Consider the following 288,358-nt stretch of genomic DNA (forward strand, 5'->3'; position numbering starts at 1 on the left):
GCAAGAGCATAGATGGTTTTGCTCCCAAGATACTCACCATACATATTTCCTTGAGTAGAAACATAGCTTTTTGAAAAGTCACTTATGGCTTGATAAAAGTGGTGACTCCCCCATCATAGGGATCATCTATTTGTTATGCTCGTGCAAGACTTAGTATATCACATCCTTACCTGCCAAGGCAGGACTCATAAGGTATGTAGCACCAAAGTCGAAGAAATATCAAGATGTGGGCTAAATTTATCACAACTAGCCATTTGACCTTAGGGATAAAAAGTGTTTGAAGTGTGTTCGTTTTACAAACCAAGTGCAAATTGAGCCGACTTTAGGCTTTGGAAATACACCTTAAAATACATCTAAAGGAAGGGTCATATACAAGTTCAAGGATTGAGTTGATCTAGACCCATACTCATTTGTGCCTTTTAGGCAACATTCTTGTGTTTGTGTGCTTGCTTTGTTTTCTTGTCAAAGAAACATCTAAAAAAGATCAAATCCCAAAAACAAAGTATTCATCCAACATCTTTTAAATACAACCAAAAACATCCAAAACAAAGTCCAAACAAAGAATCAAAATTTTATGACCATTCTTCACATCTTGCGAAAGAAGAAGCGTCATCAGAATATCAACTTGAAAAGAAGACCATTAAGCTCAAAGGCTTTGATCAAATAAAGGGAATTCTTCTACATCAATAGACAAATCTTTGTCTCTCATAGAGTTTTCTTGCGTCATATGCATCTATACCTTCAAGGCAAAACAAACGAATTTGATTCCGAATCATTGAATCACAGAGCTTTTATGCAATATAGAGCTTTGAGTTACCACAAAAACCAAGGAGGTAAGATTAATCCCAACTTTTTCCCAAACGTCTGCATCACCTACAACACAGCTCGAGAAATACCTCCAACACCTGAAAGGGAAGAGGTAGAGTTTGTCCCATTTGTAACACAAAGTTTTTATTGAAGTTGAAAACATTTTCATCCATCATCTCACTCATACATCATCACTTCATCATCAATCCATCCCAACTCTCAAAAACATTAAGAGGTTCTTGTTCCAAATTCTCTTTTAGATATTGCTTGAAATCAAACACATCACATCACTTTTTAGATTGTTTCTACATCTAGGATAAGCTCATCCTAAGAGACACATCTACGCAGGTTAAAACTAGTTCATGAGTGAATCCTCTCATTACTAGGTAGTTCAATCTGTAACACATCTCAGATTTCTCTACACCTTATCACATCAAAATCTTATCAAACAAGCAAGCAATTCAAAGAAGGAATTTCGGTTACATCTACTTTAAAAGTGCTAAAGATATCTACATACAACACAATTCACCAACCATCGATATTTCATTTCATCAACAACTCATCATCATTTTCACTCAACTTCAACAAAGACTCATAAGCAAGATGGCTCAAACCCGATCACAATCAAGGCAACGAGAAATAGAAAAAGAAGAAGAAGAAGAAGAGGAAAATCTCAATGAATTTCAAGAAGCACTTGGAGGAAATGTGAATGATGAAAACCCAAGTACTCCTACTCCTGCAACAATCGAAAGGGCTCAGCATAACCCTCTCTTTAACAGATTGTTTGATGAAATACTCAGGAGCAATGCGGATGCTCACTTTTTGAAGCTCACTCAAAAAGGAGCTAAACTTCCCTCTGACTTTGATCTTGCCCAAGTAAGACAAGCATCAGAAAGACAAAGTCGCCATGAAGAGGAAAGAGGTAGAGATCCCATCAGATATAACATTCCTCGAGGTAACCCACCACCTCCTCCTCCAAATGAAATGGAGATGTTAAGGCAACAAGTCGAGAATCTCGCCCAACAACTTCATAGTGGTGTCAAGACTAACCAATTCTCACTCAATGACATATGTCCCTATCCTTTTGATAGGAATCTTTATATGCCACCCTTTCCACGAGGATTCGAAACACCAAAATTTGAAAAATATAGAGGAAAGGGGGATCCCCGCGATCATGTCAGAGAATTCCATTCTGCTTGTCTTGAAGTGGCATATGAAGACACATACCTAATGCGCCTTTTTCCCCAAAGCTTGGGAGGACCAACCACATCATGGTTTTCCCGACTATCAGGTGGCATTAGAACATTTGAGGAACTCATCCAGAAGTTCCTAGCTCATTACTCCCATAACATTGAACGCGACATCACCATGGCTGATCTATGCAACACCAAACAAAAACCAGGTGAACTATTCTCAGTATTCCTGCAACGATGGCGCCAAATGTCTAGCAGACGTTCTCTTCAGTTACCTGAATGAGAACTAGTGGAAATATTCATTTCCAACTTAAACAAAGAAATGGAATTTCACCTAGATGTCAAAGACACAGACTCTTTTATGATATGATCACCAAGGGTTTAAAATGTGAATGGGCACTCATCGAGAAAGGACTCATCAAAATCTTTAATGAACCAAAAGATGGTCCTCACCCGCGCTTCAATAGTGATAAACCAAGCTTCTGGAACAAAAACAAGAATAACTTTAATGATGGGGTTGTGGATGCCCGGACTATCCAAAATGCACAACCTGTGGTTTGGTTTGCAGTACAAAATCCTCCACCTTAGAATAACACGAATGTTCCTTCCAATCAAGGTCGCATCACATCTCATGACGAACCTAGACCTCGTCAGCAAAAATAGAAATGCACATACACTCCCTTAGGGGAACCCATTGAAACAGTATTGCGACAACTCATTTATCAAAATTTGGTCACTCTACCTAAACTATCAAACTATGAGCCTCAGGTCAAACCGGCATGGTGGAGAGATACTGAACACTGTGAATTCCATCAAGGAAGAGGGCACAAGACAAGTAATTGTCACCAATTGAAAGATCTCATTCAGGATCTTATTGATCGAGGAGAAATTGAAATTGAAGGACATGACCCAAAAAAAACAAATAATGATCATCTGATATTCAAAAATCCACTTCCATCCCAAGATCATAGGGGTCCTTCTACTTCCAGGCGAGGCACTGATACCACTGATTATACACAGGCTGCGTAATTACACTGTAAATCATCTGTATGATATCAGTGAACAAGTTGCAACCATAACCTTCAAAAATACCAATTCAAATTGCAATGTTGTTACACGTCGCGGTAAGGTCACCATAAAGGCAGCTCCACAAGGCACCACCTCCATCCCAAAGCAGTACAATCTTGTGGAACAATTAGACAAAACCCCTGTGCTTATATCCATTTTAGAGCTTTTGCGTCTATCGCCATCTCATAAAACTATCTTGGATCAAGCACTCCAAGAGGCGTCAGTCCCTGCAAATCTGAATACAGACCAATTTCAAGCCATGGTTGGAAGTCTAAAGTCATCACCTTGTCTTACTTTTTCCGAAAGTGATAACTCTTCCTTCCAGCAACCTCATAATGCCTCACTCTACATTGAAGGCTTTATCAACCAGCATAGGATCAAGTGAGTCTTGATCAATAATGGAGCAGGCCTGAATATCTGTACACTACAGTTGGTCACAACATTGGGATATGCGGTAGAATCAGTGGATCCTCACAAGAAGATCACAATCAAAGCCTGTGATGATGCAAAGCGTTCATCCAATGGAGCTGTGGTACTACCAATCCGAGTGGGCCCCATGGTAAAGCACATCATTTATCAAGTTCTGGACCTTCCTCTGCCATACAATCTATTGTTAGGAAGACCTTGGATACATGCCATGAAAGTCATTCCATCTACCTACCATCAATGTATCAAGTTCCCACATAACGGTGTAGAGATCACAATCTTGGGCGATGCAAATCCCTTTGTGTTTTGCCATAATATCAGCCATCAACCAGAGATTACTGTTCCTAATAATAGAGAAGCCATTTCCTCCACATCATATATAAGTCCAGCCTCTCTTGCCAGTTCAAACACCACTATACCGAAGCAAGAAAAGCTTAAGATGAAAGTAGCAGAGGAAGGTCCTGGGGAATACAACTTGAGTCAACTCTTTTGTGAAGGACAAATGCCCACTTCTCCTCGAACACATGGTAAACCACAGCAGTTACTCCAGCAACCACTAGTCACGCCTACATGTGCTTTGACGCCTTTCATCCTTGGAAAGAGTCAAGAAGAAGAAACCCAAGATGAGGACTTGGCAGAATGGATCTATAAAGATCCCATCACCACTGATCTACCACAAGTTAAACTTCCTACGGATCAGTATGGCAAAGGTCTCCTCATTATGCAAAGGATGGGATATGATGGTCAGAGTGCTTTAGGATATTGCAAACAAGGACGACATGAACCACTGCTCCCAAAATTAAAGCCCAAAGGTAACACAGGCCTAGGTTTTGAAAAAGAGATCTTTCCTAAACTCAGATTCAAAGGAAAACCCACCAAACCATTTTGCCCACCTACTACAAAGAGAACACCTTTCATTATTAAAGCAGCATCAAGTACCATCCCAACTGCCCCACCGAGGCTCAAAACTCCAACACCACCATCTACAATTCCAATCATCCCACCAAGCGAACCAGTAATCCCATCCATAGTACCATTAGCAGCAGCAACTGTATCAGAACCCGTAGCAGTATCTACAACACCCGCAGTTCCAGCAGAAGCCACGGAGTTAATATTACTGATACTCCCTATACCAGATTCCTTGATCCCCATCAATCTTCCTGCAGCACCGATCACTACAAAGGTACATCAACCAATCACACCTGCAATATTTAACTCAAAAGACATCCCAGTATGGTATAGTAATCGGATGCTGGAAAGTGACTCAGATACCGACTCACATGAGTGGGAATTTGATTCTGTACAACTTAACACTTCAGATGAGGAAGACACATCACCACCTCCGCCATGCAAAGACATCCCTGTTTACGGAGAAGCACAGATAAAGACCACTTGTGTTCCTGAACTGGAAACATCTTCCACAGACCCTATGTCTCATCCTACGCCTGATTCTGACAGTGAGAGTACCATCAACGACCTTCACCATCACGTCTTAAACCTCACTGATACCTCTAATGAACTTAACCTAATCGATGAAGTAATGCCCATTATCCACCCTGAACTCATTGAATGGAACCAACCAAATCCTCCATGTCTTGATTTCTTCCAAAACGATGAGGCTATCATTGACTTTTTGGAATTAAGGGATAACCTACCAAGCGGGGATCACAAAGCTGGATTCACCATAGAACTTAATAGCGCAGCATACTTCAGGGCAGATGCCAAACCTTTCAGCTGCAAAAATATAACAATAAAACATGGATCTTCCAGTGAAAACCACACTGTGGCACTGTTTGATCTGACAAAAGTAAAAAGAAAGAGCGTATCCAATGGTGAAAACCTCTCTGAGGTGCCTGAGGATGAAGGGTTTGACATTCTCCCTGCTAATGCACAACAGGTACGATCAACGATTCTCATCAAGGAAACCAAAGAATACAATGTAGGGACTCCTGAAAATCCTCATCTTATACATCTGGCATCTCTTCTCACTCTAGAGGAACAACCTAAATTTATAGAGTTCTTCCAAAAGTGTCAGATCAACTTTGCATGGTCATATGCAGACATGCCTGGGCTTGATCCTGATTTAGTCATGCATCACCTCACAGTAGCAGAAGGAGCCAAACCTATCAAGTAGAAGCTTCGTAAGATGCATCCCCAGATTGCAGTGCTAGTCAAAACAGAACTCAAGAAACTCCTAGATGTTGGTTTCATTAGACCCATTGATTATGCAGATTGGATCTCCAACATTGTACCTATCGGCAAACCAAAAGGGGGCATCCGCATTTGTACTGACTTCAGAGATCTGAATAAAGCATGTCCTGAGGATGACTTCCCCTTACCAAATATCGACATCATAGTGGATCTAATAACAGGACATGCCATGCTTTCACTCATGGATGGCTTTTCAGGATACAATCAAATAAAGATCGCACCAGAAGATCAACATAAAACGGCCTTCACATGTCCATGGGGCACATATTGCTGGAATGTAATGCCTTTTGGTCTCAAGAATGCAGGAGCAACCTATCAAAGGGCAATGGCCACCATCTTCCATGACATGATGCATACTATGATGGAAGATTATGTTGATGACTTACTAGCAAAATCACTCACCAGAGAAGGACATCTCCACATCTTAGATAAAATCTTTGATAGACTGGAACAATACCATGTTCGACTCAACCCAAAGAAATGTGTCTTTGGAGTAACCTCCAGGAAGCTTCTAGGATACATTGTCTCAAGCAAAGGTATTGAGGTCGACCCAGCGAAGGTAAAAGCAATTATGGACATGCCACCTCCAAAGAATATTAGTCAGCTAAGGACATTACAAGGATGACTTCAATCCATCTGATGATTCATTGCACAATTGGCTGATAAATGTCACCCATTCACACACCTGCTACACAAGAACATCTGCTTTCAGTGGGATGCCAGATGCCAACAAGCATTTCAGATGCTTAAAGACTATCTTATGAATCCACCATTGCTGATGCCACCAGATCCAAGAAGACCGTTGTTATTATATATCTTAGCGACAAGTACAGCATTAGGTGTACTATTGGCACAACATAATGCAGAAGGAAAAGAGTGTGTTGTTTACTACATCTCTCGCACACTGGTAGGCTATGAACTCAATTACACCCCTATTGAGCGAGCTTGCCTAGCGGTAATCTTAGCAGCCACAAAATTGAGACACTATCTGTTAACACACAAGGTACAACTCATTGCAAAGATTGATCCACTCAAGTATTTACTCAGAAAAGCAGCATTGACAGGTCGCTTGGCCAAATGGGTGATGATTCTAAGTGAATTTGACATCAAGTATGTGGACCATAGAGCTATCAAAGGTCAAGTTATTGCGGATCAATTGGCCGATGCACCACTCATAGGCAATCATCCTCTCATTTCCAATTTTCCAGATGAAGAGATATTCATGATCACAACAACACAACCATGGAAACTATAATTTGATGGTTCATACACTAGGCATGGCTCGGGGGCAGGCATTCTGTTTATCACACCTCAAGGTGATAGCATCCCAAAGTCTTACAGGCTCACATTTCCATGCACTAACAACATAGCAGAGTATGAGGCCTTGATCACGGGACTCAGGTTAGCCGTACAATGGAAATTACAAGAACTACAAGTATATGGTGACTCCCAACTAGTCATTTGACAAGCAACTGATGAATATCAGACTAAGGATGATAAACTCATGCCATATAAGCAAATAGTGGACACTCTAAAGACATCATTTACTACTATCACTTTTGAGCAGATACCAAGAGATCAGAATCAAGCTGCTGACGCTATGGCTACCATCGCATCTCTCCTAGATCTTCCACAAAATTCAACACGCTACGAGTTCTTGGTAGAACAGCTTTGGATCCCCGCTTATGATATCCCCGAATCCAAGATGATATGTCACCTTGTCGGTTCTAAATCCCCATGGTACGGTGGATTCTACACCTATCTCCACGATCACACCCTTCCTCCCAACCAATCGAATAACCAACGTAAAACCTTCATTCGCCAAACTGCTCGATATACCATTATTGTCGAAACCCTATACCGACGCGGTCTTGATGGTACTCTCCTTCGATGTCTGGAACAAGGTGAGATAACAAAGGCTTTGGAAGAAGTCCATGAGGGAATTTGCGGGACTCACGCAAGTGGTCCATCACTAGCCAAGAAACTCCTGCGCAATGGATACTATTGGCCATCTATGGAAAAGGATTCCTACTACTTTGTTAGAAAATGCAAGAAATGTCAAGTTCATGGCGACCTAATACATGCACCGGCCCAGGAACTGCAACCAATCATGACACCATGGCCTTTCTGTCAATGGGGTCTTGACCTTGTGGGTAAAATCCATCCCTCTTCATCTAATGGCCATAAATTCATTATTACCGCCACCGAATATTTCACAAAGTGGATCGAAGCTGTTCCACTTACCCAAGTCACCGGCAAGCAGATCGCCTCATTCATCCTCAACTACATCATCTACCGGTATGGTGTGCCCATGTCCATCATCACAGATAACGGTCTTCCTTTCAAAAATCAGGATGTCTGCGAACTTTGTGAGAAATTTTATATCCAACACCGCTTTTCCACTCCCTATTACCCATAAGGCAATGGTCAGGCCGAAGCATCCAATAAAAACATATTGAGGATCCTAAAGAAGACAGTCAATGATGTCGGTTGTGATTGGCACGTTCAATTGAATCCAGCACTATGGGCATATCGAACTAGCATTCGAACCCCTACAGGCGCAACTCCCTACTCATTGGTCTATAGTGCAGAAGCTATCTTGCCTATTGGGGTTGAGATACCATCATTACGGGTTTCCTTGCACAATCTCATCGATGATGAAGCTTACAGAGTCTCACGTCTTCAGGACTTAGAGTTACTTGATGAGAAGCAACAAGCTGCATACAATCATCTCAAAGCCTATCAGCAGCGCATGAGCAGAAGCTATAATCACTGAGTTAGATCTCGTACATTTGAGGTAGGTGATCTTGTTCTACGAGAGAATCCTCGCAACCAACCAAACAGAGAACATCAGGGCAAGTTTGAATCAAACTGGCTGGACCCATATGTTGTCACTGCTGTCTTCGGGTCTGGGGCATATCAGTTGGCTACATCAGAAGGAGAACCGCTTGCAGATCCAATCAACAACATGCACCTAAAATGGTTTTATACCTAAGTTGTACAGAGCATCAGGGTCCCCTGCATACCATAAAATATCAAAAACATTCAGAAAAATGTCCTGAAGAAAATACAAAAACATTCAAAAAAGTAAAGAAAAATCATGCATCCAAACGGTGAACAACCACTTCGGTGGCACCTTAGGTAAGTGCGATGGTGAAAACTTGGCAAACAGATGCCACTCATAAAGGCAATGGCTCCAGTATCTTTTAGGCTCGTTGCGATCACATCTACTTCATACATACATCCATCCATCCAAAACCATGGCTTGTTATTCCTCTGCAATTATGATAGTACTCCATACATCTTGCATCCCGCTTTTTCATAGTCATGTCTAAAACTGGGGGCAATGCCTTTAACCTATTGATGGAAGTGGATTCTACATTGTCTTATGATTCATTAAGTTATTCATTCAAGCAATCATCAAAATACCAAAAAAATTGGAAAATGTCTCATACAAAATCCAAAAACATTCAAAACAATACAAAATTCAAAAACATCAGAAAACATAGAAAATCCAATAAAAACATGGCAACACTTTGTACATACTCATGCATGCAGATACCAAAACAAACATTGACATAATACTCACACGATGACCATTTACCAATCAAACCACACAATCAACATCAACACTCAAAACTGTCTTCAACAAGGATGCATCCTTCCTTACCAAAACAAAGACGAAAGTGACGTTTTCTTTGACAAGAAAATTAGGTTAAGCTATCAAATACTTGGTTGATTTGTGAGTACAATCATTTGCTTATCTGTATCAAGATCTTTCAGCATTATTTTGTTTTGTTTGCGCATTATTTTCGATGAATCTCTGGGGCATGTACTAATGGTGTCTATGTGGGAAGTTCACCAAGCTATGTGATCTTATGCAAAATGCAGTCATAGATCACTACGGCTTGCTGACTACAGTGTATACCTCGACCATATGGGCATGAACCATTACCAAGGATCCTTATTCTTTATTCTTTATGTATATACTATTTGTTTGTAGGTATAATGCTCTTTCTTTGGTTCCTCCTACCTCATCCAAACTGGATAAAGGTTTTTATCTCTTAGTATGGTATGCACTTGTCTCGGGATATGATCAACCTAAGATCAAGGAGGACGATCCAAGTCATGCATGAACGACGATAATCCTTGTCTGTTCCACAAACAATACTCTGGTCGACTTGACCCTTATATCAAGTCGTTTGTATTAACTTGCTATATAAAATCCATGAAAGGAATACTCAGGTCATCTTGAATCATTATGTCAAGATGCTTGTATTCTCTTCCAACATTTTAAAGCTCAATGATGAAAATAGAGCACTATGGATCGTCATTTCATCTCATCTATTTATATCTTGCATTCTGTTGCATATCAACCATTTATTCATCCATTCATATATAGGATTTACATGCAAATGTGAAAATTAAGCTGGTCTTGGATACAATCATGACCGAGTACTCTGATACATCATCAATGCATCATGCAAAGTCTTACAAACCTTGCATTCCTCATGGTCATATCATCATCACATTTAGTTGCATCTTGCATTAAGTACATTCACGTCATTTTCACTTAAACATTGCATATAGTTCATTTTTTACATTAGTTTTCTTTAAAACATTTACATCATTCCATCAATCATAAATAATTAGATCCATTCGTGGGATCAAATTGTCTTTTGATTGTTTTAAAATCATTTACTAGGCATTCATATAGTATCGATTATCCATCATCATTTTATCATCTTTTATCATTTATTATTGCATACATTCATTTATAGTTAAAAAGTGCAGTCAGTCATCCGTTAACTAAGTATCATATTATGCTCATTTTAGGATTCATTCAGATTGCAGTCATTTATCCTCTTTTTAATTGCATTAAGGTGCAGTTATTAAAACATTAGTTATAGTATCATCACATTATCATTTTTACTTAAATCATATTTAAGTATTTAGAATCATAAATCCATTTGTTTCAAAACATTGGTTCATAACATTTTATATCCATTATATATACGCGTTCATTTAGGCATTATCATATAAAGCATTTGTACTTTACATTTTGTTTATCCATATTGCATTCATCTAAAAACATCTAGATGCATATCCATACATAACATCATTTATTTGACCATTGCATTAACATCATCACATAAATCATCTCATCATTATATCAAAATAGGAAACACCAAAAATCCTGTTCATATATTATCATAAGCATACCTCATCATCATGGCATTACATACATACAACATTACATCAAAAATCAAACAAATCATACATAAACCTGCATTCATATGTTAGTATCCAACATCATAAATCATCATAAAAACATGCATATAGGAAACATCTCATGCATACATGTACACACATCCATCTAAGCAATAAAATCCTGCATAAACATCCATATAACTCAAATGCATATCATCAAAATATGGGATCTCCTCATATATCTCATCTCATATATCAGAGTACAATGAAGTCTACAAAATCGGCTACCAAGAGCCATCCAAGATACAGTCCAAAAAATAAACAATGATACAAATACATATATGCATGAATGCTCTCTCAAATGTCGCTCTGGCCCGATGCTGTCCCAACACCTCCACCTGCTCCACCACTGGTGCCTGTACCCCCTGCTCCATCTCTCCGTGGAGGCCTCATCGAACCACCACTCCCTCCTGCATCTCCTGATGTCTCCTGCCTCAAAGGACCCATCACTCCCCCACTGCTTTGCATCCTCTGCGATCGCTCTGATCTAGTCTGCCGCATCTGAGTATAACTGAGAGCTCGCTGACTCACTGGCACCACCTACTCATATAAACCCCGCCAGTACTCTATCTCAGCCTGTGCTCGTCCAAACTGCCTCATAACCTCCCCTGTAGGCCCCTGTGCTCCTACTCCAACCCGGACTCTCTCCTGCAGCTCTGCCAATCTCTCCACTGCAGTATCTCTCTCCCGCAGCACCATCGTCAGCTCTGACTCCCATGCAAATAGCTGCACATCCCTAGCTACCACCTCTGCCTCCAAATCCTCTATCCGCGTCTGCAAGCGTACTATGATGTGATCCCGCAGATCTCCAGTAGCTCCCCCCTCGGTATCCATAGCTGCCTCCCCTGCACCACCCTCTCCAGTAGTCCCCTCTCCTCTGTCCATCGGGATCTCTCTCTCCATCCCCCTCCCACTCAGCTGAACTCCTCCTGGTATTAATGGTCCCTGAGATATCTGTAGAGCTAGTCCACCCCTCCCTCTCCACTGACTCCGCATCCCCAATCCTCCACCTCCACCTCCTCCACCTCCTACTCCTCCTCCTCGACCTCCTGCCCTCCTCCGACCCCGTCCACTCTCATCCTTAAATGCTGGGATCGGCTTTGCTGGATCCGATATCCGTAGGATCGGGTGTGCTACCCGGTACTGCGTATACTCATCTATCACCCTTGCATCAACGACCCTCGGTCGTATGTCCCATGGCCTCGCCTGCAGTGTCCCGAACTCTGCTAGTGCCTGATCATACGGTAGCACTAGACCCCATGCATACCGCTCCCGAATAACTCGAGCATACTCTCCAGATCCACTAGGCAGTCCTTGCTGCCGTCCGAACTGCCTCATCACTCTCCCGGGCACCTGTCTCTCTACATGGTATGAGGTCCTCCCAATGAGGAATCGGGTCATGAAGACATATGGCAGTGCCTCTGCATCATCATCCCATGGCTCACACTCCAAGTATGGCTGCCATATCACTGCATCCAGGTCATCCAATGCCTGCCGCCACCACTCTAACTTCCCCAAGTGGAGCTGACTCATCATGCCACTGTACATAAACATGTACGACTGATCCACTACACGAAATCTGAGACTCACTGGTCGAGTCACTGGTAGGTGCTCCCAAGCCCAAATATGCAGCAGCGTCATGCCCACTGCTAAGGAACCTCTCCCCTGGTACACTACCTCATGAAGCTCCTGATACATGTGCGCCAGTATGCACGACCCCCATGCAAATCGGGTCCCCTCGGTCATCATCATCTCGATCACCTGTCCCCATCCCACCGCCAAACCATGTGACCGCCTGTCTGGACACAACAGTCCTCCCACAATCCCTGACAAAACTGCTGGAAGAGGCTCATATAGTGCCGTTATATCCTCCCACGCGATCGAGCCATCATCAATATATACATCCTCATCAAAAATCCTCTGCACTACCACAGTCCCCCAGGATCTATCATATGTCACCAGCTCCCCTCGAATCGGAATCCGTAGGATGCGCCACACATCCTCCAAGGTCACGGTCATCTCCCCCTGTGCCAAATGGAAGGTGCACGTCTCACTGTGCCATCGCTCTGCTAGTGCTGTGATCAGTCCATGATTCATACGAATCATGGGCATGTGCATCACCTCGTATAGACTTGTCGCAGCAATGCAGTCTATCTCTGCCTGTGTCAATCGATCCCGCAACCCTTGTGTCGCCGGATGGCACTCCCGTAACTACAACACGCGCAACTCCTCCTGCACATAGACATTCATCAATCACCATCAGTTGTTTTGTTTTCAAACTTTCTTAAGTTTAAACCTAGACTATCATCGGATACTTTGATCAAGTATCTTCGGGTCTCAATAGGTAAGCAATCATGGCCACCTAGACTTCAACAAGCATTTATCCTAACAAATGACCTAAGTCTCATTAGGCTGCTATGGTTCAAAACAACTCCCACTTCACCTCACCATCCATCAACCACTTCACCTCACCATCCATCAATCATTGGCATCGGGAGATTTTCTTCATCCAAACTGGGGCATCTTTTTATCCTAAAGCAAAAGCGTTATTCTACCCCCAAAAGCGCTAGTTTTTCAACAATAGCGCTACAACCCTAACAAAAGCGCTCAATCAGCTATACAAAAGCGCTCAAACTGTAAAAGCGCTACACTAACTACACAATCGCGCTACTTGGAATCAATAGCGCTCAATTAAGCCCACAATAGCGCTACTTAACCAAAAGCGCTAAAATTTGCATACAATAGCGCTATAACAAGACAACAACGCTCAAACAATGGGTTAATAGCACCATTGCGGTGCAATAGCGCTAGTTTATGGAGCAAAAGCGTCAAAACCGTAGTTCTAGCGCTCTTGCTCCGACTTGACTTGGACTCAACTAAAAACCAATCAAAAATGCATAAAAATTAAGTTTTCGAATTTGCGTACCGCTAGTCCGTAGTCATCTAAACGCTGGAATCGTCAAACTCGCTCAAATTTGTGCTCAATGATCGGAATCGGCATCCTGACTGCTACTCGCTCCTCCAAAATGTCTCTATCAGAGCTCTGATTTCCAAATGGTCGCGGTCACAAATGATCCCGTTTTCACCCCTTTCGCCCCATTTATACCCTTCGTCGTCACCGTAACTCCCCCCCGCTCATTGCCGTGGTCCCCGTGAACTTCCCGAGCCCCCCATTTCTCCATTTTTTCCCCCCGTTTTCTTCTATTTTTCACCCGTATGCCTAACTTCTTCTCTTCTACCACCTCACTAATTTTCATTCTTTTTCGAGAGATCGCCCGATTTTTCAAAAAAATTCGGCCCATCTCTCGAGGGGGCATACCACCCATTAAATTAACATTTTATGGGGCATTTTCTTCACACCAGTTTTTCTTTCTTTGAAATGACGCGATAAACTACACCGTCTCAAAGAGGGGCAAATGTAGTCACACAAATCTGTCCAGCTTAATTAAATAATATTTCGTATTTATTTGATTAAAAATCCACTAGCCATCAGTTAATTAAATTAATATTTAATTAATTCATCCTCAAACATTCTTCTATTAATTAAATAAATTATTCAATTTATTATAATTTATTCATTATTCGATGCTAATCAATTAAATAACTAATATCTACTTATTTAATTAAATCCCCTTTTTCTTCTTTTAAATAAATTAAATAAAACATTTATTTAAATCATTATCCCCCCCCCCACTTGCATTTTCCTACAACTGCAACTTGCACACATTTATTGAAATAAATGAATTTTTTTTTTTTTTAAATCCTATTTTCCCTCCCCTCTCAACCTATCTCACATTGACACTTGTCATCCTGGGATTGAATTGAAAGCCCTCACATGGATTTGAAATCAGTCAATCCTGACCCTTGTTGAGATTACTCAATCTCAACCATCCATTGCTCCATTTTTCCTATAAATAGAGCCCATTTCTTCATAATCCAGATCCTAAAAACATGTATGCATTTAAGCTATAGGCATTTTAAGAGAGCATCTTTAGCATAATTAACTAATATCTTGTCTTTTTGATAAAATCAATCATTTTTAGTATCAATAGTATAGTATTAGCTTTTCATTTCACATTTGAAGCACAATACTACAATCTCAATCCTCCATAAGCATCCATAGTGCAAAAAGTTGCTGAGAGCTACACTATTTTGGAACTTGGAGAGGAGAGGAACAAGGGAGAAGGAATTAAGAGCATGCTAAGAGGCATTTGGAGATGTCTCATTATCTTTGTTTCTTTAGTTAGATATATTAACATGTTTTTAGTGTCTCTCTTGGTATGCCTTTTTAGATTAGTTTTTGATTGACTAACACTAACGATCTTTTGGTTTTCGTGTGTTGTTTTGTCATTTGCTAACCTTGTCCATTTAGGAGGGCATCACTTTCAATGAAATGTTGATGATGGAACAAACTAAGTTGATAAGCATGGGCATTCTTAAGGCTTCTAAGTCTCAAGCATTAGTGGCAAATCAAGGGAACAAAGGAAATCAAGGAAAGGTCAACTCAAACAAGAAGAAATGACAATCAAAGCCTAAGGACAAAGCACCATCTTCTCCACAACAAGGAGATTCATCATCTTCCAAGAGGGATAATTCACCAAAGAGGGAGAGACCTACTTGTGCCTATTGTAAAACGTTTAGTCAGGAGGAGCGTCGTTGCCATTCTAAGAAGATTGATGAGCTCACACATATCATCAAAAAACATAACATTGATTTGCCTAATGTCTACAAGAAGGATGATTCATCAACTTCCACTTCCTCGCATTTAAAAGGAAAAGGGCAAGAATTCATGGCTTCTACAAGTGGGAAGACTCACTCTTTTGGGACAAGAAAAGGAAAAGCTCTATATGCTACTATCAGTCATGATTCAGAGAGATGACTTCTAGATTCAGGGGCTTCTCATCATATGGCATCTTCGCAGTCTATGTTCTCTACATTTGAGCCTTGCACCATGCCGCAGATTTTGATGGGAAATGATACATACATGGATGTGATTGGGAAAGGATCTATTGACATTGGGAATAAGTCCTTCAATGATGTGTTGTGTGTACCCCACTTGACAAACAATCTCCTTTCTATCTATCAAATCACACATGGTGCAACTAAGAGAGTTGTGGAGTTCACACTTGAGTCAGTTTTCATTAGAGACTTGGAGACTAAAGCTATCATTGCGACTGGGGTGGTTGATCATGCATCTCGGTTATACTCCTTTTCAGATTTTGTTGATGATGATGATTTCACATTTGATGATTCTACACATGATGATCACACTTCTTGTGATGGTTCAATTTTTTAGGAGAACTTTGGGCACTTGAACATGGGGATTCTTACATGTGACCCCATTCTTGAGCTTTGTATTTTATCTCCTCATATTGATATCACATCACCTATTGCACCTGATGATGCGAATAGTGTGACAGTTTTGCCTTCATGTGATTCAGTGCAACAAGATATTCATTGTCTTCTAGCTTCAAATTCATGGGATGTTTACTTGACAGACATTGCAGGTTTGTTTGTGGAATCCAGCATTGCTGATTTGGGATACATTATTGATGACATTCATCTTCTCTTTGATGAAGATGATCCTTCTTCGATTGTTGCGAGGGCACACTCCGACCCTCTTGTTCATTCTCTACATGATCATTCTTTCGAGGTTGACATGATTGTGGATACTTATGTATAGTAGTTGGAGGAGATCTCTTTATCTTTTGAGAAGACATGTGAGTCTTTGGGACATGTTCTACATCCATCTCCACTAGATCTTGGAGTGCCTTTTTTAGCAGTGTGGCATAGTTTACCACCTTTGGAGGGGGTATCTTTCAGCATCGACATGGGGACACTTGAGCAGTTTTCAGAGATTCCTTTCATCATGAGTTTTCTTCATACATCTTCCCTTCATGATTGGGGAGACTTCATGGATACACTTTTGGTTTTGTTTCTTCCTAAGGGGAGGAATGTTGTTCAACATTCGTGGGACAGTTTCTTCATACATCGAGCTTCTATCATTGGTGCAGATTCCACATTGAGGGGGGGCTTACTAGCTTCTCTTCTTCTCTCATATAGGGGGGACTTTTTCCTCACATTAGGTTTTGTCCTTCACATACTTCTATGAGAGTTCTTTGTATCCTATTTTCATCTCTCTTTTGGGGGAGGGTTTTTTCCCATTGGGTTTTTCTCTCTTTCTCCACTTTGCGAGAGATTTCATTGCATTGGTTTTCATGCATTTGCATTTGTACATGGGTACCTAACATGGCTTAGTAGCCGGGACCCATCTTGCATTGCTTAGTTGCATTGTAGACTTAAGTGCATTCCCCTAAGTTGCACTTAAGGGGGGGTGTTGGTGTAAATAACTATTCATCTTGGATATTATTACACTTACTTAAGTTTACTTAGGAAATGCATTTCATAGTAGTTTGGGTATGAGACACTTGGGTGTTTGTGCCACATTGGTATAGTGTGTGTAGGAGAATTTCCACCTTTTATGGTGTTGATCTTGTTGTTACACTCCACATTTAGTGGGTGATCCACCTCACGTGGACTATTATATTGTTTCTCCTACCTACCCACACCTATTTCCTACCTACCCTTGTTTCTTATTGAGCCACATGTCATGTTTGTGTGCTCACATATCCATAAGCCTTGCCTATATAAGCAGGCTCATCTGTATTGTATGCAATTTGTACTGTTGATCATTTTCTATTGATGAGAATACAGTTTATTCTTGTCCTATATTGTGTCTCTATTTTGTACATTTCATTGAGCTCTTGATCTTGGCAAAATCTCACACTATAGAATGAAGCTTAGTAGCATTTAATAACATGACAATTTATAAAGCTTAGAACCTTTATAAAAATCACAAAGTTATTTTTGATATAGCAAGTGTGATCGTAACTTATATATAAACCCTAGAAGAAAAACCCTAGCAATGAAGGCATTGAAATGCGAGTAATACACAGAGAATTTTAGAGCATAGAAAAAGTACCTTAAGATCTGAATGAAGCAAATTTAATCCAAAAATCTACGCTATAACGAGAATTTCAGCTCATTACCTACAAGCACGTTTCAAGGTGTGATGGCGTGAACTAGCCATTAAATTTTGTAGTTGAACGTTGTGGTTCTAACAACAAAATCCTTTTCAAGTAGCAACAGATAGGAAGTGAGAACATAACCTCTTTTATTATTATTTAATCGCCACTATTTAATAAGCTTTTTCGGAACTGTGGAGTTAAGTGGACCACGAGCATCTTTGTCTAACTGCCTAATTGCGCGATGATCTGGACCGTTGATCATGAGAGATACAAACACTCAATAGCATAGCTATAAGGCAGATGGGCCGGTCCCACATCTCCATCATACCACATAGTCTCAAGTGTGTTAGAAGCTTATTGGTCCATGTGTGCAAAGTCACCTTTTAGCGGGGCCCATGTGCCATGTTTGCAGGCGGTGTTGCAGAGTTAGGTTGGGTGAGCAATTTTGGCTAATTGCGTAGTTGCATGATGATCACAACCATTATCTCAGGGAACATGCATGAAAAGACAAAAAGAGATTAGGGCCACAACGACAAGTTGGCTAATGTGCGGGGCCAATCATGATAATGAATAAATAGGCTCAAGTCATAACTAATGGGATCAGGAACTGGCTACAACAAGTCAATATCCAATTATAACAAAAAGAGAAGAGAATCCACAATGAGTCCTAGGGTTTAAGGATTTAGGTTTAAGTCATGAAGACATAAACCAAATGTTAAGCACTTTAGAGCAAAATTTTGCACACTCCAACACAATGCTTAAGCAACTTTGAAGAGGTTATAGAAAAGAGTTAGTTGTTGAAAGACTTAGATACTAGAAAAATACATGATCAAGGTTTACAAGGACACTAAATACAACAATGACTCTAAAAAACCCCGCCTTTGGTGCAAAAATAAAAATATGCTTAATGATGGGGTTGTAGATATAATTTTAGTTCAAAATAAATAACCCATACCGAGACTCTCAAGACCTGGATATTTGAACAACCAAGTCAATTCTCAAAGATCAAATTCATTCCTCCCAATCCACTACGATGAAATATACCCTTCAGGAGAACTCATGGAATTTTGTTTGAAGGAACTCATTGTCTCCAATCTTATCACACTTCCCAAGGCTAGACCTTTTGAACCAAAAGTGAAACTAGCATGATGGAATGATGTTGAATATAGTGAATACCATCAAAACAAATGATATTAGACCAATGATTATCATAGATCAAAGAATATTATCCAAGACCTTATTAACCAAGGAGAAGTTGTTGTAAAAGGTCATTCATCTAATGATGAGCATGTGGTATTTAAGAATCCTTTGCATGATCATGAAAAATAAAAAAACTTTTGGCTAAGAGAAGACCAATAACAATAATGCAAACTATACCAATATTGTTGAACACCACTAGCTGCTAAGAGGGGGGTGAATCAGTATACACTAAAACTTAATCAGATTTAATCTTTTACTGAACACTCATTCTATCTAACACATGCATGAAAGTAAATAATTGAAACCACAAAACCAACCACACAAGAACACTAAGATTTTTACGTGGGAAATCCAAATTGGGAAAAACCATGGTGAGAATTATTTTACTATATGATAATCAGATTACAAAGTTTAAATCTGAGGTCAAGGAGCTCACTACCCTTAAGATGACTTGCAAGCTAAGGTGCACAACCTTAGGGAAAGATTCAAAAGAGCAACTTGCAAATACTAAATATTACTTCTTTAGGGCAAGATATAATACATCTGATAAAGATACATCGATAGGGTTGAATTATAAGGAACCATATCCATTGGTATGTAGATCATAGTTCACAAATCAAAAGAAACTATCTTCATCATTGCTCTATAACACTTTTGGACCACTATATTGATTCACATATACTTTGCATGATACAAACAACTTATCTCTCTTTTTCCATAATGATTCCATCATTAATATATCAAATAGAACCTCAATGGCACCAATTAGGTTGGACTAATTAGGTGTAACGTGTAAATACAAAATAGTTAGCCAAAAACAAACTTTAATAAAAATCTGGAAGGAAAATGAGACATGTCAAATTTCACACCAAGAACTAGCACAACTTCCAATCCATCTGAAATCATCGCTCATAGATCCACATGAAACTACATAGACCAACATATTATAGGTCAGGTGCAAAAGATAAAACTGTCAAAGCACACTGCCACAACTTTACACAATGTTCAATATGGACCACTAGGTGTACTTGAGGATGCACAAGATAGAATCAACAAACACCACTAACATTGAGTAACCAAATTGCATCACCAGAGTACTAGTAGATATAAGAATGCAACACATTCCTATACACTAACACCAGAATAGTCACACTTGTCTAAACACTAACTGTGGATCCTAGAAACTAGCAGCAAAGCTTCAAAAAATTCAAGAAAAATCATTAGAAGATTTCTATAACAACCACAAATAGAGTCCCACTACAATTGCACTATACCAGACCACATTCAAACCAAAGATTGTAACCAAGTAGCCCATCCAGATCAACAAGTTCTCACATTTGACTATTTTATATCTTTACTACACCAACATCCTTGGACTCTTCTAAAAATCATCCAACATTGTCATAAATGGTTGGGCAACACTTTCAAATGTACAAGACCACATACTAGTTGGGCTTTGCTCATGTTTGACTACTTACTATATTTCTCATGTGTTGATGACTTTGTATCTTCACTACAACATTATGCTTGATCTCTTCTAACAAATCACCCAACAATGACATTCTATAAACTTTATGAACATACCATACAACAAATGTAAATGTATAAGATTGCAATGTTATGGGACAACTTCAGAGTGTGTAGTAGCCAAATTTGCAATGGAAGGTATAACATAAGCTAAATAACTCACAAACAAGAATCTTCTCATTTATATATTGAATATAATATAGAATAAATTTGCACTATTGAATTCATTATTCAATGACATTTACATACCTTTATGGTTCTATATTTAATTTTTAACAACATGCAATAAAATATAACCATCTAAGTCAAACTTAATTATATTGTCATCTAAATGAGATTTAATTGTATTGCTATGAAAACCATTCATTATGAAGATTTTAAAAAGTGACACATATGTTCCATGATTATAAATAAACTTAATGTTATTAAATACATACCCACTTTTGCCTATTATTAATTATATTAAAATATGATTATATTACTATGAAATACAAAATTAAATAACTCTATATATGATATAAAAAGTTAAAAAGAAAACATAGCAAATAATGCCACATATATACTTGATTAGCATAAAAAGAAATTTCAAGAATCACTCCTAAAATTCATTTAATAAAGTACGCAAGATGAAAGCTAAAAATCCTTTTTTCTTTTAAATTTTTGAAAAAACGTTAAGCGCTCAAAAGGAAAGAAGAGTCATGGGGGACCATATCATCAAAGCCACAAGTATTGCTTGTTTGGAGGTGAAAAAACCAAAGATAAAAAAATTGTTAACTGACATAATTCCATGTGAAAATGTACAATTTCCACCATACATACCACCTTCCCCATGCCACCCTAGCATTGGATGAGGCATGCAACTTGCAGAAATGGTTCAGCAGGTGCCTTCAAAATAGATTTCTATTGTCTCTACTTTCTTGCACATTTGTACTGGAAAGAAAAGATCAAATTTTCTATAAATATTCACAAAGTACACCAATGATGGCGTTTTAAAACGTTCTGTATTCCGTTAAGGCTTTCCCGATGAGCTCTTTCCCGGCCATAGAAACGTCTCCTTGAGAATCCCCTGTTCTTTTAGTTTTTCCTTTAGCTCATTAACAACAACAAAGAACCTTCTTAATTACTGCTACAACAGTAAACATTTAACACTAGTTGTGTATATATATGAGTGGGAATTTCGGTTCAGGCCCAATCAAGAGCCACCGACATTTTTTTTAGTGTATTTAGAGAGAGCTGAAAAATACTGTTGTTGGGGTGGTTTTTTTTGCTGTCTTGTGTATTGGGTTTTTGAATTCTTTTTGTGGGTGTATATTGTTATTGCATACCATCCTACCATGGTAAGTACTGCTGAAAAGAGTCGAATATGGGAGGGAGATGACTCCAATCCATACTCAAGAAGTTTATCGTCGTCGTCGTCGTCTTCTTCTTTTTCTTCTTTATCTTCTGAGCTGGGAAATGGAGGCCCATTGATAAATTCTGAGCTGGGTAATGCAGGCAATTCAAGCTCTATAAGGTTGCCTCACGCATACGGTACTACTAGAGTGGAGAGGCTTTTGAGAGATAGGCAGCTCAGAAAAAGTGAAGGAAATAGCAATTCAAGGGATTCTAATGCGGCTGAAGGCGAAGCGGAAGAACATATTGATGGAGGAGGGGAGTACAGGCCTAAAAGGTGTGGAGTGGGGAGTCCTGGAGCAAATGGACTAGCTGAGATAGCTACTTCTTGTGCCGGAACTAAAGTTGAGGAGGGGAGGCCTACCAGGCAGAGGTTGCTGGTAGTTGCTAATAGACTGCCCGTCTGTGCTACCAGGAAGGGAGAGGATTCCTGGTCGTTGGAGATTAGTGCTGGAGGCCTTGTCAGTGCTCTTCTTGGTAAATTCTTTCTTTTAAGGCCTGTTTTTGTCTCTTTCTCGTTTACTAGATTGATCTATTTAATATATTTCTACGCTGCCTTTCTTTTTCTTTACTTCTTCTGGCTGTTATTCAATCCCCATTTGGTAAATTTCTTGCTATTTCCTTCTGTGTTCTTGGATGGATCTGATTAATGTTTTTCCTATGTTTTAGCCATTCCTTTAGCACATATTGGCTGTAATTCAATTCCCGTTAGTCGACTTTGATCTTTTGTGAAATTTTTGTTTTTAAGAATTGTTTTGATCTCTTCTTGGGTTTTGAATGGCATTTGTTTATGTTTTTTCTATGTTGGAGGCGCTCCTTTTGCTCCTGGCAATTGATGTTCAGTCCCGCATTTGGCAATATAATTTTGACTCTATTCATTTTAGACCTTGTTTTATTCTTATTGGATAATTGGATAGATTTTATTATTTTATTAAAATGTTAAAGAGGTCGAGATTGCTCCCTGTGAATGTTACTTGGCTTCCATTGGCCTTCTTTACGTTAAGAGTAATTTCAATGTCAAATTTGATTTGTTCCGAGTCCTGTTTAATCTCTTTTAGGCTCTTGAGTAGATCTAATGCATTTTTTAAATCTGTTTTAGAGCTGCCCATTTTGTTTTTGGTGGCTGTTATTTAGTCCCAAGTTGTCCGTTATGATCACTTCTGGACATTCAAACAATATAGATTTGTTATATAGCTTGTTTTTATCTCTTTTTGGGTTCTGTTGATATATTTTGTTCATATTTTCTCTTGTTGAGCTTTTCGTTTTGCTCCTAGTGGATCCTATTTAATTACCATTAGCCTACTTTGATCATTGTTGGGCTGTAAAATATTAATGTAAAAATTTTCAATTCTTTTTAAATCGCTAATTTGTTTTTGGATAGATCTGGTTCATGTTGGAACTGTTTTCTAAATGGCTGTTATTCAATAACCTTTTGCTCTTGGCGGGTCATCTTTAGCCCCCATTTTCCTACTTTGATCATCTATGTACATTTATATAATACGCACTTGCTTTGATCTTTGATTAGGTTCTTGACGAAATTTTGTTTGTGTCTTATATGTTTGCCGAGCACATTTTGCTCTTGGTGCAATAATGCATCCAATTTCCTTTTGCATAATTTGCTCATGGACGTGGATGCAGTTGTTCTGATTTTAGTTTGAATTTGCTTTAGGCCTTGTTTTGATCCTTTTTTGGGTTATTAAATGAATCGAGTTCATGTTTTATCTGTATGGAGGCGCTCATTTTGAATTGGGTATTATACAATCCCTAATTTTCCTAGGTTGGTCAACTGTTGTTATTAATTTAATTTCAAATTGTTCAAAGCTTTGTTTGATTGCTATCTAGGTTCTTGGGTTGGCATGGCTCATGCTTTTTTTTTAATGTTTGAGCTACCATTTTATTGTTGTTATTTAATTTCCATTCGCATGTTTTGACCATTTCTAGGCGCTAATGTAGATCTTCTTGGGTTCTTGGATAAATTTAGTTGATATTTCTGATGTGGGAGGTGCCTCTTTTCTTCCTAGTTGCTGCTAATTTAATTCACATTTGCCTTCATTGGTCATTTGTATACAATATAAGTTCAATTATTTCTTCAAGCTCTATTGACATCTTTTGTTGGTTCTTTCAAGGAGCTCCCATTTTGCTTTATGTGGCAGTTTTTGAAACTCCTTTTCTCATTTGTAGACAACATAATTTTAATTTCTATTAAGCCTTGTTATGATCCCTTTTTGGATCTTTAATGGATTTCGTTGATTTTTTTATTTGATGTTGGAGCTGTTCATTTTCTTGTTCTGGTTTCCTTACTTTGATCAATTGGGCATTCACATAATTTCAACTTCAGTTTTATCAGAGTTTCTTTCAATCTTGTTTTGGGTTCTTCAATAGCTCTATTTCATGTTTTTTCAACGCAGAAGCTGCACCATTTTGCTCTTGATGGTTGTTTTACAAATTGCACCTGCATATAATTTCAGTTTCAAATTTAATTTGTTTTAATCCTTGTTTTGATCTCTTGGGCAAATCCTGTTTATGTTTCTTTGATGGGGAAGCTGCTCCAGTTGATGTTATCTGGTTCCCATTTGCCCTGTGGATGTTAATATAATGACTAGTTCAATTTGAATTTGTTTTATACCTTGTTTTGAACTCTTTCTTGATTCATGAAGCTCTAATCCATGTTGCAGCTGATCGTTTTGCTGTTGATGACTGCATTCAGTTCCCATTTGTCTACTTCATTTGTGGATATTTATATAATTCTTTTTCTTAATTTGAATATTTTGTAAGCCGTTTTTATGTCTTTTTAGGTTCTTGGATGAAACTTGATGATGTTTTTTGATCTGGGTGCTGCCCCTTTTGCTGTTGTTATTTAGTGCCTATTTTGATATGAATCCAATTTCAATTTTAGTTTCTCCCCTTGATCTTGGTATTTTGACTTAAGTTACTTTCTCTTATGTTTTTTGGTGAAAAGTATCTTCATAAGCAACTAATTAAAGCAGTCTAACATCAGTAAAAAGGCTTTAATTTTATCAAGTTTATTGGAAAAAGTAAATTCTTTGGTTTTCTTGGATTTATTAAGAAATGTTCTGTTCTATTTTTCCAGGTTTGAGGCAGTTTGAGGCCAAATGGATTGGATGGGCTGGTGTGAATGTAACGGACACGGTTGGGCAGGTCGCACTCACAAATGCTCTAGCTGAAAAGGTTAGTTAGAAGTTGCATCTTTCGAAACTTATGTGCTTGGGATAGCCTCCCATTAGTTTGGTCTAATTTTCTGTTGACCTCCAATGACAGAATCTGTATGGTTGCAATGCATATTGAAACTTACGGGATTGGGATAGCTTCCCATTAGTTTGATCTAATTTTGTGCTGGTCTGTTAAGACAGAATCTGCATAACTGTATACAAAATGCTTCTGTTATATGAATTGTTGCAATCCCAGCGATTCTATTTACTAAAAAGAAAAACAATTTGATGTAGTATCAATCATAGTTGAAAATCTCGGACTCGCCTCGGACTCGGCAAACCAAAATTTTGGACTCGGACTTGGACTCGTGAAAGACTCGCGAAAGACTCGGCAAAGACTCGGCAAAAAAAAAAAAACCGTAGTTTTACAAAAAAACATAAAGAAATTAATGCATTTAGAGAACATAAGTGCCATAATTGAAACATTACACATGTCATATGATCTACAAAGTACAAACACGCAATATTTGAAATTTCATCATTCATGGCAGCATATTCAAGTTTCAAGTTTCAACTCTAAAATGTATAATACTATAATGGCAGCATAAGTATATAAATGTTCACAAAATTACATATAATGATATGTCCAAGTCCAACTGCAAATGTGAAAAACAGCAATGTGAATGAACAAACCAAAGAGAAGACTACATCTTCCTCTTTGTGTTTTTCCTAATATAGCTCAATTTTTCAGGCCTTGAGCTAGAAGTAGTAGCAGTGGGTGTTGTGGTATCTAAATGGTGAGATGATTCTTCTTCAAAGTCAGAGTCCTCATCATCATCCTCATCTTCGTCCTCATCTTCATCCAATCTTGCTCCTTCTGCATCTTGTGCTGCTCCTCTCTCTATTTCTGCAATTTCTTCTTCGGTAAGGAGGACATCATCACCATCATTTTGTTCATTCATGGTCCAATCACCATATGGATCAATTTCATCCAAGTCAATGGCCTCATGTGAAACACCCTCCACCTGTCTACCTCGAAGGCGAAGGTTGTACCGAACAAATACTAGATCATTGAGCCGCTTTTGTGACAATCTATTTCTCTTCTTTGTGTGAATGCTTTCAAAGACACTCCAATTTCGTTCACACCTAGAAGCATTGCATGGCTGAGACAAAACACGGATAGCTATCTTTTGAAGATTAGGCGTGCCGGCACCATAATTCTCCCACCATAAATCTACAAAAAACATTTAGAAATATTAGAATTGAGAAAAAAATGTAACAATCAAGTTTGTAGGTTTTTTCTTGCACTATTGAACTAAGTTACTAAATGTTTTACCTGGTTGTTGTTTTCCTCTCCTATCAATTGCTAGTTGTGATGAGAAGAGTCTCCCCTTTGCACTTTTGTAGATCTTGAACAATGGAATGAACATTTCCAAATTCAGAAATAGATACTAGATAGTCAAAGTGTCAAACTCAAATTCAATAATGAACATTTCCGAATTCATAAATAAAGAAAGAGCAATTGCAAATGTCAAATCTCACCTCCAACTCATCAAGAACCTTGTCTCTCAACTCAGGATCAGGTGTCATCTTATCAATGCATGTAATAACACTTGCCATGACCTCCTCATCAGCCCTAAATGAATCAGAGAAGTAGAATTTCGGGTTCAAAAAGTAGGCGAAGGCATGTATCGGTTGGTGGAGTTGGTTTGTCCACCTATGATCAATGATGCGCCAAAAGATTTCACATTTTCTTGCATTTCCACGATAGTAATGTGAAATGGCCTCTTTGGCCCTATCCATGGCCTCATAAATGAAACCCATTGGCATGCCCTCTCCATCCACCATACGAAGAACCCTCACCAAAGGTTCTGTCACCTAAAAAAATTAAAACAAATTTTAAATTAGTACAAAATCAACCCCTAAAAAATAAAATCAGCAAATAGACAAGATTGTATAAACTTTACTTTTGTGTTTGTTACTTACCGCAGTCAACTCCTCTCCACTTTTATTGAACCCTTCATCAAAAACAATGGTCACAAGCTTCTCTGCTTCAGGTTTTTTGGAGTATGCAGACCCCAACCAAGCATCTGACACAAACATCTGCTTAAGATGAGGAATGGCACTAAGAATGCTCTGCAAAGTGATGAAGTGGCTAGCAAATCGTGTCACTCCAGGTCGCACAAGGTCCTTGCCATTTGTGTGTTTTCTCATCAAAGCAAGCACCCAAGTATGGTTGTAGATGAATTTGGTGACACTTTTTGCATCTTCAACCACCTTCTTCACCCATCCAATCTTCCCAATGTCCTCTAGCACCAAGTCCAAGCAATGTGCAGCACAAGGACTCCATGTAATCGAAGGATGCCTCTGCATAAGCATTCTACCTGCAGATACATATGCAGCTGCGTTGTCCGTGATAATTTGGACAACATTCTCAACTCCAACTTCCCGAACCACACCATCCAACAGATTACACAAAGTCTCTGCATTTTTTATTTCATTTGAGGCATCAACAGACTTTATGAATACCATTGCACCATTTGAAGCCACCAAGAAGTTGAGAAGAGTCCTATTCCGTCCATCTGTCCATCCATCAGATAAAATGCTGCATCCTTTTCTCTTCCAATACCTTTTCTGATCATCAACCACACCTTCTGTATTTTTCACAGCTTTCTCTAGCAATGGCTCACTGAAGTCATGACCTGTTGGGGCCTTAAACCCCTTACCCGCCACTGTACATGCATTAACAAAACTTTCCCAATACACATTGTTTGCTGCATTGAAAGATAGATTATTGTAAAACCAAAAGTTTGAAGCTGCTATCCGTGCTTGTTCATGCTTCTCTCTATTCCATCCTGTACCTTCAAGTGAAGGTTGTGCACCTGGAACATTGCGTGGTACAAAAAAATTAGGGTCTGATCTAACAAGAGTGCCACTAGCCTCACCCTCATTGTCACCAAAAGATGAAAGTGACTGACGACCCCGACTGTGACCAATGGGACCCGAAGTGGACAATGTGGGATTCATTGCAGCTGCTATGGCTTCTCTTGTTTTTTGCCTTTCTTCCTTATGCATATCATTCTCAACAAGAATGGCCTTCATCTCTCTAATAATTTCAGGAGTTGATTTGGGGCATGCCTCCACACCATATCCAGGTATTTGTGCAAGGTGGTATTTTAATCTATTGATTCCACCAGTCATCCATCTTGTGCATTCGGTGCAAGTGACCTCCCCTTTTTGCTTCCTGCAATCCCATATTTCCAAACTTTATCTCTTTGTCTTCCTGACCTTGGGGTTGCCCTTGGAGTTGAACTTGCCATTGCTGATTTAACATGAAAAAAAAAATCAGCAGGGTTTTATGGAAAATCAACAAAAAAAATGACAATGAATCATTTGGGAAAAATAGCATTCAAAAACAAGAAAAAAAAAGAGGAAATAACTTAGGAAAGAAAATAGAAAAAAATTTGGCAGCATATCCCCTTGTTTTTCAAGATTTTTTTCAGTTTCAAAACAATGAAATGATTCAAATGAAAAAAAAAAAGAAAGAGAAAAATCCTTACCTAGATCTCTCTTGCTGATTTTTCCTTCTTCCCTCTACTCCTCCAAACCCTTCTAACTTGCTCCAGCCAAAAAAAAACCAAAATGAAGTCAAAAAATAAAAAAAAAACGCGGTTTTAACCCTCACGGGTGCGTTTTTCTGGGCCCGCGAGTCCCTGTGAAAGACTCGCGAGTCCGAGCGAAAGACTCGCGCGAGTCTTTGCGAAAGACTCGCAAGTCTTTCGCAGGGACTCGCCTGGACTCGCCACGCGAGTCCTAGGCGAGTCGACTCGCGGCGCCAAAGGACTCGCGAGTCCGTGGCGAGTCCGAGGCGAGTCGGAGAGTTTTAAAACTATGGTATCAATGATGTTATGGTGACTCCTCTTATAGTTATAAAGAGTGCCCCTACGACTGCTTGCACAAACCTGACAAATAATGCTACAATCAAAGTTTAAGACCTAAGTCTGTCGGATGGTTTCCGAATACTTTGTTTAATTAATTAATCTCTTTTATGATGAGGAACTGTAATGTCCCCATTTTTTGGATTAATTAATTTAATTAGTTAAGTTGTCCAAATTATTGATATTTCTTTTGGATAGCTTGATTAATTATTTTAATTAATAATATTAAGTTAATTATTTATAAAGTTATCAAATAAATTAAAATATGACTTTATATTTAATTAATTTAGTAAAGTGACTTAATTAAAAATTATATCATAAAGTCACTTAAGTGAAATAATATTTAATATTATTTCTAGAAGCTTCTAGAGATGGACTGAAAAAGTATAAAGGGAGATCTAGTTGAGCTTCAAGGCAGCGAGGATTTGATTTTGATATTGATTGGGTTTTGTGGAACCAAGGGGTTTCTGCAGAATATTGTCTTTGGGAACGGAAACTCCCATTGATAGCATAACTGAGGGAGTGAAAGATCTCTCGAGGGGTTGCATTAAGGAGGTGATACTTCAGTCATCTCGATTGTACTTAAATTGTGGCCAAAGGCCAACTTGCTAAAGTACAATTTGGAGGAGTCAAGAGGAGACATTTGGTGTGGAAGTTTTCAAAGGTTGTTCTACATTGATGCTGTCTATACCTTCAGTTCACTGAGTTTATCTCAGTCATCTTCAGACCTGCCACGGCTAGGGTGAAATTTACGATTTTTCCCATAGGAGATCATATTGGCACCGACTCCACCCTCTCATTGGAGCGCTCCACTCTCATGGTGACATCGTTGGTTTATGAAGCAGGGAAGGGAACTTAGAGGCGGCTGATTACTAATTCTGATCAGAAACATTCAGATCAGGGACAGCAGACAACGAACCATGATATTATTCATTGTGACCCATACTAAGCATCGACCTCATTGAGGGACTCAAGGCGATTCTTCCTAGCTGCAAATTGAAGGTGACTGAGGAAGGTGCAGGTGTTATAACAGTCTGAAGCAATCGGTTCACTTCTTCCTCTCCCACGATTTTGTTCTTATCTTTCTATTTGAGCATCAAACCTACCATTTGTTGAAAGCGTTGTGCTAGGGAGAGGTCAGCAATTAAGATCAGTGGCTGAGAGGAAACTTAATGCTAGCAATCAATTATATCAGACATATTTATCTGCAGCAGGGGCGATTCTAAGGACAATTCAATTGGGTAGTGTGGAGACTACAATCAGCAAGGTATTGTTTGCTTCATCAATAACAAAACAAGGCGATATTTTCCAAGTGCTTTGTCACTTAGTTTCCATTGTATTTCAGTTATATGCAGACCATCCATGGCTGCCATGTGTCTGCAGATTTTCTGAGCATTTAATGCTAGGTTGCTAGGTCATTTGGCACTTGTTTGACTATTGTAGTGAACTCATGGTCTCATGAATAAAAGGAGTAATAAGGTTGCATCTTATTTATACATTGTCCAAGGTTGCATGCCAATTGTTTGATTAAATGACAGTCAGCTGTAAAAGTATGATTTTGGCTTCCGATTGGTGTAATTACTTTGAAAACTTGTTGCACATTCATCCTAAGGAATTATGCTATCATTGAGTAGCTTTTTGTAAGTCATACTTCGAAGTAAACTTGTGGATGATACCTACAAAACAAGTTTGAAACTTTGTGATAGTCATACTGTATAACACGCAAGTTATAAAATCTGCATAACACACAGATTGACAGCCAACTGCTTGTCAATATTCCTTGCATATTCATTCTAACAACTGCAGGGGATATTTCAGGAACTCCTGGTGGATAAAGGAGTGCTATACTTATGTTTTTTCTTCTTTGATTGTTGACTAACAGTCTCCTTACCCTTTGCTTGGGATTCTCCAAGCATACTTTTCCTTCTTTTAGGAGCATGTCTCTCCTCATCTGCATGGACCTGTTGTGACGTTTTCACACATCGCCCCATTGCAAATGGGGACCCATGTTTTTTTGCTCGTTTTGTTCGTTTTCGCTTTGCTTTTTCTAGGGTTTTGTTAGTTTGTTAGTTGTCTGGATTTAGGGCCAAGCCTTAGGGTTTTAAATTTTGCCTTTTCAAGCCAAAATCCAGTCGTTTTTGAGGGCTTTTGAGTTTCCTTTTCTAGAATGCAAATTTTGAATGAAATGAATTCGCCAGAATGGTCTAATTTTCAATTGGAATGTTGATGCAGAGCTTAAATTTGTCTAAGTGTTGAAGATGAAATGTGAATTTTTGTCCAATTGAATATTTTTGACCAAATTTTGACTTTTTTGAATTTTGATCCTAAGCATTTCAAATGATTTGTTTTCGCCTTGTGAAGTGATAAAATGTGTAAAATCATGATATTTTGGCCTGTAGGAGCAAAATCGCTCCTGTCCCTCAGTGAAGGACGGGAGCTCGTTTTCAAATATCTTACTATTCTTGCAGAGTCCAGACAAATTTTACGTTTGAAGTGATGGAGAAAGGCGAGATCTTTCCATTGAATATAAATTGAAGATTTTCATGAACACAGAAATGCCTCCAGGGGAAAAATCGCTCCTGTCCCTCAGTGAAGGACCGGAGCTACAAATCCAATTTTGCTTTGTCCTTGCAAGATTTTAACGTCTTGACGATGTGAAAAGGTCCAGAGAGGTGCATTTTATCAAATGAATATAACTTGAAGCGTCGCCCAGGGGATCACATAGGATAGCAAGTCCGGCCTGAGTGAGGTCCTGATCCTGAAATTTGGCTAAGTCTGGAATGCCCTGATCCTGAATTTGACTAAGTCTGGAAACTGAAAAAACCTCCAAAAACTAGATTTTGCAATATAACTCCTGGAGGTCTGAAACCACTCTCAAACATCCTGAAAGTATATATGGAATATAACTTAAAGTATAAGAAAGAAGAAACATAGAAGGAAATGTCACTTATACTTAAATGTTATATTCCATTAAAATTGTCCTGATTGAGAGTGCGAAAAGTCAAATTTCGCTCGTGTCCTTCTCCAAGGGTCCACAGCGAAAAAGCGCTCCTGTCCCTCTCCAAGGGACCAAGGCGAATCGCTCGTGTCCCTCACCAAGGGACCAGAGCGAAAATGATTAGTTGAGCCATTCCTGACCTTGTTCGGACGAATCGAGACATCAAAGGCATGGTGAAGGACGAAATGAGCATGATAGAGCATCCAGACTTGATCAAAACAATAAAATGCTTAAGTTCGCTCCTGTCCCTCAGGAAGGGACCAGAGCGATTTTTGTTATAGATGATTTTCTCGCCAAGTTACGACCAATTCCAAGGCATGGATGAATGGAAGGACGCATTATGAACCCGTTGAATATAAATCTGGAAGCTAGCAAAGTGAAGTGAAGCATACAAAGCCAAGATCGCTCCTGTCCCTCTCCAAGGGACCAGGGCGATATGATGATTATATTGCCGTCCCTCCAAGATCAGGACACTCCAAGGCGAAGAACAAGGTACCAAGGACGTTTCGAAGCATCTCCATCAAGCACAAAGTTACAAGGATCGCCACATTGAGGGATTTGCTCTAAAATATCCTAATTCGCTCCTGTCCCTCAGGAAGGGACCAGAGCGAAATTTCCATAAAGACCAAGATTTTGAAAGTTTAACAAGTATCAAGCCACCAAGAGGAATCAAGGGACGTCATTTCACGCATTGAAGGTAATGGCAAGTTGAAGAACGCAAGGACAAGCTTAAAAACTTGAAGTTCGCTCCTGTCCCTCAGGAAGGGACCAGAGCGATATTGATTATATTGGCCAAGTCTCTCAAAATTTACGTCAAGCCAAGGTTTTGCAAGATGGTAAAAGGTCTAAGGCGTCTTTTGAAGGTGATATACCAAAGTGTTGAACGTTAAAATGCTACCAATTTGCACAAAGAGCCTATATCGCTCCTGTCCTTTGGACAAGGACCAAAGCGATTTTTACTAAAACACTCATGTTCCGTCAAAACCAAGACAAGGCAAAGATAGGCATGGTCAAGGACGTCCTTTGGAAGACAATGAATGAAGAACAAAGATCAAAAGTTTGCAAATTTGAGCCAGGACACTAGGATCGCTCCTGTCCCTCAGGAAGGGACCAGGGCGATATTACATCCAAAGGCACTCATTCACACATGCAAGTCAATCTAACTCAAAGGACCCAGCTAAAATGGCGATTTGGACGTAAGGATGAAGACCTTGGACGTAAAAATTGCAAGAATCATGACCAAATTGATGGATCGCTCCTGTCCCTCAGTCAGGGACCAGGGCGATGAGTCGGCCTAAGGTCAATATGAAGGTGAGCGCCTATAAAGGAAGGTGTTTATTTCATTTTCACATCATCATTTATCATCTCTCATATGCAACTTGGAGAAGGCAAAAGAGGAGCGAATTTCATACAAAGGAAGGGCGAAATTATCATTCAAGAAGAGGAGCGAATTCAATCAAAGGTGGTGCGAAACTACTATCCAAAGGAGAGGCGAACTTGAAGTTTCTATTTGAGCGAAGTTGCCTAGGACGTCAAAGACATATCAAAGATGGCGAAATTTGCTAACTTGAAGAGGAGATCACGTCCAAGACTTGAAGGGTGGCGAAGTTGATAAGAGGAACATTCTTTTGAAGATCACATCAAGACTATCGAATTTTGATTTTTGCCTAGGCAAATTCCTCATTTTGCATTCTAGAGTTAGCTCTCTAGTGAGGCGTCAAATGGAGGTCTCTTCAAGGAAAATCAAGCCGGATCAAGGACGGTCTTCGCCAGGACGGTCTTCGCCAGGACGATCAAGCCAAGACATGGGCGACCTCTTTCAATCCAGCGTTCCAAGGCGAGGTACATCGTCATCCTGCACATCAAGGACAAAAGGAGTTAGAACAAGAGTTAATTAAAGATAGCCTCTCAACGACATCAAATTGAATATCTAGCAAGCTTCAAGTGTCAGATGAGGTGGCGTCCTAGTCATCATTTCTCCAATCAGTGAAGTCCATCTCAGCATGTCCAGATTCAATGTACTTAACTCATGGAAGGTGGCACAAACTCCGATGTACCTACCCCGGCTATCCATTGGTCGATTTTTCTAAAAGGGACATGTGTCCAAGCAATACAATTTTATCATTGGTCAAGCATTAAATGTTATGTAATGGTTGTAACAAACCCTAATTAGGGTTTTCATTGTAAAATCTTGGCCATTGATCTTGAATTGATCTAAGCCATCAAATTGTATTGTGGGCACTATATAAGCCCAGGCATTTCATTTTGTAAGGGTTAATTTTAGATGATTAGAGAGAGTTGTAAATAGTTGGAAGAGTTAGAATATAGTTGATAGAATAGCAATTAGAGTAGAATAGGAGGACAAGGCAAGAAATTGTTGCCATTGATTGTAAACAAACTCCATTTTCATTGAAGTAATGGTGAAATATGTCGTTTTCTTGCAATTTGCATGGTTTCTTGTTGAAGTCTTCAATCTTAGATGGTAGATAATTAGATGAATGGAGGAAATGTGATTGATTGATGGTGGAATTCGTACATCCATACTACTAGCAGTTTGTTGATTGCAGACTTGCCTTGCGTAGTCAACTGGAATCATTCAGCCTAAGCTCAATTTCAATTTGTTGCCTCTTCATTGATATGCATCAACTTGGATGGTATCTACGCCTGCGGTGATAATTTGAACATCATAAAGCTCCCCTTAGAAGATTGCACTAGTCTTGTGTAGATGTTCCATTGATGTCAAAACAAGATCTAGTTAGAGTTTCATCAAAAATCAATCATTGCTCCTACATTCTTAGTATTAGGATTAGATCCTCTCTTCGCCCTTATCCTTTTTCCATTTTTTTTTTTAATCTAAGTTAGTCAGAGCCTGTGTCCAGCAAAGCAGATCGGAAGTTCAATGTAAGTCCCCTTGTGATTCCAGCAAATCACATCATACCACTGGAGCTTGTCCACACGTAGAGACCCTACATCAAAGAACCTTGGAGTCTACCTAACTGATCCTTTATGCGAATCTTCAGCAGTTAGAGACTATTTTCTCAAGAGAGGATAAGATGCCTATTGGTATTTTATTCTGTGTATGATTGTGTATAAAATACACGTCAACAGGACCTCACATCTGTGGATGTTCTTTCATCATCATTGAGGGAAGGCTCCTCGTGTCTCATCTTTTAATAGGTAAAAGTGACGTTCATTTCTCTTAGCTTATTAACATACTCGTCCACCCTTTCCCTGGAGTAATCATTCACTTCTCTCATAAGCACATTCAAATCCACCACCTCTAGCTGCATCTAATCAGGCAATAGGATAGGTTTGTTATTTTCAATTTCATATCACGGATGAATGTGATCACTATCATCAACTATTTGATTTGGAATGGAGAAGAGCTCACATTTTCTCATAAAATCCACTGACATTCGGGACCACATTCTCTTCCTTACTGCGTGCTCATCCATGAGATTAGCCCAGTAATCCTCAATGTCAATCTTATGTATGAACCTTTCTCCCTTGATCTTGACAATGTTCTTGAATGGATCAAATCGATCCCTGCTCTTATAAGTCCCAAGGCGATTGAACTCAAGTTCTCCAAAAACTGAACTAGCTGCAGTTGCTTTGTGGCACACCTCCAAAGTCTTCCCTAATGCAATAGGGAGAGTTATCCCTGTTTTGTGCTTCTCCTTTTGGATAAAATCAAATTCCAAAAGTTGTCTCACCACCTCAAGTATGATCATCCTGTCTGTCGGATACTTAGGAAGTTTGTAAGGTTTGGATTTGAATAAATATTGTCAAATGTATACAATATTACAAAACTCATGGAATAAAAAATGCATGTCATCATATGATCATCATCAAATGTTTCATACAAATACCAAAGGTAAATATAACTACAAGCCTATGGCTCAGAGGAGCTTGCACGGCAGCACCCTCCGGCCCTGGCCCCCTGCGAAGGCGTCTAAGGTAGGTCCTGGATGATTGGACAGACATGGCCGCTCCCCGTGACACCATGCCATGCTCACCAACATCAGGAACATCTGTGTCACTATTTGCCTCTGAATCTCCAGTCTGTGCTCGTGCTCTCTGCTCCTCCTTTGCCATGGCTACAATCTCAGCCTCTATATCTACCTGGTCGATCCAATCAGTGTTAGACTCGGAGGTTAAATTTTCCCTACTTCTATCGATGCAGTTTCCCCCCATATTTTTCGACGGGGGTTTGGGGGCAATGCCCCCAAGGTGGGGTCAAGGGCCATGAGGCCAAAAAAACTTATTATTTAATAAAGGCGTCGAGTGTTATTTTTCTATTGGCTGACATGTTGTAACCCTAATTTTTCTCATTCTCAGGCGGAGGTTGTAGTGAACAAAGACGAGACCATTCATTTAAAAAAAACTTTTTAAAATGTTTTTTTTTTGTCATTTTACTTAAGCTAGGCAGTAGCCAAGTTTGGGGCTCAAGACTCGTCGAGTTTGGCGAGTTTGAGCCAAACTCGCCAACACGGCGAGTCTGGCGATTTTTACTCGCCAGACGAGCCAAACTCGCCAACACGGCGAGTCTGGCGATTTTTACTCGCCAGACTCGGACGAGTTTGAGTCCGAGCCCCTAGGACTCGCCGAGCATGACTCGTACTCGAACTCGCCGAGTCCAGGCGAGTTTGGGCGAGTCCCATTTCTATGCTTGAAACGTCCTTAGAAGATTGCATTGAGTTCGTGTCAAATTGTTCAGTTTGATGGTGAGACCTTGCCCAATAGGATTCCATAAAGTCATTCACTCATCTTCTTACATTCTAGGTCCTAGCATAGATTTCTTAAACCCTACCTCTTTTGCTCTTTTTTTTCTTCCCAATTAAGTAGATAAGACTTAAGTTCCAGCAAATCAAGCACTCAAGCATTTGAATGTAAGTCCCCTTGTGATTCCAGCATAATCACATCAAACCAACTAAGCTTATCCACAAGTAGAGATCCTACATACGGAACCTTGGAGTCTTTCTTGGATGAACCTTAAGCGAATCTTCAGCATCCAAAAGATTTTGATCAAGAGAGGATAAGATACTTGTGGTATTTTATTGTGCTTGCATGTGCGTAAAAAACACATCAACAGGAACGAACTTCCCCAAGGTGAGTTATGTGGACAAAAATGACGAAGTGAACATGATTTTAATGTCCAGATGACACATGTTTTTCCCCAAGATGGTTTTTTCTGGACAATGTAAGGAAAATGGTGAATTTTAAGTGTCCATATGGGGGTCGTTTTTCCCCAAATGCCAATTGTGATGAGTTATGGTGAAATTTAATAAAAGTGAAAGATTTTAAATGCAAATGGGCCCAAACTTAATTGTTTTTGTCCCAACCAACATGGATCGATTTTCCCCAGCTGGCTTAAATTTAATAAAAGTGAAAGATTTTAAATGCAAATGGGCCCAAACTTAATTGTTTTTGCCTTGTTGCAAATTATTTAATGCCCAACAATAATTATTTAATGATGAAAATATTAACTCAAGGCAGATAGACTTTCCCCGAGGCAGTTATGAAGGCAAAGTTTTATCCCACATTGCTTGTGTGGTGAAATATCAAGGTGAAAACTAGTATAAGTTGCCCTAGCTAGCATTAAAAAAATAATATAAGTGTTGATTGTGACACTCAAGTGGCTGATGGGAGGCAAGTTGGAGGCTACAGCTGGGCGAATTTGTCTAAGTGTCAACTTGACACTATTGTTGAGAAGGGGACTTGCAGTTGAAGGGGCGATTTTGCCCATTTATGCCTAGATGTCACCATTGGAGGAAGAGTTGCAGCAAGTTGGGTGGCTGATTGAGCCACACATTGGGCGATTTGAAGGTGGCACCATTATTGGAAAGCCATGATTTTGCATGTGACTGGGAACTTCAGACTTTTGGGGCATTTCTTGATTAGCTTGCTTGGCACCATGGCTGGAAATCATGACAATTTTATCTAAGTGTTTGCTGGCCACCATCGGTTGGGAGTTTGATCACCATTTTTGGGCACCATTGCTGGTTGTTGACTGAACATATATATTTCCAGATCTGAAAACTACATTTCCAGCTTGGGCAATATTGTTTGGACAACTTTTTTTGAGAGTTTGGGGGCATTTTGTGTGGACACCATTGCTTGTGTAAGTCTGAAACTCCATTTTTTGAGTTGTCTTCAGACTGAAACCTTACTTCCAACCACATTTTAGTGCCCAGATTTGACCATATCAGAGTTTTGGAAGGTAAAACAATTCAAATGCAAGCATGTGACATGGCTGTGACTATTCCCAGTCACTAATTTTTATTATTTGCAGGTTGTCTTCAGGCTTTTGGAGGCCATTTTCAGACTTTGGGAGGTATATTCAGACATTGTTCTCAGAAAATCAGACCATTGCACACCTTTTTCCAAGTGTTTTCAGACTTGTGGTATACCTTTGTACCTCATTTTTATCATTTTCTGAGTATAACAGCTTGTCTTCAAACTGTGATCAGACCTTATACAAGTCTGAAAATGAGGGTTTTCGACCCTATTTTGATCAAATCTCATGTTACTTTCAGAATTTGTAATGAATATTGTTAGAATTTCTGATTTTTAGACCCTAAAATTGACAAATCATTAAAAAAATCAGAACTTGGACAATTCTGAAAATTATTTATTCCACGATATTTAACTTCGAGCTTCATGCAGGTACCATGTCTGAGGCAGGGATCACTGCGAAGGAGCAATTGAGGATAGTACAAGAAGGTTTCAATCTGGACTCCCAGCTATCATCTCGATGGAAGAAAATTTTTGACACAAACATGGAATTTCTAGATATGGAGCAGATGTGGCAGAGGATGTTCGGATTGAAGAATCAACTCCCTTCTACCTTTTCTGCCAATATCATGAAGAGTGGCATTTATCAAGCTATTGGCTTTCCACCATCCATACAATACAGTGAACTTGTTGTGGAATGTGCCAAGAACTATGATCTGATTACCCAAATGATCCGATCACTGAAGAGGATTGTGCTTGCATACCTTGCTGAAGATGCAATTGTGGAAGTGTTTGGAATCCCCAAGAGTGCGAACATGCGAGAAAGAACTAAAGATGAATATGAAGCTAAGTTTTAGAAGAAGGCGAAAGCATGCATGACAGTTGTAAACAAAGAGTGGATTGTTGAGCCTTGGCATCATCATTCTAAGATGCCAAAGGGGCTCCTACGTACGGACTTTAAAGATGAATACAATGACCTAGTATTCTTGCTCAATTGAGTGATGGGGCCACCTCAGGGAGCCTTGGTTGAAGGATGGATGTATTATTTTATTCAAGATATATCAAAAGGAATAGTGATTAATTGGGCCAAGATTATTAGTGATAATCTCGTCTTCCAGTTAAGAAATGTGGAGAAGACCAAGAGTTCAACATGACTTCTTACCTTGTATTCTTACTTGCTAGATTTGTTGTATACAAAGGACTCATATACAAAGGTGAAGTCGGGAACGGGCTAGGACAATACCGAGTTTATGAGTGTTATCCACAACTTCATATGCACAAAATTGAAGACTATAAGAGGGTGAATGATGCTTTCACCATGTATATCACAAGGCTACTACAGGGTGAGATCCACAAACGGTTATCCAAGGAGGCAACACAACTTATTGAGAAATACGGATCGTGGTTCATATAGTTTCCTATCTTCACATTCTTACGGATTCAAGAATCTATGTTTGTTGTTTTCTTCAGCTACAATTTGCGTTTATGCTTATGTGATTGATGTATACTTGTGTATGTAATCAAATGAGCCGATTTTGATGATGTTATTGTCTTTAAGGCGTATTCAATAAAGGGTGTCTGAAACAAGTTTTAAATCTTTAAAAATCTCTAAATTTCTTTAGTTTTTCACTTTCCCGAGTCCAGCCGAGTCTGGAGCCGAGTCCCAAGTCCGAGTCCGAGTCAGCCTTGCCGAGTCCGAGCCGAGTCCAAGTCTTGTTTCTTTGGTTTCAAGGATGCTCGATCAATACCATCAAACATCGATAACCATTCAAGTTAATGCATAAGCAATGAATGTAGAACGATTCGAAGTTAAGCTCATATCATTCCAGTTGACCACACAAGGCGCACTTACAAGCAACAGGAGGCTAGTGGTATGGATTGAGCGGATTCCACATGAATACATTCAACAACTTCTTCCATTCAATTTAATTATTTACCATCTAACATGAAGATCCAACAAGAAATATGCACATTGTAAGGAAACAACACACTTCATCATAACTTCAATGAAAATGGAGTTCATTTACAACTTAGGCAACAATTTCTGCCTTCTCTTCTTTCTCTACTTTAACTTCTATTCTATTCTCTTAAGACTACCTACTAACTATTAACTCACTATCAGCTATTAGCTATTCGCTATTAACTATTAACCTTTACAAATGAAGAGCCAGAGCCTTATATAGTGCTCTCAATACAGTTCAATGGCTCAGATCCATTTGAAATCAATGGCTGAGATTTTACAGTGAAAACCCTAATTAGGGTTTGTTACAACAAAGTCAGTTCGGCCAATGAGAAAATTACATTCCATGAGGTGTGGACCAATAGATATCAAGGGTAGGTGCCTTGGAGTTTGTGCCATCAGTGGTGGGTCAGGTACATTGAACTTGGATGTGTTGATGCGGACTTCATTGACTAGAGGAATGGTGACTGGAATGCCATTTGGGATGCCACTTCACTCTTGCACTTTGTAGGCTTGAGTTGATTCATCATGAAGGAATATCTCTTGATACTCAACATTATCTAGCTTCAGCGATGATGACGATGATCTTTAACTTTTGTTAACTCTTCAGAAACTATCTGTTCTTGAATGTCTTAGAATGAACTTTTGATGTCATCTTTGCATCCTTCTTTCGGAATTCCTTCTCTTGTGACTTCTTTCGTGTTGTTGTAGAATCATGTCTTCACGCAAGTGAATGCTTCTTCTTTGATCTCCTTATTTCTTTCTTCATTTCCTGCAAAACAAACAAGCAAGTATCATATACACTTAATATGTAAACTTAATAAGATCATACAAAGAGAATTCGCCCTTAAAGGCCCCTCTACATGAAGTTCGCTCAAATGTGTTTGAGGGTGAAGTTGTTGACTTCGCTTTCTTTTCCAAATGTATGAAGTAAAACTTCGCCTCACTTCTTTAATTCATGAAGTTGAATTTTGCTTATTTCTTAATGCGTGAAGTAATAATTTCACTCCTCCTTAGCAATTCTTGAATTTCATTTGAAGCTTGCAGCTATTGAGGTTATCAATTTCGCTCATCAACACCAATTCATGAAGCAAGAAACTTCGCTCATCTCTTTTGATATATGAAGTTCACTCTTCTCACTCAATGTATGAAGTTGATATATTTCACTTCCAAGATTGCTTCATTTTGTTATGTTATGAACTTCGCTTCAAAGTGTTTGAACATGAAGTTGTGAAATTACGTTTTGAAATGCAAACTTGTGAAGGAAGGAACTTTGTTGTATAATGGTGAAACATGAACATCGCTCTCCTCTTCTCGAACATGAAGTAAGTCATATCACTCTTCTTCTCTAAAACATGAAGTTGGAAATCGCTCACCTTCCTCAATGCATGAAGTAAGTATTTCGCTCTCTCTTTATAATGCATGAAGTTAACATTCCGCTCTCTTCTTCCCGAACATGAAGTTGGGCATCGCTCATCTATCCCTGAACATGAAGTATATATTTCGCTCAGCTTCCTCAATGCATGAAGCAATTTTATCGCTGATATCACTTCAGACATAAAGCAGACTGATTGCTCATATCTTCTCCAACATGAAGTAGACTATATCGCTGTCTTCGCCATGAAGTAGACTATATCGCTGTCTTTGCTTGATACGTGAAGTTGGGCATTGCTCATCTCTCCCCGAACATGAAGTATATATTTCGCTCAGCTTCCTCAATGCATGAAGCAAGTTTATTGCTGAACTTCCTCAATGGATGAAGCATATATTTCGCTCAGCTTCCTCAATGCATGAAGTAGATGATATCGGTCCTTACCTTTGAAACCTGAAGTATGTTGATCGCTCACATCTCTTAATACCCGAAGCTGAATTATATCACTCATATGCCTTGATACATGAAATGAATCTCATCATGGCATGTGCTGGGGTATTACGATCCAAAGGATGATCATGTGGCTCTTTTCCTTTTCAAAATATGCCTTAAAACCTTTTTCATTTCAAAATTGTGGTGGGGCCCATGCAATGATAGAAAACACTCTAAATTCCCAAGCCAAAAGTTAGTGGGTCCCAAGTAATATATAGCATGGCAGGGAAGTAAAAACCACTTTAAATCTCCAAACTAAAACTCGGTGGTCCCAGCAAGGAAGGTTCTTAAAAATCTTATTTGATTCTTCATTTTTAAGTGTGCGGGGCCCAAAAGGATGATAAGAGGAATGATGGATGAAGAAATGTGAGGTGTTGAGGAAAGGCCACGGGTGAAAGGGAAGAAGAGGATGTTGGTGGAAAGGGAGACATAGGGGGTATGGATGCGGGAGATAGGGGATACGTGGGGGGAGGTAGATGGAGGATGTGGGAGGTATAAGGGGGTGCTGCGGTAGATAGTAAAAAGGGTAAAGGGGAGGTATGGGTGACATTGGGAGTTATAAGGGGCAAGAAAAAAAGGGTAAGGGGTAGGGTGGTAGGCTAGGATAGAAATAGGATATGGGTAGGCTAGGATGGGGGTAGGTGATAAAGTGGAAAGGTGTGGATAGTGAATGGGTAGGTTAATGGGTGTGAGGTAGAGGTAAGCTTAGGGAAAGGTGGGAAAGAGTGAGTTATGGGTTAGGAAAATGGGGGTGTTGGGGGAATAAAGGTAGATGAGGATAAATAATTGGGTAGGGAGGTTAGGATGGGTTTAGGATAGGTGAGTTTAGGGGAATAAAGGTAGTAGAGGAGGAGGGTTAGGTAGGCGAGTTAGGAGTAAGTTAGAATGTAGGATGGAAGGGTAGTGGATGAGTATGTTGGGATGGGAGGAGGGTTAGGTAGGTGAGGGTATAGGTGAAGGTAGGTGAAGGTGGGGGTGAGGTAAAAGGGTAAGCAATGAAAGAAGATGGAGGGATAAGGGATGTGGAAGGAGATAGAAGTGGTAGTGGAGGTTAAGGTAAAGGAAAATCAGAGGGATGAGTGATGGAGAGGTGGAATGGAAATGGGTGTGGTCAAGTTTGGGCACCCATTGGTAGTGCTGGGAGAAATGGAAGGGATTATGCCTTGGTTGGGCAAAGGGAATGTTAAACCTCACTTCATCTCAAAGAGATAGACTTGGCCAACTCTCGAGCAACTATGAACAAAAGGTTAATAGCAAAGACTCGACAACTACCAACAATTAAACTAAGACCACTAACCTAGAAAGCGAAAAAGAGGGGGTCTCCATTTGCAATGGGGCGATGTGTGAATACCTCACAACAACTCCCTATCTGGATACTTTATCCTCATCAATTTCATCAAATTTTTCCATAAATTGGTCTTGGGTAAAAACGACCCCCATCTAGACAAGGAATTTTCCTCACATAAAACTTTGTCACACTTCACTTTTGATCCTAGGGGAAATTTACACCTCATCGTAACAAATTTCAACACTTGTTCAAATTTTCGAGCCTGCCAGTGGAAAAACGTGGTCCATCAGGACTCAACTCAGGACACTTGGGCAAATAGTGGGGAAAATCAGGCTCCATCGGGACATAGTCGTGAAACTTAAGGGAAAAACGTCCTTCATCAGGACAAACTGATTTATAGCCTCAATTTCATGTTTTCCATTTGGACTTTGATGATTTTCACACCAAAAAATGTCCAAACCTATCAAATTTCATCGTTATGCATCGGGACATTCATCATTTTGATTGGATTTTGAGCGGGAAAATTGGAATCTATCGGGACAATGTGCAATTTTGACTTAATCTACATACTAGGAGCAAGGAAATGACCCCTAAAGGAACTCTTTGATGCTCAAGCACAAAATATCACTGACTTACAACACAGGCATATTTATGCTCAAATTTAAGACTTGTTGCAACCTCAAGATAAAATTTAGGATCTTACTACAATTTTGACATTTTTACACGTTTGATCCTATTCAAAATTCAAAACCCTAATGGTACCTTGGGCATGATCATTTCAAAACTAAGACTCGAGCATTGAAAGCTCAAAATTGGTCACCTGACTGCCAAAACCCTAAACTAACACGACGCATAAAGCAAGAAAGAGGGGGTCTCCGTTTGCAATGGGGCAATGTGTGAAAAGGTCACAATAGGCTTCCATGTAAATCTTGTGCATTGTCTTTATTGGGCATCTCTTTTCATTCCTTTCAGTTTTCAGATTGAAACTTATTAAAAGTTTAAGTTGTTTAAGATTTAATTTTGTTAAGGATTGAAGTTTTATTTACCACTGATTCATGCCCCCCCTCTCAGTAGTAAACCTGTGTTCTACACTATCTCGGTGATCAAGCACTGACACTTCTAGCATAATGTCCAACAGTTACAAGAAGGCCTCCACCACTAAGATGGTGGCCACCTCGATCATGATTGGTGGTCTTCAGAACAAGATGGTAGACAATAATGCGATACTTTGCATATTACACACATCCAATGCAAAATGGATATGTTCATATCCATACATGTACGTTATCAACATACGTGTGTGGGTATGAATATATCCCTCAACACATCAATCAATAAAAATGCCTATGGAGGCAACAAGGAATATATAACTATATAACTATACACACACACACTCACACACTCGTATCCAAGAATCAATAAAAGAGATACAATTAACAAGATAATCACTACATCAAGAAAATAGACTTAGAGCAAGGATACCTGACTACCTGACGGTACAAGGGTGACAAGATGACTCTAGGTCAATATCAATAAGGTGGCATAAACCTTACTCTACGAAGGTCGAGATGCTCAAAGTATACGTCCGATTAACTAGACCTAGGACTCATTGACAATGTTCTTTTCTAATATTTGTGACCCTCTCCTTGATGATACTCTCCCTCCCTCCTGAGGGTGTTGTGGTTTCTGCAAACACTTGGTCACATTAAAATTCAGTTAGTCACATCTTAACCGGTTTGTCAATTTCATAAAATATTGCTAATTAAATAACTTCATCAATCCTTTCCTTTAGATAACAACTTCATTCATAGAAGAAAAAAACAATGTCATTGATTAGCTAGAACAAAGCATAATAAGCATTTTTCCAAAATCAAGAAAGAGGGATCTAACAGTTATTTTTTGAAGGTTCATGTCTTGTCCTTCAATGACCATTGTTTGTTAACATAGGAAATTGTCTTAATGGTAATCATTAATGGCATCGCACCCCTCTAGATAATTGCCGTCCATTGTGATGTCTTAGTTATAATTAATAAGGACCGATGCTATGTTGGTTTGACTAACAGATCATATAATCGGACTTCCTCTTATGGTAACATTGATATGGATTGCTTAATGCCTTCATCGATTCTTCCTTGGCAAGCTATATGAATTTCTTGGCAATATATATTACTCTTTTAGAAGCATCGCTAATAACCTTGCACAATTGGATCTGGAATTACTAATTAGGATATCCGATGTTGTCACTTATTTTATTGCTTTACGAATTTCTTGCTTTATGTTATAATCATCCTTTGATGATCGAACTGATAAAGCTTCCTCTCAAATCGATAATAATGGGTAGATGAGTATGATGATTGTTTGACCATGTTACTTGCTATCTCCATTTGCTTTTCTTTGTACGATGGATGCTATAGTGGTGATATTTTACTATGATAAACAATCCCACACAATCAAACTTATAATCTAATCTTCACTTGATGTTTTATGAAGATCCTTTGAGAAATGACTATAATGTTTGTTTAGATAAGGACATCTTAGATAATTTCATCGAGTAATTTAGAAGTAGATTTTATTGAGTCAAGCTTTGTATTGATGACATTTTGTTTTTGAGTTGTGGCTTTGAATGTAGCTTGGATCTTTATTTCTTAAAAGTGTGTGTTGTATTCTTTCAATTCTTGTTTGCTCTAAATATCTGGTCTCTGTTTAGCTGGAGTGAAGGTGTCATTTGTGTGTTTTAATTAGTAGTTTCTTTCATTCAATATCACAAAATATCATTTGCAAGACACTGTCTTTAACAGTCTAGTGCATGCATTAGAGGCAAAAACATAGGCAGGCAGCTGTTTTTTTTAATGCAAAACTCCCTCCATAAATCTCGTATGGTGTGCATATTTCTAGATCTTGTTTGTAGTGTTAGTCTAGGCACAGTTTAGCTCATTTTAGTGTTTTAATTTGTCTCTTTTGGAGGAAAATTTCTATTCAAATTAGCAAAGGAAGCTTCTTGAAGTCTAAAATTACTCCCAATACCTAGAGCAACAAACAAGTTTACAGCTATTTGTTGAGACATGGACCAGCTAGGACTCGAACCTAGGACCTTCCATAACGCTGTTGGAGTACTCTACCACTGAGCTACTGGCCCCTCTTGGACCAGTCCATCGTCGGTCCGGGTGTGGCTTATTTCCAACACCAACACCCCCCCTTAAGCCTTACCTCTCGTGTGCTTGGGGCTCCTAGTCTGGACCTGGCTCTGATACCATGTTGAGACATGGACCAGCTAGGACTCGAACCTAGGACCTTCCATACGCTGCTGGAGTGCTCTACCACTGAGCTACTGGCCCCTCTTGGACAAGTTCATCGTCGGTCCGGGTGTGGCTTATTTCCAACACCAACACTATTCTCACCACACACAATCATCTGGGGCTTATCTTTTTGATCTTGGAGGTTGAGGACAAGACCTGAAGGTACTCATCTTACAACAAGGTTGTTTTGATATGATATTTGCAACAAAATAATATGAATTAAAAGACAATTGCTCAAGACTGGCTAAAGAAAACACCAACAAATCTGCATCAACATGATAGGATTCAACAAAACTAATCCTTACAATGCAACTATAGTGTAAGATTCAATGAAAGTAAATAGCTCAAAACCACAAAAAGTAAGATGCCAATATGAAAGATGACTAATAGAAAGATCCAACACCAAACCTTTATGATAATTCATTTATCAAAAGCTTATACAAAAACACAATGATTCAACATGAATGTTTGAACTTTGAATGACAACCTCTGTAACATAAGTTTGAATCAACTATCATTTAGAGTTTTGTGCTAAAAGTACTTACTTTTAGGTCTACAGTGAAAACCTTTTAGGGGTTTAAGTTACATAAGTTACAGGAGGAATTAGTGGCCACCTAGCACCCACTCAGAAGGTGTTTAAGGACCCTTTTATATAAGCTACTTTGGTTCATTATATTGCCTTTTCTTCTCCAAATGAATAAGCTGGAATATTGAAGTATTCAAACTCAACACATTTTGTGTGTCTTGCATGAGTGAGATGGCTGGTAATTGCTTTTGGTGAAAGGATGTCAATTTCTCAAAACTTTGTAATGCCCTTAATTCAAATTTCATATCGTATTTTTCTCTCTAAGCCTATTTATTGTTTGTTAATTGAATATTAACCCTTCCTTAGAATGTAATGTCTTGCATTTGAATTTATGTGCTAATACATTTTAAAAAAACTGACTTTTGTAGGAATGAGATAAAGATTTGAATGTAATTGATTTTAAGTATTCCTTTTTTGTTTTTGACTTCAGCGTTGCATACCAGTATTTCTTGATGAGGAGTTAGTTCACCAATACTACAATGGCTATTGCAACAACATTCTTTGGCCTCTTTTCCACTATCTTGGGATTCCTCAAGAGGATCGACTTGCTACCACACGTAGTTTCCAGTCACAGTTTGATGCATATAAGAAGGCTAATGAGATGTTTGCTGATGTTGTATTATCACATTACAAGGAGGGAGATGTCGTATGGTGTCATGACTACCATCTTATGTTTCTTCCGAAGTTTTTAAAAGATCGGGATGTTAATGTGAAAGTGGGATGGTTTTTGCACACTCCATTTCCTTCTTCAGAGATCCACAGGACGCTTCCATCACGCTCGGAGCTGCTAAAAGCTATTCTTGCTGCAGATTTAGTTGGGTTTGTTCATGAACCATGCTGCATTTTCTTTATTCATTATTATGTATGCTGTGGAAGGTGTTAGGTTAAGATTCCTGTGCTTGGGAAAACATTCTAGCTTCCTGGTCAGTTGTGCTGTGCAATAATTCACTGCTAAAGCTAGATGGGACAACTTGAGATGAGTATTAAAAACACTTTTGGAACTATGGAGTTTCAAAAGAAGATAAGCTTTGCACTACAGATTATAGTTTGTTACGTTTGTGTCTGCTTTTCAGATTTCTTAGTAAAGAATCCTTAGGTGTTGAGGTGAATTTGACAGGCTGGTGGTAAATTTGGTTCCTACTAAATGCTGTGAAGATGTGATACATGGACAGACTGATAAATTATCTGTATCTTTCATTTTATCTCGATATAATTAAGTCTGGTCATATACCAAATAACAGGAATGAGACTAGAACAGAATAGTTTTCCACAGTCCATTATAAGTAAATTATCAAATTTCTGGAATGCCGGTGCACAAATTTAGGTTTCCTTGCAGTAATTTGAGATGGATACTTTTATTGTTTTCAAGTGGCTTATCATGTAAAGTCCCCCTTTTAAATTTTCCCAAATTTTCCAATAGTTTATAGCCATTTCTTCTAAAGTATACTCAGATTTGCATAATGGCAGTTTATCATGCGGGTTTGCTTTTGGTTCATACATTATGAGTAATAAAATTAAATTCTATATTCAACATGTGAACAGCAGATAAGAAGAGATATACTGTAATTAATGAATATTCTGACCTGAATATAGCAACAGTAATGTTTGCATAAATTTGAATTACACAGGCCAGTTCAAAGGCTCCATAAGCAAAAGATATGAAATATTACACAGCAGATTGCATATATTAATAATGTGGAGATGAAGCCCATTGAACTGTTCCACCAATGAAGAAATCCACTACTTAGGAAGACCACACATCTTCCTCTAACCTCACACCAAATTCAGTGACTAAATGCTGCCCCAAATACCTCTGTTTGCATCAGCAAAAGCTCTCACAATGCCTGAGATTTCTTCATGCCACCAACAGATGAATCATGCCCTTCGCAAAGTCTCAAGCCTTTCGCAAAGTCTCAAGCCTTGGTAATAGAAAGGAATCGACTTAGATAATGTCCAAATAAATCTGCTATTTGAGCTCAGATCCATGGCTAGGGTTTATGCTGTATTTGTGCCCAGCAAGGAGGATGAATGGCGTCCAACAGAGCTAACTGGAATCCCATGACCTGCTCCTTTTACTCTCATGACCTGTCAATACACTTGCTGCTGCTAGTATATAAGTATTTATTTCTCATTCGACCCTGAGTTTCATCCAATGGCCATGACCTCCTTATGTTATGGCATCCTTAGAATAATCTCACTTGCTTATATCACATTGTCACATACATTTTCATGGTGTCCTATATTCTTACCGAAATGTGCAAGTATCTCAAGAACCCTATAAATTTATCTCGAAACAAGACTTCACAAATTTGATAATCTATATCGTTGAACTCACTTTGAGAAATCTGATTGACCTCTCCAACAAACTGGCTAGGGTAGATTAGTCACACCATTGAACCTAGTAATCCTTAAGGTTTCCGTCCCAGGGTTTCCAGCTCCAAAGAAGCTCTCCAAATCCAACTAAGAGAAATAATAACAGGCATGTTCAAATGAGCCTTGAAATGTCCATTTTATATCAATCCCCAAAAACCGCTAGAACTCTTCAAATTCTTGCTCTTTTTAATATTTTAATTAAACCCAGGAATTAAAGTGACTTTATTAATTTCCTTTAATATTTCACTTAAGTCACTTTATAAGGCTTATTAAATTAATTAAACAATATTAGTATTACCCATAAAATATGCTTTGTCAAATAATAGTAAATAATTTCCATTTTCTGGACTTTAGCCTATGAGAATTAAATAGGTTAATTAGTCGCTCTTGGTTAACTAATGAAAGCTAATCTCATTCTCTGCGAATGGCTGCTGGAAACTACACAATATATTTTGGAAAGATTCTTTAACCTCAAATAGAATTATTGTTGCTTTCAATGAGGTGCCTAAATATAATGAATTCTGTGATAAGTGATAACAATTGAGAATACTAGAATTTGAGCAGTTTATTTAGAGGGTAATTTTACTATTATTATGTCTCTTAAACTTTTTTGTCTCTTCAGATTTGGTCACAACAGGATTTGAGTAGTTCCTCTTCGTCGTTTTTACTTTTGGCATTTTGGTTAGAAGATGCAGTCTGTTTGCCACACCTTCTTTGAGGCCTGTTGATCATATTGGTCTTAAGTTACTTGATAATTATCTTATAAATTCATTGAATGCAATATCTTGTAGAATTCATATATTGGAAATAAACAAATATCTGGTTGTCACAACTTAGAATCATGAAAATTTTACTAGATATTAACTCTTGACTTTAAAGGATAAATACATTCTTCAATTTCTAATCACCTTCTTTGAGGCCTGTTGATCACATTGGTCTTAAGTTTCTTGATAATTATCTTATAAATTTATTGAATGCAATATCTTGTAGAATCTATATATTGGAAATAAACAAATATCTGGTTGTCACAACTTAGAATCATGAAAATTTTACTAGATATTAATTCTTGACTTTAAAGGAGAAATACATTCTTCAAGTTCTGATCCTTGTTTTGATCATTTCAGTTTCCATACTTATGACTATGCAAGACATTTTGTAAGTGCATGCACACGAATTCTTGGGTTGGAAGGAACCCCAGAAGGAGTAGAGGATCAAGGGAAGCTCACCCGTGTTGCTGCGGTATTCACTGTACATGCTTGTTTTGCTAATCTGCCATGCAACTATCTCTTATTGAATATTTAGCTTGTATTTTCTTGTTTATTTGTATTACGAGGTTGAATTTTGAATTTGTCATCCACCTGGATATTTCTACTAACATTTTTCATGTCTGTTTGTGATAATTGCAGTTTCCTATTGGCATTGATTCAGATAGGTTCATAAAAGCACTAGAATTGCCTCAAGTAAAAGAGCATGTTAGGGAGCTAAAAGAAAGGTTTGCAGGTCGAAAGGTGAGCTGTCATGTTGTTTTCTTTTGATGCCTAATGGTCATCTTTTGTACCTTCATAGGAAATGGCTGCAAATAATTACATGTGGACACACATTCCTACACCCCTATAGATATCCTCAGGACAGTGGGTGCCCCCTGGCTGTTCCCTGTCTCTGGGGAGACTGCGGACATTGGGATGGTATACCTGGGAGCCTAATATCCCTGGAATGTCTTATTGTCCCCAGGATGGCTAGGGATGTCAGAGATGTTCCTCAACTGTCTCTGGGGATGGTCAGACATCTCCCCAGTGATGTGAATTTTTTTTAACAGGAAAAATATTCTACCATACAAAAAGAAAATGTATGGTCGTATACAACAGTTGGAAGAAAGTGTTAAAACTTTTGAATGACTGCATGCAGCTATATAATGAGATTGTACAACTGTTGAATGATTGGTTACAAATGTAGAATGAAAGTGTAATGACAACATATATTTCTTACTCTTTTCATCAATGGGAATTATGTGACCACATCCAACTATGGGAATAAAATTTACAGTTGTTGAATGACCACATTTGGTGGTTGCCCCTTTCATCAGCGAGTAATTCTATGACTGCATACAGCTGTACGAGACCAAACAATCATAAAATGAGAGTAAACAGTGTAAAGTGAAATCAGGCATATGTCATTTGAGAGCTTATGGTTATAGGAAACATATGTTGTCATTACATTTTCATTTATGATTTTGTATCTCTTGGATTTTCTGTTGCAATGAAAATATTGAACAATTGAAAGCAGATTTTTCTTGTTATCAACTCAATAAACATATTATATATGTATATATTACCATATCCTGCAATCCCCAAAAATGGATCCCTTGGACTGCTATCCCTGAAATGCATTCTGCTGCTCCCTACCATAGCCATCCCCAAAATGCCATGGAACAAAGTCTGCAGTTAATTCCTTCTGTGTTAATGATATGTCCTTGTGAATCTTGGGTTCGACATATATCTGTTAATTCTGAGGCCCTCAAGGCTGTGGAGTTTGGTATGTTAACAAAAGAACTTGATAATCAGAAACCTCTTTTGATGAATTTACAGAATGGATAACTACCAGAATAGTACAAATGGGTATATTTACCCCCAATCTCTCCTTATCAACAGCATCCATACCCTTGTAAACCAACTGCTCAAGGATGGAATGCATCATTACATATTTTTAGAGGACTGCATCATTACATATCTCAGGAACCCTGGTTTCATTCTTGAGGGGAATCATGGTTTATATAAGGAATTCTACATGTAAATGTGCACCTACAGCCATCTGTCATTTTCACAAACACTTGGCATGCAAACTACTATCACCTTGAATATGGACATATTACCAAATAATTAGCCTGCAACTAATTCCTCCTTTATCATATGCAATCGCCAAATACAATAGAACATGTAGTTGTGGAGTCTATAGGTTTACGTCCATGAATCAATTACAATGTTAGGTCTGATATTTAAAAGACATCTACAGAAGCAATTCCCTAATGAAAACATATCATCAATGCACTAAGGAATATGCATTAAAACCTGGTATGAAGTGCATATATGAATTGCAGATGAATGGTAGACCTGATCAGCACTGTCCAACAATTCTGAGATCCACTGAATGAAGAGTCACACCTCCCATTGTAAATTCGCACCAGCCCTAAGTAGTATGGCTGTGTAGGTTGTACGGCTGGGCAAATAAGATTGTATAGCCAAAATGCAGCTGCCAATGTCCACAATCTTGGGTGTCTTTATGCTGTTATCTATTAAGAACCTTCCCCTCTTCTAATCCACTGAAAACTGATGAATTACTTTCAGATTTGAAGCACAATTAGAGCTCCTGTGTGAAGCCCTCCTGTAGACCAAATTCAGAAGATATTTCACTCCCTCAAATGGTCGTACGCTGAAGATTATCGGTTCTCCAATGGCTGCTTGTATGCTGAAAACCTGGCTTTCGCTTGTAGAGAGAAATTCATGAAGACAAAATACAATAATAATGCCTTAGCTCGATTTCCCAAGCAATTTATATATTCTCCATGAAGGGGGTTGAATTTCTCCTAAAAAGCACAATTTCAACTCATTAAACATCTTTAATGTTGGCATAATAACTTAATTTCACCCCTCTTGGCCTAGGCACATCACTTAAATAAACAATTGGCCCCTTTTTAATGATGCAAAGACCCCTTCTTTATGAAATATTAATAACTTTATAATATAACATCTAATGCCTTATTATAATTAATTATTAATAAAGTGTTCACTTTATTAATAATTAAATAATCACAACTCCCCAAATAATCATTATTTCTCAATTTTGCCTACACCTGGGAGTTAACCATTTTATGTTCTGTATGTGCAACTGCCTTACTTAAAAATTTAAAATAGAAAGGGTCCCCCTCTATGTAACTCTGACTTATTATAAAGTAAGTAACAACTGCCTTACTTAAAAATTTAAAATAGAAAGGGTCCCCCTCTATGTAACTCTGACTTATTATAAAGTAAGTAATGCATACGGAGTCCTGGAGACCTCAAACGAAAGCCAAAACTGCTAACCACTGAACACTGGAGATGATACAAGCATCAAAAGACCCTCTAACCATCCTCATTAGTCTAGTCTACGAGGGTCAGAATAATAGACTAATCATCCAAAAATCCATGTCTGCTAAAATGGGGACATTACAGTCCGACCCTCCTGAAATTGTTTGTCCCCAAGCAATATTGTCTGCAAATAAACTCCTCCACCTGGATCCGAAGTGAAGACTTGTGCACTTTCCCCGTTGTCACCAAACAACTCCCATAACACTGGCACATCAAGTTGATCCTATTGAATCAACTCATCCTCGCCATCAGGTTTCATTGGAGTAAGAGTCTCGAGTGGAGGCAACTCATAACACTAATCTTGGTTGCTATTGAACTTGACACAATATATGCAGTTATTCAAACTGAGAACCTCTCCTGAATGATCTCATGCTCTATCTTCTTTCTCTCCTCTCTACAGAGAGAGATAGAATGCAAGCTCCTATCTGCAATTCTCCTCAACTCATAAGTTTTGTTATTCATTTCAAATTTCATTTCCAATTTAGGTACATTGAGGGTAAACATTCCAATTTCTTGGAGCCATTTCATGCCCAAAACTACATCCGTTGCACCCATATTGACCACATAAAAATCAGCTTGTAGCTCATAATCATTCAGTCGTAAGGTGATATCACCTATCTGTTTGGTGCACATGAGGGTATATCCATCTGCAACTCTGACTCAAAACCCATTGAAATCCTCTGTCTACAATCTACATCTGGCCACAAATCCCTCATCAATAAAATTGCGCGTTGCTCCAGTTTCAAGCAAAGCAATGCGATGCTGCCCACTAACTGATCCTCTGAACAAAAAGTAACCTCATCCTGCTCGTCTGTGAATAATGCCATAGGAGATAAATTCCCATCAGGCTCTAACTTCGTCGAAGCTTTTCCACCTTGATCATCCCTTGAAGCAGCTTGCTGATTTGAGATTTCAGCATTTGAATCCTCATAATAAGCCCACATTACGCGATTTGCCTTACCCTTAGGCCTCAAAGGGTAGTCATGCTCTCTGCTGTAAGGCTCCTTGCACTGAAAGCATGGTTTCTTTTTTCTTGACTCCTCTCGTGTCTCCTCATCCACCATGGTCGTTGATTTTTTTATTCTTATTAGCAAATTGTTGAGGATTCTCATTGCTGGTGGAAGGAACATCTTTATGTGAGCTCTTTCTTTTTGGGGCTGCAAGTTCCATGCTCCTAGCTTTCCTCATGGCCTCCTGCAATGTGGGTCAAAAGCTTTAACCCAACCTCTCAAAGGTTCTAGAAGACCCCCAATGAATAACACAATCAATCTCTGCTATGAAATATTAGTAACCATGACAGATAATCGCTTGAAAATCTCCAATATAGCTCTCTAAGCTCCCAACCCGCTTAAGCTGAGCAAGCTCCCTGAAATATGATTCCGGATCCTTTCCATCAAATCGCTCAACCAACCGATTAACGAACTTCTGATATGTAGTGACGAGGTTATGTTGCAGGGTGATCATTCCATTATGCCACCAATCATTAGCCACTCCATCAAGATGCAATGTAGCGAATTTGATTGCATCTCTCTCAGTCGTAGGCCGCAAATGGAAATATGTGTCCAATTTATGTATCCAAGATCAAGTTGTGACCTTCCCACTTCCATCAAACAATGGTAGGGTCAACTTGCTAGTGGCATATTCCAAATCCCTGTTCTGATTTCGTGGCTTCCTGTCTTGCCTGGCTCTAGCATGTTCCCTTTTTTGAGTCATGAACCTGTCAAAGTTCAAATGTTCCCTTACATCTAGTGGTAATAGGATCCATTCGTCATGCACTGTCATGACGTTGTCTACAAACACTGCATCATCATCCTCCCCTACACCTCTTTCTTCAGGCTCATTTCTCAAAAAAGTTGGCCTAATAGGCCGCTCAATGGTGTGAGTGTTGATGTGTCTTTTATACATGACCAAACACAAAATAAAATACCCAAAGGTACCTTATCCTCTCTTGAACAAAGCTTCCCCGAATGTTGAAGATTTCGCCTAAGGATCAATCAAGGCACCTCCAAGGTTCTAATATGTAGGTTCTCTACGTGTGGATAAGCACCAGTGTTCGTTGTGTTTGTTGTTTCATCAAGGGGCCTTACGTACTTTCTATGAAAGCTGGTTCTTGCAACTACTTAACCAATGAGGAACTGGGTTTTCCTACTACTAACCGATGTTTCAAAAGGACAAAAGATAAGGGATTAGAGAGGGCTATGCTAAACTAAGCCTAAGAATGACTAAATGGAGGGCAATCTTAGTGAAACTCTACCAATCTCAGTATTGCCATAGAACAACTCTACTGGAATCGGTGCGATCTTCTAAGGGAATTCAAAGATTTTCAAATCATTAATGAACATAGATACTATCAATAGGATACATATCAGTATTCAAGTAATGATTGAACCCTAAACAATTTCAGTATCTCGAGTTGACCACAAGGGCACACTTACAATTAGTAAGAGGATAGTGGTTTGGACTATGAGCTTCACTTAAAGATCAGGCACAACATTTATCACTCAATCTAACTCTAACATCTAAATACTATCTTCAATAAGAGTGGTTCAAGAAGATAAACAACCATGTAAGAAGCCACAAAGATTACAATAAAACACCATAACTTCAATATTTCATTGATCTCATAGCAAAATATAACAACAATTGTTCAACTTTCTCTCTTCGCCAAATTTGTATTCTCTATGAATAACTACTCTGCTTCTCTGCTGCTAATAAACTTATTCTTCTTAACCCTACAAATGAATTGAGTGAGAGCTTATATAGCATTCTCAAATACAATGATTGGCCCAGATTTAAAGAAGATCAAGGGCTGAGATTTTGACACCTAAACCCTAATTAGGGTTTGTTACAAAAATAACCCTATTTAGATAAGCATTATCATAACATAGCCAATAGAAATTGGCACGAATAACGAGGAAGCATCCTCCAATAGGGATTGAATCGCCACATCATTTCATAACAACTTTTCATTTAGAATTTTGTTCCCTTTTACTTGTTCCTTTCTAGCATAGTCAATGAATCTGGACGTAATCCCCTCAATCTCTGCAATGGGAATCTCAGGCAGGTTCTTCATTCGCTCTTCTAAGTGAAGGACCTCATCAAAGGCCGCAAGAAGAGTCATCTCCCATCCGTGCTCCAGCTCTTTTGTTTTCTCAATCAGGAACATAGTAGTATACATCTGATCTCACTGCTCTTTTGTGATCATGTCTTCCTCTCTACAAAAGATGACCTTGATCCTATCGTCCAATTCTTGGATATCCACATCGGTTTCAATCTCTATCCTTCTATCAAGGATTGCACATAATACATCAAACACCTTACCCTGAATAGGATAGATAGTGTCCTCAACTTGGCTGCACCTACTATTGATGTTCTTGAAAAAAACCTCCTTCATTTGGAGCAAAGTTGACCATTGTAGGAGATTACGGGTTCCACCATCAACTATCTTTTCTTGTGCTAAAACCTGTCTTGATGTCTTCCTTACCACTTGCAATACTGGGATGGTAATGTCTCTAGTGTGAGTGAATGCATCGACAATTACCACTAGATTATGAATGATCTCAAAGACTTGGATGGCCCTGTGGACTGTTTTCATCATTCTTCTAACAAATTCCTTGGCTACCATGTAAGATCTATCAATCCATGTATCCATGAGTCAGGCTGAGTTCTTCAACTTTTCTGACTGATTTATTGACTCAAGAAGAAGTGCTTGCAAGGGTGAGACTACTGGATCCTGTCACCCTAATGGCTCATTAAGCTAGCTAAAATAATTCCTCCAAGCATTAATCTCCTTTTCCAACCTTTTATTCTTTTCTATCTCTTCTTTTAGCTTATCATTGATTGCCCTCACTGAATTAGTTGCTTCTTCCATGGCTTGCTCGGAGGTAAGTGGACTAAGATCAAATGTCTTCAAATCGCATTCTTCAGCCATGATCTCATCATCATACTTGTCAACCACTGGTGTAGCTATCTGTATCTTTCTGGAGCCTGTATCATCTCTGATCACCTTAGATATCTTTGTAGCTTTCTTCTTTTCAATCCCCTCTTGAGACTTGCCTAGAAGACTTTCCAAATCAAATACTTGCTCCTCTTCTTCAACCACAACTACCCTTGTAAGTCTTTCTCTAAGACAATCTGGAATGGAAGACTTTCTCTCTCTTACTTGCACTTCCTCAGGCAATGGCCGCTCGCCTCTAAAAGGAGATGTTGCTTCATCATCATTTCTTTCTCCTTGTTGATCATTATCACAAACTTGGAGAGGAAGAGATTGACTTGATGAGTGCTGAGGTGTCCTTCCTTTGTCTTGTTTATCATTCTGTACTATGGACTCCAGGACTCATCTATCTCATACACCTTCTCTCTTTGATCCTCTCCTTGACTTATCTCCTTTTCATGTCTAGAAGAAGCACTAGAGGGATGATTAGGATTCACCTTTTGTTTCTTCTTGGACGATTCTCTCTTTTCAGGTCCCTCCTTTCTCTTCGACCCCTTAGAATGAGAAGTGTTCTCACTTGCACTCGCCTCTCCTTCTTCCGGTCTTGTTTCTAAGTTGAATGTCATAGCTATGTTTTGTTCCTTCAACCTTTGATGCTGGACATCTACCCATCTGCGAGTACAACTCAAGACTGGATCCATCAATGCTCTCAAGTCCACGACCTCTTGCTCATCCCAATCGATCTTCACTTCTTTGTCTTCTTTCTCATAGGAAGATTGAAGATATCTGCCATTGTCTTGTGCTTGATCCGCTACTCGATAAACTTTGCATCTCCTGATAAGATCCAAGGGTAATCGAGAGTGCATCCTCTTCTTTATTTCCAAATCATCTTGAGCATTTATCCAAAAATCCTCTACTTGGGACACATGCTTATACTTCTTCTCGACTGTTTCTTCCATGTGACCACTAGGATCAAAATTATCTCTCGAAGCGAAAGATGTGAATGAGTAGAGAGATAGCTCCTTTTCTGCATCTTCAGCTGCATGAGAATTAGGACAAACTTTAATTGAATTTCCAAGTGAAATAGGTATAGGGATACCATTCCCATGCTTATGTCTTGATGCCTTAGCACAAGCTGCCAACTGTTAAGTCACCTCAAGTAGTACTATCTTATCCATTGGATACCTTGGCAACATATAAGGAGATGAAGGACATCCATGAATTTTGATGTAGGTGAATTTAGGAAATTGAATGAACCACGCACCATGTTTCTTCACGAGCTCTTGTGCTTCTGGAGACAATCGATGGTGAATCCCTCCTTGTAGTGTCTTGGTGATATGCATTGTGAAAGTGTCGTTGACTAGCTTGTAGTAATTCTTAGGTGGATGATGCAATTGGGCATAAGAATCACATATTCTTATCTCTTCGGGCCCTCTCCCAACAACTTCTTGTGACCATTTCACCCATCACCCCATCAAAATGGGGACCCCCTCTTGTTTGTGGGTCTTGTTTTCTCTTTGCCTAGCTTTTCTTTGCTTGTTAGGTGTTTTGAGTGAGTTAGTGGTCGCCTAGGCTGGGTAAGTTAGGGTTTCCTTCACAGAGATTGCCTAGTGTTCTTTTCAAAGCCAAATTTGACTTGGGTTGGGGAAAGTCATTTGTTTTGTGCCTAGAGCCCTGATGTAATTTTAGAGGGATCTTACCTTTGAAAGATGGAAAATTTATATTTTGCAAAGAAGTTGAAAAGTTTGAGTCAGGATGGGTCAAGGTTGTAAGTTTTAGGGCCAGAGTCTTGTCTTTTGTCGAGTCAGAGTCAATTGAATGAAGCCAGTGATCAAAGTATAGGCTCGAAAGGTGGGTGCTAGCATGAACAAGCTTGGAGAGATATAATTATAAGGAGTTGGCTTGAAAATTTGAAGGAAAAGTTAGGGATGTAAGCTAAAGCATGAATTTCGCTCCTGACCCTTCCAAAGGGTCCAGAGCGAAATCCTTGAAAAGACCTAATTTGTCATCAAAAAACATTGAATTGATATCACCTTGAAGGTGAATGGAGCTGATTAGGATGAAGGAACGATCTAACAACCAAGTCAAAGGGCAAAGTTGAAGGGAAAATGAGAAATTCTAGCCCAATTCACCAATTTCGCTCCCGACCCTTCCAAAGGGTCCAGAGTGAAATTTCCCAAAGACCTAAGATTTCACCCAAGTCATTGGATAGTTGGGTAGATTTGCATGACTATGGAAGGAAATGCATCAAGGATTGAGTCTAAGGCGAAGCCAAGTGGAAAAGAAGATGATTTGAGCCTAGAGGAGAGATTTCTCTCCTGACCCTTCCAAAGGGTCCAAAGCGAATTCCTCCATAAGACATTCTACCTTGCCCAAACCTATGAACCAATGCTTGTCCCAGGCATTATTGAAGGCAAAGCACTTGTTTGGATAAGGAAATGTTGGAGATAAAGTCAAGATTTGAGCCTAAGCTTGAATTTCGCTCCTGACCCTTCCAAAGGGTCTAGAGTGAAATTCTTGAGAGACCTTATTTCTTCACTAAAATCTTGGAGTAAACACCACTTTGAGAGAAAGATGACTTGATGATGATAGGAGAAGGTTTGAGAAGTTAGATCCAAGGCAAAGAAAGGAGAAAGGAGGTGTGAAATGAGCTCAAGGATGAATTTCGCTCCTGACCCTTCCAAAGGGTCCAAAGCGAAATTTTACATAAACACTATTTGCTCCTTGTTATGACCAAGTTTTTGACTTCTAAGACATGATGGGGAAGGCTTTGATGCGTACTTGCCTATTGAAAGGTAGTTTGAAGCAATGAAGTGGTGAAAATGGACCTAAAAGGCAAAAAACCTGAATTTCGCTCCTGACCCTTCCAAAGGGTCTAGAGCAAAATCCTCAACTTGACCCAAAGGGTCCAGAGCGAAATTTTACATAAACACTATTTGCTCCTTGTTATGACCAAGTTTTTGACTTCTAAGACATGATGGGGAAGGCTTTGATGCGTACTTGCCTATTGAAAGGTACTTTGAAGCAATGAAGTGGTGAAAATGGACCTAAAAGGCAAAAAACCTGAATTTCGCTCCTGACCCTTCCAAAGGGTCTAGAGCGAAATCCTCAACTTGACCCTCTATTTTGCCTAATGCATCAAAAGGATCTTGTTTTGAGCTAAGTGGATGGCGAATTGACTTGATTGTGGTAAGAAGAAATTGATTAGACCAAGTTTGAACTGAGTTGAGAAGAGAAGTGTGAAATTAACCCAAAATGTGAATTTCGCTCCTGACCCTTCCAAAGGGTCCAAAGCGAAATTTCCTATAAGCACCCTTTTCTTCCTTGTTTAAACAAAATCTTTCTTCCTTGGGCATAGTTGGGGTGGATTGATATGTTTTTGCCTTTCGAAGTGATTGGAAGTGAAGAAGATGAAGGATTTTGGTCTAAAGTGTGAATTTCGCTCCTGACCCTTCCAAAGGGTCTAGAGCGAAATTCCTCAAAGCACCTATTTTCTCCTCGTGTGAGGTCAAAACTTGTTTCCTATGGCGTGGTTGAGGGTGGATTAGTGTATATTTGGCTTGCATTGTAGATTGGAGTTAAAGAAAAGAAGGATCAAGCCTAGAACATGAATTTCGCTCCTGACCCTTCCAGAGGGTCCAGAGCGAAATTCTCAAAACCTCCTTTTTCTCCCAATTTTGTGTTGAGCCAAACATTGATGGGGGTGAATTGAGCCTGAAGATATCTCTAGGCACGTATTTGAATGGGTTGTGATTCCAAAAAGTGAAGATTTTCAGCTAAAACTTGAATTTCGCTCCTGACCCTTCTAAAGGGTCCAGAGCAAAATTCTCTATAGGTCCTATCCTTGGCCATGGTCTAGAGTGAAATCCCCTTTTCAAGCTTTCCTGGGGGTCAAACAAGTATTGTCTTCATGAGAGAGGGATCCAAAGGTGAGAATCAAGGGGAAATGAAGTAAGAAGGATAGAGGTAAGTGAGGGAAAACAAGCAAAGTATGAATTTCCCTCCTGACCTTTCCAAAGGGTCCAGAGTGAAATTCTCAAAATCCTCTAATTTGCTCATGTTTGAGATCAAGAGATGGATTCGTAGGCATTGGTGGAGAGAAGACTAGTATATACTTGTCTTGGGAAGCAATTGGGAGTAAGGAAATGATGGAATTTAGACCTAATCATGAAAATCGCTCCTGACCCTTCCAAAGGGTCCAGAGCGAAATGCATTGAAGAAGGGAATTTCGCTCATGCCCCTCTCTAAGGTACAAGAGTGAAATCAGGTGAAGAACAAGTGCTTTGCATTGAGAGGTCGGCTGGAGAAAAGACTAAGAGCACACAAATTGGCTAAGTCGGCCTATGAACATTAAAATTAAAAAATTCACCCTTTGGCGCCCAAGTATATATTTTTTAAAGCTTTAATGGTAAGTCGGCCAACTTGAAGAAGGAATTTTTTTTTTTTTTCTAAGCAAGGTCGGCCTCTTAAGGAAAGGGTGAAAGCGCCCTATAAAGGAAAGATGAATTTCAAAACTATTAGTCATTCATTCACACATTCTTTTCTAAAAGCGAATTTAAGGAGCAGATCTAGAAGGAGAATTTCATCAGTAGACTGCATCAAGTGTCAAGGAAGCCGATTTCTGACCTAAAGATGGAAGGTTAATGGTCTTCATGAGCCAGATTAGACAAAGACCAGGCCAAAAAGAAAGCGAATTCCAGCAGATGGTGGGCAATTTTCAAGTTTGAGAAGGCGAAAGATAGGTCAAGGCAGATTTAACCTTTCAAAACTTAGATCCAATTCAGAAAATCAGCAAGGGCAAACTTGAGGTGCAGACATGAAGTTTTTAGCAGAATAAATTCTTTGAATGTCACTTGGAAAGAAGGCGAATCTAGCAGCAATCTCCCCTTTTACCTATCTTTTCAGTTTGATAGCTAGAAATCAAGATTAAGGTAACAAATGGCGGCCCCCAAAGCAAGTGGATCCTCTACTCGACAAGCTCTCATTAAAGAAGATCAGAAGAATGACGATTTGGAGACAAGGATCATATCCAAATGGAGCAATATTGGAGACACCAACTTAGGAAACTTCAATATGAAGAAGTTTCGAGAAGCACCCTACATAGGCAAGCCATCGCCCATAGCCAAGAAGATAATTGAGAGTGGGATCATCAAGGCCGCAAGCTTCCCCCCCGCAGTCAGATGTCATGAGTTGATGATCGAATGCACCAGTCACTATGATTCACATTCAAGGGCAATTGTAGCCAAAGATGGAACTATCCTCGCCTATCTCTCAGAACAGAGGGATATGATCTACAAAAGCCTAGAAGGAGCCAAGTCTATCTACGAAGATAATCTTGATACCTGCTTGAACTTCATCAATAAGAATTGGTTACTCAAGAGTAGGCCTCGCCTAAATAAGATACCCAATACGCCTCACAAAATTGATTTCCAAGACGAATTCAGGGACTTGATAACCATGCTCAATCGAATTGTAGGTGCTTCCCAAGCCTTCTTTTTCGACAGATGGATGTTCTTCTTTATACGAGTGATCGTTCAAGGGAAATGAATGTTCAACTGGGCCAGGATTATTAGCAACAACCTAGATGTGCAGTTGAGGAGGCTAGTCCCTACTAAGTCATTCCACATGAGTTCATATGTTATATATTCTTTAGCCAGATGCTTTGAATATGCAGGACTACCACACAGAGGAGTTGTTGGGAGAGGACCTGGAGAGATAAGAGTATGTGATTCTTATGCTCAATTGCATCATCCACCTAAGAATTACTACAAGCTAGTCAATGATACTTTCACAATGCAGATCACCAGGACATTACAAGGAGGGATCCACCATCGACTATCTCTAGAAGCACAAGAACTCGTGAAGAAACATGGTGCATGGTTTATTCAATTTCCTAAATTCACTTACATTAGAATACATGGATGTCCTTCACCTCCTTATATGTTGCCAAGGTATCCTACGGATAGAATAGTACTACTTGAGGTGACTAGACAACTAGTAGCTTGTGCTAAGGCATCAAGACATAAGAATGGGAATGGTATCCCTATACCTATTTCAATTGGAAATTCAATTGAAGTATGTCCTAATTCTCAAGCAGCTGAAGATGCAGAAAAGGAACTATCTCTCTACTCATTCACATATTTTGCCTCGAGAGAAATTTTTGATCCTAATGGTCATATGGAAGAGACAGTTGGGAAGAAGTATAGGCATGTGTTTCAAGTAGAGGACTTCTGGATGATATAGAGGTAAAAAGAAAGATGCACTCTCGATTGCCCTTAGATCTTATCAGGAAATGCAAAGTTTATAGAGTAGCAGATCAGGCACAGGACAGTGGTAGATATCTTCAATCCTCCTATGAGAAGGAAGACAAGGAAGTGAAGATAGATTGGGATGAGCAAGAAGTAGCAGACTTAAGAGCACTAATGGATCCAGTCCTGAGTTGTACTCGCAGATGTTTGGACGTCTAGCATCAAAAGTTGAAGGAACGGAACATAGCTATGACATTCAACCTAGAAACAAGAACGGAAGAAGGAGAGGCTAGTGATCGAAGAGAAAGGAGGGACCTGAAAAGAGAGAATCGTCCAAAAAGAGACAAAAGGTGAATCTTGATCATCCCTCGAGTGCTTCTTCTAGACATGAAAAGGAGATAAGTCAAGGAGAGGATCAAGGAGAGGTGTATGAGATAAATGAGTCTATGGAATCCACAGTACAGAATGACAAACAAGACAAAGGAAAGACACCTCAACACTCATCAAGTCAGTCTCTTCCTCTCCAAGTTGACATCTCCTTTTATAGGCGAGAAGCCATTTCCTGAGGAAGTGCAAGTAAGAGAAGGAAAGTCTTCCATTCTAGATTGGCTTAGAGAAAGACTTACAAAGGTAGTTGTGGTTGAGGATGAAGAGCAAGTATTTGATTTGGAAAGCCTTTTAGGCAATTCTCAAGAGGAGATCGAAAGGAAGAAGGCTACAAAGATGTCAAAGGTAATTAGCGATGATGCAGGATCCAAAAAGATATAGAAAGCTACACCAACAGTGGACAAGTACGATGATGAGATTATGGCAGAAGAATATGATTTAGAGACATTTGACCTTAGTCCACTTACCTCCGAGCAAGCCATGGAAGAAGCGACTGATTCAGTGAGAGTAGTTAATGATAAACTAAAGGAAGAAATGGAAAAGAATAAAAGGTTGGAAAAGGAGATTAACGCTCGAAGGAATTATTTTAGCCACCTTAACCAGCTGTTAAGGTGACAGGATCCAGTAGTCTCACCCTTGCAGGCACTCCCTCTTGAGTCAATAAATCAGGCAGAAAAGATGAAGAACTTGGCCCAACTCATGAATTCATGGATTGATGGATCTTACAAGATAGCCAAGGAATTTGTAGTAAGAATGATGAAGATAGTCCACAGAGCTATCCAAGTCCTTGAGATCATTCATAATCTAGTGGTAACTGTTGATGTGTTCACTTACACTAGAGACATTGTCATCCTAGTATTGCAAGTGGTAAGAAGGACATCAAGACAGATTTTAGCACAAGAGAGGATAATTGATGGTGGAACCCATAATCTCCTACAAAGGTCAACTTTGATCCAAATGAAAGAAGTTCTATTCAAGGACATCAATAGTAGGTGCAGCCGAGTTGAGGACACTATCCATCCTATTCAAGATAAGGTGTTTGATGTATTATGTGCAATCCTTGATAGAAGGATAGAGATTGAAACAGATGTGGACGTCCAAGAATTGGACAGGATCAAGGTCATCTTTTGTAGAGAGGAAGACATAATCACAAAAGAGCAGCGAGATCAAATGTATACTACTATGTTCCTGATTGAGAAGACAAAAGAGTTGGAACATGGATGGGATAAGACTCTTCTTTCGGCCTTTGATGAGGTCCTTCACTTGGAGGAGCGAATGAAGAACCTGCTTGAGATTCCCATTGCAGAGATCGAAGGGATTACGTCAAGATTCATTGAATATGCCAGAAACGAACATGGAAAAAGGAACAAAATTCTAGATGAGAAGTTGTTATGAAATGATGTGGCAATTCAATTCCTATTGGACGATGTTTCCTTGTTATTTGTGCCAATTTCTATTGTCTATGTTATGATAATGCTTATCTGATTAGGGTTATTTTTGTGGCAAACCCTAATTAGGGTTTAGGTGTCAAAATCTCAACCCTTGATCTTCTTTAATCTGGGCCATTCATTGTATTTGAGAATGATATATAAGCTCTCACTCATTTCATTTGTAGGTTAGAGTTAAGAGGAATAAGTTTATTAGCAGCAGAGAAAAAAAGTAGTCATACAAATTTGGTGAAGAGAGAAAGTTGAACAATTGTTGTTTTATTTTGCTATGAGATCAATGAAATATTGAAGTTATGGTGTTTTATTGTAATCTTTGTGGCTTCTTACATGGTTGTTCGTCTTCTTGAATCGCTCTTATTGAAGACAGTATTTAGATGTTAGAGTTATATTGGGTGATAAATGTTGTGTTTGACCTTTTAGTGAAGCTCATAGTCCAAACCACTAGCCTCTTACTGATTGTAAGTGTGCCCTGTGTGGTCAATTGGAGATATTGAAATTGTTTAGAGTTCAATCATTATTTGAATACTGATATGTATCCTATTGATAGTATCTATTTTATTAATGATTCAAAAATCTTTGAATTCCCTTAGAAGATCGCACCGATTCCAATAGAGTTGTTGTTTCATGGCAATACTGAGATTGGTAGAGTTTCAATAAGATCGCCCTCCATTTAGTCATTCTTAGGCTTAATTTAGTGTAGCCCTCTCGAATCCCCTATCTTTTGCCTTTTTTTGAAACATCGGTTGAGTTGTTGTTTCATGGCAATATTGAACCTAAATGTATTTTTCTCATTGGCTAGAGGGAGTTGTTGTAACAAACCCTAATTAGGGTTTTCATCTTGTAATCTCGGTTACTGATTGTGAATCAATCTGAGCCACTCATTGTAAAGAGCTATCTATAAAAGGCTCAATTCTTCTCATTTGTAGGGGTTAATAGAAGGTTAATAGTTAATAGTTCAACAATAATGATTAGTTGATAGATGTTAGATAGCAAGCAGTTAGAATAGAGTAGGAGAAGAAGAAATTGTTGCTAAGGCTTGTAAAATGGATATTACTCTTTTCATTTAAGATATGGTTAAATGTGTTATTTCAACAAGCTACATGGTTTCTACTTCTTATTGGCTTTCATGTTGATTAGATGAATGGAAGATTTTGTGGATGATTAATGGTGAAATTCGTTGAATACATACCACTAGCTTCTTGCTGATTGTAAGTTTGCCTTGTGTGGTCAACTGGAATTCTTAAATGAGCTTAACTTCAATTACTATTCACACTTTGATATGCATTGCCTTGATGATATCTTTGTTGTTGATAGTGATTTGAACATCACCTACTTTCCTTAGAAGATTGCATTAAGTTTTGCAGAGTTGTTGCTTTGCATGTCAAAGAAAGGCTTAGTTGAATTTCATCAAAGGTTGTCCATTGCTCTTGCATTCTTAGGATTAGATTATATTTCTTGAACCTTATCTCTTTTGCTTTTTTATTTTTCAAGCAAGTAGTTAGAATCTAAGTTCCAGCTACATCTAAAATGTTCAACATTCAAGTATTCTACATAAGGCCCCTTGGATTACCAGCAATCACATCAACCATTGAGTTTATCCACGAGTCAAGACCCGATAGTAGAAACCTTGGAGTTATCTCATTTGATCGTGAAGCGTAGCATTTGTGAGACTTTATTCAAGAGAGGATAAGATACCTTGGTATTTTATTCTATGTTCGATTGTGCTAAAACACACATCAACAATTCCTAGGGCCTTCATCTTCCTTTCTTATAAAAAACAACCACTTTGTGGTACCCTACCTTCTCCATCCTCTTTGTCATCTTATATACACCTTCGTGGTAGATTTTGTATATTTATGGTGCTCTTTCTATCCTTCATATCTACAACAGATGCCATAAAGCATTCTACTTTTTTCTAAATCCTTTATACGAATTACTCTCATGGTTCTGATCTGTGGTGAATTTTCTTTGTTTGTGGTGCTTTTTGGCACCAATTCCTATACTTTCCTCATGCTTGGAGCCTTCCTTTCCCTTCCTACTAGCTCTTCTAACTTGCAAGCTTTTAACTCATCATAACTATTTGTTTTGGAGTTGTTACTTTCCACTAGTATTTCCCCCTTTGACTTTGTATCTTCTTTAGTTTCCATCTTATGAATTCTTCCTATTTCATCATCTTCCCTCACTCAAATTATCTTCTTGCGTCACCTCTTTGTATGCAATGCTCATATCTGTATAGAGGGGTATGTGTACTATTCTATCCACATTAAAAAATGATATTTCTTCCTTTTGGGCATCAAAGGCTCTATTGCAATTCACAAACCACTCTAGGTTTGTTAGGATTTTGAATGTGTTACAGGGCTTTCTCATCTCAATAACTTCAGAATCTATTCTTTTTCTTATTCTCAATAGACTGAATTTAATGGTGCGCCATGTTCCCATGGCACTTAATGGTAATCCCATGTACTGATGCAATATTATATCGTGTATCGTACAATGTTGGTTCACCTAATTCTTCCCATACCTTCTTAGGCATGATACCAACATTTGTGCCAAGATCTACCAATACATTCCTAAACCATTCTTTTTGAATGTGTAGTCCAATCAAAATACGTTTCTTCTTCCATTTCTTAGAAGATTTTATCTAAGGCCTCAAATTGCTGGTTTTATTCTTCTCCCAATATTTTGCAATCTATTCTAACTTTTCTAGTATGTTTTGTTCTTCTGTAAGATTATCTAGATTCTTTAATAAATGAGCATCCACCAGTGTTCTTTCTGTGATTCCTAGAAGAAGATCTCACCAAGCAGCAGCCACTAATCCAACAAGCTGACTGAAAGAATCCAGTTTGATTTGTAATCAATTTGAATTATCCTTCCCGATCTACTCCCTAAGATTCCCTTCTTAAATTGGATTCCTGATTTTACTTTTGTAGCTAATCAAGCCATTTTTGTGTTCCAATAGCTTCTACCACATTCTTAAATTGGATTCCCGATGCTTATGTGAATCCTACAACCGTATTTCCTCTATGGCCTATAACTGGTCCTTGCACAGCCAGACCCAGATTGCTTCTGAGACTCCACCCAAATAAACTTTTCATTTCTCAGATATATCAACCGTTATAGAAACCCCTCACTGGGGATAAAAACCATTTGTTACTGTTGTTGATATTCACAGAGTTCTAAGTCCAGTTAAAATAGAATATAATGTTCATTATTAGATAGACAATCTGCACCAGATTTAGTCATGCCTCTCAATTTTCAGTTTGATTTGAATTTTTTATAGTTAATAAAATTAATTAGGTCATCATGCAACTCACTCTCTTGTCAGTGCAACTGGAGATCTTACAGATGATTCATTCTTCTGTGAAAGAGCAGGTCATGTTAGGAGTTGATCGGCTGGATATGATCAAAGGAATTCCTCAGAAGATTCTGGCATTTGAGAAGTTTCTGGAAGAGAATCCAAATTGGAGAGACAAAGTGGTGTTAGTGCAGATAGCTGTACCAACAAGGACAGATGTTCCTGAATGTATGCTTACTTTCTCATGCCATATGTTTTAGAGTTGTGATTTGGTAATTGCATCTCTATCATGTTTGACCACAATATTGTACATATTTATGGATTGTCGAGGTTCTTTCTTACAATTTGTGAATATCTAATGTTTGAAACACAGTAATGAAGCATCACAAGCACACGATTAAATAGAAGCGGAAGACAGACTTTAGAAGCATGAAGAAATTTTTTAAATTCTGCTGATTTCATAAATAATTTCATAAATATTTTGTGCATTCTTCAAGATTTGAGACAAAATGATTTGCATGAATAGATTTTGTGGTTTTAGCATTGGGTGTCAAATGTATTTGGAGCTAGGTTATTGGCTAAACTGAATGTCAGTAGAAGAATGGTTAAACATTTGATACCTTGACTTAGTTTTCAAGCATCCTGTTACAAGTGTTTATGTTTAAGTACCCTTTTGTTTGCTTCCGGAAGTCTAATGACTACTACATTGCATTAATTAACTTAGTTTTCAAGCATCCTGCTTTAAATATTTATCTTTAAATACCTTTTTGTTTGATTTCTGAAGTCTAATGATTACCAAATATATATTAATGGTGTGAAGTGTTAAAATTTAACAGCCAATTGTGTCAAGATTAAATTCCCATTAAGAAAAACTAGTATCTGACCTGTATCTTTGCAAGCCAGTCTTTTTCCTAGATTTCCATCTTAACGTGCACATCTAAATTCTGCTCCTTACTATTTTTTAAATATGATATACCATTGTATGCTATTGGAATTTGATAACACCAATCTACACCAATTTAATACAAATGGGAATGCATTTGTTAAATCACTGATCTATAAATTCAACCAAACTTAAGGTTTAAGTTAAAAAAAAATAGAGATGCTATGAGTTGAGACTGAAGGCAGTTTGACTCAAGTATTGTTCAAGTTTATAATAAACATGTAAGTGGAATTTTAAAGTCATCAGATACAAGGGAAGGAATGCATAAATTTTTGGAATTTGGAACTCTTTTTAGAGACAATTCCTTTGTTATAAGAAGCCAAGTGAACTTGTTGAAGTATTTTGATTTATCTTTTGAGTTTATCTCCAAAACCAAAATCAAACTTGTAAGAACCTACTCTTTACACCCAATTTCTCTTATGGCTTGAGGAATGACAACCATTAGAGTATTGAATTTTAATAGAGAGGATTCCAATGTCTGGTGGTTTAGGAAGTTGCAGACCTAAACTATAATAACTTGGATGCTTGTTATAGTGAGATAGAAGAATGATTTATTGAAATGGAGCAACTACTACATTTTAGACTTGTGGGACAATAAATTAAAACAAATCAAAGAGGGGTACTAATTGGTTTAGTTTTGCTGTGCAGAAAACATGGGATTGTTGTAAGTTACATGGTGATTATGTCACTGTTATAGGGATATGTTCATGATAGTTTTTTGCAGACACAGTAAATTTAAGATCCCCCTCCCTCCCGCCAAATTCTAAACCAAGTTTTTTGCATTTTTCTCAAGTTCAGGTTGCAGACATTATAACAAACAGTTTGCATGCAAGTGATTATGAAATGTTTCTGTTTGTAGTGTACGAATGGTTTCAAAACAATTGTTTAATTACAAACACTTATGAACTTGAAAGAACATACAGCATTTTCACTTAATGAAAATTAAGAATATGTATTTTGATGTCTTGAGTCACAGAATACATGAATATGACAGCTTTCTGTCCACTTCTATACAGCTGTAGCTATTTCTTTAATGACTGAAATACTCACTTCTAACAGCACTCAGATCCTCCTGACTAACAGCATAAATATACATTGAAACTTCCCAAAGATTTTGAACTCATTCATAGTTGAGTTGCCTGTAAACTGTGATAACAGGGAACATCACATCAGCTATTAGAACTTCACATTCACTTCATTGACAACATCAATTAAATACCAGAACTAATGTTGATTGTAATCCAAGTGGTCAAGAGACTTTTCAAGGTAGATTTTCAGACAACAGCCTCAGCCAAAATCGACTACCCCAATCTGCTAGTTGCTTCCCAGAAAATGACCCAGGAGGACCCATGAATTGGCTTTCAATCAACTGCTGCAACTGGATTCTTTGATCCAGGCGGCTAGCATAACAGTGACGACAGCCTGAAATACTTGTAGACTGAACTGGATTGCTCTGCTTTGAGGCCATGGCTGGCTGAAGGTAAGGTTCACACCACTAATGACGGAACATGCATTTGGCGAATAAGCTTCCAGTTGCACCAGGGCTCTCAGCAAGGATGACAATCATCAAACACCTAGCCCAGGAGAATGTTTATGCCCAGCCCAATACTTCAAATTCTGTTCCTGTAGCTCTTCGTAACTGCTCTTTTTGTTCCACGATCAACTAAGATGAATGGCGGCTAGCATAATTGCTCGTTAATTTGAGTAAACTCACTGTAATCTGCACTAACTCTTATGTCCTGACTAGAAATATAAATTTGTCCACACAAACTCAGGCACCCAGCAACTTAAACTCCATGCTAGACCGGCAGATCTGAGCACCCAACAAGAAGAAAAGATTGTGTTAAACAAGAGTTTGATATCATTCACCCAAAATCCTTGAATAAATGCATTGTCCAACCAACAAACTCCACTCCAACAATGTCATGGACGAGCGAATAGAGTTCAATTGCCTAACTCACCATTACCAAGATTGTCTAGTTGGAAATCCTTTTACGCACTAACTGTGACTTTGAGTGAATCACATCATATTAACCAGAGAGGATCTTTCATCACTGTGGCTAATCTTTTCCGAGAGGGTTTTCTGAGATGAACCAAATTCAATCCTATAGAACCTCAATGGTTTCATAAGAGAATCAAATAATTTGCATAATGCCAAATGAGCTTTGTAAACCTCCTTTTAAACTTTTCCTGCCAAACTTTCTATAAGATACATTTTAAATTTACTTTTTATAAAATAACTCCTTTTTGCTCCAAAAGACCCTATTTGTTAAATAATAACTATATTTGATATGCAAGGTCCTTTTTCAAGCATCCAAGATTTAAAACTTTTAATTCCCTTTCCAATGAGATATTACACGAAGTTGCTTATTAAATTATTTTATAAAATTAAACAACCTTAGTGAAATGATTAAATTAAAGCTTTGTAATTTACTCAAGTTGCGGAAACTGCCAAACAACATCAAAATCAAAAGCTAACTATACTAGAATGATCGTAATAATGAATAATAAAAATCGAGTTTGATCAGGTAACTTTCTATAAATAGACGCTTTCTCCAAGAATCTTGAAAACAAACCAAAAGTTGGAATTCATTTCAGAATGTGTCATAGGAGTCCTCAAGACCAACTGAGCTTACAACCAGTGACAAACATCCCCTTTGACAAGGCTGCTGCTCGCCGAGAAACGTAGAGCTAGCTACAATGTTGAAGTGATTGAAAATGGGGACATTATAGTACAATAGGTAGGGATATGTGTCCACACTTGATATGTGTTTATATATCTATATATAGCTATATAATATACATTACGTATAATTAGTACTCAAGATTGCTACCCCCAATAAATTTAAAGGTTAATCATGTGTAGCCAAATGTTAGGTGATCATTGTGACATCATTGTCAACTAGTTTTCTTTCTTGTCAAACAATCAAGTCCTTAGTTGGTATTTTGGCCTAGTAATGATGTATGTGGGGAATCTTTTGGGGACTCCAGAAGAAGTAGAGGAAGGAAAGAGTGAAGTTCAAAGAAAGATTATGGCAGCAGATGCCAAATAGATGTTGAAGGATTAGGTTAAGAGAAATCTACTCCAATTCATTGAGATAGGATTATAAGTGGGGGTTATCTTTCATGCCTGAAGTGTCATTGTAGAAGGTTCAAAATTCAAATGAAGAGTTTTAGTAACCAAAAATCAAAGTTCCTCTTTTTAGGAAAAATGCTTTTTGCTTCTTCTTGGATTTAGTAGTGTTGATGTGAAAGGGGTGTTGTACCTAGCAAGTTCATCACCTAGGCCCTAATCACACATGCCACTTTAAGTTTACTAAGAGACATATGGGATACTTATCACTTTACATGCGATCTTATCCTATCTTATCACTTTATGTCTCATATTAGAAGTTGAAGACACTTGTCATAATCTTATGTTATCATATGTCTTACCTTGGTCTATACAACCAAGGGGTTCCTGTAATGTCTCCAATCTTTTAGTGACAATTAATTAAATTGATTTTTATTAAGTTGTCAAAAATAATAAAAGATATATTCAAATTATGGCTTAATGTTAATTAATGTTAATTAAATATTATTAATTGTTACCTTAACTGGTGGATAGGTCTGTAACTATGGTGCTGTTGCTGAGCCTTGATTATGAAACTATGGTATGCCTAGTCATTATCATCTTTCTTTTTACAAATGAACTTCTTGATATGCTTTCGAGGAGAGGATGATCCCTTGATATGATTGGCTTGATGCCTATTTGTTTGGCTCCAAAGAGTAGCTCACTTTCTCTCTATTTTCTTTGTCTTCTTTTTGTGCATATGTATGTAGGCTATGTATGAGAGCTACATGGCACTTTCGACAGGCAAAATCATATGGGGGAACTTGAGGTAGAAGGCTAGAACATTCTAGTGTGAAAGAATAATAACAATTCAATATTATATGCAGATATTTTCAGGCAACAAGGTAAGACATTGGTGCCTGGAGTAAAATGTAATGAATCATTGTGGGACCTAAAGAGTTAAGTTTTCTCCTAGTGTTTCTAAAATATTAAGTTTGTGATGATCTAGTCCCTCATCTCTTCTGGTGTAACTGCAAGAAAAATTCGCTAAGGAGTTGACTATTGCATTCCTCTAGCCTGATTGCAACCTTATAAAATCATCAGATTCATGTTAAGACATTGATATGATTACTCTTCTCTGTTTTATGTTGCTTGTGTCATCTCTTATAGGTAGATGAGGTGCAGATTTATCAACGCAAACTTGCCAAGTAGTTCAGATGACGATTTCACAAACTCAACCAGCCAGTGGAAGGTTTGGGAACTTTACTTCAATTTATTGTGTTAATGTAGAAAAATAAACTCAACAAAGAAAAACAACGAGTCTACTACATCAAGACATTTATAGCTCTCATATGATAGTTAGTTGATATCTTTATTGGTTTCAAATTAGGGCTTAGCCTTTAATATGTTTTTAAGGGATGTCTTTCCTTGTTAGTTCCAGTTTTCTTTCCTTGTTAGTTCCAGTTTCCAGTTTAGTCAATAAAAAGTCATACCATGTACGCTTTAATGACAAATTGTGCTAGCATAAGCCCTCCCTCAGGAACAGAATTAACTACATTCTATCAATAGTTAGCACTTCAGGCTAAGCATAGGGTTCTCATGGTTTGGAAATGAGGACTGATTGAGGAAGACATGGTGTCACATCAATCACACATGATAACGGTCTAATGAACTTGTGCAAGATTGAACATGAATTCTAAGATGTTCTAAGTTACTGTATATGTGTTGATAGTACTAAAATGTGTGCAGATCTTTAATATTTTCCCTGTTACTTATGCCAGATAGGAACTAGATGTTTACTTGAACTGGTGGCAAGTTATCTCCAATTTTGTATTTCAATGCAGATCAAAAGCTTACAAGTCAAGTTCATGAGATTGTGGGACGAATCAATGGCCGATTTGGAACTTTGACAACTGTTCCAATTCATCATTTGGTATGTGCCCTTGAACAATTTATTCCAAATCTACATTTGTCCTTCTTACTTAGTTGTTGAAGATTTGATGTATTCTTCAGTTGTGCCATTTTGGTAGTTTTATACAAATGAATGTAACATTTTTTGTCATCATAATGATTGTAGAAGTTGAAAAAGTTTTCCTATGTTATTTTGCTTCTAATAGAAGTAAAAACGTCATAATTCCTTTTATTGATCTACAAAGGATATCTATTGGCATTCTTATGAAAAAAGGAAGTTCAAATGTCCTAATGACTCTTCTATACCATGTCGAACATAGAAATCATACAACAAAGCAAGTCCAACAAACAAAGAGTTTTTGGAAAGTGCAGCTAATACTTGAGCAGCTTGTTGAAGAGATGATGTTTATAACATGTTTTGGATTTTTGAGGCTTTCTTGAACATTGGCTAGCAAAGGCGTTGATTGTTTTAGTGAACCTTAAGTGTTTAGAACTTTAGTGTTTGTCTGTTGCTAGGTGGCCTTATGCTGGCCCTTGTGGGCTCCTATATTTTTTGCGTTGCTTCTTTGTGCGCTCAATGGCTCCCTATTTGTTGAAACTTCGAAAAATCTGATTTTCAGTTCAAAATCAGGCAAACTATTCTGACAAAAATCCCAAGAAAAAACTGCACAAAATACAAAATTTTGTTTTTTAGGAAAAACGTGTAATATCCCTTGCCCACATGATGCTGCGGTGTTGGCTTGAGGCTGGGATGTGCCTGCTGTAGCGGAGGGTGACGATTGCTCCTGGGTGAAGAGCACCTGATTCCTCTGTGTCTTCATGTTGTAGGGACATTCCTTGGTGGAGTGTCCCAACACTTGGCAAATGTCGCAGAAGGCCTTTTAAGGACAGGAGCCTTTTGTATGACCTTCCTCCTTACACTCCGCGCACCACACTTCCTCATTCTTACTGGTGCTTCCCTTCATGCTTTTGAATTCCTTCATCATGCAATGCATATCCTTTTGGAGGGCTTGCACCTTCTTGCTCGACCCCTCGTCGCTGCTACTTCCCTCAGAGTCCTCCTCCTCTCCAGAGGATTTGTCTTTCTTCTTCCTAGATGTCTTGCCTTCACTTTCCAGGTCCATTGCTCGTTTATAGGCATCTTCGTAGGAGGTGGGTGGTACAATTTTGATTTTCCTCTTGAGGGACGATTTCAAACCCTCCCTCCACAAACCACCTTTTCTTTAATCCATCATCAGGTTCGTTGTCCATTTTTCCCAGCAATTCCTTTAGGTGCCCGGATGGTCTCGCTTTTCCCTTGCTTGGTACTTAGGATTTCTACCACGATTTCATTGTCATCTCTGAGAAGTCGAAACTCTGTTTCGAAGGCTTTATGTAATTCATACCAAGTTGCCAGCTTCATTTTATCAGCATTGGAGGACCAATCGATGGCTACCCCTTGTAGGTTGGCGAACAATTGCACTACCCATTCCGACCTGTCGATCACACCATTGGCCGACCAGATTGTTTCACATGTACGACAATGTTGTACTGGGTTGTCTTTCCCGTCTCCATTGAACCTAGGCAATTTTTGCCGATTCGCCATCACGCTTCTTGGCGGCGGCCCAGTCTGCCCTCCAGAACTCAAACTCGACCCTCCAGGAACTCCTCCAGACACTGGTCCTCCAGAAGGTACTCCGCCAAGATTTGGTACGTTGGGTTCCACCAAGTTGCTTTGACTACTAGGGTGTGATGAGCTTGAACCAAACAGATTGCTTCTACTACCGTGACCTTGTGTCCTCCCAACACCTTTGGTCGCACTGGTATCCTCCGCCTCTCTGTTCTCGGTCTTTGTCTCCTCTTCCCTCTTGGTCTCGACACCTCTGTATGGCATGTACGGCTCCACCGTACTCCCATCACCAATCTCATCCAATGTCAGGGAAAGGTCCCCCAACCATTTTCTAGTGGTTTCTATTAGTACGGAAACTTGGCCCTTAGCACTCGAGCCATCATTGCCAGTTGCGCTTTCTTCAGCAAGTTTCTTCAGTTGTTGCCGACGTTCTACTTGTTGTTCTACCCTCAGTATCTTTGCGGCTGCCTCGTGCACGTCTTCTTCCTGTCCCTTCGGCACACGGTTTCTATCCTTGTTCAGTGTCACGGGCATCAATTCCTTCTTGCCGTGGGGTTAAAGGTTCGTCGACAAGTTTCGTCACGTTCCTCCTCTCGTCGACTCCTTTCTTCAAATTGCTACAAAATTTGTTGCCGACGAGTCTCGCGGTAGGTTTCTTCGTAGCGAGTTTGGAGAGCAAGGAACGCTTGTGCCAATAAGCTAGGCAAGTTGTTCATCAATCGGTTTACGATCGGACTTACGTCAATGGCACTCCACACTGGGCTCTTAGGCACGTCCTTGCTCGTGGCCTCCCTTCGTACATAAGTTTCGATGGATGCCTATAGGATGCAGGTGAAATCTCTTGTCAGTGCTCCCTCTCCTTCGAACTACTTCGTCGACTCTTCCTCGGGATTGCTACTTGTCCCCTCGCTCACTGGTTGCCCCATTATCGTCGTGCCATGTAGTATGTTCCCGTCATTCCAAGTTTAATTTGGCAGTGGTGCCAAATGTTTTCCCCCGAGGGGTGTGTGTTCAATAGTGCATAACAGTCTAGAAATGTAGGAAATATGACAGTATACAGCAATGCAAGTAAACAGAAGAACTCATATGTCTGTATTCATTAATGCCAAATGCCAGTACATTCAAAACATAGCTTTCTTCGACAATCTCTACACATTGAAATAGGAAACCAAGTACATATATATAGGTGTCGGTACTGGTTGTCCGGTGTCAACTGCCGACAACCGTAATGTAACCATCGACCCTTAACACCTATTACATTCTAATTACAATATGACATAATTACCCAACACCAGTTTTTAGTTCTTTTGGATTTGACCATGTAGCTTTTTGATGTTGCCAACGTTTCAGATCAAGCACCATGATCTATCATCAGGGCAAACAACTGCTTAGACTTGCAAAATAGTCCCCTCCCATGAAGGGTATCAATTAAATTCATGAAATGTCCACAGTCCATAGTGGTTTGTTTTTAGTTCTTCTGGAATTGACCGTGTAGTTTTTTGATATTGCCAACGTTTCGGATCAAACACCATGATCCATCATCAGGGCAACATTGATGGATCATGGTGTTTGATCCGAAATGTTGGCAACATCAAAAAGCTACATAGTCAAATCCAGAAGAACTAAAAACAAATGTAAATCTTATCCAATGAAGCACTGTAAATGATATTCAAATTTATGTTCAAGTCTGAAGTTATATATATTATTAATTCTTTACTGATATTCTCTGTTTCTTATGTCACAGGTTGCTGAAGATAAGATAAATAATTTCAATGCATCCTCAACACTCCGTTTGCATTTATTTATAGTCCTATGCCACCGATCAAGGCATGCCTTGATCGGTCATGTCTTTTAGACATGCCCGATCAAGACATGTCTTGATCGGTGCATAGACAACGTTTCAGTTAAGATTAACACTTAGCATATGTTAATGCCGATAACTATCGGTCACGCCATTTCTCTTTATCGTGAGTTATGCCGATAGCTATCGGTCACGATATTTAATATGCCGATAACTATTAATGATAGACATGCCCGATCAAGACATGTCTTGATCGGTGCATAGACAACGTTTCAGTTAAGATTAACACTTAGCATATGTTAATGCCGATAACTATCGGTCACGCCATTTCTCTTTATCGTGAGTTATGCCGATAGCTATCGGTCACGATATTTAATATGCCGATAACTATTAATGATCGGGGCAACATGAATTAGTATAGATGCTCGATAAATGATCGGGATAAGTTAACAAATAAATGATCGGGATAAGTTAACAAATAAATGATCGGTATTTAACATGCATTTTAGAATGATAACTATTATAGTTATCATATGATAGCATTAATTGATGCTATCATATGATAGCTATGGTAGTTATAATTCTGGTCTAATCACAACATGAGTAATATTATCGATTATGAGGTCTATATATTTAATTGTAGTTATATCGATAAGGTAGATGATTGAATGAGAGATAAATGAAGTCGTTCATTCAATCATTTACTTACCGAAGCTACTAAGTTTCAACACTCGCTCCTAGCTAGAGAAGATAATTATAGACCCATGAAATAAGCATCATATTTCTTATAATAAAATGTATTGTACGACTACATAATACAAAGGATTATATCACATATGCTTGTGACATGAAACATCACATAATGAGTGACACAGGAATATATCACATCATCTTGTGATATAGATATCACATAACACGCGATATCAGTATCACATAACACGTGATACCTTGGATATAAAATACTTAGGAATGTTGAATTCCCTTATATCCAGGTTAGGGCATGTGCACTGACATTACGTCACTTAATGTCTACCATAGCACATCCATGAGTCAGAGTGATATCAAGTTAGCATGATATCAACATTACAAGATCATCACCTCATAATGTTTAATACAAGTGTTCATAGTCTAAAAGATCGTCACCTTTTAGATTTGTACACAGGGGGTGGAGCCCATAAAGTCATATCACAACAACAGAAGTTTACAGACATTAAACATCTTATTTATTAGTATAGATTACAAAAACTGATTATAACTCAATCATACCAAGACCTTTTCTGAAGTGTTCAACTTTTACTCAGGCTAGAGGTTTGGTCAGTATGTTTGCTGTTTGGTCTCCTGTATTGATATATTGTAACTGAATCACATTTCTATCCACCATATCTCTCACATAGTGATGGGATCTCAATGTGTTTGGATCTATCATGAAACACAAGGTTTACAGAGAGTTTTATACAACTCTGATTGTCACAATGAATTATAGTAGGCTTCATTGGTCCTCCAAATAATCCCACAAGTAACTTCCATAACCATACAACTTCTCTTGCAGCCATGGAAGCTGCAATATATTCAGCCTCTGTAGAGCTCTGAGCTACTGAAGATTGTTTTCTGCTAATCCAAGATATCATGGCTGAACCCAAACTAAAGCAGCACCCTGAGGTGCTTTTCCTGTCAGTCACACTTCCAGCCCAATCTGAATCAGTGAATTCGTGTAGATTTAAATCAATATTCTCATACTTGAGTCCATAGTTGAGAGTGCCTTGAAGGTATTTCATTATATGTTTTACTGCCATAAGATGAATCTCCTTAGGTTCACACATGAATTGACTTAAGGCATTTACTGGATAACAGATATCAGGTCTAGTATTGACTAGATACATTAAAGATCCAATCATCTGTTTGTAGAGTGTAGGATCTACCAATGGGGAATCTGTTGCTACCTCCTTCAGTTTGTGAAGATTAGTTCCCATGGGAGAAGTCATTGGTCTGCAGTTCATCATGCCAAATCTCTTCAATATGTCTAAGGTGTACTTACCTTGATTAAGCACAATGTTGTCAGAGTTTTGCCAAACTTCCAACTCAAGGAAGTAATGTAGAAGGCCTAAATCCTTCATATCAAACTCCTTCTCAAGGTCTTTCTTACATTGATCAATAAGATGACCTTCTCCTATAATTAAAAGATCATCAACATACAAGATCAATATCAACATATCATCTTTGATTTGTTTGAAGTATAGATTTGGATCTGCGTCATTCTTTGAGAATCCTAATCCCATGAGGTAGCTGTCAATTCTTTCATACCAGGTCCGGGGGGCTTGTTTTAGTCCATATAGGGCTTTCTTTAATCTGCACACATGTGATTCTGCATTGTGGATCTCAAACCCTTCTGGCTGCTCTAAGTAGATTTCCTCCTCAATTTTCCCATTCAGGAAAGCAGTCTTTACATCCATTTGATGGACTTTCCATCCTTTGGCTGTTGCAATAGCTAGTACTACTCTGACTGAGGTGTATCTAGCAACTGGAGCGAAAGTTTCATCATAGTCTATTCCCTCCTTTTGTGAGAACCCTTTGGCTACAAATCTGGCTTTATGTTTCTCTATGCTACCATCTGCAACATGTTTGATTTTGAATAGCCACTTGGATGAAACAACAAATTTTCCTTTTGGTCTAGGAACAATTTCCCAAACATCATTGTTTAAGATGGATTGATATTCCTTTGACATGGCATCTTTCCATACTTGGTGTTTAAGTGCTTCTGATACATTAGAAGGTTCTGTTTTGGAGAGATCATTCATTAAGGCTACATAGCTAGTGAATCTTTGGGGCTTCTTACTTTATCTAAAGGTCCCTGAAAGAGCTACGAATTTCCTTGCATCTTCCATTGTTTTGTGCACCCATAGTGATCTTTTCTTAGGGTTTTCCTGGTGTGGAATCTGAACTTCATTTTCATACTCTTCTGAATAATCCCTTTGAACCTCAGGAACAAGATCCTTTTCTAGGTCTGAAGATGGAACATAAGTCTTTGACTCAATAGAGTATCTAGCCCTTTTGAAGGCTATATCTTCTTCAAATATTACATCTCTACTGAGTTCAATATTACTATGTCCAGGTACAAATATCCTATAGGCTTTAGAAGTTTCACTATACCCAACAAAGATTCCTTTTCTTCCAGAAGGTTCTAGTTTAGTTCTTTCCTCTTTAGGTATATGAATATAAACAGGGCACCTGAATATCCTAAAGTGAGTGATGTCAGGTTATATACCTGTGAAAACTTCTTCAGGGGTTTTATCTTCAATGTGGGAGTGATGGCATCTATTTTGTATGTATACAACAGTGTTGGAGGCTTCCGCCCAAAGATGTGTTTCTAAGTTTTGGTCAAGAAGCATGGCTTTGGCTGCCTCTACAATGGTTCTATTCTTTCTCTCAACAACCCCATTTTGTTGGGGGTTGTAGGGGACAGTGAACTCCCTCTTAATCGCAACAGCTTTACAAAATTCTCTAAAGATGTCTGAGGTATATTCCCTCCCATTATCAATCCTTAAGGTTTTTATTTTTCTTTCGGAAGAGTTTTCAGAGAGGGATTTGAATTCCTTAAATCTCTTGAGAATCTCTTCCGATTCCTTACGTTTAAGAAAATAGATCTAGGTCTTCCTGGAGAAATCATCAATGAATATTACATGGTAAAGGAACCCCCCTAATGATGGTACAGACATTGGCCCACATAGGTCAGAGTGAACTAGCTCTAAAACATTGCTTGTTTTCCTAGAACTGTTCTGAAAGGAACTCTTAGTATTTTTGCCTAGGGCACACCCATTATATGTACCAAAATGGTATTGTTTTAACTTAGGCAAACCAATTACTAATTTTTTCCATTGAACATAAAGAACGAAAGATTAAATGACCTAATCTTCTATGCCAAATTTCATTTGAATCTGTAATCTCATGAAGTAGGGCTAGGTTAGATTCAGTACATACCTCGTATAAATAGCCTTTTCTATGTCCTAGGGTTGTAGCCTTCTTGATGGAAGAGTTCTGTGGCCATACTAGAACTTTACCATTCATGAACGTTATTCTGTACCCATAATCTTCAAGTGCGGATATGGAGATTAAGTTCCTCTTGATGCTAGGAACGTATAGGACTCCAATGAGTTGAAGAGGCCTGCCTGTCTTCAGCTTAATGGTGCAGGTATCGACACCTTTCACTGGATGTGCAAAGTCATCACCAATGGTTACTTCCTCATCAGTTTCTTCTACCATGGAATCCAGTAATTCTCTATACCCAGTGATGTGCCTTGAAGACCCACTGTCAATGATCGAGGTGTTAGATTTATTGGACACTTGACTGGAGAGAGCAGAGTATAATACATGCTTCTCGGATTCATATTCTTCCCTTTTAACTTTTGCAAATGTAGCTTGTTGTTTGATTCTATCTAGACATCTTGCTGCATAGTGTCCATATTGATCACACCTAAAGCATTGAATGTGAGAGTTCTCTCTTTTAGATGATCTTTTGTCATGTCGATTCTTTCTCTTTTTGAAGTGTTTCTTCTTGTTTTTCTTGTTGGAGTTGGTATTTAAAACATGGAGATCTTCATCTATATTCTTTTGTTTGATCCCCTTCTTATTTAGCCTTGACTCTTCTTGAAGACAATCTGCTCTTAGCCTATCAAATTTTGGAAATTTATCTCTTGCACTGATGCCTTGGACGAATGTCTCCCATGTACTAGGCAACCCATCTAGAGCAATGAGCGTTGGCTCTTTGCTCTGGATCTCATATCCAAGCGTTGCCAGTTCATCCCTTAGGGCTGATATCCGCATAAAGTATGCATTGATTGACTCCCCTTTGTTCATACTTATATGGTTTATTTCTCTTTTTAGAGCCATGGTTCTACTTGCATTATTTATTTCAAATGCACTTTCGAGTGATTTGAATATCTGATAGGCAGTTTCATGTTTTGTTATTATTGGCATGATGTGATTTCTTACTCCATCGACTATGATCTTCATAGCTTTTTCATTTCCCTTGACCCATGTTGATTTGTCAGGTTCATCCTCTGGTTCTTCATATTCAACTTTAACAATTGATTCAACCTTGTTTTCTTTTAGAATCATTTTAATTCTGAACTTCCATGCTGAGAAATTGTCACCTCCTTCAAGTCTGTCCTCAAATCTGATAACGTTAGCCATGGGAAATATGATGTTTATATCTTCGGTTTTGAACTTCTCAAATTTGAATGCCTCAGGTTCGATCAACGTGGCTCCGATACCATGTAAATGATATTCAAATTTATGTTCAAGTCTGAAGTTATATATATTATTAATTCTTTACTGATATTCTTTGTTTCTTATGTCATAGGTTGTTGAAGATAACATTAATAATTTCGATGCATCCTCAGCACTCCGTTTGTATTTATTTATAGTCCTATGCTTCACCGATCAAGGCATGCCTTGATCGGTCATGTCTTTTAGACATGCTTGATCAAGACATGTCTTGATCAGTGCATAGACACCGTTTCAATTAAGATTAACACTTGGCATATGTTAATGCCGATAACTATCGGTCACGTCATTTCTCTTTATCGTGAGTTATGCCGATAGCTATCAGTCACGATATTTAATATGTCGATAACTATTAATGATCGGGGCAACATGAATTAGTATAGATGCCTGATAAATGATCGGGATAAGTTAACAAGTAAATGATCGGTATTTAACATGCATTTTAGAATGATAACTATTATAGTTATCATATGATAGAATTAATCGATGCTATCATATGATAGCTATGGTAGTTATAATTCTGGTCTAATCATAGCATGAGTAATATTATCGATTATGAGGTCTATATATTTAATTGTAGTTATATCGATAAGGTAGATGATTGAATGAGAGATAAATTAAGTCTCTCATTCAATCATTTATCTTACCGAAACTACTAAGTTTCAACAAGCACCAACTTGACTTCTGTATGAAGCCCATAGTCAAGCAATGATTCAGCTGGTCTTTCATAGCCTCAAGATTGCATAAACACTGAAGAGATTTCGTTCTCCAATGCTCTAATACTTAATGATGTCCACATCATTATATATTGAAGTCAAGGATGTAAGTGAAAGTGAGCAAGGGAGAATTTAATTGTGATTTGAGATCCACTTCATAATCTCAACCTTGGGAGAGATTTTATGTTCAAGGTTAGGGGAGTGAACTTCAATTTCATGACTTGCCTTCTTAGAGAGAATTTCATACTTCATGACTTTGTGTTTTGAAGCAAATTTCATACTTCATGAGTAGCAAGTTTTGAGTGAACTTCATTAGCCCAACCTCAGGAGCGAACTTCATCTTCAAAGCCTCAGGGGTGAATTTCAACTTCATGACTTCATGTTTTGGAGTGAAATTCATGACTTCAAGAATTGAAGCGAACTTCATGAACTGGCAAATTTGAGCGAACTTCATGTTTGAAGGGTATGGAGCGAACTTCATGAATGAGAGGATTGGAGGGAATTTTACACAAAACGAACTTCATGACTTTCAACTTGGAGCGAATTTCATCAATGTGCATACATGAGTGAGCCTACATGAGCGAAGTTGAAAGAGAAAGATAAAGGATGTTTGATAGTAATCGCCTTGAACAGATTCAAGCATTCACAAGCGGAGTTCATGACTTCACCTCTTGGAGCGAACTTGAACTTCATGAGTTGGACTTTTGGAGCGGAATTCATGAATAAGGAGATTGGAGCGAACTACATCTTCAAGCCTTCATGAGCGAAGTTAGGAATAAAGGAATGAAGCAAGTTTGAGAACATGAACTTCATGAATTCAACATTTAGATCGAACTTCATGAGTTGCAAGTCTGGAGCGAACTTCATGAGTTGCAAGTCTGGAGCGAACTTCATGACTTCATGTTTTGGAGTGAAATTCATGACTTCACCTTTTGGAGCGAATTTTATGTTTGGAAGAGACAAGCAAGCTTAGCAAGCAATGTGATTGAAATAAGACATCATGTGTACACCCCTTAGAGCGGATTTCAAATGCACTTCATGAGTTGCCTTCTTGGAGCGAAATTTCCCACTTCATGAGTTGCCTTCTTGGAGCGAAATTTCCCACTTCATGAGTTGCCTTCTTGGAGCGAAATTTCCAACTTCATGAGTTGCCTTCTTGGAGTGAATTTTCCAACTTCATGAGTTGCAAGTTTGGAGCGAACTTCATGACTTTGCCTTTTGGAGTGAATTTTATACTTCATGAGTTGCAAGTTTGGAGTGAACGGAGACTTCACAATTTGGAGCAAATTTTATCAATAGACACACATGAACGAGCCTACATGAGCAAACTTGAAGGAGAAAAGAAAGATGCTTGATAGCACCTGCCTTGGATGGATGTAATTTGAAATGAACTTCATGAGTTGATGATTCTAAGCGAACTTCATGAGTTCATGGATTGGAACAAATTTCCTACTTCATGAGTTCAACTTTTGGAGCGAACTTCATGACTTCATGTTTTGGAGCGAATTTCATGACTGGGCCTTTGGAACTAATTTCATGGTTTGAGAAATGGAGCAAACGTTATACAAAAATGCACTTCATGAGTTAGAGGTTGAGAATGAATTTTATGGTTTGAGAAATGGAGCGAATTATCTATGAAGATGAACTTCATGAGTTCAAGGTTTAGAGCGAATTTCATGAGCTCAAGGTTTGGAGCGAACTTCAGGAGTTGAAGATTTGGAGCGAATTTCTACAAAGGTGAACTTCATGACTTAGAAGATTGGAGCGAATTTCATGAGTTGAGAAAGACAAGAGAACTTAATAAGCAAGGTGATTTAAACAAGCTTCACATGCACAACATCTAGAGCAATCTTCATCTTCAAATATACATAAGCAAATCTCAACTTCATGAATCAGGATACTTGAGTGAATTTTAACTTCATGTTTGAGATAAGCGAACTTCATGTAGGGGGCTTCAAGAGCAAGTTCAAAAGACAAGGGGAACTTAATGAACATCAAGGGTGGAGTAAACTTCAAGAGCTCCTCTTTAAGAGCAAAAAACAACTTAAAGTGTCCCTTCATGAGGGCGAATTTTCTTCATATGCTCTTATTAAATCTATATATCAAGCGTATTTGATACTTGCTTGTTTGTTTTGCAGGAGATGAAGAAAGAAATAAGATCACACAAGAAGCATTCACTTGAAGTAGATAGTTTCAGAAGAGTTAATCAAAGTTTGCTTCTCATCATCATCACTTTAAGCATACTGGATAATGTTGAGTATCAAGAGATATCTCTCAACATCCCTTCATGATGATGAATCAAATCAAGTCCACAAAGTGCAAGATTGAGGTGGCGTCCCTGTCACTATTCCTCTAGTCAGAAAGGTCCACATCAGCACGTCTTGATTCAATGTACCTGACTCACTAGTGATGACACAAACTCTGAGGCACCTACCCTTGTTATCTATTGGTCATGCCAAAGGGTTGTAATTATTTCATTGGCCAAATCGAGTTTGTTGTAACAAACCCTAATTAGGGTTTCCATTGTAAAATCTTGGCCATTGATGGAAATCCAATCTTGGCCATTCATTGTAAATGAGCTCTCTATAAAAGGCTCAAATGTCTTCATTTGTAAAGGTTAATAGTTAGCTAATAGTGAATAGATTAGTGAATTGTGAATAGAGTTAAGAATAGAATAGCAATTTGAATAGGAGTTAGATTAGGAGAAGGCAAAGATTGTTGCCAAACCTTGTTGTAGAGAACAATTGATTCTATTGAAGTTATGGCGAATTTGATTTGTTGCTTCAACAACCCGCATGGTCTTTACTTCTCAATTTACTTTCATGTTAATTAGATTGAATGGAGGAATTTGTTGAATGCATTTATGTGGAATACGTTTAGTCCATACCACTAGCCTCTTGCTGATTGTAAGTGTGCCTTGTGTGGTCAATTGGAATACTATGCGCTTAACTTGAAATCGCTATACATCTATTGTTTATGCATTAACTTGAATAGTGAGCAGTGTTCAATGGTAATGATTTAAACATCTTTGAAATGTCCTTAGAAGATTGCACTGAGCTTGTGTCAAATTGTTCAAGTTGATGGTGAGACCTCGCCGAGTAGGATTTCATCTAATCATTCACCCATATTCTTACATTCGAGGCCTTAGAATAGACTCCTCTAACCCTTCATCTTTTGTCATTTTTTTTTATCAAGCTAGGTTAGGATAAAACAAAGCATCACAAGATCGCAACATTGAGATGATCTAAGTTCGAATAATTCAAGCATTCGGGCATTCAAATGTAAGTCCCCTTGTGATTCCAGCATAATCACATCAACCAATTGAGCTTATCCACACGTAGTGACCATACATTCATGAACCTTGGAGTCTTCTCAAGTGATCCTTAAGCCAATCTTCAGCATTTGAGAGATTTTGTTCAAGAGAGGATAAGATACTTTAGGTATTTTATTCTGTGTTCGCATGTGCATAAAAAACACATCAATAGGTTCCTCTCTAACATCCACTGACTTACTATCCCTCAAAACGGAACTAGAAACCTCTAAATATCAATGCCTCAAAACAAATGAAAGATCTGGTGAGATAAACACGTACAGTGGCCACCTGGAGAGCTCCAAAACTCCCAAACTGGACTCTCTAATCCACCATACTAGCCTACGAGGGTCAAAATAATAGGCTAACCCCTCAAACTATAATGCTTACGAAAAAGGGGAAATTACAAAATGGTAAAACCCTTTTACAAGAAAAAAACATTTTTTTGGGGAAAATCGCACAAAACCCAATAATGCCAAAATCTTTTGATGAAATGATGAAATGACGAGGGACTTGGAATTCTCCAATGATGAAATGACTGAAGAATCACAAGAGGTGAGAGATGGAGAACACAGAGGTGAACAACATGATAGAAATCGTGAGAAAGGGAAGAGGTAGTTGAGAATTCACAATCTAGAATGACAAAAAGGCAAGAGGTTCCAAGTGAAGATGTAATGCCCCGCCAGGAAACCTCGAAGGGATAAAGCTAAAACACACAAATGGAGTGCAAATATTTAAAAAAAAAAAAAAGACAACATAATGATACAATGAGTTATCAACAGTTCAGATAACACATCGAAAGACTAAACAATACCTAAGGAGTTTCCCAACGTGATTACTTATTTTAACATCTAACTCTACTCACGACATTTGATCCAATTAAGAAGGTTAACTTAATTTCATGTTATTACTTTAAACAACGATATAATTTGTTCAGTAAATTAAAATTATAGATAGTAGAACGTGTTCATCCATTATGGTTGAAGATGAGGCTAACATGAGAAAATTTACCCATTAAAGTTAAAACATAGATAACATATGAATTCATCCATTAAGGTTAAAATATAGATAACTTGATGAGTTCATCCATTATAGTTAAAATATAGCTAATATGATGAAGTTCATTTATTAAGGTTAAACTGTAGATAACATAATGAAGTTCATCCATTAGAGTTACAATTTAGATAACATGACGAGTTCATCCATTAAGGTTAATAATATAGATACCATGGTGAGTTCATCCAATAATTTTTAGCCATTCATTACATTCAATTTTACATTAAACACATGCCATGCATCTAGTTCCAAAACGTACTTTAATTTCATCATAAACTAATGAGATCTTTTCATGCATACTTATTTTCATTAACAATAACTGAATACATTCTACTAATCAAAACTACACTCTTTCATGAGCCACATTACTGCATTTAAAAGACGATTGCATACATGCATTTACGGTAAATTTCATCTTATCCACTTTATACATTCTATCATAATGCCATCCATACATGCTAACACTAAAACAGGAAATATAAGAACATAAGCATCGCATAACACCTAACTGATATCGAAGTTCACCCCTAAAGGGCTACATCTCCGAGTCTGCTCAACTGCAAGACCCCTCTCATCATTTAAGTAAGTTAAGGATACATAAGGTTCACATCATTTACAATCCTACCATCAAGGCGAACATAACTAATATACAAACGACCACATCGGTCAATCAATACATAAATGATCCTTGAATAGGAAAGGATCCAACTGAACATAATAAGAGCAAATACAAAGGTCCAGTGCCTGACGGTACTCCAACTAGAGACCTGACCAGCTATGGTCAACCACAAATCAACACTCGACACCCGCATGAAAGACAAGACTAGTTATACTACCATCACAAGCAACAGTCAAACTCGAGATTGAGGACAGAAAGAGGTACCCCAAATCAACCAAATGACAGGGTCCAAACAAACATATCAAGGGCTTGCCATTACTTTAAGCAAAAGCGAATACAAAAATTAAACTTGCATAGGCAACAACCGGAAAGGGCAATCTTCTTTCCTATTGATTTAAACAATAAAAATCGATCAAGTTTTCTAAATGGTCTAAGTTTGATTGCAGTTATTTACCTCATCTAGGTACATGTTGTTCTTGGTTTTCTAACTCACTAAGTTCGTTTGCATCAAAACATAACATAAGAACATCATTACAAGTTTTTAAACCAAATACACATTAACATACATATTCTATACGCCGAATACTCAATGATATAAAATCAAATATTCATATTAATTAACTAACATAAGATATTAATTTTTCCAAATAAAACATCATTTCATTCTGGGTCGAAAGCCATAATCTAATCTCCTCTCTAGCAACACAATTATACACTTTCCAAAAATGGAAGTATACATAAAGAGAAAATATAAAAATAGCTAAACATTTCTCAATGAAATATAATTCCCTTGCATATATTTAAAACAAATTCACCATCTAAAGATATTAATTAGCATATATATATATATATATATATACCTCTATATATACCTAACTTAATAAAATTAAAGACTGGATAATACTTATTATTCATTGAAAATATATGCTAAAAGGAACCGACAATTAATATATAATTAAGAATATATATTAATATATAAATTATCTTAATAAACATATATTTTAAATATACATTAATTAATAATTAATAATTAATATATAATAATAAAAAATATTAATTGAAATTTAATAATAATAAAATAAATTAAAATTTAATATATATATTTTTTTAAAACTTAAAAAAAATAATAAAAAAAAGCGACCAACCCTGGGGCGGCCATGCCCTAGCCACGGGGCTGCGGCCATGCCCTAGCCGTGGGGTTGCGGCCACCGCGGTGGACGCAGGTCCCTCGGCGTCCACACAGTGAACAAAATGGGTTGATCCTCGGCTCCCCGCCCTCCAACCCAAAGTAAATTTCGCCCAAAACAAAAATAAATTTCGATTTTGAATTTAATCAATTTGATTTTAAATTTAATCAACAACCCCATAAAATAAGATAAAAATAAACTAAAACCCCCAATTTTCATTTATTCACACTCTGTAATATTTTCCAGAATGACCAATAACAACAATATTGAAATTTTTTCCAGAATAATCTTGGTTTTCCAAAAACACAAACTTTGTTGAATAACTTTCAAATAGGCCAATTTTCTCAACCACAAAACTATATTTGACAACCTAAGATGGATTTACACCCATTTATCTACTCCATTTAACCAATCTTGACCCAAAAATAACCAATATGTTCCCAAAACTAAAACTTAAATTTAAGAACATTCATGGAGATTTTAAGCAAGAATCATCAAGAACAACCATTATCCAATATTCTTTTTTTTTTTTTTTTTTGAAAGACAAACCTAATAACACAAGAAATCAAAGAGATGCATCCGAATCCTACCTCATTTCGCATTCTTGGCAAGATCTGATGAAGAGCCTAACCTGTAACTCAAAAAAACCTTCCTTCTCAAAATGCCCAAATCTCCTCCAAAAATCCTTCTCCAAAAATATTTTCAAAAAAATGCTCTCCAAAATCATCCCCCCAAAATATTTCCAAACCTAGGGTAAATGGAAGAATATTCTGACCTAATCTCTTATTTTTGACTTTAAACATCTTTCAAATAAAATGAAAAATCATTCTTTTCAACTATTCAAATATTCTAAACTTGCTTTTCTAATTAAAAATCAAAATGCTTCTCTCCCTCATTTAATTTTAATTTTCTCAATATTAACAAAGCTAACATTTATATTTCACAATATTAATGAGGGTAAAATATTTATAATTAAAATAAAATCCCAAAATCAATCTTTCACACTATATCAAATATATATAAGTTAAATTTGTTTTTCTAATTAAAATTGATTTTCTTAAATAATTAAAATTAACCTTTTTATTCCAAAAAGCAAAAGAGATTAAATTATTTTTATTTTGAATAAATTTAAATCTTTCCTTTCAAAATGCCTAAATTGAATAAATTCATTATTAAAAATTAACCATTAAATTGAACTTGCTATAAACATAAATAGAGCGATCTTTTTAATTAATGATTAATCACATAAAAGAAACCTATTTAATTTAATTCCGCAATTACTAATGCATAAATGAACACATTAAATCAAATTAAATACTTAGGCTTAAATACTCAATTATTAACACACGCAAAGTACGCAACCCAATAAAGACAACCAAATACATGACCCGCAAACCCAAACGAAAAGGGAAAATGACGGACCACAGACGACGCTCACTTGAGCATGACTAGGGTAAAATGAGGGTTTTACGACCACCTAATCCAAATTCTAAGGACCAAAGAGGTCCACTCAAACCTGCAAATCCAGGCGGAGACGAACCTCGCACCCATGCGGTATTTTACCTGAAATCTCCTGCAACCAAGAGTCATACATGCATACATATATATACTTAATGAAAGTGTTAGTCTGAGATTAATGACACGAAATAGGAGAACTAATAAACTTGCATACAAACTGGTGCGAAAACCACATTAACAGGTATGCACTAAAATCAAAACACCTGACTATAACATTATATTATGATAAACTAACCATCCAAGAATGCTTCATAAAAAGTCAACCAAGGTCAAACCGGTTTTACAAAGTTGACTAGGGTAGGGGCACTACAGAAGAACCAAAAGTATTAATGTGAAAGATGATGAAGTTGTGTAGGAAGATAACTCCGAAGACTGTATCGTTGAAAAGGAATCTAAAAATGTTGTTAAAGATTCTGAAATTAATGCTCCCGAACATGATGTTGTTGAAATAGGTTTTGAAAATAATTGTGCAATGATTTTTGAAAAGGATGGTGAGAAGTCTCCCTCAAAATTTGTGAAAAAGAATCATCCTAACTAGCAAATCATAGGTCACAAAGACAATGGAGTTCAAACATGAAAAAGAGTTGCAAAACAACATAATTAAGAGGTATATCTTTCTTTAATATCTGAAATTGAACCTAAATCTTATAATGAAGCTAGTTAAGATGAAAACTGGATCAAAGCAATGAATGATGATTAAGCCAAATAGAGAATAACAAAACATGGGAGCTAGTTCCTAGACCTACTGATAAGAATTAAATTGGTGCTAAATGGGTGTTTAGGAACAAACTTAATGAAGATGGAAAAATTGCTAGGAATAAGGCAGCTTGTTTGCAAAGGGTATGCAAAAGTTGAGGGTGTTGATTTTGAAAAAACATTTGCCCCCGTAGCTCGATTAGAAGCCATAAGATTGTTCTTAGAATTTTCAGTTTATAAAAATTTCAAAGTGTGGCAGATGGATATGAAATCAACATTTCTAAATGGATATTTAGAAGAGGAAGTGTATATGGAGCAGCCAGAAGGTTTTCAATGTTCAGGTAAAGAAGATTATGTTTGTAGGTTGAAGAAAGCCTTATATGGTGTAAAACAGGCCCCTAGGCCCTGGTATTCCAGGCTTGATCAGTATCATCTTCAGCAAGTGTTTAGTAGAGGTAATGCAGGTAGCATCTTATATTTCAAGTCAATAGATGAGCATGTTTGTGGTAGACATTTATGTTGATGACATTGTCTTTGGTGGTAATGACAATATTTGCAAAGATTTTGCTACCCAAATACAAACAGAGTTTGAAATGTATATGATTGGCAAACTTTCATTTTTCCTTGGGTTGCAAGTTTCTCAATTGGATATAGGTATATTCTTATCTTAGACTAAAAATGCAAAGGAAATGCTTAATACTCCATCAAAACATTTTACATCTTCCTCTTCCCAGTTCTAGTGAAAACTAGGGGAGAGATAGAACTAGAGGGTCTAGTCCTAGGAGTTTGATTTGGCTCCTCCACCTTAGCAAAATGAGGTTGAGGGTAGCACCCCTTGTAGGGGTCGGAGGTGAGAGAAAGAGAGGTAGAGAGATAGGTCTTGATCTTGGGAGAGAGAGGAGAGAGTGAGATAGAGAGTGGTAGAGAGAGGAGATAGAGGAAAAGTGATAGGGAGATAGATAGTCTAGAATTCGGGGTAGATAAAGTGAGTGAGATAGAGAGAGTGAGAGAATGTTGATAGGAGTCTAGTGTTTACTGAAATTTGACTTAGTTTGAAAATTTAAGAGATCTTCTAAAACCTAGAATTTGCATTATAACTCATAGAGATTTGAAACCACTTTCAAATATCCTGCCAATATATACATGAAATATAACTTAAGTATAAGTCATTCTTACATGTTATATTTCATGTATATATTCTGATGAAGAGAATGAGACTGACTTGAATAAAAAAATTAGATAATTTTTTGACATGTTTGGGCCTCTTTTTATCATGCAGCCAAGTTTTTGTGACAATCTCGCTAAAAACTCGACGAGTTTTTGTGAGTTAATGGCATAAATACACGCCGAGTAAAAAAACTCATCAAGCAAAAACTCTTGCGAGTTTTTCAAAACTTGCCGAGTACTCTGCAAGTATTCCATCTATGCATGTGAGTACTCCAATGATAACCTGTTGGAAATTGATTAAGAATGATGAGTCACTGGATACAAATCAGATAGAATATAGGTCTATGATAGACAGTTTGTTGTATCTTACAACATCAAGACCTGATATCATGCAAGATGTCTGTATGCCCGATTTCAGTCTGCTCCTAAAGTTTCTCATGTCAATGCAGCAAAAAGAATCTTTAGGTATCTAAAGGTCATAGAACTATGGTTTATGGTATCCAATGACTAGTGGTTTCATGTTAACAGCTTAAACAGATGCAGATTGGGCAGGTTACGTCAATGAGATATAGCACTAGTGGTGGTGCATTCTTTTTGGGGGAGAAGTTGATATTTTGGTTGAGCAAAAAACAGGAATATGCGACCTTGTACACCGTAGAGGCTGAGTATGTTGCTGCAGTTTCATGTTGTACACAAGTTCTATAGATGAAACAAACCCTCAAAGATTTACAAGTGATTTATGATAAACCTCTTTCTATTTTTTTGTGACAATTTTAGTGCAATTAATATTTCAAAGAATCCCGTACTTCATTCGTGCACTAAGCATATATGTATCAAGTATCACTTTTTGAGAGAAAGAGTTGCAGATCATAAGTTCAAACTTGAGTATGGTGTCACTAAGGATCAATTGGTGGATATATTTACCAAACCCCTACCTAAGGAGACGTTTGAGGTTCCATTTGGTGGCTATAGGTAGACCATTCATTGCAATAATGGCTACAAGTAGTTTCTAGAAATTTATCTGTGGAGTGTTCCATGTTCATCAGTTGTAAGGAACTTATTGAGTAATGAACATTTTTGTGGACATTTTGTGGTACTACTCATCTATACTCATTAACATAGATTGCTTGTGATGTAAGATGCAATCTATACTTTGAACCACAAGAGCTTTGCAAGTTTGCAGAACAGAGAAACAAATGAGATAGCAGCATCGCCCAAATTAAACATTTAACTTGAGAGTGGACCATGTCATAGTTTCAAATGCTAGATTTATTTTGACTTCAATTAAAAAACATAAGGATTATCTATATACTCTGTTCAAGTTCATAAGGGGAATGATTTCATCATTTCATTGAATGGATTTCAGCAAGCCTTATGTTGCTTAAAAGACATGAGATTGGAATTATATTTTATTTCCATATGCATGTATAAGATGTATGATACATTTTCATTGAACCATAGCTTAATGTTGCATTTCTAAGAGGGGGTAATTTTCAAAGTATAATTACATCTATGATCTTTAAATGGTAGTAATATTGGTAAGATATGAAGTGCAATGTGATAAACATATCTTGGGTATCCTTTGAAGAATTGGTTTGATGATTCACCTTGGTAATTGTTTGCCACCGTTGTTCCTATGAGGTAGGCCAAGTGTTATTGCACCTTGAAGCATGAATCTGGATTGTGTATGTTTTCATTAACTCAGATTATGTTCTGCAAGTCATGATATTAAATATTTTATAACTAGTTAAGCTTGAAAAATTTATTCTTATCGTTGCTTTATATAAGAAAGTTGCTTTGTTGGCTGCAGGATCGTTCTCTCGATTTTCATGCACTTTGTGCCCTATATGCAATAACAGGTATTTTTCATCTTTTCCTCTATTTGATGAATTTTATACGATCTGTTATATCTTTCATATTGTGTTTAATGCGTTTGTATTTGATACTTCTTTCTTTATCTTTGCAATTTTTCGATATTTTCCTTGGATTACTATATTTAATAAAAATATGTTGATTTTCATGGCACTATTGAAAAGCTTGATGCTTACTTTTGTGAGTCTTGAGCACCAATTGAAAAAAAAAGCCAAGTCAATTCCAGATGTTATTTAAACAGTGCTAATAAGTTGTTTTGTTGTTTCATATCTCTCATACAGTAGTTATAAAATTTGAGAAGCAAGCCTTGGCATTGCAGATGTTACTCTTATAACATCTTTACGAGATGGGATGAATCTTGTGAGCTATGAATTTGTAGCCTGTCAAAATTCAAAGAAAGGGGTGCTCATCCTCAGCGAGGTATGGAATGTTCTATTCAGCTCATTAATTCTATGAAGAATAACATTCTTAACCACTGATGAGGTAATTATCAAATTTATTTTGCTCTTTTGTGATTTGCTATCCTCTCTTAATTTTTTATTAAAAAACCCTCCTCAAGATGTTTTTTATGGTGCTTGCTATGCTCTTTATTGGGTATGCCGATTAAAAGTTTAGTCTAGCTTCATTATTCATCGTTGTCAACTAAGTACTTCTAGATTGATATGGATTTATTTACAACACAAGCATATTCTGGTTATAAGGAAACTATTGATTAAAACAAGAGAAAGAGTGTCTCTCTTATTTTTACAATGGTTTCAGACATAAATAAACTTTGTAAGACTTGGTTAAAACTGTCAATTTGCAAGCCCAAACATTTGACTCAGGCTTGGACTGGGAAAACAAAATAAATTACATAAGTACATATATAAAACTTAAATAATGCACGAGAAAATAAATAATGAATTTGAAGAACACAAGTCTATTTTGATTATCCATTTGTCAAGAATCCATGATTACATATCGTTTAGAACTTTAGAGGCTTAAAATTTAAATATTGTATCACTAGATATTAGAACTTTTTCCCCTCCTAGTAGTAGTCATCCTTGGATTTGAAGGTAAATCTGAATCATCATTTTCAAAACTGAATGAATAATCAAGTATGTCATTTCTGAGCTCATTCCTTCTAAGCTTATTCTTAGACTCCTCTATCTTGCTTGGCTTAGGAGGTGTCTCCTTGGGTTGTGAAATGTCCATATGGATAGATCTACTATTCTTCCCTGAAGGTGCACTCTTGGTATAAAACTTGTTCTTGTTTGTGTAATGTACTACCCCATTCTGCTCTAATTCTATTTTGCACCTTTTCTACCTCAGACAACCTCAGACAATTTGTCGAACAGTTTTCTTGAATTGGTTTAGTGAATGGTTTCAGATTGGGCAAATGTAAATGCAATGGTATGATATAAATACAAACACATTAGACTCAGCAAATAAGTGAATTACATTAAGTCTGAACCAATAAGACTTACACTGCTCATAAACAGAAATAATAAGTTCCTCTTGATTGCAAGCTGATAAAACATTGCAAGGAACCAAGACACAGACAATAACCTTCTATGATGAAACCATGATGTAATTACTATTGCAGTTTTCAGAAGAATCAGAACCAAACCTTATAGCAGCAACTAATATGTATGGATCTGAAGTTGTTGTTGTATATGTCTTCAGAGATACCAAGAAACAACATGTAGATAAAATTCCCTGAGTACTTGATGACTGATTTACTGGTTGAATGCTACAGTTCTGTTACAAAAATCAGTCCAAAATGCATATAAATGTATTTCTAACCTTCAAGTATGGCAGACTGAAGAAAGTAGCAGCTTCTAGAAAAGTGGTTAAACTCATAGATTGATCTCAGAGTTAAGCCATCCCAACTTGCAGAAAATTGTATGAATGGATAGGCTGAAATTAATTTATTTGCTTCTATTTCCTGTGTTGTCTTTTCTTTGTGACCTGCTTTTTTGAATTTGTCAATTTGTCTTATCTGAGTCCTCAGCTGCAGTTTTGTCTTACTCAGATTGTCTTACGTGACCTGTCTTTTAAGTTCCTTTCTTTCTTAAACCCCTGCGATTTGTTTCCTACTTGGCAGAGCTTGTTCTTGTTTTTTCTTAAGTTTGTCTTCTTCTCATTTCCTTTTTGAAGCTCACGCAGCACAGGAAGAGACAAAATAAGCCTTTCTCAGTTTCCAGCACAGGCTCTAATAGCTGTGTCATTCTAACATATTTGTCTTCAAGCGGATGATAAAAAAAGCACAAATTCAAAGCCACAAACCACTGTTTTCAGACTCCAAACCCTCAAACACTAAATCCACGATTTCCTTAAACCCCACGTCACTACAGAAGAGGGCCATGATTCATCTAAACTCAGATCTCTTTTTTCCTTTGCCTTTTTCAACTTGCTTACTCAGCAACTAGCCTCCCTCCTCAATTCTGACTTTTTATTTCCGTTCGAACCATATTCCTTAGTAGTGCCAAATACAAAGGGCCCATGATTTTGTCCTTTTGCTGGTCCAGAATTGTCTTTATACAGCCACAATTAATAAACTCCACTCTCAGTAATATCGGCAGCCTTTGTTTTCTCACGCTGAAATATTATTTTGAATTTACTGCAATAGAATAAGAAACGCTCTTCTTCAATGGTCTCACGTCCAAACCTTCCAAGGCCCATTGGGACTTGCACTGAAGTTTGCACCCAACTTAAATAAAATCAACGCCTCAATAAGAGCTTCCAATAGGAAATAAGTAATGCACAAGAAGTAAATACTCAAGCCGATACATGGTGGAGCGACCAAGTTCTAAAATCTCTTTGCCAAGTAATTACTTATTTTATTATCTATATCTTCAATGAAGCACACAGACACATAGCTCAAGACTTTCATCAAAAAACCTTAATCACAAACCTGATATCTCAAAGATGATTCCAGAATGAGGGTTTTCATCCTCACTCAATTTTCAGCACTGTGATGATCCCTGAGTGGAATCACACTCTGATGAGGTTAAGGGTTTCCGTCCTCAGCTCCACGAACCTTTGGGGTTTCCGTTCTGCAGGCAAGAGACCTCAATCCTCAAATCTCCACAGAGAACAAATTCTCAATCTTCCATCTTCTTCTATGAATGTCCAAATGAGACCCCAGCTCCCTTTTATAGCTTGCCTGGGAAACGTCTAGAAGGGAAGAATTAAAAAATGCTTTTTAATTTAATGTATCCTTGTAACTCCCAAAAGTGACTTTATTTTAAAACATTAAATATATTATCACTTAAGTCACTTGTAAATAATTAATTTAAAGTTGTCATTAAATATACTTTTGTCCTACAACTTAAAAATTAATTATTTATTTTCGCCCGAAAAATTGGGACATTACAGTTTGGGGTATGCTCCAAGCTCAAAGCCCTTCAGATGGCCTCTTGCATAGATGTAGGCTCAAAAGCTCTGACCAAACCCTGAAGTGACTCTGAAATTATCCCAATGAACAAGAACATGAGTCTCTTCTCTGTAATGTCTGGCACCATGACTGAGACTCGTTGAAATTTCGCAATATAGTCCTCCACTGATCCACGCTTTTTCAAACATGTCAACTCTTTAAGTGAGTCTCAGGATCCTTCCTATTGAACCTTTCTATCAGCCTTTGTGTGAAATCGACATGTGTCACTACATCACTATGCCCTTGTGTAATCAACCCATGATGCCACCACTCATGTGCCACACCATCTAAATGAAGGTTAGTAAACTTGGTAGCTTGAACTTCTATCAGGTTGAGTGATGGATATGTGTGTAATTTCTGAATACAAGCTCATGCAATTACCTTCCTTGAGCTGTCAAAATTTGGGAAAGTCAACTTACTCATCCTGTGTTGTAGATCTTTGTTGAATTTCTGCATAGGGTGTCTCCCTCTTGATACCACTTCTAGCATCATTGAATTGTATTAATGATATTTGATTTCTTAGATCTGGATCAAGTTCTGCGTAGGCGTCTATGCTTGCATTGACATCATTTCCACTATGGTTCAGCTCTCCATCTTCATGTGTAGGTTCAATTCTGGGCAAGAAGGATGGTTGCATGGCTCTGGAAGCTCTGTTGATCTAATTTTCAGGAGTATTTGTGTTGTTTGCTCTTGCTGTTTGGCCATTTACTCTTGCATCTGAACAATTTGTTACTGGACCCTCATAAAGGCATCCCAGTGCTCATCTCTGTCTGACATCTTATATCTGCCTCCTATTCCGGATCCTAACTGCTATGATTCAGCTTCCAACTTCTTCCTTTCCCTATCAAGAGCCCGCTGATCTCTTTAGCTCAGCTGCATACACAAGAAATCCCTGACAGGTTGGCATGTTTTCTGGCTCTGATACCAATGTGATGATGCTAGGATAATGTCTAACCTAGGGACTGATTTATCAACTTTCAGGGTTTAAATTATCACACCTAAGATATATGTATGCTTGGATCTAAAAAAAAATTATTCAGAATTAAACATCAATGAAATCACTATGAACAATGCTCTAGTAATATATTGTTCAGCAAAAGAAGTCTTTTACTCAGAATTATGACAACAACAGCTTACTAAAACTGCTGAAAACCCTTGAATTTGATAATAGTTCAGAATTTTATATAATATCAGCAATAAATGTGATGATTTCTGAGCTACAGTAAGGTAAGGTTGATACCAATTTAGAGCCTTTAAATAGATCATTACAAAAATATCAGAAATGTTAACAAGATAATGAATTACTGGGGCTCACATCAAATACCAAATGCTATCCCAGGCATGCACGCTATTATGACGCTTGTAGATGTGCATGAGGGTTGTCAATCTTAACTAGTTAGCTATCCAGATTTCAGGGAAGATGATCCCATGTAGTCTCGTTTAACTCGTGACCAGATTTCTACTTGCTCAGATTCCTCTAAATTGCTCCCAGATCTACTGATCCATGCTCAACATTCATAATATGTACTGTAATTAGAAAGATCCACCTGGAATTGTCTTTCTCAATGGAGCAGCTAGTAAAATTAAATCCCTGAGAAATTGGTGGCCGTAGATGGTGCTTCTAGCTTTGGAAAATCCCTTTGATAATTTCTTCAAGGGCTTTTGTCCTTGCAGGAAAGCTCTTGAATTCAAGCGAACAAAATGTGAAATTGTAAACTTCTCTCCCCCAAATGATCAAATAAACCTTACTTTTATGCTTGTTTGTGAAGAAATATGTCAGCCCAGGAAAACAGACCAGGTCAACCCAAGAAAAAATATTATTATTATTTCAAATTAAGGCCAGGTTGGCCCACCAAATTTATTTGTATTATTCAAAAATCAGTTCAGTCCACAGAAACACACTTATTATTATTAAAATATTTATTAATTCATAGTGTTGAAAAACACTCTTCCCTCTTCTTTTGAAATTTGAATTAGGACTTGTTGGGGACATGACATGATCCTTGTAGTTGTCGTAGTTGAGTATTTGTAAATGCTGGGTGAAGCTTTATAGACCATGATAGAGTCTATCCATGGATCAATATAGAGAGATTTGAAGTTTGAAAATGATGCTTTAAATAAACATGAAAGGTTCAAGCAATTAATTGTTCCACAACTCTTTTGACGTGTGCCTATTTTTTCCAGTTGTCTGTTGCATCTGTTTTACAAGATTATTGTGTCTTAGTTTTCTAATTTTCAATTACAATGTTAGCTCGTTGCATTTTTTGGGAGTCAATAGTTCTTATAGAGAATGCATTGAAACCTGCATAAACTAATCTGAAAGTTTTGTTCAAAAGTTATCCTACGCTATTCTTTATAGAATTTCATTTTACAGATAAATGATTCCAATTTTTATAAATTGTTATATGATTGTCTGAATCCTAAATGAAGAAGTTTAATTATTGTTTTCATTGCTCGGAATAATTTGAAGTTGCAATCTGGTAAATGTTTGGTCATACAGTTTGCTGGGGCTGCTCAATCTCTTGGTGCCGGTGCAATACTTGTAAATCCTTGGAATATTACTGAAGTTGCTTCTTCAATAGGAGATGCTTTAAATATGTCAGCTGAAGAGCGAGAAGAAAGACACCGTCATAACTTTGAACATGTGACAACACACACTGCCCAGGTGTGGGCTGAGACTTTTGTCAGGTAAATAAATAAATAAATATTTGTTGATCCTTTCCTATGAATTATTTCATGTTACAGGGACATAGTGTATGGACATACAAACTGATTGCAAAGGAGACTGTAGAATCAATAATTTCATGATATATTTTCTTTTCAATGTTAAAACCTGTAGTTTGATGTCTGATTGGAACAATATAGAACAAAGTATTAACAGGGAAATATTAGTTGATTGCCAACGAAAGTTGTTGACGGGAATAATCATTATGTTATGTTGGTATATTATGTTTATGTTGTCGTCGGTAATAATGAGTTACGGCGGTCAGTTAGTTAGCCGACGGGTAGGTAGTTGGAGTTGCGACGGTTGTGTCGCACCCCTTCGGCTGTCATATATTGTACCACCTCCGGGTGTTGGAGGACATGTAATGTTGGCGACACATTATAATATGAACATCTTTTGACATTAATGGCAAGCTTATTCTGGTACTTCTTTTGTATTTGCATTGTGCATTGCTGTTCGATTTCTGTATTCTTCCTGTTTACCCAGTGAGGTAAACATTTGGCGCCGTTGCCGAAATTATTTCGAGAGGGACGGGAATATACTACATGGCACAGGGATAATGGGACAACCATTGCCCGAGGGGACGAGCAGTAACCCTGACGAAGATCACCAAGAACTGTTCGAAGGAGAACGAGCACTCACAAAAGATTTCTCTTGCATCCTTCAGGCGGCCATCGAAACACACGTACGGAGGGAAGCCACCATTGAGGCTGTTCCAGAGGATGCTGTGTGGAGCACGCTTGGTGTAAGCCCGACGGTGAATCGGTTGATGAGCAATTTGCCTAACCTTTTGGCTCTTCAAAACCGCAGAGAAGACACCTACCGTGAGAACCGACGACAACACATCTTACGAGAATTTCATGAGCGCCAGGATGACGGATGTAGAGAGGACCGACGAAGGACAAATAATCCTTAAATTGTGAAGGGAGAGAAATAAAGAACACTGTTGGAAGCGAAGAATTATGTTGATTGTATGCAAAAGAATGAATTAATAAAGACTGTTGTGTTTTGGTTTATGTGTTGTGAAACATGAAATTGTACCACAATTAATGCCCAATTTATTGAATAAAGACAGAAATAAGAAATTAGAAACCGACGAGTGGGAGGCTGCGCAGAAGGCTTTGATTTTGGAACAACGTGTAGAACGTAGACGGAGGCTGAGGCAACTTGCCGAAGGACGACCTGTCGAAGGGTTGCCCGAAGGGAACCAAGGAGGTGTCACGGAAGGTGCAGAAGCCGAGGGGAATTTCTACGCGTCGCCGGACTACTGTAGAGCAAGAAGCCTCGAAGAGTTTCTGGAGGAAACTAGGTTACGGAGAGAACTAGTTGAAGAGACTCGAGATTGGTTCAAAAACTTATCTCTCACGCCACAAAGGGAGGATCATCGAAGGGAGCCGGGCACCACCGAAGGGGAAGCTAACCGCACGGTAGTCGCTCTCACGCCACAAAGGGAGGATCATCGAAGGGAGCCGGGCACGGGTGACGGCGAAGGGGAAGCTAACCGCATGGTAGGTACAAGGCAGAACACCGTACCTTTGGTCACCACCACAAGAGACATCAGCGGCATCGGAGGGAGCAGCGCCGGAGGGCAGACACGGCCACAACCACCTCTAAGTGGACGACTTCCATCAATGGCGACCAAACAGAAGTTGCCCAAATTCAACGGGGATAGCAAAGATGATCTCGCACGGCATTGCTGTACCTGCGAAACCATCTGGACAGCCAACGGGGTGACTGACCAGGATGAATGGATGAAGCAGTTCCCCGCCACACTGAGAGGAGTGGCTATTGACTGGTATTCAGACTTGGATAAAACCGGGGTAACTACGTGGGATGAATTGAAGAAAGCATTCGAGAAGGAATTTCGGCTTCTCCGAGATGATAATGAGATAGTCTCGGAAATCTATGGAACAAAGCAAGGAAAGAAGGAGACCGTACGGGCATATGGCCGCCGGCTAAAGGAATTAGTCGGAAAGATGGAAAGCCAACCGGCTGATGGCTTAAAGAAGCGGTGGTTTGTCGAGGGTCTGAACCCTAAGCTACGACGAAAGATGAAAATTGTGCCTCCGACATCCTACGATGATGCATACAACCGGGCCATGGACTTGGAAAGTGAAAATAAGACGGCCAAAAAGAAGAAGAATAGATCTTCGTCATCCTCTGAAGATGATACGTCGGAAGAAGAGAGTAGCAGTGATGAGAAGCCGAAGAAGAAAGTCACGGCCCTTCAGAAGGATATGGAACGAATGTTAAAAGAGTTTAAGACAATGAAGGGGACCACAAGCAAGGATGATGAACTGTGGTGCACGGATTGTAAGGAGAGCGGCCACACAAAGGGTGTCTGTCCCAAGAAGGCATTCTGTGACATCTGCCAGATCATGGGACATTCTACGAAGGAATGCCCATACAATCTGAAGGCACATAACCAGCAAGTGCTCTTTGCACATGAGCAGCCCTCCACATCGGATTCAAACAATAATGCATCTTCCGGAGGCTACCGAGGAAACCAACGAGGCGGACGGGGGAATAATAATAATTCCACCAGAAACAGGGTCCAATACGACGCGAAGGGACGCCCGATGATTCAATGTAGGGCTTGCAATCAATGGGGTCATTACGCACGAGAGTGTAATAACAATGGCACCGCTCAAAAGCTATGTCAGTGGTGTGGCCCCGGTGACCATGAAGATGCCGATTGTCCGAAGTCTGGCGTAGGGGCCAATCTGATTGATATCGAAGGCAACACACGAGGTAAAGAAGCCATCCTTGCTCTTACCCGAGGGCAGGCAAAGGAAGCCCGATACCCCCATCCCCGCACCGAGAAGCAGAGAATGACGGAGGCAAGGGAGGAAATAGAAAGGGCCATGAAAGCCCAACGGGGAGAGACACACGAGTCATCTGGACCCTACTGCACAGACGCGGAGAGGAACATTGTATGACAGATGCTCCAAATGGAGGTACCTGTGAAACTGGAAGACCTCCTACACACCATACCGCAATTGGGGACAGTGTTGTTGGGCACAAAGGCTGATAAACCCAAACCAAGAGACATGGACGCTCCCATACTAGGAAGCTCGGCAACAAATCCAGTTGTACTTACCGTCAACAATGGCCGACACCCAGCCGTGGTGGAGATGGGTATCCTCGGCACCATCCTGACGGATACCATAGTAGACGGCGGTTCCGGAGTAAATGTCCTTCCGGAGAACACATGGAAAAAGCTAGGAAAGCCCACTCTGTGGCCACCTACGTTTAATCTGCTAGGTGCAGACCAGCACGGGATTAAACCCCTCGGCATGTTGATGGCACAGCAAGTCACCGTGGGTGCACAACCTTTTGTACTCGACTTCGTGGTCATTCCATTGAAACAGAAAGGGTATGACGTCATACTTGGAAGAGGATGGTTGGTGGCAGCGAAAGCAAACCACAACTGGAAACGAAATACACTCTCGATGGAGAGCGGAGGCAAGAAATTCACTATTGATCTCCGGACGCAGTTGGTGAGCGAGGAACTTGCCTCTTCCTCAGGATCTGAATCCGAGAGGGAAAATGACCCACGAGACGAAGGGAGAGAGGGGATGGACCCAGATGCCGAAGGCATATTAAAAATCGGAGGTTGCTGTTCGGAGGATGACACAGATTCACTAAATGGATTGTTCCATTGGCAGCAGGAGGACTATGAGATGTTCTCACCCTCCTATAACGTATTAAGCGTCGAAGGAGAGGAGCCAAATCAATATCCTCCAGAATACAGAGAATATTGGAAGGGAGACGCCCCAAACCCTGGCGACGTAAATAATCCGAAGAGTGTCGGCAACGATTGGAACCCTGTGTGGAAGGCCGCAGCCTTCAAAATCTTTATTATCCTTCTTCTTCTTATGTACGGGAAGGAGACCGTGGTCCCTATAGAATTTGTGGTTCTAGGTCTTCGGATGGCCATGGAAAATAGACTTGCCACCAATAGGTTTAAATTGAAACCCTATCACGCGAAGCGCGCAGGGGACCCGAGAGGCCGGACGGACACCCGAGAGCCCGAAGGGGGACCCAAGAGGATGGAAGGGGACCTAAGAGGCCGGGCAAGCGACTTGAGAGGCACAAGACAAAAGCAGGAGACTTTTGGGTGAGGAAAACCGAGAAGGATGAAGGGCGATCCCAGAGACAGGGGACCCGAGCCGAAGACTCTTTAGACAACTTACCCAAAAAAAAAAAAAAAAAAAAAAAACAGAAAAAAAATCGCACGGTCGTACGACAGCGATCGTAAGGGACACAAAAAAAAAAAAAAAAAATTGTGAAAAAAACGCCACCGTACGGGGCCGTACGGCAGATGACCGTACAGTTGGAAGAAAAAAAAAAATATAAAAAAACAAAAAAAACGTAAAAGTACCCAAAAAAAAAAGAGAGAAAAAGGCCACCGTACGGTGGGCCCACCGAATGTGGCATCACCGTACGATGGAACCACCGACGGTGGAGCCACCGTGCGGTGGAACCACCGTGCGGTGGAACCATCGTGCGGTGGGACCACCGACGGTGGAGCCACCGTGCGGTGGACCCATCGTGCGGTGGGACCACCGACGGTGGACCCATCGTGCGGTGGGACCACCGACGGTGGACCCATCGTGCGGTGGGACCACTGACGGTGGCACCACCGTGCGGTGGGAGCCACCGAAGGCCGTGAAAAATATAAAGCGCCGCATGAAGACACCGCCGTGCAAGGTTAAAACGCCGCACACCGCACAACACCGAACACCGCCGCACAGCAAGGGATAGAGGAGGAGGAAGATGCACCGCATGGCCCGACCACGCATCGCACGGCCCGATCAACACGCACAACAAGGGTTACGCGCAACAGCCGCAAAAGGGAAAGAAAAAAAAAAGAGACCAAGCCCGCACAATCCACACAGCCACGTAAGGGCAAAACGACCGCCACAGATAGACCAAGCCGCTGCACGATTGGAGGTGCCCCTCGACCCCCCGGGGGCGCTGCCCCAGACCCTGCGGGGGCACTGCCCCTCGACCCCGCTGGGGGCGTTGCCTCCAGACCCCCAGTTTATTTTGAGCTACAAAAGACCACGGGAAGTGTTGTGGTTGTCCGTATTGTGCGAAAGAAGCCCACAGCTAAGCATTGGCAGGGAAGCCATAAGCCGTAGAGGGAGACGGATTTGGAGGTTGCGAACAAACAGAGTTTGAGGGAAGGCATTGCAGGTCCGCGCAGTTGTATGACACCAGGGAGTTATTCAGTTCAGTTTTTAGCCTTTGGGGAGTGTGATGGAGGATTTGAGGTGGCTCCTAGCATTTGTGCCAACGGATTGTGGCCACCTCCAGGCATGACTGGTACGCTTTGAGGAACTCGGAGTATGTCTCAGCTGGACGTGAGGTTGCCTTGGTGGATGCACAGAGGGCTCGGGAGGAGCTGACCACCAGGTTGGAGGCAATAGTCGCGTGAGACTTAGTTCAACGTACCCAGGAGTTGGATGCCGAGAGAGCAGCACGGGTGGCTATCGAGGACAAATTGGCTAGGGAGACAGAATCATTTGAGTAGCAGTTGGTGGAAGCTGAGACTGAAAAACGTGTTTTGCAGACAAGTTTGGGTTAGGCCCAAGAGAACTGTGATGGCAAAGGAAGCAATATTGGTGAAATCCGCACTTGAGCATCAGATGGTAGCAGAAAAGGGTTTTCAGGCGAGGACGCAGCAAGTGTATAAGATCCGGGCCCGACTGGCGTCAGTAGTTCCTGCCGTTCATCTCTATTTTGTATTAAGTCGTCGGAGTCGACTTCTTTTCTTGGGGGGGATGATGTTGACGGGAATAATCATTATGTTATGTTGGTATATTATGTTTATGTTGTCGTCGGTAATAATGAGTTACGGCGGTCAGTTAGTTAGCCGACGGGTAGGTAGTTGGAATTGTGACGGTTGTGTCGCACCCCTTCGGCTGTCATATATTGTACCACCTCCGGGTGTTGGAGGACATGTAATGTTGGCGACACATTATAATATGAACATCTTTTGACATTAATGGCAAGCTTATTCTGGTACTTCTTTTGTATTTGCATTGTGCATTGCTGTTCGATTTCTGTATTCTTCCTGTTTACCCAGTGAGGTAAACAAAAGTCAACTTTGCACTATAAGATATTTTCACTATTGGGATATCTACAAATTTAATCTCAATATTCTGATAATTTTGATTTAATGGCGTGCATTCTACATCTTATGTAGTTCTGTCCTTGCAATTCAAATATTTTTCATGTTTGGTTAAAAGGGATGGGAGTAATGATAAAAGCATAAAATGTTTTGAAAGTCGGGTGTTTTATTTTTCTTTTCTAATTTTTCCTTTTGTTTCTTGTTTTCTTTTCTCGTGTTCTAAAATGTCCCCCTTAGTTTTTTCTCAATTTCAACACAACAATTTCACCCATTAGCATTAGCAAAGATGAAACATTGAAAGCATCACATGTTGGCGGTTGGACCAGCCACTTCCACTTTTACAGCAGGATGAGAAAATACTGAAAATTAAACAACAACTTGGCAGTATAATCTGCCACTTCCACTTATTCAGTGGGGGAATTACAAAATTAAAGGAAGACTCAACCACTTATGAAGTGGGAGCAATACATTAGTAGCTGATAACCAAAATGCTGGAAAGATAAAATAACTGTGCTAGGCAATAAACCAGCCTCTTCCACTTATACAGTGGGTATTAGAGAACTAACCAGAATGAAATCTGTTGTTAGTAACTTAGTAATATTGCTGTCCAACAGCTGCAAATGATATCCAATGTTTTTTTCAAATTTCAAGAGACCCACAAGGAAGAAAAACAACCCCAAAACTCCAAAAGCTAAATTCTAGTATACTTAACCAACAAATTGAAAATACAGACCAGCAACATGAGACACACTAAAATGCTCCTATCTCCTCTGAAACACAATGGATTGACTTAAAATAAAATGCTAATGAAGCCTAGAGAGGAGGCGTCCAAGCCAAGACCCAGAACCAGCTGTGAATCTGATCTAACAATTAAAGCATGCTTCCCAAGACAGCCATAGGCATGGTACGACCTGGGAGGAAAGGGCAGACTTCAAGATAAAATTCCAATCTGTAAAATAAAATCTGAAAATCAGCAGGAAGGGGCGCCTACACCATAAGAAAACAATGAGAGATTACCCAAAAGCAACAAAAAATCCCTCTTAGACTTATGATTGAAAATCATTTTCAGCTCCAAGTTGGAAACTCACAACACCCCAAAAAACATCAGAAAACATCAAAAGACACCTTTACAATGAACTCCATTTGTTCTTCAGTGTAAAGAACAACCTCACAATATCAACTAGTTGCTATCTCTCAAGCAAGAAGCCGAGAACAAGCTAGGAGGTATGCATTCCTCGACTCAATCTCAATTTCGGCAGCACTTCATTGCAAAATATTCATGGATGGGTAACAAGAGCCCAACACTCTTATTTATAGCCTTTGTGTCTCCAAATTCAAAACCAAATTCCCTCCAAATGGGCGCCAAAACCAATTGCACATTCACTTCTTATTATTTGAAATTTTCATTTCATTTCTCTTTTTTTTTCCAAGTCGTCCTTGACAAAGAGGTAAATATACTTTATAAAAATATCAATAAAGTATAATGTGGCATCCATACTTAATAAAGTGAAATATATTATAAAATCAACATATTCTTCCTTAAGGTGTTCATCATGCCTTAAATAATATTCACTATATAAAATGTTTTACCTCAACAATGAAGCGCCCAACATAAGCTCTGAACTGCCAAAAATAACTCCAAGAATGCTGGAAGACCATCTGCTCAAACTGACCTGCCAGAAATAGCCATCTGAAACCCTTGCTAAAAATAGCACTGCTAAAAATAGCACTTACTAAAAAAATAGCATACTGCGAAAAATAGTAAGTGTGTCCAAATATATTTTAACCACTTCTTGAGCAACCATCGCAACTTACTAAAAATAGTAAGTCCTAATAAGTCCTCAGATTCAGTTGCATGTCACACCATCGCGAAGTTTTCTGAAAACGCAGAAGGAATCTAGAATCAAAACTGTAAAACTCCAACATGCAAGCCAACGAAATTGCCAAAGCATCCTCCCATAAAATAGTAAACCCTAATTACTGCTCCCGACTAGCCTACAGGCCTCCGGAATAGGCTAACGGCCAAGTGAAATGATCACTGTTGAGAAGGGGACATTACATGTTCTAGCATTTTGAGTTATTAATATGTATTTTAAATTTTTCCTTACTATCTGTTGTGACCTATTTCACACATCGCCCCATTGTGAATGGGGACCGCCAGTTGTTTGCTTTTTAGGGTTTTGTCTTAGCATTGCAATTTCATGTCTTTATTTTCGAGAGTTTGAGTTGGAGTTTTTTAGGAGTCAATTAGAGAAATCATGCTTCGAATAGTGTTTGGACACCATCAAAGCCCTTAGAAGGCCCAAAGGACGAAAAATGCGATTGCTTAGGGTCAATTCTGGCACCTTCCTAGTTTTGTGGGATTGTGCTTTTTTGCTTTTGTGATTTTTGGCACTTTGGGACCAATTCGGGAAGTAGCTTTTTCGCTTGCTTTTTTTTTTTGCTTTTTCGCCTTTTTCAACTTTTTTGAAAGTTGACCTAGGATTGGGTCACTCGGGGCATGGCAACAACATTCCTATCTTCAGAATCAAAAATTTGTGTCTCCAAGTATAGAAAGCAAGGGAAAATCTCCAGACAGGGTTTTGTTTTAGGTGTTCCAGATAGACGTGAATTGTTGAGTGAGAGAATTCATCTAAGTGTTCATGGTGAAAATAGAGAAGACTATGCTATGAAGTAAAGATGGCTAAGCCAAGGCAAAGTCCACCCAACCTTGGCTTTCAAATGATGAAGTCCGACCTAGACATATTGAAAATGGCAAGGGATGTGCAAAGTCGGCCCAAGGGGAGATGGCAAACCAAGTGCCAAGTCCGCCCACACTTGGCTTGCAAAGCCGAAACTCCGCCTTAGCATATTCACAATGACTTGACAATTGCAAAGTCCGTCCAAGGGGAGATAAGAAGGTCTAAGAAACTACAAAGTCCGCTATGCATATTGGCTGCCAAGGCAAACTCCACCCAACACTTAATGAGGTTGGCTTGCAAATGCCAAAGTCTACCTTGGTGCAAGGTTAAATGCCCAACTAATCACAAAGTTCATCCAAGCAACATGCACGCTTGGCCTGCAAAGCTCAAACTTTGCCCTAGCATATGAAGAGCATGGCACAACATCCATCAAGTTCGCCATGGCCAGTAGACTACCAACTCCGCCAAAGTTAGATGCAAGCAAACCTCAAAGTCTGCCCAAGGTTAAACAAGGCAATGCCAAGACAATTTCAAAGGCCGCCATGCACAAATGGCAAAGCAATGTCAAAGTCCGCCCAAGATCAATGCAAGTTGGTTGCCAAGTCTGCCCAAGGATGGCAAGGAACACTCCAAGTCCGCTATGCCAAAGGTGAAGATGGCAAGACAAAGTTAAAGACCGCCCAAGACAAAGATGGCATAAGAATCATGAAGTCCGCCTTGCTAAATAAGAAAATGGCACAAGAATCATGAAGTCTGTCTTGCTCAACGACCAAACAATGCTCAAGTCCGCCATAAAATGGCTTAACAATCTTGAACTCCGCCATGCCAAGTTAGCAAATGGCTTGATAAAGGTAAACTCCACCCTTGGCAAGAAGTTGAACGAATGACAAATGGCTTGGAAATTATGAAGTCCGACCTAGATTAAATTGGCATAATGATGTGCCAAGTTGGCCAAGAACATGAGAAAGTATCTTAACACATGGATAAGTTCGCCATAATTGGAAGATGGCTAGGTTTGGAAGAAAATTTTCAGTCCAACACAGAGACAAATTTTCAAAAAACTCAACACTTAGAAATATTCAGCACTTGGAAAATTTTCGAACTCAAGAAGAATCTAGAAGATTCCATGCCAACTTGTTCAAAGGCAAGATTAAGCTTCCATTTGGGCAAAAATAAAAGAGTCTAGTTTCAATGGATCTTAGAAAAAAACATGAAGTTGCTAAAATAATCGAACTCTTCAACTCTATCTATATCAATTCATCTTGTCACTTTCAATTCATTCTCAAGTTTGAAGATTGAAGTTCGATGGTGAAAAGGTTTTTCTCTCTCAAGGTTAAAGAAGATAGTTTTTTGAAGGGAGATTTTCAAAGAGGAAGTAAATTTTCTAAGTAAAGGAGAAATTTACCAAGAATTTCTAGAAGTAAAGACAGATTTTTTCGTCAGGAAATTCAGTCAAAAGTATAATTTCGAAGGTTTAAAATTTGAGTATGACTGATTTCTTTCATCCTTTTTCTGTCTTAATCACTTATTCTCACAAAAAATTACCAAGTTTTTGGCTGAATTCTTCCATTTTCAGTTTGATTTTTCACATAAATTTAGCTTTTTAATAGGCTGAAAGTGAAATTTTTCGAGCAAAAGGTCCAAAAATCACAGTTAGAATCTAAACTTTTTTTGAAAAGTAATGCCAAATTTTTCATGTTTATTGCGGGTTTATGACCACCGAAGGAGCACCTTCAAAAAAAGTTCAGATGAAGTTCGCCAATAAAGGATTGCAGCAATTCCAAATGGAAAAATGTTACATACACCAACCTCGGGCACGTGGATTTCAAAGATTTCAAAAGGAGAATGCATGGGCAAGATGGACTCTTGCCAACACCTATTGCTTGCCGGATGATGAGAAATGGCAGTCCAAGCTGCTGGATTTCCACCAGCTATAGAATGTTCTGAGCTTATGGTTGAATGTGCCATACACTACAATGCCCAAGAGAGAAAAATCATTGTGCCGGATGGGAGAGTATTGGAGAGATAGTCATCCAGGAAGCATTTGGGATACCAAATTACAACCGGACTTCCTATAAAACTAAAGAAGAAACTAAAAGACTCTATGAAGACCAGCTTGAGCTTTGCACAACAAATGTTAACAAGTTGTGGCTAGAGAAGCCAAGGCCCACCTTCAAGGGAGTTCCAAAGAAATTGCTTCGTACTGACTTCAAGGAGGACTATGGTGATATCATTTTACTGCCGAATAGAGTAATTGGAAGCCCTTAGGGTGTGCCATTTGAAACATGGATGTATTATTTCATTGATGAGATCACCTCAGGGGTCAAAATGTTCAATTAGTCTCCGATAATCAGCGACAACTAGAATGAACAGCTGGAAAATCTGGAAATGACGAAGTCCTTTTACATGAGCTCCTACATTGTCTACTATTGGTGTACATTTTATCATTCACCGAACATTAGGATAAAATGTCCAAGGATACTCTATCCTCTCCTGAACAAAATCACTACTTGTGCCAAGATTGTGAGAAAGACCACAAGGCTACTCCAAGGTCTATATGTGTGAAGGGGCGACTTTATGTGGGATAGCTTCCCTGGTTATGTATGCTGAAATACAAGGGGTACTTACACTCAAAACTATCATTCGCAAGCTAGGACTTAGACGAATGTAACAATAACTACTCTCTCTCTTTTCAATTTTCAGATTTAGACTTCCTCAAAAAAAGGGATAAAGAGGATAAGGGTTTAGAGGTTATACTCTACTCCTAGGAAATTCAAGAGATGGTGTTGATTAAGACAAAGTAAACCTTACTTTGGTTCGCCAAATCAAACAACTAGACATAGTAGGGTGCAATCTTCAAAGGTTTGTGTTTGTAATTTTCACATCTGAAGTAAATACCATCAATATGAACAATATATACTTAGATAGAAGTTAAGTGCCCACATAAACAAGCTTAGGCTAACTTTGCACGATGAATGAAAATCATCCACTCATCAAAAGTATGAGTGAATAGCTTTATCTTGAACCAACACTTATCAAATCTCGCATTTCATTTAACAACTTTAAGCAAATTCTAATCTATTGTGTTGAACAAAATGTAAACCATGCCAATCACTTTGACAATAGAAATTACAAAGCCTAGAAGCACATAAGCAATTTTATTATCAAAGTGACCTCTTGCAACAATTTATCAAAAACCTCACACTTTCCAAATGAGAGGAGGAAACCTTATATAGGCACCAAAAAGTTTTGAACGACTAAGATCAAACATTGATCAATGGCCCAGATCGAAGAATCAAAACCCTAATTAGGGTTTCTCAAAATTCAACTAGTTAGAACTAAAGAGAACAAGACATGTGTCACAGGATACTATTTTCAAGGAATGGTGCCTACACTTTCCTTTTTGGAAGCTATAAATTCAATGAATCTGGATGCGAGTGATTGGACTTCCTCCATAGTGATGTGGCAAATTGCTAATCTGGTAATCAATCATATCCATGTCATTGGTACATGTGACAAAGGTGCCCTCCTAGTTAGCGACTTGCATTAAGAAATTTTCATCAATGAGCAAAAAGCTCTAGACTCTGGTAAGATCATCTCTGAGAATTGGCCCTGTAGAATTGAAGAAAGTCCCCTGAATTTTGGACTTCAGATTCTTTGCACGTAGATCCTTTTCACGCACCTCATCCTGCCTTAGCACCTCAGTTGCCACGAGGAAGACCTTGTCTTGGATTTCCCAGATGATTTTCCCTACCTCCAAACACTTGGCCTCTATTTTCTTTAGAGATTCAACTCTGGTAGTCAAGGCAAAATACCAAGTGTTAAAATCATATATGTCGCCAGTTTGGATCACCCCTCCATCGACTAATTCTTGCTTTGGAAGCACTCTCATTGCCTTCAAGCACAAAATTATCCTGTTTTGTATGTCCTCAAGATCTTCCCAGCTTTCGGATACATCCTGGATTCTGCTTAAGAAAGAAGAGGTAGAGTCATGCTGATACGAAATTTTCAACTAGTACATCAACCCGTTCTGTGGCATTCGAGGTCCATCCTTTAGCCTCTTTGAAACTTGTTCTCATATCCTCATAGTCCATGGATTCTCGTGGAACGAGCAAGGGTGGAGCAACTGCTACCTCCTCTTGATCAATGTGGGGTTTGTCAAATGTTGGACATACCTGTTGTGATGTATTCACACATCGCCCCATTGCAAATGAGGACCCCTACTTTTTTTGCTTTCTGGGGTTTGCTTTCTAGGTTTGTAGGGTTTTGTCTATTAGCCTTTGCATGCTGAGTGTTGCTGGAGGGATCATTAAGATAGCAGGCTCTGTTTTAACTAAAGGTGAGTTAGTGGATGCTCCGGGTTAGGGTCATCTTTGAAAGTCTTCCTTAGGACAAAGTTTTGCTCTTGTTGCTAATTGTGTCTTGTTTGAGTTTGAGGAGGTCAAAGGAGCTTGGTGAGTGAATATCCTCTTTGAAGGTCTGGGTTAGGTCAAGTTGGTGAGTGATGAAGTCTGGAATGTCATCCTGATCCTGAAATTTGACTGTCTGGAAAATTGAAGAATCCTCCAAAACCTAGATTTTGCATTATAACTCCTGGAGGTCCGAAAACACTCTCAAACGTCTTGATAGTATATATGGAATATAACTTTAAGTATAAGTGACATTATACTTAAATGTTACATTCCATATATGAATCCTGACGGAGAGACCAAAATGTCAAATTTCGCTCCTGACACCTCCAAAGGGCCCCAAAGCGAATTTCAATTTTGCTCTTGACCCTTCCAAAGGGTCCAGAGCGAATTCCTCTATAGGACATTCTACTTTGATCTAAACTTAGAACTAACTCATTCCTAGGCATTATTGAGGGCAAAACACTTATTTGGAGTGAAGAAATGTGAAAGAGTGAAGGATTTTTGACCAATACAAGAATTTCGCTCCTGACCCTTCCAGAGAGTCCAGAGCGAAATTCCCCAAAACCTCCCTTTTTTCTCAATTTTGTTCCAAGCCAAGTGTGGGTTAGGGTGAATTAGGATTGGAGATGTCCTTAAGCATGGCTTTGAGTTGCTAGTGATCAACAAATGTGAAGGATTTTGGCCTAGAAGGAGAATTTCGCTCTTGACCCTTCCAAAGGGTCCAGAGCGAAATTCCTAAGATCACTTATTTCCCGTTCAAAACAAGTCAAACTTTTGGTTTTTTATGGCCTAGATAGGAATAGATTGATATGTCCTTGCCCTTTTAAGGTGAATTGAAGTGGAAAAATGATGAAATAAGCTCAAGAAGGTGAATTTCGCTCCTAACCCTTCCAAAGGGTCCAAAGCGAAATTCCTAAGATCACCTATTTCCCCTTGAAAACAAGTCAAACTTTTGGTTTTTATGGCCTAGATAGGAATAGATTGATATGTCCTTTCCCTTTTAAGGTGAATTGAAGTCGAAAAATGATGAAAGAAGCTCAAGAAGGTGAATTTCGCTCCTGACCCTTCCAAAGGGTCCAGAGCGAAATTCCTAAAATCCACCTTTTCCTTTCATTTTTGTGTCCAGCTAATTGTGGATCAAGGTAGAATGAGCTTGGAAGGACCCCTGGGCATGCCTTTGAATTGATTGTGGCCACCAATGATCAAGATTTTGAGCTTAAACTAGGATTTCACTCCTGACCCTTCCAAAGGGTCCAAAGTGAAATCCTAAATAGGTCTTGTCCTTGGCCATATTTTTTAGTGAAATTCTCCTTTCTGGCCATTTTGAGGGTCAAGCAAGTGTTGCATGCATGGGAGAAGGATCCAAATAGAGAGTCAAGGTAGAACAAAGTGAGAAGAATGGATCTAAGTAAGAGAAATCAACCTAAAATGCAAATTTCGCTCTTGACCCTTCCAAAGGGTCCAGAGCGAAACTCCTCAAAACACCTATTTTTGCCTTGTGTGAAGCCAAAACATTGATTCCTATGGCGTGGTTGAAGGTGGAGTGAGGTATTCTTGCCTTGTAAGGTGAATTGGAATGAAGAAAATGAAGGATCAAGTCTAAAACTTGAATTTTGCTCTTGACCCTTCCAAAGGGTCCAGCGCGAAATTCTCAATTTCACCTAATTTGCTCATTATGAAGGTCAAGAGATGGATTCCTAGGACTTGGTGGAGAGAAGACTAGTGTATGCTTGCCTTGGAAGGCATTTTGGAGTAGAGAAATGATAGAATTTGTCCTAGAATGTGAATTTCGCGCCTGACCCTTCCAAAGGGTCTAGAGCGAAATTCTTAAAACCTCTATTTTGCTCCAATTTCGCATCAAACCTAGTGTTGGTTGAGATTAAGGGCATCCTTAGGCATGCATTTGAGCAAGTACGGTCACAAAATGAGAAGAATTTGAGCCAAGAATGCAAATTTTGCTCCTGACCCTTCCAAAGGGTCTAGAGCGAAATTCTAAATAGGTCCTGTCCTTGGCCAAGGTCCAAAGCGAAATCCTCTCTTTTGGTCTTTTAGGAGGTCAAATCAATGATGTCTTCAGGAGAAAGCAATTCAAATGTCAAGGGAAGTTAAAGGCAAGGAGATGATAAAATTTGAGCTAAAATGCAAATTTCGCTCTTGACCCTTCCAAAGGGTCCAGAGCGAAATTCTTATAGGGCTTGTCCTTGGGGAGGATCTTGAGCGGATTTCATTTTGATGTCTTCTTGTTGATGTTTTAAGGTAGAAAATGCTATGTTGAATGAATTTATTATGTGTCCTTAATCACCTTTTGGTTTGTTTTGCAGATGGAAGAAGATGAGGACAAGGACGACCTGTTCTAGTCCATCATCATCAAGGACATTCCAAAGGCATAAAGGTGGACTACATGTGTTCTAGGAGTTGCCAGCTATCTCCAAAACCTTCACTTCGCCACACTAAGGAACCACAAGATGACAAAGAAAGGCTTTGCCAACACTTCAAGGCGAGATATGCTACTGGAGTAGGAAGACTTGACAGTAAGGAGGCCTCATCAAGCATATGGGAGTCAAGGGGGTACGCTTTTCATCAAAGTACATCAAGGACGAAGGAAGATCAACCAAGTCACAAGCGTCAGACAAGGTGGCATCCCAGTCATCATTCCTCCGTTCAGATTGGTCCACCTCAGCATGACCAGATTCAATGTATCTAATTTATCGGAGGTGGCACAAACTTCGGTGTACCTACCCTTGCTTCCTATTGGTCCTTGCTTTGGGAATGTAATTTTCTAATTGGCTAAGGAAGTTTGTTGTAACAAAACCTAATTAGGGTTTCTATCTTGTAATCCTAGCCATTGGTTCTAAGTCAATCAGAGCCATCAATCTATAAAGGGCTCTCTATATAAAGCCTTGGCTCCTCATTTGTAAAGGTTAATAGTGAGTTAATAGTTAATAGTCAGAGAATAGGAAATAGTTAGAGATATAGTTAATAATTAGTAGCTCAATAGTAGATAGCATTTTAGAGTAGAGTAGAGAGAGAAGGCAAAGATTGTTGCCAAGATATTGTTGCAAAAGACATTTAAACTTCATTGAAGGAATGGTGAATTCTATGTGTTGATTCGACAATTTGCATGGTCTCTATACTTCCCAAATTTGATTTCATGTTAGTAGATGAATGGAAGAAATTTGTATGATCAACGGTGAAATTTGTATATCCATACTACTAGCGGTTTGTTGATTGCAAACTTGCCTTGCGTAGTCAATTGGAATCATTCAGCTTAAGCTTAACTTCAATTATCGCTTCTTCATTGATATGCATCAACCTGACGGTGTCTATGCTTGTAGCGGTGATGTGAACATCATAAAGTCATCCTTAGAAGATCGCACTAACCTTGTGGAGATGATCCTAGCATGTCAAAGCAAGACTTAGTTAAAGTTTCATCAAAGGTCATCCATTGCTCCTACATTCTTAGTGTTAGAATTAGATCCTTCTCCAACCATAATCCTTTTCCCTTTTTAAAAAATCAAGGATCAGTAAAGACCCACGTTCCGGTGATATCCAAAGTAAATCAGACGCTCAGTTCATCAAATGTAAGTCCCCTTGTGATTCCAGCAAACTCACATCATACTGCAAGAGCTTATCCACACGTAGAGACCCTACATATCAGAACCTTGGAGTTGCTCTGATTGATCCTTCCGCGAGATCTTCAGCACTCGGGGAAACTTTGTTCAAGAGAGGATAAGATACCTTGGTATTTTATTCTGTGTTCGCATGTGCATAAAATACACATCAACATTACCTCCTCCACTGCTCATTTTCAGCTTTCAGCTTCTTCCTTTTCTCAATTTCCTTATTCAACCTCTCCTTGAGAGTATTGCAGGAATCATCAAATTCTTGGACCTCCTGAACTTTGGTAGTCTTACCCAAGCTTATGGTGGTCACTTCATACTCTTCAGGAGCAATATCCCCTGAGCTTTATCAACTTTTGGTACTACCATCTGGACGGATTTGAACCTTGCATTGCTCCTTTGAATCAAGGAAAACTTCTTGGCTGGTTTGGATGGCTTCTTTTCATTTGGTTTGTTTAACTCAGCCAGGAGTGTTGTTGTATTATCGTCCCGATGAACTTTTTTAGGTATTTTGACCTTCATTCTTTCTTTTAACCATTTGGGATGGTTGATTGCTCCATGCCACTATCTTCAAAATCATCATTTATTCCTTTTAGTGCAAAGATTATGCCATCTAGGAATCCTCCCTCAAGTTCAGGGTTCTCTGTTTCTACAACTTTAGTGTGAACAAGCTCCACATTTTCCTCAATGATAGGATGAGGAATATCCTACTCTACTCCTAACTTCTAATGATCTAACTACTATCTTCTACTCTTCTATTGCTAACTATTCTTCTATTTACCCTTACAAATGAGAGCATTGAGCCTTATATAGATAGATCATTACAATGAATGGCTCAGATCGATTCAAGATCAATGGTCAAGATCAAAAGACATAAACCCAAATTAGGGTTTGTTACAACCTCTATTACATTGGCCAATGATAGCTGAGGGTAGGGAAGATAAATAATATTTGATGTAGTGCCACGTGTCACCTATTCCCTCCTTGAATGAATGCTGACTTGTTACCCTTTTTGATTGGACAAATGATGATTGGGATGCCACCTCAACCTGCCTTGTAGAACTAATCAATTTGCCTTGTATATTCTTCATGATATTTAGAATTCCTTCTGATACTTTGTATTCCATCCTTATGCTAAGGAATTCCTTGAACTATTTCCTCCTTAACGTTCTAGGACTTTGAAATTTCTTGATGTAGTTGCTGATTTCTTGATGTGAAATCCTTTGTGCATATGTCTTGAACTTGCTTTCCTTCATTTGCTCACCATCAAGGTGAAGTCTTCTTCATGTTTGATCTAGTCCACACCTTGCCTTTGGAAATCCTTGTCTTGAAATCCTCTTCCAATCCTTGAAGTGTTTATCTTCCTCATTTGCATTTGTTGCCTTGATCATCGTGCTTCCCTTCCTCGTAGCAGGCCTACAAAACAAACAAGCATTGAATCAAATTTTAGGCCAAAGATCGGGTTTTTTTCCCAAAGTTTATGTGTTTGCATAAGCAAAAAGGATTTCAGCATCAGATCTATGTGTTTAGGGGGGGATATAGACCAAGGAGATGAAAGAAAAGCAAGGTGTGGAGCTGAATCAAGACCAATCTTCGGTGTTTTCTAAAAGAACAACCTCATTCCCTAAGCCTTGTATTTTGGCAGTTGGACAGAAATTGGTGTTATGGCAGTTGGGCAGAAATTGTTGTAATGGCAGTTGGAGCAGATGAATAAAGCATTGAAATATGGTGTTTTGCCATTTGCCGTAACTTGTTTGCATGGTTTCTCTTCATCTAGCTAATTAAAGTTCAATGGTCTTAAGCGTGATGTGTGAGGGTATTTGATTTGATTTCAGGTTCATACCATTGGAAGCTTGCTGATTTTAGGTCTCTGTGCATGGTTAGTTTGAGCCTACTTTTGCTCTTAGTTCAAATGTGAATGTCTGTTTCAAATTGCGCTAGAATTAGGTATCTGAATGAATATCCATAGTCTAAAAATCCTTTTATTGCTTGATCTTGCATGTGGTTGACTAAGATTTGAAGTATTGCTACTATAATTAATTAAGTGTTGAAAAATAAATGTTTGTTAATATATTGATTCACCCCCCTCTTAGTATCATGAAAGATCCAAAATGGATCCTTTTGCTGTTGCTGCTGTAAATTCTTAATTAAACATACTATATTTTTGTAATTTTCCGGTGATCTTATAGAATAGACAGAAGTTGCAGAAAGGGATTGTTTCTTTTTGGGTTTTGAGGTTATAAGTAAAGTATGTGATAAATAGCAACAACTTTGAAATAAAACAGTAAACAATGTTCATATGTAAGAACACTTAAGCAATTTGCAAATACTGCAAATCATACGAGGCAAATAACCTAGTTTTGTATTCAACAAGAATCAATACATTTATTTGGAGCTGTTCTCAATCTGGATTGATGCCAGATGGAGGAATATTACTGGCAACGAACAAGGAAGACCAAATAAGCTGAATACAACCCTTCAAGCCAACATACAAACAAGGCGTGGTTGCAAAGGAGGCGTGGAAGCTGCTGCAAATCACATGCCAGCTGAAATAGACCAGCCGCCCTATTGAAACCCCCAATATGTAGGCTGAATCTTTAGGCCAAGAAGATGTGTCTTCTACCTGTGACAATCTCTGTGCAATCCTAGATAAATCCACTGTCAACTCTTGCTGAGGGCTACGTCCTAGCAAGCTCAGACTTGGGGTTTGCGTCCTAGACCAAAATCACTGTTCCAGAGCAATTCCCAAATTCGCAAGTTTCAAAATGATCAAAGATGCTATCAATTAGGTTTTCATCTCCTTATAACTCTTTTCTCTTTGCAAGTCAAACCTTAAAGAATAATAAAGCTTGCGCTTTATAATTAAAGTGACACTTTCCCAATTATGGCGTCAAACTATAGAAAAATATCACTTTATTGCGAATAAATAGCTTCAAGCATCCAAAAAGACTCTGGGAGGTGAGAATCATGTAGCAAAGTTCAAGACCTTTCCAACGAGCTATAACACAGGCATATCAAACCAGATGAAGCCAAAAGCCCCTTATTACTCCGAAATGGCAATATACATAGCCTTATTTTAATTTATTTAATCAGTAACTTAGGAAATATTTAAATATATTAAAATATTTCCATAGATCCAATAATAGCCCAAAATAACCAACCAAACATGAATCTGACTTTGTCACCTGTTTGTGACTGATGCCGGACAAGATGGGCCAACTGGCAGTCCCATCCCTAAAATCTAGGGATGCTCCTAGAAACTAGGAAACACACCCAATCTTCTTGAAACTGAAACCATGGTATGGTCCCGTGGAACCTCAAATATGGAAACTGCCACAACCTCCTAAAAAGTAGGGAATCTCCTTAAAATCAAGGAATTGTCGTCTGAAGGTCCAAAACGACTCACAGAGCCCCAGCAAAGCTCCATGACCTTGAGAATGAGTCCCCTAACCATGTCATTGACCTACGGGAACTCGAATGGTATATCTCATGTCACCTAGAAAAGGAGACATTACATATTATTGTGTTCTCTTCATGGTAATCTTCACTCACCCAAGTGGAAGTAAATATTAACTAAACTATACATGAAAGATCTCCCACAACCAGCTGCACTAAAGCCAACAAGAGCTCAAGATCTATTTGCCCATAAACCGAGATCACCATAAACAATGTACAAAATCATGGGCAGCGGTAATCAATCTGAAATCCCTACGAAAACATAGGAGATATTAGTATGGAAATAGCTGAAAAGTCATGTCCTATGATTAGTTCATTTCTACCACCAATCCAAACCACAAAATACTGCACAACTAGACATAAAAGGCATACCAACTCATCTACATTACAAAAACTGAAGTTATGTGGAGGTTGATTGGAATGTGGACAATGGTAATGTTGTGACCTTTTTCACACATCCCCATTGCAAATGGGGACCCCCTTTTTTTTTGCTTTGGCGTTACAACTGCTAATCACCAATTTTTTTTGCAAATGAGGAGTTAGAGTTTTGGGGTCATTCTGGGCCAGACTGAGAATTTATGCTTAGAATTGAATTTGAGTTTTGTCAAAGTGTTCATAAGGTCTAAAGGATGAAAATCGCAATTGCTTTGGGTCATTTCTGACAACCTGCTATTTTTAGAAATTTTTGCTTTTTCAGCTTTTTTTGAAACTGGCATTTGGGTTTTGTTCTTTGAGCTATTTTATTACCACCCATTTTGTCGGAATTTGAAAATCTCGCCTCTAGATATAAAAAGTAGGGCTTTAAAAATTTTGCTTTTTTCTAAGATTAGGGTTTTGTTCTTTAGGTCATTCTGATCTTGCCCATGTCTTCAGTTTCGAAATTTTTTGCTTCTAAGTGTAAAAGGCAAGAGTTTGAAAAATTTCCTTTTTTCTGAGATTTGAGTTTTGATCCCCATGCCGAATTATTCCTACACATGTTCTTAGATTTCAAAAATGAGGTCTCCAAGTGCAAAAAAGCAAAATGGAAATCCAGATTAGGGTTTTTGTCTAGATGAACCAGCAAAGTATGAAAAAGGCATGAACATTGTTGACCAAGTCAAAAGAAGGCAAGTGGAATGGCACATCGGAAATTTCGTCCAGGTTGAAGAAATAAAAATGGCAGACGATCAGTTAAAATGTGGGAGAAGTTTGAGCAAGATCAATTTAAAAATTGTCCAAGAAAAATTGTGGGACAAGTGTTAAACTCCTACCAAGGGTTAACTAACTCGTGGCAAGGGTTACTTAACTCCTGCCTAAGGTTAAGTTTATTCATGCACCAAAAATGTCTGACAATTTTCAAAGTGCACCTCATGTCCAAGCTAGAAATTCTTTCCAAGTCCACTTTAAAAACATGGCACAAGGAAAAATAAAATAGGGTTCACTCAAAATTGACATGTCCAAGAATTTTCAAAGTCCCCAAAGTGCATCATGCCTTCAAAGTACGCCTAGGTGAGAAAAAAACATGGCACAAGCAAGAAATTTTTTCCAAGTCCACTTTAAAAACATGGCATAAGGAAGAAGTGCAAAATTCGCCAAAGCTTGAGAAAGAATGTAGGGCCCACTTAGGCGAAATTGAAGATGGCATAGAATAAAAATGATATAAATTTCCTAGTTGCCAATAAAAGATGACATGGCATTCCAAGAGAATTAAAGATGGCAAGTATGATGACTTGGCATTTAAACAATTAAAGTCTCAATATAAAAAAATAAAAATTGTGACATGCCTTCCTCAAATTCGAATTTCTAGAAGGAGATTTAAAACAAATAAAACTTTCTAAAACATGGAAGCTTCTAAGGATAAAATTCCAACTTCTTAGAGGGAGGATAAAACAATAAAACTTTCTAATTTTTGAGAATCTTCCAAGCTTCCTTCTAGAAGAAGGCAAGGAGTTTAAATTTCCTAAAGATAGAATAAAACAATAAAGCTTCTAGAAGCAACTCAAGAAGCTATAAAGACAAGGTTTTACCATCACTTCTCTTTGCCAAATTCAAGAAAATTGCTAAGAGATCAGAGTAAGCAGCTCAAAAACTTAAAAGATTATCAGATTCATGCTAAAATCTGATCATATTATCAGATTAGTCTTGCAGAGATACAGTAAATTCAAGGGTTTGAAGAAAAAAATACGAATTTTTTAGAGGAAGCAGCTCCAAAGATTGATTAAGTTATCAAATTTGCAGGAGGGTTAGCAAAATTCGACTTTGGATAGCAGTTTGAAAGTATAGATTCAAGGGTTTGAAGGAAATAAGTTTGATATCCTCTTCAAATTCGCCATTGATAACAGTTTGAAGGTGTAAATTCTGCTTTGATCATCTCCAGATAGAGGAATAAAGCAAGTCCAAGGGTTTGAAAGGGACATTCAAAAGGTTCAAGTTTTCCATCACCAAGGTTTGCTGATAAAATTCTGAGTTCACCATTAATCATCCTTGAATCTACCTTCGGAGGAAGAATCCAATTCTGCACATAAACTCCTCAGAAATCTTTCAAATCTGCAAGATGATACATGTCAAGACATCATCCAAGTTCGCCAAAGTTGGAGCAGAGGATTCACCAAGGATGAGCTAAAGTAAGCAGCTTCCAAACATGAAGAACATGGAGAAGCAATCAGAACATGATCAGAGACAGTAAAATTTGCCATGAAGATAAGAAACCACCAAGCATACCAAATTCAGAAGTTCGCCATGTTCACAATAAATTCGCTTAAGGCATGAGAAAGATGTTTGTGTGAAAGCCAAGGAAACTCTGTGTAAATTCTGTCATGAACAGCGATCAGGACAAGTAAATTGAATTCTTTAAGTTTAGAAATCAGATTGGCATAAAGCAAATTCGCTTGTGGCATAGCAAGACTGTTCGAATTCTGTCCAAGTCAGTCAAGAACAGCAGTTAAAGATGAACACAAAACAGTAGATTGGCCTGAGTAATTTCTATCAAGACCGCCAAATTTTGAAGGGAAACATAATAAGCTTCGCATGATAATAAGGAGAGAAGGCTTGGAGAATGATCTTCTAAGCGCTTGACATGAAAAGAATGAGTAAAGCTTGGTGATCAGACCTCCAAATTTGATAAGCATAGAGACAAGACAATATGTCTTAGCATATTCCAAGCCTTCCAAGTTTCTCTTGATCAAGGAGAAAATTGTCCAAGGTCTTGTTCAATCAAATAAAGCACAAATTGAAATTTGTCCAAGGATGTGGAAAGTCCATCCTTCCATGTTCAAGAAAGAAGATCATCCAAAATTCGCCGAAGAATAGGACATGTCCAAGGTCTTGTCCAATTAAATCAAGATCAAATTAAAAATTGTCCAATGATATGTGAACTTCGTCTTGCCAAGAGGAAAGCCTTCGAGCATGCCAAACAATCCAAAGCATGAAATTTATCCTTCCAAGAACAAGATGGCCTGACAAATTGGAAGACAATTTGTCCGATCATACTTCCGAAGCCTGCCAAGATGACATGACAAAGAGCAAGACAAATTGTCTGATTATATTTCCAAAATGTGCCAAAGACGAGGACATGTGACTGTCCGAACTTTTCTGATCCATCAAACATGAAGGATGATTGTTCAAGAATATTCTAAGTCCGAGGACAAGCCAATTGACATGAAGCATGCCAAGACATAAGGCAAGACTGAAAATTGTCCAAGCAAGTTGATCAAACTTAGACATGAGTTTGTCCAAGGCATAAATGGAATATGTGAAGATGCCGGATAAGTGACCTCAAATTTGATTCATTAGACAAGAAGGCAATCAAAGCTGGCACGCTATGAGGAAAGACAAATTTTGACAAATTCACATGAAATCAGACCAACAGTCAAGCAGGAAAATAAATTTGACAAGCACATGAAATCAAGGGTCAATCAAATGAACGGGTTGATAAAAGTTTGATACATGAAAAATGGCTAAGTGTGGAATTTTCCACAACCAAAAGAATCAAATTTTGACTAAATGTTGGAGCGGAAACATGAAGAAAGAAGAAGAACAAAGAGGAAAATAAAGAGGAAATGAATCAAATTCTTCTCCAAATTCAAGGCACCTGAAAGAGTCTCCAGGCATCAAGAAAGAAATGTCTTTAGACTCGGCGAAAGTATGGAAAGAAACTCCAGATTTCTTGAAGGACTTCATTTCTGAAGAGTTAAAGACAAGCTCCCACGTGCAACATAAATTGGTGGCAAGAAGAGTATTCTAGGCAAATTTCCATAGGCAAATTTTTCGGCACAAATTGGGGAATTCAAGTCAACATGTCCAGGTTCATTGAACACACTACCTCTCAGTAGAAGAAGGGGGTGCAATCCTAAAAGATAGCATCTTGTGCCACTTGTTTCTCATCTGACAGATATTTGATCTATTTTGGGAAACTTTGATTAGGGGTAGGTTTTTTAATCTCGACCGTTGATTGGAAATAAGTCCTGGCCATTGAATTGTAATTGGGGAGCCTATAAATTGAGCTAACCCCTCATTTGTAAATTATGGGAGCATGTTGCAAAACATGTTGAGATAAGCAATTGTTGCTTAGGATTTCCAAAATAATAAGTAATACATTGTTCGAATTGATGGTGATGATTTCCCTTATTTTGGAGTTTGCATGGTTCTTATCCCTCATCATAGTTTAGATTTTATTTCATTTATGTTAGATGAATGAAGGATTTGATAGTTTAGATTGGCGAAACTTTTTGCTCATACTTTTGTTGGATGGATGATTTTCATTCAATGTGTAAAGTTAGCCTGAGCTTTTGATGTGGATGCTTAACTTCTATTTTGAGTAATATTGTTCAATTGTTGGTACTATTCATAAGTGTGAAAATCTTGAGCACAACCTTAGAAGATTGCACATGCTTTGCATAGTTGTCCTAAGTGTGGCGAAACAAAGTGTTGTTATTAGTTTCACCCAGTCTTTACCGTCTCCTGAATTCTTAGGAATAGATTAGAATTTCTAAACCTTTTCTCCTTTTCAGTTTTCTTGAAGTCCATGATCCAAGTCCCAGATGATAGAGATTCATTGTCTAAACCTCCATTGTGAGTTGAACACGCCAAGCGTAAGTCCCTTTGTGTACTACCAGCATATCACAACGGTCATTGAGCATATCCACACGTCAAGGCCTGACAAAAGAAACCTTGGAATCGCCATATAGTCTTCTTGCAATCTTAGCATAGGTGGTGGTTTTTCAAGAGAGGATAGAGTATACATGGGTATTTTATTCTAAGTGTTCGATAGATGATAAAACGTACATCAACAGGTAACAATTCTGAAATTTAGCCCACAACTCCAATCTTGAGACAACACCTCAGAACTAGGAATTACATGTGGGTACTAAATCCTATTATCAATTCTGTCTCCTCACTAAAATCAGAAAGATCTCCATCATCCAACTTGAAGAGCGGATTATCAAATGTCAAATCAACACTCATCTCAAAAAGTGCATTATTGATCAAGTGGAAATCATTATAATCCTTATGCTCCACCCAATTATCCTATTGCTCTAGACTTACATTTTCTAATTTCTTGGGATAATGAGCAAGTACAAACTCCTCATGAATGCAATTGAGCTCTTTAATCACTTGCTTGAGTTTTAGTGCCCTTTCTCTGTGTTCTTGTTCCCTGTACTGTTCAGCAAGCAAAATCTGATTTTTTGCTTTTAGAAGTGACCTTTGAGTGTTCTTTAAAGATTCCTTAGGTGTTCTAAGCTGAATAGTAAACTCATTAAACTTAGCCTTAGTTTTCTTATACAAATTTAAGGCCTCATCTGCAATCTTGGTTGCCATATCTCTGTCACGGATCATGTGCAAGTAGCCTGTTTTAATATCTTCCATAGTGCTCTTCATTGTTTGCAAACCAGCAAGAAATATTAAGCTCATTTTGACCTCTTATTGCATTTTGAATTTGTTTTCTACATGCCTATGTGTGCCATCTAGTCTAGTTAAAACTTTTTCTTTATTTTCAGTGGACACTAAGAATTGATTTTTCCAATCATGAATCTGATTTTTTGCTTCTAGAAGTGACCTTTGAGTGTTCTTTAAAGATTCCTTAGGTGTTCTAAGCTGAATAGTAAACTCATTAAACTTAGCCTTAGTTTTCTTATACAAATTTAAGGCCTCATCTGCAATCTTGGTTGCCATATCTCTGTCACGGATCAGGTGCAAGTAGGCTGTTTTAATATCTTCCATAGTGCTCTTCATTGTTTGCAAACCAGCAAGAGAAATATTAAGCTCATTTTGACCTCTTATTGCATTTTGAATTTGTTTTCCACATGCCTATGTGTGCCATCTAGTCTAGTTAAAACTTTCTCTTCATTTTCAGTGGACACTAAGAATTGATTTTTCCAATCATGAATGTGCAAGGATAGTGAATTGCTGTTATGTTTCATGACAAAATCAGAACTTTCATACCTTTCATCAATGTCTCCATGGCTGTCCCAAGACTCATGTTCTTCTCCTTCACATGCTTGATGAAAATGCCCAACATTAGGATGAGGATCTAATTCGACAAGTTCACTAAGCCTTTGCTCAGCTTTATGCAATAATAAATCAGATTTGTTTTCAAGATCATCACCACTCTTTCCAAAACCAGCTTCCTCAATGCCATCCTCAATGCATAAATTGTGCTCTAAGATAAAGAACATCATCATGATCGAAAAGAAATTCATCCCATACAAAATCCTTATGATACTTAGGTGCCAAAAACATGGATGGATCCCATGTACTAAAGAGCTGATTGCTTTGTTCAAAGGATGTGATCACTGTGCTCCTCATGACTGGTTGTTACTTTGAATAAGTTACTCTCTATCTTATCATTATTGAAGTCATCATGAACACCCCTTCCCATAGGCTTGGTTTGAAAGTCAAAGCCAAAGCCACTTGTGTTATCTTCATTGGAATGAGATAAGGTATCATCATTAATAGCTGATTTGAAGACATCATCACATTTGCTTTCACCAAGCCCTTCATCTGGAAATCCATTAGTGAAATCAACACAATCATTTTCTCCACAAGAATTAATAAAGAGGTCATTCGACTTAGAGTCATCACAAGATGAATCTAAACTAGGATCTGTTGATGTGTTTTTAATGCACATGCGAACATAGAATAAAATACCCAAATGTATCTTATCCTCTCTTGAACAAAGATTTTCAAATGCTGAAGATTAGCTTAAGGATCACTTGAGATAACTCCAAGGTTCTGGTATGTTGGGTCACGACGTGTGGATAAGCTCTGTTGGTTGATGTGATTGCTGGTATCACAAAGGGACTTACATTGAATTGTTGAACGCTTGAATCACTGAAATTTGATCATCTGATGTTGCAATATGATGATGCTTTTTGTCCTAGACTAACTTGAATTTAAAAATGGGCAAAAGATGAAGGGTTGAGAGAGTTATATTCTAAGGCCTAGAATGTAAGAAGATGGATGAATGATTAGATGGAATCCTACTAGGTGAGGTCTCACCATCAACTTGAACAATTTGACACAAGCTCAGTGCAATCTTCTAAGGACATTTCAAAGATGTTCAAATCGTTACCATCAAACATTGCTCACCATCCAAGTTAATGCATAAACAATGGATGTATAGCGATTTGAAATTAAGCGCATAGTATTCCAGTTGATCACACAAAGAACACTTACAATCAGCAAGAGGCTAGTGGTATGGACTAAATAGATTCCACATAAATGCATTCAACAATTTCCTCCATTCAATCTAATCAACATTGAAAGTAAATTGAGAAGTAAAGATCGTGTAAGTTGTTGAAGTAACAAATCAAATTCACCATAACTTCAATGAAATCAATTGCTCTTTACAACAAGGTTTCAAATTCACCATAACTTCAATGAAATCAATTGCTCTTTACAACAAGGTTTGGCACAATCCTTGCCTTCTCCTAATCTAACCTCTACTCTAATTGCTATTCTTCTAAGCTATCTATAATTCTATTCCATTCACTATTAGCCTTTACAAAATGAGGAGCTTGAGGTTTATAACGAGAGCTCATTACAATAAACGGTCAGGATCAAATCTCCATCAATGACCAAGATTTTACAATGAAAACCTTAATTAGGGTTTGTTACAACAAACTCAATTTGGCCAATAAACTAATTACAACACTTTGGCATACCAATAGATAACAAGGGCAGGTGCCTCGAAGTTTGTGCCATCATGTATGAGTCAGGTACATTGCATCTAGGCATGCTGATGTGGAACTTCTTTGATTGGCTAGTGCTGATTGGGATGATGACTAGGATTTCACCTTTAATAGGCTTGATAGATCATCATGAAGGAATATTTCTTGATACTTTACATTATCTAGCTTTTGTGATGATGATGATCTTCTAACTTTGATTAACTCTTTTGAAGCTATACTCTTGAGGTTTTCAATAATGGAGGTGCAAGGTATAGATCTTAGTTTCAAAGTATTGAAGTTGCCTTAGAATGAACTTTTGATGTCAACATTGTCTCTCTCCTTCGGAATTCCTTCTCTTGTGACTCCCTTCATGTCGTTGATGTTGTGGATCATGCCTTTGTGTAGATGAATGCATCTTGTGTAATAATCACCTTCTTGTATTTGTCTATGAAGTTCCCTTGAGGATATCTTCCTTGCATCTTAATCTTGATGTTGAAATTTGATCCTCGAGCGACTTGTTTTATTCCTCCTCCTATGCGATCTCCTTGATTTCTTTCTTCATCTCCTGCATAACAAACAAGCAAGCATCAAACACATATGATATTCCTTCTATTATAACCTCCTAGTTTGATGTAATAATGTGATTTCATGTGATTTGCAGGTTTAACAAGTGCATCTATAGAGGAGGTCGCTCCTTGGTTTGAGCAAATTTGTTGTCTCCTTGATGGATTCGCTTCTTCCTTTGTGAATTTTGTTGTCACTATTGATTGGAGTCGCTGCTTCTGGATCGGATTTGATGTCAATGCTTGAGTGAATTCTCTGTAGATGATGACTGAACTCATTGCACTGCCTTGCTGATAAAATTTGCTAATCTGCTCGTGAAGTTCGTTGATTAGAAAGAGGAGTTGGATTTGATTGGTGTTTGAAATGATTGCTTGAGCTTCCTCTTATAGGCGATTAGGGAAAGGTGGTGTCTTTTCCCATATTAGGCCGACTTTTTAAATTAAATTAAAACAATAAATTACCTCAAGCTGGCTGACTTCTCTTCTTGTTTGAATTTTGAATTTTGTTAAGGGGTTGTTAAAATAATGTTGATTAGTGCATTAAAACTTTAAGAAAATTCGCTCATCTACCCCAATTCTTGAAATTTGCTCATCTATAGAAAATCTTGAAGTTCGCTCATCTATAGCAAATCTTGAAGTTCGTTTAAGACATTGATCCTTAGGCGCTTTTTTATTGACTTCGCTCATCTCCCTTTAATCATGAAATTTGCTCATGTGTATTGATCCTTGAAGTTGCTCATATACCTTGAAATGTGAAGTCGCCCATATGTCTTGATTCTTGAAGTTGCTCATATGCCTTGAAATGTGAAGTTGCTCATATGTCTTGAAATGTGAAGTTGCTCATCTAGTCCATTTTGTGAAGTTTGCAAGTCGCTCATATACCTTGATTTTTGAAGTTCGCTTCAAATTGAATCAATTCAAGGTAAATGTTTTCAAATCCCTTTCACTCCTCCACTATCAATATGAACCTCGTTCATCTACCCCAAATCATGAAGTTTTTGCTCATGTGGACTGATTCCTGAAGTTCAACATGAAATTCGCTCATATGGGCTTATTCCTGAAGTTCGCTCATCCTGCTCCCAACATGAAGTTAACTTCTTGTATTCCATTTGATGAAATTCGCTCATCTCCCTTAATTCTTGAAGTCACTCATATAGCTTGAAAGATGAAGTCGCTCATATATCATGCATCTTGAAGTAGCCCTCTAACCTATCTTTCATCATTCAAATTCAAGTTGTTCTCTGTTAAGACATCAAATTGGCACAAGGAAATGATCTATTAGCTGTTTGGTATCCTATTTTGAGTAAACAAATTCGCTCTTCTCCTTCAACTCCTGAAGTTCGCTCATCCTCATCAAATCTTAAAGTTCGCTGATGTACTCCATTTCCTGAAGTTCGCTCATGTGGCTTCAAATGTGAAGTTCGCTGATATGCCTTGAAATGTGAAGTTGCTCATCTAATCTATTTTGTGAAGTTTGCAAGTCACTCATATACCTTGATTTTTGAAGTTCCCTCATGTAGTTGAATTCATGAAGTTCGCTTCAAATTGAATCAACTCAAGGCTTTCAAATCTCGTCCGCTCATCTACTTCCAATATGAACTTCGCTCATCTACCTCAGTTTGTGAAGCTCGGTCATGTACCCTGATTTGTGAAGTGCGCCCATCTATGGTGATTTGTGAAGTGCGCTCATATCCTTCAATTTGTGAAGTGTGCTCTTCTACTCCAGTTTGTGAAGTGCGCTTATAGGTGCTTGAACATGAAGTTTGTTTGAACTTACACCTTTCATCTTCTTAACTTCAAATGACTCTTCCTAAACATTCAATCTGCTCAAGGTAGTGGTCTTGCAATCTTCTTCGCTCTCCTAATTCCAGACATGTAGTTGAAATCCAAACTTGAAATTTAATACATTCTTTGCTCACTCCTTTCATTTCATCCATTCAAGTGTCTCAAATACTGCTCAAGAAGTCCACATCGCTCCCAACTATGAGCAATGGAAGCAGATTTCACTCCAACCAGGGAGCACTTGAAATTATCATGTACTTAATCAAAACCTGTCCTTTCAACCTGTCTCTCAATGTAAGTATAATCAGATCTCTTGAATGGTAGAGGAAGTCATTTCTCAATAGCTATCTTCCAGCTTGATGTTGTCTTGAAATGTGAATTGAATCTCAACGTGACTTGTCCTCCATGCTTCCTTGGGTGCTCATCTTTGTCTTTTCTTCTATCTTCATATCAAACCTGGAAAGCAAGAAATATTTTGCATTAAAACATTAAGAATGAAAACAACTTTCTGCAAAAATCGAACTTCCTACAACCCATTTAATTCTGAACATGGATTTCTATGGATGGACATGATGGTACTGATTGAATCATAGACAGGATATATCTAAAAAAATTGCCAGAATCAGGTCTGATCTTGAAATCAGAATTAGGTCTGCTAAAATTGCTGATACTTTACATCAAATCAGAACCATGCAAAATGATTTGGAATTCCTTCAAAATCTGCCCCTTTGCCTTCAAAAGACTGGATAACAATGTCCTTAAATCAAACAGCATCTTGAAGAAGCATTTGATCAATGTGATGATCAAAATCATGTTGCCAAAATCGCTGATCTCTATCACTAAATCTGCTTCCTAAATGTCTGATCAGAATGCTGTTAAAATGATGTGAAATACTCCCTTTATATAGGCGTTGGATGTTAAGGGTCTGTTTTACTCTGTTCTTGTTAAAGTGACACATCCTCATTCAAAGGCCAGCTCCCTATCTTTTTTGTGTTGCCATATCATGCAAGGAAATGGTGAGGTGGATGCTTTCTGTCTTAAAAATATGCCTTAAAACTTTTCCTTCACTTTAGAGTTTGGTGGGGCCCAATCAAGGCTATGTGGTAAAGGAAGTCAAAGGAAATATTATGCCTTAAAACAAGCTTTCTAAATCTCCATTTCAGATTTTGTGGGTCCCAACACGAGAGTCCTTAAAAATCTTATTTAATTATCTATTTTGAGTATAAAATGAGGCCCAAAATGTGATGTGGCAAGGATGGATAAAGAAATGTGAAGTGTTGTGGGGGAAGGGAAGAGTGGTAGGGGAAATGCCACGTGAGGAAGGGAAGGAGAGGATGTTTGTGAAAAGGGAGACATAAGGGGTATGGATGATGAAGGTAGGAAATACATGGGGTGAGGAGGTTTAGGATGTGGGATGTAAAAGGGGTTGGTGAAAGGAGTTAAGATATATGGGGAGTAAAATGAAGCGAAAGGTATAAGGGGTAATGTAATGTCCCTACTAGTTAGAGATCATTAACCTACAAAATAGATTGTTAGAATACAACAAACATATATATATATATATATATATATATATATATATATATATATATATATATATATATATATATATATATATATATATATATAGAAGTAATCTAAATTGCAATCTAACTTTAAAATACTTACTTAACATAATCACAACTTTTATCTAATAAAAAGGATACGATTGCCATACGAAAGTATGTCCTTAGGCGGCCGTGAAGCTCGCCTTCTTGGAACCCATCTTGGTTCCAAGCCCTCCAGGAAGTCGAAGGTGAATTCGACTCTTGTCTTGAATGTAATTTCTTACATCCAAGCCCTCCAGGAAATCGAAGGTTAATTTGACCCCTGTCTTAAATGTAATTTCTTACATCCAAGCCCTCCAGGAAATCGAAGGTTAATTCGATTCCTGTCTTGGGTGTAACCTCTTACACCCAAGCCATCCAAGGAAGACCCTAGGTCAATTCCTTGCCTTGGATGATGCATCCCATCACCCAAGTCCTCAGAGGGGACCGGCTAGATCCGTCTCTTCTTGGATGAACTTAGTCAACCAAGCCATATATATGCATATAGATATTCAGTATATACTACCCTCCAAGGATTATCATAATCCCTCCATTAGGCTAAGGGAATTTCTTCCCTATAACCTTCATCATATAATCACATTAATATTACATTTTATAATTCATTACTGTTTTCCATTCCATAATTTACGTCTTCATTTACATATTCTTTAATCTTTCTAATGATCCTAAATATACATACATATTCTACATAGATTCCTATCTTTATTGCTGCATTCATATAAGTAATCATTAGAGATATATGTATTCATAAAAATGCATATGTGTGTGTGTGGCACATACATCCACACACATATATACCTTAAGACTTCTTAACCCCTCTTACCTGTATGCAGATTGTAGCCTGCGGTTGGAGTTCACACTGTAGATGTTGCTTGCAGATTGGGAGGCATACCATAAAGAACACAAATTTTACTTCCTGTAACTTGATAACAATTCTGATTTGATCTTATCAATGGTGATGTCACTAGATGCTTTTGATTCCTTCCCTTTATATCTCTCAATTTGAGGGAGAGGTCACACCTCTTCATCATGTATGCCCTTTGGCAAGAAACATACCCTTTCACCATTAGCACCCTTTGAAAGAGTCTAACTCTTCAGTATTTCTACCATTTGAAAGGGACACAACCTTTCATAATCAGATCTGCACTTATTATTTAAATCAAATCTGCACTTCTCATCACCAAATTACCCCCCCTCTCAAATGAGGATTTCTTCTCCCTTTTATATATCATTGTTGAGGGAGTCACAACTTTTCCTTTCATGTCTTTTGACTTTTCTCTAACTTAATTAATTTTTTATTAATCATATTTAATTATATCATTTTATATTTTAATTTTATTATTATCATTTATTATTAAATTCTATTTCAAAGTGGGGATATTATTATCATTTATTATTAAATTCTATTTCAAGGTGGGGATATTATTATCATTTATTATTTCTATTTCAAAGTGGGGATATTACAGGTAATAAAAAGGGTAAGGGGGTAAGGTGTTAGTTAAGGGAAAAGGTAGGAAATGGAAGGTGGGTTAGGATAGGACAGGGGTAGGAATTAAAGTGGTAGGTAAGGGAAAGTGATGCAGGAGCATCTCCGGTTCATAACAATCTTGCATCAACCAAAAATATCTTCCTTTTTGTTTGCAGTTTCAATTTTCTTTTCCGTGTATCTTGGTTTTGGCTCACTAGATCTTGTGGAGTTGGATTCTACTTGTAGACTTGATTATCTTTCTTGCATCGCATTTGGATCATTTTCCGGCAAGATATCGCTACTGGTTTCCATGACAGTTTCCTGTTACCGGTTGACGGTTCTTTATTACCAGTTGCCTGGACCTATTTTGATGATCTACCGGAACCCCTTTCCGAAGCTTGCGGAGCCTTGGGCGTTGATTTTGATGTTCCTTGGCGTGTCCAACCTTTTCCCGCGATCTACGTTTCATCCTTTGGATTTTCCAGAGGAATCTCTTGGCGGAGGCCAACCTTGTTCATTTTGCACGTTAGGTCTTGTTTTTCGGGTTTTGATCCCTTTTGGGCTGATTGGATCCTTTAGATCGATATATATATATATATATATATATATATATATATATATATATATATATATATATATATATATATATATATATATATATATATATATATATATATATATATATATATATATTGTAATTGCGCATTAGAATGCAATTAATGGAGAGAATCAGGTAGCTAGACTATGCGTAGAAGATAAATCTCAAGATTCAAGGTCCTGGTTGTGACCTATTCTGTATGTTCTATTAGGCCTGTGAGCTGGTATGTTGTAACCGGGTTGTTACCAGTTGGATGTATTCAATTTTCATGCAATAAAACAATCTGTTATGCATTGCCTCCATCATATTTTTGTGTTTCCGTTGTGTTTACTCTTGCTGACTGGTCCAGATTGATCTCCTTGAGGTCCCTCCTCATCGGTGTCCACTTCAAGTGGGGTATAAGAGCGAAGTTTCGTTTCGGAGGTTGCATGTCTTGAAATTTTGTTGTAGGGTGGCGGATTACAGATCCGACCTGCAGCTGCAGAGGACTATCGTGAACGATTGCGCGAAGAGGAGCTAGGAATGGTGGAATGCGTGGGAATGTAGACCCTACTGTGATGGAGATGTTGCAAGGTATAGAAGCCTGGTTGGAAGCCATGGAGACAGCCCAGAGAAGAGGGCCGACATATTGAAGATGTAAGTGAAGATGAAGGAGAAGAAGCCCCGACAGAACAAGCAAACCTACCGACGGTTGATCTGGACGAGGAAAGGTTTTTGAGGGTTTTGAGTAGGGCGAACACTAAACCTCATTTTACCCCTTTGGAATATGATGGAAAGTTAGATTAGGATGAATTGATGGATTGGATCTCAGAGATGGAAAAGTATTTTGATTTTGAAAACACTGCAGAAGAGAGGAAGGTGAAATATGCCTGTACCTGGTTGAAAGGTCATGCATCTCTTTGGTGGGAGCATTTGCAAGTTGATAGATAGAGAAGAGGTAAAGGGAAGATTAAGACATGGGATCAGATGGTTGCTAAGTTGAAGTCAAAGTTTGTGCCGATGAATTATCAAGTGGATTTGTTCCGAAAGTTGCAAAATTTGAGACAGAAGGAATCTAGTGTGAAGGAGTACACCGAAGCATTTTACAAGTTGAATATAAGAACCGGACATGTTGATGATGAAGTTGAACAAGTTGCAAGATATTTGAATGGATTGCGGATGTCTATACAAGATGAACTTAGTTTGATCAAATTGGAGAGTGTTGAAGAGGCTTACCAGTATGCCCTAAAGGCAGAAGAGAAGTTAAACAAAAGACATGAGCAGAGGTGGAAGGTTTACTGGAGGAAGATTTCAAGGAGGAAGAGGATATACTGAAGGAAGAGGAACTAGTACAGATCGGAACAAGGACAAGGAAGTGAGAAAAGAAGGTAATTCATATCGGAAGGATGATAGAAATTTCTTTTGGAGGAGAGAACCGAATGGTTACCGGAATGAGATTTTTGGAAGACAAGACAAGAGTACATTCAGAGGAACCTGCTTTAGGTGTGGAGGAGAAGGACATTGTGCATTTGAGTGTAAGAAGACAAAAACTATTGGAAGAGCAGTAGTGGTGGAAGAAAACCCCACCGGATCAAACAATGTAATATGTCGAATATTTTTTTTTGTTTATTAAGACCAATAAGAATCATCAACCAACATAGAACCCGTTAAGGTTAGAAAGCATAAACTCAAAGCTTGCTGAAAAATGCAACCCTTCCACTTTCTGATCACCAAGTGCCCAATGTGGGAGGGTGAGAGCATACGGTGTAGAGGGGATCGTTAGATCACAAATCTGTTGAAATGATAAAGTGAATACAATACTGGGCGGCAAGCCAACCCCTTCCGCTTATCCAGTGGGAAAGCAAGAATCTTGGCAGTGAACCAGCCAAGACAAACATACAACAGATACAAATCACTCAACCACAATATTTCAGCGGGAGGACTGAATTACAAAAACTCAACTCGACCGCTTATGCAGCGGGAGGACCATTACAACCAATCATCACTCGACCGTTTATGCAGCGGGAGGATTGAATTACAATTTAACTGATATAGGCGGCAAGCCAGCCTCTTCCACTTTTTAGCGGGATGAGAGTTTACAAGCCAGAATGGGTTAGTAGTACTACTACTTAACCTTACAATATCAGAGAGAGTGAGAGTAGAAGAATAATGCTGAACAACAAAGATAATAAATATGAAACTCTACTAACATCAAAACTGCAGGCTGGAAATGCATAACCAGTAGCCTATGAACCCACTAAATCACTCATATCTCTCTCAATACTCACCCAATTCACTTAAAATCAGTCCTAAACCAACACTAGACCAGCAACGATGAAGACAAACCAAAGGTAAGCTGTCAAAACACCCTCATTTATTTGGCACGCATCCCAATGCACCTTCTAAAACCCACGCCTAACCCGCTAATTTCGATTTGCAATATTAAATTCTATACTCAATACAAGGTGCTAAAAACTTACAGGATGAATCACCAGTAGCAGGAAGGAAGAATGAGCCGGTACCCAGAATGACCAGACACTCAAGCAAAGAGGTGTGATTGAGAATGTGCTTCAGCCACAGGTAAACCAGCAACTCCAAAAATCGCTGCAAACACCAAAAGGACTAAGATATGCATTGAAAGAATGGTAGATTACAACACATAGCTAGGTACTATATTTCAAGTATGAAACTGGAAAGAACTAGGGAGCCGCACTCCGAAGCCTCAAAGTTCTGATGCCAATCCGGTAGCATAACAATGCAAATTTTCAAGATGTCCAGAATGAGAGCCCAAGGCTCATATTTATAACTCCATGCCTCCCCAAATGCAAATGCAAATGGTGCCAAACTTCTCTCAAATTCAACTTCATTTCACCTTATGTCTCCCCACTCACTTGGCGCCCACTTACCTTTCCTATGTAAGTTCGAACTTCCTCAAGGTGGCGTTAATTTTTACAAAATAAACATTAGACCATAGATGTTTTAATCCTCTAAATGGCCACCATAATTCGCCCTCTGACTTAGAAGATAATCAAATGAACATTACTTAATTAATTTTCCTAAGTCATCTCCACAATTAATCAGTAACTGCAAATATTTAAATATTAAACCTTTGACAAGGATATAATATTTAATTAAATTACTTATGACTCCCATACTGATCATTAACAAAAACCAAGATGAAGCAGAGTGAAGAAGACCAAAGAACTGTTGCAAGACCAGGACCCTGTCCACTGCCAAAAAATAGAAATACTCCATACTGCCACTTACTAAAAATAGTAAGTCATGAACTTCTGCTCCGAAAAGCATGATCTTCGCACCCAGTGACAGAGCATGGAAAGCTCAGTAGGACAGTATCATCAAAACAGCCAACCCCTAACTTACTAAAAATAGTAAGTTCTCGCCTCATCAATGCTTGAAACCCTAATTCTTCATTCCACATAGCCTATGAGTCTCCAGAGTAGGCCAATGGACCACTGTGAGTACATCATCGAGAAGAGGACATTACAAACAATGAACCGGAAGATGGAAAATTGTTGGTGATGAGGAGAGCTTTGTGTCATACTAGAAGAGATGAAGAGCCCTTACAGAGGAAGAATCTGTTCAAGACCAAATGTAAGGTATCCGGTAAGTGTTGTAATGTTGTTATTGATAGTGGTAGTTCAGATAATCTTGTTTCAGAAGAGATGGTGAATTAGTTGAAATTGGGGAGATTGAAACACCCTAAGCCTTATTAGATAGCATGGATTTAGGATGAACATAAGGTGTTAGTAAGTAAACAATGTTCGGTGAAGTTGAAAATTGGGAATTATCATGATGAAGTCTTGTGTGATATTATGCCTATGGGTATTTGTCATCTTTTGTTGGGTAGACCTTGGCAGTTTGATAGACAGGCAGGCAGTACATGATGGGAGGAAGAATACATACACTATTGTGGCTAATGGGATGAAGCAAACCTTGTTACCCTTGGAGGAACCTTTGAAGAATGAAGTCTGTACGAATGCTAGAATCTGTCTGGTAGATGAAAGGAAATTCCTGGATGGATTGAGACATGAGAATGTGTTTTACCTTAATTCCTAAGAAGATTGAGAAATCAGAACTAGAAGGAGAACACCCTAAAGAGATAAAAGATTTGTTGACAGAATATGAGGACATCATTTCAGATAATGTACCTGATGGATTGCCACTTGTGAGAAGTATTAGTCACTGCATGGACTTGATTCCCGGAGCTAGTTTGCCTAACAAAGCTGCACACCGGTTGACACCGATAGAGAATGAAGAACTGAATACACAAGTGCAGGAGCTGTTGAAGAAAGGTTTGATCAGGGAGAGTCTGAGCCCTTGTGTAGTACCAACAGTATTAGCACCTAAGAAGAATGGAGAGTGGAGAATGTTTACTGATTCCAGAGCAATAAACAAGATCACAGTGAAATACCGGTTTCCTTTGCCTAGGATGGATGACATAATGGACCGTTTGAGTGGAGCAAAATACTTTACAAAGATAGATTTGAAGAGTGGATATCCTCAGATTAGGATCAGAGAAGGTGATGAGTGGAAGACAACATTTAAGACAAATGAAGGACTGTATGAATGGTTGGTGATGCCTTTTGGATTGATTAATGCACCGAGTACTTTCATGAGGTTGATGAATGAGGTATTGAAGAAATTCTTGGGTAAGTTTGTAATTGTGTATTTGGATGACATTTTGATTTTCAGTAGGACAAAAGAGGAGCATTTGTTGCAGTTAAGACAAGTTTTACACAGGTTGAGAGAAGAGAAGTTGCTGATCAATATCAAGAAGTGTACTTTCATGAAGGATGAGTTAGTCTATTTTGGATTTGTGATATCTGAAGATGGTTTGAAGATGGACCCTGAGAAAGTGAAAGCAATTGATGAATGGGCTACACCAGAAAGCATTGGAGAGGTAAGATCATTTCATGGATTGTCTAGTTTTTATCGGAAGTTTATCAGAAGTTTCAGTTCAGTTTGTAACCCTATGACAGAGACCATGAGAGGAGATTGAAAGGAATTGAAGAGGACCATCAGAGCAAACAAAAGTTTTGAATTGTTGAATCAGAAAGTGACTGAGTAGCCTGTGTTAGCTTTACCGGATTTCAATAAAGTATTTCAAGTGGATTGTGATGCAAGTGGAACAGCAATAGGAGCAGTCTTGAGTCAGGAAGGGAGACCAGTAGCTTATTTCAGTGAGAAATCGAATGATGCTCGGAGGAGATATTCAGTATATGATCAGGAGTTTTATGCCATAGTTCAAGCCTTGAAGAAGTGGACACATTACTTGTTGCCTAAGGAGTTTGTGTTGTATATAGATCATCAAGCTTTGCAGTATTTGAAGAGTCAGAGTAAGTTGAATCAAAGACATATGAGATGGGTAGAATTGTTGCAGAGTTACACCTTTGTGTTGAAGCATAGAAGTGGGAAATCTAACAAAGTTGCTGATGCATTGAGTAGGAGAAATAATTTGCTGACAGAGATGAGAGTGACAGTATTAGGATTTGGAGATTTTAAGACCTTGTATGATGATGACCCGGATTTTGCAGAACCTTGGAAAGCATGTAGAGAACCGGTTATGGTAGATAGAAGCAATTGGTTGGATTACTTCATTCAAGATGGGATGTTATTCAGAGGAGTTCAGTTGTGCATACCTAAGAGTTCTATGAGGGAGAATTTGATAAAGGAGAAACACAGTGGAAGACTAGCTGGACATTTTGGCATTGACAAAACAGTAGTGTTGGTGAGTGAGTAGTACTTTTGGCCCCAAATTCATAAGGATGCTAAGAGATATGTGCAGAGTTGTAGAGTTTGTCAAGTTGCAAAGGGTAGTAGTCAGAATATAGGATTGTATAAACCTTTGACAGTACTGGTAAGACCTTGGGAGGATATAAGCATGGATTTTGTACTTGGATTGCCTAAGACACCGAGAGGGAACGATTCTGTATTTGTGATAAGAAGACATCAGATACATTGCATGTAGCAGACCTATTTTTCAAGGAAGTGGTAAGGTTGTATGGATTACCTAAGAGCATAGTTTCAGACAAAGACACTAAGTTTGTTGGCTATTTTTGGAGAACTCTTTGGTAGAAGATGAAGACAGATTTGAAGTTCAGTTCTACTTTTCATCCACAGACTGATGGACAGACAAAACTTGTTAACCGGAGTTTGGGAAACTTGTTGAGATGTTTAGTGGGAGATAAAACCGGAAGTTGGGATTTGATCCTTGCACAAACAAAGTTTGCCTACAACAATTCAATGAATAGAAGTACCAGAAAACACATTTTGAGATTGTCACCGGAGTGCATCCTAGAGGTATATCAGAATTTAGACACATTGGCAGTCCAAAGAAGTTCAGAAGCAGAAGACTTTGTAGATCACGTGGCAGCATTGCATATTCAGGTTAAGCAACATTTGGAAGACATGAACAACAAATATAAGGAGAAGGTAGATGAGAAGAGGAGACAAGGAATTTGAAGTTGGCGATGAAGTGATGGTATATCTGAGAAAAGAGAGATTCCCGGTTGGAACTTATAACAAGTTGTAGATGAAGAAGTTTGGACCTTGCAAAATTTTGAGGAAGTTCAGTTCTGGAAATGCATATGAAGTGGAGTTACCGGATAGTTTAAATATTTCACCTTTGTTTAACATTGCAGATTTTCATGAGTATTTTAAACCAGAATTCAGTGAGGACAGTATTGCAGACTTGGAGAAACAGTTGCCTGGGAAGGAATCGGATCAGATTGAAGAGATTTTGGACAGTAGGATTGGGCGCAGTACCCAAAGTAGTCAGTATAAGGAGTATCTTGTGAAGTGGAAGGACAAACCAGTTGAAGATTCATCTTGGATTTCTTAGGCAGAGGTAGACCACCTTGGTTTCCCTTTGACCCCAGCAAAGTGAGAGGCTCACTTTTTCAATAACCTCGTATGTCTGATGTAGGAGCATCCCCGGTTCATAGCAATCTTGCAGCAACCAAAACATTTTCCTTTCTGTTTTGCTTTCTTTTTGCAGTTTTAGTTTTCTTTTATGTGTATCCCGGTTTTGGCTCATTGGATCCTGTGGAATTGGATTCTATTTGAAGACTTAATCATCTTTCTTGCTTCCAGACCGCATTGCATTTGGATCATTTTCCGGCAAGATATCGCTACCGGTTTCCATGATAGTTTCTTGTTACCAGTTGACAGTCCTTTGTTACCGGTTGCTTGGACCTATTTTCGTGGTCTACCGGAACCCCTTTCCGAAGCTTGTGGAGCCTTGGGGGTTGATTCCGATGTTCCTTGGCGTGTGACCGACCTTTTCCTGCGATCTACGTTTCATCCTTTGGATTTTCTGGAGGAATCTCTTGGCGGAGGTCGACCTTGTTTATTTTGCACGTTAGGTCTTGTTCTTTGGGTTTTGATCACTTTTGGGCTGATTGGTTCCTTTGGATCGATATATATAGTTGTAATTGTCCATTAGAACGCAATTAATGAAGGAGAGAATCAGGTAGCTAGACTGTGCATAGAAGATAGATCCCAAGATTGAAGGTCTCGATTGTGACCTATTCTATATGTTCTACCAAGCTTGTGGGCCGGTATGTTATAACCCGGTTGTTACCGGTTGGATGTAATCAATTTTTATGCAATAAAATAATATGTTCTGCATTGCTTCCATCATATCTTTGTGTTTCCGTTGTGTTTACTTTTGCTGACCGGTCCGGATTGATCTCCTAGAGGTCCCTCCTCACTGGTTTCTGCTTCAGAAAGGGTAGGCTAAGGGAAGTAGAAGGGTAAGGGGTGTGAGATGGAGGGTAGATGATGTAGGTGTGAGTGTAGGTGAAGGGTAGGGAGGTATAGGTAAGTGTAAATGTGGGTGAAGGGTAGGGAGGTATAGGTGAAGGGTAGTGAGTGAGTATGCTAGGATGGGAAGAGGGTTAGGCAGGTGAGGGTATAGGTGAAGGGAGGGAGGTGAATGAGATGGAAGGGGTGATGGAGGTAAAGGTAAAGTTAGTGGTAGGGGTAGGTTAAGGATGTGGGATGGAAGTTAGGAAATATAAGGTAGGTTATGTAGGTGAAGTGGTTAGGATATGGGGATGGGTGGAAAGAAGGATAGATGGAGTATAGAAAGGTAGGTGGGTAGAGGATATTGAGAAAAATGGAAGACAACAAGGAGAAGTGAAAATGGTGGTGGTGGCGATGAGGAATGGAAATGGGAGTGATCGGGTTTGGGCACCCACTGACAGGACTAGGAGAAGTGGAAGGGATTATGTCTTGGTTGGGCAAAGGGAGTGTTGAACCTCACTTCATCTCAAGGAGAGAGACTTGGCCAGCTTTCAAGCAACTACATGTCTTACAAATGAAAGGCTAATAGAAAAGACTCAACAACTACCAACAACTAAGCTAAGACAACTAACCTAGAAAGTGAAAAAGTGGGGTCCCCATTTGCAATGGGGCGATGTGTGAATACGTCACAATAGGATCCAAGGCTGCTGTTTAGTCCTTCATGCACAATGTCATCTGCAATAGCTGCATGCATGACCAAAGAATCATCCTGAAGCTCTATTACATATTCCTTATGCTTCAAGGCAATGTCTCCTTTTTTTTTGCAATAGTCCTCTCAATACCCAAGAAAGGTTTCAGCTTCTCTACACACTGATTAAACACCTTTTCCAGCTAATCCATCTTTATTTGATAGGATTCAATGTTTTCCTTTCTTCCTGTTATCCAATAGGATAGAAAATAGAGATTGTCACATCATCACTCTCATTGAAAGTCATAACCATAATGGTTTCCATGCCTGCAATAACTTCATCATCATATTCTTTCTCGACTGTATCAAAGATATGGTGAAAGATGTTGATCAAATCATGCAATCCCAAATCTAGAATGATGTTACTCAATCTTGTTGCTACAAATATTTTAATTATGACTACCTGTCATGTCCCCTCCTTGATCGTTATATATATTTACTAAATGAAATAATTAATATAATAAAGACCAATGGATGATTATTTGAAATTAATTTATTTATTAAATATTATTATTTAATTAATATTTATTAATATTTATTACTAAAAATATTGTTGAAATATTCAAATAAAAATAAATTAATATTATATCTATATATTACAAAAATAATATACATATTCTTAATTATAAACACAATGTATATATTTAAAATAATAAATATATAATTGTGAAGACCGGGGGAAATTTACTTTGTGTGTTGTATCTAATTTGATCTGCTTATTCAAGCACTATGACGGTATGGAGAAAGCATCAATAATTGTGATACCCAAGGTGTCACGATTATGCCATTACCACTAAATATATCTTCTTTGAATGTATCGCTAATTAGCTGAATTGATTCTAATACCCGATGGCCAATTGATATTTACGATGGTATATGAATAAAGCATTTCATATTCTTACTATGAGAATCTGTCCCAGTATAGTGACACATATATTCTCATCATCCAAATAATTATATCAAACGAATCCTTCAATAAGTTGTACGATATCGTTGAATATGTCTATTCCATAAAGCCCGTAGAAACAAACATTAATTTATCAAAAATCCACGTACATTTTCATATTAACTCATTCTTATAGTAATCAGTATAAGTATGTTTATTTTGATCAACGAGTGTCCCTAAGGCCATCGTATAACAACCAAACTCATGCTATTTGTATATAAGCGGTGATCTATATATAAACACATCAATACCGACGGTTGACTTTATTAAGCCATGATTCGTATATTATAAACAAACACCAAAATATAGCGATTATAACAATAGAGGTATGATCTGTTAGGAAGTATCGCTTCTCTTTGGAAAGGCATGTCTTTTAAGGACATGCATATTTTGGAAGAGATATATGAAGATGAAGGAGAAAGGATAAAAAAAGGGGAGAGAGAATAATACGGCAGTGACAGGTACGAATTTCCTTAACTTTCTGATTTAACATTTAATATGATAGGCAGCATTATTAATTAAAATCAAATCTGTGCATCAATGAAAATAAAGTAAGTGAACATTCTTAAATAAAATAATGACAATTAAAATGAGATATGTATATCTCTGTCAAACAGTATTAATTCACAGCACTGTCAAACATAACATATAAATATATGCCTGTGTATACCTCCAAGGATACATAATAGTATAATACTCTTAAATTTGGGTTTGCACAAATCATTGTAATGCTGTGAATATAAAGGATAATAAATTGATTGTAATGAATGAACACTTCATGTTATATATTAACAAATATAAATAATGAACATTTAATTATATACGTTAATAAATATAATTAATACTTATTTAATGTATATGTTAACAAATACAAGTAATTAATATTTTTATATATATATTAATGAATGGATAATTTAATATATATGTTAATAAATATAATTAATGTATATTTAATATATGTTAATGAATATTTTTATATTAAGGAATGGTTTTTAGGAATATGTGTAAACATATGTTAAAATGGATATGTGAAAATATATGTTAATGAATACATATTAATGAACAATTAGGAATATACGTAATAAATAAAATGTGAATATTGGTTAATGAACATTTTTATGAAAATATGTTAGGGAATACATGTTAAATCAGAAATATGTAAATGTGGATTATAGAATGGAAAATAGTAATCAAATGCAAAAATGTATTATAAATGTGATTATATGATGGAGGCTATAGGGAGGAGACTCACTTAGTCTAAGGAAGGGATTATGATAATCCTTAGGGGAGTATATATACTTAAAACTGATATGCATATGTATGGCCTGGTTGATTAAACTCAACCAAGAAGAGATGGATCTGGCCGGTCCCCTCTGAGGACTTGGATGATGAAGGCATCACCCAAGACAAGGAATAGACAAGGGTCTTCCTTGGATGGCTTGGGTGTAAGAGGTTACACCCAAGCCAGGATTCGAACTCATTTTCGATTTCCTGGAGGGCTTGGAACCAAGGGGTTCCAAGCGGGCGAGCTTCACGGCCGCCTAAGGACATCTTGGAACCAACCAAGAGGGCGAGCTTCACGGCCACCTAAGGACATACTTTCGTATGGCATTCGTATCCTTTTTATTAGATGAAAATTATGATTATGTTAATTTAGTATTAAAGATAGATTGCAAATTAAAAAATGGCATATATATATATGTTGTATTCTAACAATTTGTTTTGCAGGATAGTAATCTCTAACTAGTAGGGACATTACACCACCCTTCTAAAAAAGTGAGAACATGTGATATCATCAATTTCTTGGAAACTATCCACCAAAATTTGAATTACCTCTTTCATTATGTTATCATCATAAGGAACTTGAGGTTTTAAGATTCTCGTGATCTCGCTCAAACATGAAGTAACTAACAGTCTTAACTCAATATTTGTATGTCTCAACCACCTGGGCTGACTTAAGGAAGTTTTCGTGCCTTGCACACACTCCTTGTCATCGATAGGGTCCCCCCTTTCATTTTTTACCTCATTGAGGTCCTGAGTGAAATTTTGTAGCCGAGCAAAGTGGTTGCAATAGTGAGGAATTTGAGCTTGAGACTACAATTTGGACCTAAAATTAAGCTACCTGAGTCATAGATTCTGAAGAGTTCACACTCTGAAAATAAGGAGGCAATATCCCACATCCAGGCTAGATTGTCAAGCTAACATGGTAGGTGTCAAACTTGAGAAGTGAAGATCACTCAAAACACTCCTGGAAGTTCGAATTTCATAGTCAAGGGGCATTTTAACTTAAAAAGATGAAGGATGAAATTCACCCAACATGCCTAGAAACCCCGAGTCTCATTTGAAGTAAAAAGGGCCATCTAAGTTGACATTCACTCATTCATTTTTCATTGCCAAGGCAAAGGGGCATTTAAACATAATAAAAATTCGCACTTTTCGGCTAAAATGGCTGAATTTTGTCAAAGGTGGAACATTTTAAAAGACATCCAAAATCGTACAAAAGTCCCCTAAAGCCCGAAATTTGAAGACTTAGGCAAAAGGAGAAAAGGCAAAATCGCACCGAAAGGGGTCAAAAAGCCGAATTTTATTAAAAGGCATTTTACCTCAAAGAGCCAAAAATCGCATATTTCGGCTCAATAGCCCGAAATTTCAAGACTCAAGACAAAAAAGTTTAAATTGCGCAAAAAGGGCCCCGAAGCCCTAAACTTGAAGACTAAAGGCGATAGAACTTAAGTTAGTCAAAATCATGCCTAAAAGGCCTAAATGGCTGAAAAAGTGAAAATCGCTCAAACTTGCAATAAGCCCCATTGCCTCGAAATTCATAAGCAAAGACGAAAAGCTAAAAGCAAAATCGCGAATTACCAGAACACGCCAAGTCTAAAAGAAATCGACCATGCTCTAAGTCGCACATTCTTGTCACAGGACTTGAATTTCATTATGGACAGAATTAGGCATTTAAACTTCAAAAAGCAAGTTCGCTCATTTTGAGCATAAGATCCGATTTTTATATAGGCAAGGGTTTTTCGAGACAAAGTAAAGTTGCACCTTTATGATAAAATATCCGAGTTTCAGCCTAAAGGAGGACGTTTAAGCCCTAAAGTCACGAAAGGAAGGAAGAAATCTATAATTTGCAAGGAGAGATCATCCTCTCATTTTACTCTATCAAGCCAAAATTGCAAAATTTCTCTAGGTGTTGGGTTTCCAGGCTGTCCTTGCAATTAACAAATCTCTTCAAATACGTTGTTAGGTATGTGTTGACGTGTATTTTGTACACAGCCTAACACAGAATAAAATACCCAAGGGTACCTTATCCTCTCTTGAATAAAGCCTCTGATTGCTGAAGATATCGCGAAAAAGGATCAATCAGGATGACTTCAAGGTTCTTGTATGTAGGGTCTCTACGTGTGGATAAGCTCTTTGTGGTATGATGTGATTTGCTGGAATCACAAGGGGACTTATATTTGATGATTGAACTTCCGATCTGCTTTGCTGGAACACAGGCTCTTACTGGCTTAGATTTGAAAAAATGGAAAAAGGAGAAGGGCGAAGAGAAGATCTAATCCTGATATTAAGAATGTAGGAGCAATGATTTGATTTTTGATGAAACTCTAACTAGGTCTTGTTTTGACATCAATGGACCATCTCCACAAGGCTAGTGCGATCTTCTAAGGGAAGCTTTATGATGTTCAAATCATCACCGCAGGCATAGACACCATCAAGTTGATGCATATCAATGAAGAAGCGACAAATTGAAATTGAGCTTAAGCTGAATGATTCCAGTTGACTACACAAGGCAAGTCTGCAATCAACAAACTGCTAGTAGTATGGATATACGAATTCCACCATTAATCAATCGCATTTCCTCCATTCATCTAATCATCTACCATCTAGGATTGAAGACTCAACAAGAAACCATGCAAATTGCAAGAAACGACACGCTTCACCATTACTTCAATGAAAATGGAGTTTGTTTACAATCAATGGCAACAATTTCTTGCCTTGTCCTCCTATTCTACTCTAGTTGCTATTCTATCAACTTCTAACTACTCTCTATCTACTAACTGCTTTCTATTATTTACAACTCTCTCTCCTTATTTCTAATTAGCCTTTACAAAATGAAATGCCAGGGCTTATATAGTGCCCTCAATACAATTTGATGGCTTTGATCAATTCAAGATCAATGGCCAAGATTTTACAATGAAAACCCTAATTAGGGTTTGTTACAACCATTACATAACATTTAATGCTCAACCAATGATAAAATTGCATTGCTTGGACACATGTCCTCTCTGGAAAAATTGACCAATGGATAGCCGGGGTAGGTACATCGGAGTTTGTGCCACCTTCCATGAGTTAGGTACATTGAATCTGGACATGCTGAGGTGGACCACACTGACTGGAGGAGTGATGACTGGGATGCCACTTCATCTGACACTTGTAGCTTGCTAGATATTCAATTTGATGTCGTTGAGAGGCTATCTTTAATTAACTCTTGTTCTAACTCCTTGTGTCCTTGATGTGTAGGATGATGATGTACCTCGCCTTGGAACGCTGGATTGAAAGAGGTCGCCCCTGTCCTTGCTCGATCGTCCCGGCAAAGACCGTCCTTGATCCGGCTTGATTTTCCTTGATGAGATCTCCATTCGATGCCTACACAACATTTCATAATTAGTAACTAGATATTGCAATGCATAACATAGATTAGATTAATTTTAGGAAACTTCATGATAAGTCTTTGAGTTATCATTTCCTAAAAAACGATTGGTCTAGGGGAATTCAAAATTCAAAATTCAAAATTCAAGCTATGACGATCAACGTTCAAAATCAAAACAATAAATCAATATCGCCATACCTCACTTGAGAGCTAACTCTAGAATGCAAAACAAGGATTGCCTAGGCAAAATTAATGTTGGAAGCCTTCAACGTGATCTTCAAGGATAAGGAACGTCCTCTTTATCAATTCGCCACCCTTGGAGTCTTTGATGTGTTCTTCAATGTCCTTGGCAAGTTCGCCTAACTTGAAACTCGAACTCCTTTGATAATGCTTGTGCCTTCCTATTGATAAGACTCGCACCTCCTCTTGAATGATGATTTCGCCCTTCCTTTGTATGAAATTCGCACCTCTTTTGCCTTCTCCAAGTCGCATATGAGAGATGATAAATGATGATGTGAAAATGAAATAAACTACTCCTCCTTTATAGGCACTCACCTTCATATTGACCCTAGGCCGACTTTGGTGAATGAGGCAAATTTAAAATAAACTTAAAGGCCGACCTTTGTAAAATGAAACAAATTTTAAATCAAGCGCCCCATTCTATTTATAATTAATTAATTTAATGCCTATAATTTTAAATAAACTCGATTTTTAAAAGGCAAAAATTAATTAATAAAGACCCATGCGCTAATGTTAAATGCTAACTTTAATTGGATTTCAAATTTATCGATTTTTTCCTAGCATTTAATAAAATCTAAAGAATGTTTTAGCGCCAAATTTGAAAGAGGTAAGGACACAAACCTATCGCTCTGGTCCCTGACTGAGGGGCAGGAGCGAATTTGATGTTTAGTCTTGATTCTCTTGCTTTTTATGTTCAAAACCTCCATCCTCACGTTGAGACTGGTATGTTTGCCAAAAAACTCGAGCTTGATCGTCTTGATTTGGTGGATGAATGCCCTCTAAGGTGGATATCGCCCTGGTCCCTTGGTGAGGGACAAGAGCGAACTTCATGCTCTGGCCAACATTTGCTATCTCTCAAGCTTTACTCCTTGTTCATCACCTTGCAAATGATATCCTTGATCTTGCGAACCTTGACTTTGACGTGAACTTGAAGGAAAACGAATGATTTAATGAAAATCGCCCTGGTCCCTTGATGAGGGACAGGAGCGATATAGCTTCCTTGTTCAAATTGATAGTCTTTTGACGTTTGAAACCTTTGCATATCATCATCTTAAGACGCCTTAGACCCTGTGCAACCATGTACAATCTTGACTTGGCATGAATTTTGAATGAATTAGCAAATATAGTAAATATCGCCCTGGTCCCTGACTGAGGGACAGGAGCGAACTTCAATGTCCTGGGCTCATGCTTGCTTTCATCAACTTGCCATTGCTTTCATCGTGTAAAATGAAGTCCCTTGGTCCCCTTTGGACACTTGAAACGTGATCAACATTCAAAATCTAAGCTTTCATGAAGATTTCGCTCTGGTCCCTGCCTGAGGGACAGGAGCGAATTTGTACTTTCAAGCTCAACTACACTTTGCCAACTTCCAAATTTATCTTCAACGGTCTAGTTTCACCCTCCTTTCTTGCCTTCAAACTTAAAACTTGCTTGCTTTTGCTTGAATTTTACCTTATGAAGAATTTCGCTCTGGTCCCTGCCTGAGGGACAGGAGCAAACCTAGGTATTTAAGTGCAAATCCTTCATTTTGGCGGTCCTTGTAACTTTGTTCTTCATCAAGATACCTTAAAACGTCCTCACCACCTTGTACTTCGTCCTGGAGTGTCTTGAACTTGGGATGAAAGTAAGATAACCAAGATATCGCCCTGGTCCCTGGCTGAGGGACAGGAGCGAATTTGTGCTTGTAGGCTTCATCTCACTTTGCTAACCTCAAAAATTATCTTCAATGGTCTTGTAATGCTCCGTTTTATTCACCTTTGGCTTGGAAATCATTCAAACTTGGCAAGAAATTCGTCTAAGGCAAAGATCGCTCTGGTCCCTGATTGAGGGACAGGAGCGAACTTGGGCATCTGGGTCCCTTGTTGATGTTTCGTAATCTTCAATTTGTCTTCAACGGGTTCAATTCATTGTCTTTGCTTGCCTCAATTTGTCCAAATGAGGTCAGGAATGACTCAACTAAGCTTTTTCGCTCTGGACCCTTGGTGAGGGACAGGAGCGCTTCGCCTTGGTCCTCCTGGGAGGGACAGGAGCGAAATTCGCTCTGGATCCTCAGTGAAGGACAGGAGCGAAATTTGACTTTTCGAACTCTCTATCAGGATAATTTTTATGGAATATAACATTTAAGTGACATTTCCTTCTATGTTTCTTCTTTCTTATACTTTAAGTTATATTCCATATATACTTTCAGGATGTTTGAGAGTGGTTTCGGACCTCCAGGAGTTATATTGCAAAATCTAGTTTTTTGAGGTTTTTCAGTTTCCAGACTTAGTCAAATTTCAGGATCAGGACATTCCAGACTTAGCCAAATTTCAGGATCAGGTCGTTCAGACTTAGCCAAATTTTCAGGACATTCCAGACTTAGCCAAATTTTCAGGACATTCCAGACTTAGCCAAATTTCAGGATCAAGACATCACTCAAGCCGGACTTGCTTATCCATGTGATCACCTGGGCGACACTCAAAATGCAAAGGCTAACTAACAAAACCCTAAAAGACCTAGAAAACAAACCCTAAAAAGCAAAAAACATGGGTCCCCCATTTGCAATGGGGCAATGTGTGAAAACGTTTAAGCCCTAAAGTCACGAAAGGAAGGAAGAAATCTATAATTTGCAAGGAGAGATCATCCTCTCATTTTACTCTATCAAGCCAAAATTGCAAAATTTCTCTAGGTGTTGGGTTTCCAGGCTGTCCTTGCAATTAACAAATCTCTTCAAATACGTTGTTAGGTATGTTACAAATTTTGCCCTCCAAGTGGTTAAAGTATTGCAAATGGCTATGTTGATTAACCTAGGGTTAATATTTGAAACAAATTGCATTGTGAAGAATTTAAAGTTTAAACCCAAGGGAAACATCAACAGCACAGTCATTTACCAAAATCGGCCCTCTAGCCGAAAATTTAGAACTTAGGCAAATTTAGGGATTCTGGTCGAAATTGCATAAAACGTAGAATCACTTTTTCAAAAAATGCACATTCAAAATGCTCAACACACATTGAAAACTTAAGTGTGCAAACCAATAATGTTTGCAACTTTCACAACACCAATAAAATAAGGAGCAAAGATATTTTTGAAAATTCGCTCAAACCAACTAACCTCGATTTCCAAATCCAAATTACATTTATCTCCAAAACGTAGATTCTAGATTGTTTAAGCAGCTTTTCAAATTCTAATTTTTCTTCAAGTTTTAAATTATATCGCTGTTGATTGATTTTATTGCTAATGCCGTCGTCTGACATTGCTAACCCATGTTTTTCACCTTAAACTCATCTTGTAATTCGTGTCTGGGTGTGCAGGATAGATGCCTAATTAGGTGGTAGAATCTTGCAAGGCACTTGACGCAGCAGGGACATCACAGACATCCAAAGCTGACATTCCCCGCAAGGTTGAAAAGATGAAGTATCAGTTATTAGGGGGTGATAAAAGAGTCGAAGGTCCAGAGCAATTGGGAAAATCTAGGAGATACAGACCTCGGGCATGTAGACATTCAAAACTTCAAAGAGAGGGTATATGCTCCAAATGCATATGGAAAGCTCAAGTGGATGCTAGAAAGCGGCATTGCCCAGGCAACAGGTTTCCCAACAACAATCTAGAATTACGAGCTAGTGGTCGGAGCCACAAAGCACTATCGGCCGGAGAGCAGGGCGATAGTTGCAAATTGAATGGTGATGGCTGATTTCACTCCAGAGGCCATAGGAGAAGCATTTGACATCTTGCTTCCTAAGGGTGCCACCGCAGTAACCATAGACGAGGCCCAACTCGCTTTTGATATGAATCCTAATAAGTGCAAGGTACTAATAAACAAAGAGTGGTTCAAAGTAAGAAGGGCCTCGAGCACTAGGATCGTCAAAAAGACCTATAGAAGTGAGTTTGTTCAAGAATACAGGGACATGGTCACGTTGCTTAGCCGAGTCATGGGGCTCCCCCACTCTAACCTATTCGAGGAGTGGATGTTTTATTTCGTAGAGCAGGTCTTCAATGGAAAGGCTAAGTTCGATTGGGAAAACATCCATATACAGCTGGTCGAACTAGCAGAGAAGAAATACTTCACCATGACTTCCTACTTGGTCTACATGTTTGCTAGACATTAGCAGCTGCTAGATTTGATAGGGGAAATTGGGAATGGACCAAATTAGGTGAATGTATATGACTGTTACCCCTAGCTACATTATTACAACATAGCTCAAAGGGAGAAAAACAACATTGCTTATGCAATCGGCCAGTATGAGCATGTGAATGATGCATGCATGGTTAGGATGTTGCAGGGAGGATTGCACATAAGGTTGTCAAAGCAGGCTATTGCACTGATATGGAAGTATGGAGCATGGTTCATTCAGTTCCCTTGATTTTCCTATATCAGAATTTTAGGCTTAGAGGGAACTCCATTCCGACTTCCTCGTTATCCGTCAAATAGAATGGTCCTATTGGAAGTTGCAAGACAGGCGCACCCACCTGGACACATACTTAAAGAGAAGAAGCAATTAGGATTCACATTCCCAATTGTTATAGGGAAAAATGATGTTTACTTCAAAAACTCTGTACAGGCCGAGGAATCCTTTGATGATATAGCATCATATTGCGTACAAGAACACCTCCCCAGGAAGTACTTCGACCCTGCTAGATTAGGGAAGAAGGCTTATGGTAGACATTACAGAGGTACGACATCCGTAGAGGTCCATCGACAAGAATACTCAAGGTTAAGTATTTTACAAATGAGAATTTTCGAGTACCGTCGGGTCCCGGATCAGATAGTTGATTATGGGGATTGTTTGTAGACCCATGATTATGAGGTAGTCAAAGACCTCACACCATCCATTAACTGGGCCCAGGTGCCGATCATAGATTTGGAAGCCATAATGGAAGGTCCCCAGAGATATACAGATAGTTGGCTATGCCAGCAGATAGAGAGGCTAACCCATGAGGGAACCCAATTCACATATAACCGGATGGGCAACCTTGAGTCCCAGTCTTCAGAAGACGAAAAAGTGTCAAGTGCGCCAAGGGAGGAAGAGGTTGAAAGGCCCAAGAAGAAAAGAAAGAAAGCCAAGGCCAGCAAGGGAACCTGAACATCAAAGAGGACCAAGAGGAACCCCAGTCAATCACCCAAAGCCCATGTGCGAGAAAACATCCCAATAAGAACGCCAGAGGTCGCCGGTTCATCTAAGGACCCCAACTCAGATGATGAGGTAGTTGAACTTGATCATCTACGTACTTGTTGATGTGTATTTTGTACACGACCAAACATAGAATAAAATACCTAAAGGTACCTTATCCTCTCTTGAATAAAGCTCCCGAATGCTAAAGATATCGCAGAAGGATCAATCGGAGAAGCTTCAATGTTCCTGTTATGTAGGATCTCTACTCATGGATAAGCTCTTTGTGGTATGATGTGATTTTGTTGGAATCACAAGGGGACTTACACTCGATGACCTGAACGTCTGATTTGTTGGAATCACAAGATTTCACTAGTCTAGATTTTGAAAAAAAAGGAAAAAAAGACGAGGGCGAGGAAAGGATCTAATTCTGATACTAAGAATGTAGGAGCAATGAATGACCTTTGATGAAATTCTAACTAAGTCTTGTCTTGACATCCTAGGACCATCTCCACAAGGTTAGTGCGATCTTCGGAGGAAAGCTTTATGATGTTCAGATCATCGCTACAGGCATAGACACCATCAGGCTGATGCATATTAATGAAGAAGCGACAATTGAAGTTAAGCTTAAGCTAAATGATTCCAGTTGACTACACAAGGCAAGTCTGCAATCAACAAACTGCTAGTAGTATGGATATACAAATTTCACCATCAATCAAACACATTTCTTCCACTCATCTAATAACATGAAATCAAATCTGAGAAGTATAGAGACCATGCAAATTGTTGAATCGACCCATAGATTTCACCATTTCTTCAATGAAGTTTACAAGTCTTTTACAACAACATCTTGGCAACAATCTTTGCCTTCTCTTTCTATTCTACTCTAACTGCTATTCTATTTGCTATTAATCATTAGCTATTCTAACCTCTATGAACTAATTATTAACCTTCTAGCTATTAATGACTAACTATTAGCCTTTACAAATGAGGAGCCAGGGCTTATATAGTGTCCACAATACAATTCAATGGCTTAGATCAATTTGAGATCAATGGCCAAGATTTTACAATGAAACCCTAATTAGGGTTTGTTACAACAAACCCAATTCTGGCCAATGAAATAATTGCATTATTTGGACACGTCTTCTTTGGAATATTCGACCAATGGAGAACCGGGGTAGGTACATCGAAGTTTGTGCCATCTCCCATGAGTCAGGTACATTGAATCTGGACACGTTGAGGTGGACCAACTCGACTGGAGGAGTGATGATTGGGATGCCACCTTGTCCGACACTTGGTTGATGTTCAATTTGGTGATGTTTACAAGCTAACTTTAATTAACTCTTCTGAAACTATTGGCTTCTTCAACGGACCCTTGCTTTAACCTCGTTTGTCTTTGATGTGCAGGATGGATGGTGTACCTTTCCTTCAAATGCTGGATTGGAAGAGGTCGTCCTTGATGATGTTGGGCTGGAGAAGGCCGTCCTTGATGATGCTGGACTGGAGAAGGTCGTCCTTGTTGATGCCGGACTAGAGAAGGTCGTCCTTGTTAATGTCGGATTGGAGAAGGTCGCCTTTTAACTGCAAGACAAACAAAAAGATGATTAAGGACACATGATAAATTCATTTCAACATAGCATTTTCAACTTAAATCATCAACGAAAAGATATCAACCATTTTGCCCTGGACCCTTTGGAAGGGTCAGGAGCGAAATTCTAACTTTAGCTCAAAATTCACATTTTTGAAGGTCAAACATCTTTCCAAGGCATTCTAAATAGCTTTTCTCACCCTAGTCTAGGCTTGACTTAGCACAAAATTCGAAGAAAAGGATGGTTTTAGTGTTTTTCGCTCTGGACCCTTTGGAAGGGTCAGGAGCAAATTTCTTGTTTGTAGCTCATTTTTTTCATCATTTCAACTTCAATCCACGTCACAAGGCAAGGAAACACTTTTCTTCTCTCATCCAACCCAAGTTTATCTTGATTTTGCAAGGCAAAATAGGTGATTGAAGGATTTTCGCCCTAGACCCTTTGGAAGGGTCAGGAGCGAATTTCCTCTTCTGGCCTAAAATCATCACTTCTGGAGACAACCATCGACTTAAGGGCAATCACAAGGGCATCTTTTACCTTGGTCTAGGCATAGCTTAGCATAAATTTGAAAGGAATAGGTAGATTTTAGGATTTTCGCTCTGGACCCTTTGGAAGGGTCAGGAGCGAAAATCTTGTTTTAGGGCTATTTCACCATCCTTTCAACTTCAATCCACCTCACAAGGCAAGGAAACACTTTTCTTCTCTCATCCAACCCAAGTTTATCTTGATTTTGCAAGGCAAAATAGGTGATTGAAGGATTTTCGCCCTGGACCCTTTGGAAGGGTCAGGAGCGAATTTCCTCTTCTGGCCTAAAATCATCACTTCTGGAGACAACCATCGACTTAAGGGCAATCACAAGGGCATCTTTTACCTTGGTCTAGGCATAGCTTAGCATAAATTTGAGAGGAATAGGTAGATTTTAGGATTTTCGCTCTGGACCCTTTGGAAGGGTCAGGAGCGAAAATCTTGTTCTAGGGCTATTTCACCATCCTTTCAACTTCAAATCACCTCCAAGACTTAGAACACCTTGCCTCACTCCTCTCCAGGTCATAAAAACCAAAATCTTGACTTGATTTGCAAGGAAAAAGGGTGATCTTAAGAATTTCGCTCTAGACCCTTTGGAAGGGTCAGGAGTGAAATTCTCATTTGGCTTCAAAATTTGCATTCTTGGCGACCAAAATTCACTCTAAGGCAATCCAAATGACTTCTCTCACCCTTGTCCAGGTTTGACTTTGCTCAAATTTTGGAAGAAAAGATGGTTTTTAGGATTTTCGCTCTGGACCCTTTGGAAGGGTCAGGAGCAAAAATCATTTTTAGGCTCAATTCTTTCATCTTTCATGGTTTCTAGCAACTTAAAGTCACTCTTAGGGGCAACTTCTCCTTGAATTTACCTTAGCCCACACTTGATCTAGCAAAAAAATTGATAGCAAAGAGAGGTTTTGAGAAAATTCGCTCTGGACCCTTTGGAAGGGCTAGGAGCGAAAATCTCATTCTTGACCCAAAATCATCATTCTTTCAACTTGAAACTTCTTTGCTAGGTAGAATCTCATCCTTCATTGCCCTAGGAACAAGGTTTCATGTCCAAGAAAGGTTAAAAAGTAGGCTTATAGGGAATTTCGCTCTGGACCCTTTGGAAGGGTCAGGAGCAAAATTTCCTTTCCTGGCTAAAATCCTTCATTTTCACAACTTCCAAACACTCTCAAAGGCAAGATCATGTCCATTTCCCCTTTCAACATGCTTTGGACATCACAATTTGGTCAAATAGGGAAGGAAATGAGGTCTAGGAGGATTTTCGCTTTGGACCCTTTGGAAGGGTCAGGAGCGAAAATCATGATTTGGGCTTGATTCTTCCTTTTTCCAACTCAAAATCACCTCAAGAGGTAACTAAACATCATCCTTCACCCAAGGGATAAGGTCTTAAGCCGAAACAAGGTCAAAAGAATAGGCTTGCAAGGAATTTCGCTTTGGACCCTTTGGAAGGGTCAGGAGCGAAATTCACCTTCTTGGCTAGAATCCTTCATTTTTTCAAAGCTTTCAAACATTTCCAACGTCCAAACATGTCTACTCTTCCCTTCAAAATGCCTTGCAAATCAAAATTTGGTCAAATAAGGCCAGAAATGAGTCTTAGGTTGATTTTCGCTCTGGACCCTTTGGAAGGGTCAGGAGCAAAAATCTTGATTTAGGCTTTAATTGCTCATTTTTCAAACTTCAATCTTCTCCTAGAGGAAAATATCGATTGTTTTCCACTTGAGGAACCAGGTTTTAAGCCCATTCAAGGTAGCAAATGAGGATTATAGTGAATTTCGCTCTGGACCCTTTGGAAGGGTCAGGAGCGAAATTCCTAATCTTGGCCAAAATCCTTCACATTTCTACATTCCATCACCTGAAAAGGCAGAGACATGTTATTTCCTTCCCAAATTCGCCCATGGAACAAGGTTGGTATCCAAAACAAGGGAGCAAATGAGGCTTATGAAGAATTTCGCTCTGGACCCTTTGGAAGGGTCAGGAGCGAAATTCCTCTCCCAGGCTAGAATCCATCATCCCAAGTTCTAAAATCTCCTCTCCAAGGCAAAGTTGCATCAAAGCTTCTCAGTTATGCCTCAAAAGTCTACAAACTTGGTCAAGCTAAGGAGAAAAATAGAGGAAATAAGAATTTCGCTCTGGACCCTTTGGAAGGGTCAGGAGCGAAATTCACCTTAGGCCATGATCCTGACTTCATTTTTTTGCATTTCTTCATTCAAACAAGTGCTTTTGCCTTCATTCAGGCCTGGGAATGCGTTAGTTCTAGGTTTTGGTCAAAGTAGAATGTCTTATGGAGAATTTCGCTCTGGACCCTTTGGAAGGGTCAGGAGCGAAATTTGACATTTTCAACTCTCCGTCAGGATCATTTTATGGAATATAACATTTAAGTATAAGTTTTCTTATACTTTAAGTTATTTTCCGTGTATACTTTTAGGATGTTTGAGAGTGGTTTCGGACCTCCAGGAGTTATATTGCAAAATCTAGTTTTTGGAGGATTCTTCAGTTTTCCAGACTTAGTCAAATTTCAGGATCAGGACATTCCAGACTTGGCCAAATTTCAGGATCAGGACATTCCAGACTTGGCCAAATTTCAGGATCAGGACATTCCAGACTTAGCCAAATTTCAGGGCATTTGAAGATTAGGATGACATTTCAGACTTTATCACTCACCAACTCGACCTAGCTCGGACCTTCAGGAATGATATCCACTCACAAAGCAAGACACAATTAGCAATGAGAGCAAAACTAGGCCCTAAGGAAGACTCTCAAAGAAACCCTAATTCTGGGGCCCTGTGGACTCACCCTGGCTCAAGCAAAGCCTATAATCCAACGATCCCCTCGATAGCACTCATCCTACAAAGGCTAACAGACAAAACCCTAAAAGACCTAGAAAACAAACCCTAGAAAGCAAAAAGCAGGGGTCCCCATTTGCAATGGGGCAATGTGTGAATATGTCACAACACTACCCCATCTCCGCAGAATGATCCACAACACTCCAATGAGAAAGAGCCAGAAACGCGGATCATTAGTTTGGAAAGGCCTGAAAATCAGGTCGAGGATGGAGAAATTATGCCAGATGAGAGGACTATTAGGCAAGAGTACACACAGGAGAGCAGACATGACGAGCATCAAGAGGAAGGTGATACCAGAGATAACACCATAGTCGAAGGAGAAAAGGAGGACGATGTAACCGAAGAATCCAATAAAAGTGAGGAGCAATCGCTATTAGAAGCTACACAATAGTTGCTTAGTGAGGTGGGAGAAAACTCAACTATGAGTAAAGGACCATATATAAATCCCAATCCACCTTCTACATCTGATCAGCCACGGATAGGTAGTGAGTCTACTGAGGCGCCCAAAGAACAAGGTGGGGAGTTGGTAGTCACATCAGGACAGACCATCCCTCACGAATGGTTAATAGCCCGGGCCTAGCGGAAAGCAACTGTCAAGCCGCCCATCAACATGGAGGACATATTTTCTCTGATGGGAGAGTTTGAGGCCAAAGGAAATAAGAAGCTAAGAACCTATTCCAGGATCACCAAGGATGAACAGAGGAATCGGACGATTCATATTGCTGCTCGACCTAAGGACAAACCAACAGAACAGGTTGCATTGGCTGATTATAGCATTACATCTATCCCGTTGGGGAAGGCAACCAAAGAACATGAAAGAGAGGAGTTCAATGACTTTGTACAAAACATACTTCGATAGCTGGATGAGATGACTGCTGAACGAGACATGTATCAAGCTCGTGTCGAGTAGGCTAAGGGATACATAGATCATTTGCTGAAACCACTACAACATGCTGCTGAATCTCACATTCCTCCATTGGCCTTAGTGCAGAAGACTACAACTAAGTTCGAGAGTGCCCGAGACATCGCAAAGGTAGTCAGGGAGTGGATAGAGGAGATCACAAGAATGGGGGGCACGGTGATTAGTCACTTAGCTGATTATAAGCAGGATGTAGGCAAAATCTTCCAAACGGTCACGTCCCTAAGGGACGACATTGACAAGAAACGGGAGATAATTGGTAAGTTGCTTCCGATCATGAGAGCCTTATTTTGGACACACTCGAAAATTCCAAATGCGCAGCAAATCTTCAATCCTTATGGTTTTAGTACTTTTGAAGATTGGTTTCGAGCTGTAACAATGAAGAATGATGTCTTAAACAACCTCAACAATGACTGGGAAAACAACAAGGCAGCTCTACTCTGTATTAAGCAGTACTCAACGAAACTCTTAAAGACTCTAGTTGGTAGTTGGAGGCCGGACATGGATCCGAGTGAATTCAAACTTCTTTGGGAAGGCCAGTTAAAGAAAGGAGGTGCGTACACTGTTAATGATTTAACACGTTCCAACAAATTTAGACGGCCATGCAAGAATATGGAACCTAAGGAGCTGATTGGATCCAGGTGTAGAGGAAGTGGATAATCGCTGCAAGGACATGTGCGTTGCACACGCTCCCTGTCGTCGACAGGGTCCCCCTTCCTGTTTTTTTTTTTGAGCTTTTCGTCCTCGCCCTGTTGAGTTTCACGCAGAGTGTCTCGTGTCCTTTCGAGTGAGCCCGCGATTGGTCTGTGAAGTGATGATGTTGAAAGAAAACAGCCGATGATTCCATTTAGGCTAGTCTAGCCCTTGGGGACGTATACCAAGAGTTTGTTCAAAATCGTGAAATCGCCTTGGATAAGCGTATGGTGATAGAAGTTGGCGAAGCCCGCCAAGCAAAGAGTAGCGCGACTGAAAATCGCATGAGGACCCAAAGTTGCCGTTTTTTGCATAAGAGCGATGAGATAGATTGCATGGGGTTTGTCTTTACGAAGTTTATGGGATTTGAATGAAGGATAATTTTCGCCTGCTGGTGAAGGAGGAGTGAATTTCCTGGCGAAATGCCAAGGTTGACAAACTTGCCCAAGTGCCCAAGCTCATGCTTCTCGAGGAGAAAGTTAAAATCGCCAAAATCGCTCTAAGGGCGAATTTCGGACTTTCAGGCCAAATTGAGAGAAATTTCAAAATTTGTTAAATTCCCAAAATGGGCCAAGGGTCCGAAAATGCCTTAAAATTCACAAAACCTCCAAAAGGTCCGAAATTGCGAAAACTGGCAAAAACTGGCCCAAGGTTCGAAATTTCACTTAAGTCGCCAAAATTGCCTTATGGGCCGAATTTCGGACCTAGAGGCCAAAATTTTAAAAAGGTTAAAAAGTTGCCAAAACTGCCCAAGGGGCCGAATTTCGGACACGGGTTAAATTTTCAAAAAATTCAAAAGTTAACAAAACTGGCAAAAGGTCCGAAAATGCCTTTAAATTTGCAAAAGACCCCCAAAGGTCCGAAATTCACTTAAGTCATCTAATTTCGGACCTTGGGGCCGAAATTCGAAAATATGATAAGTTTGCAAAATATGCCCAATGGTCTGAAATTTGGATAAATTCGCCAAAAGGCGTTAAGTCTCCGAAATTTGCAAAAAACGTTAAAACTCCGAGTTGGCGAAAACGATGAATGGTCCGAAGTTCATGAATGCTCCGAAATTCTTTCAAAATCGCAAAAGGTGTGCCAATGGTCTGAAGTTTATTTAAGTTGCAAAAATGCGCTTAGGTCCGAATATTGTCTTGAAGTTGAAAAAGGGGCCTTAAGGTCCGAAAATTACCTTTCAGTTTGCAAAAACTCCCCCAAGGTCCGAAATTGGATTTTTTCGCCAAAAATGTCTAAAAATCCGAAAATACTCCAAGCCGCCAAAAGGTGTGAAAGCTTCGAAATTGGATAAATTTGCCAAAAATGGGAAAGCCCCGAAAATCGCCAAGGTCCGAAGTTTGTGTGAAGGTGTCTAAGCATGTCAAGGAAAGTGTAGTTCAGGTTTCAAAGTCTCCATTCCGCCAAAATCGTGAGCTAGAGGATAGCCGCGAAGAAGCAAAGGCAGGTCTGGCAAAAAGCCAAATGGTGCGAAAAGCGCAGTTTAAGTTTGCAAAACCCCTCCATACTGCCAAATTTCGCATAAGGGAGAATCACGTTCGATTTTGAAAGGAAAGCCAAAGAGTATAAATTGCATTCAAGGTAAAACGCTGACACAAACCATTCCAAATATTCAAGTTTAGATTACCAATTGCCCAAGGTAAAATCGCTTAGTCTAAAAATGACAAATTCTTTTCAAACAACAACCGCAAAAATTTGAATTGAAGGATAACCGTTGAAATTCCAAAATTTGCAGAACTATCCATTCGTCTTTGCACGGCAAGTCGGGCAATTTCTTGCCATCCATTTTCATTAGATAAGTATGCTTTGTCTTTCTTGATCGTCCGAAATATTTATAAATTGGATGCATGCCTGTGCAAAACTGATTAAAATGCTTAAATCTTCAAAGTTTGCAGTTTTTTCCGATTATGAAAGCGTCATTCAAAGCAGTCGAAAATTAGAATTTGCTCCTAAGATTTAACTAGAAATTGCATTTTTTAAGCTTAGGAGAATTTTTCGAGCTTTGCCCCCTTTTGAAAATTAATCCAGAAAGTGCTTAAATATAAATTCGTGATCAATGCTTCATAAATAAATGTTTTGCTCAATCAAGCTCCTAGCTAGCAATGACACTCTGTTTCCAATCTAAATTTTAAATTAATCCTCGAATGCTGGAGTATTCTCTATCTAACCCGCCTTACTTCTTTTGTATCGCCTTGTAATCCGTGTTCGACTGTGCAGGATAAATGCCTAAATCGGCGATAGAATCATCAAAGATGCCCGCTACAGCCGAGACATCGCGAGCATCCAAATCAGATATCCCACGCAAAGTTGAAAGGATGAAGTACCAGTATCAAAGAGGGGGATTGAGGGAGTCAAAAGTTCAGAGTGTCTGGGACAATATCGGTGATACCGACCTAGGCCATATTGACATCTAGGACTTTAGAAATCGGGTCTTCTCCCCTAATGCATATGGCAAGCCTAGACAGATGGTGGAAAGTGGCATCCCCCAAGCGGCGGGATTTCCTCTAGCAGTACAGAACTATGAGTTAGTGGTAGAGGCTGCCCAACATTATCAGCCAGGGTCCAGATTAGTGCTCCTTGAGAATATGACTCTCGCCAACTTCACTCTTGAGGCCATTGGCGACGCATTCAACATTCCCTTCCCAAACAATCCCACAACCACAACTATAGATGAAGCACAAGGGGCATATGATATGAATCCCGCCAGGTGCAGAACACTAATGAATGAAGAGTGGTACAAGGAGAGAAGGCTTCCAAGCGCTAGAATTGGGAAAAAGACCCCAAGAAGTGATTTTGATAATGAGCATGCGGATATGGTCACATTACTCAGTCGGGTTGTGGGACTTCCTAAATCCAACTACTTTGAAGAGTGGATGTTCTATTTCACAGAGCAAGTTTTCGCGGGGAAGTCTAAGTTTGACTGGGCCTAGATCATAAGCGACAACATCCACACTCAGCTGATAGAGCTTGAAACAAAGAAATACTTCACTTTGACCTTTTACTTGGTCTACATGTTCGCCAAGAACCAGCCGCTGCCAGGTTTGATAATGAAAGGTGAAATTGGGAATGGGCCTGGTCAGGTAAAGGTCTATGATTGTTACTCACAGCTGCACTACCAAGATATAGCTCAGAGGGAAAAGAGCAGCCCAGCTTATGCAGTTGGCCAATATGAGCGCGCCAATGATGCCTTCACAATGCGCCTGGTCAGGCTAATGCAGGGAGGATTGCACATAAGGCTCTCAGAACAAGCTACCATTCTGGTACAGAGGTATGGCGCCTGGTTCATCCAGTTCCCAAGGTTCTCCTATAGCCGAATAGCGGGCTTTGATGGTGCCCCTCTCCGACTTCCACGGTACCCAACCGACAAAATAGTTCTTATGGAGGTCGAAAGGCAGTCACGTCCGACCGGCACCTTACTCAGAGAAAGCAAGCAGGCTGGATTCACGTTCCCCATGATTATAGGCAACCAGGGTGTCCATCTGAAGACCCCCACCCTAGCAGAGGAATCCCTCGCAAAGCTGGCCTCTTATGGCCTACAGGAGCATTTTCTGAGAAAACATTTTGATCACGATAATTTGGCAAAGAGAGCCTATGGCAGGCGGTACAGAGCAAAAGAATCAGTTGAAGACTATTGGAAAAATTGCTCTGATGACTATGAGGTCCGAAGACGTGAATATTCCAGGCTGAGTGTGCAGCAAATGCGGCTCTTTGAATACCGCCGGGTCCCAGATCAACTCACAGATTCAGGAAATTGCCTCCAGGTCCGGGAATTTGAGGTTGTAAGGCATCTTTTGCCAGGCGTTGATTGGTCCTAGGACCCGATCATCGATTTCGAGGCAGTCATGGCAGCCCCGACAAGATATACAGACCAATGGTTACATCCGCAGATTGAAAGACTAATTCATGAGGGATTCCAGTTCACTTACCACCTAATTGGCAGCCTCGATTCTCAGTCTTTCAAGGATGAAGGAACATCCAGTGCACCTAGGGAAGAAATTGAAAAACCCGAGAAAAGAAAGAAAGCTAAGGCTTGCAGAGGAACTCAGACGTCCAAGAGAACAAGAAGGGAAAAGATTCCTATAAGGAGACCAGAGGTCACTTCATCGTCAAAGGACCCCAGTTCGTTCGACGATGTAGTAGAATTAGATTATATACCTGCTCCACCTTCCCAGAGTGACATCGATGCGTTTGAAACTGATGATCCTCCCGCGCTCGACATGTTGGAAGTTGAGCTAAGAACCATTGAATCAACTGAACCGGGTAACCAAACAGAGGAAGGAGAGATTCCATCCATCAAAGGGATCGAGGTGCATGAACCCACTCAACAGAGCTGCCATGAGTTGCCACTCCAGAATACAACCAAAGATGACTCGACCATCGAAGGAGAGCAAAGGACAGAGGAGACTCGCGAGCTCGAAAGGACCGAAGAACAACCATCACATGAAGATACCAGACAGTTGTTCAGTGAAGTGGGAGAAAATTCAGCTGCAAGCAAGGAACTTGGCACCTCTTCCACCCCTCTGGTAGCAGAACAGCTGCGAATCTGTGATGAGTCGGCTGAAAACATCAAAGAACAGAATGTAGACTTAACCATATCATCAGCCCAGACAGTACCTCAAGAATGGTTGATTGCCAGAGCATAGCGCAAGGCCGCCACCAAACCACCTATTGATCTGGAGGACATCTTCTCGCGCATAGACCAAGCTAAAGCTAAGGGGAAGAAAAAGCCTAAGGCATATTCTAGAATGACTAAGGATGATCAAAGGAACTGTACTCTTCACATCGCCGCCCCGCCTGTAGACAAGCCAACAGATTAGATTACACTGGCAGATTATAGCATCACGAGTGTCCCCATTGGACGAGCCACTAAGGAGCAAGAAAAACAAGAATTCAAAGATTCAGTGCAGAATATACTCAGGCAGCTTGAAGAGATAACAGCTGAAAAGAACATGTATCGGGCTCGTGCTGAGCAGGCCAAGGGATACATCAATCAGCTCTTGAGGCCATTACACAATGCTTCCGAATCCCATATTCCCCCGACGACATTGGCGCAAAGGACCACAACAGAATTTGAAGGAGTGCAGGATACTGCAAAGGCTGTTAAGGAATGGATGCAGGGCATTAAAGAAAGAGGGGAGCGAATCTTCAGGGATCTGCGCAAAATGGCCCTCCATGGGGAAGCTATTGTTATCAAAATGTGTAAACTGAAGAAAGAATGCTATAATATTCATGAGGCGATGGCAAAAACTTTGTCCCTTGTTCGGGCTTTATTCTGGACCTGTTCTCAGATCCCTGTTGCTTATGCTATTTTGAATCCTTATAGTATCAATACCTTCAAAGACTAGTATTGGACTCTCAGCATGAAGGACGACATGAGGGATAGTATCAATAAAATGCATGATAAGTGCGATGACACTCTATCAAACGTAAAAGACTTTGGTGAGAGGATCCTCAAGTCCATGGTTTCGGGTTGGAAAAACAGTATGGAGGATAGTGACGTACAGCTGCAGTGGGAGGACCGACTCATTCCCAAAATCACATACTCCATAGGGGATCTAGATTTTGCTTCTGAGCTTCAAGCAGACATCTCATATTTTGAAAATCACAAGTCGTATTGAAGAGAACTGGAGAATTTAGATGACCTCCTACAAGGTATCAGTTACAAAATGTTTAATCCACCTATGCTGCCAACAACCGAATTATTCAAGTTATGCATGAGATTTTAGGACTACGTTCGGGTAGAACGTGCAACTGATCGGGATATATGGGGAGAATATTTGCACGACGAAGTCGAGTTCGTCACTGAAGAATCTAGAGCTGGAAAAGAGAGTGATTTCCTAAAAAGTGTTTTTTCCTCAAAATTTTGAAAAGTGCACTTTTGCACCAAAAGGTCATATTTGACTTCCAAGTCAACAAAAATGTAAAACTTTATGTGTGCACCTTTTTGGATTATTTTTGGATATGTTGTAATTACCTTTTTTAGGTAGTTATTGCTCCCTTTGGGGTGGTTGTTGATATTTGCCTCCCATTTATGGGTATGGGCAGCCATGTTAATGGATGAATCTAGGACCTTTGTTTAGATTAGATCTTGGCCATTCATCCTTTTTTGAGGCCTAATTAAGGGACTGGTTTTCCCTCATTTTGTAAGAAGTTCTTGGGAAATTTACAGGATTTAATGCAAAGTTAAGACTGTTTCCAAATTTCCTTGTGAGTGCATGGTCTCCTTCTTCACTAATTTATAAATTTTTCAGTTATGTTTATTTCCTTTATATAGCATTTTCAAACAAACATCCGATAGAATCCTCGCAGTTCACACCATTGGGGAATGGCTGATTGCCTTTCTCTTTGCATGGTTAATCTGAACCTCTCACATGCTTAGTTCGGTTATTGAATATTCACTATGAATGTAAAATTTCTAATGTTGTAGTTGATAACATGAAAATCCCATTTTCCTTTGAAGATTGCACTAGATTTATGCGAATATTGTGCTTGAGTAGCTGGTGATGCTTAGTCTAGTTATTTGGAGGTGTCCGTCTATTTGCTGAATCTGCTATCTTAGTTAGAATTTATATTTCATGTATCTCTCTCTCCCTATCCTTCCCTCCTTTTTCCCCCTTTTTTTTATCAAGAGAATCCACAGTCCCATTGAAAACAGTAGCAACTCATTGAAATCATTTGATAAGAGAGATCACAAAGATTCTAGGGAAGTCATCTATCAATCGCCTATCTCATCGTAAGTCCCCCTTGTGTTTCCAACATAAACACATCAAACCACTGAGCAATCTCGCAGTCAAGACCTGACAAACGAAACCTTGAGGTTGTCCCCTTTGATCAAACGTAGAAAATAGCATTAGGGATTTCCTTATCTCAAGAGAGGATAGGATACTCAGCTAGTTTATTCTATTCTGTGTTGGCCGTATGGAGTTTGCAGCATTGCGATTCTAGACACGTCAATAGGACACTGCTTACTGGATGCTATACCTGCCTATGCCTCCCCTTGATCTGGTGAAGGTTGTGTGCATAAAGTTTCTAGAGCATGATTGCGTGGAGCATGCAGCGAACCGGGATATCTGGAGGGATTATTTAGAAATAGAAAATGACTTTTTCGAGAAAGAATCCACTTTGGGATCCTCAAAAGTGCTTTTCCAGAAATAGTTATTTCTTTCTAGCCACCAAATCCACTTTTCCAAAAATAGTTATTTTTTCTCACCACTAAAGTGCTTTTGTAGATTTTGTACTCTATGCAAGTGTACTTTTTGGGGGCAGCTCAAGGGGCCTACGACCACATAACAACATCCAACCCAAAGGAACATGAACAATCGAAGGATCAAGATCGAAACCAATACATGGAATGAGGGAAGGAAGGATGCATATACAGATTCTGATTGGGTAGGAGATGTGGATGATAGAAAGAGCACTATCGGCGGTGCATTCTTTATTGTGAAGTTGGTTTCATGGCTTAACAAGAAAAAATCATGTTCTTCATTATCTGCTGCTGAAGCGGAATATGTCGCTGCTGCTACCAATTGTACTCGGATTTTATGGATGAAACAAATGTTAAAAGTTATAAGGGTAAGTTATGATGAGCCTATTGTTATTCACTGTGAAAATACTGCTGCTTTGATATGTCAAAGAATCCGGTATTTCATTCCAAATCAAAACACATAATCCTAGGCCTATGCATATTGCATGCTTGTCTATTGTCTTAAATTTTGGCTCATTGCCATAAAATTGGTGTAACTAAGGAGAACCTAACTCTTAATTAAAATTGTACAAAATGATATTTATAAACACCATTTTACTACATGCAAATAAAAGACATTAATACCAAATTATAATAATCACATTTAAAAATGTTCATATTTCCATGGGTATAAATTTTGTTCTATGTGCAAGTTTACTTCCACATGCATGGAGACTAGTTTCAAGTTGGTAGTTGGTAAGGAGATATGTTCCTTATTAAATAGGTATGGGCATCCATTTTGTAGGGATGAATCTGGGCCATTCATCTGATTTTGGAAACCTATATAAAGGGATTGGAGTTCCTTTGTTTTGGTAAGAAGTTCTAAGATTGTTGCTGAAACTTTGCTGGAATCTATAGAGAATTAATAGAAGTTAAAGTTGTCATGGTTTCATGTGAGTGCATGGTCTCCTTCTGAACCATTTAATTTCATGTCATGTATTTTGTTTTCAGATAGTATATTCAGGTTAGTATTTGATAGAAATCTTTGAAGTTCATACCATTAAGGACTGGCTGATTGCCATTCCCGCTGCATGGTTAGTCTGAACCCACTTATATGCTTACTTCAAATGGATGGATGTAAAAGTTCTGCATTTATGTTTAATAGCATGAAAATCTAACTCCCGTTGAAGATTACATCAGATTTTACATCGTTGTACTTTATTAGTTGGTAAAGTTGAATCTGGTTTTAAAAGGTTTCAGTCTATTTTCCTTAATATACTATTTTAGATAGATTAGTTAGTTGTTTTCTCTCTCTTTCTCCCCCTTTTTCCTTTTTTTTAATCTGAAAGTTGAAGTCCAAAACAACATCATGTTAAAGAGAAATTCGATGAAGTCAATACTGTAGAGTCTTAGGGAACTTGTACAACCGAAACTGATTTTATCTAACCATGTAAGTCCCCTTTGTGTTTCCAGCAAAACACATCAAATCACCGAGTTATCCTGCAGTCATGAACTGACAGTTGGAACCTTGAGGTCATCCCCATTGATCAATTAAAAACAGCATTAGGGATTCCTTACGCAAGAGAGGATAGGATACTCTGCAAGAACATTCTATTTTGTGTTGACCGGATAGAGTTGTAGCAATATGATTTTAGCCACGTCAACAGAAGTCACTGTAGGCACGAGAACTATTTGCAACAACTTAGAGGGTCACTGCTCTACCATGATCAAACATTTTCCACTTCTTTCAGAGTGTTGAATACAAAATCCCTTGGTTGAGATTGATAATTGAGTCTGCTACCTGTTTCAAAGAGTAATTTGGCTAAACCATTTTCTATCTTTTGATACCATGCTACACAATTGAAAATCAATTCTTTGAACTATCCAACAGACTGGCAGAAACTTTATTTCTTATACCACTATAATATGCTACCCTTGTTCTTTGCCCCAAAATTTTCTCCTTTTCCACTGAGTAATTTTACCACATAGTTTGCAAGCGTCTGATAGTATATATTTCAGATTGTTATCAATTTACAGACTGATTCTTCAAATTAGATTTGCAATATATGTTTGGCATAATTGTCCATCCCTTAAGATTGTAGTGGTTTATGATATTCTGTATTCTTGATTGCGAGTTACATATTTCATTATCTGCAAATCTGAGACTGAGCATTCAAGATAGCAAGCAAATTGCTTGTCAAAATTACTCAGTTAGAAAAGTAAATATTTGTGGTGTAATCCAATGGGTTTCCTACAAAGTCTTATTTCTTAAATAGTTCTTTTATGGGGCTTGGGCTTTGTACTTGCCTAAATTTTTAAAAGTGTTTTTATATTGTGATGTTCTTTTCAGGGACCTGAATTAAATTTTCTGTTTTTGCATTTAATCATAACGATTGATTTTTCTTAATTGTAGTGAGTTGAATGATACAATTGTTGAGGCGCAATTACGGACTCGAAAAATTCCTCCCCAACTTCCTCACGAAAGGGCCATTGAAAAGTACCAACAATCCAATAATCGGCTGCTTATATTGGTATCATCTCTTTTCCATTTTCTCTCTTTGATTGTTACAAATATGTGCCTTACCTAATGAAATTTTTAACTCCCGAATCCATTGAATGAAAGCATTGCATTCTAGATTCATTTCTGTATCCTTTAGAGTAATCTTATGATTATAAAGTGGATTTTTGTTGTGGTGTACATCTCAAGTTTGAATACACAAAATTGAAATGAAAATAATCTTTGTTGTAAGTGTTGAGTCATGATAAATAGTTATTGCTGGCATGTTATCTTTATTGAGTTCATCAATCACTACTGTTAGGTGATTTGGTGTGAACCTCAACCTTAATCATTAGAGTTTATTGTTGTATTCTACACATATAAAGGAATTGAAATATAAAGGTTTTCATGGTGAGAGACAAAGAGGCATGGGCAACCAAATCTCTCGAAACAAAATGGGCTTAATAACTGACCAGATTAAATAAATACAACGTCAAAATGATGAGTATCTACATTTATCAATCTTTGTATTGGCATTGAAATGATGCCAATACGTTGAAAGACTGAAATTCCATCATCACTTGCATCCAAATTTTCAGTCTCATCTTGGCAGGCAATCTTTGGCCTCCAGGATGAAAATTCATTGTTGAGGAGAGGCCCTACAGCTGCTGAAGGATAGACGCCTCTGCTATGTGACACTTTTGGTAGTATTAAGCTGTTGGAACTTCTGATAAAAGAATTTACCGTCCTTTCTCAGTTTATCTGCTCCAAGAATCATCTGAATTGCATCAGCTCTGTTGTGAGTGTGCTGATAGTTATTGCAATAACAAAGGATACTTAGTCCTTCACCAAGTTTGTTCAAACTGATGACTATAGCATTCTGATATTCTGTTATGCTTTGTGATTTTTGCGTAAGCACATTTGAATGTTTTTGATTGAGCGTCTACAATTTGTTTTTCTGATCCATTATATTCAGCAGACCACCAAATGTGTGATTTATGTTGGCCAATGCCAGATGGATGGTAGTCTCAGAATGAGGTGGATGTTTGGCTTCAACGTTCTCACATGTATTAGCAGTTTGGTGCTTGTGAAGGATGTTTGATTCACCTATCAAAAAGTGAGGGGCAGGTTTTTGGGTTTAAGGTGGAACAGAGTGCAGTTCTCCTTTCTCAGAGATAGGGAATGTGTAATGTCCTTTTTAATATTTTTTGAAACTATCTGATGTTCTTATACTTTCCCAATTTTATATATCAAAGTTATACTTGAATGATAAGCTGATTTGAACAATAAACTAAATCTTGTTGCCAAATTGATTCTATTCAACTGTTCAAACTGAAAACCTTTATTCATTTCAAATATCCTAGACAATATAACAATTATAATATCAAATGGTACGTAGAATTTTCATCGAAAACAATAATAATAACAACAATTTGAAGGCTGTGACTAAGGTTCTGAAAGGGATGCACCAGCTTCAACTGATAAATCACAGCAGGTCAAACTTAATACCAAAGACTAGTCTTTGTGGCATGTGGCAAAAAGTGGTGCTTTGATATGGCATGGTGCCACTCAAATAAGATTCAGCAGATCTTAATAAGGATCACAGCTTTATGGTGCGATTGCATCATATAAAATCAGCTCTCAATTAAATAATATGGCATGCAGCATATAATACGACCTAATTCACCATGATTTAGTCCTTTGGTATGTAATAGCACCCCCCTAGTTTTTTAATTTTTTACCAAGAAACCACTAACAAGAATTAAGAATGGGCATGTAAGCAAAGCTTCTAGCTGTCACAGAGAATTGATATGGATTTGCATTATGGTTTTCTCCTAAGTTGTCGGTACTAGTATGAGAATGGGTATGAGTATGGGATACAAGTACACCAGTACGACAATTTTTTTCCTTGGGTAAGATAGATGTGGGTATAGTGTGTATACACACACACACACAACCAAAGCCATTAAAATAAAGTTGGGAAGTTGAAGCATCCTATACATACAAAACCAAAACTATTAAGACATCCATAGGCTTCTTCTGAACATGATAACTCCTTCAATTTTATAATTGTATCTACCTCCCTTGATCTCTTACGTAAATTGCAATCATACTAGTTATCTATGATACTCCACAAAAGATGATTGTTGTAAATTTTAAATTTTGTTGTACCCAAGCGTTCCCGTACCAGGATGCACACAATACAGATATGGAACCTGTTCCAAGTGTACCTGTTAACCTAAGTTTTCTTGTAAGGTGCCTGTTTTGGTATGGGAATGAGTATGAGTACAAGATATGGGTTGCCGATATGACAGGTTTTTTTTTCTTGGGTATGGTGTATGTATATATATACATATTTTTTTTTTAATGTCCATAATTGTAAAACTAAATACATTTGATAGTATGATACTTCATCATTGATCAATGCCAAATGCCGAAATGGTAGTGAATTTAGTGATAAAGATAAATATTAAATGTTAATTGATAGGTTAAAATTTCAATTTTATGTTATATGCCATATAATATATATCATATATGTCTAGGGTTACAATTTAAATGAAAATCACTACAATTACAAAATTGAAATAAATACAATAAAAAATAATAATTGTCTTCAATGTTCATCAATCATCAAAAGGATCTGGATCAAGATCATTGTTGGGTTCAAGTTCAACATCATTTGAACCATAAGTAAATGCATTGCCACTCCCACTAGGTGCATCATGTGTAAGTATCTCATCATCATCATCTATAGTGATGCTAGCAAGCTCTTGAATATATGCATCCAAGTTGGTACACTTAGGGGCTATGTCCCAATGCTTCGTTGACCCTTCCTTGTAGTGTTCTTTCTTATATGATAGAAGACGCAAATTGGAACAGCCATAAACCAAGTCTTCGACTCTTTTTGCAGCCAATTGGTTATGCTTCTCTAAGTGGATAAATGATATGTGCTCCAATTCCATTTAGCATAACAACTTGCAACCTATTAAAATTGGAGAGAAAACCAACACAACTTAAAAATAAAAAATGCAAAATAAATTAAAGATGGTAAGTACTAAAGTCTACAATACAAAACGTTAAAAAATAAAAAAATATTTGTAATAAAATCTTGATTGCAAGAGGTTGGAGGAACAAATAATCTTGCCCATGGAGGTACCACCATGTATGGGCATCTATAGTGTATTGGTCTTGAAGAGCACAAATACTATGATGATGAACAAGCTAAACTCTTTCCTAACATTTTCCACCACTTTTGAATTGAGAAGAGTCTTTTGAATGTTCACTTGTACCTATTAGCAACTTCACTATCTCTATATGGAAGAGTTCTCCTTGGCAAAGTAGGTATTTGTGAGCTATAGTATTTGAGAGATAATGCATATGCAAGGAGGTGCAATGGTGTGTTCATCTTGTTCTAGTGATGATGAATGATTTTTTCCATAGTTCAAAAAAATGTTTCTTCGGGACCTTTCTGTTTTTGTCCTATTATGCCCTTTACTTTTTCTATCATGGTGTCAATGCCATCATAGGTTTACCCCAAACATGGCTGATCTATGTTAGCAAACCTCATCATTAGGCTCAGTGAAATTCAAGACATATTCCACACAAGCCCACCAATCGTTGTCTAGGATCAATGACTTGACCTTTTGGGTCCTCTCTAAATTTGATTGCTTCCAAATACTCTGTTGGTTGCTAATAACAATGGCACTCAATGCCTCTCGCACTTTCACAATTTGTCTCAAAATGATTGTGTGTGATGCAAATTGGGTCTCAACAACCCAGGATCATGTAAAAAGTCAAGACCCGACTATCAAAACCTTGGAGTCATCTCATTTGATCAACACACTGAGTCTGTCCACGTATAAAGTCAAGACCTGACTATCGGAACCTTGGAGTCATCTCATTTGATCACATAGTTTAGCATTCGAGAGGTCTTTGTTCAAGAGAGGATAGAATACTTAGTATTTTATTCTGTGTTGCTTGAGGTCATAAAAAACTCATCAACACTATCTTATTAGATGGGTGTACAAAATTCAAAGTTTTAATCAATAAATTTATGATTTTTTAGACTGAACAATAATTGTCAATAGGGAGAAGGAAGTTGGGGGTCAAAATCAACTGTTTGTGGGGTCAAAGAGGATGTGGATCCCTTCCATACCCAATCACGATGTTGTACACTTGGTTATTTCTCCCTAGACTACTGTAAGATCCTAGGAAAGGGGCATGGGAATGATGTATGGGGTTGGAGAGAGTATCGTGGGAATAAGTTAGCCATAGCTAGTCGGTATTTGACAAAAAAAAAATTATGTCCAACAACTTAATAAGACAAAAAAGGGGGTTGTGGAACCCAATCAAAGCTAGCCTCATATTGTAGGTTTTTTAATGTTATTTAAATTTCAATAAATGTAATTTGAATAGTGTCGTACCAAATATTTTTGGATATTTTATTCATAAAAAATAATAAACTCAATTAGTATTTATTTATTTAAATATTGCATTGTGAAAATGAAAGAAAAATGAAATAATTCAATAAAAGGAAATTTTATTTTATTTTTGTCGAATTGCCATAAATTTCGAAAAATAAAACCCTAATCCTAACCCAAATTTGAACCCAATTTTTTTTTTTCCCAATTAAATCTTGGCTTTTTGAATTATTTTTATCTTTTGACTTACCGATTTATTCCTGAGATTTTTTATTTCTGCAATCGATTATACTACCTACATCTGTGTCAAATAAATGAATGTGGGGTATCTAAACAAGAGTGGCATATATTGTATCCTAGCCAAGAACATAAAATCTAAGGAAGAAACTTATTATCTTTTCATATTAGATTACAATTTAGCAATAATATGCCCCTGCATGTTTTTCTGATACAAATGAGGTGATGTAGTTAAAGACTAATGATTGCACCGGTAGAGGATAGAAGACTTTTGTGATGAAGAGATTGAGATTTTGTGATTAGATGACTTGATCAGTTATTTATGTTGTCATTCATGGCAACTGATGTTAAATAATGTTGATTGATGTTTCTTGATGTTTGGTTTGTCATCTAAGTGATTCAGTCTACCGGAGACAGGGTTTACCAGCAATAGACAGAAGTCTGTGAAATAGGACTTTAACTGGTACATGCAAAGATGTTTTACTTGAAGCGGATGATTGGTGATGATTGGTGATTTGCGGTTTGGAATATAAGCTTTTATCATGGTAATGAGTATCTGACCGGAACTGCATCTTGTGATGACTATCGGAAGGCATGCTTCTAATTTCTGATGAAGTTTTGCTAGGGTTTTAGAACCGGTGAAGAAATTATCAAACCGGTAATTATTTTGGGTATGGCAGTGATCGACAACAAGTTCACGTGTTGATGATAACGCGGCACAAATTGTGTGAAATGTTTGAAAGACGTTTTGGCACGTTTGGAGAGCGAATTTCTTGGGAATGTGCAAAGTGCTTAGCGAAGTGAGCTAAGGGTTTGACTTTGTACCAGATCGACTTGTTGTGACAACTTATGATCATTCAATGACTGATATTGATTTGTAATTGATTGTAATGATCCACATGATGATCTGTAATGAGTTGTAAAGATCTGTGATGACCTATGATGTAATTTAGGGTTTAGTGGCCGACCTAGTGGAAAGCATTATTTATGTTGGCTTAGTTGATGTTTATTGTGTCGGTGATCTTAGAGAAGAGTGTGCAGCCATATCAGAGAAGAGTGAGATCTGCCTGAGAGTTGTAGATAGCGAAGCATAATTGGATTTGATTTAGCAAGCTGAGAAGTGCAAGTAATAGATCACTTTTTCACTGTTGGTCTCTAACAATTACAGCAGATTAAATCCCTTAATCGGGTAGGTCCTGACAGCCTTAATCTTGTAAATCCCCTAACAGGGTAGCTCTCAAAAAGAGTGGTAAATCCTCTCACGAGGTTGATCCTAACAGGTCATTAAGCTCCTAACTGGGCTACACATCCAAATCCCTTAATCGAGTTACTCCTAATAGGGTCTGCTCCCAACAAGGCGTATTGTAAGCTCCTAACAGGGCGTACTTCAAAAGAGTACAAATCTTTGTGGGTACTAACTCCCACCGTGGCTTTTTCCCTATTTGGGTTTCCATGTCAAAAATATGGTGTTCATGTGTGGAATGATTTTCATGTGATGTTATTGATTATCTTTAGTTTATTCATTATTTCTGAATACACCGGTACTGTTTAATGAAGTGGCATATGTGGTAAATGAAGTTAGATTTGTTGCAAGTTTGATTTGGCTTTAAAGTTGTAATATTGGTATTAATATCGATTCACCCCCCCTCTCAGCATTAATCGGATCTTCATAGGATTAAGAATTGGTATCAGAGCTTTGGTCCTCTGTGTGCAGAAAGTCTAACCGCTTGAGGGAAAGATTCTGAGGAAGTCAAGATGATGAAGAAAGAGGGTCCTGCAAGATCTGGAAAGACATAATGAAAATCTACATCAAAGGTCTTGGTGCACAATGTTGGAAGCAAGTTGAAACAAAATATGTTGCTCCTCCTACCACTCCCTTGACACCGGATGAACTCAAAGAGCAGCAAGATAACATGCAAGCCTTAGAAGCTATTGTTAGTACTTTATTTGATTCAGAATATATTGATGTTCAAGGACTGGAAACTTCAGGTGAGGTTTGGGAAAAGTTAGATTTAATCTATGGAGGAGATGAGCATGTGCAAAGAGCCAAAGAGGAAAGCTTGAGAGGAAAGTTCGATGACATGAGGATGCTTGAAGGAGAAAATATTGCACAGTATGGTCAGAGAGTCAAAGAAGTTGTTGGTGACATAAAGAGTGCTGGAGGTAAAATGGATGATGATGCAATAGTAAGTAAAATGCTTAGAACTCTTCAACCTCAGTATGCTATAAGAGTATCTGCAATCCAAGAACTTATATCTATTTCAAAGGATACGGTAACTGTTGATTCATTGATTGGTAAGCTTACAACTTTTAAGTTAAATAGTTTTGACAATAGTGTGACAAAATCTACTGAATCTGCCTTTAAAGATTTTGTTATCGGTTCATTTGCTAGAAAAGGAAAAGATATATGTCAAAATCATGAGTGCAGATCAAGTTGTGGAAGCTATCGGGGAAATGAAGACAATGAAGATCAAGTGATGGAACTTGAGGCACTGTTAGCAAAGAGATTTCCAAGAGGCACCGGTAAGTATAAAGGGAAGCTACCTTTGAAGTGTTTCTCTTGTAGTAAAATTGGTCATATTGCTGCTAATTGTCCTAATGTTGACAAGAAAGAGAAATTTAGAAAATATAGAGGAAAGGGCAAAAAGCAATGTTATGTTGCAGTCGATGAAGGTGTGACCGATGAGGAGTCTAAAGATGAAGATGACAATGCGGAATTTGTGTTTGTAGTCGTGAAGGAGGAACTGACAGATGAAAAGGCACTGGTATCTCACATGGAGACTAGTGATGAATGGATTATAGACAGTGGCTGCTCACACCACATGACTGGAGACAAAAGTAAGTTCATAACCCTTGATGAATTTGATGGGGTTGTTAGATTTGGAATTAACTCTCCATGCATGGTGAAAGGTAAAGGTTCAATTTCTCTAAATGGGAAGAGTAATTTTGATGATGTGTTTTGGGTTGATGGTCTAAAGCATAATCTTTTAAGTGTTGGTCAGCTCAATGATAAAGGTTATTTGCTTGAGTTTAAAAGTGGAGTCTGTAGAATTCTTGGAGTTAATGGTGAACTGATTGCTATCGGGAAGCAAACTAGAGGTAACTTATTCCATTTGAATAGTAATATTAATAATTGTCTGGTTGCAAGAATGGAAGACGGTTGTGGCATAAAAGATGTTGTCATGTTAATTTTGATAATTTGGTTAAGATCTGCCTAAGATGTGTCGGTGATCTTAGAGAAGAGTGTGAAGCCGTACCAGAGAAGAGTGAGATCTACCTGAGAGTTGTAGATAGCAAAGCATAATTGGATCTGATTTAGCAAGCTGAGAAGTGCAAGTAATAGATCACTTTTTCACTGTTGGTCTCTAACAATTACAGCAGATTAAATCCCTTAACCGGGTAGGTCCTAATAGGCCTTAATCTTGTAAATCCCCTAATAGGGTAGCTCTCAAAAAGAGTGGTAAATCCTCTCACGAGGTTGATCCTAACAGGTCATTAAGCTCCTAATTGGGCTGCACATCCAAATCCCTTAACTGGGTGACTCCTAATAGGGTATGCTCGTAACAGGGTGTATTGTAAGCTCCTAACAGGGCGTACTTCAAAAGAGTACAAATCTTTGTGGGTACTAACTCCCACCGTTTTTTTTCCCCTATTTGGGTTTCCACATCAAAAATATGGTGTTCATGTGTGGAATGATTTTCATGTGATGTTATTGATTATCTCTAGTTTATTCATTATTTTTGAATACACCAGTTATAGCAGTTTATTAGAGATTTATCAGAGATTACCGGTACTGTTTAATGAAGTGGCATATGTGGTAAATGAAGTTAGATTTGTTGCAAGTTTGATTTGGCTTTAAAGTTGTAAAATTTGTATTAATATTGATTCACCCCCCTTCTCAGTATTAATCGGATCCTCATAGGATTAACACATCTGTGTCAGATAAATGAATGTGGTCTATCTAAACAAGAGTGGCATATATTGTATCCTAGCCAAGAACATAAAATCTAAGGAAGAAACTTATTATCTTTTCATATTAGATTCCAATTTAGCAATAGTATGCCCCCTCATGTTTTTCTGCTTTTAATCATATGTGCAATACCACATCTTGAAACAGTTAAGGTACTTGAAGAAATATAGTAGCTTGGAGCTGCAAAGACAACTTCTCAATTTGCTTAACATAAAAAAGGGTAGATGGCATAGCATCTCAACCACCAGCAATTAGGGAATCATCATTACTTGAAAACATCCCTTCTGGGAATAATTCAAACATCAAATTCAGCTTTTAGAAGTGTTATCGATCCCAGATGAACACATGAAAGATGTACACAAAAGGCTGTTTTACATGTATGTTGCCAAAGAACAGGAATGGAAACATGCCTAATAATCTTTAGTAAGCCTTTCTCATATTGTTGAATCATTGGCATCCAAAAAGAATATTGCTGAAATAGTCCAATTCCAAATGTCTTATCGAACATGCATTGTGAAGAAACATGGTATCACACAAGCATCATTGGTCAGCTCACAATTTTTCATCATAACTTCAATGGCCAGATTTTGATAGACAATGAACCAATTGTGTTGCACCTGAACTCTGCATTATTTCATCCATTGCTTTCAGTGCACTGTAATTGTTAAAATTGTGGGGCAACAGGAAGGTTATGCTAAAGATGATCTTATAAAGTCCCTTATTCTAATAATAGAAAAGACGTCAAACATCATCATAACTTCCTTAAATACTCTCAAATCTTTCCAAACAGCTTCCCTGTATTGGAAACACACTAGCCTGAGGATACATATTGAATAGCCTTAGGAGCAGAATCTTATCAGAAACAGGTTATCGATTAGCGTGGTTAACCATTTTCTGGAAGCTAGTGTTCAAGTTTTTTACCACTTTTCCCTATGTAAACGATAGTAAAACCAGAATTCGTGTTCAGATGTTTCCCTCCAATAGACTAGTTGTGAATATAATTTTGTTATTATTTTTATCCTTCTTTTATTGACTAGTTGTGTTAATTTTATATTTTTGCTATATATCTGATAAACTTGATGAAGACAATAAAAGCAACAATATTTTGCCTGCATTTGACAGGGATTTAATGCAACAATGACTGCACAAGTTGATGCACCTGGAAGAAGAGGGAATGACCAAATTAAAGAAATGAAACTTTCTCTGCATTCAGAACTGCGAGAACCCCTGTTAAAACTCTGCAATGACCCAAAGACAACCATTGTTGTTCTAAGTGGAAGTGAGAGGAGTATTTTAGATGAGGTATATACAAATACATTTTCATTGTTCTGGAGTACATAACTTTCAAAACAATAATCATCTTTGATCTTCTATGCTCTGAATGTCAGAACTTCAAAGATTTCAATATATGGTTAGCAGCAGAGAATGGCATGTTTCTTCGTTCTTCAAAAGGAGACTGGATGACAACAATGCCAGAACATCTCAATATGGACTGGGTTGAAAGTGTTCAGGTGTGTTCTGGGTTTTCATACAATTCTCGATATAGGTTAGGCTATTTGAAAAATAATGAATTGGTGTTCATTTTGACTATTCGGTTTATTTCTGCATTTCAGTGTTGTGTAGAAGTTAGACAGAATGGGAAAAGACGCTGAAACCATTTGTTTTGTGCAGCTTGTTTTGGACTATTTTAGAGAAAGGACACCTCGCTCTTATGTTGAAGTCCGAGAAACATCTTTAGTATGGAATTACAAATATGCAGGTATTTTTATATGTTTATGAAGACTTCAATCTTTTGCCCTAGAAGGCTTCTATGTAATGTAAACACTCAAATATAAATTAATATATTTTCTTTTCGGAGTTCTAAACATGTAAGATACTGGGGCTGCAGATGTTGTATTTGGAAGGGTTCAGGCACGAGATATGTTACAGCACTTGTGGACTGGTCCCATTTCAAATGCTGCAGTTGATGTTGTCCAAGGTAGTAGATCAGTTGAGGTCCGGTCAGTTGGTGTTTCAAAGGTAAGCATCAAACAATGATTTTACACCAAAGAAGTGTTTTTTAAATTTAAATTTTGGATTTTTTATAATGTTCTAAGGACATGAGAGATTGATTCGTTATCATGTGAATTAGCTTATAGAACTGTTGGGTTCATCTTTAGTCTTTATGTTGAAGAGACTTTGCCTTGTATTGCCATATTAGCTTTAGAAGAGATGAAGTCGCTTTGGCTTATCTGACCACTTCCCATTTGCACAAGAGTTTCATAATTGACAATAATGGAGCTATGGCCTCATTACTTGACTATAATGGAGTTATGGTCTATTTTTAGCCCGGAGTTAGCTATTTTTAGATCGTTTATCCATAAATATTTTGTCATGCGAGAGATGTGACCATTAAGTCATAGTTTGTAGTAAATTCAATCTATAGCTTGACAAGTACTTTTCTGACTTCAGTTTTAGTTTCAATGGATATGATTTTGTTATAAATATTACATGATTGCATTACATGCAGTTAAGTCAATAACTAGACATGAAGTAGCAATCAATTTTTTCTTAATTTTCATGCAATAGGTTTGTAAGAATTATAAATAAGTGTTAATTTTCATGTAGCTATCCTAATGATAATTTTATGCTTGCTTATTGTTGAAATTGTTGTCAATTCAGAATTCCATATTCACTGAATTTATTACACCTATCCTACTTTTAAAGTGCTATTGAAATATTTTTTTATGTGTGGTGGGGAACATTAAATTGTTTTTAGCAAATTGCAAGCTTTGTTTTGCTGGTTTGCTTAAAGTTGAAGATTGCGGTTTTCTATCAATGTCTTAATTTAATTTATTGAAGCATTTGTGTCTTTATATGTATTTAAGCCAATTCAGTTCTTGTGTACTTGCATTAATCAGTCTATATTTTTAGCTGAATAGTGAAAGCATGTAGATGTTGGATTTACTTTCAATAAAAATGCATCAAAATCATTTGCGTTCGGTTAAAGAGCATGTCTGTCTTTTGCCTTCAGTGAACTCAAAAGGACACTTTAATTTGATCTAGCATGAGCATAAATCACTCTGGAAAAACATTGTCAAAATGGTAAATAACAAGTGCATACTCTTCATAGTAGATTAGTTTTTGTTTTACAAGGAGCTTGCCCTTCTATTTCAAAGAGCAATTCTATTGCACCTCCATTCTATTTTGTCTTGTGCTGGATGATATCAATTAAAATGCTAATACGTCCAAACTTAATAGCATGTTAAAATGTCAAGGCATTAGAAGAGGAAGTTTAAAGATAAGGGCAAGAATGAAATCATTGTAGAGAACAAGTCACAAGCCAAGGAGGATAAAAATGGCATGAAGTTGGATAGTAAGCAAAAAGGCAAGGATTCTTGATGCAAAAATCATCCATCAAATCCTCTTTTGATGAAGATCACTTTGGATAAGCTTCAAGACTCTTGCAAGTAGTGCAAGTTTCTCAAAATTGAACAACACTTTGAAGAACATTTTTCTAAGCATCGTTAAGCAATGCATGTGGTCCAATTCGAATGTTGTCACCAGTCCCTACTCTAGATGAACGTATGCAAATCATGGAGTTGGATCCCTAGTGCTTCTATTGTCACAATATAGGCACAACCCTAAGAACCAAAGGAGGAAGAGAATCTCTTCCACTCATAGATGTGGGTATGAGGAAGGTGTTGCATTTCGTTGAGGACCATGGCAATTGTAAAACCCTATATTTTGTAGTTAAGTTGTTAAGGAGCTGACAATTCTTGCAACATCTCATTTTATGCACTATGCAATATCCAATGAATTGGTTAAATCAAGTTAGGGATGCATGCATCAAATAACAATGTTGCCTTTTATATGCTGTCAAGCCTTTCAAAGTTGAACTAATTTGTAATGTAGGACTTTTGAAAGCTCATGATGTGTCCAAGGGGTTGAGCTTAATTCGTTAAAATGTTGGGTTCTCATTATTGAGACCCAAGTTCAATTCCCCATAGAAACATCTAAAAATGGAATTCTAATTTGTGACTCTTGGTCTTTCCATTAGAGGTGGTTTCTAAATAAAAGTGGATTTCTCAATAGGTGATTTCTAAAGTGTTTTCTCATGGAGCTCATATTGGTCTAATGTTGATGCTCATATGAGCAAGATATTTGTAATCGGTATTCAATTCAATAAAAATAAAGTTGATGTTTTTATTAGGTAACCCATCATGTAGAAATGTCATTGCGTGTGAGTTAGGGCCTTGAAGAATCATCACTTTAGGAGATTAGTGCAATAGAGTACCCAAGATAATTCATAATTCCTACTAACTATAAAAACCGCTCCTCGATTACTACCAATTTTTTTTAAGTCAATTCCAAATAATTACCAACTTAATTGATCAAGCATCTTCTATCTAGCTTAGTCGTGCTGAATTCATGACTTCTCCAATCACCCTAGTGGCAACAACTCTATGCCACCACTGATGCTTATAGTTAAAGGTGGTTAGCTCCCAATGTGAGGGTCATCCATAATGAACCTGCCTACATATCCCCTTTTGAGAATTAGAGGCTTCATAGTTCGTACACCAATCACAGAGACAGTTTATTCTTTTCTTGTTAATAAGTGTAATGTCCCCTTTCTAGGCAATAGGAGATGAGCATAGGGTTGACCTATCAATTGAGTTCCTGTAGGTCAACGAGATGGTTAGAGGACTCATTCTGAGGGGCATAGAGCTTTGCAGAGGCTCCATGAGCTAGTTTGAGTGTTTACACAACAGTTCCTACTTTTTAGGGAGAATTGGCAGTTGACTGAATGACCACTCAGGGGACCACGAAGTAGAGCAGGAGCCTTTTGAGCAGTTTCTAGAGTTTAGAGTGAGGTTCCTATTTTTTAGGAGGAGCTGCTAGTTAGCCTACAGGACTCAGGTGGCATCGATGACCACAATGCTTTAGACGAAATTCAAATCTGAGACTTGGGATGCATTTTATGAGTAAATAAGGAAATATAAGTGATATTATAATCACCTTATAATAAAATAACTTATAATAAGTTGGCCTCCTTTTTCCTAGGTGTTTGAGGCATAAAATGTTGTAATAAAAAAGGGAAGATAGTATAATAATAAAATATAATGCCTAAGGGGTCAATTTTTAAAGGAAGACTTGTAATTTGTTAAAAATAATAAAGTGAAATCTTAGAAACCCTAAAAGTGACGACCTAGGGTTTGGAGTCTTTTAAAAGGCATTTGGAGGTTATTTTTCATTCATTCTTGGTTATTTTTCTTCATTGCAATTTTGATGCAGAGTTCTGATCACAGAGATTGCGGCAATATTTCTCTTCAAGAACGAAAATTCTCAAGTTGGACAATACCCCAGCCTTCCTGTGGAAGAAGTTACATTGATTTATCAGCTTTTGAGCAGATTGGTGGTTGAATTTGTTCTGATAATTCATACTGGTAAGTGAGGAGGCAGAAATCTTATTCAGAAGATACATATCAGATTTGTTGCAATTGAATTGGGTTTCTTAGACCCTTCAGGCCAGTCATACCTCCCTAGAGGCCCACGTGGCACCTGCAGTAGCAATCTTCTGTATTTAGGGTTGGAAAATGGTTCGAATCTCATTGTTAGCAGCAGAAAATAATTAAATAAAGGTTTCTTCAGTCTCTGCAAGGCATACATGAGTGGAATCAGCAAAACATTGAGGAAATTTGCTCAATTTGGTCACCTTGCCTGGCAACCTGTTATCGCAATAAATATTTTTGATAATTATAGTTATAGAAAATAAATAGCATTGGAGCCATTGTCTGCACTTGAAAGCTCCTGTATTGCTCAATTCATCGGTTCGGGCAATAAATAAGTCCTTCCCAGATCAGTGCAAGACTTCTGGTAGGCCACTTCCAATTCAGGATGTTATAAATTGTTCAAATTTTGGTTTTCGTGTTTGCTGCAATAAAAATCAAAATTCTGCAATTTATCATCAGTCCATTGTTAGTTTATGTTTTGCTTTCAAATTCCATATTGTATTGGTAAACAACAAAAAAAAAATCAATCACCTATTTGCATACGCTAGTCAAAGACTATCATTCAAACCTAAATTCAAAATTCAGGGCAGAAGTAGAGTTTGGGATCTTACAATAAGATATTTGATCTCTTTTTAAATCATGACAATCAGTTAAGCTTATGCTTTTAAATTAGTCTAGTTACACTAGAATGATAACAACACATCAAATCAGGGGTTGGTTCCATACCAATCATTACCAATTATTTGTGTGTGAACACAAATTCACATAGGGGTCATATCATTCCATAATTCCAAGTTAACACAGTGATTGACTCAAGTATACATCCCTTATACACAAGGCGACCAATCCATACACACATCACAAGTACAGTAGTGACTATCACATACATACATTACATATACAAAAGTGACTAGCTCATACACAACACAGGTATAATAGTGACTAGCTCGTATACAAGCATAGGCACTATAGTGACTAGCTCATACATACATCACATATATCCAATGTGAAAATTCCACACCTACAACTATTAAAGTGGAAAGGGATGCAACCTATTGCACTCATATGTTAGATTCAATGACAGTCCCAAAGACACTGAGAGGGGGGGATGAATCAGTGTCCAACCGGTTAGCAGAATATTTATACTTATTTAAAACTTTGCATCCCAAAACAGTGTACCGGTAAAAAAGAATTATTGCAATAAACAGAAATAATAGAGACAACATAGAAACACACCATAACACAAGATTTTTAACGAGAAAACCCGATGTGGGAAAAACCTCGGTGGGATTTGTGACTGTTGTGACGTATTCACACATCGCACCATTACAAATGGGGACCCCTACTTTTTTTGCTTTCTAGGATTGGTCCTCTTAGCTTAGTTCTAGGTTAGTGTTGAGTCTTTCGCTATGAACCTTTGCTTTGAAGAGGTATAGTGGGTCAAGAGGTCAGAAGTTGATCAAGTTTGTCTCTTTAAGATGAACCGAGGTTCGACACTTCCTTTACCCAGCCAAGATTTTATCACTTCCACTTCTCCCAACATTGCTCGTGGGTGCCCAGGCCCGATCACTCTCATTTTCATTCCTCGCCTTCGCCATCACCATTCCACCCTTTCATTGTTTCATCTCTCTCTTCATTCCATAACCCTCCATCTTGATGGCTTTCCACTTCCCCTTTCCTACCATCACCATTTCACCCTACCCTTTACACTTCCATATCCCTTACCTTCTATCTCTCTTTATCTTTTATCACCTTCACCTAACATACTCATCTACTACCATTCACCTACATTTAGTCCTACCACTACACCCCTTAACCTCCATCCTCCCTTCACTAACTTCCTTTCCACCTTACCCCTACCCCTATTCTATCCTAACATCTCCCTTCCTCTCATACCTTCTATCTCACACTCCCTTTAGCCTACCATCCACACTAACTTCCTTTCCTCCTTTATTCCCCTAAAATCACCTATTCTAACCCACATCCCATAAGTCTCACTTCCATTATTTCCCTAAGCTTACCTCTACCCCTACCCCTAACCTTCTTACCCATCTATCCCACCCCTACCCCTAACCTTCTTACCCATCTATCCCACCTTCCTTCCCCTAGTCTAAACCTCATCCCATTATAACCTACACCCCTCTACCCTTTTATTACCCCCTCATACCTCCCATTACATTTTACTCCCTAACCTTCCCTAACTTTCTCCACTACCTCTTATACCTCCTGACCCGACGCATCTCCTACTTCCATCATTTACATCCCTTATGTCCCCCTTTCCTCCAACATCCCATTTCCCCTCTTTCTCCACGTAGCAGCTTCCCGTACCACTTCCCTCACATTCCTCTCATCACCCTTTTGGGCCCCACTTTAAACTCAAAATGGAGAATTTAATTAACTTTTTATTAAAGACTCTTGTTGGGACCCACCAACCACTGGTTTGGGGAATTTAAATGTTTTTTTTTTTTTTTTTCTTTCATATTAAACGGGCCCCACCACCACCAGAATTTTTGGAATGAAAGAAAAGTTCTTTTTTTTAATAGAAATTTTAAAAAGGGAGAGCATCCACCTCACTCTACTCTTCCACCTTATTCCCCCGTGGCACTTCTTTACAACATCACCCCATCCTCTTTGCCACCACATCCTCTTTGTTGTTACACCTTTCATCCCTTCTCACATTCGTGGCATGTTTTGGACTCCACTAAGATTCAACGATAAAAAATATAAAGCATTTCACTTCAAAGTTGATTCAAAACTTCTAGGTTTGTACCTACAGATCCATCTTGAAGGGAGATATTAATCACTGATTGGCTCCAAAGGAGAGAAGATTTTCAAGCAAAAATGAGGTGAATTATAAGGGATAAGCTGTGTAAGAAGAGATTCAAGCAGGCTGGTTCCTAATCACGGGAAAATTTATCAGATCTTCAGGAAGAGATCAGGCCTCATTCACTCTTGCTTTAAATGCAATTTCCAGTGGATTAATTTCTCTGAGTTTAGACCACAATCAGATCTAAGTATTATTTCATACTCAGAAATATGATTAATGTGCATGATAATTAATTCAAGTTTTGTGTCTTTGCAGGTATGGTTGTAAACAAATAATGGAGCACGAGGAATATAGGATGATGATAAACCAAGAATGGGGAATCCTCCATATAAGGGAAGAGATCTGATATGTGCATCTCCACATGAAGAATGCACTCAGATAGATTTAATCATGCAAATACAGAAAGTCCTAAAATCAGACCAAAGCTTATGAAAATCCGGCCTGATTCAATTGTGCAAGCAAGTGAATTTGATTGATCAATCATCTGCTACAAAAGAACCTCTGATGGCCGATTTAGTGAAGAAGGTTTTGACAACGAAAGATGAAGTTTTGACTGATGTAATGACCGATTTGCCTTAGGAATTAAAATTTGATGAACTTAGTTTCTAAATCTAGATGAAGCTTTGGAAAGCAAATGGATTTCAAAGGTCTTCTTGAGGTTAATCTGATATGGATGACTAAGACTTAGGATCTAAGTTGATGGAATGAGTTTCGTCAAGTGAAGAAACTGTCCAGTATTCCCAATTTGAAGCGAAATCCCTGCTAAGGCCTTCTTTGAAAGGTTGATTTGATATTTTTCACATTGCAGTGACAGAGACTTGTTTGAACGAGTTATTGATCATGAACAATGAGGAATTTGAGCTAGGGCATCAAATTCGCTCCTGACCCTTCCAAAGGTACAGGAGCAAGTTTTCTTAGAACACTTTCTTGCTCCTTACTTGGATCCAAACTCACGCTTTCAGAGCTTGATTGAAGGAAATTTGAGTTATGTGTGCCTTTAGAAGTGAATTCAAACCAAGTTGAATGATGAAGTTTGGAGAATTTGAACAATGTCAATTTCGCTCCTGACCCTTCCAAAGGTACAGGAGCGAATTTTTCTTAGAGCCCTCCATTGCTTCTAAGTTGGACCAAAATCCTTGCTCCTATGGCGTGATTGAAGAGGAAATGATGTATGCATGCCTTGAAATTGAATTGAAACAAGTTTGAATGGCAAAACATGAGGAATCTGAGCCAAGAAGCAAAATTTCGCTCCTGACCCTTCCAAAGGTACAAGAGCGAAATCCTTGAAAGGACCTAATTTCTCACTCAAGCAATTGAACGGATCTTATTAGGGAACAAACCGACTTGATTATGATGGAAGAAGGATTCAAAAGCTAAGTTCAAGGTGAAGTATTGAGGGATGGTGAAGGAATTGAATCAAAAGAAGAATTTCGCTCATGTCCCTCTCTAAGGGTCCAGAGCAAAATCTCTTGGAAGGACCTCCTATCTCACCTAAAGCACCAAGAGGATCTTGTTTTAAGCAAAGTTGGGAGTAGATTGACTTGAGCACGATGAGAAGAGAATCTCAAAAATCAAGTCTAAGGCAAAGTGATAGGAATGAAGCGTGAATTGAGTCAAGAGGAAGAAATTTGCTCATGTACCTTCCAAAGGTACAGGAGCGAAATCTCTTGAAGAAGAATGTTTTGTTAATCAAGATATCAAGACAAGCCTTCTTGAAGGTAATTTAAGTCTTTGTTGCAGCATGAGCCTTCTAATGATAATGAAAATTGAGTATGTGAGTGAGAAAACTAAGATCAGCCCTTAGTTCGCTCAGGAGCGAAATGCATTGAGGATGAGTAATATGCTAATGATAGTGTTTTGTAAGTCTTCTTCATGGTGGTTTCAAGTGTTCAAGCATCCTAAACTTCATGCAGATCGTGAGAACTAAGCTTGCCTTCATCAAATATTGATGAAAATTTGACTTATATCCTAGCTCGCTCATTTCCCTCTCTAAGGTACCAAGGCGAAATTCTATTAAAGGCAATAGCATTATGGTAAAAAACCGAAAAGATCAAGAGAAGACTAAGTGCAAGTCAACCTAGAAACATTTGATGCATTAATAAACCAATCTCACTTTGGCGGTAAAAGCAAATTCGAATTTTTAAAGAGAAGTCGGCCAACTAAAGGGAAATACAATTGATTTATTCATCCAAACAAAGTCGGCTTTCATCAAAGAAGTGCATTCTCCCATAAAGGCGCTTATATAAGGAAGGTTGATTCTTAAATTATTCATCATTCATTTCAAACATTCTTCTTCAAAGAGCGAAATCCTTCAGCAGTTAAGAAGCAAAGTCCAGATTTGTCAACAATCTTCACAAGCCGAATTCAACAAGAGCGAATTTGAGGAGCAATTGAATTCATCAAGGCGAATTTCAAAAGCAGATTTCATTAGACAGATTGGTGATTGAGGAGGCAAATTTCAGGTCTTATTGAGATCAGTCACTTTAAGGCGCAGAGTACATCCTAACAACAACAAAATTCAATAAAGGGAGGACTGAATTCATCATAGCAAGAGCAAATTTGCTCAAGCAAAGGACAATCTCCCCTAAACCTGCACCTATCAGACATGCAAATCACATAAAATCAGAGATTGTATAAGCTATATATCATGTGTTTGATGTTCATTGTATAAGCTATATATCATGTGTTTGATGTTCATTTGTTTGTTTTGCAGCAGGATAAGAAAGAAATCAGAAAGACCAGGTTGGAGGAAGATCGGAACGAGGATCTCAGGAAGAATATTTCAACATCAAGGTCAAAGGAAGACCTCTTCAAGAGGATCTCATAGGCAAACACAAGAGAGCCAAGGAAGGGTACATCGTTCATCAAGTATATCAAGGATGATGGAGGATTGACAAAAGTCATCACAAAGGAAGTACCAGACAAGGTGGCATCCCAGTCACTGTTCCTCCAGTCAGATAGGTCCACATCAGCATGTCCAGATTCAATGTACTTGACTCATAAGTGATGACACAAACTTTGAGGCACCTACCCCTGCTTCCTATTGGTCCTCACCCTTGGAATGTAATTTTCTAATTGGCTAAGGAAGTTTGTTGTAACAAACCCTAATTAGGGTTTCTATCTTGTAATCCTAGCCATTGATTCTAAATCAATCAGAGCCGTCTATTTGTAAAGGGTTTCTCTATATAAGCCCTGGCTCCTCATTTGTAAAGGCTAATAGTTAGTCAGTAGTTAAAAGGTGAATAGTTAGCTAATAGTGAATAGTCAGTTGATAGAATAGTAATTAGAGTAGAATTGAAAGAGAAGGCAAAGATTGTTGCCAAGATGTTGTTGTAAAAGACTTGTAAACTTCATTGAAGAAATGGTGAAATCTATGGGTCGATTCAACAATTTGCATGGTCTCTATACTTCTCAGATTTGATTTCATGTTATTAGATGAGTGGAAGAAATGTGTTTGATTGATGGTGAAATTCGTATATCCATACTACTAGCAGTTTGTTGATTGTAGACTTGCCTTGTGTAGTCAACTGGAATCGTTCAGCTTAAGCTTAACTTCAATTGTCGCTTCTTCACTGATATGCATCAGCCTGATGGTGCCCATGCCTGTAGCGATGATCTGAACATCATAAAGCTTTTCCTCCGAAGATCGCACTAACCTTGTGGAGATGGTCCTGGGATGTCAAAACAAGACTTAGTTAGAATTTCATCAAAGGTTATTCATTGCTCCTACATTCTTAGTGTTAGAATTAGATCCTTTCCTCGCCCTAATCATTTTTCTTTTTTTTCAAAATCTAGACTAGTGAAATCCTGTGTTCTAGTAACATTCAAAGCAAATCAGACGTTCAGTCATCAAGTGTAAGTCCCCTTGTGATTCCAACAAAATCACATCATACCCCAGAGAGCTTATCCACGACTAGAGAACCTACATACAAGAACCTTGGAGTTGCCTCGACTGATCCTTCGGCGAGATCTTCAGCAGTCGGGAAACTTTGTTCAAGAGAGGATAAGGTACCTTTAGGTATTTTATTCTGTGTTTGGTTGTGTACAAAAGACACATCAACAGTGACCCACAATATTTACTCACTGGCCAATGAATAAATACTATTTACAATGAGGGGCCTACACATGCAGGGAGGCCAACAACCTAGAGCTCACTGGTCAATAAAGAGTCACATTGACTATAAATGGATTAACAAATCCAATACAATGTACTACTCAAAACAACATCTCATATACCAAGTTCAATACCGGTTTAAGCTCAGACAATAACCAAAACCTTCGTTGTTAACTATATCACCTTATACAAAATTGCCTTATATCTCTCATCCATCTACTTACCTCTCTATTTTTAAAATGACCTGTAAGATCCTCTCTATTTTTAAAATGACCTGTAAGATCTCATACATATATGAGTCTTTTACAATATACCATGTCGGCTTACATTAAAATACAATAAACAAAAGTTTATTCCATGTCGGCTTGAGTGTCGGTATGCATTGTTGTCGATGTCAGTGAAGTGCCTGCCGGTGTATGTAGAAATCTATTGCCGGTGCCGATATCTGTTGGTTGGTTGCCAAATGGTTGCCAGTTGGTTGCCATCAATGACAACATCAACTATTCTCATAAGAGTGTAGAATACCAACAATCTCCCCCTTTGGCATTGATGGCAACACTCATGAGAAAAATCCAAAAACTGTTTCCATGAACTGAAGTCCAAAATGATTCCAAAAAGATGTGCTTCACCTGAGCAAGTGATATTCTCTGTACATGTATTTTTCTCTCCACTACTCCCCCTTTGACATCAATGACAAAGGTTGTAAAAAATAATCAAACGAGTGCAAAAGTTTCACCTCAAAGTCTGTAACTGGTTGGTTACAATCTGAAAAGTATCTGCCAAGATTAAATTCAGACTCTGCATAAACCTTTTGTTATCATTCAAAGTTGCCTTAGTCTGTTGGATCATGCCTATGAGATGATGGTGCAGAGGCACTAAGCACACAAGCATAGCAGGAGGTCAAAAGTCATAATATGAACAATTTATTGTATTTGAGTCATTCATAATGTATTAAGGTTATTTGAGTCAATTAAATCATAATATGTAAGGATAAATGATCCATTTTGTCCAAAGATATCATATTTGGTCCATATTGAAGTTTTAAAAGTGTCCATGTAAGAGTTAGAGTCATTTATGTCAAAAATTGTAAAAATTGCAAAGTTGCAATATTGCCAAAAGTGCAACAAAAGTGTAAAAATGAAATCCATTGGTTATGAGGTGGTTGGAGAAGTTAGAAAGGAGTTGGAAATGGTTTATAAAACCATGTTTGGTCGAAATCAAGAAGGGAGATCAGTTTGGAGGGGATTTGAAAAAGATTATCCATCAAACCCTCAAACTGTCATGAGGTTTTAAGGAATCTATGGTTGTCATAGATCCATGGAGGATCACATTTGATGTAATTTTTATATTTAGATGTTATTTAATGATAGATTGATGAAATATCTTTCAGATGAATCCTTTCTTGTGCATTTTTGTGGAGTATTTGGCAAGATATGTTTGTTTTTCAATAATTGTCAAAACCCTGCCAAGGGTTACCCAGTTTTGGGAAAATGATCATATCTTTTTATTCAACCGTTGGATCTGGCTGAAATTTTTAGAGAACTTGTTTAACTCAGTGATATAAATTCTGACCGAAGCGATTGTCTTTATGAGAAATATGTAAAATGTTATTGATGACTGTTTGTTACAATTCACGGTGAAAAGCAGATTGGTGAAGGCAGTAACAACCCGGTTGTAGCATTTGGTGTGGTCACATGAGGGATAATATTGAAGAAAGGATATATGTGTTAGAAAGGTCTCTGAATCTTCTTTCCATTTCTTTTGGTCTTACTTTATTTGGTTAAGAATTGAATATTTTGTGATTATTTTGATGAAAACAGTTGTTAAGGGATGAAACCCTAAACTAGGGTATTCCATGGCAATAAAGAATTTGTTCTCTCATGTTATGGTGAATGTTATGATCTAAATTATTGAATGAAAGGTTTTAAGGATGTAATACAACCTTTGAAATTGTTTTGAAGTTGAGAAGAGTGATTTATCTTTTTATATGTCTCTTGATTCAAGTTTAAAGTTTACCCTTGAATGAAGGTTTTATGGATTTTCATGATGCTCCGCATCAAATTGGTATCAGAGCTAGAAGAGCTTGAGTGTGTGGGTAGAGCGCCGAAGGAGGAAATCCACACCAGGACCTAGCCCATGAGATTGTTTATTTGATTCTCGTGATTAAAGTTTCTTGGTTGTAGGTTTGGTGCAGGTTCACTCAGCTGCAAGTAGGTGGACAGGAAGGTCTACCAGAGGGGGCCATAGGAGATGGTCCAAAGGGCCTGAGAAGGAGGTCCAGTGTGTCGCCAAGAGTCTTGGGGAGAGAGGCAAGAGAGGACTCCCAGGTGAGGGACAGAAGTTGTTGGGTGTTTGTAGCAGCTTGGAGGAGTGGACTTCAGATGAGAGATGCACCATTGGAAGTAGCCAGTATAAACTCCATTGATAGGAGTCTTGATTGAAACAGAGTGTAGCAGAGGCATCATGTTACTCATTTCCAAGAGACTTGGAAATCTTTCAAGGCCGGTAGTATGGTGCAGGAGCACCCATGGCATAAGGAAAGTATATGGTCAAATTCATCATTTGAAATATAATTTATATTTGAAGGTCATTTATAATGTATTTGAATCCATTTGGAATGATTTGTAAGACTTGGAAGCCTAAAAATGTAAGCAAGTCCTGATTATGTCCTAGTTGTCCATATAGGCCCTTATAGATCAAGATGGTCAAAATTGTATAAAAGGCCATGAGAAGGATATCAAGTATGTAAAAGGTATTAAATAGATTATTTGGACATGTTTATGAGGTTTTTACAATTTGGAGAGTCATTAAGAAAAAGTGTCAAAGTTGCAAGAAAATTGCAAAAGTGCAACATTTGCAAAAATGTAAAAGTGCAAAAATTGCACATAAAGTTGTAAAAGGGAAGATGAAGGGTCATAAAGGTAGTTGGATGGCTTATAACTACCAAAGAGTCTATAAATATGTTGTATTGGTCGAACCAAATCATTATTGGAAGAATAGAGAAGAAAGGAGAACATTTTGAATACATTTTGGTGCTATCTACTATTGTTATTTTGGTTGGCTTTCCAGTTTTTGTGTTGGTTCCAGGCCTTGTACGACCATGTATGGCCTGGAAACCTTTGTATATGTATAATTTATAGTTAGATATGTCAATTACCTTTCTTTTTCTTTTTGTGTGGAGTTATTATGTTTAGGAATGAAGAAGATATGGAAGTTTTGGTGAAAGTTGTTAATTGCAGATTTGATACTTCCTGAGAACAGTCACATTGCAGCGTATAGTATGAACTCATATGATATTATTAAGACCTCTAAATAGACTTATTGGAAAGATATGTGAATCATCTTTCTTTTCCCTTTTGTTTGAGGCATTTTTGTTTATATTTGAGAAAGTTATGAAGGTTTTGGTGAAAACCGTTTGGAACTACCCAAAACCCTGATTCACTGCGACCAGTTTTAGAAAACGCTCATAACTTTGGATTTAACCGTTGGATCTTTCTATAATTTGGAGTAAAGTTTTATAACTACCATTTATATAATCTGACCGGAGCGATTGTCTTGGTGGTTTATATTTTAAGATTTATTAATGACTGTTCATGACTAATTTCATGACCAGAATAGAGTAAATTTCACAGTTTGCACAAATTCTTGGTTTTCATTTGCAAGAAATGAATAGATGAAGCGTTTAAATCATTCAAGTTCAATGCATGATATATGGAGAAGATTTGATAATGGTTATTTGGTTGATGTTTTCATGATGCTCCGCATCAGATGATGCATGTGTTCCTCCGATGATCGTTCTCCTTGAACTAATGCCTTAGATATTTCAATTCTCTGAGTGATAAGATTGTCCAACTTAGGACCAATTTTATCTTTAAGTTCCCGGGCATTTGACCTTATCCTTGCCTTCTCTTTCTCATGTTTTTCTAATTTCTCCTCAAAAATTGCCATTTCCTGCTCAAAAACTGATATATGTCCAGATGAACCAATTATATTATCTGCTATGTCATCAATTTCTTTTTGTGTCTCCTTGATCTCCTTATCAATGTCCTCTATTAAAAGGTGAGGTTTGCATGTTTCCCTATATAGCTCCTTGTACTCCAAAATTGTAGAATTGAGTACTGGTAAAAGTGTATCTACATGATCGGTACATTTCTTTATTGTGTTTTCAAAGAATGTGGTTTTCTCTTTTTCAACTCTCTCCTTAATTGTGTCCTCATTCACCTTATCAATAGTTATTACATTATCAGCAATAAATTTGGACAATGTGTCCAATTTACCCAAAGAATTAGTAATGTGATCTATGCTGCAATTTGGTGCAATCAACTTAAGAATGGGTCGTATGTTATCAATTGCCTTGTAGGCCAATGCATTGCAATCCATTATCTTCTTAATTGAATCCAAAAGTACCTCTATAACATTGGTCGGTCTGAATTCACTTGTAGATGTGCCGGATGTTTGACCAATCATTTTTTATTACCTCTTTGCTTCCATCAGATGTGTCCATTTTGCTTGCATTTTCTTCTGGTGGATCAGTCTGTGTTTGCATCTCAAGCTTTAAAGGTTTCTCAGATTGTTTCAATGTTTCTGTAATTGTCGATTTCTCAGTCTCCGTGTGCACCTCTACCTCAGTTTGTTTCTCTACTGGTTTCTCTGTCTCCGGTGGCCTTGTGCTAGTACCTTTATATTCAGTAGGTTTTTCAGTTTGTGTCGGTTGCTCTGTTTGTGTTGATGTCTCAGTTTCAACAGTTTGTACCGGTTCCTCTTCTATGTTGCTATTGTCAACATTGTCTGACTTGACTTCAGAGGTTTCCTTATCCACAACAATGCTTACCTCTTGAGTATCCACATTCATTGTAAAAAGTATCTCCGACTCAGAATTAGTATCATCATGTCTTATTCCTTCAATGTCAATAACCGGTGGATCTTCTGAGTGTACCGGTGCTGTATCCAAAGGTGGCGGGGGAAGATTGTTAGTAATCTTAATGTTTGGAACACCACCAATTTTTCCTTTACCCTTGTCCTTTTGATAAACCTTAAATGTCTTCTTGGGTCTGCTCTTTTCCTCTTGTTTTTCTTTCTCTTCAAAGAATATATCCCAATTATCCGTTGTTTCTTCTGCAATTTCCTTCACTCTTCCAACCATCAGGCTCACTTACCCGTGTCCACTAGCAAATACTGATCGGTTAGCCTCAGAAATAAGTTCATCTATTTCTTCTTTGGAGTTAACCGGGTGAACAGCCAAGAGTGCTTCAACTTTCAATTTCTTATCTAATTCCATCACTGATAGCTTTTTAGCTTCTAGTCTCATGTAGAGATCATTTGGTAGCTCATCAACAACTTCAATCAAAACTTTCTTATAAATGTCTAAATGAAGAACAACGCTTTCTTCAATAGTGTTTCTATCAGTATCATTTGAAGAAGTATACCATTTGTTCACATTAGATAGATTACCTTCCTCTATTATTTCATTCAGTAAATCATTCAATGAAGGGGTAACCGGTGTCTGTTTTCTCTTTGGAGTAAGCTTCTTCTTTGGTTCCCTAACTGCCTGCTGTTTCTTCCTTAAAGTTCTTGTTTTCTTCGGGGTAGGAGAAGGTACCGGTGAGGCTTTCCTTTTTCTTTCCACTCTTTTGAACTCAACAACCTTCCCATTGTCACTGTTAGAAGATGTGTCAACCGGTGAAATATGTGCCTCCGGTTGAAGTCCTTCAAGCTCACTAGCCGATATGCCACTAAGGTTCATGACATTTTCTTTGATTCCTTGTTCTTTCTTAGATGCATCCCTAATGAATTTGTCTCTTTTCTTCTTATATTTCTCCATTGACACTTTACTAGCTATGGTTTCAGCACTTCCAAATATTTCCTCAGATGGTTCTCTAGGTGCTTCAAGCAGTGCTTTTGCATACGTTTCCAGAACATGTAGATCAACCTCATAACCCATTTTAGTAACCCAAATAGTTCTAGGGCTTATTGCTTCCATCCAGGTTTCATCTCTTTTAATGACAAAACAGATTTGCTTGTCATATTTCTCAACTATGCTCTGAGGAAAGTTTTAAAGTAATCTGTTATGTTGTTATCTCTATCAGTTCCCATACTAGTAAAAGCTTCTTGTAGTTGTTTTCCTACCGGTGTATCATAACCAAAGTCCTTGTGTCCTGTACCGGGGATCTCTTTGGTGAAATATAACATCAAACATACTAGAAGGTTTCCAAAGCGGAAAGTACCCTTTTTGTTTGCCTTAATCTTTTTCAGGTTATCAATAAGCTCATCTTTTAACTATTCACACACATCTATCTTAGCATTGTTGTTTATCATTTCATATGCACTATAAACAAAGATTGGAAACATAATTGAGTCTGTTAGCATGTGTGGCTTTGTATCCAAGGACCATACTTACATATCTCACATTAATGTCCTTAATGTCATTCACTTTAAGTGATCTATTGTCAGATGTTGCTCCGGTTAGGCTTGTCACCATTTTGTTGGGAATCTTCTTTGTCTTATCAGGTCTCCTACCGGTTGAGGGTAAACCAGTAACTGCCCTAATTGCTTGTTGGGTTATCTTACAAACAGAATCCAACCATAAGAATTCTCCATGTGCTCTACTCAATACAATCCTTACCACTTCCTCTAGAAATTGAGGGATATTCAGTATCTCCACAAAATCTTAAGTTTCCACAATCTTATGTTCGGGTTTAACAATTCCATGTTCATCACAAATGACCTTGTTAAACATTTTCATTAACTCCTCAGATGCTAGGTCTTCTATATTGCAATGTATGTAAATCCTAGGGTTTTCTGCAAATGCTACACCCTTATGTATTTTTGAAAAAACTCCTACAGAGTCGTCTTGCTTCGCAATCTTGGGAATTATTTTGGATACAGGCCTAGGGCGTTTCACATTCTCCACAATGGTAGGGTTCGGAATAAATTCAAGAACAGAAGATGAATCAGCCATTATGAAAAATACCTCTTATCCGGATGTTTGCTGAATGCTTGAAAAACACTTCTCAGATTCGCCTTGAATGCCTTTGCTCGATTTCGCGCTCACATAAAGTTTGAATGCTCAATGAGTTTGAAATGAGGGTTTCCTGGTGCTGTATAGCCAAAAAATTCTCTAAAACATCATTAAATGCTCGCTGGTTAAGTGAAAACTTAACACACCTGCCGATAAAGAAGAAATGTATCTTCTCACCATCAACCGAGGGTAGAATGCATGTTTTTCAGTTCGCTGCCATACCCCCAAGGGATTGTTCCTTAGTTAGATGAAGAATCTCCTGCCAGTGGAGAGTTACTCTGTTCCACCGGTTAAGATATAGTTTCATCAGTTCTCTGATCTCTTTTCTTAATCCACTGTTTCGAAAATTCTTGCTTTACTTCTTCTACCTTCTCTTTTCCCTTCAAGCTAGATCTCATATTGTTTGCTGGTGCATTCTTGCTTCTACAGAATTTTGCAATATGTCCAATCTTGTTACAAGCATAACAAGTTACATTATTCCTCTGAATAGCCTTTCCATATCCTTGACCGGTTTGTGATCCGCATTGATTAGATAAATGTCCAAATCTTCCACAAACATAGCATTTTACATTCATTCTGCAATTTTCTGAATTATGACCAACTTTGTTGCATTTGGAACATTGACCGGTGGGTGAGTTCATATTCTGATTATTTCGAAATCTACACTGATTTGCTCTATGGCCATATTTGTTGCAATTGAAACATTTGCCATTAAATTTATAAGCATTAGGTTGTCTTACCGGTTTGTTCTGATCTTGATTGTTTGCAGTACCAGAACTTTCTCCAACTTCAAATCCAAGTCCATTAGTATCTCTATTAGGCTTCTGATTTTTCAGCATGTCATCAAGCTCCTCTGAACTTTTCTTGAATTTGTCTTTGTGTTTATTTGCAGTAGCCAACTCATTTTCCAGAATTCCAACTTGTCTCATAAGCTCAGTTTTATCATGTTGCATGTGAATCGGATCTGTCTTTAACATATCATTCTCATGACGAAGTCTCAGATTTTCATTTCTAGCATCATTAAGTCTCCTAGTCAAGTCTTTTTCATTCTTCTTCTTGTGTTCAATATCTTTACATAACCTCATAGTCATATCTTGCATTTCATTCTTCATATTACTGTTCTCTTGTCTCAACTTGTTTGCAATGTCTCTAAGAGTTTCTTTTTCGTCATCATCATTCTGCATCTTCTCATGAAGTTCTTTTATTTTATTTTGTGCTATAGCAAAGTTCTCCTGAAGCCCTTTTATGAATTCCTGTGCAATCCTTAGATCATCTTCAAGTTTGATATTCTTCAATTTATTTGCATCAAAATCTTCAAGAGCTCCTTCCAACTGTTTTCTTAAGTTCTCCATCTGTACCGGTGTCAAAATCTTCCTCAAGCTGTTAGGCTTTTGAAAATAGAGGACCAGACTCTGATACCAATTGTTAGATTCAATGACAGTCCCAAAGACATTGAGAGGGGGGGGTGAATCGGTGTCTAACCGGTTAGCAGAATATTTATACTTATTTAAAACTTTGCATCCCAAAACAGTGTACCGGTAAATAAGAATTATTATTGCAATAAACAGAAATAATGGAGACAACATAGAAACACACCATAACACAAGATTTTTAATGAGGAAACCCCGTCTGGGAAAAACCTCGGTGGGATTTGTGACCCACAATATTTACTCGCCAATTAATAAATACTACTTACAATGAGTGGCCTGCACATGCAAGGAGGCCAACAGCCTAGAGCTCACTGCTCAATAAAGAGTCACATTGACTACAAAATGGATTAACAAATCCAATACAATGTACTGCTCAAAACAACATCTCATATGCCAGGTTTAGTACTGGTTTAAGCTCAGACAATAACCAAAACCTTCGCTGTCAACTATGTCACCTTATACAAAATTGCCTTATATCTCTCATCCATCTACTTACCTCTCTATCATTAAAATGACCTATAAGATCTCATACATATGAGTCTTTTACAATATACCATGTCGGCTTACATTAAAATATAATAAACAAAAGTTTATTCCATGTCGGCCTGAGTATCGGTATGCATTGTTGCCGATGTTGGTGAAGTGCCTACTGGTGTATGTAGAAATCTATTGCCGGTGCCGGTATCTGGCGGTTGGTTGCCAGATGGTTGCCGGTTGGTTGCCAGTTGGTTGCCATCAATGACAACATCAACTATTCTCATAAGAGTGTAGAATACCAACAACATAATCCTACTACTCGCTTAATAATGACATAAGCCTCTAAGTATATCTCACTTGGAAAAGGAATGTTGGTGCGTTCCATACTACACCATAGGTCCCATCCTTTTCCCAATCCATTGCCATTTGCAACAACAATCAAGCAACCCATACTACTTGATGTCATCGCTAGTAGCAATGTGCACAAAACTTGAGGCCATTAACATAAGTAAACAGTGACTAACATATACACAGTGAGTGACTAACACATGCACATTGAGTAACTATCATAGTTTTAATACTCGGACTCGCCACAGACTCGGCAAACCATAAAATTGGACTTGGACTCGGACTTGTGAAAGACTCGCGAAAGGACTCGGCAAAAAATGAACTTTAGTTTTACAAAAAAACCATAAAGAAATTAATGCATTTAGAAAACATAAGAGCCATAATTGAAACATTACACATGTCCTATGTGTAAATGTATTTCAATTTTCAATTCAAGGTGCAAGTTATATTCAAGTTATTCTTCCTTTCAAGTATATGTTAATTCACAATATAATAAGTCTGATTATTATATGAAATGTTGCAGATGGAGAAAGAGCATTTATTAATTTCAATGTTCTTCCCACATTTCACCGATCGATATATATATGCAAACAAAGGAGATCAAGCAATACCTTGACTGGTCATGTCTATTAGACATGACCAATCAAGATTTTACTTGATCGTGCCTCTTCAACTATAATCGAACAAACCGATACCAATCGGTGTGTATGTACCTAACAACAAACCCGATACTAATCGGTGTGTATGCGGTAAACAATAAACCCGATACCAATTAGTGTGTATGCATTTAACAATAAACCTGATACCAATCGGTGTTCTATGCATTACGATTTGTAACCGATGTTAATTGGTATTTAGGCATTGGTTAAGAACCCGATTGTTAATCGGGATTTATATGCAAGGTTATATATATGAATTGAGGGATACGATCACAGCTAGATCGTATATCATGCATACGATCGATGATAAATATATGATAACTGAATCATGATCATAATCTCATGTATATATATGATAACTGAATCATGATCATAATCTCATGTATATATATGATAACTGAAGTCTTATCATAGTCTATCGATGAGATAGATGATTGAATGAGAGACTTCATTTAACTCTCATTCAATCATTTATCTTACCGAGGCTATCATGTATCAACACTCCCTCTTAGCTAGGGAAGATAAATGGAAGACAACATATCTAGTATCACATTTCTCATTATGGTCTTATAATCTTACTCTCTAAGGAATCATATCACCTAGACATGTGACATGAAGTATCATCAATCATATGATACAGGAAATCACATCACCTAAGCACATGACATGAAGTATCACCTAAACGCGTGATACAAAAGTTCATCACATCAACTTATGATGACAAGATATCACCTAATCACGTGATATCAGTATTGCCTAAACACGCAATACTTAAAGAATAAATACATGAGAATAGTTAAATTCTCAACTTATCCAAGTTGTGGTATGTGCACTAACATTTTATCCAAATGTTTTACCACAACACAATCATGGCACATCCATGGCATGCCAGAGATCCAACATGATAACTGGTTTGAACATCATAAGGCGTCACCTTATAATGTCTACATACAAGTGTTCATTATCTGAGAGATCGTCACCTCTTAGACATGAACACAGGGGGTTAAACCCATAAAAGTCCTAACATGACAAAGAAGTTTTACACATAAAACATCTTAATAAGTATAGGAGTACAAAGCAAATTAAATTTCAATCATACCAAGACCTTTTCTGAAGTGCTCAACTTTCACCCTTGAAAGTGGTTTGGTAAGAATATCTGTTGTCTGATCTCTTGTACAAATATATTCCAACTGGATCACATTCCTATCTACCATGTCTCGTACATAATGATATGGAATCTCAATATGTTTGGATCTGTCATGAAACACTGGATTCACTGAAAGTTTTATACAACTTTGGTTTTCGCAATGAATAACTGTAGGCTTCATTGGTTCATCGAATAACCCCACAAGCAGCTTCCTAAGCCATACTGCTTCTCGAGCAGCCATGGAGGCTGCAACGTATTTGGCCTCAATGGAACTCTGTGTTATCGATGACTGTTTTCTGCTAATCCAGGATATCATGGCTGAACCTAAATTGAAACAACATCCTGAGGTTCTTTTCCTGTCAGTTACACTTCCAGCCCAATCTGAATCTGTGAATCCGTGTAAAACTAATTCAACTCTCTCATATTTGAGACCAAGTTTTAGGGTACCTTGTAGATATCTCATGATATGTTTTACTGCTACCAGGTGTATCTCCTTTGGTTCACACATAAACTGACTCAAGGCATTAACTGCATAACAGATATCTGGTCTCGTATTTACAAGATACATCAGGGACCCAATCATTTGCCTGTATAGAGTAGGATTTGAGGGTTGTGATTCTGCTGCTGCTTCCTTAAGTTTATGAAGGTTTGTTTCCATTGGAGAGGTCATGGGTCTGCAGTTTAGCATTCCAAATCTCTTCAAAATGCCCAAGGTATATTTACCCTGGTTTAGTATAATGATCTATGAGGTAATCTTTTCCTGTGATGAATAAATCATCAACATATAGAATCAATATCAACATATCACCTTTGTCTTGCTTGTAGTAGAGATTTGGATCTGCATCATTCTTTGAGAAGCCTAGCCCTGAGAGATAAGTGTCAATTCTTTCATACAAGGCCCTAGGAGCTTGTTTAAGCCCATAAAGAGCTTTCTTGAGTTTACATACATGAGATTCTACATCATGAATCTCAAACCCTTCAGGTTGCTCTAGGTATACTTCTTGTGCAATCTCTCAATTAAGAAATGTTGTCTTTACATCCATTTGATGTACTTTCCATCTTTTTGCTGCTGCAATGGTTAAGACTGTTCTTACTGAGGTATATCTGGCTACAGGTGCAAGCGTTTCTTCATAGTCAATTCCTTCCTTTTGTGAGAACCCTCTGGCTACAAATCTAGCCTTGTGTTTCTCAATGCTGCCATCTGCAGCATGTTTGATTTTGAATAGCCATTTGGAGGTGACAACAGATTTTCTAGCTGGCCTAGGAACAATCTCTCAAACATCATTTTTCATAATGGATTGGTATTCCTCAGACATGGCATTCTTCCATATTTGATGTTTAAGTGCATCTGATACATTAGTAGGTTCAACTTTTGAAAGGTCATTCATGAGAGCAACGTAATTGGTAAGTTTGTTAGGCTTTTTGCTTTCTCTGAAGGTTCCTGAAGGGGCAGCATACTTCTGAGTTTCTTCTACAGTTTTGGTGGCCCATAGTGGTCTTTTCTTGAAATTTTCTTTAGGTGAGTTTTGAGTTTCATCTTCATTTTCCTCAAGACTCGCCCTCTGAAGCTCAGGAGCAAGATCTTCATCTATGCTAGGGGTAGGGATATAGACTTCAGGTTCTATTGAGCTTTGGGATCTTTTGAAGGCTAAGTCTTCTTCAAATATTACATCCCTACTCAATTCAATATTCCTCTGACCAGGTATATAGATTCTGTATGCCTTGGAGGTTTCACTATATCCTACAAGTATTCCCCTTTTTCTAGAAGGCTCTAGTTTTAATCTTTTCTCCTTAGGTACATGAATATAGACGTGAAAACCCAAATATTCTAAGGTGGCTGATATCTGGCTTTGTTTTAGTAAAGACTTCCTCAAGGGTTTTATCTTTAAGATGGGAGTGAGGACATCTATTTTGTATATATACATCAATGTTGGTTGCTTCTACCCAAAGATTGGTATTTAGATTCTGATCAAGAATCATGACTTTGGCAGCTTCTACAATTGTCCTATTTTTCCTCTCAGCTACCCCATTTTGTTGAGGATTATAAGGTATAGTAAGCTCCATCTTAATCCCAACATTTTTACAAAAATCTTTAAACAAATCTGAGGTGTATTCCCCCCCATTGTCAGTTCTTAAGGTTTAAATTTTATTTCCTGAGTAGTTTTCTGTTAGTGATTTAAATTCCTTAAACCTATTAAGGATCTCTTCTGATTCTTTACATTTCAGAAAGTAGATCCAAGTTTTCCTAGAGTAGTCATCAACAAATATTACATAATACAAAAATCCCCCTAAAGAAGGTACGGACGTAGGTCCACATACATCAGAATGAACCAACTCTAAAACTTTGCTTGTTTTCCTAGTACTATTTTGAAAAACACCCTTAGCATTTTTACCTAGGGCACATCCCTTGCATGCCCCTGAATGATATTGCTTTAACTTAGGTAGGCCTGTGACAAGGTTTCCCATTGATGATAAAGCTCTAAAATTCAGGTGACCTGGTCTTCTATGCCAAACTTCAGTAGCATTTTTAGTTTCATGGATTAGGGCTAGGTTGGGCTCTGTGCACAACTCATACAAGTAGCCTTGTCTTTGACCAATGGTTTTAGCTTTCTTGATAGATGAATTCTTTGGCCAAGCCAACACTCTGTTGTCCATGAAGGTCACTTTGTACCCATTATCCTCTAGTGCTGATATAGAGACTAGATTTCTCTTGATGCCTAGGACATATAGTACTCCTTTAAGTTGCAATGATACGCCTGACTTCAGTTTGATGGTGCAGGTTCCAACTCCTCTGACTGGATGTGTGGAGTCATCTCCGATAGTCACTTCCTCATCATTCTCCTCTATCATGGAGTCTAACACTTCTCTAAACCCTGTAATGTGTCTGGATGAGCCACTGTCGATCACCCAAGAGTTAACCTTGTTTGATGTTTGGTTTGTAAGTGCTGAGTAGAGTACATACTTCTCGGAGTCATCTTCCCCTTTAGATTTTCCTGCTTTGGCAAATGTGGGTTGTTGTTTGGCTCTTTCTGGACATTTGGTAACATAGTGTCCAAATTTGTCACATCTGTAACATTGAATCTGTGAAAGATCGTTCTTGAAGGTGTTCTTGCCATGACGACCTTTCCTCTTCTTAAATTGTTTCTGCTTGCTTTTCTTATTGGAGTTTGTATTTAGGACTTGAAGATCTTCATCTATATTCTTTTGTTTGATCCCTTTCTTATTTAACCTTGATTCTTCTTGGAGACAGTTTGCCTTTAGCCTTTCAAAGTTTGGAAATTTAGCCCTTGCAGTGATGCCTTGGACGAATGTTTCCCATATACCAGGCAACCCATCTAGAGCAATGAGTGTTAATTCTTTGCTTTGGATCTCATATCCAAGGGTTGCTAACTCATCCCTTAGGGCTGATATCCGCATGAAGTAGGCATTGACTGACTCCCCTTTGATCATAGCTATATGATTTATTTCTCTTTTTAAAGCCAAGGTTCTACTTGCATTGGATATCTCAAATGCATCTTCAAGTGCTTTGAACATGTTGTAGGCCGTTTCATGTTTCCTTATGATGGGCATAATATTATTACTCACCCCATCAACTGTGATTTTGACGGCCTTTTCATTACCCTCTATCCAAGTTGCTTTGTTAGGTTCAGTCTCAGGTTTTGTAGTTTCAGTTTTTACAAATGTTCAACTTTATTTTCTCTTAAAATCATCTTAATTTTGAACTTCCATTGTGAGAAGTCATCGCCTCCTCCGAGTCTATCTTCGAATCTGATAGTGCTAGCCATTTGGAGAAATGTGATGTTGAATATTTGTCTTGAATTTTCCACAAAATTGAATAGCCTCAGGTTTGATTTAACTATAGCTCTGATACCATGTAAATGTATTTCAGTTTTCAATTCAAGGTGCAAGTTATATTCAAGTTATTCTTCCTTTCAAGTAGATGTTAATTCACAATATAATAAGTTTGATTATTATTTGAAGTGTTGCAGATGGAGAAAGAGCATTTATTAATTTTGATGTTCTTCCCACATTTCATCGATCGATATATATATGCAAACAAAGGAGATCAAGCAATAACTTGACCGGTCATGTCTATTAGACATGACCGATCAAGATATTACTTGATCGTGCCTCTTCAACTATAATCGATTTAATCGATACCAATCGGTGTGCATGTACTTAACAACAAACCCGATACTAATCGGTGTGTATGCAGTAAACAATAAACCCGATACCAATCGGTGTGTATGCATTTAACAATAAACCCGATACCAATCGGTATTCTGTGCATTACGATTTGTAATCGATCTTAATCGGTATTTAGGCATTGGTTAAGAACCCGATTGTTAATCGGGATTTATATGCAAGGTTATATATATGAATCGAGGGATACGATCACAGCTAGATCGTATATCATGCATACGATCGATGATAAATATATGATAACTGAATCATGATCATAATCTCATGTATATATATGATAACTGAAGTCTTATCATAGTCTATCGATGAGATAGATGATTGAATGAGAGACTTCATTTATCTCTCATTCAATCATTTATCTTACCGAGGCTATCATGTATCAACAATATGATCTCCAAACACTCAATATTTGAAATTTCATCATTCATACTCATAGTTTCAAACTCCAAAATGTATCATAGCAGCATAAGTTTATAAATGTTTACAAAATTACATATATAATGATATGTCCAAATGTGAAAAACAACAATGAGCAAACTAAAGAGGACTACATCTTCCTCTTTGTACTTCTCTTTAGCTGATTTAATCTTGTTTCCTGTCCTCCTTCAAACCCTACAAACCTGTTTTGACCAAGAAACAAACCCAAATGAATGAAAAAAGAAAAAAAAAACATTGTATTAGTTTGTTGGGCGTGTTTTCTGGGTCGCGTGAGTTCGAGTGAAAGACTTGCGCAAGTCCATGGGAAAGACTCACGGGTCCTTGGGAAGGACTCGCCAGGGTTTGGCTCGCGAGTCCTTGGCGAGTCGACTCAGCCGGCCAAGTGACTTGCAAGTCCTTGGCAAATCCATGAGTTTAAAACTATGGTGACTGTCATCTACCTTTTTAATGCATCCCATATAGAAAAAGGAATGTTGATATGCCGTGCACTACACCATGGGTCCTATCCTTTATCCAATTTTTGTCCACCATCCGTGATGATGGCAAGCATCCAATACTACTAGCAATTATCATCAGATAAAGGGTAAGTATAGCCTATGTAATAACAACCCTGTATTGACCAAATTTTTTATTTTCAAATTTAAGCAATATGATTTTAAGATAAACATGCCCAATGATGATACTCTGCTGTCATAAGCATTGATATTGATAAACAACATTATATAAGTGTTGATACAAAAGTACAATGCAAATACAGAGGGCTGGTATAAATAAGTACTGAAAAAATCATTCCCAAGATTGCTCAAACCTATTAACTTAATACCCACATAGAAGTAACACTATAATACCTCAATTAGATGACAGAAAGGTTCAATTTCAGGTCTGCAGATGAATTGGAGGCATGATATTACAGTCTGGCAGCAAGTTTATGATTCAGAAATCTCCACCAAATCACCCACACATGCCCAATAAGAGTGCCTATCAACCCCACACCCTCAAAACATCTTCAATCCGCCACTCAAATCAGTGATGTATGCAAAAATAGTCTAGAAATGCAAATCAGACTTGTTGGAGGTCTGTAATTTACGTTGGAGCTCAATAGCGAAGGGGAAAAACTTCCCACACACTCCAAACCCACATAGATCTCCTCCTAGGTAGGTGTTGGTGTGGTTTTTATGCACACACAACTCAGAATAAAATACCCAAAGATATCCTATTCTCTCTTGATCAAAATATTTTATGGGCTAAATAGATGGACTGTGTGATCACAGAGACAACTCCAAGGTTCCAGATTCATGTGGATAGTCTCAGTTGGTTGGTTGTGATATGATGGTAATCTCAAGGGGGACGTACATAATTGTTCGAGGAGTAAATCAATCTAAGGATTCTTTTGATTGCTGACACTTTTAACTTTCTTCTTTTTTTTTGGAATGATTTTGCAATAAGTTCCTTTCAATTCTACTTCTACTAAGACTTGGAAAAAAAGGGCAGAAGGGAGGGTTTAGGAAGATATTTCTAACCCTAAGCTATTCCTATGAACTTTGGAGACAGAAATTGCAACAGTGGAGTTCAAAACCAATTCTTGTTTCACCAAATTCAACAACTACACAAGAACGGTGCTATCGTCTAAGGAATTCAAAAGATTTTCATATCACTAATACTCACCAACATTTTGAACAATGAATATAGCAATAGAAGTTAAGTTTTTATTTATTGGTTGAGGCTAACTTTGCACAATAATTTAAAATCATCCAATTATCAAAAGTATGAACACATCCATTCCACATTAAGCAATTCTATCAAATCCTTTATTCAATCTATCAACTTGAAAAATAAAATCTATTCTATTGAGAGCCAAGAAACCATGCTAACTTGCAAAAGTAGACAAAATTCACCAACAATTGAACAATGAATAATGTCTTAGCACTTAAGAAGTATCACTACAACAATTTCTTAGAAATCTCTCCCTTTACAAATGAGAGGAGGGTTTATATAGACACCCCATTACAAAACAACGACCCAGATTGATCCAAGATCAACGGCCAAGATTAAACAACTCTAATTAGGGTTTGTTACAATAGTTATCTGTAATGTCCCCTTCCTAAATTGGCTCTAAGAATATGAATTTGCAATAATTTTAGGATTTAAGAATAAGAGCTCATCCTTTATACAAAATTCTTTCAGTTAAGATGAACAGATTGTAAATTTGTTTTATGATTTACTTCACATAGATTGCATGAGTCTCTTCTTCCCTATTCTGCTAATCCTTACAAGATGGAAGATTTACTATGCCAAGGGCGCATGACACAGTCTACATGCGGCTCCCTAAAGGCTTGCTACCCGTCTTGGGACATTTTCACCATGTGACCGATTTACTCTGCCTTTCCCCCACACTCCCTATCTTTGCAAGTACTAGAGAAAGACGAAGAATCAGATCACTGTAATCTTTAGGTTAAGAATTGAATTTAAGATGACATTACTCGAATTACATTGTCAATTATTACCTAGTCCAATATGTGGATTGTCCACATTTTATGGTTATCATTACAGTAGTAATATATTGCTAATATATTACTATATTATCAATATATTATATCAGATTATATTAACCTTATGAAATTCAGATTTTATTTACATTATTATGTTATTTATCATCTTTATACTATATTAATAGTATTATTATGTATTAACAGAATTGATTATGTTAATAACATAATATTATTATATTAATCATGTTAATTTATACCAGCACTGTCAATGTTAACAATATCAGATTCTATTATTATTGTTAATTATAATATTAATATTATGCTGAATTATATAGCATCTCACATAATTATTGACCGTTCATATCACCTTACCGTAATGCCTCTTTAACAGTCAATGTGACTGCTGTGATCCCTTCTCTATCCTTTCTTTTCCTTATTCCCGTGTGTGTGTACCTTTTCTATCCATATTCCTATCTTTCATTAAATATCTTACAAGATTGAAGGATTGCATTGTTTGAAGGCCAAAGAGACATGTCTCTCTCTCTCCATGGGTCACTTCATATGCAAATCACATCCATTCAATATGCTAAGGATTAGTCTTCTCTCTTAATCGATGTCACTTCATTACCGTATCTTTGATTGTTGCAATCGCACCTATAGTTTCTCTTGACTGCTGTTGACTTTGGTATATAGTTACCAATCTGACATATAGACTAATTTTTTACTAATGACTCTTTATCGATATTCTTGATAAGTAATGACACTTGGTAAAATTTGGAGATCTTCGTCTAGCAATGTAAATTCGTGCTCTTGTTCCCTCCAATTCTCAGCGATAAAGATGGAAAGACCAATAGTATTAACGATTATTTTTGCTTCACACTCTTAGTTAAATCATTGCTCTTCAATAGGTTGACCATATTATATGATGAATTCGGCTATCAAATCAAATGTGTCGGCCATCAATATGACAAGTTGACCATATAATATTAAACTCAATATTGATCAATATTAACTTCACTATGATTCTTGTCACCGGTATTAAGTCTTGGAAGGTCAAAACTCTAGCAAAGCGGGTTTGATGCCTATGTAGACCATTTGAGATCATTGTTTATTGGTTTTGTAACTACTTGTTAAGACATTATCTTAATGCTCCACATATTCATTTGTGTTTATTTTTCTCTATCACCTCTCCATTGTTTTTAATTTCTTAACAAATGTTTATAATTTATTATGTCTAATATAATATTAATCTATTTTTATTTGGACATTTCAAGAATATTATATATATATATATATATATAAATTAATTAAATAATAAATAAATAAATAAAATTCAAATAATTGTTCGTTATGAATTATTATATTAATTAATAATAATAATTGTTTCATTTAGGATATATATATAACGATCAAGGAGGGGACATGACATTATCCAAAGTGGGCCAATGAGAAATAAACAACCACCAAATCCAGCTTTCTTCTAGAAGCCGTCGTCCCTTATCCTTTCCTTCGGCAGCAAATTCAATGAACCTGGTCACTATGGGGCCGAGCTCTTCCATTGGGGCACTTAGCATAATATCGACCTTGTATTCCATTAGGTCCATCTTATCAGTTTTCAAAAACCATCCCCAATGGACAAAAATGAGGATGCCTTGCCAAAATGTTGCTTCTGGATTGGATTCGCAGAAGTGAAGAAGTTGCTTTGAACTTTGGCCTTCAAGTTCTCTACATTCATGTCCTTGTCTGGAGCTATTTCTTGCTCAAGCACATCGGAGACTGCGATGAAGACCTTGTCTTGGTTTTCTATGATTGTTTCTTCTGTTTTGGCATCATAAATCTTCATCTTTTCCAAGGAATATTCTTTGCCGCCTTCTTTTCTTGAAGTCTTTGAGGTCAACATGGCCAAGGTGTCATGATCTTGGATTCCAGTTGTGGTCCTTTGTTGTTGAATTTTATTTGCGTCTTTCTGGAAATCCCTCCTTGAGCTGACATCTACCACCTGAAAATCATGAAAACATTCTAAGTTAAAACAAGAGGATTTGATGTTTGCTTGAGGAATTTCAAAGCATAATTCTGATTTTTCTCATGAAATTGTGGAAATCAGACTGAAAATCAGACTTTAGTTGAGTTTGATTAAGAAATTGAAACTTAGAAATCAGACTTGGTGAATTCTGAAAATTAAAATCATGTCTGATTACGAACTTATTTGCCTCCACACTGTAAAAAGCATAAAAAAGAAAAATTGATCTTAGGTGAAATTCGAAGGATTTGAGATGGAAAGTTCTTCCACAAGTCTGTAAAATTAGCATTCTCATTGAAAGAAGGAAATCTTGAAGTGTGGAAGAGACTGAAATTCTGAAAATCTGCCTTCAAAACCCTTATAAACCTGAAAAATGTGAAGAAAACTCCTTAAATTGTTATAATGAATCCCCTTTAACTTTGTTTCCAAAACGAATTATCTTGAATTCCCCTTGAAACTGCCTTGCACCTGTAATTCACTTCAAAAACCTGTCTTGAAACTTGAAAGAGATTATGTCTTATGCTTCATCTTTCAACTTGTGAGTTGAATGAATGCCAATGCCTATGTTTATAGAGAGTTCGATCCTTGCTTTGTTTTGTTTTAATGTTTCATTGGGAATGAATCTAGTCATATTGAGTTTCACATCGAACTTTTCCTTTATTTCCTTTTGTTTTAATCTCAATGACAATTTCTTCCCTTTCTTAATTAGGTATTTGGCACAATTTTAACTTAAGGGTGAAATTAGGTATTTGGCACTTTTTTGTTTATAAAGATGTAAAAAAAAATAATTCCTCCCCTTGACACTCCATAATAGTTCTCCTTCAAAAAATACCAAAATGTAAAAATGGCAAAACAAGAATGAGTTTTTTTGAAATAGGTTTTTGTTTTTGTTAAAATACTCCATAGTGTGGACATGTTTTAGGGTTTTAGACTTTTAGGCCTTTTTAAAGGTTTTTGTATGTTTTAATGTTTAACAATCGCTTTAAAGTGCAACTTAAAAAAATCTATGACTAAGCAATGAAAGTGCTTGAAATTGTTTAGGAGCAATAGGGTCACACCATGAATGTTCCTGGCTTGCTCTCATCCCAAGACTAGTATGTGGATTGGTTGGGTACGTGACTGGGATCCTAGGGTGTAGAGCTCAGTAACATAGTTCCCAACTAATATTGTTTTGAAAATTTTGCAAATGTTAGAATGAAATGCATACCCTCACCTTTTAATCACCAAAATCTCAATTTGGGCAATGTGAGACAAGCCACATAGTTCTAATATTCATGCAATGCAAAATATTTAAATGATTAACCATGTCTTGGGGGCACTACCATCCAAACTTACATTCCAAAGGGATTCTAGTTGTGGACATATAGACAATGTAATATGAATGATAAGCAATGAAATACTCTGTTATTTTGATTTGAGGAATTATAAAAAACAATTGAAGAATAATCTAGAAAAATCTGAAAATGCATTTTGTCAAACGGTTGGAAAGAAAATTGCAAATCACATAAATATAAAATACTTAGAAGATGAGCTAGGCTCAATTGAGGATGGACTAGCTAGTACAAAATTGAAACTAGCTGCTTATAAAATCATTGCAATAGTAATTACCTCTAAAAATCAGCAAAATCAAACTCTTTGATATTGTAGCGCATAGTATGCACTATAGTTGCTTCGTAGTGGCACCATAGCAATTGAAAGTGATTTTAATTAATCTTCTCTGATGGAAGCCATAACCATATTTTGATCAGCAGCAAGAGTTTTAATGTTCTTCATTAAATTTCTCATCAATAAGAAATAGAAAGATCCACATAAAAACCCACCAAAATATGTAATGAATCGTAGAATCTTCAATGCTAAACCCTTCACCAAAATCTTCCATTCCAAAGTGATGTGCATAGGGTGTAACCGTGTAACTTTGTAGAGGGGTGTAATTTATACTAATGGTCGTAACTCTAGAAGGGGTGCAACTCTATAGAGGGGTTTGGGTACGAGGAAGGATCCAATTTTGAAAAGAAATTTCTTCTTCTAAGATTGAACAATGTTCATCGTTTTCTTTTGAGGGTAGAAAGTAGAAGCCCTCAAGTTCAAATTGAGGATGAAAAACGTCCAATCCTTTTTAGTGATTTCATACAGAAGTCACATTTGATGAGGCGGGCAAATTGGTCTTGATTCCAGAAGCCATTACACCCTATTGGGGTAGCACATTACACCCTCTCCATAGTTACCATCATTGATTGAGGGGGGAAAACTGGTCCTGATTTTAAGTCATTATTGTTGTTAGGGAGAAGAAACTCGGATTCAAGAGTATTTCAAAGTACTTGGTTAGTTGGAAGGATTTGTCTTCAGAAAATGCCACATGGGAAGGAGAGTAGATTGTTTAGCACCTAAATCTGCAATTGCTTGAATTCAAGCAATTTTGGGGACTTTAATGTCCCCTTCCTTGATATAGGTGTTCGGGAAGGACCCTTTAACCTATTTCATTCCCATAGGCTAATTTTGTCACTTGGAGAGGAACATTTCAATTAATTAAATTTAAGTTGTCTAACATTGTTATTTTTCAGACAACTTTAGTTTAATTAATTATTTTGTTTAAAAGATGACCTTGTGTGGTAAAGTGACTTCTCAAGGGCTGAATTTGATTAAAAATAAAAAATGGTCACTTTATATAATTTTAAAATAAAAGTTTTGAAAATTCATAGGCAGAGTATAAAAGCAAGAACAAAAAGGAAATTAGACATCCTGGTCATTAATTATTTTCTCATTGTGAAGTTTGGATTGTGTGTTCAACTGAAACCTTAGGACAAAAGCCTTACAAGTATTTGGCTAAAAACTTTAAAGATTTCATCCTAGTCAAATTAATGGTGGATTCACATTTGCATTTAAACGAAGAAACATAGATATTGTTTTGTTTTTTTTCAATAAAAGTGGATTATTCCACTAAACTTTTTTATTAATATTTTTTATTTTTTACACAGGATTCAAAGAGCATACCAGAGGAAAGAACCCTAGGAAGAAAACCTCGGGTCACAACTCATAAAATAAACCTATAGTATCTAACGGATCAATTTATACACCCCGCCCAAAACCACATACAAAATGTGGTCACAACACATATAATATCAGTTTTGCATAGAGCCTCTATGACAATTTGCCAAAAAAACCCATCGGATGATTTTCAAATGTAGACTCCATAGCTGCTATCAATGGAAGAAGACAAAATTTTCCAAAGCCCTGTGCCAAATCCCATGAGCCCAAAACCTTCCTGCCAAAAAAGAAAGTATCAAAAAACCTTTGGAAAAACACTATTATATCAAATACCATGACCTCGAACTCTTCTCTAGACAACGAACATGAATACTTGAAATGAAAGGGGAAAGCGTGAATAATTATCATCATAAAATTTTACATCGACGTTACTCAAGAAAATCATATGACTATTGCTACAAACCTTCCCATACCCTAGAAGGAATTTCCTCAAAACCCACCTCTCGCTGATTAGCATTGCTATCAATGGCTAAATTTGCCAAATAATCTGCAATCTTATTAACTTCTCTGTAACAATGGGATACCAAGAAAGATTCAAACAATTCTAATTTTTGTAAAATGGGATCAAGTATATACTACAAATTCCAACAATTCGATTTCTTTTTCATAACACATTGAATAATCACCATAGAATCACCTTCAATTATTAAGTCCTTAATTCCCAAAGAGATTGCCATATCCAATCCAAAAGACAAAGCATGAAATTCCACATAATTGTTAGTTTTAAAACCAATAGCATGACACTTAGCTTGAATAAAATTTGCATTGTGATCATAAATTACCATGCCTACCCTAGCCGGCCCAGGGTTACCATGAGAGGCCCCATCAAAATTCAGTTTAAAGTGCCCCTGCGAAGGAGGTTTCCATCTAGCAGAGCATCTCTTACCTATTGCATCATTCCTTTTTAAAATTGAACCATGAGAGGGTAAAATTGACAGCAGCTTCCAAACTCTAGTAACTCTACTATCCCAATGCGAAAAAGAAGTAAGTTTTTCCAAATTCTTATAAATAAATGACAAAGCAACCTCAGAGATTGAAGACTCAATTTTTAATAGAACCTCAGACACAGGAGACCTTGTTTTTTAAAATATCCTGTTGTTTCTCTCTAGCCAAACATTCCAAATCACAATAGATGGAGATATGATCCAAAGGCATGCATAAAAAGATGAGGCAAACATAAAGGGCCAAGATCTAAAATGGGAAATGAGATCCTTACCAATAACAAAGGATATATTTAACTTCTCAAATAACCATTGCCAACATTCATAAGCATAATCACAATGTAGGACCAGGTGTGAAGAAGATTCCAAATTTTTGTTACAAAGGACACAAGGGAAAACAACAGTAATACCAAGCTTGTCTAGTCTCATCCTTGTAAGGACTCTATCCTGAACTGCCAACCAAGCAAAGGCTCCAGCTTTGGGAAGACAAGCCGAATGCCAAAACAACTTATAAGGCCAAGAAGATAAATCTTTAGCAACCATAAGAGAGTTGTAACCATCTTTAACAGTGTACTTACCAGAAATATTCTTTGTCCAAATAAGTTCATCCTCAGAATCAGAAAGAAATACAATTCTATCCCCCAAAATCTTTTCAAAATCTAATTTCATGCTTTGATCAACATCCAAGAAATCAATCGACTTCCATCTAGCTAGCTTAAGGGGTCCACTAGTCACAATTTCAAAATAATCTGCTACAAAAACACCCAAAGGGAGGAAAGAACAGTGATCAGAGGAGACCAATCCCTAATATTCACCAAAGGTGTGCGTCCATTCCATACTTCATCCCAGAGTCCGACCTTTCTACCATTATGAACAATCCATGAGAGATGAGGCAAATAACTGATCTACATTTACAAAGGAAATTCCAAATAGCAAAACCCGAAGGCAAATTTGAGACTTTAAAAATGTACTCTTTCGGTCCATTATTTAAATATTTGGCAAACATAATCTGTGCCCATAAGGAGCTAGGATTGTCATATAATTTCCAAACCAACTTAGCACCTAAAGCTAAATTCTGATTCTCTAGACTCCGAATTCCTATTCCCCCAAGTTCCTTAGGCAAACATACCTTATCCCATGCAACTAAAGGGAGTTTCTTCTTGCCATCTTTATTATTGTTCCAAAGAAAATCTCTAAAAGTATCCTGTAAACTAACAATGGCTTCTTTTGGAGACTTCAAAACAGACATGAGATATATGGGAACAACATTCAAAACAGACTTGATGAGAACAATTTTACCCTCCAAAGTTAACCATCTATGATTCCATGAGAGAATTCTTTTAGAAATGACCGAAATAATCTTATCCCAAAAACCAATCTTATCCTGTTTAACAAAGAAAGGAATCCCAAGGTAAGTACATGGAAGATTTCCAGTCTCAAATCCCCAAAAGGATTGCAACCTATGCTGAACCAGTTGTGGTGTATTAAAGAAAAAAATCGTTGATTTATCACCATTCACTTTCTGACCAGAAAACGATGCATAATTTTGTATTATTCCTTTAATCACTTTTGCCTCAACTAACAAAGCATGTCCAAATAATAGAGTATCATTTGCAAAGAGACAATGAGAAATACTTTGGTGAATATTTTGAATCCTTATACCTTTCCAAAGCCCCCCCACTTTAGCAGCCCTAATAGCCCAACTAAAGGTTTCAGCTAGGAGAATAAACAAAAAGGGAGAAAGGGGATCTCCTTGTCTCAAACCCCTAGAGGAAGTGAAAAAACCACAAGGAGAATCATTAATTAAAACTGAGAATCTTGCAGAAGAAATACATGCACGAATCCATTTGACTCAGGCCTTGGAAAAACCTAACTTCTCAAGAACAACGCATAAAGCCCCCCACTCTACTCTATCATAAGCCTTCATCATGTCTAGTTTAAGTATCATGGTCGGGGTTCTTTGGGTGGAAATAGAATGCAGCACCTCATGTGCTACAATTGCACCGTCTGTCGTCTCCTTTCCGGGAACAAAACCACCTTGCTCCAATGAAATGATTCTAGGTAGAATTTTTGCCAACCTAAGGGAAATTGCCTTCGTAAATATCTTATACAAAGTGTTACATAAAGCAATGGGGCGGAAGTCTGCAAAAGTCTTAGTATCCTCTTTTTTAGGAATAATTGCAATCATTGTAGTATTAAGTTCTTTTAAAATGGACCTATTTCTCCTAGATTCTTCGAGAGCCAATAAAACATCATTTCCCACAAAATCCCAACATTTCTGAAAAAATAAAGGAGTAAAACCATCTGGTCCCGGGGGCTTTATCCAGATTCATGGCAAAGACAACACTCTTAACTTCTTCTAAGGAAAAGGGAGACATCAACATCTTATTGTCTTCCAAAGATACTGAAGGAGGAATATTAGATATAATATCATTGCTGAGATTTCCATTTTCCGAAGATAATAATGACTTAGAAAACCTAACTGCCTCTGAAGCAATGTCCTCTGGCTCTATCAATAAATTCTCATTCTGACACTGAATACAAGATATCCTATTCGTAAATCCTTTAATCTTAGTTGAAGAATGAAAAAATTTTGTGTTCCTGTCACCATCTGAAAGCCATAACTCTCTAGATTTCTGTCTCCAATAGATTTCCTCTCTAGCTAACACCTCCTCAAGTTGTAATTTTAGTGACTTCAATTCATCAAAAACTTGTGGCACCATACCATGTTGAAGCACGAGTATTAAAACACTCAATCGTATCTTGAATCCTTTGTTTCTCTTGAAAAATGTTCTTAAAATGCGAGATATTCCATTCCCTAATATTCAATTTCAAATGACTTAACTTCTTAGCAATCTGAAACATACGGGACCCAAAACAAAAAGGAGCAGAATTCCACCATTTCATAAGTAGAGGCAAAAAGGAAGAATCCCTAAACCACATGGGCTCAAATTTAAATGGAGACTTAAAAGAAGCCCTATCCTCAATAACTGAAAAGGAAATTGGAAAATGATCAGAACTTGAGACCGGTATAATAGAGGAAAAGAATTCAAAATCTGAATCAATCCAATTCTCAGATAACAAAAACCGATCTAATCTCTCAGCAATCTGAGAAAAATCACTTCTCATGTTTGTCCATGTGAAAACCCCATTCTGAGACTTACAATCAAAAAGTCTCATATCAGAAATGAATTCCCCAAAGTCATCCATAATCCTTTTATTAGGGAAAACACCTCCTCTTTTCTCATCTAAATTAGTGATAGCATTAAAATCACCCCCGAAGATAATAAAGGAACCATGTTTTAAGGGAGAAGAAATCCTCTTTAATTCACCCCATAACTTACTCTTCCCTTGAATTCTTGACGGAGCATAAATGTTAAAAAGCTAGAATTTAACCTTCGAAATCTTGCTTATAACTAAAGCCAACATCCAATTTGTAGCAGATGCCACTAACTGTACCTCAATATTATAATTATTCCAAAGCAGTGCCAAACCCCCTGAAGCACCACAAGCCGGAGAAGAAAGAAAATTCCACCTTCTCCAAGATGAAAAAACCAAATCAGCAGACTCCTTTGACAACTTTGTTTCTTTCAACATAAAAATATCACACTTAATTAAGTCCATTTGGGACTTAATTAAGCGTCTCTTGTTAGGGGCATTCCAAGAAATAATTCTCATTGTCCTCGAGGGGAGGCCAAAGCTCCCCTCTTCCCAATAATCGGAGAATTTTTGCTTTCCCCAAAGCAACCTTGCAAATTTATTGGGATTTGCCTGCAAATAACAAATTTGTACTTGGTGTGTGTGCAAGTGGAGAAGAAACAGAAAATATAGTGTTGTGTGTGTAGTGAGTGAATTAATAAAAATATTAATACATATTTTGTACGAGTTGAGTTTTATCCCAGCCGTAGCATTGCATAGTCTAAGACAGCAAAGGGGTTGATTAATATTTGTGAAGGCTTGAAAACCTTTGAAACATGCCAACATGGCCTTCCTAAGGCTTCTCAAAGCTAGGCAAGGCTTCTTTTAGGGAGGCATCATCCTTGTTAAGGCTCTTGTATCATTCCATGGGCTGTCCTACTTCTCAAAAGACTACTGTACCAAGTTTGTGGAGATTGTACAACTCATGAAGGAGACTATTAGTGATTTGGGATTGCTGATTTGGTAAAAGGGAATGCTGATTGGACTGTACAGCAGAGGTCAGCAGTTGAGTTTGTTAATATTTTTATTTTGCTTAATATTATCGATTCTATAAGGAATTTTTTTAACGCAACAGTTTACAACAGTGATGCATTTATTTATCATTTGATAGCTGGTATGTACATTAATCAGTAATTTTGTGAGGAAATGTTGTTCTCGAATCCCAACAATTGAAATTGAGAAATTTAATTCTCTGAAAACTATTTGTGAAAGTATATTGAAACAATGATGAATGCAAATTGTTTGACAAGATGCTTGCATAGAAAAATTTGTGAAAAACAGTAAATTTTGGTAGAATATTTTGGGGCAGTATAGTACATAAAGGACAGCTTTGCTTACTTTTCTCGTATCTTCTATAAGATTGTTTTGAGTTATAGGCTAACCTAATTTTTACTGACACATTTATAGATTATGAATCTTTGAGCTGTTTAGTAGTTGGCTGTCTGTCATATCTATCTTGGACTTTAGGGGTGAGACTCCAAGCCACACATTTTTCCATATAATGCCTAATATTTAATTGTATTACTAATTTAAACTTGAGAATATTTCTTTTGTAAAAATGCGTATTTTTTTTCTTATTTTATCATTGCATTGCCATCGTATATTTTATTTTTCTAATTGTTCAAGTTACTATTTTCATGTGCAAATAGGGTGCAGCAATCGATCGGATATTGGGGGAAATTGTACATAGTAAATCAATGACAACTCCAATTGATTATGTTCTTTGCATTGGCCATTTTTTGGGAAAGGTATGTATATTGGATAAAAATCTATGATTCAGATGAAATTAGTTGTCTATTATTGCTACAAGAATCAGATCAAAGGTGAACGCCTACACCTTTGAGGATTTTTTAACAACCATTCACTTCTTGCTGTTTTCATGAGGCAAGGTAAAGAGAACACTAAGAAATCAGTATAAATTGTCAGTCATCAGTCAACCCAAAGAACATCACAAATGATCTACCTATTATTTACATGCATTACTTTCAGCTCCTCTTGCCTCTGTTTTGCACTTGAAACATGCAGACACCACAACATAAACATTCTCCTTCCCCACCATGTAGCGGTAATGATTATAAATTAGTGATCCACTCCTTTCTCAAATTAACCTTGCTTGAATACTCGTCATCTGCTGATAGTTTTTTCTCCAAAACCGGACCACTATAATCAACACATCCCCACCTAAAACTCTTATGTCTAACTCAAGTTATAAACCTGTTCTCTCAGTTATCAAAGCGTTTATTTCTTAAGTGCATAATAGTATTTATTATTTTCTTAGAAGAGTTTTGGCATTATATTTTCTTTCATGAAGTGTAAAAGGTTCTCTCCTTTTAGGTGGGAGGTAATTCATCCACTTATACACCTCTTAACAAGTTATATAAGGGTAGCCTATTAATGCACCAATGCCAACACATGCAAGGTACAAATTAGACAACCCAATAGTATACCACAATCAACAATGCCTCAAAGGTGCCTAATGAGATCAAATAGACTTGTTGGAAAAGGGCATTTTGTCATTTCCTGAATGCGTATCTCAATTCCATGCAAATTTCAGAGGAAGTAGAACCTTGTTCAAAGAGAATTGGTTTCATGGAGCTTGTGGTGCAAGAATTTGTTGGTTAGAAGTATGGTTTCTAAAGGCACCCCTTTCTATGTATGACATATCTCAGATCTCATTGTATTAATGGGTTCCTGTAAAAATTTGTTAAAAGGAGCATTGTTTTGTTGGAAAAATCTTCAATATTTTTAGATAAAACAAATTTTCTTAAAATACTTACTATACCATAAGAAAATTTGTTTTATCTAAAAATTCTATGTTTGGTTTTATCCTTTTCTTTTGCGACAACTAAAGATTACCGTTTTTCCTACCATGTTTTTTCTTAAAGATGATAACTATGGAATCTGCTTTGATGAGAAAAATGAGTTTGTTATGTAAATTACTGAACTTTCAGGATGAAGATATCTATACATTCTTTGAGCCAGAACTTCCCTTTGGGACAGAAGTAGCTACTACAAAGGTATTTGATAATAAGGCCCCAGTGGAAAGGAGATTAGGAACAAAATCCAACCCTGGGAAAGGGAGCAACAAAGGGGCCCGAGGCAAAGCTCCTCCATTATCATCAGATAAAAAAGGAACACAGCTCAGAGGCAGTGGCAGTGGCAGCAAAGATTGGAGGATACAAGATGAGAATGTTAGCTGCCATGAAGGTTCTTCGGTGTTAGATTTGAAGGGTGATAACTATTTTTCCTGTGCAGTAGGTCGGAAGCGTTCTACTGCTCGCTATTCTATTTCATCCTCAGAGGAAGTTGTCACTTTTCTGAAAGCCATGGCAAAGAGTTATACAGAGAGTAGTGGTGCCCAAAAGAATAATTCACGGTCACAGAAGAGAGTCTCAAAGGGCTCTTGATGGTGATATCAGTCCATGAAGAATGTTATGGAACATTTGCATTTTAACCTTAAATAATGCTCAGGGTTCCCAGAAAATGTTTCCCACAGATATTACAGAACTGAAGCAGAGAGATTTACTAGTTGACATTCCATTGACCAAACACGGCTGCATTTTCAGTTAGAAACTGTGATATCTTTACATCAGATAAATTGTATCGTATACTGGGTGATGTAGTATTTGCTATTCCAATGGATTGTTCCAACTCAATGATAAGCAATGCTTTTCATTTTGATATCCTTTTTCTGATCAACAAAATGGCCAAATGAAATGCTGTGTTTTGGTCAAATTTTCCCATGTTTTCTATAGCAAGATTATTTTTTTTTTAAATCAGTGTTAAGACATATTATTCATTTTTATATTCTAATTCAAATGCAGCAATAGCCTTAACAAAATACTTCGTTTTTTGTCAATTTCTCCCATGAAGTTTGCATTGACCATAAATTTTCAGTTCTTATGTTAAGAAATTGAATAAAAGTGCAAAACAGATGCTCTAATCAAGTGATTCTTGAAATTCATATTCTTTTTCTAGATGTCTACTTTATACTAGCTGAAACCCTTGAGATTCTTTGTCCAGTCCTTTTCAATTTTCCTTCTTTAATTACAGAGAATTCCATATTCTGGAGGAATATTCTCAAAATGTTGGATGAGTATCTAACTTGGAGGAATCTCTGTAAAATGTCGGAGGAGCATCTAGCTTTCAGGGATATGGATATGTATAGTAAGCAAAAAATAAAACTACAAAAAATACTCGTAGTTACAAAGGAACATTCCAAATAGGTATCTAACTTTAAATGATTGGAGATGTGTGGTAAGAAGAAGCAAAAAATTTCAAAATAACCATTTCACAAAGAAACTATAAAGCATGATGAAATGTTTACTAAAAATTATCTGGTTTTAGGAAGTTAAAATATAGATTAGCGTTTTTTTGCATAAATAAAAATACTTGATAATGAAAATTCAAAAGTAAAGAAATGATTAACACAATGAATTCTTGTATCAAACCATTTATGACGTTTGAGGCATCCAAAACATTAAGGGCCATTCCCAATCTTCTGGATGCCCATGACCAAAAAAATTCCCCGGCAAAGTTTAATAATCATAAAACACATTAACGGTTGTCTGAAAAAAGAAAGAAAGGGATTCTCAGTTTAAAATTAAACAAGAACAGGCTATTTTCGAACATTTATTTTTGTAACAATCATATTTTCATATTTCCAACTTTGTAATTGTATTTTAACGTTTTATTAAATCTTCACTTTCCAACTGTCACAGCTGTTATTTAAATTTTGGCTGTTCAAAATGTTAATATTGTAATAATATTGATAATTTTAAATAATTTCTAGTTATATACACTTATAATCTCGCATTGCTCCCGCCATCCCCCATCATCTCCAGTGTTAGGGAGAATTTTAACAAGGATTGGGAGGATGTTTTAGACAAGGAGTGAATAAAGGATACATAATGAGTTTTCCCTAGTTGGTTGAAGGTGAAATGGGATGGGGATGAAAGGGAAATTCATGCCATTGGCGGTGGAATATATCTGTAATAATTCCAAGTAAAACATCAGCAAGGAAGCCCTAATCAAATGCAAAACCCAAGGAAAGGAGTATATGTAGTGGAAGGAGATATGAATGGAGTGAGTGAGAATAAAGTGATTGGTGAATGAATGGGTTAATGGTGCATGGGGATTAAAGAGAAAATATGGATAGATGATCATTCAGGCACCATTCATCCTTTCCATCTTAATTTCTAGGTTCTTGTTTTATTGTTCGATTTCAAGTGTTTTTATTTGCTAATGGACGATTTCTTGGTTTTAGTTGTCTTGATGATGTTTTTTTCATTTAGTGTGTTTTACTTTATCATTTGTGTTGCCTGTTCATAAATCTATTTGGTGTTTGAACTTAGCTATTTTTAGGGTTTCTAGAGTTTTAGTTAGTAAAATGAAGAGTGAGATTTCTGTTCATGTTGGGTAAAATCATGTCTTAGTGGGTTTTTCAAAGCCAACTTATGTCAAATTATCAAGCTTTCAAGAATTAGTTTTTCTTTTGGTTTTGAACCTTAAATGGTCATTGGTTCTCATGTCTTTTAGTCTTGGCAAACCCACAACTTTATTTCATTAGGAATGTGAACTTTGAGGAAGCCTTTATATTTGAAACTTGACCTAAATTCCTATTTCTGATTGAGTCTTGAATCCTCACAAATGATAGAGTTTCTTAGATAGAGCAAAATGATGGGAGATAAACAAATAAAAATGCTAATAATGAAGAACAAGTGCATTTATGCCTCCATTATAACATGCGGATGTTCTCTAGTTGATTTAATGTGGATGCTCTTTGCAATTCGCTTCTTGGTTGGATAACATAAAGGTGCGATATGGTTGATTTGGTAATGAAAATGATAACATATGGACATGTAGACAATTTATGATATGAGGGTAGTAAGCCTCCATTAAATAGATTTCCCAAGAGGAAAAAAGAGGGTTGCGATGAAGAAATGAAATGAAGGGTTAAGATGCATTTGCATGGATGAACATCATAGCCTCTTGCCAAGTGTCAATAGTGGGAAGAAGATCCTTAATCAATGGAAGAGGCTTGATCAAAGATGGAAAATTGAATAAGAAGAGAGCAACTAGAAGGTGGGGTGGAAGACCAAAAATGCTCACGTATATGGGAGCATGGTGGCATGTGTGAAGAGCATGTTCACACGTGAGCTTTTAAAAGATGTGTTGGTCAAAGATGCTTCCAAGATGGTATTGTTCAACATATTGTTGTCATTAATGTCAAAGGTTGTCAAAGCCTTATGTGGAGCATGCTGGACGAATTTTGTTGGATAAATACTATCATTGATGTCAAGATGGATTAAGAGTTGCAAAATGTTAATGTTATCATTATTGGCAACATGGAAATCTGGTTATACATTTGAATCAGTTGTTCTTGAATGTCTAGGATAGAATCTGATGTCTAGAAGTGTCTACATTAAGATTTTGAGTTTTGTTGCTTAGAGGCAACACTTGTATTAGGTTGCACTGCCATAGTATTTAGTACCACATTCTATTATTGTTCATAATCATGGGATTTGGTTTGGAAGTGAAGGCTCGGGAGCATGTTATATTCTAGTTTCAAAGGATTTGCATTACAAGACATAGATCTAGAAGTGACAAAGTGAACATTATGTTTGCTAGTTGACTGTGAATAATGTCTAAGTGGATGCGCCTAAGAGAGGAATCATGCGCCAACAAGAGGCATGTGAAGGTAATGTGGGATGAGTAGAGAGTTTGGTATGAAATACATAACATGAATCCATTCCTAAGCTACCGCATTTGATTTGGGTTGAGCCAACTACACGTTTCATATTTTTTTGTATTAAGAATTATGGGATGACATTATTGGTTGTTGATGGTATTAAATTGTTCTAGATGACATGAAGATGAAAATATCATAATGGAATATGTATATATATATATATACATACAAACATATATGTACACACATATACGTATACGTATACATATATATATACACAAACACATACATATATGTATATATACACACACATATACATATATGTACACACACACACATATATATATACATATATATACATATGTATATATATACATATATGTATATATATGTATATATATTCTTATATATGTATATATATATACATATATATGTAATACACACACACACACACACACACTCGGTGAAACGGGACTCAGACTCGGCGAGGCTGACTCGACTCGAGACATGGACTCAGCAAAACAAACTTGGCTTAGACTCTGTTGGACTCGGCAAAGTGAAAAACTCAAGAAATTTAGAGATTTTTAAAGATTGAAAACTTGTTTCATGCACCCTTTATTAAATACACCTTAAAGACACAATAACATCATCAAATAAAAGCTAATTTGATTACATACACAAGTATACATCAATCACATAAGCATAAACGCAGATTGTAGCTGAACGAAATAACAAACATAGATATATAAATATTGTTAAATGTATACAATATTATAAAACTCATGGAATAAAAAATCCATGTCATCATATGATCAAATGAGATACAAACTCTTCCTTTCCAACTCTTGATGCACCAAATGATAGTATATGTTGTTATATGGAGCCTAATCAAACTTGAAGGTTAAAATTTCCCTACTTTTATTAGCGCAGTTTCCCCCCTAATTTTATGACGGGGGTTTGGGGGTAGCGCCCCCAAGTTGGGGTCAAGGGACATCAGGTGTTATTTTTCTATTGTTTCTCCTCACAACTCACCTTTCTCCTCCTATTTTGACAAATGAATGAAATGAAGTTCACTTTTAGGCTCAAAGCATAATATAAACAAAAAAAATCAATTCAAAACATATTATAAGTGTTTTTTTAAAACTTAAAGTTACATGCTGCCGACCGAGTTTGGGAGTTTGGGTGTCAAGACTCGCCAAACTCGGCCAAAATCGTCGAGTCCAAGTTTGGGCGGTTTTGGGCCCTACACTCGGCCGAGTCCGAGTCCGAGCCCCCTAGCCTCGCCTAGCCTGACTCAACTCAGAAATCGTCCAAACTTGATGATTTCTGGTGATTCTCATTTCTATGGTATACATACATACATACATATGTGTGTGTGTGTGTGTGTGTGTGTGTGTGTGTGTGTGTGTGTGTGTACATACATGCATACATATATTGTCAGTCATTCATTTGATGAGTGTGTGTTAGTGTGTATGATATGAACTGTATGAAAATGCAATATCATATCCACACTGTGAGAAGTGTTGAGTAAATCAAATTGACAAATGATGCAAAGTGATTGTGAAGGTCTGAATCACATATTCTCTTATTATTCCTAAACCTTGTTGTCATTAATGTCAAAGATTGTCAAAGCCTTATGTGGAGATTGTTGGACAAATATTGTCATTGATATCAAGATGGATTGTCAGTTGCAAAATGCTAATGTTATTATTGGCAACATGGAAGTTTGGATATACACTAAGATTAGTTGTTCCTGAATGTCAACCACAATTTTCGATGTCTAGAAGTGTCGCATTAAGATTTAGAGGTTTATTGCTTAGAGCCAGTACTTATATCAAATTGCACTGAATTTTTGCTCACAATCATGCCTATAGTTCTGAAGTTAATGTTACAAACGAAGTATGCTATATTCTAGTTTCAAAGGATTTCCATTACAAGACAAAGATCTAGAAGTGACAAAGTGAACACTTTGTTTCATGATTGACTATGAATTATGTTTGAGTGTATGTTGTAGAGAGAGGAAATGTGCACCAGCAAGAGGAAGCATCTTAAGGTAATGTGGGACTAGTAGAGATTTTGGTATGAAGCAGAAAATATGTATCCAATTTTAAGTTACCACATTTGATTTGGGTTTGAGCCAACTAAACATTGCATATTGTTTTGTATTAAGAATTAATCCTCGGTCGACATGGTCAGTTGCAAATGGTGTTAAATTTTTCTAGGCTAACATGAAGATGAAAATAACATAATGGAATGTATATATGTTGGTGATCATTCATTTGATGAGTGTGTGTTAGTGTGTGATTGTTTGTTATGCGAAAATGCATTATCCTATCCACACTATGAGTACTGCTAAGAAAATCACGTTGATAGATGATATAGATTGATTATGAAGGCCCACATGACATATTCCCCTGTTATTGTTAAACCATGTTTGTCACTAAGGTCAAAGGTTGCCAAAGCCTTATGTGGAGATTGTTGGATGGATTTTGTTGGATAGATATTGTCATTGATGTCAAGATGGATTGGCAGTTGTAGAATCCCAGTGTTATCATTATTGCCAACATGAAAGTTTGGATATATATTGGATTCATTTGTTCTTGAATGCCTACCATGGTTTCTGATTCCTAGAAGTGTTTGTAAGATTCTAAATTTTGTTGCTCAAAGGCAATACTTGTATTAGGTTGCACTAACATAGTTTTTGGTACCACATTCTATTGTTGTTCATAATCATGGCCTGTGTTTTTGAAGTTAAGTAATGCTACACACAAATAATGTTAAATTCTAGTTTTAAAGGATTTGTATTAGAAGACAAAGATCTAGAAGTGATAGAGTGAACAGTGTTTCACGCTTGACTATGAGTGATGTTTGAGTTGGTGTTTTCTATGGATCAGTGCCCATGTAAACTTGTAAGCTCTTTATTGTGGTATAGTTTGATAACCTTGTAGTATTTTCTAAGAAGATAATCATTTCAGAATTTTAGAAACAATTCTGAAGAGGTCTAAGGAGCATTGAATATCCCTAAAACCAAATAAGTCCATTTTTGGTGTTACGGAAGATAAATTCTTGGGACATATCAATTTTAAAGAAGATATCCAGTTTGATCCTTATAGTAAGGGATATCTAGTAATTGTGATCGCCATCTAATAGGACAAGTGAAATCTGTCTTTGGACAAGTTAATTTTCTAAGGAAGTTTGTACCAAATTTTAAGAGATCAACAAATATATCACACGACAAGGGAAAAGAAAAGCTTCAAATAGATTAGTGCAAGTACAAAAAGATTTTGAGGACATTAAAAAGGTTATTTCTTATCCTTAAATGCTAGTTCATTATGACCTTCAGAAGGATTTTGTTATCTACTATCATGACTCTAAGCATACCATGTCTTCTCTTTTTCTCCAAGATGATGAACAAGGAGTTGAAGCTCCCATTTCTTTTATGATTATTTCATTGAAAAAGCATGAGCTCAACTATTCATAGGTGAAAAAGTATACTATCATTGTGGTTAAAGAAATTAAATACTTTAGGCACTACATTTTACATTCTCATTCTATTGTGTTATGCTTAATCCAGTAGTAAAGAGTGTATTTACACAACAAGAAGTAGGTTGCCATAGCAGGGGCATGTATTGCCAAATTTCAGGAATTTGACCTAAAAATAAAGATAATGAAGATAGCCAAGGGTAGTGTACCATGCAAGTTACTAGCTGAAAATGAACTAGAATCAAGGGAATTTGTTCCATTTGCATTGCTAGTAGGTTTGTAGGATAAATGGTTTTCAAACATTTCTTATTTTCTAACTTATGGATGATGTCCATCTTATTTTTCATGAGAAGAGAAGAGATATTTCAGACTTAAAGCATCTAAATATGTGATTTGGGGAGACATCTTGAACAAAATGGAACATTCTTAAGATGTGTTGATAAGGGGCAAAAAAAAGTTGTTAGAACTGTTTCATAATGAGGCTTGTGGTGGAAATTATTCCCCATCAACCACAAATTTTAATATATTAATGAAATTTTATCATTGTCCTAGTATGTTCAGAGATGCATATGCCTAGTTAGAAAAATGTAAGAAGTGCAGACAATTCATTGGTCAATCTTAGCTAGTTGCTCTCCCTTTGAAGCCAATGGTGATAGAGGAGCCTTTTCAATAGTGAGGATTTGATATTATTGGACCTATTAATCCACATTCAAGAACATGGCATAAGTACATTCTCATTGTTATAGACTACTTCACTAAATGGGTTTGAAGCCATTCTAGTAAAACAAACTACATATGAGGTAATATTCAATTTCTTAAGGGAGAATATCTTGATCCATTTAGGGAATGTAAAAAAATGGTGAAAGAGAATGCTAAAGAATTTTCATCCACTAAAATATCCTTTATTTGTTTGGATCATGGAATAACCCAATCCCATTGTTCATACTATTACCCTCAAGGTATTATACATACAAAATCTATAAACAAGAACTTGGTGGTGTGTGTGTGAAAAAGTGGAATAAGTATTTGCAAGCTATAAGACACAACACTTCAATTAAGTCATTACATGTATGGTTAGACAGATACAATCATGAATAATAAAATCATAACAAATTGACTAATTGCCTTCTAAAAGATGCGAGTATAAAATTGCTCCCAGATTTGTATAAGCAATACCAATGACTAGACTACACCAAGAAGAAGGATTTAATCTATATGAGCATGCGATTAAGCTAAATGGATGCAAGATTATGCTAGATGGATGAATAGTAAGCTATATGAATTCAAACAATCATAAAATATGCAAAAATAAATTAAACTAAGATGCAATAATCTCAAAAAGCAAGCACAAAATCTTCAATGACTCCAAAGCAAAAACTGTATAATAACAATAAATATCCAGGGTGTTTTGAATGAGAGATGAAGGCTGAATTTATAGAGAATCACAAGAGAGATCAAGAAAAAGCACAATTTAGGATAATTGAAATAATTGAGAAATCAAATTCAGTTAACCTTGAGATAGATTCCAATTATAGTTTAATTGAAACACATTCAGATTATAAGTTTCAATTTGCATTGGAGATATAATTCAATTAATTCCATGCACTTGAGATAAAAATAGGCAATTCTATGCAATTCTTTGATTTATTCAAGAAAAGAGTCTTTTCAATGCAACTGAACTTCTTTTCTCAAAAGCTTTGAGTTCCAATTTTAGAGAATGATTAATAATTCAATTTAATTGCTTTTCTGATTTCAAGTTCTCAATTTAGAAGAAAGAAATAATATCTCAAGTTTGGTTTCTCTCTCAATTCAATTCTTTTATTTTATTTTCAATTTAACTCTTGCTTTGCATATTGGTTCCTCTTTTGTGATAAATTAATTCCTTTTTTTTATGATTAATGACAAATTTATTAATTAATTAAATATGCTAAGATATTTAATAAATTAAATAGGATAATTGATCAAAATGATTTTCTTGGAATGATTTAATTAATTAAACAAATATTTAATTAATATAGAATAATTCACTTGCCATGTGACATTTAATGATTGAAGAATTAATTAATTGTGTGCTCAAAGTTGAATTAATTGCCTTTGGTTAGGACCTTGGTGATATTGTCGAGATTAGGGGCTCATGGTTTAGGTGACCATTTTTAGGGTATTACAGGTGGCTATCATAAAACTGATGCAATGTTTGTAGACATGATTACGCTTAAGAGATCATTTGGTATGTCTCCTTTTCAACTAGTGTATGGTATTAGAAGTTCCTTATCTCTACCTTTAGAATTATAAGCTATTGAGTTAAAGAATACTTTTGAAGTTCAACAACTTCAACGTTCTTTAGAAAAGAGGATTATGTATTTGCCCAAAATTGAGGAACAAAAGGAAAAGATTACACTACATCAAGCTTAGGTAAAATGGATCTTTGATAGAATAGATAAACCAAGAATTTTCATGGTGGGTGACATGGTTTTATCGTGGGGTAAGAGAAAAGAGCTGAAATGATCCCATGAAAAAATTGACTCTATATGGTAAAAACCTTTTCAGATTAGTTAGATTTGCAATGCAAAATCTTTCTTCCTAGCTTATGTGGATGGCACACACTTGCCACATCCCTATGATGGGAAAGAATCCATCAAATTTGAAAATGAATTGTCCCTCATCATTGTGCATAGCTTCTTAGGCATTTTTCGAATTTTTCCTTTCCTCATTTGGGTTTTGTGTGTTTGTTTCCTTTCAGATCTTTTGTTTGCTATGCCATCTTATCCTTTCTTAGTCTTGGCTTTTTTGGCCATGGAAAGACTTGGTCTTTAGTATAATTTGTTCTCGATTCATTTAGTGTCCTTTATAGTCCTTGTCCTAAGTTAGAACAAGTGTTGTCCTAATTTTTGTTTTCAATGCTTGAGTCCCTTAAACTAGAACTCGAGTCTTATTTTTATTGTTGATAGTAAAAGTATTGCATTATTGGGGAAGCTCCTATTTTTTAAAACTTGTGTTGGTCCCCAAGGAGGTTTTCACAACATTCATAGCTTTTGAAAAGGTTATCCTAACCATGTCAAATGGAGGTGATATTTTCAACACTATTACTTTAAGAGTCCGATTTGTGTTGTGAGATTAAAATATTTCAAGGTTTAAGTTGGGATTTGGTCCAAGTCATAATTTTTATTTCAACATATGAAGAGTTTATTATTATATCATCAAAAGTCAACAAGATTTTCAAAAACATGCTCAAGTCTAAAGTATTTTGTGGTATTTATTTGGGCAAGCTAGTGAAGGGGTTTGAAAAATTTCACATATCAAAGAAGTTGAAAAGAAGATTGGTAGTATGAGTTTTTACAAGCTAGTGGAAGTTTCAAAACCTATTTTAGCATCTCAAGAGATTCGGACAACCTCATCAAAAGATGACGAAGCTCTCAACATAAGTTTTAAGTCCAATGTGTGTTACAAAAAGAACTTTGTATGAGGTGGTGAAGCATTTTTGAAAACTTCAAAGTAATTGACAAAGATGTGCTGGGAAAAATGGTTAGTTTAGAAACCTATGATGAAGTCTGGACAAAGTTCTAAGAGCAATTCAAAATTTTGAGGAGCGAATTTAAATTGGAACAAGTCTTAGTTAAAGGGGGAAAATTGCATGTGCTAGCATTAAAAGAACCATTAATCACATTCACAAAAACCAAGAGAATTAAAAGATTACTTATTAAGTGGGATTTGACTGCAAAAAGAAACATTTTTACAAGTAGTCATTGGATATTTGTTGAGAGTGGAGAAGCAGTGTTATAGTTTGAATTCTAGGAGCAATATATACTAATTTTAGTTTCTCGTTGGTGCAAAGTAGCTAGCTAAGAGTAAAAGGTACTCAAATTCATACACTTAGCATCCTTTAGAGGAGAACTTTATAGTTGTAGAGTGAATTTCATGAGTAATTATGAAATATGGAACTACATTTTGAACTCATGCTCCCTCTAGATTTAATTCATTTCTTGCGGGAAGAATAGTATGTATTTTATGCAATTTATTTCTGATCAAATGAAATAAAAATATTTTCGATATGAACCCCTCTCTAGCCTAGAAATCTCATTACTTGAGATTGGTTTATCAAAGTCAGGGCATGTAGATTTGAAGGATTTTTGGAAAGTAGGAATAAGGAAGATAGATCCCCAGTTTACACATATAGATTTGTGGAGAGTAGATTATTGCAAGAAATCAACTTTCCTATAATGTTGTAGTGTCTAAAATTGGTGATTGAATGTATGAATCATCATGACCCTCATACTAGGTTAGAAAATATTGATGACACAAGAATCATTGCTAAGCTAGACAAGGGTGTCTTTTAGTCATTTCTTAGATTTCCTCAAAGAGAGGTGTTTGCAAAAATAGCCATCATAGTAGCGTACCAGTGGTTTGGAGAAAAGAAAAGTTCAAGTGCTAGAATACAACTAAGTAGTGTTTGGCAATCCCAAAGAAAGGGAAGTCTAAATGACCAAGGAATTGGTATAGGTTCTATTTTATCAATAAAATTTCAAATATGATTATATTAGTGCATAGATTAATATAAGTGTCTTTTTTATTGTTGTTATCACACACAAACATCAATTCATAGAGTGGGGCAACATTATCAATGTAATGTAATAAGTTTCATCCTATGCAATTTCACATTACATATTCCTTTTCCTCTAGTTATAATTAAGACACTTATGCTCTTTAATCATAATCTCAATCCAAAATATCCCTTAACACCCCACATGTCTAATTTCTTGACCATTAGTGTAGTTTTCACTCAAATGTATATGCACTGCTCGTACGTCCACTTAATGCACTACCATCCCACGAAAACTTGTGACCATGCTAGCTATTGGGATGTTACATTTGCCATGTTTTGATAGTGTAACACCTCTATCAATCTACACCAACATCGAGAATCGACTTTTTTTGCCAAAACTTTTCCATTTTACCCCCAAATCATCTTTTTGAATAATTTATACACTAGATTCACTATCTTCTTGCATTACACAAGTCTACTTCACACTCTCTCACTTATAGCATCCACATACTCACTATTAGCAAGAAATCTGAAGGAGACAGACTAGAGTTCTATTTCCTGAGGATTTCTATAGTTGTAAGCCTAATAACCCCAAAATTAGCCCTATTAAGGTAGTAAACAAAGTTATTCTAATCTATTCTAATCACTTAAACAAAAAGTAAACATCATACATAGTATTAGGCTTGATAATCAGATCTCTTCTATTAATATCTCAATATATTAAGTACATTCCTAATATCTCCTTTATATTTTCTATAGTCTATCATTTTCCTATTCTTCTTTCACTACTCTTCTTCTACTTGATAACTAGATATATTATCTCTACTTATATCCCCTATTAGGGATGCAACCCTTACACGATATCCCTAAAGACTACTTTATCTATTAAGTTACATATTCCAGAACTCTATTATCGAATTACACCCTTATATCTTTGGACCTATTATGTGACTATTTCTCCAAGAGAAGATAAAGTAATAACCCTTTTAGAATTAAAAAGAGAGATAAAAATAAAGGATCTTATAATCCTTTGGTTTAAATAAATATTAATAAATAATGTTTATGAAAAAATCTCTTTAGAGAGAGAGGAATAATTGTAATTATTAAAGGACAACTAAAGGTGACCTTTTCGAAAGGCTGTGATGGTTTGGAAACTACCCTTGAAAAGTTTGGGAGGGAGCATGGAGATCACTCAAGGAAAAAGAAGAAGGTGGCTTGGTAGGCTATGGGCATGGGAGGAAATATAGGAATTTAGAGGGCACAAAGGAATGAAGGTTTAGGTCATTGGTTGGCATGGGCATTGGAGAAGGGGCACACAACGAGTGTCCAACTCAGGGTATGGTGTACACTCGAGAGTGTCCTGGCCAGGGCTGTGTTTATTTCATGTTGTGAAGGCATGCGAGGTTCTGTGTAAGAACCTGTCCTCCCGAAGTGCTTACTTGTCGTAAAAGAGCCTAGACCTGTGACTATTCCTTTAAATTGTAGATAATATGGTTGGTTCTATGTAAGAACCGGTTTTCCTCCGTGGGTTGCCATAGCCATAAAGAACCCAAGGCCACTAGAATCTTCTTGGAGTCAGAATGACTATTCCAAGTGCTCAAGATTAAGATAAGTATTGGTAAACCTTGATGCTATAAGATATTGAGAATGCTTTATATATGATTTGTCAATAATATGGTTGAATTAAGTGGTTTTGTTATTCCATTTATGGTGTTATTAATTTACTTTGTAATTATTATCATTTACATATAATTTAATGATAATTACCTTTAATTAATGAACTTTACATTAACGTTTAATCTATTATTTCCGCTGAAAATAATTAATTAAGTTTGGTTGAAAAGTGGCATTACATTTGGTATCAGAACCTAACACTCAGACGTTATTATCATTTATATTTTCTTAACCTTTTAGAATTTCATATTAACCATTGTTTAAAATGATCCTTCAATATTTCTAGAATTATATGATTGACATACCCTTTGATTCATAAGCCTTGATTTTATAAGGTCTAACTTACAGACTTTGTCCATATCCTAAATTTCTCTATTTATTCATTTAATTATTGAAAAATGCTAGATTATATGTGAATGTTCATATTCATAATTGATAAACTTCTCTAGAATTAACCTTGCTTTATGATCTCTCCATTTATACTTATACTCAATTCGATAAAACAATTTCCTGAATTTATTAATGAAGCTGCTCATATTATACATTCCAACCGCAATAGATTATGAACCGTCCGTACTACTTGATATCCAAAGATTCATACGAGTATATAGACAATGCGACCCTCATTAAATGAACATAATTCTGAAGGTTGGGATCTTTTGTCAAGAGTCATAACTCTACAGTATGACGTCCTATTCATGCCTTCTCACATACACTACAAATAGCTAGTTACGTTGTAATATTCATGGGCAATATATTACGTTGGACTGAAATTCACCACCCATATCTTTTCCTTGTGGCAATCCATCATGGCCGATATTGAAACCATGTAAAGTACAGGTGATAGCAATTGCCCATATATATAGGCAAAGTAGTCAATAATTTATTTGTACATGTGCAAAGATATAGGCATAACTCAAAGATACTTGTAAAACCATTGACAATGTCGGGATTTCATGAGAAATGCATGTTTCCCAAAACATTTTGACATTACACATTGTACATCAGTGGACACAAGAGGACCTACGCATTGAATTGGATGAAGAAACCCTCATGCCACCTCTGCATCCCAAGTTGTCTTTTTCGTGTATTCACTTTCAACATGAGCCTAGGAATCATAACACTATGGCACTTTCATTCTTTTTCATGCCTTGATTAGTAGACAAACACGCACAACAGAGGGAGTTTCCTTCTCACACGTTCATTTATGCATTATACGTATAGATAATGCCTTCGAGGTTTTTGAGTCATTGTGATTAGAATTTTAGTTGACTGTAGTGGAACCCAAGGACTGATTAAGTTTCTACGTGGAAGAATGGTATCTTATATGACGATTTCGACCTGCTAATAAAAGCATGGCTGGATTTGTTTCTACTATAGTAGAAGCTACCTCAAAAAAAACTCAACGTCGAATCAAAGCTTCTACCTCTGTAAGGGTGTGGATATCTTACCTGCCATTCTTTTATTTATCTTTCCTCCCCCCACATGGATCGAGCTCTGTAGCCAAGCAAAGATAGATAGGAGCATTGAACGAAGGTTATATTCAAAGGTTATAATAAAACAATTCTATATATGAGGCTACAATGAATCTTTACCCACAATTGATGGATGTTGATTTTAAATAACTTGATCATAAGTAAATAATAAATTTAATATCCAACTTAGTATTAAAGATTATAATTTTATAATATTGATATCGTGGATCATATTTGATACGAAATATGTAAAATAATTTTATGAAACCAAACTTTAGTAATTTTCATCTTCTTCAGAAAACCTCTTCATAATACATATCTAAGTTTAGCTTAAGGTTTAATTATATAAATGAAGAATTGGGCGGTTAAGTAAAACTCTTTTAGTTAATAGATTTATGATGGTCTATCTCCTTTGTTCCCATGTAAACACATGCAACACATTTTTATCATAAGAATGTAAGATGACAAGGAAGTATTCATATGAGCAATCCAAATTCATGTGCTTATATTCTAGTTATCAAGTAGTGCCTTAAATATAGCTCATCTCATTTAGTCATTTAAGTCTCTTTCCAAATTTAGATTTCACCAGCTAAAAATAATAAGCCTCTCAATCTAGTGTTCTTCACTATGATTATTCTCTAAAAATTGGATGCAAGGTTCACCTTGGTTGAAGCTTATATATATATAGATATCGTCTTAACCATTTGTCAAGGTCATTTAGAAAGATAAATTTGATATATCATTTATAAGATAATAGTGATTAGAATATCCTTAGGAATCTCAAGAAATTTAGTAGCCTTCTAATGAGAGATATGTTATGATTTGATGTTCTGGTCTTGCGTAAGATTAGGAAAAAAACAAAAAACAAAAAAAAACATACATATTTCTATGTGACTTCCTCCATAACTTGAGTTGATATATGTGAAGTTTAATATTGCCACCTTTACCATAATGTCCCCCCATAAGCTTATTTTTGATTGATGCAATTAGAATTTAAAAGTTGAAGGTCAAAAAGAGTTGTGTTCAAATAGTTAATTTATTGGTTTCTCATTGTAATAACCCAAGCTTGAGTTTCAAAGTGAAATTTCAACATTGATAATACATGGTGTACCAATGTGGACATGTTGGTCTATGGAAGATGACAACTTTAGGAATATTAAGTTTAAGACTCATCTATATTTGGCTAGTACTTTCTTAAACATCACAGGTGTCTTAGAATATTGAGTTAGTAAGTTGGTCCCAACCTCTCTTTGAATCCTTTCATTTCGGCAAATGTCCGGAGAAAAAATTCTTAGCATTCTGTTAAAAGTTCAGTGATGGTTCCCACAGTAGCCTTATCCCAATAATCGCCAATCTTTTCCATTTTTGGAATATCGGACATGGCACTGTTTTATTCCTGGAGTTTTAATGGTTTGTTGTAATAGTGTGCTCTGGAGTCTTTCTAGAGTTCGATTTCTTGTTCTTCTTCTCCTACTTGAATATTTATCTTGGTATCTATTTCTTCTTCATTTGTATGGATCTTGTAACATCTGTTTTGTATAAGTTGTGTTTGTTCTTCCAACCATTCAGCTAATTTTCATGCCCATTCAATCCGGGTGGTGGGTTGGGTTCCAGGTAGATATTTTCCGATACCAATTTGAAGATAATATCATTGATATTCAATAGTGCTTTCTGGATTTATTAATTGTTGTCTTGGAAGGAAAATGTGTGGGTAAAGTCTATGGGAACTATATCCCAATTCTTAGTTTCCGCTCTCCTTTCTCTTGATTGATATACTAGGTCTGAACTACTGATGTCAGAGTCCAAGAAAATAGTTATATGTATAAGTAATGGTCATACTCCCTATCTTTATTCCAAGTGGTAATGCAAGTATATAGGTGGTTCTCCAAAGTAATGGTTCCTTGGTATTTGGGAATGCGAGGGTATTATTCATCCTACTGCATATACTAGGCTTTGACAAGGATGCTAAAAGTAGGCCATTCGGGATTGTTATGCTTATGTGTGTTCCACGAATAGGCAGCACTGTAGTGAAATGTGTCTTGGAGTGCAGCCGTTCTTACTTTTTCCAATGGGAATGTCTTTTCCAAGGTTGAAATGTATTCCATGACATGCCCCACTTTGGAGAACCATGGTAATTTAATATGGGAAATGCCTTGTTTGATTCTCTTTCTCTCTAGTGTTTCCTATCTTGTCAGAGGTGGTAGGGGTGTAACTGCTGATCATGCATACTCGATAGAATCCATACAGTGTGCGTAGGGTTGGATACTTGACAAATTGGCTGGTTAGACTCATTGAGGAGTGGTTCTACATATGATCGATCTTCAATCTTCAAGGGGATGTGTACCAATTGTTTATTGTAGACAAACAATATTTCTTCACCTTGTGAGTCAATGATACCATTTACGTCTATAAACCATCTAAACCCAGGTAGAGCTTGGAATATGTAAAAAGGTTCCTTCATTTGTACCACCTCAAAATCAATGCACGACTTTATGCCCTTGCTGTTTACTTCGACATTTTTTCAACTTCCTAGTCTATTCATCCTGAATCAATCTGGTAAGTAGATATTCATAGGTGTTTTCACAAATTTAGGCCTTCCGAGTTTCTCCCATATAGTAGAGTTTATTATATTAAGGTTTGCACCAAGATCAACCATGACATTCTTAACCTTATGATCATTCAACTTGTCATTGATGAGAAAAGGACTATTTTTCCAATTTTGGTCTTTTGAAAGGTGATTTATTTGTGGCTTCTTGTACAATTATTTGCCTAATTATTTTAGTTTAACTACCAAGTCGTTGTTTTTGTCCATGGTTACCAAATCTTTCAATATTTGGACATCTTGCTCTGTAAAATGGGCTACCTCCTCTTGCAATTATTGCTTGATTAACTTTTTAGCTTCTACTATTTTATCATGTTACTTTTTGTCTAGTTGGAACAATGCTAATTCTCCTTCTTCTTTGTCTTCTTCTAGACTGTAATAGTCCTCAAATTCTCCTTCTGATAATAATTTCTTCTTGCTTTTCCTAATATTTGTTCCTTGTCTAGTGAGCATGTTTTCTTTCTTCTTGTTGATAATCTTAATTTTCTTCTTCTCTATTGTCAGTTCTCCTTGAGAGTTTTCCTCCTATGAGGCGTTTGAAGTCCACACATCCATTATGTGGTGGTACTCTCTAGAACACCCTTGCCCCTGTTTATAGTTAATCCCTTTGGGAGGGTTTGTTAGTATCTCAATAAAAATCTTTAGCTTTCTCATGTAAACATGGTGTGTCCTTCTCCACAAAATGTACATTTGAGCCTCTTCTCAGACCAACATTTTGATGCATAGTGGCCTATTTTACCACAATTAAAGCAAGTAGCATAATTTCTTCTTCTATTTCCTTGGCCTCTTCTTCGGCCTCCTCTATACTTAGAATATCTATTGTCCTCAAGTCTCAATTGTTTTGAGCTAAATAGGCATTCTGGTTATCCTACCAAGGAGGAATCCAATATCTTGCCTTATCCCTCTCTTCCTAGGCGCAATTGTAATTCACAACACACGTTTCCTCCATTCTAGAGTGGGGGTCTATTTCTAGGGCAATTCCCAGTGAGGTGAAGGTCTCAGTCCCGACAATATGCACAATACATTGAATTAGATTTAACTGTTTTGGTGGCAACTAGTATTTTTTCTACTTTATCTTTAACACATTCATTTCGGATATGACCTTCTCTATTATAATAGGTACATCATATGCGTCGGGGTTAATATGTCCTTATATGTTTTTGTATTGCTAATCTCTTCAACTACTATTGTAGACTTTTCAATAGCTCTGTACTCCTATCTTTTTTTGGATTTTTCCATGCTTGGGCCTCTATCAAGTAGGCAATTTGAATGAAGTCTTTATATTTATGAAAATTTCTCCCATCTAATCTAGTTCTAATGTCATGGTTCGGCCCAAAAATAAACCATTCTATTTTAGGTTTTTTTATCAAGGGATCCTCCAATTTTTGACATACCTCCTTAAATTTCCTATCATATTCTTGAATAGATGTTGTGGCCTAAGTCAGGTTTTTCATTTTCTTTGTGGGGACCATTGGTGTCCCAAAATTTAGTAAAAATTTAATCTTTACTTCATTCCAAGTGGCTGAATGCTGAGGATAGTGTTTGATGTACCATTCTAGCTCTTCTCCTCCCACTGTTTCTATAAAGTCTAGTAACATCTCCTTATCAACAAATTTACGAATCTTTTTTCATATGGATTCTAAGATCAAGCATTGTCGTCTGAGATTAGTGGTATCAGTTGCAAAGATTGGGATTTTAATGGTTGTGTTCATATTGATTAAATTTACTCCGAGATTATTTAATAACTGTAGGTTAGTGACGAATTTTCTTACTGGTTTCTAGCTTGGTAGTTTCTTTTCTTTCCTATTAGTATTCTAGGACTTCTCTTCTTTCCCCTTGTCTCTCTCTAGTTTTATATCAAAATATTCTTCCTCAAGAATCTCGTTCCATGGTATCTCCTATTCATTGCTTGTTTTGATTTTATTATGCTCCTCTTTTCTCTCTTCTTCTTGGTTTTTTGTCTTCTTTATCTCAATTCTCCTAGACCTTTGTATCTAGCTAGGGATGGGTCTTGGTCTGGGAGTTGTGTCATTTCAAGACCTCTTTTTAATTCTTGGTTTGTAAAAGACATCTTATTTGGCCACACCTATTCATTAATCCCCTGATTAACCTCTTCTTCATTCCTAATATCTTCTCTTAATCTCCATACACTTATATTAACTAAGTCTTCCAAGCATTCATTAGTCTAGAATGGGATTCTTTCTAAAGTTTACAAGAGCACCTTGAACCTATCATCCAATCTAACTATGATATTAGTGAAATATTTTAAGGTGTGTGGTATGGTAAGAGCCATGTTGCTACTAATTGACCTTACCAACAACATCCTTCAATCATATCCTTCAAAGGTTGATCAAATCCAAATCAATCCCTAATCAACAAGTACCAAAAATGGGAGAAGTCAAGAAGGACTGATAGCAACCCTAACAAAAGAAACAATCAGTCCAAAGGAGGTAGAGTATGAAAGAAGGAAAGAAATAGAAAGAAAAGCAGCATAAATTACCCAAATATGTAGATTACAAGCTGGCAATGAAACTGACTCAAATGTTGAGACATTTTATGAAGGGTACGTTAGCCAAAAGATATGCATGTCATTATGATCCATTCATTTGAGGAAAAAATGTCATTCAATAGACCACTTGAGAGTGAATCATAAATTATTCCTTCTATCTTTATCAGAGCTAATTGGAGAGTGATCAGGAGAGTATATCTTGAAGAGAGTGATATCCTTAACTCAACTAATGCACCCAGAAAGTTTGACAACTACGTGATGACCATTGAGAACTTTGAGACTGATCAAGCAGATGATTTACCCTTATTCCATCCAGAACTTATTGTCTAGGACAATAATGAACTCATTGAAGTTGATACCTTCCCAAACGACCATGCCATATTAGTATACCTTAATGCTATTGAACCCGTGACACCAAAGAGAGCTTCCACGAGTGAATAAAATAACGTTTCTTATAGTCAGGAGGGTGCCAAATCTTCCAGTCAGAAATAACAAAACAAGAAAGAAGGTCTAATGCTAAAAACCATTTTATGGAACCATTAGATCAGTCAGAAGATAAAATAAAGGAAGCATCTGAAGGTGAAAACCTCCTGGAGGAGCTAGAAGATGGAAGATTTGACACTCTCCCAGAATATTTTCAAGAGAGATCAACTATTCTGATAGAACCTATAGGGGCAGTTAATATTGGTAATCCAGAGAGTCCTAAGATTCTTCAACCTACAACATCCTTATCAGAACAAGAAGGACATGACTTTACCAAGTTTTTCAAGAAAAGGCAAATCAACTTTGCCTAGACATATGTTGATATGCCAGAACTTGATCCAAATCTCATTATATATAATCTCAATGTTGCTTCGAGAGCCAAACTAGTTAAACAGGAACTCAGAAAGATGCACCCTTATATTGCTCTTCTTGTCAAGCATAATTGAATAAACTATTGGATGTAGGGTTTATACGACTAGTCACATATCTAGAATGGGTGTCAACTATTGTGCCTCTATCAAAACCAAATAAAAGTATCAAAGTGTGTATAGATTTTAGGGACCTGAACAAGGCATGCCCAAAGGATGAGTTTCCATTACCAAGCATTGATGTTATTGTAGATCTCAAAATGGGACATCAAATGTTCTCTTTAATGGATGGCTTCTTGAGGTATAACCATATCAAGATAGCCCTCGAGGATCAGGAGAAAACAACATTCATGTGCCCTTGGGGTACTTTTTGTTGGAACCCCATACCATTTGGGCTCAAGAATGTCAAAGCTACTTACCAACAAGCTATGACAACTATTTTTCATGATATTATGCACACATTCATGGAAGATTATGTGGATGATATAGTCACACAATAGAGAAGAGCATTTGGAGATCCTAGACAAAAGTTTTGATAGACTGGAACAATATATGTTAAGACCAAACCCGAAGAAGTGTTCTTTTGGAGTTACATCAAGTAAACGCCTAGGGTATATCATATCTTCTCATGGCATAAAATTTGATACAACAAACGTACAAGATATAATGGAAATGGATATCCAAAGAATATTAGTCAATTGCGTTCTCTACAAGGAAGGTTGCAATTAATAAGAAGGTTTGTATCTTGGTTAGTTGATCGATGTCATCCATTTAGTCACTTGTTACACAAAAATGTTCCATTCAGATGGGATGCCAAATGTGAGGAAGCTTTCACGTAATTCAAGGAATACCTGGTAAATCCACCAGTGCTAGCATCACCAATTAAAGGAAAACCATTATTGCTCTACATCTCAGCTATAGATGTATCATTAGGAGCTCTCTTGGAACAACTTGACATTGAAGGGAAAGAAAGAGCAATATATTACATCAGTAGAACCCTGGTTGGCTATGAATTAAATTATACAATAGTGGAGAAAACATGCATTGCAATGGTATTCACAACCCAAAAGTTGTGACATTATATGCTCACACATTTTGTTAAGCTAATTGCAAATATCGACCCTCTAAAATATCTAATTAGCAAGGCAAGTCTGACAGGACAACTAGCTAAATGGGTCATGGTGCTAAGTGAGTTTGACATTGAGTATGTTGATTGAAAAGCCATAAAAGGACAAGTGATTGTAGATCAACTAGCTGAAGTGCCCATGCACAATGGTGCACCCTTACATATTGAGTTTCGTGATGCAGATGTTCTCACTGTCAACACAAAGGCTTGGGAGCTGTTCTTTGATGGCTCCTACACAACATGGACCAGGTGCAATAATTTTATTCATAACACCTCAGGGTCACACTATTCCTAAATCATACATATTGTGCTTCCCATGTACGAACAATACTACATAAAATGAGGCATTAATCATTGGGATCAAGATGACTATTGAATGGAATATCAAAGAGCTACATGTCTATGGTGATTCATAGCTAGTTATCAATCAGATAAATGATTAATATCAAACCAAGGATGATAAGATGATGCCCTACAAGAAATTGGTTGAAGATTTCAAGAAATAATTTACTGAAACCACATTTTTTCAGATTCCAAGGAATTAGAATAAAGTAGAAGATGTCATGAAAACAATAGCATCTCTTATACAAACTCAAGAGAATTAAGAACGTTATGAATTCCTAGTGGAAGAAATCTTTTATCCTACCCTTGATTCCCATAATATCCAAATCGTTTACAATATATCTGAAACTGATGCCTCGCTATATAGCTAAACCTACCTGTACTTAAAAGACAATATCCTTCCCCCGAACCTATCCTGAAATCAGAAGCGAAATTTTATCTGTCAATCAACATGTTATACCATTATTGCCGATATTCTTTATAGACGAGGTTTGGATAACACTCTCCTAAGGTCTCTCAAATGTGAAGAATCTGAAAAAATCTCTAAAAGAAGTCCATGAAGGTATTTGTGGCACACATTCAAGTGGTCTTACATTGTATAATAAACTCATTCGATTGGGGTATTATTGGTCCATTATGGAAAGAGATTCCTTCAAATACATTAAAAATTGCAAACAATGTCAGATTCACGACAATCTTATTCATGCACCAATACAAGAATGACATCCTTTGGTAGGATCATGGCTATTTTCTCAATGGGGACTAGACCTGGTGGGAAAGATTAATCTTTCATCCTCAAATGGACACAAGTTCATTTTGACTGCAACTGAGTACTTCACTAAATAGATTGAAGCAGCGCCTTTAACAACAGTGACAAGAATTTTTTTTGCATCTTTCATCCTTAATTACATCATCTATCGCTATAGCATTCCTATCTCTGTTATCATTGATAATGAAAGACCATTCAAAAATCAAGATGTGCAAGAACTATGTGAGCAATTCCAAATCCAACATAGGTTCTTGACACCATACTTGATGAATACTAAGAGGGGGGGGTGAATTAGTATACCAAAAAACACTGAACTTAAACACTTAAACAGTTTAGCAGATAACCGGTATGATAGATTTACAAATAAATCGACTAAGATAAATGCAAACCAAATAGAAAACAAAGCATTCACTCACAAGAGCACAATCACCATAACACAAGAAGTTTTGATGTGGAAACCCAAATGGGAAAAACCACGGTGAGTAGAAACTCACAAGTAATTATCTGCAGAATAGGAACCGGACTGGTTAAGGTCAGACCGGTTAAGGTAATACAATGTTCATCACCAGAACATATCCTATTAGGAATCTAGATCTCTGTTAGGAGATAAGTCCTGTTAAAGAATACCTTGTGAGAGGATTTCAAATTCATAGTTGTGAACCACCTTGTTAGAGGATTTACAAAGGTTTTGCCAGGCCTACTCGGTTAAGGGTTTCAGACTTGTTGAAGATATGAATAATCAACAAGTAGGTGATCTAGATACTAGCATAGTATGCTTGGTTAGATCCTTGATAGCTCATTGTTAATGCACATTTAGCATTACTTCAGTCTTCAGTATCTCTATGCTCTATTTCTTCAGCTAGACCTAATCTTTTCTTCTATGATCGCACATACAAAACCTCAACAACAACTCATACATACAAACCCTAGACATGATGTCCTTATAAAGGAGTCTGATTTCATGTCGGTCCAATAGGATTGGATTACAAGTTCCTAGGTACAATGCATCTAGACACATTTGGTAACACAACACAAAATCACCACCAAAGTGTTGGTGGATGATAACGCATCACAGAAATACCGGTTGGTAACTCATCACAGAGTAATACCGGTTCATACATTTTACCGATTGCCGGTTGACAAAACGAAGACTGGAAAAATGTTAACTACCACTTTGTTCCTTAGTACCGCTTGAGATCCTTGAACCGCTTGAGGTCTTCATACCGCTTTGGGTCTTTAGTCAGTTTGTGACTGGTAAACATCTTCTGCAAAACACCAATAGTCTAAAGACTATAATACATAATGCCGGTTGGAACAAATACCGGTTGAGCATAACTCATACATAAAGAAAGTGTGTGTCCATCAATGACAAACACAACATCATCAAAATGCCAACAATCTCCCCCTTTGGCATTGATGGCAACACTTAGGAAAAATTTGAGATCTAAGTGTTTTTACAACAAAACTATTCCATAATCAAAATTACTCCCCCTAAGCATATACACTATCCCTTTTGTAGAAATCACAATGTATACTACTCCCTTAAAGAAATAACATTAAAGTAAATATAATATACACCAAAATTTTAAATACTAATCCCCCTTTGCCAACAATGACAAAGTACTACAAAAGAACCCCTGTTTCTCATTATCTTTAAAATTAAGTAAATGTTTATGACAATAAGGAATGAAACTTGTCAAAAACCGATTTAAAATCCTGCAAAAAAGTCTTCATGTCTAATGACCATGACTCAAGTAATGAGGTAGCAACCTCACTTTCTATCTGCATCTGAGATACCTGTTCTTCCATGGCATCAATAGTACTCATCTCTTAAGTTACCATTAGGGCTTCCAGATTGAGAAAGAAATTCTAAAGAATTTATAGGCTGGGAAATAAAACTAGTTGAAGCTCCTGCAAATCTCTTGACCGGTTGCTGATTTCTAACTCTATCCGGGTAGACTGAGGTTGATACCGGTGAATTGTTTGCCCATATGTAGTGAAAGAATCATATGGCATCTTGAAGTTGCTTATGTACCTCTGCAGATCTGATTGGAGTTTATCCTTTTGTGTGAGCACATCATCGCAAAATAGATGGGGTTGGCTGACTTTGCTCAATAGCAGTTTGCCCTCATCCATATAGTCTCTTATACCCTTCTTCTATTTCTAAAGTTGAGACCAGAGCTCATTCAGTTTCTTGACCAAGGCAGTGTTTAGTGCCTTTTGATGCTTCTTCTTGGCATTTGCTTCAACAACATCTTCCAAACATTAAACCTGGTCCTCTACAACAGTACATAGAAGTTTCAGCTTTGATAGAGAGGAATCAGTACTGGGAAGGTTAGTACCTAGAATCAAACTGGTGAGAGTGTCAACTACAATTTGAATAACATCCTGTTCCTTTTTCCTCCTCAATGTTTTCAATCTTTCTTGTGCAAGCTTTATGCTTTGCAACAACTCTGATTCATCTACAGATTGGAGGTCGATAGGGCTGGTGATGTCAACTAGTTTGGCTTGACCACCAATTTCCTTTGGAGTCTCCGCTTGTGTTGCTTTCTCTATTTCCTCCTCTGTGGCTCTTTTCTTTTCCGCTTCTTCTTTCCTTTGTTCTTCCTTCTTCTTTTCTTCTTCCCGCTTCTTCTTTTCTTCCTTATTTTTCTACTTCTCCTCTTCTTTCCTCTTCTCCTCTTCTCCTCTTCTTTCTTCTTCTCCTCTTCTTTCCTCTTCTCCTCTTCTTTCCTCTTCTCCTCTTCTTGTTTCCTCTTGTCTTCCGCTTTCTTTTTCTCCTCCTCTTTCTTTTTCTCTTCCTCTTTCTTTTTCTCTACCTCTTTTTCTTTCTCTTTCGCTTTCTTTTTCTTAGCCTTTTCTTTGTCCAATTTTTTCTTCTCTGCTTTTTCCTTATCAGCCTTTTCCTTCTTTGTGTTTGGAATGAAATCTTCACCATCCAATGCATCAACATCAATAGTGTCCACCTGTTCTATAACTCTTTCTCCTTAACCATCAAATACCTCATCCGGTTTTGCTGAGGATTGTTCAGGTTCTTGTTCGGCCTTCTTGTTGGCCTCATACACTTGATGCAACTGGACAACAACTTTGGCATGAAGATGAGTGTCCTTCTCCACTTTAGAGGTTTTTCCTTCTAGCAGCCCGAGTCTTCTTCTTCTCATGAAGAAGAGACCTTTATTTTTGTCCATAATCTCAAATAATTCAGAATTGGAGGCTTCAGGAAAGTATTGAGCAAATACTTTCTCCCTTATTTCGTGTTCTTTCTCAATGGAAATATGCCATTTGTTGTCCAAAGAATTGTACAAAGAATCAGGTGTCACCAATCTAATTTCAGATGGTGACCAGTCACTCATACATAGATATTTTATCATTTTCTATTCTACTTCTTCCTTCTCATTATCAGAAAAATCATCAAAATTCTCTTTCAAGTCATCAAGCACCTTTCTCTTAATATTCTTTAAAGTCCTTTGACAATGTGTTAGAGGCTTGTGAGAAGAGATGTCTATATTTACCGGTGTTGATGATGCTGGTGCAGTACCGATAGACTTAGCCCTCTTGTTTGATTGTCTGGTTTTCTTAGGCTGCACTTCCGGTTCGATATCCTCAGACTCTGGTGAGTTGTTTTTGGTCTTTCACTTCCTTTCAAATACTTTATTGGGTGCAACTTCCAGTTTCTTCTTGGCATGTGACCGCTTGGTCACTTTTGGGCTGGGTGAGGTAACTGGTGCCGATACTGATGACACTACCTTTCCCTTTTTTCACTGTAGGATCTACAACCGGTGTTACCCTCTCTAAGTAGGTGTTGGTTTGCTTTTACTTTGCATCAAGAGGTGAGGCAAGCAGGGTAGAGGCATACCCATCTAACATGTCATACATCACCTCATATCCCATAGGTTCTACTTCTTCCTTTCTAGGCTCTACCGCTTCCATTATACATTCATCTACTTTTATGGTAAAGCAGATGTCCTCTTTATATTTCTTAACAATATCTCTAGATATCCTCATCCTTTGACTCATCTTCCGCTTGAATTCATCAAAGTATTTATTCAAGACCTCGGTATATTCGGTTCCCACCGCTTGGAGACTTTCCCTAATTTGTTTAGTGACCGGTTGGTCAGTAGACCATTGAATATCACCAACTCCTGGGAAATAGCCTTGGAAGTAGAAAAATAGGCCGACCAAAAGTTGTCCAAATTTGAACCTCAGAGCACTATCCTGTTTGATGGACTTTAGGTTCAGTTGAAGTTGTTTTTACAAAAAGGTACACAAATCAAATGAGGCATCTTCATTGATCATTTTGTATGCAGCATTCACTACAACAGTAGGGACAAAGTTTATTCAGCTAGCATAAAATAGTTTGTAGTCAATCACCATACAAGCATACTTAACCAAGTCATCCTTGATGGGATTGACAGTCATTCCCCTTTGGTCGCTTAGAGAACCGGTGAGCTTAGTCATTTCAGCCTTGATGACTTTCCTTAGGGATGGCACCTCACCAATGTTGTAGAAACTGGTGACTGCATGAATTGCTTCTGGTGTTATGTCATGTGTCCTCTTGAGATACATTTTGTCGCCATGTACTTTGCTCAGGATGATGTGGATGTGTTCTTTAGTGAACTCTTCAAGAAAATAAACAGCATAATGTAGTTTCTTCCTCTCTAGGATGTTGTATTCCAGTTTAATTTTCTTGTCATCTCCACAAAATAGACCTAGCTGGGAATGAATCGCTAGGGATCCTAGGTCTTCCAATTTATAGTCAATGTAACCTGAAATATCTTCCTCAACAATGACTCCGACAGGTATTTGGGACAGGGCATTGTATTTCATTTTCCTTTGAATAAATTCAGCTGAGTCCATAGATACACTAGAACTGGAGTGCGATGTAGAAGCCATGATTAACAACAATTTCAAAAAATACCTTCATAATTTCAAAATTTAGGGCTTGCCAATGCAGCTCATTACACACCACTTTGGCTGCACGGTTACCGCTTAGAGCTCTTCACCGATAGGTTGAAAATATCTCTAGATTCTTCTGCAAGATTTGAATTCTCTCTGAATCGCAAGTCAAATCGCACTTCGTCACTTTGTACTTGAAAAAATTCTTCGCTCGAAAACTGATAAGTGAAAATGACTTTAAAAGTTCCTTTTAAATGAATTCTTCACCTACCATAATAAATGCTCCACCACTAGGGTACAAACCCTAATTTTTCCTTTTACGGCTTCACAATCTTCTACCGATTGATAGGTAACATATACCGGTTTGGGTCTTTACCGATATAAACTGGGGGTTTGAAACTTTTCACCGATTTGTTTCCCCTTAGCTTTTCTAAAGCTCAATTTGCCGGTTCAGAGACTTCCACACTAGGTGCAGAAACCGGTTCATCTTGTGACTTTTCTTCAGGTTTCTTTTTCCATGTTTTATTCATTCCCGCTTGAATAGTTTCAACATCAATCTTCCCTTTTGGAGTGATCGGTATATCGTCTGATAGGTTCTTTCTCATTTTGAAGGTTCTGGCAGCGTGTCCTGATTTGTTGCAATGATAGCATACCATTCCAGGTGTTCTCCATGGTCCATTGTTCATTCTACCATTCTTCCTTTTGCATGTTGCAGTAGTGTGACTGCTACCATGATAGATCAAACAGGTTGCTCTCCAACTATTTTCTGCTTGATAGCCACCTGACCGATGGTCATAGGTATTATATCGGTTGGGATTCCGGTTCACAGAGGGTTCCAGAACAGCTCCTTGAGTCCTTGGAGGATATCTCCCAACGTTGTGCAAAACAGACCTGCATTCAAATGCTCTATACCCAAACTTGTTGCATGCATAACAATTTCCATTGAACCTATTGGATCTAGGCTTATTGTTTAGAAAGTAAGGAAAATTATTGTAGGCCTTATTTCTACACACATTAGCAGTATGTCCTTCTTTGAGATAATTAAAGAAAACAGGTTTAAACTTTTTCTTACCTTTATCCTTTGATGTTGGTTGCTTCTTTAATGCTACATCTTTTGTTTTAGAGGTCTGACCTTCCTCATAACCGGAGAAACCAAGTCCAGTGGTATCCTTTACCAATTTTGCTGACTCAAGCTTTTGTTCTAGCTTAACAGTATTCTTATTGATTTTGGCAAGTATTTCCTTTGACTTAGTGAGTTCCTTGGAAATAGCAGCATTGGATTCCTTCAAGGTTGTATTCCCAGAAATAGCCATATTTAGTTCACCCTACATCTCTTCTTTTACCACTTTACTCTCTTGGAGATGAGTGGCAAGGGCACTGATTTCTTGCTTCATCTTGGAGATCTCATGATCTTTGTCTTTTACCAAATCTTCAGCTTTCCTTCGGTTCTCAAGCTCTCGACACATTCTGATATTCAGTCCTTCTAGTTCCCTTCTTAGGTTGGCATTAGATTCATTCAGTTTTTCAACTTCTTAAACTAGGGCATCCATGTATGCTTCATTAGAAAAGCTATTTTTAGTAAGCTCCATTAGTTTCTCAGCATGCTCTCTTCTTTTTGCTAGAGAGGCTTTATACTTGACTTTGAGTTCATTGTAGGCTTTCTTAGTCTGAGTGAGATGATGCGTAAGTTCCTTCACAGTGTATTCCCCCATATCTCCTTCCAAGTGGTTAGACTTATAGAAAGGTTGGCTCTGATACCAATTGATGAATACTAAGAGGGGGGTGAATTAGTATACCAAAAAACACTGAACTCAAACACTTAAATAGTTTAGCAGATAACCAGTATGACAGATTTACAAATAAATCGGTTAAGATAAATGCAAACCAAATAGAAAACAAAGAATTCACCCACAAGAGCACAATCACCATAACACAAGAAGTTTTGACGTGGAAACCCAAATGGGAAAAACCACGGTGAGCAAGAACTCACAAGTAACTATCTGCAGAATAGGAACCAGATCGGTTAAGGTCCGATCGGTTAATGTCATACAATGTTCTTCACCAAAACAAATCCTGTTAGGAATCTAGATCTCTGTTAGGAGATAAGTCCTGTTAAAGACTACCTTGTGAGAGGATTTCATATTCACAGTTGTGAACCACCTTGTTAGAGGATTTACAAAGGCTTTTCCAGGCCTACCCGGTTAAGGGTTTCAGACTTGTTGAAGATATGAGTAATCAACAAGTAGGTGATCTAGATACTAGCATAGTATGCTTGGTTAGATCCTTGATAGCTCATTGTTAATGCACATTTAGCATTACTTCAGTCTTCAGTATCTCCATGCTCTATTTCTTCACACAGACCTAATCTTTTCTTCTATGATCACACATATAAAACCTCAACAACAACTCATAAATACAAACCCTAGACATGATGTCCTTATAAAGGAGTCTGATTTCATGTCGGTCCAATAGGATTGGATTACAAGTTCCTAGGTACAATGCATCTAGACACACTTGGTAACATGACACAAAATCACCGCCAAAGTGTCGGTGGCTGATAACTCATCATAGAAATACCGGTTGGTAACTCATCACAGAATAATACCGGTTCATACATTTTACTGATTGTCGGTTGACAAAATGAAGACTCAAAAAAAGTTAACTACCACTTTGTTCCTTCGTACTGCTTGAGATCCTCAAAATACTTGAGGTCTTCATACAGCTTTGGGTCTTCAGTCAGCTTGTGACTGGTAAACATCTTCTACAAAACACCAATAGTCTAAAGACTATAATACATAATGCTGGTTGGAACAAATACCGGTTGAGAATAACTCATACATAAAGAAAGTGTGTGCCCATCAATGACAAACAAAACATCATCAAAATGCCAACATAGGTTCTCAACACCATACTATCCTCAAGGGAATGGACAAGCTTAGGCATCCAACAAAACAATCCTCAAATTTTTTAAGAAAATAGTTAACGAGGCTGATAGGGACTAGCATGTTCAGTTGAATCCTACTCTATGGGCTTATCGAACTAGCATTCGTACACCAACTCGAGCAACTCTATATTGCCTTGTGTATGGATCAGAAGAAATCTTACCAATTGAAGTAGAGATACCTTCTCTATGTGTGTCACTGAAGGGAATCATTCCAGATGAGGAACACAGAGTATCAAGGTTGCAAGAACTTGAATTGCTACAAGAGCATCTCCAGAATGCTTCAAATCATTTAAAAGCATATCAACAAAGAATGGCGAGAACCTACAATCATAAGGTTAAGCCTCTGGGGTGAACTCACAATACTGGTTCCCACTTTTTAGTACATCTTGATTTTTATTGAAATTATACATTTTTTAGAAAATATAATGATTTAAACTTTAAGAGGTCCCATTTTAAGTAATTAATTGAAGAGAGTTATATAAAAGGCTTTTAGATCAAAATTTATTGGATAGAACCTCTCTACTTCTAAATCATACTTGCAATGGAGTCTCCTTTGCATCTATCAAATGCTGATAAAAAACCAATTTTACATTAGCTTTTGGGGGGTCAAATGAATTCATTTAGAAGTTTTATTTTTTTAAGTATTTATTCCTTATTATAATCTTTCTAAATAGTATAATTTTTAATATATTTAATTTCATTAATATATTTTTGTTTTATTTCTTATGATTGTAGGGTTTTCACTGAACATGAACTTCTTTGTTCAATGCATTGGGAAAAATATCAAACTAATTCAAAAAAGTTCTGAAAAATATTTATGCACTAGGTATTGATATCTTCTTTCTAACAAAAAAAATAAAATTGAATTTTGATATATATAGAACAAGTTATGTGTTCAAACATACACCTATATCTAAATTATAATTAGTCGGACTTAAAAAAAAAAAAAAAATTCAACATATCACTATCAAACATACTTCATGCCCTAGGTATTGATGTTACAAACCAAAATTCAAAAGAATTAAGTTTTGATCATTTATAGAAAAATAGTTGTGTTTCAGGATGCACGTCACTCTTAAAAAATGCTTTGCTGTAAAAACTACTTTTTGAGGGAGATGGAGAAATAAATAAAATTTTAATGAAAAAAAAATTGAAAAAAATATATTTAGAATATACAAGCAAGATGTTACAAATCACTAGTTTACATCATTTCCAAATTCTTAATGGTTTAAAAGTTATAGGTGTCTGAAAGTGAAGGTATTTTTCCAAATGTTCATCTAAGTGTAAAAGTTGGTCAAAAAGTGGGAACCAGTATTGTGAGTTCACCTCACGAGTATTTCAGTTGGGAGATCTTGTTCTAAGGGAAAATCCACACAACCAACAAGATAGAGAGAAAAAGGGAAAGTTTGAACCGAGCTGGTTGGGTCCTTATTTCATAGTAGTTGTGTATGGATCTAAAGCTTACAAGTTGTCTACACCAGAGGGTGAATGGTTTGAAGAACCAATCAATACCATACACCTGAAAGAGTTCTATGTTTGAAGTAACATAAAATCCAAAAAAAAGTGAAAAAGTAGAAAACCCATGAAAAGCAGAAAAGAGGAAAATACAAAAAATAGTGAAAAAAAAATCAAATATGAAGAAAAATGCAATAAAAATAGATGGTGAAAACCTAACAAGTGCTATCTGTCTGCTGGTTCTTCTATCTATGATTTCACATTTATATCGACATCCATCCATCACATCTGTGTATACTCATGATAAGGCCTTTTGAAAATAATCAGGCACTGCCATCTCACCATGTTTTGATCATCATTGTATATCCATAATAAAGTTTGATTCTAGATGGGGGAAAAATCTTGAACTTAGCTGGGAGCAAGATTGAAAAATTAGTAAAACCAAAAACAAATTTGGATTTTGAAAATGGATGAGAAGCAGTAAGGAAACAAAGAAAAACAAAATCAGGATGTAGACAAAATGTAACCATAAAACTCAAGATTTGGAGATTCAACAAGCAATTGGGGTGATTATATCTATTTTTGAATAAGGGAACGTACATGCAACATGTGTGATTCAATGTGTGTATCTTGTTTTTTGTTAATCATGTACCCTATGTAACTCGATGATGTCCACGCCTAGAGGATCTATGATGGGGTTTGATTATTTTCTTTGTCTACTGTTTGTGGTTTATCTCTTAGTAATGTATGTACTTCTCTAAGGACGTGATTGCAAAAGGTCATCGAGGACACACCAAGTTATAAATGGAAGGGGATAATCCTTGTCTATTATGCAAGTACTCAAGATATCTTGGTTCATTATACCTAGATGCTTGTATTAATTTGCCGAATCAAAATCCATGTAAGAAATACTTAGGTCATCTTGGTGTAATTGTACCTAGGTGCTTGTATTTTCTTACAACATTTTAAAAGCTCAATGATGAATTGAAGCACTGTTCCAAAATGCGGGAAAGATGACAATATCATTTAGGTAGGTCTTTGCATTGGCATTTTACTTTTTAAGTGTTCATTATTATTTGTATTATAAGAATTCATTATCCATTTATTATATCATTCATGATCAACGGTTGAAAAATAACGATGGAGTATACTTGGACGAAAAAAAACATTTGCATTAGGTTCATTTTATTTAATCATTAGGTTCATTTAATTCAATCATTTAGGTTCATTTATTATTAATTTAGTTCATTGATTTATTATCATATTCATTAAGCACATTTGTATTTACAGATAGTATTGCATTGCATAAACATCATTTCATCTATCATCATTTTATATTATTCTACCATCATATGCATATATATCCATAACAATAAGACATCACATTAGAATCATCGACATTATAATACATTTCATTGTAAGTATCATCATAAGAATATAATAGACATTAAATCATCATAGAATCATCAACATGTTGGTATTATGGATGACTTCGTCATGTGCTGCAGTGGTTTTGTCATTGATGTCAACACTTATCTTCTTGGAGGTATACATTGTTGATTTGGAACTATGGTTATATTGGTTCATTTTTGAGTTGACATATTGTGTTCACCGGCATGGATATTGGCTTATGCATAGTCACCGGTATATGGTCACCAATAGGTTACATTGTCCACCGACAGCGATGATAACTTGGAGATCATTTGGTTATGTTGAAGACATGGATTGGAAGTTTGGATTTTGTGTTTTGCTTATTGGTCTAATTGGGTTGACAGATTTATCTTAATCGGCAAATAGGTCTAGGTTATGGACCGGTACATGATAGCTATTCCAGATTAGCACGACACATTTTGGAAATGTTTTATTGATTGATAATGTGGTAAATGTATTGAGCCGACATATTGTATCACATCAAGACTTATTTGTAATTGATTTAATTATAATATCTTTAGTGAGTCGACCTCATGTATAGGTCTTAGGTTTTGTATATATGATTGTAAGATCTTATTGAAGATCAAGGATCATGATGAGAGTGTGCGAATATTAAAGGGTGAAAATAAGCAGGTACTTGTGCGAATCACAAAGAAATTATTTGAAGGTTGAAGGAAAGGTTAAGAAGGTGTTTGACACTCATGTTCAGAGCTTAAACCGGTACTGAATCCAACATTGCAGATGCTATTTTGAGCAGTACATTGTCATTAGATTTAACTATCCAATTGTAGTCAGTGTGACTCCATTTTTGTGATTGAGCAGTGAGATCTAGGCAGTTGGTCTTTCTTCATGTGTTGACCCCATTTGTATACACTTACTATTTGCAGTAGTATCATCTGATTGTGGGTAAGGTTTCCCACTGTGGTTTTCCCCTTACCGGGTTTCCACGTCAAAATATTTGTGTCATGTGTTGTGGATGTTGTTTCTCTTTTTGTTTCATGCATTGTGTTATACCAGTACTGCTATAACTGTTAATCTATTTTACCGACACTAATAATTTGTATTTGATTTATAATTTATTGACAACTGGTTTACAATTGATTCACCCCTCTCTCAGTTGTCCTTCCCGATTCCTAACACAACACCACATATAGAAGCATGACATCGTAACCAAAGCATCAATCATATAATCAATGCATGTAGAGAGTAAATCATCATCATATAGATCATAATAAAATCATCATGACATCATAATGCATGAATAACAAAGTAAACACCATAGAGTAGCATCATATAGAGTCCATCAATGTCTGCATATCATCATAAATCATAGAATGTCCAAGTATACAATGATATCAAAAAAGATCATCAATAGTGTACAAAAGTCCCATGATACAACATCAAAGATAATTAAGTCTAAAAGATACATCATGTGGCACTACCACTAGAATCTGTATGTCTCTAACGAGAGGGTTGTGCACCACCAGATGGTCCTGTCCTTGGATCAAGGTCCCTACGAGGTGGTCCCATGACACCACCACTCCTTGTCTGACCCTATCAGCCTAATCACTGTGTGGTGGACACATAGCTACCAACTCTTTGACTGGAAGGAACCACACTCTCATATAGACTGCACCAATGGGTGATCTCCTTCCCAACATGAACCATCTCCCTCACTATCTCTGTTGTGAGACCTCCAATGCCAACCTATTGTATGTGTTGAAGCATTCTCTATGCTTGCCCATATCACTCAATAGAAGTATCTTTATCATGTCTTGTAGTGTCTCTCTCTAGAGTAAGTGCCTGGACCTGTGCAACTTGTGCTCTTAAATCACTTGTATCTTCCCATGCCTCTGGCACATCTCACTACATCGACTCATCCACACCCCCACCTGTCCCTCTGCTGTGTCTCCACCTGCTAGGTCATCAACCTACTATATTGTAGTAAGATAGTGTTTGATCAATGGAACATCATCCTTTGAATCCTCTAAGTCCTCATCAAAACCACCGTGAGTTGCTAGCACACTTGGATCAGGAACCACCCACCCAAAATCAAGAGGTGTACCTCTCTCCTCCCTTGGTCCCTATCTCTCCCTCCATCTCTCCCGCCACCTCTTCCTAGACAAGGTAATAATGGTCCTCTAATGAATCCACTTCTCCCTCTGCCCCTTTCTGCATCCTTGCCTCCAATAGGTGGTGGAAGACCTCTCCCTCTAATCCCAAATGGTCCACCTCGTACTTGACCCTAACCTCCTCTCCTCCCTCCTCCTCTCCCACTTTGATAGTAATCCCCCTCCTCTCCACCCTCCCCTCAGGCTCTCTCCTGTCTCCGTCTCCTCCTCCTCTGTCAAGGGTCATCATCATCATCATCCTCATCCCCTGAACTCAGTTGTGGATTTGTAGGATCTCTAATGCAAGGGAATGGATGAGCTGGTAGATATCGTCCATACTCCTCAATGGTCCCAACATCCAAAACATGTGGCCGCAAATCATATAGAACAAGTGGCATGGCTATAAAATCTGCATATGCTACATCAAAACAAAGAGAAGGCCCCAATCTCGCCTGTCCTTGTATGTTCATGCATACAAGGTGACACCCTATGGCATACCCTCTGGCCTACTGAACTATCTAAGAACTCTTTGAATAAGTTCTCTCAATGACAAATGGTGTCCTACCAATCAAGTATCTAGTTTGCATAATCACTAGTAATGACTGAGCATCATCCATCCATGGCTCATAATCTACATAGGGCCTCTAAACAACCAAGTCCATGGAATCCAAAACCCATCGCCAATACTCAAGCTTACCCAACTTCTGCTAGGTAATCATGCCAAAATATAAATAAATGTATGGTTGTCCATCACCATGCAATTTATCATGAACCGACTGGCTGATAGCAATATGCTCCCAACACCACACCTATAGGAGAGTAACCCCTGAAGACAAACCGATTGTACCATCTTATACAACTTGGTGAAGATCATGGTATAAGTGAGCTAGCATACAAACACCCCATGCAAATTTTGTCTGATGCTGAATCATGCTCAATAGAATCCTGCCCCAACCAACTAACAATCTACGTGATCTCCTATCTGGGGAAATGAAACTACCAACTAATCCAGCTAGAATGCAAGGGAGAGTATCGTAATAAATGAGCATGTCCTCCCATCTCACCTCTACACCATCAATAGACTCATCACCAAAAATGGACCTCAATGCTGCTCTCTTGCCCATCTCATGGTGCTCATATTGGACGAGCTCGCCAATTATTGGGATGTGTAGAATCCTATATACATCCTGTAACACTGATCTCACTGGTTGGCAGATGGAAGGAATTGTGGTTGTTTTGCCACCTCTCCGCAAGAGCTGTCAACAATCCCCTATTTATCTTGATATCAAGCATATACAGATGTTGTCTCAAACCACATGCATCAATATGTCTCATGATTGCTGCATCTAACTCTGCTACTAAGTGTCAGATAGAGGGAAACCGCTCATGACACTGGAGAACATCTAGTTTCTCTTGTTTAAGCAGTCAAACTTGTTTAAGTCAATCATCATTTATCAATTCATCTATCCTATCTATCAAGGAATTCATGATCAAAATTGGTTTTTTAACCTATCAAGCTCTTCATCAAAGACTAAATCGGTCTATTAGAGCATCTATCCAATCTAAAAACCATCAATCATGGTTATCAATCTATCAATCACATCTCAATAATCTCAAAATCATCTATCTTTATCAAAATCAAATATAAAATCATCAATTCATCAATCAAAACTGACTTCAAACAAGATTGTACAAGGGAAAAATGTGAAAGCGCTAAACCAAATCATAAATGCATGAAAAAATTACGTATTTGTGCTATTTCAAACAAAAGTGCTACAACATGTAATGAATGCGTGATCAAACAGAGTAGATGTGCCAAAACACACAAAAGCACTATCAAATTCAATAAATACGTGATAGAAATGAGCATATTCTCTACAAAAATCTAATCTACAACGCAATTTTTTTGAAAAAAATAATGTACAAATCAAACTAAAGGCAAGTTCAAGGGCACCTACCAGAGGTCCATACATGACTGGCCTCTGCTACCATTGTACTCGCTCAAAACGGTGTCTCGCGTAGGGGACCACCATGGTGACAACTCAACACTCTAAGTCAACTCTCCTACTTTCACTCTCCAAAAAGACAAAATCCAAATGAGGTAGAAATGGGCCCAATGTGATTAATATAATTACCTTTTGATTTATTAAGGGGGTAATTAATTCTTAAAATTTGAGGGGCAATTTTATTTTTCAAAAAGAAAATTTAATTGCTATGGGCTTTTTCATCAAATCTTTTCATTATTTTATCGTGAGATTTATTGCTTAATCAAACTTTTTCAAAATTTCACGATCAATCTCTCGAGGGGGCACACTAGTGGCATTTTATCACCGACAAGGGCAAAAATATTGAGACTTGATTTTCTTTGAAACAATGTTGTTCCAACAATATTTCAAAGGGGGGCAAAATGTATTCACTCAAAATTGGCTATGAATAATTAAATAAATATCTATTATTTATTTAATGATAATTCCTCTATTAAATAATTAAATTAAAAAAGTTTAATTAATTTAATTCATTCAGTCATTCTTCTAATTCAATCTTATTAAATATTTAATATTTAATCATGCACTATGCATTCTTCTAAAGTCTTCATTAAATAAATAATTCTACAATTATTTAATCTTGTTTCCATCTCAACTCACCTCCACATCATTCAATCTTGCCAACTCACAATTTTGTGGCTAAACAAATTATTAATTTTTAATTATTAAATAGCCATATTTATCTTCAACTTCCATCTCCTAAAACAAATAATGGGTATGTACACACATTTTCAACTCCCCTATATTCTCTCCAACATCTCTACATTCTTGGAGGAAGTTGAGTCCACTTGTCTCAACATCCCTAAATCTCCTCCAACCATCCTATATTCTCCCAAGTCTTCAGCTCCAGTCAAGGTAAGCCTTTTGACACTTGGATTCCTCTTCCACCTTTTCCCCCATCCTGAATGTGTAGGAGGAACATCTTCCCTCTTTTTCTCTCACATTCCAACCAATCTCTTCATAGCCACCAATCTTGCAAGATTTAATCTCAACCACTGATCTATGCCACATGAGATATTTGCGCATAAAAATATATAAAAAAGGGCAGTTCCCAAGTAGTTTTTAATCTAATAGTCATCTAGGAGTTATCTTGCATTCATGTGAGTTTTTAGCAATCAAGCATTTTAGCAATTTACAATGTGCCTTTGGCATTTTAACTTAATAATTTTCATATAGTTTTGCACAATCATTTAGCTTTTATCAAACATCTAGTTATCAGTCCATTCATCAAGTTGTCATCTTGGAAGCAACTATAGTGCAGTCTAAGAGAAAATATCTGCAACCAAGTTCAAATGGTGATAGGACACAATGGGACAGTAAGTGAAGGTATAATGCTCTAAGTTTTTCAATCATTTATTTGTTTCACTAGTAACGGGTGGCTGCAAGAAGTTGAGTCCCACTTTTGGGCAAAAAGTGGAAGTGTTTTCTCTGTTTTTCAATTTTTTTGTCGATTGATGTCAAAATTTGATGCACTTAGAGATTGAATCTCAAAAAACTTCATTAATAGAAAATTTAGTGCTCGGAGTCTTCTTTTCAAATATGTAATTTATTTTAATACCCACATGCTATAAATCCCTTTTTAGTAAGCATGTTTAAAAACCAGTTTTTCACAATGCTTGTTTCAGGACATACCACACATGTGTACGACCACCCTTTTTTGATGCAAATAAATGAATTTTTGCAAATCATTCTGGGAAATGATACCTAAGACACCAAATATTGATGAGAATATTTTATTTTATTTTTTTATTGAACATATTTTTTTTATTAATTTTTAATTGACAATAAAATATATTTTCAAAACATTGGGTGTATGACCACAATAATTTGATGAAAATTTCATATTTTCAAATTTTGTTTTTTTAATATTCAAAAGAATTGTATGTATGTTGATGTCATATAATTTATTTTTCTAAAATCCTAAAAACAAAAAAGTTATTAAATTTTTAGTGAACCTTGGTATTTTAGCTTTAGGTTCCACTTTTGATTAATAAATAATAAAAAAACAGTAAAAATAATCTTATCACTATGAAATTTACAATTCTGAAATTAGGACGTTGAAAAATCTAATGGGTTTTGTTTCGTCAAAAAATTCAATCAGAAAGGCCCTCAAAAAATTAGGCCAAGGTAGAAATCTGACGTCGTTTTACCTTAGTCATTTTTTGGAGGTCCAAGCATAGGCTTGGTGGGACCAAGCCTATCCCGAAGCAAAAAAAAATGCTAAGGGTTGTTTCCTACCCCTAATTTTAACAAACGAGCGCCCATTTTTTAAATTCAAAAAACGTGCGCCTGTTTCGCTTTGTACCGTTGAAAGCGAAACGGGTGTCCGTTTTTAAAAATGGGCGCCCGTTTGTGAAAAGATCTGTTGGGCTAGAATTTGGCCCACAAGCACAAATCCCAATGATTGAATAATTTTTCAATCATTGCTTGACAGGTACGATCTGCAAAGAGAATGTTTTGATTAATCATTCTCTTTGTTTGTCTTATTGTCGATTTGGTAAGGAGATCGATTCAAATTCAAAATTTGGTGTAGCCATGGGATTAAATCAACGCAGGAAGAGGCAAAGGAAGGTTCTGACAACTGAGGAGATTGCAGCAAATAGGGAGGAGGCAATGCGTCAATGAGAGAGAAGATCAAGAATGAGACAAGGAGCTTCAAGTTCCACAATCATTTCAGAAGAGGAGAACATCAATGAGACCATAAATTCTGACGAAGGAAACACAATAGAACCATTTAATTTAGGTGCATCTTCTAATCCATTATTGGATACATGTATGTCTTCACAACCCTATGTTTTTTCTCATGAAGAAATTGGTGATTTAGTAGAAGCAGGTTACTTATTAAATGAAATTCCAATTGAAAATCAAACCCCAAATGAAATTATAACTCAAGTTGAAACTGAAATTGAAATCCAAATTGAAACCCCAAATGAAACTAGATCTCAACTTGAAACTAAAATTGAAACCGAATTTGAAACTCCAAATGAAATTGAAAATCCACCTGCAACTAAAACCAATAATGTGTATGTAGACATGGAAACACCAATTGAAAATGAAACATGTTTGAATGATAATCAAAGAAATGAAAATTTTGAAATTAGAAGTGATGTACTAGACAACCTTCCTGGCTTGGTTTCATGAAGACAGATTAGGACACATGCAAATAGATTGTTTAGACATTTTTTTTATAATAAGAAATTTGGGTTTCAATGTTAATTAATGGTACAACTAATTAAAATGACTAAAATGCGAAAAGTGATGAAGAAGTTAGGATTTTATGTCAAACCCAAGAAGAAGGACGAGTCTTTAAAACAAGTTGTATTGACTGTTGCTAGCGCCTTTGATACAATTGGAAAGAAAAGTCATTCTAAAGATAAAAATGCGGCACGATGGGCAATAACAATAGCTTTAGTAAGCCAAACAACTTCTAATAAAATAATGATGAGTAACATAAGTGGATATCTTAATAATCATGGCAAAACTTTGTCAAGAGCTGTAAAAAGAAGAGTTAATTTTGAAAGTGATCCGGCAAACAAATTGTGGACTTTTAGTGGTAGACTAGCAAGGTCTGATATGAAACTTACTGGTGAAGTCAAAAATTTGATCAAAAAATTCTAGCACGATAATACGAGAGTATCACCTAATGTAGAGATGTTCTTAAATTAAGAGTTGGGTCAAAAATTCATGATCCACATCCAAAGCACCTATTGGACATGACTCAAACTGAATTGTACAAATTTTTTTTGGATGATAAGGTGTTTACTATTAGCATTTGTCAAAGGTCTTTTGAAAAGTGTAAACCTTGGTATGTTTGAGTTAACAAGGAAAGAGTCACATGTTTTTGCAAAACTCATGTTCAATTTCGCTACCATTATGATGTATTTCGATATATACGTGTTACCATGCACAGTAATGGAATTTTCCAAGAATGTGGTATAAATATACCACCTGAAACTATAAAGAAGTTTATATCAAGTTTGGTTTGCAACCCACTAAATGAGCAAAATTTTCTTTTCAATGCATGTGTTTTCGATGTATGTGATATATGTGGTAATCTTGCATTGTTGGATGAATGTTTGCATGAAAATCTTTCAAATAATTTTGGACAACAATTAGTTGATGTCAAAAGATTTAAAACTGTTGAGTATCCACTGAATGATGGAAAGGTTGGAAAACGATGCGATCTAATCACTGAAAAAGTTAGTGTTCATGCATTTATGAATGAATTTAAGAGTAACATCGTACCTAAATATGTTAAACACACTCAAAATGCTAGATGGCTTGATGGCCAGTTTCGAATATGTAAGGATACATTTCTTGTTGGTAGAAAAATTTTGGTTGTTGACTTTGCAGAGAACTACACGCTTGCACCACAAGATGAGGTCCAATTATAATACTACAATTCAATGCAAGTATCGGTTTTTGTCCATATTGTCTATAGGCATGCACCAGATAGTACAGAAGAGGATCGCAAAATTTTGAGAGAGTACCATTTTTATATGAGTGATAATAAATTACACTCATCTAAGTTTGTCCAGTATTGCTTCAAGACCTTTTTTCAGAATTTGAGGGAGAGAGAAATTCAGATGACACAACATCTAATATGGTTTGATAATTGCACAGGGCAATTCAAGAATGCTAGAATGTTTTATTGGTTGAGTAGGATTCATAAGAAAACTAATATCGAACACATGTGGAGTTTTTTTGAGGCTAGACATGGGAAAGGAGAACATGACGGTGCTGGTGCATGTGTTAAGAGAGCCCTTTGTAGACAGCAAATCAAATTCAAGGAAAAGGCTAAATTTAAAAATGCAAGTGCAATTGTGGATTGGTGTAGTGTAAATTTATCCACAGGATCAAGTCAGAACTCTACAATTAGATGTTTCTTCTGGCTAGTTAAAGAGGAGAATATCCTTCCAAAATATGACTGTGATACAATCAATGGGTCAGCTAGATGGAATTCATTTAAGAGTTCTAATTCTAACACTTGGACTATATGGACTAGAGAGCTTGCATGTTTTTGTCAATTTTATGTTGCAGGTGAATGGGAAGAATGTGAGAATATGGAATGGGTCGAAGAATGACAACACAAATCCTTAACACCTAGTGAGACACAATATGAAGATGTTAGAAGAAATGAAGACCCAGATCATGAATTTGCATCAGAAGATTATGATCATGTTTCAGACCTCATACAACCTATAAATTTAATTAAATTTCTTGTTTATAACTTTAAATTATATATTTTTATGTATTTTCATATAATTTATGATTACATATTTGAATTATAAATTCTAACAAGTTTTATTTCTACATGTACTTAAATTTGTTTTCTAGGACATGTGTATGCAGTTGTTGCACCTGAGGATAATGATGAGCAGGTTGAGTATTGGCTAGCTAGATGTGTAGAACCTAAGAAAAAGTTGATATGTGATCAAGTAGATGATGATGGTTTTCAGTATCCAGTTGGGTCTGTTGTGGTAGTTGGCACATGGCTACACAAATACTTAACAAGAAGGAATGGCTTACTAGCTTATGAAGACTACCAATTAGAAAAGAAGATTATACACTATTCTCATTTGGTTGTGGCAACAAACATCAAATTAGAAAGATACAAAGGTAGACTTGCTAATAAGGTATTATGGACACTTTCAGTAGAAGAGCATGAGGTAATCATAGATGCATTGCAGAAGGGAGAGGATGCAGATGGTACATTAGGTTGAATCAAATTTATATGCATGTAAGTTTGTGTTACTTGTGTGAACTCTTTTATATTTAATCATGATAATTGTTTTTCTTTGTCCCTTTAACATTGTATTTATCTACATTTGATACAATTTTAGTTTCATAAACAACATTGTATTAGTTATCTTCTTCTTAATGTTATTTTGTGCACATTGTAATTGTGTTACAATTGAATTCTATTTTTTTATGATATATTTATTTTATCGTAATCTCTTCATAGATTAATTGTAAGTTCAAAGATAGAATTATGTCTAAAATATGACAACTCTATATTTATCATTGTATGACAAATCTATATTTATAGTGTGATTTTTTATTTTACTACCATTCTATTGCCTCCTATCTCTCACTCTCTTTAGCCATCCTCCATTCTATCCATGCTTTTCATACCACTACTATCAACACTTATAAACCTTCAATACACTAGTGTGGTCAACTTCTGAGGAAAGTGGATACTATGTTTGTAGCTCTTACTCTATTACACATTTTGCATTCAAGGTTGTTACACACTCATTGCCCAATGGATTTGTTATAGCTATATAAATGAATTATTTTATGGAAAAGGAGGTCACAATGTTCACCTACCATCTTTCAACGTAATATTCCATATAGCAGGGCTTCCTTTACTTATTCCAACCCTTCAAAATGTCAAAAGAATTATGCATATCAAAAAGAAATTGACAAGAAAGAATCTATGTCTACTTCCAATCAAATGTCTATGACATCTAATTTTGTATCACTCAAATATAAAGGGCTAGGAAATTTACAAAGCTTAGCAAACCATTGAATAATGTTCTTCAAACCTTCCTAATAATTTGGTTAGCCTTAGTTCCATCAATCTATTGGATTCCTCTATGAGATTAATTTATAATTAATAATCCTTTTATAATTTTCATATCAAATTTATATGCATGTAAGTTTGTGTTACTTGTGTGAACTCTTTTATATTTAATCATGATAATTGTTTTTCTTTGTCCCTTTAGCATTGTATTTGTCTACATTTGATACAATTTTGGTTTCATAAACAACATTGTATTAGTTATCTTCTTCTTAATGTTATTTTGTGCACATTGTAATTGTGTTACAATTGAATTCTAATTTTTTATGATATATTTATTTTATCATAATCTCTTCATAGATTAATTGTAAGTTCTTGATTTTATTATTATTTTAAGAATATGATGTAATTGTAAATTGGAATAATTATTTTATTGAATTATAAACTGTTGCACTATAAGATGATCAATCACAATGTTAAAATATAAAGTCATAAATAGATCACATAACAAGTCATAAATAAAAAGTCCTATATACAATCACATAACAATTCCAGATGACATAATAACAAGTCTTGAAAAAATAATAATAAGGAAATGACATTAAAACAAGTCGAAATAACATAATAACAAAACAACATCACATATATAATCACTAGAGTGTGCCAAATCACATAACATGATCTGATATCATAATAGAAATGAAATGACATAATAAAGAGTCCTATATATAATCACATAACAACAAGTCCTATATATAATCACATAATAACAAGTCCTAAGATAACATAACAAGTGTCATCATAAAAAGTCCATAATACAATAACATGACATGATCTAAAATATATAATCTAAGAACTCGTGTGCATCTCATCTGCAGTCCTCTTCACTCCACGTGAAGGTGGCTGAGATGAATCATCATGTTGCACGTGGTCTTGAGATGCACCATCCTGTGTGTGTGCAATATCAGTGTCTCCACCCTCCTGTACAGTATCAGTGACTCCACCCTCCTGTGCAGTATCAGTGTCTCCACCCTCCTGTACAAGAAAAGTGGTTGCAGTTGTTGGCATTTCAATAGAAAGAAAGATTGTTAGCATTTCAATAAGGATATTGAGAAGGTTGTTGGAGATTATTTGATATAACTGAAAAAGGATGATAACTATCTTTATAACATGATTTTGTAATTGATGTCAAGAAATTGATTTCCTGATTGAGTATGATGTCGTCATATCTTGAGAAGATTGATTTGAAGAGAATTAAGATGTTGGTAAAAGACACAAAAAGAATGAATAAGGGGAGGAATAAGATATTCAATGGGCAAGTATTACTGAGTTAGACAATGATGAGATCATGATTTTTAGATTGTTTTGATATCCTACACATGTTGTTGATTGTAAGGTTAATACTATACTATGTCACTAAGCAAAGAACCTAGTCAGTAAACCCTAAGGAACCTAGTCGGTAAACCCTAAGGTTATCGATATCAGTTAATGAAGGCAGAATGTCTACCGAGTAAAGTTTAGTATTTACCGAGTTGCAACCGAGTTATGACAGAGTGCATTGGATGGATAAAAGCATTATTTAATGAAGGACAATGATTAGTTGGAGATGTATAAATGATTGGTATGTCGTGCATGAGGTTTGTTAAGGATATATGGCAATAGAAGATCGGTAGGAAGATCTACAACACAAATTGAACCTTAATAACCTAGCACAAGTTCCTAGAAAGGAATGCAAGTCCCAAGGTGAGGTAAAACATTTTTCAGATCAAAGGATACATTGAACCTAGTAAAGATTGAAGATCTGATCGCTAAGATTGATCATGGGAAATGTGATCAAGGAGATTAAGCGGTTAGCAATTGTTTATAAATAAGGAATTGTTGATAAACAATGTATGCCGGCAAGTGTAAGCACAAGGATGCTACATAGTGATTACCGAGCACAGAAGCTTGAAGACCTATTTGAATAATAGAGTAGGGAGCCCATCCAAGGGACAAGATAAGTCCTATGATAAGATTGTTTTGAGCAAATAAGAATATGCTTTAGCATTTTAGATGTAAAGTTGCAGATATATTTTTATTACTGTTATTTTGTAAGTGACAGAAAATCTCTTCACCGAGTGGACTTTACAGTCTTATTTGTAAACCCTCTAGCAAGGTAACATTCTAAATGAGTGTTTGAAATCCTTTGACAAGGTCACTTCTAACAAAGTGAAGATCCTAACAGATCTGAGGAAAATTCCTTAACTGGGTCACATCTAGCAATGTGTTTGTAATCTTTAACAGGATTTGCTTTTAATCGAGCATACTCTAGAAGAGTATATTTGATATTTCTTAGTGGGTCCGAAATCCCACAGTGGTTTTTCCCTATTTGGGTTTCCACGTTAAATCTGGTGTTATATGTGTTATGATGATTATGTGCTTATGAGTTTGTATGTTTAGCAATTTTTGGTTATATTACTGAAGTATAAGTTATCGAGGTTGAATCTGTTGATTTAAAGAAAGATTAAGTTTGTATGATTCACCCCCCCTCTCATCTTGTTAGCTATTGGCATTAGAACTTTACAACAGCCAAGTCCTACCAAAAAAAACATTGTACATCAATTTTGATAATCCCTATAAAAGATAGGTACACTATATAAACAAATTAGAAATTGTTTTTCTAATCATCAGTGCAAATGACAATGTCGATGGTTGCATCTAGATCAATCCCATAGCCATACCAATATTGGTAGTGGTATCGACCTGAACAACATATATAAAACATGAATCAAACTTAACAATATATATAGACTACAAGATTATCACAGAAAAGCATACATGTGATGCAGGCAAAGTAACTGATGGGTGAAGGCGTACATGTGATGCACCATCAAACAATCCAGAAGCCTACAATTGCAAATAATAACGAACATGAATCAAAGTTGTACATAAATTAGTAAGCATATAAACACTTCAAATTAATGGATGAAAAACATACTAGTGGTATATGAGGCTGAGCCTCAGTGCCAGCGGTCCACTGGTCATGTGAAGAACTACCCACCTTGGTGCTACACGAAGCACCCTACAAAATTGAAAAAACATATCATACACATCATTACATTAAAATTTTTATTGTTTATTTTAAATGTACATATCAATACAATGTATCTAGATGAAGGTGCATACCATAAATGGGGCACCAACATCTCTAGGCATTGAGGTAACATGATGTTGGTTCCTCAATGACGTGGTATGATCCATCCTCTATTCAGAAACAAATGACTCATGTTATGGTTCATATGTGTATATATAAGGAATTTAATATTGCACTGTATATTATATAAATAGATTTGTACCTTTGTAGGTTGATCATTGTCTGCCCACAGGAGATCAACCTATGAAGAGACAACATCAGCATGTGCAGCCTCCTTGACATCATCATAACCACCATGGGCAGCATCGACATCATCAAAATCACCATCTCCTCCAGGGGAAACCTCACTCTATGGACCGATACATACATCCCCATAACTCATGCAAACATGTGCTAAGCTGGGGGTAGCCCTCACCTCGCGCAACTGTAGTACCAAATTGCCCGACAGGGCACTCAATGAACCTAGAGCAGAATCCACTAGTCGATGATGGGCAGGTGCTGGAATAACAAGTGATGGAAGAAGAACCAATGGATCATCATGCACAGGGTTTCTAACCCTATCGCTCAATTTTTTTTCCCGGCCTATCCTGGGGCATGCCTCTCTCGACCCCCTGAAATGATCTAATAATTGGGCTTTTTGCCCAATTCAAATTTGGCCCATAATTTCTTCAAAAAATACATCGGGACCTCATGATTGGAGTGTGGTGGATGGTCAAAGACCATCCACCACCGCTCCCAAAAGTGTCTAGCTATGCCTGGGTGCCTACACCATTGAATTGAGATCTGTGGCTTCTTCAGATCTATCTCTTCATCCGTATTAGGGTTCACAAAATATTGTTTCAAATACATTTTTATTATTTTTAATTCATTGACTTGTTTTTATGTTAGGCCATCAGCGTAAAATGCACGCAATCCCTCCCGCCAACTACGATAGCTATCTAGCTCGCTATCTAAAGCCTGTATAGATTGTACAATCCCTTGCATACTATCTACAAGGCATAACAACTGTGGAGGTGGATGAGGCTCACATCTAATAGTATGGATATCTCTAATCAAAGAATCAATATTCATCCTAATTGTCTACCTCAACTGATCGGGTGGAGGTGGAGGTGGAGGGGGTGGAGGTGGAGGTGGTGCTAAACCTAATATCTCATCTATCTCAAACTTATCCATTCTATAAAAATAATCTGCATATATATACAAACATGAAAATTTACAATTACAAACTATTTAATTTACATTTCACCTTCCAAAAAAACTTATAATTAAATACAATTTAGCAACTTAAATATAAAAAAAGGAAACTCACATAGATCTATAATATTATTAATAGGTGGGTGTATTTTAATAATAAGCATCATTTAAGAAATATTATCCACTTAAATCAAAGTATAAGAAATATTCTACAAAATAAAACATCATAATGCCCATGCAACTCAAACAATACTTTTTAACATCTAAAGATGCATTAGTATAAGTTCCATCAAAATCATAAAAATAATCTTGAGAGAGAGAGAGAGAGAATAAATAATGAATAAATGACTCCACTGATTTAGATAATGAAGGTAACTTCCATGGAATTACAATTTAGTACCCTTGCAATATTTAATCATTATCGTCAATTAGGCTACCACTTTATATTTTCAAGTTGATAGGATTCGATTCAACTACTCTCTTTTGGTTAAATTAACTAAATTCATTAAAGTCATAAGTTATATCTATGAACTTGTCAATACATGTACTACTTTGTTGTGTTCTTTGCTAGAATCATTGGATGATTTAGTTATCGCAACTAGTAATACTACACTAAGTTGAAGCTTGAATAAATAGTAGGTTCTCTACTCTTGGAGGAGTTAAAACAAAAAAAAAAATCTATTTTTTTTATATTCAATTTTATATTGGTATTTTCTTGTTCAAAGTTGCAACCCACAAAATGTGATTCCAATATTGATCTATATTTGACTCTTATTTTTATTAAATCTGCCACTAGTGTGATTTATTGTTCTCTTAACTTAAATCAAGCTATGTAAATTTAAAGCCTCACAACTTCTGATAGAGAGCATATTTTTTCATGCTTCATGTGGCATTGAAAAGGTGGATCATAAATCTTCATAGATCACACAATTATTTTCTAGAATATTCCCTCGTATTTTATGTTTTATTTTTTGTGATTTCACATTCTAGTCATTTACTTGGACATCTTGGCACTTGAAAATGATCATATTACATGAGATGAATTTGTTTGATATGTTTTATATGTATTGATTTTATTGATATTTTAATATTTTATTTGAGGAGGTAACATAGGTTTCTCTATTCATCCTTTTGTGGTAAAATTAGAAAGGGAGAACTATGATTCTTTTGTAAAATGATATCTTGATAAGTTTTAGGTGGTGTAATCATTTTCCTTTTATGTATGGACTCATACCTAAACTGGAAACACTAGAAATTATATAATCTTGGTGTAACATCATTGACCATGTAGGAGTGATTTGATCTAGTATCAAGATCATGATTCTATGTGTATTGCATTGGATATTGATTTCCCCCACACACTTTGGAATAGACTTTAGGAGATCCATGGAGACCCTCATATCTCTCCATTCCTAAAGGATTCTATTGTAGATTGTTTCATTCCTTTTATAGATGAAGATCACATACCCTTCGATGGTGATACTTAAGAGGAAATTTATTATATCATAGGTCTTGCATGTTTTGACAATTTAGAGTGTCATTCTTCAAGTACTCATCCTATCAAGACCTAATATCCATCTTAAATGTTTTTTATCATTTTAGATTATTATCACCAATTCCATAAACCCAATTGATTTAGTCTATCATGGCATTAATCACCTTCTAAACATGACCACTTGGGATTCATATCTTTTGAATATATTATCCCTGTTTGAGGAGTTTATAATTACATATGTTAAATATTATTTTGAGGATATTGATATCCTCTTTCATGATAGCTATGCCATAATTGGCAACCCATCATATTATCTTTGGCGCTCATTCTACTTCGATCCTCACAAGATTCTTTATCATCATTTTGTTCCAACATGTGAATATTTGTGAAGTTTTTAGAGACACAAGTCTATTTAGATTTGAATTTTGTATTTACCCAACTTATTATAATGACATTTCTAGTCACCAATGTATTTATTTCTTCCTAAAGGAAAAAAAATGTTGTTTGCAAGTAATGGATCATGTTTTTTCTTCAATCTTTCATCATTAGCACGTGACCTACTTCTTTATGGAGAGTTTTCTATTCTCATTTTATCTCTCTTATTAGGGGGGTATTTACTATAAAAAGGAGGCATTGGTTATTAGAGGAAGATAAAAGGATAAAGCAAAGAGAAAAAAAAAGAAAAAGGATATGTTATCATTTTTGTAAATATATAGTATACCTTTAGAGATTGGGCTAACTTAGGAAGTAGTGAGGATTAATAGTGATAGTTAGAGTATTATCAAATTTAAGAACCCTATTTTTCACACAAACAAAAAAAACACATTCATATTTATTATCATTTCAAAGTTCATTTTAAACATTAATTAAACATCTAACTTTTACAAAAGAATCCTATAATTAATTACAACATTTAGAAATATAAATTTAAACATTCAGACTTTTACACATGATTAAAATAGAGAGAGAGAGAGAGAGAGAGAGAGAGAGAGAGAGAGAGAGAGAGAGAGAGAGAGAGAGAGAGAGAGAGAGAGAAGGTAATTTGAGATACAACAAGTTAGAGAGAGAATAGATAATTTGAGAGATAGAGAGTAGGTAATGATAGAGAGTAGGCAATGATAGAGAGAGGGTAATGTGTGAAAGAAAGAGAGGGGGGTAATGTGTGTGTGTGTGTGGGAGAGAGAGAGAGGGGGTAATGTGTGTGTGTGAGAAAGAGAGGGAATAATGAGAGATTGAGAGAGAGAGCATAATAACAGAGATGGTAACGTGTATGTGTGTGTGAGAGAGAAGGGGGGTTTATTGTTGATTTTCATCTAGGGTTTATTGTTTGTTAATTTTTTAGGGTTTGTTGTTCGTTTATTTTCTAGGGTTTATTGTTCATTTTTTTCTATCTAGGGTTTAGTGTTTGTTTTTTGTTTAGGGTTTATTGTCTGTTTTTCGTTTTTAATGTTTATTGTTTGTTTACGTTTTTGTTTTTTGTTTTTTTCCTACGGTTTTTACTATTCATGTTTTTTTGCAATATTTAAAAACTAAAAACTATTTTAAACATGAAATAAAATAAAATAAAAAACATTTTTTCAAACTTTAAAACACTAAAATTAAAAAATAACAATAAATTAACATTTTTTTAATGAAAAATAATAAAAATAAATAAAACTAAATATAAAAAATAAAACTAAATAGGTGGAAGGAGGTAAAAAATGGTCTGGGGGTCAGCTGGGGTGAAAAAAATGGGTACCCGTGCTCCTTTGAAATGTCTACCCATTTTTGAAATAGTGAAAATGATGGAAAATGGTTTAAAAAAATAAAATAAATACATTTCAAAAACGGGCACCCGTTTAGCTTCGGGCACCCATTGCTAAACGTGCGCCTGTTTTTGAATGGCTCGGGCACCCAAAGCAAAACGGGTGCTCGATTTGTAAAAATCGGGCACCCGTTTCTAGCGAGCTCTTTTCCCAACCCACAGACTTTCGTGGGATGGGGACCCAACTTTGTGCGTTTACCCTAACTCTTTAGAGTATTCTGTAGGATTGTCTTGTATTTGTGAAAACTAATCAATCTTGTAGGTTAACTTTTGAAGTATATTTCCAAGTTACACAATATCCCTTATCAGGGATGCAACTATTATATGATATCCCTTAAGACTACTCTATCTCTTAAGTTACATATTCTAAAACTTTGTTACTGGATTACACCCTTATATCTTTGGATTGGTGTTTGTATCCTTTTTTTTAGGTCAACACTCACACTAGCACTTCCATTTGACTCTACATAATCTTTTATTCCACCATTCTGATTTCTATAGTGATATATTTCTATTACACATTACCATTACTTAAAGATCACTTTGACTTTAGGTTTCCTTGCTGCTTCTTGGCACTTTTAGGCTCTTGAGCTTTTGTGCTTGATGGGTAGTAACTCCCTAAATTTATTTAGCATATTGTATTGATTTTCATAACATATTGTTCTTTCTTTACTTTATGTCGCTTATCCATATCTTGTCTAAGGTGGTCTATGGGGGTGGAAACATTGAAAGAGGGGTTTGACTAAGGCAAACCCCTATATAGTTTCCCAACATATTTCTTTGATCTTGTGTATGTAGGTTCTAGTGAAGGAGTTACTTTGAGGAAGTCCATGAGCTTATTTGACATTTTTGGTGATCTCTAATCCTTCTCTTATCTTTGTAGTAGTTCATTTCCACTTAATATTTTTATTTCTATCATTTCTATTTGATGTTAAATCATATTTCATCATCCCTAGTTTATTAGAAATTGTACAAATGACTTTACGTTTCCTATGACAATACCCATTTTTTTCCTTTATAGGATGCTAGCACACCATGTTGTCATTCTGGCACCACATGTTTGTCCTAGATAGAGGGATTTCTAGGTTGTCTAGAAGACCTCTATGGTCTGTACTTCTAGTTTCTAAAGTTACAAGAACTTGAATAGTTTTGTGCACAGTTCAAACATACATTTAGTTAATTAGAAGGTAAAATTGAAAGTCTTGGTTACCTATAGGATTACCAGAGTGGAAGGTTGGAACTTGAATCCTCAAAGGGTTTAATTAGTCTTCGAAATGGTTCACTTTTCATACTCTACATTTTGGTGAACCAACGTGAACTCACCTTTAGTCAGAACTTTTCAAAATAGTCAATTTATTTAAACACAGAGAAACAAGAAGCTTTTTATTAAATTCTCTTCTTTTTCTTTCAGAGGTTTGCAAGATTGAATTTTGTGATAGCCTTCCATGAGCTTCATGAACCAATCTACAAATTTTGGGAACATAGTTAGAAGAAGCTTGGGAATTAACATACTTCAAACTAGATACAATCCTAATAGACCTATTTGATGTTCACTACATATCCCAAATCTCCTAATTATCATCTTGTTTTTAATAATTCTTAAGATTTGAATTCTCAACTAAACTCTAAGACAAATTCTTCTCTTGAGTCTCCTCCTCCTACAGAACATGTCTTCTCTTAAAGTTCCATTAAAGCAAGTACAATTCATAGAGGAGAACTTAAGGGATTTAAAAAACATTCTTAATTGAAATAATTTGTTAACTCAAACATCCTCTATTGTTGTAATTTGAGAGACTTTCTCATATTAGATTGTAAGGGCCTTAAGTTGCTTCATGAATTGACTACCATTGTTGAGACAAATGTTCCTTCTTACACATTTTTTGTCTCACCCTTAGGTTAATAATTAAAACATAATTGGTCCCTAGTTTAATGTCCCAATACTTGATGTGTTAGTGCATATGATTGAACCAAACCTTTCACAACTCTTATATCTTCTACTACTATACAAACACACCTAGAATAAATGTGTCTTAAAATCCTTTGGGGTATAACATCCCTCCTCTAGTTAGCTCTACCAATCCCACCTCCATAGTCAATGCTTATACAACTAATTCTCTACCACAATGGATAATCCACCTCCACCTCCCCCACTATCTAATCTCATTCTAATATTTTTGCTATAAAACATGGGCCAAACGTAGTCTCATCTTGCCAACCTAACCAATATTTCTACATGATCCCAATTGAAACCTTACTACCATAACAACCCTCTTTGTTTACCCATTCTAAATGCACCTATATCCCAATAGATTGATATTCCAAAGTTTGATAAGAACTGTGGTAAGGAAGATCCACAAATACATGCTAATTATTTTACTATGCTTTGTAGCAACTTATTGCATCATAGTAATTTGCTAGATAAATTATTCTCATGATCCCTTAAGGATACCATGTTGGAATGGTTCTTCTCATTCCCCGATAACTCTACCCTCTCTTTGATTTTCTCATGAATCAGTTCTTATAGTGGTTTCAAGTGAACATTGGATCCAAGTCACCATTGTTGATATTTTGGCTATAAGAAACAACCTAATAAGGAGCTAACTGATTTTTTTTCTTACTATCAATCTATATCCTCACAAATTCCCTACACCCTACCCGATCATGAAATTCAGAGAATGTTCATGGAAAGTTTGGAGTAGGCACAAAGGGAATAAGTTTCTTTGTTGAAATGTCCTTATTTTTCTCATATGTGTGTTGTATTATGGGATTAATATTAAACATTGACTCAATATGGGGCTCAAATTGCCTCATCCTCATATCTTGATAATTTTGTAGTTGGGTCTTCTTCTGGAGGGTCAAAGAAGAATAAACTATTAGCTAATATAACTACAATTCCCCAGACAAATAAGAAGTGTACACTTTGATATCAATGAAAAATAATCTTTACAAAATTATCCAATTCCTACTTAACTGTACTCTAGAAGTTATAGAAATATAACTTGATTACCCTCCCAAAGATTAGATGGCTCCCTAATAACAAGCCATACCCCAATTTGTATGGTGATTCTAAATTCTATCAATATCATTTGGTGCCTGTTGACACTAAATTTTACTTTGAAAGTGAACAACCTTATAGGAAATTCAGTGATGGGGGACCTATTGCGCAAAAGTCACTGAATGACCTCCAGAATTAAGAAGCCAACTCTTTCTTGTGGTTGGGGAAAAGGGAAAGAAGGAACTTAAAAAAAATGGTCTAAACTACTAAGGAGATGTGCCAAAATATTTTGTAAAAGAATTAACAGCATATAAAACCCAAAAACATATGATTTTAAAGCCCATTCAATACACCATATGCTTGAACAGAACCGCAATTAAGACACAATAAAGATCCCTTTGAAACATAAAGAAATATAAGTCATGCATCCACTAGATAACAAGTGCAAAACATAGTTTAATTGGAAGAGTATTAGATATATATCTCTAAAGTCATCAGAATTATAGGAAAGCACATAAAACAATCAAAGCATACTGAAAAGAGGCATCACAAAGGTTGTAGGAACAGTTTGATTATCCTTTCCTCAGAACCAACAATAGTTGAAAGGCTAAAATTATATCTAAGATACTTAATTATTCTTTTCAAAAAGTTCTGAACCCCTAAAATAGGGAAAAACAAAGCATAAATAGAGCCCTCAGCTCTGCTAACAGTTCAAAGCATCTGCTAGCTATGCGCAGCCGCTTCTGAAATTGCAAACACTACAGTGGCATCTCGCAGGAACACACCCAACAAAACCACTTCTCGGGGTTGTTACTTCCACCCTACCGTGGTTCTCTTCAATCCTGCCCGAACAAAAAATATTTTGTGTGAGCTGCAGCCTGGCAGACAACTCACCATAGAAAACACGCAGCAGCTCTAGGGACATCCGCCAAAAGGTGTAAAAAATGGAAATAATACAGGCATCACGAAGATGCCATGTGTCCCTATCTTTCTCAAGATGCAGGGTGGGGTCCAACAGAAAGCTGAGTCATCAAAACTGAGCCACTTGGCAGCCCCATGTTCCTTCAAACGTCGAACATAAAAAGCGGGCTGTCAGGAGCAACACCTAGATGACACTTGGCCCGTATGCTGAGCGTAACTGGAAAGTGAAAAGGAAAAAGGATCCCCCAATCAAAATTTGGCATTTAGACTTCAACTTGAAATAATGTTAACATTTCTTAGTGACTAAAAGGGGGAATTTTTCCTATGGAATGCGAGAACCCAAAATTGTTGGTTCGGAGACCAGACTTGATGTCAGGATAGGGGAGAGTAGATCAAAAACCTGTTGCAATGAGGACCAATCTCCCTCGAAGGGAAATACTTCTGATTCAAGACTCTGATAATGCTGATCCAAACAGATTATTTCATTGAAGGGCAAGCCTACCGGTTCATCATAGACCCATTTCAAGAGCACGTAGAGCTGAGCTAGGGGTGCAGGAGATGTTCAACCTCTTCTGTCAAGATAGGGTCATTCAGGCGTTAGATGAAAATATTGTCCTATTGCAAATGATTGACTTGATTTAATACTTGCTCAACTCCCAGGTACAGAACCATCCATGGGGAACAGAGAAGGAAGGCCTAATGAAATGAACCTCTCTATATGCTGCTTGATAAATGGGATGAAAATATGCAATGACTCAAGCACCACTGATACATGCATAATCACTCTATGGTGGTTGATGAAAACATTCATCTTCTTGATCAGTTGTCGACGATCTGCTATGCCCTTCTCTCTCAATTCTTCATCTTGGGCTGCATACAACATTTGGATTAGGTCTTGAGCCATGGGGATCTTGGGACCAAGGATGACCATAGAGCTATTGATGAGGGCTCCCGCCTCGATGCAGAGAGATTGTGCTTCTTAGATGAACCTAAGCATAGGCTGCAATGAGGGGCTGTATTGCTTAATTTTTTCCCATTGGGAAACATACAATTCTACCAGAATCGTTGAAAAGTCTTGAGAAACCTGCATGGGGGAGGAATACTCAGCAATCCTGAGAATTCCTCGCTCTTTGTAGTTACTTCGTGTCTTTCTAGAGTAAGGATCCTGACACTTCCATCCTATACAACTTTTTGAAGCTGCGATGTATGCTCCTGCTCCTGTTGCAATGAAACCTTTGCGTCTAAAAATTTCCTCTCGGCCTGCTCTAAACTGTCCTCCCTTTCATGTAACTCTTCTTTGAATCTCGCTTTCTCCTCTAAAAGCATAACCTGCGCATCACTCAATTGCCGGGTGTATTCTTCCTTTAGACAGACTTCTTCCCACAGTTGTGCTTGCACTTGGGTGACATCTCTAGAAGATACTTTTAGCTATTGGATCTCCAAGTCTTTCTCCTGCAATTTATTTAAGGCTACGTTTCTTGTCATTTCCCAACCCTTCAATTGAGAACTCACATTATTAAGGGTGGACTGCAACTTTCCTTTTTTTGAATTAGCCCATGTCAGCAAACCTTGCCGGCAATTGATCTCTGTGCTTCGAGCTTTGTCTTGTTTTCTCTGTTGGGTCAGGGATTCTCAAAGATTCGCATTCTCTGCTTGAATTTTCTCTAGGTGATGGCTCTTTTTGATGAAGTCTAAAGACACTGCCTTTGAAGTTTCTTCCATCATTTAAACCTTGTCAGACATCGTAGTATTTAGAAGGTTGACGTTGATAGCATGCAAACTGTAATCATTGGGTCTCATTTGAGATTCTGGCTTATCAACCTTGGGGAATAGGTTTGCAAAGAAGAGACAATATTTCTCTTCACTGAAATGTGTCTGTAGGTGAGGACGGGCTGGCTGAGCACCCTCCTTTTCCTTTTCATTTCCCCGTTCTGCCAATGCAGGTAGTCTTGGAATAGGCAACTTGCTACTAGAAATCATCTAGGTTGGCAATAACCTGGCCTGCAAATCTTGTGCCAGGGGGAACCACAAAGGGGAACTAGGAAATGAGCCCACAAAAAGCCGTCTAAATAGGATGAGCAAGGGTTGTTGGAGAAAACAATAGAATGAAGGGAGAGGCTCCTGAAGGAAAAGGATCGGTGGACACTACCCCAATAATTGGGGGAGGGGTGGACTCTCCAAAACCAAGCCTACATGAGATAGAGGTTGCTTCAGACATCTGCATGGAAAAAGATACGGGTATAAAAGTGGGGGCAGGAATGGAATGGAGGCATGCAGAAATGTACCTTGGGGTTCAACCAACGTCCCAATGGGTGCTAACATAAGGGCAGTGGGAATCTGAGTTTGCATTGTGAGAAGAGGGACAATAGAGGAAACAACTTGAGTAGAAGAAAAAGGCAAATAAGGGTGTACCTAAACCGTGGAAGTCACCAACTGCTGAGGATCCGAGGGGACCCCTAGGGCTTGAGGAGATGAGCCCTTCTTTGCAGAACTAAGATATTGCTTTTTCTTAGGAGGGGACTCATGTACCTACTTCTCAGCTTGTCTTTTATCGGTCGTGGAGCAGAGCCTGTGAGTGGAACTGGCTAGAGGCAGGAGATTATGGGGCTCTAGATCTTGTTCTTCAATACTTAGAACCTCGACGTTCTACTGCTGGGCCACTTCAGGAGATGAGTCCCCACTTGGGGAACTCTCACCTATCTCTTCATTTGATTTATTGTGCTAATGCCATTCTAGCTCGAAGCGCTCATCCAAGGGGGCATTTCTGATATTAGCTCTAGGATGACTCACCTCCTGTCGATAGATCCAAAAATTCTCCCTCTTCTTTCTAGGCCAGGAATCTGAAGTCATGACTTCGAGCATCACCCGAGGAATAGGATTCACGAGATTATACCTTTGCACGACTGAATAAAAGCTCAACCATGGGGGGTGTTTGAGGACAAGAAAATCATTGAGACCCACATACAAAGTTGGGTCATCAGCCTGAGAGTTTGTACACCCCTCCCATGAGCTTCGTGGCTCATGCTTTACTACATTTTTCCTCCTACTGAGGCAACCATCTGGGTCATTTCTCCAGGAATCATCAATTACTACTAACCCGAGTTCCACTAGTTTGGATGTCAAGACCTCTTCTGTGATGTTCCTTCAGACTAGAGTGATTGGACCAATTGCCTCATGGTCCTTGGTGATAGAGGTATCATGCTTTCCCGACCCGATGGCCCTCTCAATCCTCACCAACTATCGCACTATCTCCAGAGAAAGGGTTCTCTTAGTCACATAGACGGGTAAGTGAAATGGTTCCTTAGAGAAACCATGCACTCAAACAAAAGAAAAATCATTGCCTATGAACCAGTCACAAGGAGGGCGCTCATTCTGCATCCAGTTCATCTGGACTTGAGAGAAATAGGCCAGTGGTTTGTTAGGGATTGAACCAAAATCTTTAAGCATGAGAGTCAGGAAATAGTTGGAAAAATGGTATGCATCAAAAGAAGCTAGTAGTAGGGGTGTGCAAGTCGACACCAACATCTTGTTTCTTGACTTGTCACAGGTAGCCAACCACATGTGTTGGCTGAAAAAGGCCTCATTATGATGCAAGAGCAGATGGACCAAGGCTGAGGTAAATCTGAACCACCGCAACTACTGAAATTTTGACAATTGCCTCACCATGGCTTTGGCTATAAAAACCAGGAATTGGAAATGGAAAGACTCACTCTGCTTTCTACACTTGAAAAGAAAGCCCATAATTGTGACTGTAATGTACCGGTCATTCTCATGACCGCATAACCAGGCGAGAGTAGAGGAGATATATTTGAGGTCCTCATGTTTTAGGTTGTTGAAGGACAAGGGGAACTTTGGGAGCCTAGAAAATAGACTTCGGTTGAGTGTACTCTGGCAAAAAGACAAGGCATCCCTTCTAGAACCCCAAAATTATTCCATGGTTGTCTCGGAGAACACTTCTGTCCCTTCAAAGATGGGACAACACATCATAGCCCTTATTGCTTCAGGGGAGATCACCACTCTAAAAAATGAGCCACTGATTGAACATGAGGCGAAGTCAAACCCATCGGCGCAGACTGCTATGAGCTATGGACAATATGGAACCAAATGGACCACAAATTGAGGTGTGTTGTTGTTCTAGAACTGAGCCACCATTGATTGTGCTTCTACCCTGTGGTGGAGCATTCTATTGCATGTAGCCTCCCTTAGGTTCTTGGGTTGCTTGCAGATTTCAGGCTTGAAGACGTTCTCAAAAGAATTTAGCACAGCAGAAGTATTACAGGTGGTCGTCTTCATCTTTACTTTGGTTTTTGGGTATTTTGCCTTGGGGGGATAGCATGTGATGAGTAGGAGAGCTCCCCAAAAACATCCACCCATAATCCCCCATGAGCAAAGCCTGAGGATGTGGCTTCAACTTCCATTTTAGGCTTGAGAGCCTTTCTTTGCCAACCTTTCAAATTTTGAAAGAACACTGAACACTTAGGTTACAAAAGAGAAATAAGATGAAAATCGAGCAACCTCATTTCTTTAATGTGTTGCATGCCTAGATTTTCGCAAAAGGGGGTGCTTAAGGGCAAGCGTCCATTTACACGTATGCCCTCACTTTGCAGTTGTAATTAACTTTGACGAGGATGAGAACCACCATTTTTCACTTTCCAAGAGAGCACTTATTTAGCGCGCCACAGATTGAAGACACTTGACATGAAAAACTCATCCAGATGGATCTCCTTCTTAAGAAAATCAGTGAACAATAGGGCTCGCACAAGCTAAGGCAGTCTTGCGGAAGTCAATTTAAAACGTGATGTACCTACACATATGCGTAGCATTTGTTTGCATCAACTCCTACTTTGAGGTATCGGGCAGGATATTGCCAACTCTAAATCAAATTTCATTTTCTTGTGCAAATTAATGAAGAATGATAGGAGCGTTGGAATTCAGGAGCATTAGCATCTCAACTAATTATTACCTTGAGTTGAAATTCATTATAAATACGTCTCTTCAAACATTATTTTGCATAGTGCTAGCCTCAACGATGAAGTTTCTTCAGAAGATGGATACTCCTGTTAGACTTGTCAGTAGCAAAGTGCAGGTTGCTTTCCTTGGGACCATTTTCGACTAGAGGCTATAGATGATGACAAGGAAAAAGAACCCCTTGATAATTGCCATTGTCAAATCGGTTCTCAGCGAAGTTTTCATTGATAATGTATACTGGTACCGTGTAAACACAGACATTTGTTCACACTTCATGGCCTCACTGTTGGATTTTGGAATGGCTGCGCTATTGACCTCGCTGCTCACCCAGGCACTCTTCTCCCAAGAGTATCTGGGAGGGCTGGAAGATGTGGTGGCATACCACGTCCCCTTTAGAGGCCTTCCTCTAGCGTCGGATCTGAGGCACTTTATTTCTTCTGGTGAGGAGGTGACTTGGCACCCGCTTATCGATGGTCTAAAGACGATGACGCTATTAGCCCACCGATTTTGCGCAAAGCTTGCTGCAAAGTTCCTCCTATGAGTTCAAATGATAATTCCTATCCCGGATGGTATTGAATGGTACTTTGATTTCAGGGACTACATCTTTCCATGGGTCTTGACGCTGCACATACAACCAAATTTGGTTGTTATCTCCATTGTTGGGGTGTCTGGTGGTGATCATGGCCATAAGTTGTCAGAGGGTGGGGACACTCCAGATGATAGTGAGGACCCACATTTTCAGATTGAGGATGACGAAGATGGGGAGGGTCAGTGAGAAAGTATCTCGTCCTGGTATGCTTCATCTTATTTCCTTTTGTAAAAAAGGACCAGAGGTCCGCCTATGAATTGTAACAAAACATCCATAATATGATAGTTTTTTCTTTTTCTTGTTTAATTATGGCATATCTTGTGACTTCATTTGCTTTGCTTGGAAGAAGACTGAGAATAATTAAAATAAATAAGGCATGCAAAAGAACTATTTATATTATATACACTTAGAGAGGGAAAACCTTAATGAAATAGTTTGAGGTGGAGCCCATTGACTGGGATCCAAAGAGAGTCTCCCTGCATATCCTTGAGGTCAAATGAATTAAAACCCTTGCAGTTTGTGATGTAGAAAGGCCCCTCCCACAAGCCATCAAATTTAGCATGTTGACCGGGCTTGGTCTCTCTTTTATTATATTTCAGCACGAGGTCACCTGGTTTGAAAACCGAATTATAACTCTTCTTGCTATCGAACCACCTCTTGATGGTTTATTGCCGGTTCTGGAGAGATGAGAAAGTTGTTTCTCTAGCCTCTTCTAGTTCCATAATTTCTACCAACCTCATGTCCATGGGACCATTTTCTTCTAGTTCGATAGACTTGAGTAACTGTAGGGCTGGAATTTCTAAGGAGATGGGAAACAATGCATCCTTCCTGTAGACCTACTGGTATGGGGAGTTTTTCAAGATCTGCTTGGGTGTTACTCGATCAGCCCACAATGCGCTCCTCAAGTGGTGGTGCCATTCCCTCTTGTATTCTGAGCCTATCCTCTTGGTGAGTCTAATAATATTCTTATTAGTGGACTCGGTGAGCTCATTTCCTTGTGGGTAGTAGTTAGAGGAGGTTTTGAGATAAATACCCTTACTAAGGGTAAATTGAGTGATTTGCAAGCTGGTGAATGCACATTCATTGTCTGATATAATGGTCTTCGGCGGACCATATCGGCACACCAGATCCTCCAGGAATGTCAGAACCTCACTTTCTGATGAATTATTTAAGGGGATGGCTTCGAACCACTTGGTGAAGTAATCAGTAGCGGTCAAGTTCCACTTGTGTCCAACCAAGCTCGGGGGATTAATCATTCCTATAAAGTCGAGTCCCTATTGGGCAAAAGGCTCTTCCACCATTATGGGTCTGAGCGGCATTGCCACCTTTTTACTCATGCTAGTGTAATACTAGCATTCCTTGCATTCTCTCACCAAAGCGTGCACGTCTTTGAACATGGAAGGCCAAAAATACCTGACATGAGTGATTTTGATGATAGTTGTTTATGCTGAGAAGTGACCTCTTGATGAGCCATAGTGTAATTCATGTAGGATCTTATCATCTTGGCATTGATCTACATAGCGGAGCAGGACCCCATCAAAATTCCTTTTGAAAAGTTCACCATCTACCAAGCAGAAGACGCTATTCTGAAGTCTATAGAACCTCTTCTTTTCAGGAGGGAGGCCTTCGGGAAAAGTTCCCATCTTCATGAAAAGATTTTGGGCCTCCATCCAACATATATTTGGGGGCTCAGAGGAAACCATCACGACTTCCTCTATAGCCACCTCACCTTCTCGGGGCTCACACTCCTGAACTATATATTCGCACAAACCTTTGCCGTGAATTATTTTGGTTGGCCTGACATCAACATCATATTCCAAGATCTTAGTGATCCAATTAGACCTCTTTTTGGTGATGTCACCTTCCATGATGTACTCCCAAACCGTAGAATGAGCCATGTACACAATAGTCTTCTTGCAGACAATAAAGTGCCTAAATTTCTTCAGCCCCTTTACTACAACCAAAGCTTTCTTTTCAAAAAAGTTATATTTATCCTCATATTCCTTGAGAGTTTTCGAATGGAAGGATATAGGATTCTCACTCCCCTGTTCCACATCTTTTTGGGTTAGGACCATAGCAATGCTATAATAACCAAAAAACATACATTATGAAGTCTTTTGACATATCCGGGTTAGATAACATGGGGGCTGAATAGATGGCATCTTTGATTTTGTCAAAGGCTTCTTTAGCTTCGGGAGTCCATTTTAAATGTGTCTCCTTTTTGAGCATCAGAGTGATGGGCCTTATCATTCTAACAAAATCAGAAATAAAATGACTGACAAAGTTGACCTTCGCTAAGAAAGACTGAACTCACTTTTTATTGACCAGAAGGGGGATCTCTTTTATTGCTTTGAATTGGTCAGGTTCAATGGAGATGCCTTCCTTGGACACTATATGTCCTAGTAGCTTACCTTGAGGGACACCGAAGATACACTTCTTTGGGTTCAAAGAGATCCCAAAGTTGAGGCACTTTTAGAAAACCAGGTCGAGGTGATCGAAATGATCTTTATGGTGTTTAGAAAATACTTTTAAGTCATCCAAGTATATCAAGATGGTTTTGTTGATAAGCTCTTTAAAATCCAAATCCATAGCTCTTTGGAAGGTTGCACCAACATTTGACAATCCAAAAGGCATTTTTTGGTAGGCGAATGTTCCCCACTTGGTGTTGAAAGTCATCTTGTGTTGGTCCTCTAGCTTCACCGAGACTTCATTATAACCTGAGAAACCATCGAGCATTGAGAACATTTCTAATCCCACCACTGTGCTGAATGGGGTAGATGATCTTTGATTTGATTAGCTTCCTTAGCTCCTAGGCTATGAGGGACTCAATTTTTGGGTTGACCAACCTTTGCTTTTGTCAGACTGGCTTGGCCCCATCAGTGAGTTCGATGGTGTGTTGAATGATGCTGGGGTCATAACATTTCAATTCTTCATAGGACCATGCTAGGACACCCATCTATTCATCACAATACCGGGTCAAGCGTCTTCTGTCTTTTGAAGAAATGTCGATTCCCACTTTGAGAACTCT

General features: G+C 37.5%; 1 protein-coding gene across 2 annotated transcripts; it reads left to right on the forward strand.

Moving 5' to 3' along the window:
• The first annotated feature begins 21,640 nt into the window (after positions 1-21,640).
• Positions 21,641-224,540, forward strand: LOC131068796 (alpha,alpha-trehalose-phosphate synthase [UDP-forming] 1). Of its 2 annotated transcripts, none has more exons than XM_058004070.2 (17): positions 21,641-22,600; positions 25,215-25,312; positions 47,888-48,276; positions 50,955-51,069; positions 51,237-51,338; positions 69,341-69,491; positions 75,103-75,191; positions 95,939-95,987; positions 96,320-96,420; positions 101,919-102,106; positions 172,207-172,324; positions 182,041-182,220; positions 182,307-182,429; positions 182,590-182,677; positions 182,807-182,937; positions 222,172-222,233; positions 222,414-222,432. In XM_058004070.2, the coding sequence occupies exons 1-16, from the start codon at positions 22,066-22,068 to the stop codon at positions 222,184-222,186; spliced, it is 2,472 nt and encodes an 823-aa protein (XP_057860053.1). In that variant the 5' UTR covers positions 21,641-22,065; the 3' UTR covers positions 222,187-222,233; positions 222,414-222,432. The 2 variants fall into 2 exon arrangements, with proteins under 2 accessions (XP_057860053.1, XP_057860052.1); XM_058004069.2 differs by lacking the exon at positions 222,172-222,233 and adding an exon at positions 223,716-224,540 and having other exon boundaries at positions 21,644-22,600; positions 222,414-222,512.
• Positions 224,541-288,358: the final 63,818 nt, after the last annotated feature.

This window comes from Cryptomeria japonica, chromosome 7, assembly GCF_030272615.1.
Source record: "Cryptomeria japonica chromosome 7, Sugi_1.0, whole genome shotgun sequence".
NCBI lineage: Eukaryota > Viridiplantae > Streptophyta > Pinopsida > Cupressales > Cupressaceae > Cryptomeria > Cryptomeria japonica.

Excerpts from the sequence above, each read along its gene's own strand:
- LOC131068796 (XM_058004069.2), top strand. The coding sequence starts at position 22,066 with ATGGTAAGTACTGCTGAAAAGAGTCGAATATGGGAGGGAGATGACTCC. Across the intron at positions 25,313-47,887 it reads CAAATGCTCTAGCTGAAAAG|CGTTGCATACCAGTATTTCT; the intron begins GTTAGTTAGAAG and ends TTTTGACTTCAG. Across the intron at positions 51,339-69,340 it reads AAAGGTTTGCAGGTCGAAAG|GTCATGTTAGGAGTTGATCG; the intron begins GTGAGCTGTCAT and ends GTGAAAGAGCAG.